We start from the raw sequence: 264,074 nt of genomic DNA, 5'->3' as shown, positions 1-264,074 counted from the left end.
TCCCTTCCATTCATTTGGGGACAAGATTAATAAGATTTTCAAAATAATGCTTCTTGTGATCCAATCTCATTCCCCGAACTTTTCACAAAGAACAATATTTGGTAGAGGGTAACAGGAGAGAGACGAGTTTTGTTACATTATAGTTTGGTGAACATTTCCTCTATCGTTATGTGTGATTTTGAACAGGACAAGGGATGTGACCAAAAGCCAATAACTAATGAAATAAAAAAAATTAAGGCTATATATATATATATATATATATATATATAATAATATATATATATATATATATATATATATATATATATATATATTAAATGTTCATAACTGCATATATAAACCACATGTCTGAAACCCCACAGAAAAAGTCCTGAAACCATTTGTCCCTCCCAAATTGACCTCAAATATTTCTCTGCAAGGTAGAAGGAAAATGGAAAAGCCTCCACATTGTCTTTTCGTTCACAAATCCTGTCTTAAGCGTATGTCTGTGTATGAATAGGGTTGGTCTGTAACCTGGCTAAGGAACTAAGTATTTGTCATTACAAAAGACTGGCCCGGCTCCCCAGGGTATCCAATCAAATGACCATTAACAGGTAAACTGCCGGACAGGAGATAAACAACGCACTCAGATTTCTGTTGTAGACCGCCTTTTCTGTGATGTAGGTATGATGTATCTGGGGGGTGGTCTTGAGCTACACCCCTTCTGTGATGTATGTATGATGTTTCTGGGGGTGGTCTTGGACTCCAGGGTGGGCAATTTAAAATGTTTATATAAGGGCGGGCACACCCTTGTTTGGGGTCCTCCTCCTTTCCTGCATGTGAGGGGAGCACCCTGTTGCAACAGTTCAATAAAGTTCAGGCTTATGAGCTGCTTTGCTTCTCAATATTCTCTGTTATTTTCTCTGACCGATGGAGAACCTACAAAGGACTCTATGAGGGCTCTTGTGTTCCCCGTAAAGGAATAAGGGCAGATTTTTGTTTATTACACTAAATCACAGTATTACTATTCCATTAGAAAAGGAAGTTTTAGAGTCTAGTCCTAACTGGCCTTCCACACCTCATGTCAATGGGTGGTGTTGAGGATGGTGCACGGATTAAAGAATCGTAAAATCAGATAATCGCAGAGTTGAAAGGGACCTTGAGGGTCATCTAGTCCAACCCCCTGCAATGCAGGAATCTCAGCTGAAGCATCCATGACACAAGGCCATCCAATCTCTGCATTAAAACCTTCAAGGAAGGAGAGTCTACCACCTCCCGAGGGAGTCTGTTCCACTGCAGATTGATCAGCTCTTATGGTCAGAAGGTTCTTCCTGATGTTTACTCAGAATATTTTTTTCTTCTAACCTGAAGCCATTGGTTCAGGGCCTACCCCCCAGAGCAGCAGAAAACAAGCTTGCTCCATCTTCCATGTGACAGCCCTTTACATATCAGAAGATGGCTCTCAGCCTCCTTTTTTCAGACTAAACATACCCAGCTCCCTTAACCATGGCTGGATCGAAACACTTCAAAGAAGCGTTTCAGTATAAAAGCGCTGTAAATTTAAACAGGGAAAACAGGTAGAGAAAAACGGGAGTCCATGTCGCCATCTGGTGGCACAATGTTATATCGCACATACAACGCATATACAGTCGTACCTTGGTTCTCGAACGGAATCCATTCTGGAAGTCTGTTCAACTTCTGAAAACGTTTGAAAACCAAGGCGCTGCTTCCGATTGGCTGCAGGAGCTTCCTGCACTCAATTGGAAGCTGCGGAAGCCACACCAGACGTTTGGCTTCCAAAAAAACGTTCGCAAACCGGAACACTTGTGGCGTTCGGGAGCCAAAACATTTGAGTCACAAAGCGTTTGAGAACCAAGGTACGACTGTAAATCACTTTTTCTTTACCAGTCTAGCTGAGTCCCATTCCTCCTGAAGCTTGGTTTCCAGGCCCACGATCACCTTGGTCGCCCTCCTCTGCACACATTCCAGTTTGCCAATATCCTTCTTAAATTGTGGCACCCAGAGTTGGGCGCAGTACTCCAGGTGTGGTCTGACCAAGGCCAGGTGGGGATGGAGTGCTTTGGCCTAGCTTGTGGCGGGGACTTGTGCGCCAGGCAGGGACAGCACATGAAGGGTGTTCCTGATTGTCCACCCTCACCAAGCCCCCGCCATCAGAGCCAGGCAGGGCGTGGGGATTTCTGTGGGGGCAGTTCTCATATATATATTGTCAGGGAACTGCCATCAGAGACAGAGGTGGAGGGAAGGCTCCAGAGCGATGCTGGAGAGGGTCCCAGCAGGGAGAGAGGCAGCCCAGCTGCTGGGGAAGGAAATCAATGTAACACCAGGAGAGAAGGGGGGCAGAGGGGGGAATCGGAGAAAAGGCTCCAGGACTCTTCAACGGAGACTAGTGGGGAGAGTCTAGCACGGGTACTCTGCTGCCCACACCCTCCCTGCGCAGAAGACTTCCGCGCAGGGAGAGTAGGAGGAGACTTGGCGTCAAGGAACTTTTTTGCTGGAAGAAGTTTAAGAAACGCCCACTGACGGATTCTGCCAGCGACTGAGACAGCCACGCAGTGAGGGGCTGTCCAGACAGAAAAGGTTCAACCAGGCAACCAAGCCAAGAGTGGCGGCAACTTACGCATGAGCAACCCCCTAGAACCATTACACACACACACACACACACACACACACATATATATATATATAACATTTTTTTATTTTTTTTATTTCCAAAATAAAAACAATACAAAAACAAAATAAAACAAATTGACTTCCCTCTAATCCCTTCCTTGGTTCTATTATTTATCAACATACTGCATGTCTATTGTTCAATTTTTAACCTATTTAAATCCCTATGATCCATTCATAACAAAATTACAAGTAATCTTAAAAACTCTGCTAATCTATTTACCTGTGTACATTGCTTGTGTATGCATGCAATAAACACCTGCCATTCTTCCTTAAAAAGTAATGTTCGGTTCTCAGAGGAGGGTGCGTAGGGGCCTTACGGTGTTACCAATTTTAAATAACCATAACTGGAATTAAAATCAAAGAGATCGGTACTCAACGTTCCTCAGAGCTCTTACTGTAACCTCTCTGCACCAGGAAGGAATTTTTTCTGAAAATAATTGAACATGCCTAATTAAATAGTGGGCAAGATAAACCTTTTTTTGAAAATAAATGAGCAGATTAGTCAATTATCTCGTGGCATTTGCGTGCTCAAGGCTGTTGGCCCATAATCATTTTTCTGGGAGTAAGTCCCAGTGAACTCATTTGGGCTTACTTCTAAGTGTATACATATAGGAATGCACTGTTAGTCAACCCTTACACTTCATCACGGTGGTATGTAATAATTTAGTATTTTATGTGACAGTACTCCATTTTGTTGATTTCTCACACCATTCCCATCATGTGTCAAATATGAAATGCCGTATGGGATTTTAAAAATAAAGTAATGAATGGTTGAATCAATAATGATGTGAACAAATATTGAATTGCCAATTAAGAAACAGCCAGCAACGTTGAGGAAGCTTATTGCTTTTTCAGCTTGGATGAAGGATTCATTCTGAATCTGGCTGCTTAAATATATATGACTACTTTATACAAATGGAAATGTGCCTCAGAATATTTGTCTGCCTGTAGTAATTTTTGCAGCACTTTTTTTTTTAAGGACACAGAGGAAGAACATCATGAATTTATGAAGAAAAGAGAGCAATGTATTCAGAAGGAAAAGGAAGCAGTGGTTTATTCATTACTTGATTCAAAATACAACATGGCTACTCTGTCCATTATTAACTTTCAAAATGAACTGAAATATTTATTCCAGGAGCAGCAGAAAATATGTTGACCATTGCGAAAAACAGAGATGGGGACCCTTTTCCAGCTAGCTAGAAAGACAAATTCTGGACATCCTTCTGGGGGCCACAGGCAAATAGTGAGTGGAGTCAGAAGTGAGAAGAGCAATGGATGTTAATTTTACCTTTGTACAACAAGCCTGTTCCTACACACACACACACACACACACACACACACACACACACACACACAATCCTCTTTCCTCTATCCAGGTAAGCAAGAGGCATTATCAAAGTTCAAAGACACATTCCAGTCAGGCACAAACACTCAGGATACAAAACAGGGCCAGGGAGGACTGTGGCCTAAGGAAGGCCAGATAGAGGGAGGTTGTCAGGGACTGGGCAAAGGAGGAATGGTGGAGACCGCCTCTCCATCCTGACCCTTCCAGGAAGGAGGAAGAGGAAGACAGTATAGATTTACAACAGGGGTCTGAGGGAGGTCGCAGCTCAGAGGCAGATGAGGGGAAAAGCTGGGAAATCATGGGAGAGCCAGAGCAACACCCAGCCGACAATGTCATTAGAAAGCATTCCGGACCCTCCATCTCCCAGAACCCAGCGAACCTTAAAAGTAGGAGAGCAAAGAGCTCAAAGACAGAGGGCATGGAGCAGCACCTGTAGAGGAGGTGATGAGGATGATGAATGAGGAAGGGGGAAAGATGTGGGGTGGAGATTGGGACAACGCCATTATCCAAGAGGCTGGGTTCTATAGCCTCTCTCTGTAAAGTTTGAAATGAAAAGGGACAGCAAGAAACTTTTCTTTGTCTTTATACATCCCTGGGCAACCAGCTGGGAGCGGTTGACAGCATCCTGACAGGCACTGAGGGCCGCATTTGGCCCCCAGACCTGAGGTTCCCCACCACTGATTGGTCGCTGTGAGAACAGGATGGTGGATGAGTCTTTTTCCTGATCCACCAGGTCTCACCTTATGCTCTTAGATTGTGTTCTTACATTATGCTCTGGCCATTTGTGTTTATTCTCACTTTACACAAGGAGATTTCAACCGCACTGGCAAGTAAGTAAGTTTGCTTAATTTTTTATTCCATCCTATAACCATAGATCTCAGCACTAAATGTGGTGGTTCAACAGCACTAAATTCAACAGCACTAAATTAGTGGTTCAACAGCACTAAATTACAATAGAAAAAAAAACAGGATACACAACAAAAACAAAGACAACCCAACAATCCCTCCTTCCACAGCAACCAAAGGCCTGTTTTTGCTGGGTGCTTAAAGGTGTATTGTGGCATCTGAATATAGACTGTATTTTTAATCAAGGCTTATATTGGCTTATATTTTGATCGATTCCTAAATTCACCAATGTTTCATGCCAGGCAGAGAAAAGGCCTTGACAATTCCTCCTTGGCAATTCCTCCTAGACAAGGGGCCCCTTTGATTTATAGCAGAAGACAATTCTTAAAGTCGTAAACAGGGAATTACAGGTCAAGAGTAAGGTTACATAGACCCAACATAATTAAGAGTCGGTAAATAGTAAAATAAAACCGTTAAATTTGAGCCACAGGACAGAAGGTCAAGAGCAAAGGAAGAGAAAACAACTGGCTGGAGAAGGAGGGGAGTGTAAACAGGGGAAGAGACTTTTTCCTTCACTTTTTATTTTGAGGCTGTAAACTGTTCCTTCCTTTTACTTTGAGGAGATTTATCCTTCTAAAAAGCTATATATGTTATGTATGAAATATGCTGGCTTAAATGTAATTATGCAAAGGATCTAGAAAGAAAGAAATGCTAAATTCTTATTTCATAGAGTCATATTGCTGTGAGACCAGAGGGGCAAAACGAGCCCAGCTCCCCTGCAAGACAGAAAGACGCCAGCAAGCACTCATGACAAATGGCTGTCAGGCATTTTGTTTAGAAATTCTCAAATGAAGGAGATCTTTCAATGTTGATGTGAACTCAATATCCTTGACATATGTTTAAGATAAAAATTTAAGATTAAACATTTGTTTTAGAAGGCAATAGGGCAATAGGGCAAGAGGTGAGCTGGTAATTAAGATTCCATGTAAGATATATTATTACTTATATGTCATATAGGATAGCTCTTTGTCTCCCTTATAAGGGCAAGGAACTGGGTGTACCTTTTGGGGGTGTATCTATTGTGATTGGTTATAACAAACAGCCAATAGGAATTTCAACCAGGCTGATTGGACAGAGGCAGCCACAGGAGGAGCAAAGGGGGCTGGATTAAGGGAATATAAGTGCTGGCCAGGATGGCAAGAGGCCAGGCCAGAGCTTGGTAACCATGTACCACTGTGCCTCTTTATTTGTCTGACAAATAAATTACTATTTTAATTTCTCTATTGCTGCGTTGAATATTTCATTCCAGCTAAGCGTTAACCACAAGCAGGGTGCTACATTTTATGGTGCCTGCGACTCGGATAAGTGGTCTGCTGGAACGCAGCCCCTTCGCCCTATTGGACAGGGTACAAGAGAGAGGATCTTTAAACTGCTTCCCAGCGCGCACTGGTAACTTTTTCCAGGGGGAACGCAGAAGTCTCGTCTGTTTGGTACCCTGCTCATTGGCGGCGACGGACTGGGGAAAACAGGGAACCAACCAAGGGTAAGTGCACAAAGGGGTTTTGGCCCTCCAATTAATTGGGAGGAAGAGAAGTCTTGATCAAACTTCTGCGTCTCAGTAAAGGGGAACTGAGTACGCTAGGTGGTTGGGTACATCAGATGGTGATCTGGTATAGGAAAAAGGGAAGATTGGGAGGTAGAGTGTGGTTGAAGTATCTAGCGCATTGCATGTGTGAGAAAGTACAATGTGTAGCTGACCTAAGTGTGGAGTGAGTACTACTTCGTTTCCCAGTAAGGTGTGTGTGTGAGTGACTGAGAGGATACTTCACAGGGCCATACAATGGGAGTTGGGGGTTCAAAGGGGGGAAATACACCTCTTGAATGTATGTTGAATAATTTTAAGAAAGCCTTCTCGGGGGCATATGGAGTTAAAATGACGCCAGAGCGCTTGAGAACGTTATGTGAATTAGAGTGGGAAATATTTTTAATACTGACCGTCATCTCCAAGATAACTTTCCTTGGAAGATCCTAATTGGGATCCAAACAATGCAATTCACCTGGCCAGGCTTACTACCTACCGCCAGACGCTTGTGCAAGGCATCTGCAGGGCATGCCAGAAGACCACTAATATGTCTAAAGCAGGGGTGTCAAACTCAAATTCATCGGGGGCTGCATCAACAGTTTGGTCACCCTCAAAGGGCCGGTTGTATCTGTAGGACTATGTGTCCACTCTTTATTTGTATGGTGCATGTATGGGGATATATTTATACTACTGCTGGCATTATATTACTCCGTTTCTCCTCTCTTCTACAATGGGAATAACCATGGCCTACCTCCTAGGATTGTTGTGAGATCACATTAAGTGTGTGCAGTCGGGTACTGCTGCTGCAAGGCTGAAAACAAGAAACCAGCTCCCTAAAATACAAGCTGGCAATAGCCCATTATGTGGGTCAGAGGCGGCTCTGGTGCAAGTTCAGCTTTTCTGCGGAGCTCAGAGAGGCATTTGCCACCCTAACCCACCACGCTCCGTTGGCCCCAGTGTCTGTTGCGTGTGCCCCGGGGGGGGGGGGGGATTATCGCCATGAGGCTTCCGGCAGGTGCTTCACCCAGGAAGGAGAGGGCCCAGCCTGCCTCCATCTCTTACGGCCCTGCACCCCAGGGACCAGGCCGGGCTGTGCCAAGCCTGCAAAGGAAAAGCACAGGCTGCTTTAATATCCCCATGTGCTTGCTGACAACCTCCCACTCCACAGCACCAACAACCGGCCCTTAAGGTGGCACGGGCCAGCAGCAGCAGCAGGTGACACAACTTCGGCTGCCATCTCTCCAGCAGAGCAAGGCGCCGACGCCGACGCTGCTCGGCTTCCTCCGGCCAAGCTTCCCCTGGTGCGCGGGTTATGTTTTCGTGCTCTCTTTATTTATTTATTTATTTATTTATTTTGCAGCAGCGACCTTGCTCAGCCAGCACCCGTTGCACGTGGGTTGCTTGGAGGGGGGCGCGCACAGAGCGACCCGAGCGGCTTTCCGAGCCAACCCTCCTCAAGCCCACCTTAACAAGGGCCTAGGCTTGCTAACTTTGCAGCTAGACCTCGGTGTTTGTACGCACTGCAGAAAATGTGTAGGACTTTAAAGGTGCAGGGACCGCCCCGCATCCAGCCTGCCTTTCTGGGAGGAGAGGGAGAAACCCGAAAGGGCACCGCGCGGCTGGGTTGGGTTGCAAATCAAGCGTGTGAAAGGGTTGCCTTTTGCAGAGCCGGACAGGCGCGGAAGGAGCGTTCCTGCCTTTGTCATTGATAAAAGGGCTTGCGGGGGAAGCGGGGGCGGCCCTTACAGACACCAGGAATTGCTGGCTACACGGGCCTTGTGCTTGACACCCGTGGTCTAAAGTCTCAGGAGGGTAGATGTGTTACCCATAACACTGTTTCGTGTTCGGTGTGCACCCACAAAAAGACTTAAGTTGTCACCTTTTGAGCTCCTGTATGGGAGGCCGCCCTCCTTTGTTCAGGATATTCCAACTGACCTCAAACAAATAGGAGACCATGTGACACAGGGACAAGTGCAATCTCTCCCGTGTTTTTGTCTCTCTCCCGTGTTTGTTTGTTTGTTTTTTGTTTTTTTTATCTTAACAGGTGGGCCCTCAAGCACACGCCGTGCAGCATTGCCAAGCCGATTCATCAGCTCCAGGCTGGCATAGCGTATGGGTGAAAGAGTGGAAACGTGATCCACTTGCACCAAAGTGGCGTGGACCTTACACCGTCTTGCTCTCTACTCCAACAGCGGTGAAGGTAGCTGAGGTGACCCCCTGGATTCATCACTCTCGTTTGAAGAGGTCTGAAGGCAGTTGGACGTGCAAAGGTGACCCTTCTAATCCTTTAAAACTAACTCTCTCCAAAAACCCCTGTATCTAGCCCTACCGGGAACGGGCTAGGTCACGGGCAACATTTGACGACCGGCCTGCTGCAGCCACAACCTGGAAGCTGGCTGACCTGCGCACGCCTGAAGCTTGAGGAGCGTCTAAACCAGCGATTGTGAACGGAAAGATTCTCTAATACAATTGATTGACTGCCCCCCTTTGTGGAACAATTATCAGAGATATTACTCATTGGGGATCCTCGGGATATATGTTTTGGTCTTGGTGGTTCCCCATTTCTGTCACTGGGGGAATTATATTGGGGCTAATAATTATTTGCTATCACAATAAGGTAATCTTTTGTGGAAGGAATGCATATACTAGACATCAACATGATTTTATTATTAATCCTGATCCCTTGGGAAGGGGAAGGGTCCTTGAATCTGACCAAATTGGCTAAATATGGATTCAGCCATGACCACAATATGTGGGTAGGTTTAGCTGAAATGGTAGCCAATGTTGCAAATAGGACCAATTGCCTTGTTTGCTCTCTTGGACCAGATGATTCAGAGGGAGGTATGCCCTTATTACCGATACCATTAGATCGGTAATAAGCGAAATGCCACACCAAACAGAAATACAGAATTTCCCCGGATGGAACTCAACTAAACCATTACGAGTTATACCTGTACAAGGGGAATTCTGTGTACATAAATCATCAGATGCAGCTGATTCTACCATGATAGGCTCTTCTCATTGTCACTATACTTGGGATTATGTTAAGAATAGTCAAACCTGGGCAAACGGTACTACTACCTATCGAACTCGGAATACCTTGTCCTGTGCACCTCCTTTTATTCATGCATGGAAAGTGGTATGGAACATAACTGTGACAGAAAAAGGCAATCTAACATACTGCACTGTGAACTCTCTACCCCTTTTGATATTTCGCCTTCTGTACTCCACGTACCAAAAACCTCAGACCCGATGGTTGTGGTGAATATGTGGAGAATGGGCATACAAGAAACTCCCTTCCAAATGGAGTGGGACTTGTTTCTTGGGTTGGGTATTACCACCAATGTGGATTATGCCCACCAGTTCGGCCAAGCGTACACGAAGGAATGCTGATATTTCTCATATAGCAGGAGGAAGTACCCAAAGTTGGAGCGGTACTGATGATTGGCCGCCAGAGCGCATTATAGCCTATTATGATCCTGCCTCCTGGAATCCTGGTGAGCTCATACAAGGGGCACGGGATCCTATTTATAATCTAAACAGAATAATTCGATTGCAAGCAGTAATGGAACTTGTAACCAATGCAACGGCCCAGAGTTTGAGACTTATTGCACAACAGTTGGATGAAAGTAGAGCCGCCATTTTGCAGCTGAAAATGGGAATGGATTATGTACTTGCCAGGCAGGGAGGCCTATGTGGAGTCTTGAACTTGACAGGGAATGCCTGTTGCTTTAACATTTTTGATAATGGTGAGGCAATGTCACAGGACTCAAAGGGATATTATTGTCTTGCTTGTTTTTCTTGACAGTAGTAGTATTGGTTTTATGTATGATGCCATGTATCATTTCATGTTTTAGAAGTACAATTAGCAAGATGGTTTCAAATGAAACTTTACCTCATATCATGGCCCTATACAGAGCCTTACCTCAGGAATATGATGAAAATCAAGCTATCAAGGACGCTTGGTAGGCAAGGTCCTTGAGCTTGAAAGGGGGGAATGTGGCATCTGAATATAGACTGTATTTTTAATCAAGGCTTATATTGGCTTATATTTTGATCGATTCCTAAATTCACCAATGTTTCATGCCAGGCAGAGAAAAGGCCTTGACAATTCCTCCTTGGCAATTCCTCCTAGACAAGGGGCCCCTTTGATTTATAGCAGAAGACAATTCTTAAAGTCGTAAACAGGGAATTACAGGTCAAGAGTAAGGTTACATAGACCCAACATAATTAAGAGTCGGTAAATAGTAAAATAAAACCGTTAAATTTGAGCCACAGGACAGAAGGTCAAGAGCAAAGGAAGAGAAAACAACTGGCTGGAGAAGGAGGGGAGTGTAAACAGGGGAAGAGACTTTTTCCTTCACTTTTTATTTTGAGGCTGTAAACTGTTCCTTCCTTTTACTTTGAGGAGATTTATCCTTCTAAAAAGCTATATATGTTATGTATGAAATATGCTGGCTTAAATGTAATTATGCAAAGGATCTAGAAAGAAAGAAATGCTAAATTCTTATTTCATAGAGTCATATTGCTGTGAGACCAGAGGGGCAAAACGAGCCCAGCTCCCCTGCAAGACAGAAAGACGCCAGCAAGCACTCATGACAAATGGCTGTCAGGCATTTTGTTTAGAAATTCTCAAATGAAGGAGATCTTTCAATGTTGATGTGAACTCAATATCCTTGACATATGTTTAAGATAAAAATTTAAGATTAAACATTTGTTTTAGAAGGCAATAGGGCAATAGGGCAAGAGGTGAGCTGGTAATTAAGATTCCATGTAAGATATATTATTACTTATATGTCATATAGGATAGCTCTTTGTCTCCCTTATAAGGGCAAGGAACTGGGTGTACCTTTTGGGGGTGTATCTATTGTGATTGGTTATAACAAACAGCCAATAGGAATTTCAACCAGGCTGATTGGACAGAGGCAGCCACAGGAGGAGCAAAGGGGGCTGGATTAAGGGAATATAAGTGCTGGCCAGGATGGCAAGAGGCCAGGCCAGAGCTTGGTAACCATGTACCACTGTGCCTCTTTATTTGTCTGACAAATAAATTACTATTTTAATTTCTCTATTGCTGCGTTGAATATTTCATTCCAGCTAAGCGTTAACCACAAGCAGGGTGCTACAGTATAATGAAGGCGCCAGGCAGACCTCCCAGGAGTGGATATTCCACAAATTGAGAGCCTCCACAGAAAAGGCCTGTGTTTGTGTTGCTACCCTCTGGACTTCTCATGGAGGAGGCACATGAAGAAGGGCCTCTGAAGATGATTGCTGGGTCTGGGTAGGTTCACCTGGAAAGAGGCAGTCCCTGAGATATTGCGGTCTCGATTAAGGAGTGATCTGCTGGGCTTTCACAAACAAGTCAAATGATTAATAAAAACAATTGCAGAAACAAGGGTTCTTAAACAGGCTTTGTTTAAAGATAGGGTTACTTGCTGAAACCTTACAGGAGTAAGACAATTGAAACTACTGTAGAAAAAAGGCACCCTCCATGTTTGATGGGTTCAATTGGCAGATTCAGCAAGTGAGATTAAAATATTGGGGTCTACCAGCAGATTTCCCTAGGTGTGAGAAGAAGCCTGTTGGTATGTAAATGCGCTCAGAATTTGAGGGACCTTCTAGTGCACAGTAACTTAAGAAAAACTAAGGTTGTAACAACCCATTTGGCTCTGCTCAAGAAAGCCAAAGGTAATTTTCCCTGTAACCAATGTAGCGCGTGTATGAATTGCGCGAAGCTTAAGGACTTGGTCAGTCAGGTTGGTAAAAAGGAAGTATGTCCTGGAAAATGTTTATAACAGCAATAGCAAAGGAGGAATATATGTGGCACATTGCCCAAGTAATCTCATACGTGTTGGCATGACTACTAGAAAAATTAAAGAAGAGAATATGCAAACATAAAAAGAAACAAGAGACTTCCTGCCCCTGTAGTGAAACACTTTGTGAATTCTGGGCATACATAAAAGGATTTAAAATTGTAGGCTGGTGAGGAAATAATGAGATCTGGAAAACAGCTGGAAGCAAAGTTGAGAAGAGGACTCTTCTGGATTCTCCCCCCCCCCCCGAAAACTCTGGGGCCTTATGGACTAAATTAGGAATTAAATTAGACTTCTGGATTATACAGGGGAACACAGGTCCAGAAAGGAAATCCCCACTCCAGTGGGAGAGACCCTTTACAGAATTTGCACTGCCCTTGCAGGGGGCGGCAGTGGAACAATTCACCTCAGGTGCTGAAGTGCCTCAGGTCACCCCTGCTACGTGGGGCTGCCCTTGAAGATGACTTGAAAATGTCAATGGGTCCAAAATGAAACTGGGCTTCCATTTAGATGTCATATAACACTTATTTCTGCGATTGCAAGTTGTTTATAATATTGGGTTTTAACTGTATAACCCACCCTGGGACATTGGGATGAACGGTGGGTAATTATTAAGTATAATACTCAAGTCTTTTTAAAATTATTATTTTTTGTGATGATATAATCTAGAATGAGAAGTTCAGAGTTCATTAAGAGATTGGGGCATGTAAAGGGAGGTAAATCCTTGTACACATTTCCTGAAAAAGTTCTACATTTCTATTTTTGCTTTTTTGTGTTTTGTGGAGGATTCAAACAAATATCCTGTTCATTGACAAGTTCCTCATTCTAGAAATAAAACTTTTTCTTCTTTCTTTCTTTTTTAAAAAGTCAGAGCCTCAGGGTGAGTGGCAGAATAAGAACTTAACGACAATATAGCTATGTATACTTTTGATACGCTAACATAATGGTATGACAAAATAAAAAAATTCCTTCCAGTAGCACCTTAAAGACCAACTAAGTTAGTTCTAGATATGAGCTTTCATGTGCATGCACACTTCTTCAGATACACTGAAACAGAACAAAATAAAAAAATTCTGTATCTGTAACTGAAACAGAAGTCACCAGACCCTTCTATATAGTGAGAAGGTGGGGAGGGGTATTACTCAGAAGGGTGGTGGGAATGGGTGATAGGCAGATAGCTGTGATGAGCCTGTTGACGACTCTTAACGACTGCAATAGGTCTTACAGGAAAAAGCAAGGGGTGAGAAGGTGAAAAGTGGCTTTGTCATGTATAATGAGATAAGAATCCAATGTCTTTGTTCAGACCAGGTCTCTCCATGGTTTTAAGTTTGGTAATTATACATGACAAAGCCATTTTTCACCTTCTCACCCCTTGCTTTTTCCTGTAAGACCTATTGCAGTCGTTAAGAGTCGTCAACAGGCTCATCACAGCTATCTGCCTATCACCCATTCCCACCACCCTTCTGAGTAATACCCCTCCCCACCTTCTCACTATATAGAAGGGTCTGGTGACTTCTGTTTCAGTGTATCTGAAGAAGTGTGCATGCACACGAAAGCTCATACCTAGAACTAACTTAGTTGGTCTTTAAGGTGCTACTGGAAGGAATTTTTTTATTTTGTTTTGTCTATGGCAGACCAACACGGCTACCTATCTGTATAATGGTATGAGTTTATTTTAATTCTTTTTCAGTATTATCTGGTCATAGTTGTGTTTGTTTGAACTCCTATGGATCTTTGGAATGGAGCCTCTAAGTTGGTGGTTTTTAAAATGACAATATGCTTCATTTTGTCAGCCTTCTTGGTTTTGCCACTATTACAGTTATTTTTTGCCTTAGTATAATAGAGCATGTGCTGTTTGAAAAAAACTACCTACTGCTTCTGCCCCTGTCTTATACTATATTTATTTCAGTTGCCTTAATAGCACTTATGTTTATTTTAAACCTGATGGGAATATTTAGATGTCAGGCACATTCAAAACCCTAAGGGTTTCTTAAATTATAATCTCTCTCTCTCTCTCTCTCTCTCTCTCTCTCTCTCTCTCTCTCTCTCATGTTTAAACAGGAAGAAAAGTATAATCCAGGGGTCAGCAAACTTTTTCAGGCATGGGCCAGTCCACCATCCCTCAGACCATGTGGTGGGCTGGACTATATTTTTTTTGGGGGGGGGGAATGAACAAATTCCTATGCCCCACAGATAACCCAGAGATGCATTTTAAATAAAAGCACACATTCTACTCACGTAAAAAGACCAGGCGGACCCCACAAATAACCCAGAGATGCAATTTAAATAAAAGCACACATTCTACTCATGTAAAAACATGCTGATTCCCAGGGTGTCCATGGGCCGGATTGAGAAGGCGATTGGGCTGCATCCAGCCCCCGGGCCTTAGGTTGCCAACCCCTGGTATAATCCCTCCTTCCTGTTGTTTGTGGAGACTTCATTAAATAGGATGCAGCAGGATGTCAACTTTTTCACCTCTCCTTTGCTCCTCTGATTCTAACAGGAGCTTGATCTTCAGACATTAGGAGATGATGTTTACCTCTATGCTGTGCGAAGTCTCACAGAGAGAAGCTGCTACTCTGTAGCAAAGCATAGGCTTTAAATATTGATATCAGGTTCGGTCCCTGACATTGCTGCCTAAAAGGATCACAAGGAGACATGCTGGGGAGGAAATCCCTGCCTGAACCCTTAGACAGCCACTGTCAGTCATAGTGAGGAGGAAATCTTGTGCCTCATAGACCAGTGATCTGACATTGTTTCATATACCGCAGATTTCTGCCAATCAAGCTGTGGTCAAAAATCACCAAAAGAGGATGAGCCTGATTTTTTTCTGGTCAATTGGCAGAGCTAGGATAAAGCCACACGTTACTGCATTGTTTCCTCAATCAAATGAGTCTGGTGTGAAACACAAATCACAGAGAAATCCACTTTCCCTGTCAATGTATCCTCATTTTCTTTTTATGATGTCATAGTAAAAGGCAATGCCTAACATCCATAAACATGCATCGATTACCCCTGCTCAACAATGTATTGGCAATTTGAGCAAGATGTGTTGTCTCAGATGATGAATATTCCATTTATTGTGTTTCCTTTTTGGCATTATTGAAGAACTTTTCTCTTTGTCTGCCGAGCAGCTTACAAAAAGCTGCAGTGTGGCAGCAGCCCTGGGATTTGACATGCAGCTGGATCTTATGCCTGGGAAATGGACCCATTTCACAGAATCATGGAATTGGAAGGGACGCCAGGGGTCATCTAGTCCAAGCCCCTGAAATGCAGGAATCCCAGCTAAAGCATCCATGACAGATGACCTTCGGCAGAATCGCTGATCTGGATCTTGTGTAGAAATAAAAGATTTTCACACTAGAAGAATAAGTTTCAAAGCTTTACTGCCGAACAGTCTTAAATGCTGGTTAGAAAAAATAAACATTACGAAGTAACAAAGTAACACATTGCGCTCAAGTAGCAGGCAACGCAGTTCAGTCCTTAAAATGCTTTATGCAGTTCAGCAAACTTTCTTCTTTCTGGTTCCAGAAAGAGATCCTAAGCTTGTTCATCATGGTAGAACTTAGCTTCATCTGATGCTGCTACTAGGTAAAGGTAAAGGGACCCCTGGCCATTAGGTCCATTCGTGGCCAACTCTGGGGTTGCGGCACTCATCTCGCTTTATTGGCCAAGGGAGCCGGCGTACAGCTTCCGGGTCATGTGGCCAGCATGACTAAGTCGTTTCTGGCGAACCAGAGCAGTGCACGGAAACCCCATTTACTTTCCCGCCGGAGCGGTACCTATTTATCTACTTGCACTTTGACGTGCTTTCGAACTGCTAGGTTGGCAGGAGCTGGGACCAAGCAACAGGAGCTCACCCCGTCCTAGGCTCTGTGGTTTAACCCACAGCGCCACCCGTGTCCCTGATGCTGCTACTACTACTAGCCAATTACTGACTTCTCAAGTTTCCTGTCCTGCTGGTGTGGGTTGCAAATGCCCATCCTGGATTGGAGCCCATAGCTTCTTTTTCTTCAAAATAATGGTCTACACTGTTTAAGTGCAGGGTGTTTTTTTAAAAAACACAGCTTGCTAATTGTGACATGTAATTTGACCTTTGGTGTTTCTCAGCAATCTGGCGCACAACTTCAGAGGCTGCCACATGCTAGTCAATCTTTAATGGCTGGTTCACACAACGCCCCAATCCTACTCTGCCAGCAGCTGGCTTCAGTCAGGCAGGTGTGTTTCAGATTTACTGATCAAAACTTGATTCTCTCCCACCTCATCCCACCACCAGTGGGATGAGAGCCAGTGTGGTGTAGTGGTTAAGAGCGGTAGTCTCGTATTCCTGGGGAACCAGGTTCGCGTCCCCGCTTCTCCACATGCAGCTGCTGGGTGACCTTGGGCTAGTCACACTTCTTTGAAGTCTCTCAGCCCCACTCACCTCACAGAGTGTTTGTTGTGGGGGAGGAAGGGAAAGGAGAATGTTAGCCGCTTTGAGACTCCTTAAAGGGAGTGAAAGGCGGGATATCAAATCCAAACTCTTCTTCTTCTTCTTCACCATATCTTTATTCTCATCAGTTGGCGAAAATATCACTTACTGTCCTGTCTTCTTCACTTCCGCAATGAGAGAGCATAGGGGTTAGCTCAGTTGGTTAGATAACATCAAGGTTGCAGGTTCGATGCCCATAAGGGACTGTTGCATATTCCTGCATTGCCAAGGGGTGGGGCTAATTAATCCTCAGGGTTCCTTCCAACTCCTTGATTCTATGATTCTGTTTTTAAGCAGTATTATGATTTAAGTAATCCAAACACTTGATGCAGATCCTTCCTTAGGGCACAAGTCCCACACTGGTAGGTTTTTGCAGAATGATTGCATCTGCAATCTGCCCATTCATGGTGACAGAAGGTTTCAGTATGATTGGGCCCAATCCCTGCACCAGCCTTGATTGGGCCTGATGCTGCTACCCAAAGGCAACAAGATTGGCTGAAGATCCAGCAGATCCCAGGCCAGCTCGGCCCTACCTAACCCTTGGAAGGCTGCATTTTGGAGCTTTCTGCTGACCTCTGCAGGATAGGAGAGGGGGAAAGCTGCCTCACACCTGTTACTGCAAGCATGGAGAACTGAGGTGTTGGGCTCCAGCTTCAACCAACATGGGATGATTGGACTTGTCACTAGCAGCAGCTGCAGAGACATGAGGTTCTCCATGCAGAATTTTATTTGCAGAACGCTTACTACAGCCAATATGTCCATTAGGTTCAGTTCTCTGCTGGTGTTCTCCATAAATGGTTCCCTGCTTACAGAACAAAGGTTCCTTCTCATGTCCCCTTGCTTACATTGATTTTAGAAAGTATACTTTCACATGAGCCTTGACAGTTGTAGTCTCACATCAGCATTCAGAATTCCACACAATGCAAGGGGGCAAAATAATAAGCATCTGCCATGCCAATTTTTTTATCTCCAGATTAGCTATTTACTGACACTGAAATGCTAATACTGTCTCAAATACATTATCATCACAATAGTTTAGTTTATCTCTAGGAGTATATACTCCAGCTGTAAAATATCAACCATTATGGCTTAAACAGTGTGCTTTATGCAATGCTAACCAATTTGAGAACTGAAAGAATTGATTTATGTGCTGTTTCAAAGGAGTTATTCCCGTTTACTAGGGTTGCCATCTCCTGGCCTGTAGGGAAGTTTGCTTTCTTCCCTCTTCTTAATAACTGCAGCTCAACTATCAAATGAAGCTTTGCCCATCACAGCACTGCATTGTTGTGAAAATAACCACTCCTGCATATGATTGTAATAATTGTGCAGAATCTAACAGGTGCCTCTGCACTGGTGAAAGGGCTTCTGAGCTGACAGAAGAGGAGTGGAGTGGAGTTTTGCCTATTCCTCCTTTCTACTGCATACCCCCAGGCCACCTTCCACCCTTTTCTGGATTATTTCCCAAACTCTCATGAGCTGAGTTTTGGAGGGCACTGGTTGCCGCAGGGAGGAATAGAAAATCAGTGAAAGTTGCTTCCCCACTCTTCCATTACCAGAGGAAGCTGCTGGATCAAATGTCATCCTGCAGTCACTAAGTGGATTCCACACATGGTCCAACTGAGTAAAGAATTGGGTCCATTTAGTTCAGCTTTGTACTTCCAGCAGTGGCAAAGCACATGCCTCTAAGTCAGGTGCAGTCAGGGTGGTGACCTCAAGATGTTCTTGGACTCTTGTCTTGACCCCATCTGTGCAAACCCATCCAGGTAAGCTGCAGTGATGTCAGGAGAACAGCTCCACAGCTCCATCCTGCCACATGGGCTGCTACTGATATTTTTTCCTCCAAGGAAATATGGCTACCTCTCTGGAAAGTCTTCCTTTTGTGCCCCTTGCCCATTATTTCCCCATTCCTTCAGAAGAACTTCTCTGTTCACAGCCTATCTTGCTGGGAATAGCAGTTACTCTCCACTTTAAGATTCCAAAGACACACTAGATCTCCCACTTGTATTTTATAATCCAACATCTTGACCCCTGTTCCTTTGTCAGTTTTATTATTTTTCCAGGGATTGAGCATTATGGCCCTATTTGACTAGGAAGGTAAAAACACGAGTTCATGAAACAAATCACAAGATTTTGCTGCCTAAATAATATTCTCATTTTAAAGAATCATTTCATTCATATTTAATAATAATAAACAATGTTTTTTATTATTTATACGCTGCCCATCAGACTTGGTTTCCCCAGCCACTCTGGGCTGCTCCCAGCAAAATAATAAATGCATAATAAAACCTCAAACACTAAAAAAAAATTCCCTGTATTTAACTCCCTGTATTTCTTTTACTGAATATGCCCATGCAATTTAAACAAGTTGGTTTCTTCAGTGGTAGCTATTTGGGCACATATCCCAAACACTAACAGAGTTTTGAAGCTTTAAAATCAAATTTTGAAAACTAGCCATGAGTTGATAATTTGTTTTCTGTGTTCAGTCTGATGCCCAGGGCTAAACATTTTACTTGTCCTGCTGACAGCACCTTAAAATTGGCCAGGAGATGTTGTCATATCCAATTTTTTGAAAAGTGCCATTTCTGAACAATAGAACAAAACCAATATTCCAACTAGATCAATGTTTTTCACATTTGTTGGGCAGCAGTGGGGGGGAAAGGTCCTCAATGAAATTATTGGGGATTGAGAGGACACACAGTGACAGACTAGCATTCAAGAGAAACAGTTTTTCCACACCAAATGAATAGCCCCTAAAATGCAGCGAGTCAGCAAATAGTTGTGTGCGCTTAAGAAACAACAGCGAGTTTTGGACCATTGGCCATGGAGATGATAGCAGTTGTAGTCCAAAACATCTGGAGGGCAGCAGGTTGGGCAAGGGAACTGAGTGTTGTGCCCTAAAACACTGCCCAGAATCCTTTGCAGCTTGCTGGTAAGCAGAGGCTTATCAGCCAGCAACCCCACGTGAAAATCCACCCAGGACAGCACTTTGTAGGGCACAGTGCTTTTGCTGAAATCACAAGTGGGAAGAGATTTTTTTTCTTCATACAGCAATAATACACACAATTCTTCTGCATGGTGCAACCTCACCAGGAGGGTCAACACTAGGATGGATCCCAAAAAAACTTTTGTACCCATTGAAATTTCACCACTTGGCAGAATGCTATGGATAAGCAGCTTATCTAAGCAATTCTTTGCATGGCAAATTGTGGACACCAGTGATCTCTCTCTTGTGGCTCCATCTTACATTCAATGAATTCATTTCAGGACACAGAAGGCAACATAAATAAACTTACCCCACACTTCTCATTGATAATACTGTATACCTTAGTTCCATCTCTTCCTTTTCATCAGGTTCAGCTTGTACTTAAGGGCCTAGTTCTCACTGAGGTGGAAGATATGCTTCTTGACTGTAAAATTTCAGAGCATAGCTGAATGACTGAATGCTCCACAAGAAAGAAAGACTCTTCCCACAAAGAAAATGTGGGATATTTGTTTGGAGATATTTGTTTCCTCTCCCTGTGGAACTGCATTCAGCAAAGAAAGCACATGTGGTCCGAAATGTTATACCTGAGACTAAAGTTGACCACCTCGGGGCCAAACAAGGCTAGATAGTACATAGCAAAGTAGCATGGATACCTCAGATTTTGTTCTCGTTACAGTTGTGGAGTGAGAAATCCATAGGGAAAACATAGTGCATGAGGAAACTTATCTCTCAGGGGGCAGCACTTTGTGGGGCCCAGCACTTTTGCTGAAATCACAAGTGTGATTGAAACTGATCCCTTTCCCCTCACATGATGAGCAGATCCTACACATGTCCCCATTTTCCAGGGACAGTCCCAGATCTACAGAAGCCGTCCAGTTTTCTGAAGTGTCCCGCTTTTCCTTAGAATGTTCATATTTTCATCAGAGAAATGTTGGAGGCTATAGCAGGATGTCCCTGTGTTCATTGGAGAAATAGTGGGGGGTATGGAGTTATGTGACCCCTCAGCCAAGGAGAGAGGTAACTATAGAAACTTTACAATACATTTGAAGGCAGCCCTGTATAGGTATTTCTCCCCCCCCCCCCCGATGTTTAATGTTTTGGTGTGTTTTTATATATGTTGGAAGCTGCCTGGGGTGGCTGGGGCAACCCAGTCAAATGGGTGGGGTAAGAATAAAACAGCAGCAGAAGCAGCAGCATAGGACGTCCCTATTTTCATTGGAGAAATATTGGAGGATATGGAATAGGATGTCCCTATTTTCATTGGGAAAATGTTGGAGGGTATGGAATAGAACGTCCCTATTTTCATGGGATAAATATTGGAGAGAATGGAATGGAACGTCCCTATTTTCATCAGAGAAATGTTGGAGGCTATGCATGAATGTGTCTAATCCTCATTTAAATTTACCTGTCTTCCAGCATCTCACGACTACCCTCATCTTCGCAGCATCTACTGCCTGGGATGACTGCCCTCTGTTCTCCCTAATGGTAGGGAGACCCTGAAATTGTAGCAAGGATTGGCAAGAGTGGAGAATCTTGGATGACATGGAATAGAACATCCCTATTTTCATGGGATAAATGTTGGAGAGAATGCAACAGGACGTCCCTCTTTTCGTCAGGAAAATATTGGAGGGTATGGAATAGGACATTCCTATTTTCTTTGGAGATGAGGGCACAAGGAGAAGGGGACGACCGAGGACGAGATGGTTGGACAGTGTTCTCGAAGCTACCAGCATGAGTTTGACCAAACTGCGGGAGGCAGTGGAAGACAGGAGTGCCTGGCGTGCTCTGGTCCATGGGGTCACGGAGAGTCGGACACCACTAAACGACTAAACAACAACAACAATTTTCATCGGGGAAATGTTGGAGGGCAGGGGATAGACCATCCCTATTTTCATGGGGGAGATGTTGGAGGGTATGGACCCTCCAAGGATCCCTATTTTCTAGGGAGTTCTGGATTCGCAGAAGCCACCCCGTTTTTTGACTTGATCCCACTTTTCCTTAGGACATCCCTATCTGCGTGGGAGAAATGTTGCAAGGCACCTCGAGGTCTCCAGAGGGGTTGTGGGTGGGCTAAGAAGTCAGGACTGACCCCTCAGCGCCCACCCCACACCGTCCCTCTGCGTGCGCCCCCCCCCCCACTAACCACGGCCTCTGGCGCTGACCAGCTGCCTCCCTGACCCCCACCCCCGCCCCCAGGGCTCGGTGATGTCACATCCGCCGGTCAGCCCTGCGCAGCGCCCGCCTGGCGCTCTCCGGAGTCAGGAGGGGACCGGCAAACTTTTCTTCTCCCTCCTTTCTCCCCCTGGCAGGGTGGGCTGGCCGCTGTGACGGCGGAGGGAGGAAGGGGGCGGAGAGGCGGCTGTGGCGGGGCGTGCGCGACGCGGCCCGCCCGCTTCCCCCTGCCCTCTCGCCGGCTGGCTCTCTCCATCTCTCTCCCTCCGCCTGGACTGGGCGCCCCCTCCCGCCGCCGCGCTCCCTCCTCGCTCCGAGAAGGATGCCTGCGGAATGAATGAGCGTCCCCCGGGCTGCTGCTGCTGCTGCCGCCGCCTCCCGCTGCCGCCTTCTCCTGGCTGTGGCAGGCGGGCGTGCAGAAAGTGGCACTGACGAGAGGGGTCCCTGCAGTGACTGATGAAGGAGAGGCTGAGCAGGGAGGAGGAGGAGGAGAAGAAGAAGAAGAGGAAGAGCAGCAGCAGCAGCAGCCCAGCAGCCCCGGGAGCAGCATGCAGCCCTCCGCCAGCATCCTCAACCTCTTGCTCGTGGCTCTCTTGGCCGGCTTGGACCCTTCCAAGGTAGGAGATGCAGGAGGAAGGACCCTCCGCAAACATTGCCCGTTCTCTTTCTCGCCTCTGGAACTACTAGTTGACCCCCTTCCTGCGATATTTCCTTAAGTTCTTAAAATCATAATCATGCCCCCACTGTTTTAATGGGGCAGGCATTGGGGGATTTGGGGATTGTATATACTGTATATATACCTGCTTCTTTGCTTCCCAGCGCATCCTTTTTGTCTTCCTAGCCATGGGTGCGCTGTAGTTTTTGCCAGAAGGGGAGGGGATGGATGGAGTGGGGCTTTCCGCAAACACAGCCTGGGCTGCTTTTTTCCGTCTTGTTTGAAAAGGCAGTGTGTGTGTGTGTGTGTGTGTGTGTACGCGCGCGTTCACCTTGCAATGTTGGAAAGTGGTCAATAAGGCAAACAGCAGAGGGGCACTGCAGGATGCCTTCCCCCAAACAGTTGAAAGGATGAGGATGCTCTCTCTCTCTCTCTCTCTCTCTCTCACACACACACACACACACACAGACAAACATCCTATCCAGTCTAATAACAAAGCGGACACTGGGTGGTACCCAGCTAAATCCTGCTCAGAAGAGACCCCTTGAAGGAAGCCCCTTGAATTCAGGGGGTCTCCTGCGAATACGGCTAATGTTTCCTTGCACCCTTTCTTCCTGGATGACTTGCTCTGGTTGTGTTGTTGGGTATCCCTCCCTCTCCCTCCCCCTCCCCCAAATCTTACTATACAAGTTTTGTTGACGATCACCCACATGGAAAGGAGACGGGTGTTGGATATAGCTTAGAACACTAGGAATGCTGCGACTGGCTTTCCCCATGGACAATGTCTTATCTGTTGAACTCTGGAAGCTGTCCCAGCCTTAGCTGGAAATGACACCAGAACAGCCTCGCCGTGGACAAGGGATGGGTTTATTCATAGCGATCAAGGGATGCATAAAATCTGTAGCCCTTTGGAATCATGGGGAGAAGCATCCCTCCAGAGGAAGAATAAAGGCATGTGCCTTTATATTGCAGAAGAGGAAGGGGGAGGAAGGTTGGGCTTCTCCCTTCCACTAGTCATGTGCAATTGCAATTGCAATTGCCCTCAGGTTCTAGAGAAGCATCATCACCACCATTATTTTCCCCCAGTTACATTTGTGAGAGCAAATAAGCTTTGCTCTGCAGTTGAATGACAGCCCCTTAAAAACACACAAAAAAATGATGCTGCCTGGCTTGGGCTGGGAATTTGAAAAACCATTCCATCAGACCTTGAAAATGAGACTTGTCGAAAGCCATTAGTAAGAGATGAGTGAAGTCCAGTAGGCCTGGCGACTGCATGTGCTGTTCAGCACAAACCTGAAGCCTCGGAGTGGAAGATTTGCACTGTGTGCTGCCTCTGGATGACTTGATGCCTATCTGCTGATATAAAATACCCATTGTGGGCCCCTCCGTGGTGTGTGTGGTCTCCACACTGCATGCCGGTGAATGCTTTACGGAGGCACTGAAGTGCCAAACAAGGAGTGTGGACTATTTTCGGGGCTTGTAAACAGCATTTTGTGTTTTGATGGATGTCAGAATTGCTCACATCAAAAGCATGTAATCTAGGGTGTTCAGCTTAAATATAGAAACAATCTTCAAACTGGCAATTGAGCTGAAACTTCAGATTGGTTTACTGGGGGGAGCACGATTTAGGTATGGGGACATGGGAAAAGCCATGAATTGTAAATACCGCACAAACATTTCTTGTAGAAAATGTGTGTTTGCAGTAGTGCTGATTTTATGAAAGCATGGAGTCCTTTTGCAGACCAGCAATTTGTAGAAACAGTTTTGATAAAAGTGACTATTGATGCATTCTATGTTTAAGGTTAAAAAGGAAAGCAGCTCAGGATTGTCTTGATCGTACTCTCTCTAGTTGTACTTTTAGGATCTCTTCATGTGTGTTGAGTCTTGGTATACTGAAAAAGAGTTTAGGGATTCCAACCTGGCAAGCATTTTAGCCTTAGCCGCTGGGTGAATGGACAGAAATTGTGCTCACAGCTTCTCAGATGCCTGTGTTGAGTTACATCTCTGTAAGATATATATATGTGGAAGAAAGCCATCCTATTTTCCTTCCAATCAATGTGTTCCTTTAAAAGAAGAGTTAGAGGCAAAACTGGACTGCCCCCCCCCCTTTTAGAAGATTAGTCGTTGGGCCACAAACATAAACTTCTTTTCTTTGGAGAAGTTCCACAGTGAGCTGGTGTGTTTGTCTTGTCTTGTTTTTAAAGTAACTTTAGGTTTTTTCCTGAACTGTTTGAAAAACTTTTTTTTATTTTTGCTGTTGTTAGCGACATATGTAAAAGGTGAAATGCTAATAATCCTGATGATGAGATTAATAATGTCAAGCGTGTTTCTGATCAGGGGCCCCTCCCCCAAAAAAATTTTTTTGAAAGGAATGGGGGGGGTGAGAGCTTTAATGCCCAGTACAGCTAGTTGTCCTCACTTTCCTCACCTGTAAAATGCATAGCTGTCAACTTTTACCTTTTTAAAAGGGAAATTCCCTTATTCTGAATAGGATTCCTCGCAAGAAAAGGGAAAAGTTGACAGCTATGGTAAAATGGCACTTAATGTTCTGTATTTCACACAGTTCTTCAGGCAGCAAATCAATATTTTCTAAAAGTGTTGTGAATAAGAATAACAACAAAGTACAGGATTGCTCCAGAATGAGAGGTTTGAGAGCTAGGGCAGAACCAAATGTTCCAAAGTTACCTCTAGAAACTGTGCTGAATCTGTTTTAGTAAACAACAACAAAACCCCAACCTCAAGAGTTCTGTGGCACCTTGAAATTGATACAGTTATTTTAGCATGAGCTTTCAGGAGCTGCTGCCCATTTCATCAAACAAATTAAGTGGCCAGAAAGTCTTTTGATCCCCATTCCCCACCCCCATATATATATAATGAAGAGGGAGAGGAGAGGGAGGGAGATGAGGCCAAAAAACAAAGGAACTGCAACAAGTTAGGAGCAAGCGTGACTGATCTGTGCAGAACACCAGTGGATTCAAGATTCAGTCAGATCAGGTTTGTTTGTTTGTTTGTTTGTTTCAGCAAAATTCAAGGTCAGTGTTGACATGCATGGAACAGTCTCCTAATGTTTCATTTCTAACTGAAAACCAGTTACTATTGCAGGTTGCAAGCTTATGCAGAGGAATGATGGAGGGAGAGACTGCTTCACTGCATGTTTATTTTTTTTTGGGGGGGGGGGTACTAAAAATTGCCTCCTCTCTGCTACTTTTGCACCCACAGGGGAAAAGAGGCTGGAATGCAGCTCTGCCCCCTCCCCACAAGTGAAAAACCAGCTTTTGCCATTTTGAGCAGAAAAGCTGGAGGATAAGTGCTAGCTCCTTTCCACCTGCCACATCTGCATCCCGAGGGCAGCCTCCTGCAGCTGTGTGCATTTGTTTATTTACCATTTCTCTTACAATGTCTAGTGTGGCCATTGGCAAAAAGTCTCCATGCCCGTGTTAGTAAGCCACCTGTTTCGATGAGCCAAAATGAGACTGGAAGTGGGAGGTCAGGACAAACTTTTCGGACTGTTTCGAACCTTTGTGGTAGCGTTTTCTTGCTATGCGGAGGTGATGGCAATGACTTTCCATTCTGTACACAGGGGCTTTAGGGGGGTATCAAAAAAGAGAGACTTAGGTGAAAACTATTTTTACATTGCAGAAGGGGAATCTCAGTCTGAACATCGTGCCTTGAGGATTCTTCTGGATGCAAATGGTGAAATGGAATTCTAATACAAAAATAAGATTTCCTAAGATTAAAGTTTTCACTTTAGCATAACTCTCCTGGAATTTTCTGAACCGAAGTAGAGAAAATACATAGAATCACAGAAGTGTAGATTGGAAGGGACCCTGAGGTTCATCCAGTCCATCCCCTGCAATGCAGGAAACCTAGATATATATGTAATTTGCAAGCTTCTTGAAGCAAAATGCCTTTCTCAAGTTTCTTACTGAATTCATGAATGCAAGTTTTCCAGTGAATTTCCAAGAGAGACATCTCAGACGTCTAATGGACAGAGTTGAGAAAGAGATTGCTTTTCTTCTTTCTTTCTTTCTTTCTTTCTTTCTTTCTTTCTTTCTTAAAGTCAGCAACGCTTATCAAATCACTTTGTTTTCTTGGGTGCAACTCTTCTCCCTTTAGGGTTATTATACTGTTTCATGCCGCCCCAGTCTCTGAGCAGTGCGAGATTCCAGGCTCTAAACCAGAGTTTGTGTTTCCTTTTGCAATGAGACACAGCGGAGACTGTGGTGTCCTTATGATACATGGTTTATTTACACATATATACAATGGGATTCAAACAGAAATCAAACCGGCCTCAGATGTTGCTCTGACTCTCTCACATCACTGCAAACTCTCAACTCAGACTTTGTCCTTCTAACTCTCTCTGAGTTGAGGGAGGGGCCACACCCATTTCCCATCTCGCACAGAGCCCCCTTTGCTTTGTTCTCTTAATTGCCCTTCATTTCAGCATAGGGATATAGCCTGGCTTCAGTGCAACCAAGTGAAGATACCTGGGAGCCAGAATGGCCCCTGACATCTCCACCGTTTGAAGGTGCATGCCTGGAGATTGTTGGATCTGGACTGTTTTTGTACACTTATGCCCCATCCTGTGTAATTCTATTAATTGTATTTTATCTGGAAAACTGGAATGGATTTCTGGAACCAAAATGCTTTCTTTCTGTGCAGCCTCAGCAGGAGCAGTCACTATTAAGAAAAAGAGGTTGGAATGGGCCAATATTCCAACTGCCCCTGGATCAAGAGACTTTTCTCCTTTAAGTCTTCAAAGCTCTCAACCTGTAATCTGAACTAACCATATGTCGAACTGAGAATCAATCACAGTCAGTCCATCATTTGAAAAATAAGACTTTAGAGCCATTTTGTCTCAAAATGGCAGCTAGACACTCCATTTTGGTGACTGTAACCTGGGTTTAAGGAGCCCTTTGGCCCCCTTCTTATATATCTGAGTTTCTAACACTGTCTGGTTTACATTTTGACATTAAGGGTTAGAAGAATCTCGCATACAGCTTCTCTCAAGCCCCCACCCCCTGTCTCCTATACTCATAACAATCCTTTACAGCTGGAGATAAGGGAAAGTAGTGACAGTGATACACAAATCCCCCAAAGACAGTGTCAGATCATCAGATAAACTTGCACTTATCTGCAAATAGTATCTATGCCTAACTCATTGCCTGACATAATCCACTTGCAGCCTTCTGATGTGTGTCACATCAGAGAATGTTGGATGGCATTGCTCTTTGAAGGTGCATCAAGAAGGTACACAGAATCATCACTCTGAATCCATCGTTGTTCTTCATCAAGAGGCATCGGCTGGATTCTTAGAATCCTGCAATAATTTCCAAGAAGTCAGCAGAATAAGGCATCTAAATGCTTCAGTGCTGGCAAAGTTTTAGGTCCTTTAAGGTTAAACAGTAGGAAAGTGTTTGTGTATCGCCACCTCATGGTGATCTATGTTACTGGGGCGGGTGGGGGGGGGACCCTAATTAAGGTCTTTGCACACTGGCTCCATTTTTATTGAGTTAACTTATTTTCTAGAGAGGTGTGATTTCAGGGCTAGGTTAAATCACCTATTTCAGCACAGCAAACTATTGACTGCACTTAGACATTAATGAAAAAGAAGCACTAATTAATTCTGCAGGTTTTTTTAATGCTGATGAATGCGCACCAGTTTTATTTCGATACTCCGGCTGAAATGCAGTGTGTATTAATTAGCCACTGATTAGAATTTCCATTTTTAGAATAATATATATGGAAGTATATATATATTTCTCATTTGATGATGCACTTCAGGGACTCTTTCCCCTCCTCTACATGCTGTTGAGATACTGGAAGGGGTGGGATACTGAGACTGGAGGTGGGGATGCTAGTCTTTTACACAACGATTTGATATATTTTGAAGGAAGGAAATGTTCAAGATCTGGAAATTCCTAAGTGTCACTGCTAGATGGCATCTCTGTGCTATTTTTTGGAAAGCAGAATGCTACTTCTGACCTTGGTAGGCTTGAGCTACGGAGATCACTCAAGGCAAGCCATCATTCAATCATAACCAATTCGTCACTCTGGGCAAACAGAAGGAAACCTTTCTAAGTTGAGTAACACCAAGCTGCAAAGGGAAATATTGCCATGTAGAAGGGTTATTACAGTCTTCCCAGCCCTTGCAAGTGAGGAGTTTTCCAGTGCTTACATGGAATTCCTCTGCCTGCAAGAGGCTTTCCATGCATTTCAGTCGAAGGGTTGCTGCATGTACACAAGTGGATGTGTGTGTACAGAGACACTGGTTCCTTTGAAGTGAATGAACGAGGCCTGCACCTCTTTGGTATGCAACGCTGTAACACCACCAAAGTTCCTGGACTAGGTGGTAGCTTTCTTTGCAAAATATTAATCTGGGCACTAGTAGCTAGGGACTTCCGAGGCACATGGCAAAACTCTGTCCTGGAAACAGGACCAGCTCCAGGTTTTAGAGGGAGCCTTGCAAGAGATCTTTAGTGGGCAGGCACCTCTCCCCATCTTTACAGTCACTCTCATTTTTCTCTGGGTTCAGCCCACATCTTTTCTCAGAGAGAAAGGGGAAACAAATGAGCATGCAGCGGCCCCTTCCATTCCAGAGTGATGTGTGCATGGGCATGTGAAATCTACTCCATGTCTTCAGTTTTTATGAGAAGTGCCACTTCACGTTTTATTTATGGCTCAATGAATGTACAGGGTAGACCCACCTGGTATCATGGGCCTCAACCAAGAGAGGAGGAGGAGGAGGAGGAGGAGGAGGAGGAGGAGGAGGAGGAGGAGGAGTTTGGACTTGATATCTCACCTTTCACTTTCCTTAAGGAGTCTCAAAGCGGCTAATAATCTCCCTTCCCTTCCTTCCCCACAACAAACACTCTGTGAGGTGAGTGAGGTTGAGAGACTTCAGAGAAGTGTGACTAGCCCAAGATCACCCAGCAGCTGCATGTGGAGGAGCGGGGAAGCGAACCCAGATCACCAGATTATGAGTCCACCGCTCTTAACCACTACACCACGTTGGCTCTGTTTGGAGAGCCTTTGGAGGTGGATCCCCCAAAGCTACTGCTTTCCAAGGAAAAGTTCAACTCACTCTCTGGTCTTTCCTGAATGGGGAAGCTCACCCTAGATTCTACACCCTGCCCCCTGAATCTCAGGGAAGTACTGCTACCCCTCAGACTCTTGAGGAACATGGTTTAGACTTCTCCAAGGAATGGGAAGGCCCTGAGGAACGTTCCTTAATGAAGTCACCACAACTCCAAACTTTACCCTTTTTCTAAAATGTTACCGGCCCCATAAGATGGGCAGATGCAGAACTTGAATTAATGGAGTTTTGAGACTGACTCTCCGGGCCAGACTATAAACCCTGGCAGTTGCTCCAGGCCAGTGTTGACATATCTTGTATGTATTCCTGCATTAACTGCTAGGTGCAGTTAAGAACCCAAGTGCATAGTATTTGGATTAGCATGGCCCAATGTCCTAAATCAGAGCTAGCCACCAGCTTTGCCTCTTTCAATCTCACCTGACCCATCAGCTTCCCATGTTGGTGGAACGCATGAGAAAGACTCACAGTTGAAGACCCTGAAAGGTTTAATTTTACATTCCTGTTTCTATCACAGCTGGCTTTCTAAATCTGATTTGATTGCCTGCATCCTCCTCAGCTCATGAATAGTGAGTGAGGAGAGGCCAGGACCCTCAGCAAGTTTCAAAACAGCTGAGATTACATTGCAAAAAGCCTTTGAGTGACTTGGATATGGTCTTAGATATGGACAGGACTGCATTATGAAAAGCTTTGGATCACCTTGGATCCAGACTAAGTTATTTGAACTGGGATCCCACTAAAAGTCAATGGGATATGAGTCATACCAAGCATGTCCCAATGGAACCTAAATTTAATTGACCTAGTCTGAAACCAACCCGATGCATTTAAGATACTTTGCTGTGGTTTTTTGTATGCTTCATAAGGATCTGGTGTTAGGTTCTTAGGAATAATCACACCATGGTCTGAAACACAGTGAATGGGAGCTGACCTCTCTCTTCTCCCTAAATGGTGCCACTATGGGACTTCCCTTACTTATATTAGTAAGACTGGCAACCATTTGTACACAGAGAAATAAATTGGAGCTATGCAAGAGTTCTACTAGTTATCTGAGTTAACTGAACTTGCATAAGCCTCCATAGGCTTGTTTAACATGAGCGAGTCAACACAGATAACTAGTAGATCTTGTATAGCTCCTATTTATTTCAGTATGCAAACTTCTTGCTTACAGGGAGTGGGTGGGTGTGGGGGATTCCCTGGTCCTGAATGGGGTAACTGTGCCCCTGAAGGACCAGGTGCGCAGCCTGGGAGTCATTTTGGACTCACAGCTGTCCATGGAGGCGCAGGTTAACTCTGTGTCCAGGGCAGCTGTCTACCAGCTCCACCTGGTACGCAGGCTAAGACCCTACCTGCCCGCGGACTGTCTCGCCAGAGTGGTGCCTGCTCTGGTTATCTCCTGCTTGGACTACTGCAATACGCTCTACGTGGGGCTACCTTTGAAGGTGACCCGGAAACTGCAATTAATCCAGAATGCGGCAGCTAGACTGGTGACTGGGAGTGGCCGCTGGGACCACATAACACCGGTTCTGAGAGATCTGCATTGGTTCCCAGTATGTTTCCGAGCATGATTCAAAGGTTGGTGCTGACCTTTAAAGCCCTAAACGGCCTCGGTCCTGTATACCTGAAGGAGCGTCTCCACCCCCATCGTTAAGCCCGGACACTGAGATCCAGCGCCGAGGGCCTTCTGGCGGTTCCCTCATTGCGAGAAGTGAAGATACAGGGAACCAGACAGAGGGCCTTCTCGGTAGTGGCACCCACCATGTGGAACGCCCTCCCTTCAGATGTCAAAGAGATAAACAACTACCTGACATTCAGAAGACATCTGAAGGCAGCCCTGTTCAGGGAAGTTTTTAATATCTAATGCTGTACTGTTTTTAATACTTGATTGGGAGCCGCCCAGAGTGGCTGGAGAAACTCAGCCAGATGGGCGGGGTATAAATAATAAAAAATTATTATTATTATTATTATTATTATTATTATTATTATTATTATTATTATTACTGCATCTTTGACCACATCTAGTACTGTTCCTTTAAAACAAGGGTGGGAAACTTTGACTCCCCAGATGTTATTGGACTGCATCTTCCATCATCCCTGACCATCGGCCATGTTCTTTCAGACTGATGGAAGTTGTAGTCCAACAACAACAACAACAACAACAACAACAACAACAACAACAACAACATGCAAATAGAGTGTTTCAGGGGTATGTGCGTCATTAGCTTCTTTGAGTAAGAGAAAATGAGGAGCAGCCTTGTACTGAGTCAGGCTATTGGTCTATCTATCTCAGTATTGTCCACACTGACTGGTAGAGGGTCTCCAGAGCTTCAAACCAAGAGTTTTAATCTTAGCTGCACCTGCCAGGTGTCAGGGACCATGCTGAGAAGGGCTGCACTGAGGAGGAATAGTGGAAGTCACCCCCTCCCCCTGATCCTGAATCTTCCCAGGAACAAGAAGACAGTGTAGATATGGGACAGTAGTTTGCAGAGGGGCATAGTTCAGAGGGCAGAAGCTGGGGTATACTGGATGGGGAACAGCTAGAAAAAGAAGCACTGGGAGAGAGAGGGTTAACAGATTCACAGTCATTTGACAGCATTCCTCAACCGCTCTCCCCAAGGTCGAGAAGAGCTCAGGAAGTCTCAGAACAGAAAGCACAGACGGTATAAGCTCAGATGACAAGACGTAGTTTAATGGGGGGTAAGCCTTAATTGGGACATGGGTGGTGCTGTGGGTTAAACCACAGAGCCCAGGACTTGTTGATCAGAAGGTTGGCGGTTCGAATCCCCGTGACGGGGTGAGCTCCCGTTGCTCAGTCCTTCTCCTGCCAACCTAGCAGTTCGAAAGCACGTCAAAGTGCAAGTAGATAAATAGGTACCACTCTGGCGGGAAGGTAAACGGCATTTCTGTGCGCTGCTCTGGTTTGCCAGAAGTGGCTTAGTCATACTGGCCACATGAACCGGAAGCTGTATGCCGGCTCCCTCGGCCAATAAAGCGAGATGAGCGCTGCAACCCCAGAGTCGGCCACGACTGGACCTAATAGTCAGGAGTCCCTTTACCTTTAAGCCTTAATTGGGAGCATCACCATTCTGGGTAGTTGCTTTCTTTTGTCTCTCACTGTGTTTATTAAAGAAACTAACTGACAAGACTTTCCTTTTGTTTGATCTGTTTATCTACTGCCATGGGGCGGGGGGAAAAGCTGATTCCCTGAAGCCTGACACCAGAGATTGAACCTGGAACCCTCTGAACTACAGCTTTTCCCCTAGCAGTGTACAAGAACACTAAATCAATAAATGGCTTTTGGACAGCATTTCGCCTGGTGAGTCATAAAGTGTACAGGTCTGGAATAAACCATGACACGCAGGGCAATCCTGTGCACTTTTATGCAAACCTACTCTGCACAGTGAATCATTCTCTCAGTTACCCATTTACCTGGAATAAAACCCATTGCATTTCATAGAACTTGCTTCTGAGTACAGGACTGCACTGTTAGTATACTAAGTGTAATCAAATAGAGCAGATCTATGAGCAAACTGATATAAAATGTGTGACAATGTGATTTGGGGGTTTTAAGGCCAGAAAATAACAAAGTAAGATTTGTCTTTGGGGAAATAAAAGTCTCATTTCCCCTAAACCAAGCAATGATGGTGTGTGACACTAGATTGTTCCAGCTTCCTATCATAGTGATTAAGTGAGGCTGTTATCTTGCAGTTTGTTTGTAGGGATGAATATTAATGCTGAGGAATGGTACACATGCTTTTCCCCCTTTACTCAGAACTACTTAGCAGGCTCCCTGCTCAGATCTTGAGTAGCAGAACTTAAATGTTGGGACCTATAGGTAAACATACCATGATAAACATATGGGTAGATGCTTGACAAAGCCTGTGCCCATTTAACACCATGGAGTGGGATTCAACATTGTGCTATAATAATAATAATAATAATAATAATAATAATAATAATAATAATAATTTGTTTATTTATTATTTCTACCCCGCCCATCTGGCTGAGTTTCCTCCAGCCACTCTGGGCGGCTCCCAATCGAGTGTTAAAAACAATACAGCATTAAATATTAAAAACTTCCCTAAACAGGGCTGCCTTCAGATGTCTTTAAAAAATAGGTTAGCTGCTTATTTCCACAGGGCGGGCACCACTACTGAGAAGGCCCTCTGCCTGGTTTCCTGTAACTTGGCTTCTCGCAGTGAGGGAACCGCCAGAAGGCCCTCGGTGCTGGACCTCAGTGTCTGGGCAGAACGATGGGGGTGCAGACGCTCCTTCAGGTATACAAGACCGGGGCCATTTAGGGCTTTAAAGGTCAGCACCAACACTTTGAATTGTGCTCAGAAACATACTGGGAGCCAATGAAGATCTTTCAGGACCAGTGTTATGTGGTCCCAGTGGTCACTCCCAGTAACCAGTCTAGCTGCCGCATTCTGGATTAATTTCAGTTTCCGGGTCACCTTCAAAGGTAGCCCCACGTAGAGAGTATTGCAGTAGTCCAAGTGGGAGATAACTAGAGCAAACAGTAACCAAAAATATCCAAAACAGTCAAACATCCATCATAAAAAATTCCCTATATAGGGCTGCCAGTATTAAAGCTCATACAGGTACTTAAAGGTATGAAGTCACACCAGTGTAATCAACTACTCTAAATGGCAGGCTTGCGTCCTAGTCTCATGCAAGAACCTTTCATTCATTCATTTTAATTGTATGCCACTTCCACCCCACCCACCCCCCGGCAAAAAAAAAAAAATCCTGCTCAAAACGGCTTACAACAAAGAAACAGGGATGTGTTTGAAACAAACACGACAAAAGCAATTCCATAATAGCATGGCAACACAGTAACCTAGTGACAATTTCATAATAACTTGGCAAAACGATAGTCACTTAGTAACAGTGTCAGTATAACTTAGCAAAACAATAGTAACGTAGTAACAATTTCATAGCAGCGTGGCAAAACAGTAAAATTGTAACATTTCATGATAACATGGCAAAACAAAACTATAATAACATACCAAAAAAACCCCACACACTTCAATATTATAAATATAACTAGTTTAAACATGTAAAGGTAAAGGTAAAGGTAAAGGGACCCCTGACCATTAGGTCCAGTCATGGCCGACTCTGGGGTTGTGGCGCTCATCTCGCTTTATTGGCTGAGGGAGCCGGCGTACAGCTTCCAGGTCATGTGGCCAGCATGACTAAGCCGCTTCTGGCGAACCAGAGCAGCGCACGGAAACGCCGTTTACCTTCCCGCCGGAGCTGTACCTATTGATATACTTGCACTTTGAGGTGCTTTCGAACTACTAGGTTGGCAGGAGCAGGGACCGAGCAACGGGAGCTCACCCCGTGGCGGGGATTCGAACCGCCAACCTTCTGATCAGCAAGTACTAGGCTCTGTGGTTTAACCCACAGCGCCACCCACGTCCCTAGTTTAAACATGTAGCAATAGCAAAAATAACAAGAGAGCTTCACAGTTTCACCCTAGTCTTAGAAACACCCCTTCCCTGTTGCTGAGCTTTCCCATCCTTCCTTCTAGGGATTGTAGACCTGAGACTTTCTGCATTCAAAGCACATACTCTAAAACCATTTCAGCTTTGTGCCTCAGCTTGAACCTAGTATAAGGAAAGTGATGGGGTGCCAGAGATTGCTAATGCCTTTTTCCTTTTCTTGGGCCAAATGTTTTGTTTAACTTGCATCCAGCCCTCCCCTATGATGGCTGTGAAACAATTACCTTTGTTAAGCAAAGTTGAACTGAAAACTGATGTGGTGTCTAAGAGCCTGAACTATTGACTGGGAAGTTGTTGGTTTGAATCTGCCATCAATAGGTACCATATTTTTTGCTCTATAAGACTCACTTTTTCCCTCCTAAAATGTAAGGGGAAATGTGTGTGCGTCTTATGGAGCGAATGCAGGCTGCGCAGCTATCCCAGAAGCCAGAATAGCAAGAGGGATTGCTGCTTTCACTGCGCAGCGATCCCTCTTGCTGTTCTGGCTTCTGAGATTCAGAATATTTTTTTTCTTGTTTTCCTCCTCCAAAAACTAGGTGTGTCTTATAGAGCGAAAAATACGGTACTTCTCTCTCAGCCTCAGCCCTTCCATCTGCAGCATGGGCAACAATGATGAAGATCTCAGGGTGGTTCACAGCATATAAATACAAAATAAAAATACACAATAAGAACAATAACAGAAACAAACCACCCATAACCCCTCACTTTTACATCTCTTAAAAATGCACATGAAGCTCTTTGAACACTTGGAAAATACTGCATAAAGCATTATTATTGGTATTATTAGAAACATGGCCGCCACACACCAAAATTGGCACTTGGGTTATTATTATTATTTTTTAATAATAATATTTATTGAGTTTTACAAAAAAAAAAAGGTTTACAGAAACAGAAAAAAACACAAAAAACCCACAAGAAAACAGAAAGAAAAATTTAAAAAGAAAAATTAAAAATCATTTTTTTCAAATATCATACCATTCATTAACTTATTTTCATGACTTCCTCACATCTCCCTTTTTTGTATTCCATTTAGAAGTTTAATCAGCAAATTCATATCCTCTTATTTTACCCTTAATTATTTATCCTCACAAATTATAACTTCTAATCATATTGCTAGAACCACTTCGTTTCATTTCAACATCATTCACATTCAAAAATTTTGCAGTGTTTCTGTAAATACATTTTAAATTTCTTCCAGACTTCTTCCACCGACTCTTCTCCCTGGTCTCGGATTCTGCCAGTCATTTCCGCCATCTCCATGTACTCCATCACTTGCATCTGCCAATCTTCCAGAGTGGGTACATCCTGTGTCTTCCAATGCTTTGCAATAAGGATTCTCGCTGCTGCACTTGGGTTATTTTTACCTATTTCTCACTACTTACATGGAGGCATTGAGCCTAGATGCCCAGAAGTAGTAAGACTGGAGGATGTATTTTAATTTGGCTCGCTTGCCTTACATTCCCAATGGGGTGCTAGGGAGGCCACAGCGCTGCTGGCTACTGAACATTTTGTGCCGTGCTGCAGGAGCGTGTATGTTGAACGATATGAGATAATGTCTGGTTAGGTTGTCAGTGCACAACGTATGAGACCATTCTATTTGCGAGTCAGGTGGCTCCTTGCTAAGATAGGCTTACAGAGTTGCACTGGACAGTTTTTCAAAATAGGTGTCTTCAATTCATCTTGTCAGAATATTGTGCCCCCATCAGCCACTGAATAACTTAACTATGACAAACAGACACAACAGTACAAGCATCTTTTAATACAGGAGCCCAAGAAACATTTCCTCCACCCCAATAAGTTTAAAATGTTACCTTTTTATTCTTTTTTTTTAATGGATGTTGCCTATGCAGTGGGTGTATGTGGCTATGTTTATAATGCAGCAATTGCAACTGTCACACATTACCTTGAAGATTAAAAAACCTCATAAGTCAGCTATTACAACATATGCACGGGGGTAATTCTGTAACTGCAATGCAAACAACAGATGAATCTACCAGTTGCATTAATTCCCCTTCCCTGCCCCCACCCTGTGCCTTCTTCCTGAGAGTAGCAGTTGCAGACAATTGGGGATCACATTGTGTGTGTGTGTGATAAATTCAGGATACCATGTAACCAATCAGATCTGGCTATAGTGACCACACTGTAATGCCGATTCGGAGCGAGGGCAACGCTTTTTGCAACACGGTGCCCTTACTCTGAGTGAGAGTCAGGCTGTCTGCACATTACCAACTTAAATAATAATAGTAGTAGTAGTAGTAGTAGTAATTTTTATTTATACCCCGCCCATCTGGCTGGGTTTCCCCAACCACTCTGGGTGGCTTCCAACAGAAAACTAAAATACAATAACCTATTAAACATTAAAAGCTTCCCTAAACAGGGCTGCCTTCAGATTTCTTCTAAAAGTCTGGTAGTTGTTTTTCTCTTTGACATCTGGTGGGAGGGCGTTCTACAGGGTGGGTGCCACTGCCGAGAAGGCCCTCTGCCTGGTTCCCTGTAACTTGGCTTCTCGCAGTGAGGAAACTGCCAGAAGGCCCTCAGTGCTGGACCTCAGCGTCCAGGCAGAACGATAGGGGTGGAGATGCTCCTTCAGGTATACTGGACCGAGGCCATTTAGGGCTTTAAAGGTCAGCACCAACACTTTGAATTGTGCTCAGAAATGTACTGGGAGCCAGTGTAGGTCTTTCAAGACCAGTGTTATATGGTCCCAGCAGCTGCTCCCAGTCACCAGTCTAGCTGCCGCGTTCTGGATTACTTGTAGTTTCTGGGTCACCTTCAAAGATAGCCCCACATAGAGTGAATTGCAGTAGTCCAAGCAGGAGATAACTAGAGCATGCACCACTCTGGCGAGACAGTCTGCGGGTAGGTAGGGTCTCAGCCTGTACCAGAAGGAGCTGATAAACAGCTGCCCTAGACACAAAATTGACCTGTGCCTCCATGGACAGCTGTGAGTCCAGAATGACTCCCAGTCTGTCCACCTGGTTCTTCAGGGGCACAGTTACCCCATTCAGGACAAGCGAGTCCTCCACACCCGCCCGCCTCCTGTCCCCCCAAAACAGTACTTCTGTCTTGTCAGGATTCAACCTCAATCTGTTAGCCGCCATCCATCCTCCAACCACCTCTCCATGCCCCATCTGTGTTTCAGATTGTATATGTGGCCGTGTTTCCAAGCAGCCTGCTTTCCACACTAGTGGGCGGAAAGGGTGTGTGAATGTCTGCATATGGTTTTATGTTTTCAAATTAGACTGGGGAAAAGCACCTCAAAACACAGCATTTCTCAATGTGGATTAAGACTAATGTTGTGTGTACACAGCACCACAAACCAGTTCCGGGAGCAGCTTGGGTGCAAAGGAAACAGGAGTGTGTACACCACATTAGCATAGAGGGGAGTGTGGCTTGCTGCTGCACTATGGACAAATTTTGTCCCCTTTCAAGTCCCCCCCCCCCCCCCATCACCAGCAAGGTGTGGTTTTCACAGCCAAAGGGTCCTAAGGAAGTCAGATTAGCCTCAACCAGGGCCAGGAGCCTTTCCAAAACTGGCTCTGGCCTGGTGGAACACTCTGTCTCATGAGACCAGGGCCCTGCGGCATCTGATTTCTTTCTGCAGGGCCTGTAAGACAGAGTTGTTCTGCCTGGCCTTTGGCTTGGAATCAGCTTGATTCCTTCCCCCTCTCTCCTTTTTCCTTTCACCTTCTGTGATGGAACTCCTATTTGGGGACTTCCCTGGCTTTTTCTGGCCCACGTAGGACCAGTCTGGATAGTTGGCCTTGGTGAAGATTTGACATTTTCATCCCCCCAAAGTTTTTGATTTGAGTTTCTACTGAAATGAGGCTGCTTTTTAATGTTGTATTATATTCTTGTTTTTAAGTTGTATTTTAATCAATTGTTTTTATACCTGGTGTTAGCCACCCTGAGCCCAGTCTTGGCTGGGGAGGGCGGGGTATAAATAAAATGTATTATTATTACAGTGGTACCTCGGGTTACATACACTTCAGGTTACAGACTTCGCTAACCCAGAAATAGTACCTCGGGTTAAGAACTCTGCTTCAGGATGAGAACAGAAATCGTGCTCCGGCGGTGCGGCAGTAGCAGGAGGCCCCATTAGCTAAAGTGGTACTTCATGTTAAGAACAGTTTTAGGTTAAGAACAGACCTCCGGAACAAATTAAGTACTTAACCTGAGGTACCACTGTATTATTATTATTATTATTATTATTATTATTATTATTATTATTATTCAAAGAAAGATTTTATTAAAAGCAGCTCAAAATTTGGCTCTGCCCTATTTCTAATATGTGTAAATATTTCTGTCGTGCCTTTGCATAACATGAACAGAGTCTACCAGCCACTAGGAGTTCAGTATAAAAAATTGTTTTTGCTACCTGGGGTGGAGGTGAAAATGGTGCATGATAGATCACAATATTTGGCTGGTGATCTGTGTTGGGCTTAGTGGGTCACAGCTTGAGAAGGCCTGTTGTAGACCATTTTTGATCAGTGATCAGTGTTTGTCTCCTGTGATCTTGTTAGGAGGGATTTGATACATGGTAAGTAAGTAAAGATCTTATGGCATGACCAAAGAGGAAAGCAGTGCTTACTCTGAGCCCCAACCATCAATAAGTGCCAGAACTAAGACGCATATCTCCCAAAATCTGAGGGATTTGAATTGCGGTTTACATTGAGGGAGCTTATTGTGTATAGTGTTTACTTAATTGAAGTAAAATTGGTTTTATATGGGTGTTTTAACTTGGATTTCATACTGTTTAAATTGTATTGTTTATGGATAAATTTTGATGTATTGTTTTCGATATGGGCCAATGGCCGTAATAAATCAAACTTTGAACTTTGAACTCTGAGCCCCTGAGGGACAGTCTCTAGCAGTGCAGCTGAACAAGGAGACGGGGGGGGGGCTGTGAAGTTAAGGGATTCAAGGACAGAGCACATGTTTGTCATGCAGGAAGGGTCCCAGGTTCAGTCCCTGAAATCTACAGGGGAAAGGATCTGCCAGTCAGGAAAGACTATTCTGGGATAAATATAGGGATGGGTGGCTCAGCCTAATTCCGTTCTATTGCTGTGTTGTTGTTTTCAGCACATATTCAATCACAGGTCTGTTCCATCCCAATCTATGTTAATTTTTCCTTCCCCTAAAATATGTATGTTTCTTGGTTTTTCATTGCATCCCCCCCCCAAAAAAAATCCCTTTAAAACATGCATTTTTGTGTGCATTTTTAGAACTGGAGCTTCAGAATTTGGAGATGTGTGTAATCTGATTTATAACTGTGTTCTGATCCATGTATAAATCCAGGATCCCTAAAATAGGCCAGTTTCCTCTAAAATGCAGACTGAATAAATTTATCCTCCATCACTATCTTAGATGAAGTCATTCTAAGGCTGCATTGTATGCTTGTGGTTGTCTCATGCAGATATGAAGGGCCATGAAAAGTTTAGCCCAGAGAATCACTAGCAGTGGCATGGAACCAGGTTACCTTTACTTAAAACATTGGCTAGGCTTTAGTCTGCTTTGCTGGAAGAACCCTGGGCATCAGAGCAGTTGCTTCATTGGTGACTATTTACTTACATGTCACCCATCTGACTGGGTTGCCCCAGCCACTCTGGGCAGTATCCATGCCCAAAGCTGTAAAATGTTTTAAAGGTTAAGACCATCAGTTTGAACTGTGTGCTGAGATGAACAAGAAAGAAGTGAAGCTGTTTCAAAACTAACGACATGTCCTCCCACAGAAACCTGTAGCATCCTTTGACTTAAGGTGTTTTATTTAAGCTGTATCTCTAACTTAGATTTAGTTCCATGACAGCTCCGGAGTTACAGGATGTGAATTCTTGTGATCTTTCCTGTTAACTATGCACTGCTGTGCTTCTGTTAGAGAAGCCAGGTTGATCTGTAGGACGAAATAGGAACGGGTAGAAGGGAGTGGTAGAAGGCTGTTGCTAGTTGCCTTGTCATAGGGAAGTGATCCTAATACTGATGTAACAAGCAGCCACGTCATTGGCCACACACACACACACACACACTTAAAATGCATCCATTACTAGATGGTGGTAGGCAAATATCATAAAATGACTATCACCAATGTGTTGCAACACATGAGAGTTATATGTGAGAGTGTTTTATTCATGGGTAGGCAAACTAAGGCCCAGGGGCCAGATCTGTCCAAATCACCTTCTAAATCTGGCCTGCAGACGGTCCGGGAATCCGTGTGTTTTTACATGAGTAGAATGTGTCCTTTTATTTAAAATGCATCTCTGGGTTATTTGTGGGGCATAGGAATTCGTTTATTTTTCTCCTTCTTCTGAAGGAGCGTCTCCACCCCCATCATTCAGCCCGGACACTGAGGTCCAGCGCCGAGGGCCTTCTGGTGGTTCCCTCATTGCGAGAAGTGAGGTTACAGGGAACCAGGCAGAGGGCCTTCTCGGTAGTGGCACCCGCCCTGTGGAACGCCCTCCCTTTAGATGTGAAGGAAATAAGCAGCTATCTTATCTTTAAAAGACATCTGAAGGCAGCCCTGTTTAGGGAAGTTTTTAATATTTAATGCTGTATTGTTTTTAACACTTGATTGGAAGCCGCCCAGAGTGGCCGGGGAAACTCAGCCAGATGTGTGGGGTATAAATAATAAATTATTTAATAATAAATTATTATTAGTATTATTATTCAAAATATAGTCCAGCCCCCCACAAGGTCTGAGGGACAGTGGATCGGCCCCCTGCTGAAAAAGTTTGCTGATCCCTGGTTTTATTCATGCACAGTAGTACTATAGTGAGAGAAAGAGTATTCTAGGCTTCTCCATATCACATGGCTGACTTTGAGAGGTGACTGGAAGACATGAGAAAATAATTCACTGTCTGTGTCTATTCAGTCTCTGCCAGGACAGCCAACCAAGGTGTCAGAAAAGATGACAGATTTTGTGACACTGATGCATGTCTGGAGACACATCTATGCTCATTTCATAGAATCATAGAATCATAGAGTTGGAAGAGACCACAAGGGCCATCGAGTCCAACCCCCTGCCAAGCAGGAAACACCATCAGAGCACTCCTGACATATGGTTGTCAAGCCTCTGCTTAAAGACCTCCAAAGAAGGAGACTCCACCACACTCCTTGGCAGCAAATTCCACTGTCGAACAGCTCTTACTGTCAGGAAGTTCTTCCTAATGTTTAGGTGGAATCTTCTTTCTTGTAGTTTGGATCCATTGCTCCGTGTCCGCTTCTCTGGAGCAGCAGAAAACAACCTTTCTCCCTCCTCTATGTGACATCCTTTTATATATTTGAACATGGCTATCATATCACCCCTTAACCTCCTCTTCTCCAGGCTAAACATGCCCAGCTCCCTTAGCCGTTCCTCATAAGGCATCGTTTCCAGGCCTTTGACCAGTTTGGTTGCCCTCCTCTGGACACGTTCCAGTTTGTCAGTGTCCTTCTTGAACTGTGGTGCCCAGAACTGGACACAGTACTCCAGGTGAGGTCTGACCAGAGCAGAATACAGTGGCACTATTACTTCCCTTGATCTAGATGCTATACTCCTATTGATGCAGCCCAGAATTGCATTGGCTTTTTTAACTGCCGCGTCACACTGTTGGCTCATGTCAAGTTTGTGGTCAACCAAGACTCCTAGATCCTTTTCACATGTACTGCTCTCAAGCCAGGTGTCACCCATCTTGTATTTATGCCTCTCATTTTTTTTGCCCAAGTGCAATACTTTACATTTCTCCCTATTAAAATTCATCTTGTTTGTTTTGGCCAGTTCTCTAATCTGTCAAGGTCATTTTGAAGTGTGATCCTCTCCTCTGGGGTGTTAGCCACCCCTCCCAGTTTGGTGTCATCTGCAAATTTGATCAGGATGCCCTTGAGTCCATCATCCAAGTCATTGATAAAGATGTTGAATAACACCGGGCCCAAGACAGAACCCTGTGGCACCCCACTAGTCACTCTTCTCCAGGATGAAGAAGAACCATTGATGAGCACCCTTTGGGTTTGGTCAGTCAGCCAGTTACAAATCCACTGAGTGGTAGCATAGTCAAGATCGCATTTTACCAGCTTCTTTACAAGAATATCATGAAAAGGGGGGTTTGAGCACCATGTGATTCCTTCCTGTAACTGGCAAAACAAGGATCAGACTATACACTTCCGAACTTATTATGCACTTGTTGGTGTTGACTTTCTTTTGAATTGTTTCCATAAGTTCCAAAAGAGCTAACGCAGAGCAGATCTCATGAATTATACTTGGTTTCATATTTGGATAGGTACAGTTTTCAAGCAGAAACGAAGTATCCTGTTCTATGTTCATTTTAATTTTGCCATATTTCTAACTGGCACCATCCTGAAGGTTTGGGGAGAGTGACAGCACTAAAACGACATTTATATGTTCAGTGAGGAGAAACAAACTGAATTGACATGACAGGATGGGTGGTCAGCAGATCTGGCCATTTGAGGATAGTGGGGTTGCTTGTTTGGAATGGGATCGCGCTGTCCTTGAAGGATAAACAAGTACACGCACCTTGGGCGTATACTTTTTGTACACAAATCCTTGCTGATCTACTTCAAATAACCCAGAGATTTGTCAATAGGAAATTGCCTTACAGTATATTGAGTCAGATCCTTAGTTCATCTAGCACCATATTGTCTACAGTGACCACCAGCAGCCCTCCAGAGTTTCAGACAGAGATCCCAAGCTAACTTCTGCTCACCCTTGCCTTAGATCTTTGGTATCTTCTGCTGCCTGTGGTACTGATGTGGTGAAGAAGGTCAGAAACCCAGAGCTGCAATATTTTCTGAGCAGAAAATCTGTGCAAATCCTGGCAGCAAGGTCATCCCAGGAGTTGCTTGCTGAGATAGCTCACATCCACACCATGTATCCCAAGCTCTCCTAGCCTCCTCCCAGAGAATCCTGAGAATTGTAGTTCATTAAGGTTGCTCAGAATTATAGATCTGTGAGGGGGTCTCTTGACAACAGTTCCCATGATTATTTGAGGGATGCTGTGGCTGTTAAAGTGGTGTAAGAGTGTTTTCAATATATGGTGTGGAAGTGATTGTCTTGCAGCCTCATTACTCCAGGACTCTAAAGGTAAAGGGACCCCTGATTGTTAGGTCCAGTCGTGGCCGATTCTCGGGTTGTGGTGCTCATCTCGCTTTATTGGCTGAGGGATCAAGTGTACAGCTTCCGGGTCATGTGGCCAGCATGACTAAGCCGCTTCTGGTGAACCAGAGCAGCACACAGAAACGCCATTTATCTTCCCGCCAGAGCGGTACCTATTTATCTACTTGTGCTTGATGTGCTTTCGAACTGCTAGGAGCTGGGACTGAGCAACAGGAGCTCACCCGGTTGTGAGGATTTGAACTGCCAACCTTCTGATTGGCAAGCCCTAGGCTCTGTGGTTTAACCCACAGTGCCACCCGCGTCCCCTACTCCATGACTCTACTGATGTATAAATGTCCAGATCTGGGACCATGATGGTAGAAAAATGACTAATACATTTTGCAGATAAATAAAAGCATCTCCACATAAAAATTCATGAGGATGCTTTTTAAAAGCACTTGAAAGGGAGGCCCTTTGCATTTAGGTCCACAGCAATCGAGGACAGCTCTTCAGATGTATACTTGCTCTTGGCATCTCTTCAAGTGCTGTCCTTGGTAATGACTTTTTCTTGAATCATGGCTGGCTAGGCTCATTCAGGGGCATTTAGCATCCTAATTTTACAACCAATGTTTTAATTTCAAAAGGCTTTTATGGTGCATTTGGGAATTCTTTTTTTATAAAAAAAAGTGTTCCCCCCTTGGCATAAATAATAAAAAAGATTTAATAGCAAATTATTATTTAATATTGCATCAACGGCTGTGGGGCATTTGTTTTAGTTTCTGTCAACTCTCTGGAAACAGTTCTTTATAGTTTACTCATATTACAGTTACTTACACCAGTGCTTGCTCATTCGTGTAGTATCATGTGATTCTCTTAAGGAGAATTCCTCTGTATCTTCAGACTACTATATGACACTTTTCCATGTGTGATGATTTACTAGCCAGGTGTCCATCAAATGGCAGGGATGTGTATGACAATGTGGCCATAAAAATGATTGAAGCTAACTGGCTGACTCTCTCAGCTTTCCTGTTTTGCTCCTCCCCTCTTCCCAAATTACAGTGGTACCTCTGGTTGTGGACAGGATCTGTTCTGGAGGTCCGGTCGGATCCCGAGGTTTCCACAACCTGAGGTCTGCTTCTGTGCATGCGAAGGTTCGACTGTATATCCATTCATGGGAAATGAGCAAAAGTCTGTAATAAGATGCAAGTTGGTTTAATAAGATGCAAGCTATCAGCAATTCTGTTCGAAATAGTGTTTTTAATTTATTTATTTATGGGGGGGGGGTGCTCTGTGATTTTCTGGATGCGAAGTTAACCATGCAACCAGTTCCCCATGCCAATGACATCTTAGAAGTTGTGTTTTTTTTGAACAGCAGCCTTTCCATGCTTCAGAACAATCTACGTTTGAAACTTTGGGGCATTTCAGAACCAGGGAGTGATGTAGCTTGAGGGAGAGAGAGATGCTATGGGCTGTCATGTGCTTGTCAGAATTTGGCTTGAGCATGCCAACAACGACACTAACACAGAGTCAACAGACTTTTTTTTCCTCACTCAGAAATGTATTGAAGCTTTTGTTTCAGTATCAGTAACAATAAATAATAATATTAGAAATCAAGGAACTCTCACTGTTCAAATTAGGATAATTATTTTGCTTGATTATTTGAACTATTTCTAGACAGCTTTATGGGCAATGTCCTCTCTGCGTGGCTTACAAAAGTAAAAACACAGCTAAAAACCTACAGATTTTGCAGCCAAAGAGCATTAACCACAAATTGAAACAATATGTAAACCAGCATAAAATCTAAAACCAGTGGATTGAAACTAATTTTATAAAACAGCAATGACTTGAACATCATCCTGACTAAAAGCCAGCTAGAACATGTGGAGTTTAAAGGTTTATTTATTTATTTTAAAAGGCTGCTGTAATTCATATATCCCTAGTGAAAGAGTTCCATACTGTTAAGAGCCAGCACTGAGAAGATCCCATCCCTTGGGCTCACCAAGCTAGCTGACCTTCATAGCAAGCAACATGTAGGGCCTTCAGAGACAAGCTTGTATGGGTGAAGGGAATCCTTTAAATAATGTGACCAGATATGATGTTTCACTCACTTGGAATGTAGTCCAACTATGCCCTTTCAAATAAGCTGGAGCAATTTTTTAAAAAAGGATTAGAATGCCATTGGTAGAAGCCAATGTGAAAACTGAAAAACAACAACTGAATATTTTCTAGCACATTTCATGGTTTGTTCTAATGTCCTACTATTCTCTGCATATTTGCCTTTATGTTGTCCTATAATACACAGGTTCTGCTCCTATCCTTGACATATCACTAATGGACATGGACATGGGACACTCACACACACACTCACACACTCACACACACACACACACACACACACACACAGAGTATGCGTGTGTGTGTAATTAACATCTGCTTTAGAATAAGGTGAACGCGGGTGGTGCTGTTGGTTAAACCACAGAGCCTAGGACTTGCTGTTCAGAAGGTCGGTGGTTCGAATCCCCGCCACGGGCTGAGCACCCGTTGCTTGGTCCCTTCTCCTGCCAACCTAGCAGTTCGAAAGCACGTCAAAGTGCAAGTAGATAAATAGGTACCGCTCCAGCGGGAAGGTAAACGTCATTTCCGTGCGCTGCTTTGGTTCGCCACAAGTGGCTTAGTCATGCTGGCCACATGACCCGGAAGCTGTACTCCGGCTCCCTCAGCCAATAAAGTGAGATGAGCGCCGCAACCCCAGAATCGGTCATGACTGGACCTAATAGTCTCTGGTCCCTTTACCTTTACCTTTAAGAATAAGGTATATGCTTCTAAAGAGATTTTGCTAGGTGTACTGCAACCGCTAATGGATTAATACCAACATCCTCCATCTCAGATGAATGAGAGATTGAGATAAACGGCTCTTACTCTTCAGAAAGCAACCATAAAATGACAATCTTTTAAAAAGATAAAATGCCGCTTTTGATACCATAAACCTTTTGAAAACTCAAGAGACACACACACAAAAGCTCTTGGGGGGAGGATGTGAAATTATTGATTATCACTATTCAAATGCACCAAAGATGGTGAGAAGTATATTTGCTTTGAAACAAGAAATGTATTTTGGGTTTCAGGTTGACCGTACCACATGTCCTCTATAAGTTCCTCATATTAATGGGCTCTGCCTGGATTTAATTGGCTGATCACAAATGAGCATTAGCAGCACAATCCACAGCCCAGTTAAGATGGAGTACCTTGATTCATGATTTATTTTTGCTCAACAACCTTCATCTTTTAAAAAGCCCAAACCAAAGCACTTCATTTCAACTGTTATTTACTAAGCTGAGTGTCATCAAACATTATAATCAGCCAGCTATTCAATCAAACTTCAGACAGTGATGCTGTTTCATAATGTGGAAAGTTGCCTTTCTACCGTGGTAGCAGACCCTTAATTATTTTGCTGCAGCAGTTCCTAACTCATTGAAAATCTTCCTGAATCCTTAACTGCTTTTGCAGGAGCCCACTAGCAGCAGCCAAGGCTCTGTCCATGGTGCTGAATGCTGACTACAGACAACATCACACCTGAACACTGTATATTTTTATTTTGACACATGTTAATGTTTTTTAATGGGGATTTTAAATTTCTCTACTACTACTACTACTACTACTAATAATAATTTACTTGTACCCCGCCCATCTGGCTGGGCTTCCCCAGCCACTCTGGGCGGCTTCCAACAAAGATTAAAAATACATTAAATTGTCACACATTAAAAAACTTCCCTGAACAGGGCTGCCTTCCGATGTCTTCTAAATGTCAGGTAGTTGTTTATCTCTTTGACATCTGATGGGAGGGCCTTCCACAGGGCAGGTGCCACTACCAAAAAGGCCCTCTGCCTGGTTCCCTGTAGACATCTAACACAGCCAAGATTAGGCTGGGCTAGAATCTTTCCTCCTAATGTGCTGCTGTTGCTTCATCTAATTTACACGGAGTCATTTCAGAACGTGGATCATTTAAAAATGCCACCCTTCTAATGGTGGTGCAGTCCCTTCCACTATATTAGGGTCATGTTACTTCAGTCTGCGGCATTTGCAGTAAATTGATTATCATGAGTTCCCAACCTTTTCTGTGTCCCAGCAACACATTTGGAAACCTAAGAATCCATAGTGGGCATCACAATGTACCCATTTCATGGGCGGGGGGGGGGCACGACTGATGGTGCTCTCCCCACAAATACATACACCACAAACCAGCTAAACACTCATACTCCCCAATTGCAAAAACTCAATAAATGCTCACCACCAAAAGAGACAACCCCAAACCAAATAACAATTTTGAAAAGCCAATTGCAACTTCAATTTTTTTAATTAAAAAAAAACTGAACAGGGCAGGGGGTATCAAGGAGGTGCCTGGGGGTGATATGGTCCCATGGATGCCATGCTGGAAAATAAAGGTTAAAAAAAAAGGTGAAGGACCCCTGGACAGTTAAGTCCAGTCTAAGGCGACTATGGGGTTGCGGCGCTCAGCTTGTTTCAGGCCAAGAAAGCTGACGTTTGTCCACAGACAGCTTTCTGGGTCATGTGGCCAGCATGACTAAACCGCTTCTGGTGCAACAGGGCACCATGACGGAAGCCAGAGTGCACAGAAACACTGTTTTCTTCCCTCTGCAGTGGTACCTATTTATCTACTTGCACTGGTGTGCTTTCGAACTGCTAGGTTGGCAGGAGCTGGGACAGAGTAACGGGAACTCACCCCGTTGCGGGGATTTGAACCGCCGACCTTCTGATCAGCAAGCCCAAGAGGCTCAGTGATTTAGACCACGCGCCACCTGCTCCTAATCCCAGGATTAGGGCTTTTGACTGAGGCCTTGGAATAGGCACTAAAAGGACATTTATGACAAAAGAGTATATAGTAACATTAGACTCTCACTAGTAACTAACACATTTTTTGCTGGGTTTGGAAATACTTTCAACTTTGTTCTCATAATTCCTTCAGATATGCCTTAAACATTCAGAATAATAGGCAATTGACTTCTCTGTGAAGAAATATTATGAAGTTTTCGGTATGGAAATATAAGCACTTAAAAGTCATTTTCTGAATTTTCTACATGTCAGCGCAGTGCCACACTGTTGTGAATAACAGCAGACAGCTGAGACTTGGGAGACATAATCTTATTATTTGTTTCATTATCAGAGCCTTGAAGTGCTCCTATTGATTTTTCTACTTTAGAAACTCTTATCCTATAGCCATTAGGAGATTTGTATTTCCCAATTTGCTCTGCACTATTGAGAGTGCTAATCACAAGATATTATCATGAGATTGAGCATTTGGGATGATTAAGGGTTATGCCACAATATTAGATACCTTTACTGGGAGCAAGGTTCCATTGGAAACAATGGAATTCATTCATTCATTCCAGTATTTCTAGGCCGCCTTTCAGAGTTAACTCTTGCAAGGTGGCTCACAAATATTTAAAAGCATTGCATTCATTCTTAACGTATTTCAGACCATAAAACTACAATCTATGAAGCACTCAAAACATCTTTAAAAGATTATGACAGCAGCCATTAAACAACATCCATGAAACAAAATTGTATAAAGATTAAAACAAACAACAAAGAATAAAAAAAAAAATGTAAAGACAGTACCAGTTAAATACAGAGCATTAAAGATAAGTCTAAAAGATCACTTGAAAAATGTATTGAGGGCTTTTAAACTTTGAGCTGCCAGTGTACAGTACTAGTAATTGAGGGTACTGATTGAAAGAATGGAAGTATAGTCTTCTTGGATCAGACCAACCTAATAGCTAGTCCAACAGGTCTCTTTTCAAAAGTTGCCTACCAGATGCATCTGATGCTCACAACATCCCTGTTGTTTGTTCCCACATCTAAAAAGTGCACCACACTTCTGACAGTTCTGATTCAATGGGCAAAATTAGTTAATACCATTTGGGATAGTTATTAGTTCTCCATTCTCTCTCTCTTTATAGCAGGGCATGATGCAGCTAAGCAGGTTTGGGTCTCGTCAGTGCTTGGTTGTGGAGATGGTCTAGGAACCATATCTTCACCAGCTTTTATTTCCATGAAGGATGAAAGGCAGGGGAAAAATCTTATTTCCATTTTTGCTTCTTTTTGCTGTTATGGCGGTCTAAATTACTTTATTGCTGCCTTGCGCCTGCATTGCAGAGAAAGGCGGGATAGACATTTTACTATAAATAAATAATGGATCCACAAAAGGAATAGTATTTTCTGATGGATACTGAAAACCATCCTTCCGTATTTCCTGCATGCATTCTGGGTCCACATTTATGTGCCTAAGGCACAATTCTTTGCTGATGTATTTCCCCCTCACCAGACTTATTTTCCTATTAGGCCATGCACATATTCCATTACATGTACAGATAGCGCATTTGAAGATACATATCTATATAGCTATTAATGGGAAAAAATGCAACAGGATAGATTCCAATTACCAGGCTTATATCCCACTATGGCACCCCAGTGGCCTCTCAAGAATTGCTACCCCCCTCCTTCTTCAAAGGATTATAGATACCACTAAATTTTTCAGAGTTCTCTTTTGAGGTTTTCTTCAGCTTTTAAAAAGCTTCCCATGGTTCATGAGCCACACACATTCAAGTCACCAGTGCCAACTAATATTTGAGCAAATATATTTTCTGTGTAGGGACGCGGGTGGCGCTGTGGGTAAAACCTCAGCGCCTAGGACTTGCCGATCGCATGGTCAGCAGTTCGAATCCCCGCGGCGGGGTGAGCTCCCGTCTTTCGGTCCCAGCTCCTGCCCACCTAGCAGTTCGAAAGCACCCCTAAGTGCAAGTAGATAAATAGGTACCGCTTTATAGCGGGAAGGTAAACGGCGCTTCCGTGTGCTGCCAGAGCAGCTTCGTCATGCTGGTCACGTGACCCGGAAGTGTCTCCGGACAGCGCTGGCCCCCGGCCTCTTAAGTGAGATGGGCCACAACCCTAGAGTCGGACACGACTGGCCCGTACTGGCAGGGGTACCTTTACTTTTACCTATTTTCCATGTACATTTCTCTGTTGGATGCAACCTTCAACAAATGGCCGGCACAACGTACATCAGGTCCCCTCAAGCTGCATGTGGCTTGGACAGATTCCCACACGTGTGGCTTGCCCAATTCTGCAGAGAGTGGCTAGGAAGGGAAGCCAGGCTGGAGGAGGTTGTTCCATCCACATGACTGATGCTAGAGTAAAGGCATGTGGTTGAAGCCAACACTGTGTGCACAGAGCTCCACTTGCGCAGTGGGGCTTCCCTTCCTCTCCCAACATGTCCCCAAGCTCTGCTCTGAAGGGTCCCTCCAACCCCCTGGAACAGATTTTGAGGGGGTGTGTGAGGGGGTTACAGGAGAGAGGATAGGGAAGCTCCATTGCTCAAATGGAAGTCTGTTCTGTGCAAGCAGAACAACAACAGCATTGGGTATAACCCACAGTCAGCAACTGAGTATGAATATGAATTCTGCTATCAGAAATAATACCTGTCAGGAGTAAGCATGGACCAATGGTACCAAATAGTCTGGGAACAGCCCTACTAGAAAAATTAACCAATAAACTGAAACTGACACGGGGACAAATAGAAGAAGACACCTTCACCCTGGTCTGGCTCCCCTTTATCACATGTTGTTGTTGTTTAGTCGTTTAGTCGTTTAGACTCTTCGTGACCCCATGGACCAGAGCACGCCAGGCACTTCTGTCTTCCACTGCCTCCCACAGTTTGGTCAAACTCATGCTGGTAGCTTCGAGAATACTATCCAACCATCTCGTGCTCTGTCGTCCCCGTCTCCTTGTGCCCTCCATCTTTCCCAACATCAGGGTCTTTTCCAGGGAGTCTTCTCTTCTCATGAGGTGGCCAAAGTATTGGAGCCTCAGCTTCACGATCTGTCCTTCCAGTGAGCACTCAGGGCTGATTTTCTTCAGAATGGATAGATTTGATCTTCTTGCAGTCCATGGGACTCTCAAGAGTCTCCTCCAGCACCATAATTCAAAAGCATAAATTCATCCGCAATCAGCCTTCTTTATGGTCCAGCTCTCACTTCCATACATCACTACTGGGAAAACCATAGCTTTTACTATACGGACCTTTGTTGGCAAGGTGATGTCTCTATTTTTTAAGATGCTGTCTAGGTTTGTCATTGCTTTTCTCCCAAGAAGCAGGCGTCTTTTAATTTCGTGGCTGCTGTCACCATCTGCAATGATCATGGAGCCCAAGAAAGTAAAATCTTCGCCACGGCAAGGCAGTCATCCATGAAGGGGCTTTATCACATTCACAGGCCAATAAGACAACGGCAAAAATACAAATCAATATGGCTAACCTGATCCAAAACACCCACTCACCTCACTCACACATGAAAACAAAGACCACCACAGTCAACCACAAATGAACAACCACACCCTAGGCCAACCCCAGCCTCTCTCACCACCAAAGGAACACAAATGAACAGCAAAGAACCTGCACAAGCAACGCTGACACCAAACCCTACATATAGTAAGTAAAATAGAAACATTGCCACCCGACCCCACCCCCATCCATTCCCCCCCCCCTCCACCTCTTTCCCCCTTTTCTTCCTAATGTCTCAACAAGTGAAACTGATTTGTAAAAATGTTACATGGGGGAAAAATACGAGAGAGAGACATTGTACACACTTTTGTAAATTAAGGAAATCTTTAATAATTATAAAAAAGAAATAGTGGTCCTAATCCAGCTAAAATGAGTCTTGCTCAAGCCCCACTGAAATCATTGAAATAAGAGAAGTTGCTTTATACTGAGTCAGACCATTGGTCCATCTAGCTCAATACCAGCAGCAGCTCTCCAGGACGGGGGTCTCTCCCAACCATTTCCGCAGAGGCCAGGTATTGAACCTGGAACCTGCATAAAAAGCCGATGTTCTGCCAGTGAGCTCTGGTCCTTCCCAGTGGTTGGTTGTGCCTAATTTGTCCCAGAGGTTTCTCTAGAACTGAAGTGTGGCCACCTCTAATTGAACCAAAGCTTGCATCGTGGAAACCCAACCTATTTCAGGTTATATACATATTGCTGTTCAGCCCAGAGAATGGATGTTGGCACAAAAGCATCAGCCCATCAGACAAATGCAATGGCAGATGACTGAACTGCTCTTAAATCCAGTAGCTGAATAGCTTCATCTATCTGCAATCCCAGTTCCAAGAGAGGCAAATCCATGACAATGAGGATTCTCTCCATGCTGACTACTTCCAGTATGGTACTTAAGGAGCATGTTTAGATTGACAGATGGTCCCCAAGCAGTGTTATGCTTCCCCCAAATGCTCTCCATTCACCATAACTTCATCCCTTTTGTGATTTGTTTCCCTGCACATCTTCCAGAGGGAGTAGCAGAAGGTGCAATGAAATGGCAAGAAACCACACACATACAGAGAGAGAACAGTGGGTTTACTCTGAAGATACCACCCATTTTTATGGTGGCATAGGATGAACTCATACCACTGCAGTATTAATAACAACAACAACAACAACAACAACAACAACAACAACAACAACAACAACAACAATTTATTTGTACCCCGGGCGGAGCCAGGCTCAGGGGGGCTAACATCATAAAACTAACACAGCATACGAAGAACATAAGAACATAAAAACAGGCAATCAATTAATTGAAATACATCTTCAAATTAGTTCGGAGCAAATTAAAATCTGGACAGATGGCAGTCCACGGGTAAAATTCAGAGTGGTTAATACATACAAAGATGATTTCTTCATCTTTCCAGCAATCATTAACAACTGGGGTTTCTCCACTTTGATTTCCCTTCATTGCTGATAAATCCTGCATATTTAAAGTCTGCGTTAACAAAAACGTAGATTGACTTCTCCCTGTTTCCCCACGCCTCTATTTCCCCCTGCATTTTCAATTAAGGCTTTCCCTCCCCACCCCTAACATAACTTCTGCCAAATAGATGGGGACTTCAGATATGTTCAGTGGCTCACTGCTGGTAAAATGTTAGTAACGCATGACTTTTCTTTTTTAAAAAACAACAACAACCCCAAACCCACCCCTATTTATTCTGAATATTTCTTATGTGCAAATCTCGCCTCCCCACTACATTGCAAAGTAGGCTTAATTACAAGTATAGATGAAAAATATCTGACTGCAGCCATCTAATTCTCCCTGCCAAGAAAGAAAGTGTGCATCAATGTGTTTTCAATGGACCACATGGATAATTTTCTGGACTTTGTTGTTCTTGAACAGCTTCCTGATGAATACTAAGTGACCAGCCATTTTAGTTCATAGAAACGTTTTGCTGTCCCCCCCCCCTTCTCCCCTTCTCCCCAACTCTCCAACACATGCACACACACACACACACACACACACACAGAGGATTGGCAGTCAAGAAGCTATCAGCAAATCTTTTCTCTCTACCTTCCCTTAGCTGTGATATGCGTGCTATTGGAACCTGGTGATTTGTCAGTTTTAATGGTCTGTAACGTTTAAAGAACCCAAAGATGTTATCCATTCACTTCCTAATTACCCAGCTACATTCCCTTGAGGCTGCAGCTTATTCAAATGCCATTTTCCCATTTTTTAAAGGCAGATATGGGCAAATCCGATATCTTTAAACTCCAGGCCTGCAAAGTTTGAAAATATTCATCTGGCATATACTTGTGCTTCTGCAATCCAAACTTTTCTACTTTAGGTGTTATTTGATTTATTTGTCTTTTTTTTTTAACGACTGTGCCAAATTAATTTAGCACCAAATTCTTCTTTATTCTGGTCCCCCTCAATATTTTGTTGCTTTACAGAGACTCTTCTTTCTTTAACAGGGTTTTCTTGCTTTAGGGTCATAGGTTCCTCTTCTTCAGAAGGGCTCTCAAACTTAGCTATGGCTGGAATTAGGGTGGGTACTTAGGCGATGCCCAAAAAAGAGGAGAAAGGAGGATATAGAGTTGCATGCAATTGTGTGTGATAATATGTGCAGAACCTTTGGCTCTCCAGATGCTGCTGAACTACAGCTCCCATCAGCCACAGCAAGCATGGTCAATGGCAAGGGATGATGGGAGTTGTAGTTCAGCAATATCTGGAGGGTCAAAGCTTCCTCCACATCTGAGACAGACAAACAGACAGAGACACAGAGATTATTCATATATAATAATAATTTAAACAGAAATACAGTAGATTTCACTACAATGGGGAAGACTGATCAGTTGAACTGCATGGGTCTCTCTCCCTTATTAGAGTTACAGTGGTACCTCGGGTTACATACACTTCAGGTTACAGACTTCGCTAACCCAGAAATAGTACCTCGGGTTAAGAACTTTGCTTCAGGATGAGAACAGAAATCGTGCTCTGGCGGCGCAGCAGCAGCAGGAGGCCCCATTAGCTAAAGTGGTGCTTCAGGTTAAGAACAGTTTCAGGTTAAAAACGGACCTCCAGAACGAATTAAGTATGTAACCAGAGGTACCACTGTATTGTATCTTCAAACAGGACTTGGACCACTCCTTGAAATAGACTCCTTGAAATACAGGGCTTTCTTCTGTAAACTACGGCAAATGGTCACCCTGAGTTAGGGTTTGCCCTCGGGCTCCCACCCATTTTCATGATGGTATAGGGTGAAGTCATGGAGAAATGACTCCCATATCACTGATGTCACATTTTGAATGGGAGCTACTTCGCCATGGTGAAATTCCCTGTTGCCCTACAGGTAGTGTGTGCATGCAGTAGGTCTGGTGGATATCTGGTTCTCAACATCACAATGTATCACCAGCCAAACACTGCAATATACTGATATATCACAATGTCTGAAATAACGATGGAGCTATATAAAGACATTTCTGGCTCCCCAGTTTTTCCTGCATGAGGCAGGGGAGAGCTGAGCCGGCAGAGTTAACAAGGATTGAGAGAAACATTGTCTGGTTTAACATTTTTTTCCACATTGTGATTTTTTGCATAGCCCACACACATACACATTCATTTTTTGCTATATATTGCCAGGACAAAAGTTATGAAAATGATATCATGATATGGACTGGTTTTGGTTGCTATACCCCATCATATTACCCAACCCTAGCACATACAAACATGACTGCATGGCTGATTCCTAATGGGTGACTGTATGGCCCAGCCGCAGAAATTAAATCAATATAACAAAAGGGGGGCAGGGGGAGAACGGTGTGTAAAAATTGCATAGAATTTCTTTGCTCTCCGTCGCCATCTGGTGTTGCATGTTGATAACTCATTCAAAATGTTGTTTTTTGACTAATGTAGCTGAGTCCTATAACTAGTGTATGGCTCTTGGCCCCCAAATGCAGACACAAAGCTTCTTCCCCCCTCAGTCCCTTTTGAGGCACAGGTTGAGCAGGTCGGGGATGCTTGCCGCTTTATGTGCATCATTCTTATTCTAGTCATTGGTCTCATCTAAGAAGCGAGCCCAATCAGTCTCCCTTTGGGCACAGAGAGGAGGTGGCAAGGGACGCGGGTGGCGCTGTGGGTTAAACCACAGAGCCTAGGACTTGCCGATCAGAAGGTCGGTGGTTCGAATCCCCACGATGGGGTGAGCTCCCGTTGCTCGGTCCCTGCTCCTGCCAACCTAGCAGTTCAAAATCACGTCAGAGTGCAAGTAGATAAATAGGTACCGCTCTGGCGGGAAGGTAAACGGTGTTTCCATGCACTGCTCTGGTTCGCCAGAAGCGGCTTAGTCCTGCTGGCCACATGACCCGGAAGCTGTACGCCGGCTCCCTTGGCCAGTAAAGTGAGATGAGCACCGCAACCCCAGAGTCGGCCACGACTGGACCTAAAGGTCAGGGGTCCCTTTACCTTTACCTAGGAGGTGGCAAATGAAGGGAGGTAATCGGCCAGTGGACCTTTTGCCCAAGAGTTTCCCAGCAGATTTCAGGGGCAGGGAGTGGAGGAAAAGGCAAAGACACTGTGACAAATTTGCTTTTGCGACGTCTACCTGAGAAGCATGTCAGCGGGTAAAATAAGCCATTGTGCTACTTTGCTTAATTTGGAAGTATAACTATTTGAAAGCCGCAGGGCTCCCCACAGGGCTGCCATTCACTCCACATTTTTTTTGCAGCTAAGAATTAACAAAATAAGCTACTTCTGCTGCTTACACTGTAGGATGCCAGCCCGCTGTGCACAGTTGCTGTTTACGTGTTGCACATCCCATTCTTCCTTCAAGCAGCTCAGTAGGGTACTGCTCAGTGTTTGTCTCACTTTAGAAATGGACCTAGAGGTGCCATGAGAAACTGGTCAGGCCCAAAGGACTGTTTCAACATATGTACACACACACACACACACTTGGGCTGTAAGTGGGGAAGTTGCCTGGTGCTCAAGAACACCAACCACCAGCATTTCAGGCATGGACCAACATATAGCAAGGTCTGGATTGCTAGCAACTCACAGGGTCCTTCTGTACAACCACTCCACTCTATTGTGAGAGAAGCTTGGAGGGTTCGTATGCATCCTACTTTACATAGGACAGTCTTCTATTTGTCTAGTTTAAAAGAAAAGCATCCCAAGAAGGGGAAGCGGAGGGGCCTTGAAGTTGACCCCCAGTAGGTAGCAGCACTTGGGCAGCAGACTGAGAAGGCACATAGGTTGTCAGGTCACACCCAATATACTGAGCATCTTATGCACTGAGTCTTCCTTCTGAGTTAACATGTATACCTTAGGTCTTACCCTGGATACCCTCATTGATATTATCTGGGCGACAGGAGCACTATTAGTGGTTCCCTATGGGTTAGAAGAGGGACGCGGGTGGCGCTGTGGGTTAAACCACTTGCTGATCAGAAGGTCGGCGGTTCGAATCCCCGCAACAGGGTGAGCTCCCATTGCTCAGTCCCAGCTCCTGCCAACCTAGCAGTTCGAAAGCACATCAAAGTGCAAGTAGATAAATAGGTACTGCTCTGGTGGGAAGGTAAACAGCGTTTCCATGCGCTGCTCTGGTTCGCCAGAAGTGGCTTAGTCATGCTGGCCACATGACCCGGAAGCTGTACGCCGGCTCCCTTGGCCAATAAAGCGAGATGAGTGCCTCAACCCCAGAGTCAGCCACGACTGGACCTAATGGCCAGAGGTTCCTTATGGGTTAGAAGCACAACTCATGCCAATGAGCAATTGTTCCTTCAGCATTGTGGGGCCCACTCTTTGCAATTCCTTCCCACAAGAAATTAGACAGGCACTGTCCCTGCTGAGATGCTTGGCCAAAAGTGTTTTATTTCAGGAGGTCCTTGCACCCTGGACACTTTCCCCATGTTCTTCTTTTCTTTTCTTGAGATTTTCAATTTTGGAGGTATAACGGATACACTTGGATAAGGGTGTTGAAAGTTGTCACAATGCCCGCCCTTATATTTTTTGCAGAGCTACAATCCTCAGCCAATCCTTTTTCACAGGGAACTCTGAGATTGTAGCTCTGTGTGTGGGGGGGGGGGGTCTCCCAACAATTCTTGGCACCCTTAACAAACTACAGCTCCCATAAATCTTTGGAGGAAGCAATGGTGGTTTAAAGTGGTATCATGGTGCTTTAAAAGGAACCTGTGAATGTGGCCTCAGTCCTTGCTCATAAGCAGTGACACTGCTCACAGGTGGAATCCTGATGACCTTTTTTGTGTTTGTGTGCTTTTAGTCCTCATGGGGGTAATGATAAAGTTGAGAGCATGGTCCACCACCACCCCCCAAAAAAGGAGTCAAAGGAGCAAGTTTAAAGAAGTCTCTTTATTCCTCAGATTTCTCATGGGCTGATCTGAGGGTGGCATTTTCAGAAGACTGTGAGATAAGTGCAGCATACCTGCCGGCTGTCACTTCCCTGCTGAGAGACCTCAGGCCTGACACTGATAACATGGCAGGATCAAGCTGCTTGATGGTTGACATCAGAAGGAGTCAAGAAGTTGTGAAATGAATAAGAGCAGCAATAATGTACCGAATTGGCAGGCGGGCATTTGGAAACTAGAAGGAAGCAGAAGTTCAGGAGTGTGTTCCCTTGAATGCTAAATGGCCTCTGAATTAGCCTGGCTGGATTGCCTGTTAAGAAGAAGATGATTAATATCCTTCACAGGCTTTGTTGAAATTGCCTTTCACGGCACTGCAGAACCGAGAGTAAATAAATGAAAACCATCATCTATGTATGAAAGCCAGTCGCTGGCTGTCTATGTCACCCTCCTGACATTCTGGCACAATGCAGAGTGACCACAAAACATAATGCAAGATGGAGCTGTGCAAATAGGAGCCATTTTTGATACAGTGGTACCTCGGGTTACAGACGCTCAGGTTACAGACTCCGCTAACCCAGGAATAGTACCTCAGGTTAAGAACTTTGCTTCAGGATGAAAACAGAAATCGGCCAGCGGTGGCGCAGTGGCAGTGGGAGGCCCCATTAGCTAAAGTGGTACCTCAGGTTAAGAACAGACCTCCAGAACGAATTAAGTTCTTAACCCGAGGTACCACTGTATTAACGGTTGGGGCTGCCAGGAGCAGAGAGCACATGGAAGCCATTGTTCCTGTGATGCTCTCTAAGCACACTGCTGCACCTTCTCCCATATAAGTGAAAGGCTGGCCTTCCACCCAGGTACTCAGAGAAAAATATCTTTGGGCACACAGGACCAAACTAGACATGATGTCAATTGGATGGTTGCAATCAACATATCTCAATCTTTTTATTTTATTTTTTAAGGGTGGTCATGACTGTGGTGTCCCTGACTTAAACTACTAATCACTCTAAGGTAGAAGCTTCCATTGGCACCAACAGAAGCTTCCCATCCTGGGTGGGGTAATGCCAAGGTGGGGAGGGGGTGGTATTACTGGAGAAAAGAGTTAACCCTCTCCCTGTGTGCCACAGTCCAAGTTTTATTCAGGCTCCCCTTGTGCCTGCTATTTAATTAACCAAAAACCAAGTCACATAACTGCAATCACATAATTAATTTCATGTCTTGCTTAGCTTGCAGAGAGGCACCGCCACATACATCCTGCTCAGTATTCTTGCAATATACTGAACCTTCCTTTCATATAGATGCATGTGTACCAGCCATTGTGGTGGTGATGAGCATTCAGCTAAAGCTTTGAAGAAACCTTTGCAAACACTCTTGACCTTCTGCAGAAAGGAACGTCCCTGTGCCGTCTCCTGCTCCAATTATTTTTTCTTTCATTTTTCTTTCAATAAATACAGCTCACTGATGACTACGGAAACAGATTCCCTGCCACAGAAGCAATAAAAACTCAGCAATCCTCATCACACGCATACCCTTTAAGGTCACAACCCATCTCTTTGACTTGGGGCAAAGGGGCCGTTTTCTTCAGCACTATTGTGTGAGGAAGGCAAATTAAACAATTACACAGTCTAAAAATCTCTCTTGTCTTTTCTTAGCACAACACAGTTATCACTCAGTTGTTTTCAGCACAGCAGCACAGGCAGAGCAAGGCAGCAGGAGAGTCTTAGTAGGATGATCAGCCTCTATCACAAATGAATGTGTTCTTAAAAGAGCAATCAGCCCGAGGGGAGTGAGAGCCTCAGCTATTTTGCCCCTTTTATTTATTCATGCTGCCAAGTAACAAGCCCATATTCATTTTCTGTCTGAAAAATCTGCATTGAACTTCCAAAAGCTCCCAGAGAGAATACAGCAATTTATATTAAATGCATACATTTGAAAGCATTTTCCTTTTCCTAAAAACAAAACAAAACCCCACCTGTCAAAATTGGCTTGGTGGCGGGGAGGTAAGGATCCAGCCCTCTCAATCAGAACCAGTTCCCCAATCCCTGATGGAGCTACAAACCAAGTACTAATCTCCTAATCTTGATACGAGCTGCCATAGTTCCATTTTTTATTAAACAAATATGCCTGTAAATACCACCCAAGATCTTTCTTTCATTTGCCCCATCTATTACAACACTGCTGTACAAAGAGATCAGGCAGTATTCTGATGCCATTGGTGTATAGGATTGCAAACCAACTGGAGAGTCAAGAGGAAACCTCCCCCCCCAAAAAAAACAATAGCACATTGGGAAAGGAGGAGAGGGGAGATTGTTCCAATTTGCAAACAATAATGCTTGCACTGATAAAACAGTTATAACAGCACACTGTTGAATTGCACTCAAAGCGTTTTGTGGGCTTTTCTTGTTTTGGAGCCTGTGGCTAGCAGAGCAAAGGGCAAATATATCTTCGGTGTTTATACTACATTTTTTTAGGTTGGCCTTGAGAGAGTCTTTAAACCTCTTTTGTTGATCACCAGCATGATACTTTCCATTTTTAAGTTCAGAATAGAGTACAGTGGTACAGTGGCGTAGCGTGGGGGGTGCAGGGGGGCCGGCCACACTGGGCGCAACATCTGGGGGGGCGCTCGCCGCCTCCGGAGTCGCCGAAGAGCCTCGGGCGCAGGCTGTAGCAGAGCCCCATGTCTCGCGGAACCAACGAGCTGTGCGTGCGTCCGGGCTGAAGGCATCCGGCAGGCAGCGGCTCTCAGCGCTCGCCGTGGTCCCCGCGCATCAGGGCCGCGGAGGGCGCGCCAGGCAGCCCCTCCTCACAGCCCCGCTGCCGCCGCCACTGCAGCAGCTGCTGGGCCATGTTGCATTTTCCTCGCCTCTCTGCCCTCCTCCTCCGGGCAAGCGGCGTCGTTTGGGCGGCAGCGCCAGCGGCAACTCACCTCAGATCACCTGACATGGACCCACCGCCGCCGCCGTGGCTACCTTACCGTAAATACCCCAGCCCAGGCATCAGCAAGAAGAAGCTGGCAGTGGCAGCAGGTTAGGGGTTAGGGGCGCAAATTACTTGCCTTGCCCCGGGTGCTGACAACCCACGCTACGCCGCTGCAGTGGTACCTTGGGTTAAGTACTTAATTCGTTTCAGAGGTCCGTTCTTAACCTGAAACTGTTCTTAACCTGAAGCACCACTTTAGCTAATGGGCCTCCTGCTGCCACTGCACCGCCGCTGGCCGATTTCTGTTTTCATCCTGAAGCAAAGTTCTTAACCCGAGGTACTATTCCTGGGTTAGCGGAGTCTGTAACCTGAAGCATATGTAACCCGAGGTACCACTGTAGTTGCTTTGGAAGACAATAATCAGGCATCTGCACAATATGACCAGTCCAACAAGTTGATGTTGAAGAATCATCACTTTGACACTGGTGATCTTTGCTTCTTCCAGTACACTGGCATTAGTGTAGATGATGTGTAGAATTTTTCAGAGACACCATTGATGGAATCTTTCAAGGAGTTGGTGTTTATAAGTGATTCATGTTTCACAAGCATACAGTAAGGTTGGTAGTACAATATATCAGGGGTGGCTAACCTATGGCCCTCTAGGTGTTGCTGGACTCCAACTCCCATGAGCCCACACCAAGTGTGAGATATGGCAGGAGGTGCCAGAAGGTCGCAGGATCCCAACGCCTGCATTTAGATGAATAACTTTTATGCTGGGTCCATTTCCTACACTTGCTCCAAACTGCTGTGCTCCCAGAGAATGTTCTGCCCCAAATCCTGATACTGAAGAGCTGCCCAGGTGAGCCGCCAACAGGAGGATCAAGGGAGATCACGTCTCTTTTCTGCCTGAGAGATCTTTAAGAAAGGCGACAGTGTTGCTGTTTATACCCCATTCATCATCAGTTAAATAAAAACACCACATAAATATTTCATTACAGCAGGCCCTTCATACTGGAATAAAATCAACATACTCTGACAAACACTTGTCCATTATTATGATTTGCTCTGAGGTGACCAAGCTTGTAAAATGTTTTCCTTTCCCTGAAACAATAAACAGAGCTGTTATAATTCAGCAAGGATAAATTGCCACCATGAGGTTATATTTTATCAATTTACAGCGCAACCCTGACTGCATGTACTCAGAAGTCAGCCCTGTTGAATTCAGTGGGGCTTGCCTCCAGGCAAGGCGTGGATCAGATTGCAGCCTTCGTAACCTGCTCAGCAAGCTGAAGATACCCAAGTGACTGTCACTGTGTACCCATGTGGCCTTTGAAATGTGGAAGAGTTGCCTTTTCACAGTGTGCAGTTGTTTGCAATTGTACACACCTTAGCAATACTGTCATCTAATGTGGCAGCTACGACACACACAGGTGAGCATGTTTTCAAACAAGTGCCCAAGGTTTCCTCTGTTACTCGCTTCTCCATTCATGTTTCCACAGACCACAACATTGGCTCCCAAAGGTACTGTACAGTCATACATCAGAAGCCGTACGGAATCCGTTCTGGAAGTCCGTTCAACTTCCAAAATGTTTGGAAACCAAAGTGCGGCTTCCAATTGGCCGCAGGAAGCTCCTGCAGCCATTCAGAAGCTGCGGATGCCCCATCGGACGTTCGGGTCCCTAAGAATGTTAGCAAACTGGAATAATCACTTCCGGGTTTGTGGCATTCAGGAGCCAAAATGTTCGACTCGCAAGGTGTTTGACTTCCGAGTTACAACTGTACATGAGGCCACCACCTTGCTGAAGGGACTTATTCCTGCATGGGCAACTTTCCAGGGGATGCATACCAGTGATTTTGTGGGGCCAGAGTGAATATAGTTAGGCCAAAAAGTGGGCACTCAAAGAGTTTCCAGGCCACTGATTTATTTAGAAATAATGATAATGATAATAAAGAAGCCGTAATGACCAGCATCCCCACCTTCTGAGAGAAGCCCAGCTGAGGATGTCATGAAGATTTCAGGATATGTGGGCACCCAGGAGGAGTGCAGATTGCATATTGCCAGAGAGATGATTCGTTGAATGAAAGAAAGAACATCCACAAACAATCCTTGGGCCCCTCAAAAGTAAGCTAAGCGCAACAAAAACCATGCAACCCCAACCATGAATTTCTCTGAAACTCTTCTCTACTTTTTTTTTTTTTTTAAAAAAAATGCAATCTCATTTCTCATGAATTGACAGTGAATGTTTTCACAGGGGAAATGCAGGAGCAATTTTCAGCCCTGCACTAGCATGAGCAGGGCTCAACATGTGTGAAGCTTTCAGAGTCCTCATCAGACAGAGAAGGGAATAGGGCTGTGCTACACCAGTCTCTATTATTGGCAAGCAATATGAATCTCGTGGGTTGGCTGGTTGACATTATAAATGGTAGGGCGGTTGTTGTTGTTGTTTAGTCGTTTAGTCACGTCCTCTGTCGTCCCCTTCTCCTTGTGCCCTCCATCTTTCCCAACATCAGGGTCTTTTCCAGGGAGTCTTCTCTTCTCATGAGAGCCTCAGCTTCAGGATCTGTCCTTCAGTGAGCACTCAGGGCTGATTTCCTTAAGAATGGATAGGTTTGATATTCTTGATATTCTTGCAGTCCATGGGACTCAAGAGTCTCTTCCAGCACCAGAATTCAAAAGCATCGATTCTTCGGCGATCAGCCTTCTTTATGGTCCAGCTCTCACTTCCATACATCATTACTGGGAAAACCATAGCTTTAACTATACGAACCTTTGTCAGCAAGGTGATGTCTCTGCTTTTTAAGATGCTGTCTAGGTTTGTCATCGTTTTTCTCCCAAGAAGCAGGCGTCTTTTAATTTCATGACTGCTGTCACCATTTGCAGTGATCATGGAGCCCAAGAAATTAAAATCTCCCACTGCCTCCATTTCTTCCCCTTCTATTTGCCAGGAGGTGATGGAACCAGTGGCCATGATCTTAGGTTTTTTTATGTTGAGCTTCAGACAATATTTTGCGCTCTCCTCTTTCACTCTCATTAAAAGGTTCTTTCATTGCTCCTCATTTTCTGCGTAGGGCAGTACCTTCTCTTTAATGCATTCTGACCCCCTACCTGACTGTAAAGACCATAAACTAGAGAGCACACACCACAGTTTTGGATTTTATTACACTGACTCCTGGCCCGTTCTTAACAGGAAGCCTTATATTATACCCAGGAAGGTACGTGCATAATATGAAGTTTTCATTTCTTGTTCAGCATTTGTGGTGTTAAACTTCAGCAGCCCAAACTGTTGCTAGAAATGTATCTCAATTTTTAAAACATTGGGAATGCTAGATGCCCCCTCCTTTCTTGTTACTTGGCACTTGCATGCAATATATTTCATTTCAGCATTTCAAGCTATTTCTCAAGACCTTTTGGAAGTCCGATTTAGCCTGCCCTGAACTCTGCGCAGAATATTTTAGAAGTGATTTTTTGTTGAAACTGCAGCGCTTCAGTGTGTTATTTCTAATTCATGTGAATTACCTCAATCTCAGAGCTCCATTAACTTTCACTTTACCGTTCGCTGCATGGCAATGTTCCAGTTTTTCACATCTTTGTAGTCGCAGGAGAGAAGGGAAAGAAGCAGGTGTGTGGTGGTGGGGCAAGTCAAATCAAGTATTGGACTCATTAACTAGTCTGCACTATAAAGGGGACTATGAACTTTCATTTACATTTTAAGGAGAAGAAGCCTTCTATAAGAGAGTCCTTAACCAGAGGGCTGAATTTCAACAGAGCTTTAGCATGCTCATCGCAAAGCCTGCCTGCAGCTGTTGTGCTCAGACTGCCCCATTTATTTCAGTAGAGGCTGCAGGTATGTGTGCATGGACCTTTACCCCAATAAGACAAAGGCAAGCCACATACAGATCAAGGGCCACTGGGGGCTCAGTACACCTGCCTCTGCTAGCTACCTGGGATTGCAAAAGGGACATGCATATCAATTCCAAAACAGGTACTACTGAATTCAGCATGTTACGTACTCTGAAGCTGCAAGCCTGGACGAACTTGTAATTGCATGTGGTTTCCTTCTGAGTAAACATTCTGTACAGCCCATTGATTTCAATGGGACTAAGCCACTCCAATGTATTTATTTGTTTACTGCTCTGTGTGTACACATCTATAAAAATCAATGAGATGTTTGAAATGCACTTCAACAGACTGCAGAGTGCACTCTTAACTTGAAGAGTGCATTAAGGCTAAAACCCACAGCCGTGTATGCCAACCTTCGTTCAAAGTACTCCAGGACTACTCAAGATTAATGAGTCATCTATTGCAGCCTTTCTCCAACCTGACTCCATTCAGTTGTTTTGGGCTACAACTCACATCGTCCCTGACCTTTGGGCCATGCTGGATGGGGCTTATGGGAGTCCAAAAGCTCTGGAGGGAACCAGCTTGGGAAAGACATACTCTCAAAATGAAATTGGTGGTGGGGGTCCCTGCTAGATGGGAGATGCCTCATCCAGCAGGGACTCCCCCCCACATTCTACTTCCCTCCAAACCTAATTGTAGTGTGGGTGGTGTTTTTGGTAGGGTGGAAGGAGAGTTACATTTTTCCCCTCCCCAGCTTTAAGCTCCCTGAAGTGGGGACAGGATCCTATGGGCAGCAGAAGTGACATCTGCGAGACATGTGTACCCACAGGCAATGCCTTGTTAACCCATAGCATACATTTCCCTTCTTCAGTGCAGTTCACCCTCAATAATCACAATGCAATGTTTGGCAGTGCCTAGAGCAGTTCCCAGATGTTTTCAAATGCTTGAGGCCAGCTGTTGCTTAAACTCCAACTCAGCACAGTGACCTGCAGTCAACTTCTAATAGAGGAAGAAGGCCGTGGTTGTTGTTTTTCCTAATACTGTGTCATTAATATGCAATCAAGTTATGTGCTTATATTGTAGCACCACATCAATGCCAGTTGGAAGCTCTCTACTACACGTTTAAGTGTAAAAATATGAAAATGGCACCAGGTACATTATAAATTACACTGTGAATGCCAGTTCCCACAGGTAATGTTTTAGGCATAAATACAATATGCTTTGCATTTAGAAGGACAAGCTGTAATTGAGGACAGAGTGTTTTGGACTCCAAACTAAATGTAAATTAAATCTGATTCCTGTGTGGGGAAGGTTTGAATTCAAGAAGATGGAACACTTTCAAAACGGAGTGTGGGTGTGTGGGTGTTCAAGATTGTCTACACTGGCTCCCCTTTGTCTTGAACTCTGTTTGCCACTGATCAATCTCTACTGCACAGAGCCTATTCATGTAGAAGCTGAATACATGGTGGTCCCCTATGCATGATCTCTGACTGTGCATTTACATGTGGACGATTTGTAGACATGTAAGCTTTATGCAGGGACACGGGTGGCACTGTGGGTTAAACCACAGAGCCTAGGATCAAAAGGTTGGCAGTTCGAATCCCCACGACGGGCTGAGCTCCCGTTGCTCGGTCCCTGCTCCTGCCAACCTAGCAGTTCGAAAGCACTTCAAAGTACAAGTAGATCAATCTGGCGGGAAAGTAAACAGTGTTTCCATGCACTGCTCTGGTTCGCCAGAAGCGGCTTAGTAAAGCTCCCTTGGCCAGTAAAGCAAGATGAGTGCCGCAACCCCAGAGTCGTCCACGACTGGACCTAATGGTCAGGGGTCCCTTTACCTTTACCTAAGCTTTATGCAGAAGAGCTGAAACTATGGGCAGAGATCAGTGAGATGTAAAACCCTGATGTTTTTTCAAAGAGGGCCAGATTTGATGGTGTGAAGACCCATAGAACAATTTCAGAACAATGTACAGTTAAGACAGCCAGAAGAGAAAGAAACCGAGGCGGTCATTTTGTTTTGTCTTGAGCTTGATGATCTTTGTTTCTTTTGACTTCCGAAAGAAACTTTTGCCACGGGCATTGTAATATCACTAGACCTGTCATCCAAAAGAGATGACTGAGATACAAAAATACAATCTCAATAATGAAGTTATAAAATAATAATAAAGTTACAAAAAAATATAGTTATAAAATAATAATAATAAGGAAGTCACACTCGGGTGGAGGGAAGACACAGGGCGAGAAATAAGAAATGGATAAATGTTGGTACATAATGAAATGTGAAAATGTGAATTTAATGTATATGTATCATTATGTAAAGATTTCATATATGTATTGCAACATAAATAAATAAATAAATAAATAAATAAATAAATAAATGCTATTTAATATGGGAGGCTTCAGATTTTCCCGCCAGATTTGCCAGTAGGGGTTTGATCAGTTGAACTTTTTTTAGGATTGAAGTTGAAATTGCTGAGCTTTTTAAAAGGATTTTACCCCAGAACATGTACTGCCATGGGGGCCAGATTAAATCGACTGGCGAGCTGGATTAGGCCCCCAAAATGGACTTTGAACATGCCTGATGTAGGACCTCTTAAGAACATAAGAATAAGCCTGATGAATAAAGGTCCTTAGTGATGTGAAGACCCAACACACATGCAGCTGTGTGTGTGTGTGTGTGTAGGGCAGGTAGAGATGTCTGCAGAAAGCAGAACTGAGCTCCCCACACATGACTGGGGACTTCAATCCTGCTGGGTGTGGCCATGCCAGCCAGTTCCCGCTGGTCCCAAAGTTAGGGGAGATAAAGATCTTGCCCACTGGATCAAAAAAGGTCCCCCACCCCTGCCTTAGAGGTACAGATGGCACATACTCATTTTCTGTTCTTTTTTTCATTTCAGCACCATGGGAAATCCTGCTTGTCTCCCCATGCATTAGGAGGAGATGAGCTTTAGTTACTTATTCCTGGAGGTTGTAGCCTACTCCGTAATTTGAGGATGTGTATATTATGGATTGTTCATTTTAATCATATTTGTCTTACTTGCTCTTGTTAATAATCAAGATTTTTAACGTCCCTTAGAAAAAGATTGAATGGGTTTTAATTGAATTTCACTCTATCCTGAGGTTGCTGATGATGAAGGAATGGTTAGAAATATTCTAAATAACTGTATTCATTCATACATACTTCACTGAAATGCCTGAAAGGTTGGTATTCTTTGAGGGTTATTCCTACACTTTGAACACCCTCTGCTTTGTGTGTGTTTTTTTTATCATTGATATAGGCCAGCCTTTGCCTGTGTTATCCTTGGTACAGGCATTGGTAGAAGGTGTCTGGCACAAAGATATTGATTGAATCCATAGACTCAGCTGTAAAGATCAGTCAGCACCAAAGATAAAATAATATCAAAGAGAGCATCATTGGGCATGTAGCTGTGATACAGATTCCATGGAGGTCAAGAAAAAGTCACCAAACTTATTTTCTTTGTTGTGAAGACAGTGTTTGGTTCTTCAAAAGCCATACTTCGCTTCAGAATATCATATTTCTGATTCTGTCTGCACAAACTTTCCGCCACTAATATGCAAACTGGAATTTGAAAACACTATTTCCAGATGTCTGTTTGTGTAGTTTGCAACTCATTCTTCATTTTAACTAATATGACATTCCCCTCCTCCGTGTCTTTTCTATTTGGAAAGTTAACAAAGAAAATAAAAGAGAGAAGAGGGGGGAAATGAAGCCAATAAAATTCAATAAAGGGAGGGGGGAGTACATAAATAGTCCCGATAGTAACAAAAAAAGCCATTATCCGTTTGCAATGTGAATGCAATAACCATTTTTACATACATCTTAAGGTAGACCTATCATTTAATAGAAGCCCTCCAGATATCCAACAAAATTATCAGAGCTGCGATGCGATGGCCATCTGTCATGGATGCTTTAGTTGAGATTCCTGCATTGCAAGTGATTGGACTAGATCAGTGTTTCCCAACCAGGGGCCATATGTCCCCTGCCCACCTCAGGATATTCCAAGGGGGCCACAGGTGAAAAATGCATAAATGGGGGCCATAACATGAGGATAGGGGGGCACAAAGGGAAGTGAGAAAAAAATCTTTTTAAAAAATAAATAAATCCTGATTGGCTTGCTATCCATTTGGCCGATCACAAGCGGGTAAGGGGGCGGCCCACTAGGGCCTAGTGCTCGTTTTTGCCACGTGCATTTTCTTGGAGCAGTCCTGGTTTGTTTCCAGTGGTACAGGGTGATCGCTGAGGCTCCTGTTTTGACCAGTACAACCTGTGATCCAGAACCCCCAGGTCAGTTAAGTTTAGTGGTGGGTGGCAATGAGTAAGGCTGGGTCAGCTGGAGCTGCTTGTCGCTGCCACCAGGGCTGGGCCTGGTGGCAGCCTGGGCCTGACTCTGCAAAGTGCAAGGCGCAATCCACCCCAGCACCTAGTGGATCAGATGCTGACTTGCATCTATCAAAAAACTGGAGTGTTTACTCAGAAGTAAGCAGAGACATCACCCTGCCAACAAAGGTCCGTATAGTTAAAGCCATGGTTTTCCCAGTAGTGATGTATGGAAGTGAGAGCTGGACCATAAAGAAGGCTGATCGCCAAAGAATGGATGCTTTTGAATTATGGTGCTGGAGGAGACTCTTGAGAGTCCCATGGACTGCAAGAAGATCAAACGTATCCATTCTTAAGGAAATCAGCCTTGAGTGCTCACTGGAAGGACAGATCGTGAAGCTGAGGCTCCAATACTTTGGCCATCTCATAAGAAGAGAAAATTTCCTGGAAAAGACCCTGATGTTGGGAAAGATGGAGGGCACAAGAAGAAGGGGACGACAGAGGATGAGATGGTTGGACAGTGTTCTCGAAGCTACAAACATGAGTTTGACCAAACTGCAGGAGGCAGTGGAAGACAGGAGTGCCTGGCGTGCTCTGGTCCATGGGGTCACGAATAGTCGGACACGACTAAATGACTAAACAACAACAACAAAGCTGCACTGAGTTCAGTGGGCTTTACTCCCAGGTAAGGCGGAGGGAGGCTATAGTGTTTTATCTAGGCAGCCAGAGCTCTTTCCAGATGACAAGATTTTTTTGCACCAGGTCAATGAAGACCACTTGCATTTTAAAACTCTCTCATATATACAGAACTATCTGTGCACCTTTGGGACTGTATCTGCAGGTTTCTCCCTCTGTGTCAAATAACTGGGGTCAAGTAAGTGTCATTTACTTTTTATAATACATTGACATTCCTTCCTTGGAGGTTTCTAAACAGAGGTTGGGTGGCCACCTGTCATTGATACTTTTCCTACATTTCCTACCACAAAATGACCATTAGGGTCCCTTCCAGCTCTGTGATCCTATGTTTTTCTGCTTCAACAATATTTCATTATGTTCCTATCATTTTATGTAATTGTATTTTGTATAAATTATAAAAAAGCATGTTGTATTTACAAAAAACAATACATTTACCTTTCTACTGGTAGGACGGGGGGAGGCATAGGCATAGCCAGGATTTTTGTTAGGGGGCAGGCTTTTGTTAGGGGGGCATAATCTCATATTTGTATTGATTTTTACTTATTTGGGGGGCAGCTGCCCCCCTGCCCCCTTCCCTGGCCATGCCTATGGGGGGCCCACAGGCAGGAAACAAGGTTGGAAGGGGGCCGTGGTTGGGAAAAGGTTGGGAAACACTGGGCCCTTGGTGTCCCTTCCAATTCTACGATTCTATGTGGAGTCAAACCACTGATCTATCTAACTCAGTGTTGTTTTCACTGAAGGGTGGCCATTCCCCATGGTTTCAATCAGAGCTCTTTCCCAGGCATACCTCGAAAAGCTGGGGACTGAATACATGACATAGTATATTCTCTGTCTCCTACCATCATCTTATCTACCTTACTCTCTGTCAGGTGTGTGTGCAGGAGCCAGGCTCTGTGACCAGTAGGGCTTCACAGGACTGGGGCCTTTCTAAGTTTGTTCTGAAGAGGCAAGGCGTGGCCGCACAGGTGAGGCTGCTTGGTAACTCACTGCTCCTGGTGGCAAGAGCCAGGAAGGGATATAAGGTCAGCATTTCCCTTTGGCTCTTTACCACAGCAACTCGTTTCCTGCCTTGCTGCATTTGGCTTCTTGCTTCCTGTTCCTTGGACCTTGACTTCGTGACTCCTTGCTTCCTGACCCTCAGACCCCTGATTTCTGGACTCTCGTTCCTGCTCCCACCCCACCATCTTGCCCCCGGTCCCGACGTCCTCAGCTGGGACTTCGATCACCCATAGACCAGACCATGGCACTTTCACCCAGTAGAAAGCACACAGGATGCAATCATCTTGGTGTACTATGTGTACATTTTAATCACTAGCCTTAAAACTAACCACTGCCAAACATTAAGCATGTAGATCTGAGAACCAGTGTGGTGAAATGGATGAAGCATCCGACAAAGGTTCAAATCTCCCCTGTACCGTGAAACCATATGGTGGCCTTGGGCAAATCAGTATCTCTTGACCTAATCTACATGCAGGCTTGTGGGATAAAATGAGGGGTAGTTCCTATGCTTGTCACATTGGTCCTCATTTCTATTCTCACCAGAACGGCAAGAGAAAAAGAAAGTTTGACAAACTCTGACCTGGTACTTGAGACGCACTGATGGAATCGAAAGGGCTGAGCGTATGAAATGTTGCAGCGCTAGCAGAGAAAGGTGAAAAGGCATCTCTATAAATCTGATAGCGAAACTTGAAAGAGTAGCTGCTGGAGAGTAGCCAATCCTTCTTTTTTATCTCCCCTTGTCAAAATACTGAGCACATCACAGCACATAAACTTAAAGGCGTCCCAGGAGTAAAGAAACATGACAGCTTTAAAGGGTATCGTGGAATGCCAAGAACGAACTGATGCCCTTATGATTAATTTTTTTGAGAGAAATAATTTAGTGTGATTTAGGGATCCATTTTAAAAAGGGCCATTGCTCATTCATTCACATACATAAATGTTACGGCAAGCTGAAGTCTATATCAAGCTATTTGTGGGTCTTCCCCTGTAATATGAAACATGGTTTAATTAACAGTGTGCTTGAGCCTTCTGCATTCATTTCTTATTTCCTGTCTCCCAGGCACCATTGAAATAATGCACCTTTCAGTCTTGTGCATCTTGTGAATCAAGCTTATGGCTCAGTTTAATGGGTCTAATATGAAGCAATCTGTTAAGAGGTGGAGGAAACTGCCTTGGAACCCAGGAGGCAACTATATAAATGCTCTTGAGACCCCAGGCAGGAAGTAGAGAAACTGGCTTGCTTAGGTCACTTCCCACAGTGATTGTGGCTCTTTCTTCCCAGGGCATCTATTTACTAGAGCATGACCAGCAGGCCGTTCCTGAGATGTAATTATTATTGTAAGGAATATATGTGCTTGCTACCTAGGGATCTGCCGGTAGGAACGAAGAAAGAATTGATCTGGTCTCCTTTTCACAGCAGACCAAGCAGGCCTGACGCTTTTGAACTTGCTTATGGATCAGAACAGAGGGCTCCATTTCCTTGGATTTTGCAGTGTGGTTTTGATGCAAAAAGGCGGTGCACAAAAATACTTATTTTACACAGACAGGCATGCAAAATACTTTATGAGGAAAATATTTGAAAAAGCATTGGAGGGGAAAGTGTGCTTTTCCTTAAAAAAAAATATGAAAAATGTGTTGCGCAGCATTGGAAAATGTGTGATTTACATTAAAATGTATATTTTAGGAATAGCATGAAAGGCATTGAAAAAAAGCATGTAAAATGTGTACAGCTTAAGGCACCGCTGACCTCACATCCTCAAAAGTTCATCTTTTCCTTGCTAGTTCACTTGCATTACTTACTGATGGCATCAGACAGGTGAATGATCAGTCTCCCTATAGTCTTACAGGCTTGTTTGTTTTTGTTGCTGTTGTTTAGTCGTTTAGTCGTGTCCGACTCTTCGTGACCCCATGAGCACGCCAGGCACTTCTGTCTTCCACTGCCTCCAGCAGTTTAATCAAACTCATGCTGGTAGCTTCGAGAACACTGTCCAACCATCTCGTCCTCTGTCGTCCCCTTCTCCTTGTGCCCTCCATCTTTCCCAACATCAGGGTCTTTTCCAAAGTATTGGAGCCTCAGCTTCAGCATCTGTCCTTCCAGTGAGCACTCAGGGCTGATTTCCTTCAGAATGGATAGGTTTGATCTTCTTGCAGTCCATGGGACTCTCAAGAGTCTCCTCCAGCACCAGAATTCAAAAGCATCGATTATTCGGCAATCAGCCTTCCTTATGGTCCAGCTCTCACTTCCATACATCACTACTGGGAAAACCATAGCTTTAACTATACGGACCTTTGTTGGCAAGGTGATGTCTCTGCTTTTTAAGATGCTGTTGTTTTTACTAACTGAAAATCAGTCATGGGGAGGTGTCTGTTTGAGTGGAGGACTGAGGTGAAAGAGGCTGCTTAGCCCATTTTCCTCTATAACGTAGAACACATGGACACCCATATCATACGGTTTTGGTTTCATGGCACTGAGGTGTTTTTCTTGTCATCTGATTTGGCTCGTGAAGGTGGGTAAATGACCCAAGACTTACACATTCCTATCCCTATAGCTATAATTAAGAACAACTGACTAATTAAAAGATTGTTCAGATATGACCGTATTATGCCAAAAGATTAGCAATCAGGGCAGAGCGGAAAGAGCTGAGTTGGGAATAATAAGATTTTCCCCGAATTCCTCCAACAGTATGATTGTATTGAATATTCTTAATGGTCTTCGATTCGCAGGCATTGCCAAACTGAAATGAGATATGGAGGAGAATCATATCTTTATGTTCAAAAGCATCCCTTCCTTTCTTACTTCGATTCATGCCTTCGACTTCTAGCAGCCATGAATGAGACAATAGGGTCTCTTGCCTGACTTCTTTCCCCCACCCACTGGCTGTCACATTGGGGTGATGGTAGACACAATACCTTTCCACACAAAGAAGCCACTCCATTATTGAGACAAGATCAGAAGATACTTTCCTAGCACAATAGGGAGACAACACTGCCTTGTATGCTTCGAGAGGTTGGCAAATCTCCATTCAGCTTAATCTTCCTACCTTTCTTTTTTTAATCAAGCATTTTCTTTTCTTTCCTTTGTTTTCTCTGAAGATGCTCCAAAAAGATTCGTAAAACAATGCACTCCCTCGCCATCTCTCTGCTTGGGGTAAGGCCTCAGGGAGAGTTGGGTGAATGTGAAATAAGAAGGCCTAATTAATTTCCCCAGATAACTCAGCAGTGCAGCTATAACAAACAGATTCTTTTCTATGGCACTTTCAGCCAGCTGAGATCTCCTTCAAAACAACAGCAATGCCTTGCTGGATCAATCCATCAATAGTCTAGGGATCCTCTCAGTTTTGGGCCAAAAGTTAGCCTTCCAACAGTGGCCTAGCCAGATGTTTCAGAATTTCCCCTTCCAACCCCACCTCACCCCAAAAGCTTTTATATTTTCCCGTAAACTCAAGGTTAACCCAACCCATTTTGCTGCCTGATGTGAAGGATCCTGCCCTCCACAGTTCAATTCCACAGTCTGGCAGGTGAATGCTACTTCAACACTGGCAATGCCATTGCATCCTCATCTGCTTCTGAGGACATCAGATTTAAAACAGTGCAAACAGTACAGTCTTTAACATGTCTTCTCAGAAGTCCTGTCACATTCAGTTCACAGGTAAATGGGTTTCTATAGGATGGTGGTCCAAGTATCCCATCTTCAAAATGTAATGAGGATGTCATAGGCCATGCTGTCTCCACATTCACACCATACTTTTAAAGCACTAAAATACCACTTTAAAGAACCCCTGGCTCCCCCCCCCTAAAAAAAATTCTGGGAGCTGAGAGTCATTAGGAGACCCCTCTTCCCATCCTAGATTTACAATTCTATGGGAACTGTAGCTTTGGGAGGGGAATAGTGGGTCTCCTAACAATTCTCAGCACCCTTAGCAAACTATAGCTCCCAGAATTCTCTGGGGGAAGCCATGACTGTATGATATTACATTAAAATTATTGTGTGAACATGGCCTGTGAATGGTAAATACAGTGGTACCTCGGGTTAAGTACTTAATTCGTTCCGGAGGTCTGTTCTTAACCTGAAACTGTTCTTAACCTGAAGCACCACTTTAGCTAATGGGGCCTCCTGCTGCTGCCGTGCTGCTGGAGCCTAATTTCTGTTCTCATCCTGAAGCAAAGTTCTTAACCTGAAGCACTATTTCTGGGTTAGCAGAGTCTGTAACCTGAAGCGTATGTAACCTGAAACGTATGTAACCCGAGGTACCACTGTAAAACTATCCTTCTGTCTTTACTTGATGCATATTAACTCTGATTTGTGATTTGACACTTTAAAAAAAATGTTTGGCTTGCATATTGTTTTTAAATGTTTGTTGTGAGCCACCTCAGCATCCCATGGGGAACTGAAAGGCAGAACAGAAATATTTCAAGTACTGCAGCTCAGTTATAAGAATCTCTTAACTATCCAAGCTAGTGTTTAGAGGAAGAAAAAAGTCAGCTCTACAAGAGCATATAATGTCTGGTAGGCTTTGAGGGCTTGATCAATACTTTTTTTTGATCAACTGAGAATGGAAATGTACAGGAGAGGAAATAATTTTAGTTGATAGCATTGCTGAAAGGTGGAAGAAAAGCAGAAATAGCTCTTAATTGATTGTCAATACCACTCAGGAAAAATCAAATTGCTTTAATAGCTAAGAGAAGGACAGCTTCTGAATGAGTCATATTTCCCAGATAAGTGTGTTTATTTTTTTTTAAGAAAAAGAAAAATCCATCCACACATTTAATGGAAATTGACATTAGTCTTTCAACCCACCATGCTTGGGCTTCAGTGATCTTCAGGATATGTAGTTTTGATTTATGTAGGTGACAAACATTTGATTTGTTTTGAAAGTGTGAGGGCTACAAAGGAACAGACAGCTATCTGCAGTCCAGCTTGTAAGCAAATGATTCAAAAATGCCCACAGCAAAGGAAATCACACCAAATCAGCCAAGATTGCAGCGATGTTCCCCAGAAAGACAGTGGGAGCAAACAAATTTTATGCCGATTCTTAGGTATATAGCACCTCCAGCCAGCAGATGGCATCATTCTGTTCTTTTACTGCTTAGACAGAAGGATACTAATAGAAGCAATGAGTGAATACATTGGATTACCGTTGCATATGAGGCTCTGTTGAATACTAAGGCCTTGCATGGTTGATTCACTGAGATCCATGGTTTTCAGGAGGGACACGTTCACTATAACTTGGTGTACTATGATGGCATTCTGCTAACAGCCACCAGTGAATAATAATAAATAAAGAAAATTTTATTTATATCCTGCCCTCCCCAGCCGAAGCTGGGCTCAGAGCGGCTAACAACAATAAAAATAACACAGTTTACATAAAATCACAATCAATTAATTGAAATACATTCTAAAATCAATTCTCAAATCAATTCAGAGTCAAATTAATGGCAACGATTGGGCTAGAGTTCCATGAGGATTACAGAAGGAGGGGGTCAGACTGTGCCTTGGCCAAAGGCCTGGTGGAACAGCTCTGTCTTGCAAGAAAAATATCAAGTCCCGCAGGGCCCTAGTTTCTTGTGACAGAGCGTTCCACCAGATCGGGGCCGCGGATGAAAAAGCCCTGGCTCTGGTTGAGGCACATTGTTTGTGCATATGGGACAGGGATAGCTCCTGCCTCCAAGGAGTCTATAGTCTACATTTTGGCAGTGGGTAAGGCAACACTGAGAAGAGAGAGGAGGAAGACACAAAAGAGGAATTCACAAGTGCCCTCCACCTCTCGATTGTGTGTGTCAAGTGTGGGGGGGTGACAGTACCCCACATGCCCACGAGTTCTCCTTCCACATGATCAGGAAAGCTGCATGTCTGAGGCTCCCAGTTTGCATGGCGGAAACTAGAGCTTGTATAAGTACTGGCTTGCTGTCCAGACCTTGGGTCAAACACTCATAAGGCATTCAGTTTTGCTAGCATGCTCCGCTTCCACATGTTTGTAAAATGAGTGCAGGCATTTCTGAATGGCCCTAAGGTGGGATAACCAAATACTTTGGTTATTGTTTGTGTATATAGGTTAAGGGCTGAGCCAAAAGCTTCACAGAGAATAGATGTTTACAAGAGAGTTAGTGCACTGTTCTGGGCAGATGTGCTTACTGGTCAAAGCTGTTATGTACTGAAGTTCTCACCCTGGGCCAGCAGGGTTATACTGTAGATAGTTCAGGTCCACATATGCAAATAAGGGATCAAAAGTGACGTTCAGTGATTGGATAGTTACAGAAAGTTGTTACAGTTACGTTGTACTGGAGCTCTATATAAGCAGGCTGGCTGAACCCTTCAGTTCAGTTCTATTCTGACCTGTGAATAAACAAGAGCTGTTTGGAGAATCGCTGTGTTGTCTGATATGTTCACTCACAACTTAACAGAAACAACCTCTAGCCGTCTCTCACACAGACACATTCAGGGAAAGAGAGGCATACCAAATCTCTTGTCTGCCTTTCTTTACTACTTTCTGAAATAGAGATCTGTAAAACTACGGCGAGCTGCAATTACTTTATATTGGCTGATTGCTTCCAGAGTCAAATACAGGCAGCTACTCTCATGTGCTAAGTCAATCTGTTTTAGCTGCTAGGAAGTCCAAAAGCAATCCATTACGGCTATTGATGCTTATTTTGACTTTCCCTGTTTTTATTTGCATCCTGATGTGTTTGTGTGAGGAAGTTCCTGCCTTCCTATTATACAGAACAGCCTTGAGCAAGGTAATCTTGAATTTGTCACCTGCTCATCAGCGTCTTGACGTGCCACTTCCCCCCCACAGGGAAATTTGCTGTTTTCTGAGATAGTATTCATCTCATTCACTGTCAGAGGGCAGTTTCATCCCATCTAATTTCCTTCTGAGCCATTTGCAATGCCTTGTAAAATAAACGTCAGGCTGGACCAGTGAACACGCATGAAACTCCTTCTTATCAAGTCAGGCCTTCTCAAGGGGGAAGTCAGGTAGAGGAGAAAAATGGCGGACATTTCAACTGCAGCCCCTGATCGCGTTTGACAGTCTCCTCCTCTGGGTGCCTCTGTAACTTCATCCCACTCAATGAGAGATGAGGAAAAGTTCCTTCAAGCCTACAGCCTGCTCGTGCACATGACCAATTCCTCACATCTTGGGAATCAGGAGCAAGTCAAGGACTTTCATACGCTTTCTCATTTGTGGAACATGGTGTGCAATCAGATGCAAACACTCTTACATTGCTACACGGGAACACCCCACCCACATGAACAATACATCCACTGAGGTGTGTGTGGCTACCTATGTACACATACACCACACATAGTGCCCCCAAGCTAATTTGTTATCTCCTCACCACTCCTCAAATGGTTGTTTTAATGAGCTCGGGTGGGGAATGATTTGCATCAGGTCTAAACCTTTCTGGCCACCCAACACCCATCTACATTATTATTTATTTTCCTTTTGTCCACAGTCACCCAAAATTGGTGGGATTTTGGAGGAGCAGGAAAATTTGCACATGGGGCTGGATGTTAATAGGGAGATCTTTCATTTCCTTATCACATTGAGTTATTTATTGGGGGGGGGCATGTTTGGGAAATGTCCTGAAGCAACGTGAAACAATATGCTGATTTTCACAAGGCTGGGGGGGGGGGGGAGTTCAGGTATTTGACAATAGCCATGGTGACCAAGTGAGATATCAGAGTACAGTGGTACCTCGGGTACCGTTCTTAACCTGAAACTGTTGTTAACCTGAAGCACCACTTTAGCTAATGGGGCCTGTTCTCATCCTGAAGCAAAGTTCTTAACCCGAGGTACTATTTCTGGGTTAGCGGAGTCCTAACCTGAAGCATCTGTAATCTGAAGCGTATGTAGCCCGAGGTACCACTGTATACTAGATAATGTTATTCTAGGCTGTATCAACGGAAGTAATAGCAATACTGTTGCTGTATTCTGCCTTAGTCAAACCACACCTGGAATACTGTGTCTGGTTCTGGCACCACAGTTTAAGAAGGGCATTGTCAAGCTGGAATGTGTACAGAGGAGGGTGGCCAAGATTATCAAGGATCTGGACACCAAGCCTTATGAGGAACCGTTGAGGGACTTGGATATGTTTAGCCTGGAAAACAGGAGACTGAGAGGAGATATGATTTTTGTTGTTGTTTAGTAGTTTAGTCGTGTCTGACTCTTCATGACCCCATGGACCAGAGCACGCCAGGCACTCCTGTCTTCCACTGCCTCCCGCAGTTTGGTCAAACTCACGCTGGTAGCTTCGAGAACACTGTCCAACCATCTTGTCCTCTGTCGTCCCCTTCTCCTTGTGCCCTCAATCTTTCCCAACATCAGGGTCTTTTCCAGGGACTCAGCTTCAAATATCTAAAGGGCTGTCACATGGGAAATAGGTCTAGCTTGTTTTCTTCTGTTCTGGAGGGTTGGAACTGAACCAATGGCTTCAGGTTACAAGAAAGGAGATTCTGGAAGAACATCAGGAAGATGTTTCTGACACTAAGAGCTGTTTGACCATGGAACAGACTTCAATGAGAGGTGGTGGACTCTCCTTCTTTGGAGGTTTTTAAGCAGAGGTTGGATGGCCATCTGTCATGAATGCTTTAGTTGAGATTCCTGCACTGCAGGGGGTTGGACTAGATGACCCTCAGGGTCCCTTCCAACTCCACAGTTCTATGATTCTATGATCTAATAAAATTGCTTCACATTTCCCCATTTGACCGCAGCTTTTATAGCCTGGACACTTGAGATCCTAAATCAGTTTGCTATCGATTCCTGTCTGTTCTCAAAGCCTGGAAGCATCCAAGACTCAGCACATTGGTTAGCAATTAGCTAAGCTTGTTCCAAGTCATTAAAAAGTTCACCGCAAACAATTAAGATGTCTGGACAAACAGGTTTTTATCCTAAAACCTATGAATGGAAAATCAGCTTTGCAGCCCCAAAGATCCATTCTGATTACTGTCATGCTCTGACTTGCAGCCCTTCTGAACATCAAACTGCAATGATTGCCTCTTCAAAGTGTGTATTAACAATGAAAAGGTAGCTTTTTGGAAACATATTTTTTTCTATATTAAATCTGCCTTAAACAATATATTTAGCAATAGTCTTCAGTGAAAAGAAATATTCATTCCTCTTCTGTGTGATCAGAATCCACTCTCAGAACATGCTCTGGCAATATGCTATTTTATCATGGCTGGATTCGGTCAAAATCATAGCTGGTGCTTGTCCTCTCATTGGAAGATTATTGAGCTAGTTAATGCAATGCTTTGTCCGCTTCCACATCTGTATCTCTGACATTTGCAAGATGTACATTTACGACACTTTTATTTTAATTGGATTTTCCTTCTGCAATACAAATCCCCCATATAAAATGGTGCTGGTATCTGTGTCTCCTTTGAAAAGTAGTACGTCTATTCCCAGTCCTCACCCTTGATTGTAAGAAGGGCTTATTAAAACATAGTTTGCATATCCTTGGAAGTTAAGCCTGTGAAATAGTCCTTCTAAAGTTTCATTTTCATATCTCCGTTGCTAATTTGGAATGCAATTCCACTTCAAATGCTATGTAGAATGGTCAATTACAGAGACCCGATTTGAATGAGGATTCCCCCCTTTATAATGCCACCAAATTGGCTGGCCTATATTTCTCCCGCTAGCTGCAAAGTGACTCCTGAGATGGTTTAATTCATCCCAAATCATTATTTATATTTGCTATTTACATGTAATCGTACTTAATATATTTATTAATACATACACATTTCGAATTGACATTATTACACCTGCTGAAGACAAAGCTCTTTACCCTGGCCTTTGAAACCTGAGATCATAGAATTGTAGAGTCGAAAATGACCCTTTTTCAGCAGGGGGCCGGTCCACTGTCCCTCAGACCTTGTGGGGGGCTGGACTATATTTTTTTTTGGGGGGTGAACAAATTCCTGTGCCCCACAAATAACCCAGAGATGCATTTTAAATAAAAGCACACATTCTACTCATGTAAAAACACACTGATTCCCGGACCGTCTGCGGGCCGGATTTAGAAGGCGATTGGGCTGGATCTGGCCCCCAGGCCTTAGGTTGCCTACCCATGATCTAGTCCAATGCAGGAATATGCAGCTGTCCTATAGGTCAGTGTTTCCCAACCTTGGGCCTCCAGCTGTTTTTTTTATATATATAAATATTTATTAAGGTTTTTAAATATAAATGCACACATAATAAACAATCTTATTTCTGTCATAACAATTTCATCACTTCTTTGGACTCCCTCACGTCTCCCGCTCCCATTTGCATCGTTAAAAATTTATCCACACAAATTATCAACTTGTTTTCAATCTCATGTCCATTCATTCAAATATAATCTAGCACTTCTTCCAAAAAATTCTATATTTTCTTTAGTCTCACTTATCATCAAATTTAAATCTAATTTAGTGGTGAGCAGTTTTTTATAATCCAGCATCCTTCTTAAGATTCAACCAAATTACAATGTTTTTGTAAATACATTTTGAATTTCTCCCAGTCTTCCTCCATCTTCTCTTCTCCCAGATCACGGATTCTGCCGGTCATCTCGGCCAGTTGCATATAGTCCATCAGCTGCATCTGCCACTCTTCCAGTGTGGGTAGATCTTGAGTTTTCCAATTTTTTGCGATAAGAATCCTTGCTGCCGTTGTTGCATACATGAAAAATGTTCGATCCTTCTTTAACACCTTCTGGCCGACAATACCCAGGAGGAAGGCCTCTGGTTTCTTTGTGAAGGTATACTTAAATACCTTTTTCAGTTCATTATATATCATTTCCCAGAAGACCTTCACCTTAGGGCATGTCCACCAGAGGTGAAAGAATGTTCCTTCATTTTCTTTACATTTCCAACATTTATTATCAGACGAATGGTATATTTTAGCAAGTTTAACTGGGGTCATGTACCATCTATATATCATTTTCATAACATTTTCCTTCAGAGCATTACATGCGGTGAAGTTCAGCCCAGTGGTACACAACCTTTCCCAGTCCTCAAACATAATGTTATGCCCAATGTCCTGTGCCCATTTTATCATAGCCGATTTATCAGAAATTAAAAGGGATTTGGAAATTTGGACAAGACTAAAACTTTCCTTGTTAGGCCGAATAGCAGCTATAAAGATGAATGTTTTGCCGAAAATGTTATTCTTGTTTCAGACCCTGCAGATTGTGGACAAAGTGGTATGTTTTGGAAAGTGGCAGAAGGATATCTCTAAGTTCGTTTGGCAGGGCAAAAAGCCCCGAATTAAGTTTAAAATACTAACAGATGCGAAAGAAAGGGGGGGATTTGCCCTGCCAGACTTGAGGTTATATTATGAATCTACAGCCTTCTGCTGGATGAAAGATTGGTTTTTGTTAGAGAACACCGATGTCCTAGATCTGGAAGGGTTTGATAATGCTTTTGGGTGGCATGCGTATTTGTGGTATGACAAGGTTAAAGTTCATAAAATGTTCAAAAACCATATTGTTAGAAGAGCAATTTTTATGGTCTGGACAAAATATAAAGACTTATTGGAGAGCAAAACACCAAGGTGGCTTTCACCGGCGGAGGCCAAGGCACGTAAGAGACTTAACATGGAGGCCTACTGGCCAAAATATTGGGAACTAATTGAAAAAGATGGTGACAATTGGAAGCTGCAGAGTTTTGAAAGTGTAAAAAGCAAGGTGCGAGACTGGTTGCATTATGCTCAAATTCGGGAAATTTTCAAAACAGATAAAAAGGTTGGGTTTCAGGTGGAAAAATCGAAATTAGAGACAGAATTGTTAGAACCTAAAGACAAATTACTTTCAAGAATGTATAACTTGCTGCTTAAATGGAATACACAGGATGAGACAGTCAAATCCGCCATGATAAAGTGGGCACAGGATATTGGACATAACATTATGTTTGAGGACTGGGAAAGGCTATGGACCACCGGATTGAAATTCACGGCATGTAGTGCCCTGAAAGAAAATATTATGAAAATGATATACCGGTGGTACATGACCCCAGTCAAGCTTGCTAAGATATATCACCTGTCTGATAATAAGTGCTGGAAGTGTAAAGAGGCGGAAGGGACGTTCTTTCATCTCTGGTGGACATGTCCGAAAGTGAAGGCCTTTTGGGAAATGATCTATAATGAGTTAAAAAAGGTATTCAGATATGCCTTGCCTAAGAAACCGGAGGCCTTCCTTCTGGGCATTGTAGACCAGAATGTGTTAAAGAAGGATAGAACCTTTTTTATGTATGCTACAACAGCAGCAAGAATTCTCATCGCAAAGTGTTGGAAGACACAAGATTTACCCACACTGGAGGAATGGCAGACGCAGTTGATGGACTATATGGAACTGGCTGAAATGACTGGCAGAATCCGTGACTTGGGAGAAGAAACAATGGAAGAGGACTGGAAAAAATTTAAGGACTATTTGCAAAAATATTATAAGTTGTATGAATGTTAAGAAAATGCACTTTTTAGGAAATATTAGCCCCAGCAATGGTAATCAGGTGAAATGAAAACTAAGGCACAAGAAGATAGAGGTGAAATTAAGAAAAAATTTTATTGCATTATGTTTTAATCACAATACATAAGATCATGGTTATAATAACTTTGACTTTGGTAACATGATGAATTGAAAGATACAATAAGTAATGAAATAAGATAATAAATAGCTGAAGACTTTGTATTATGAACATTGGGTTACAAATATACTGAAATGGGTAATATGACAAAATGAAAGATACAATAAGTGATGAAATAAGATAACAAAATGCTGAAGTTGGTATTATAAATAATGCAGATTCGGGAAGATGTGGGGAAGTCCAAAAGATTCTGTAAAAGAAATATGATTTATGAAACTCTTGTATTTTATTTTTTTTGTTCTTTTTCTTATTCTGTAAAATTAATAAAAATTTAAAATATATATATATATATCATAGCCGATTTAACCATTTCGTCTTGTGTATTCCATTTTAACAGCAAGTTATACATTCTAGATAGTACCTTAGTCTTTGGTTCTAACAATTCAGTTTCTAACTTCGATTTCTCCACCTGGAACCCTAACTTTTTATCATTTTTAAAAACTTCTTTAATCTGAGCATAATGTAACCAGTCTCGCACCTTATCCTTCATTTTCTCCAAACTCTGCAATTTCCAATTGTCTCCATCTTTTTCTAATATTTCCCAATATTTTGGCCATTTGGCCTCCATATTGGGTCTTTTTAGGGCCTTAGCCTCCAGAGGTGAGAGCCACCTTGGAGTTTTATTTTCCAGTAAGTCTTTATATTTTGTCCAGACATTAAACACTGCTTTCCTGACAATATGGTTCTTAAAGGCCTTATTGATCTTAACTTTATCATACCATAAGTATGCATGCCAACCAAAAGCATTGTTAAAACCTTCCAGGTCCAGCACGTCAGTGTCTTCGAGAAGTAGCCAGTCTTTTAGCCAGCAAAAAGCTGCGGCTTCATAGTACAACTTTAAGTCTGGCAGGGCAAAGCCCCCTCTTTCTTTCGCATCTGTTAATATCTTAAACTTAATTCTGGGCTTTTTGCCCTGCCAGACAAATTTGGATATATCTTTCTGCCACTTCCGGAAGCACTCCGTTTTGTCCACAATCTGCAATGTTTGAAACAAAAACAACATTTTTGGCAATACATTCATCTTAATAGCAGCAATTCGGCCTAACAAAGAAAGCTTCAATTTTGTCCAACTATCCAAGTCTCTCTTAATTTCAGACCAGCATTTTTCATAGTTATCCTTGAATAGACTCAGGTTTTTTGCTGTTATGTTTACCCCTAGGTACTTTACCTTTTTAACCATAGTTAATTCTGTTTCTCTCTGAAACCGTTCTGACTCTATGTCTGTCAAATTTTTTCCCAGCACTTTGGTTTTCTGTTTGTTTAATTTAAATCCCGCCACCCGACCAAAGTCCTGTATCAATTGTAATACTCTTTTCGTACTAGATTCTGGCTCCTGCAGGGTCAAAACTAGGTCATCTGCAAAAGCTTTAAGTTTATATTGTTTCGCTCCGACCTGAATCCCTTCCACCAACCGGTCCCCTCTGATCATGTTCAAGAGCACCTCCAGAACCGAGATAAATAACAGAGGGGAAATCGGGCAGCCTTGTCGTGTTCCTTTTTCAATTTTGAACTCTTCTGTAACCACATTATTAACTATCAGTTTGGCCTTTTGTTCTGAATATATAGCATCAATCCCATTCTCAAACCCCCGTCCCACTCCCATTTCTTTCAAATTTCCCTTCATAAATTTCCAAGAATTTATTCCCATCATCCCTACAATTCCCATCATCCCTGGCCACTGGTCTTGCTAGCTAGGGATGATGGGAGTTGTAGTCCAAAAACAGCTGGAGGCCCAAGGTTGGGAAACACTGCTATAGGTGAACAAACCTGTAACCTTAGTGTTAACAGCACCATGCTCTACCCAGCTGAGCTATCATTGGATGTTTTTAAAGATTTGCCCTATTCTCTTTATAATAACTTGTTTTGAGTGATTTCAATGTTGTATTATTAATTTATGTGTGGTGTAGTGGTTAGAGTGCTGGACTAGGACCTAGGAAACCAGGATTCCAGCTTCTTGCTGGGTGAACTTGGGCCACTCACTGTCTTTCAGTCTAACCTACCTCACTGAAGAAGACTAAAGTAAAAATGCAATGGGCTTCTGTTAATATCTTGTGAGTCATAACTGTTCACAAGGTTAGTTTACATTTTGTCAATACACACTGTCGCTCTTCATATATTTTTGAAACAATTTAGTGCATTTTTATAATTATAATATATGATAGATGTCATATTTGTGATGTTCTATTACATATCTGTTATTTATTTTTTGTAAACCATTTGAATGTAAATGAATTGCAGTGGTTGGACTAGATGACCCTCGGGTCCCATCCAACTCGACAATTCTATGATCCTAGGAAAAGTGGCATAGAAATATAATAAATCAAATCAAATCTTTTTTAAAAAATTGTTTTAGATTCCATGTAAAATTTATTTATCTATCTGATCAGTTTGCATCAGTTTGTAATAGCCAACTTTTTGATCCCAATTACTTTTCTTTATCACGTCTACAGATGGTTGGGATTTATTTCCTTCTTTGTTGTTGTTCCGCCTAAGCCACTGAGCATTACAAAACGCCATAGCAGTGCGTGACACCACTAAAAATCCGACAAGTAACATCAGATAAAAAAACCAAAACAGTTCTCCAAAGAGAAATCTGATAGATACTGCTTACTGCGTTACTGCTGGTTTGTGTTTATGGCTTTTTATTTTACAATCTGTCACTCTTGTTTTATCTCAGGCTGTCTCTGAGTACACTTTGGGTAGGCAGGCAGGGCAGAAATTGCCTAAAATAAATATATTAATACATGACCGTTCCTCAAACATCAAACAAGGTTATGTATTTTTAATGCAAATCAGCATCTAACCTGGGGGGAAAGCCCTGAATGGCTTAAGGCCCTGAAATTGGGAGGACCACCTCTTCCTACAAAGCGCGTTCTCCTTCATGGAGAGCACGTGTTGCGGTGGGGGCCGACAGGACACTCCAAAGTTGAGGGCAGGCTAATTGATCATTGGCCCCTGATGCGATTGGGGCTTCCCTTGTTGTTGGGAAAAAGTTAATGTTGCCATTTGTTGATTGACAGCCAGAAATACTAAAACTCCTTGCACGAGGCTAGGGCTTCCTCTTTTCGACAGTGCATCAGATTGCCCGTCCCTCCCCCCCCCCTAGATTTAGGGTTGTTCGCTTTGACCTTGCTATGCCTGTCATAGGGTCGTCTGCTTTGGAGCGGGGGCCCGGTAGGAATTTTGTCCATCTGGCTGATTGGCTGGGGCCATTTGGTTTTTGCCTACTGCGTAGCAAATTGTCACAACTTGTAAGGTTGCGGTTAGGCATTGGTTTATGGTTTGGTTGGTTGAGGGGCATGGATTGGCTGTGCCTGCCCCTCTAATGCTGCTGCTGCAAGGGATTCCGTTAAAGGAATTGGGAGCTAACTATTGCTTGTCCACTCTGTCAAGGGGGCTCGGGCCCTGGTTGCATTTGGGGAGGGCTGAGGGCAGGTTCTCTGCTCCGTCGCTACTCTCAAGTGTATTCCCCTTTTCTGACTTTCGCATCGTGCAGAATGTCAGTCTGTCCCCCACGGTGGGGGCAGCTAGTCGCAACCAATGCCTAAGCAACCACTCACATATTTGTATTTTAATAAAGGTGTGGCCAAAATTATGCCAAAAACCTTAAACAAAAATTCTATGTGATGTGTGAGTTATTGGGGTGGCCCTGGGGACCTCGACATGCAAGATGCTGCCTATCAGGTGTAGTTACTCAGGCACTGCACCGGATTCAGCTGAAGCATGGATACCAAACTGAATCGGGTCAATTTGGTGGAGGGGAGGACATGGGCTATGCCTGAGTTGGGCCAAGACAGCCCTGAGTCAGATCCCGACACCGAGGGGTGAATCAATGGGCAGGAGGGAGAGGCAAGAGACCCATTTTGGAAGGGGGGGGTTTCAATCCTAGGTGTTACTTGCGTTGTAGGACAAGGCCTTTTCAAGAGTCCCAACTGTGGAACTCCCTCCCTCTTCGATGTCCTGTAGAAAAGCAGTTAGAAGTTATGTGGTTTTAGCAGTAATGTTATAGAATTAGGTAAAATTGGATTATGAATAGGTGAGAATGTAAAGTTACAATATAAAGATAAATTACTAAGATAAAAGCAAAAATGGAAAGGATTTGCTGAAATTGCTAATTGAATTAGAATACAAAAAAGGGAGGTGTGAGGAGGTCAGGGAAACAAGTAAATGAAAGACAAGACATGGAAAGATTGAAATGTTTTTAATTGTTTTTATTTTTTGTATTTTGTATTTTTTAATTTTCTTTTTCTTTTTCACTTCTGTAACATTTTTGAAACTTTAATAAATATTATTTTAAAAAAGAAAAGAAAAGCAGTTAGACATTTTTGTTCCCCTGCACTTTTTAATGCTCTTTCATTTTACCTCATTATGATTTTTATTTATCTGTTTTTGGCTTTGAAAACTCTTTTTAATTGCTTTGATATTTGATTCTTATTTGACATTTGAAATTATATCGGGAGCTCTTTTTGGAACCAAAAGGCAGCGTGGAAATATTTTATGATTAAAAGAGAGAAGTCAGCTTAAAAAAGAAAAACCCTCCCAAACTAACAGTCACATTGAACAACTAAAATAAGTATTTGACAGTCTGTAGACACAAAATGACTTGTACTGATGGTGTTGTTTGACAAAGCCATTCCAGGCACTAGAGCAGAGATCTGCAACATTTGGGAAGCCTGGGCTATGTTTGGAAATCTGTCATGAACACTTCAAAATGCCCATTTCACGGAAGAAAAACTGGTGAGGCCCCATCAATCAGGCAATCACCTACCTCCCCCCCCCCAAAGAAATAAAACGGAGACAAAAAACCAGTCCCCTGTCAAAGAAGGGGGAAAAACAGTCAACCCTCCCAACCAAAAATCAACAAAATACACAACTAAAGAAAATGGGGAAAGGGTTACAATTTATTTGTTTGTTTCATAAAATGTGTACATTTTTTGATTGCTAAGAAGAAAAGCCTCAAAGTGGTTTACAGAAAAAAAAAACCCTATAAAATTATCAATAGTGCGATACGATAATCTTTATTGTCATTGTCCCATACAGAACAACGAAACTGAAAAAAATCTACATAAGACACTCAAAACCAACAAGCCTGCTATCCCAGCTATCCCAACCAGCTATCCCTAAAAACTCTGATACCCCATTTTTAAAATACAATATATTCCCATAGAGACTCCTTACACTGCATTTAAAACCAAAATCGCATTTGGATAGAAACTGTTTCTCAGGCGGCTAGTCCTAGTCTTTATAACCCTGTACCTTCTTCCAGAAGGCAGAAGCTGAAAGAGATCATTTCCAGGGCACTATCCTGCACTATCTCTGCAGCTTTCTTATGGCACCTGGAAGCATAGATTTGTTGATCCAAGGTGGGAAGAGTGCACCCAATTATTCTCTCCGCAGTCTTTACAACCCTGGACAGCATTGTATTTTCCCTGACCGTGCAGCTCCCAAACCACACACAGAGACCATAAGTTAATACGCTCTCAATAGTACAATGGTAAAATGCCATCAACAGGTCCTTTGAGAGATTGTTTTTCCAGAGGATTCTCAGAAAATATAACCTCTGCTGTGCTCTCTTCATCAGGTCTTTGCTGTTTTCTCCCCAGATTAGGTCATGTCTCAACTCCATTCCCAGAAATCGAAACTAAAAACAAATTAAAACTTGCATCAACTTTCTAAACATCTGGATAGTCTTGTCTCAGCAAACATGCTTTTAGGATGCCTGCGTCATATCAGTAGGCAGGGAGTTTCAAAGTGAAGGTAAGGTAAAGGTAAAGGGATCCCTGACCATTAGGTCCAGTTGTGGCCGACTCTGGGGTTGTGGCGCTCATCTCGCTTTATTGGCCAAGGGAGCCGGTGTACAGCTTCCAGGTCATGTGGCCAGCATGACTAAGCCGCTTCTGGCGAACCAGAGCTGTGCACGGAAACGCCGTTTACCTTCCTGCTGGAGTGGTACCTATTTATCTACTTGCACTTTGACGTGCTTTCGAACTGCTAGGTTGGCAGGAGCAGGGACCGAGCAACGGGAGCTCACCCCGTTGCGGGGATTCGAACTGCTGACCTTCTGATCGGCAAGCCCAAGGCTCAGTGGTTTAACCCACAGCACCACCCACATCCCACACTAAAAGCTTGAGTTCTATGTGGCACCGGATACAGTGCCAGTACATGGAGGGGGTTGTTTGAGGGATCTCTCGTGCTCACAGTCACTCGACTGAGGACTCCAGAACTCGAGTCTTTGTAGTAAAACCCTTAACTTTACCGTGCCTATGTTATATTGCAGGACGGCATCAATCATAAGGCAGGGAACTTAATGCGTGGGAGGGGCAATTTACCACGTGGTACTGATTATTTATGCATGTTTAAAATTGTTGCCCACTTCAAACCTTCAGCATCCTACAAATTTGCTTAAATGGCAGCGTGTTCTGCGCGTGAATGCCAATTAGATATGAATGAAGGTTTCTGTGGTCCACAGCAAATGTTCTCTTCTCTCTCTTTTCTTTTTGCTCATCAGCAGAGGGAGGGGAAGCAGAGTCGTTCAGCTGACACAACCGAAAATCTGCTAATTTCTCCTTTGACGCAAGTCTCTGCTTGCATACCAATGGAATCTGATTATTTAAATATAAATAACCACGTTTCCCCCGGACTCAGTTCTGTTGAAGCTAACGGGCGACTCTGAAGGGATTTGCATCGCCGACGAATTTGGCCCATTAACTTAACATTCAGGCAACATCTTTCCAAAAAGAAATAAGTGCTGCACAGATGTGACGGCTTGAGCTTTGTCGAAGCCTTCTGCAGCAAGAGAAACACCATATGCAGGAGAGGGGGGTGAAAATAGGATTGTGTGGGTGGAGGAGCAAAAGGGTCTCCCAGTGGGGGAAATTTGAGAACAACACAATGAACAGTCCTTCTTGGGAAAGGGGGGGGGTTAGCTTGTATTACAACTTGCCTGCTTTAACTTGGCGGCTCGATTGTTACTCTGCCAATTTCCCATTAGTTTCCCACTTGTCAAGTTTGAAAATCTTCAAGGCTTATGAAAAATCCATAGCCATGGGAAAAAGGCAAGGCACCGATAATGTATGCAATCTAATTTAACGTTCTTGCAGAATATTGAGGAGCAGTGCTTTGCTCAAATTTCAGAAGTGCAGAATGTGTGTGTGTGTGTGTGTGTGTGAGTGAGAGAGAGAGAGAGAGAGAGAGAGAGAGAGAGAGAGAGATTCCCTTTGAGTAGAACTTATCTCTTTGGCACAAACAGTGGGTGGCATTCCATTTTACACAGAGTAGGCCCACTGAAATTAGGGGTCATGGCTAAGTTAGGCCCATTCATTTCAGTGGGCCTACCTTGAACAAAACTTAGTTGAAGACCACCCTATATCTTTGCATTTAATGTGCCAGGGATGTCTTGTTTAATGAAAATGGGGTTGTGTGTGTGTGTGTGTGTGTGTGTGTGTGTGTGTGAGAGAGAGAGAGAGAGAGAGAGAGAGAGAGAGAGAGAGAGAGAGAGAGAATTTAACCCTTTCCTCCTCCATGCCTGCTATGATCAAAATCATCGGTGGTGGTGCGATGGTGGGGAAGCAAGGGAGAAACAGGTTGTGGTGTTTGGGGAAAATGGGGGCCTTTGGATGACTGAGGGTGGTGGAGCTGAATGCAGAAAAGTCACAAGGGGAAATGGGATGGGATATAGGAGTGAAGTGGTAAGGGGGATCAAGACTATGGAAAGTTTCAAAGTTAAACATGAGAAACAACCAGGAGTGGACAGGAGGGTACTTCAGGAGTATACAGTGGTACCTCTGGTTAAGAACTTAATTTGTTCCGGAGATCCATTCTTAACCTGAAACCGTTCTTAACCTGAGGTACCACTTTAGCTAATGGGGCCTGCCACTGCACGATTTCTGTTCTCAGCCTGAGGTAAAGTTCTTAACCCGAGGTACTACTTCTAGGTTAGTGGAGTCTGTAACCTGAAGTGTTTGTAACCTGAGGTGTTTGTAACCCAAGGTACCACTATAATATAGTACAATCCTACTCAAGTGGAATTCTGCTCATGCAATGGGACTTCCCCTTCCTCTCCTTCTCCAATGGGCCCCACACACCTATAATTGCAGTTGCCCCCAAATTTCAACTTTATTTTTTGAAGTAAAGTTTCAAAGCAAATGTAGAGATTAAAAAAAAAAAGTTTGAAAGAAACTTTGGAGAAGGAGGTGTGGTCTGTTCATTCCTACATGTTTCTCAAAGAAAACATCAATGTGCATTAGTAATCAAAATAGACGGAGGGTGTCTTTTGCTAGATGATGGGTATAGCACATTATTTCTTCTTACCTGCTCTTCACCCTAAGCCCCCAGGCGCTTCCCTATGCATAGTACCAAATGGATTACTCATGAGGAATTCAGTTTATGTGGCAGGTATACTCATATGCACAAAGAAATTAGATAGCCCTCTTCTATTAGCTCAGCAGAAATAAATTATCTCTCGGCTTGTGTCAGTAACTCATCTGAAGCAAGCAGTGAGTTTACACTCCTTTCAAAGCACAGCATGATTTTTGACAGCAGGAACCCCTCACCCTGCCTTTTAGATACCGAGGTTAGATCCTTTCAGGAGATTTCTGCTTAACATTTATATCTAAAATGGCATCTGACAGTCCTCAGAGTCATTCTCTTTTCTGTGCCACTGGATTAGTTGAGAAACCAAAATAAGCCACACAGGATTTGTAGAATTTTAGAGGGATAAATTTCCTTCTCCATTTTCTAATGGTGCCATAGCAAATTGTTATTGTAAAACCTGAACTCATGCAGGAAAGCCTGGCAAAAAGATCCTTTGCTCTAGTAAACGACTTCAGGGCTTATCATATAACAATAACAGCTTTAACATTAAGTCTGGAAGAGCACATTACAAATTGACTATAGGAAGCTGTGAATTCCATTATTTGCAATCAAATCAGGTTTCAATCCATTTAAAGTCCCACTGCCTTTTGTAGTTAAGTCTGGCAATTTAGGTTGCCTGCATAGAAGTGGGCTAAGCTACATATTACACACAAACCTAGGCCCTGTGGGCCATATGATGTGTAGTTTGGTGCCACTTACATTTTTAGACTGTCTGCGTTTTCTAATAACCCTTTTTTTTAAAACACGAAAAGCTACTTTGTAATGGAGAGATTAGGAACTGAGCTGCTTAACCCTTGGAATTTTGGGCACTTGAAAAATACATTTCTGTTTAAGCAAGTTATACTTTGCCTATTTACTGAACTTACTTTGTGGCAGCTGTTTGCCTTAAAGACCACATTATTTTGGTTTATGAACTCTTTTTCTTGATGGTTGTGTAAACTTCTTTCTGACCATCCCTGGAGCATAGCTGTCTATCCATATTGGAAATAGATAAATAATAAATAAGTATTGGAGTCCTTCATCTATTTGAGAACTTGCTTAAAGGACATAATAATGTTACAATCTGTACATATCGTTGGACCTTCAGCCTTCAAAAGATTAGTGAAGGACTATAGGTCAGTCTGCTGCAAGTCTGCATTGGATTATAAGCTTTTTCTAGGCTTACCAAAGTCTTCCAAAAGCAACCCTCTCTGTAAGAAGAAAATAGCTTTTTTCCTTCCCTTGATTATAAGATGTTACTTCGGATGAATACTTCTAATATGACATAATGTGCACCAAGGTTTCTAGACTCGTTTGCATTTGAAAGCTGTGAGCCCTTTTGCAGAGAGGGGGAGAATGATCCATCAGCTTGATGTCAGAACTGTTTACTGTGATATAAAAGGCTTGCTCTGCTCCATTACAATAGCTTAAAATATTGGAGACCTAGCCAAGGCTCTGCTGAGCAACACAAAGCCTAATCACATCATTTCTGTGTGCCTGTACAACTTCTGCAGTAGCCTGGATTCTGGTAATCATTGAAGAATCACTTATTATCCATTGGAGGTCCAAGGTCTTACGCTGGAAGGATATTGTCTCGTTATTGTCTGGGAGATGTATAAAGGGGCGATAATGCATTTATGCAGTTGGGGAATCACAGTTGTTGGTAATGATTAACATCTCTGGGGAATGCTTGTTATTCTTAATGAAGAGCTGTCTCAATAGTGGTTGTGCTTTGCTTTGGACAAAGCAAGTCTCCCAAGATGACAATTTTTGAAATTCAGGATCAAAAAAGAATGGTTGCATTTCCACCTCACCTTGCTTCATCCAGGAAGACTGTTTCATTGGGAGCTGACTTTGCAATCAGTCATAGATTTATGCCATTAGGTGTGGATCCAGAGAAAACTTGGCAAAGCTGCAATGTTTAACCAATTAATCAAATCAAATTGTTCATTAAAGATCTTCCAAACAATTAAAAATGCTGTTCCTCCCCTCAGTTAATTGAGTGCCATTTTAGAGGAGCATCTCATCTTCTTCACTTTCAGTTGGGTCTCCTATTATCTCCCCTTACTCTTCCCCAACACATTTGGGTGAAAAGGAAAGTAAGATTGATGAAGGCACCGAAGGTCAGAGTTCTCTCACATGCCTGTTCTGTGACCAGTCCTTCCACAACTCTTACAGAAGTTAATTTAGCAAGGGGAAATTAAGTTTATCTCCCCATGGCCACAAAGCCAAGATTTTGCACAGGGTATTTCCAAACAGAGTGTGAGGCTCCGCTCTTTAACAGTTTTATTTGGGGTTAGGCCCCCTTGAAATCAATAGGATTTCCATCACAGAACCATGATGCAGAAATGATATTTCCCCCAGGCCAATTCAGAACTGCTGGTTGTCAATATATGTTGAGATAAGCAGATTTAACATGAACCAACCAATCGGCCAACTAAAACTCACACAATTAATCAGCTCAGATTTCTTCAGCTGGGTGACAGATCTATAATAAAGATATCATGTCTTCCCCAAGGAAGGGTATTTCATATGAAACAATCCTTTGTGAATAAACATGGCATGTGTTTTTTTGGTTCATACTATTTGGAATGCAGGACACATTACAACACTTCCTTCCTTCAAACTAAATATCATGGTTCAGAATGAAGCTCAATCCAATGGAACAATGGAAAAAATTCAGGTAGGTCATGGGAGCATCATTCTCCCCATTGCCTATCCCAATATCTGGTATTTACAGGTATTTTCATCTTAAGATGAAAGTTCCATTTAGCCATCCTAATAGTCATTTATAGAGCCATTCAAATTCACTACTATCACCACAACATGAGTCCTGTCTGGCTAGTTCTTATGAAATACCATTACTTATTCAAGAGATAGCTTGGACTTGACTTCTTCTATCAGTAAACTCTACACTTGAGTAAATATTTATATATGTTAGATGAACTGTTAATTATTGATAATTACTATTTTTAGTGCTATGCTGCACTGATATCATACATCTTATTATGTCTAGATTTTGATTTTTCTGTGAACTGTTTTGAGCACCAATTTACTTGTGGGAAATGTGGTATGTTGTTGCTGTTATATTTATACCCCACCCATCTGGCTGGGTTGTCCCATAATAAAATGACAATGGCAATATGATAAATTTGTAATGTTAGTTCTTCTGTGTGCAGTAAGATAACTGTGAAATTACATTTATGCTGTTGAAGTGGAGTGGAGAACATATGCCCCACCATCCCAGTGTTGCTGGATTACAATTCCCAGCATTCCTAACCAGTGGTAATGCTGATTGAGGCTGATGGGAGCTGAAGTCAAACAACATCTGGAGGGCCCTTTTGAACAAGTCTAGTTTAAAGCAAAAGAACCCTATGAAGTGAGAGCAGGGGTCCTTCTGCAGTGGCCCCTCTGCATTTGACACCTGGACAACAGACCAAGCAGGCACACACATCACCTGGTCATAGTCGGGGGATCAGTGGGTGCATTTCCTCCCTGTTTTGACAATGCATAAATTGCCACCCTTATGGAAAAACATGTCTCGTACACTCTGGTTCTGTGACTGCTGAATTCACATGCCATGCATTATTAGTTTTGAATGACGCAGTGAACCTTCAAGCAATCCATGATCCGGTGCTTGTTCATGACAATAAACAGGGTTTGTTGTGAAACAGCAGGTCACGCCCAGTTACAAGTCAGCCTGCTTAAAAGAATTCACCAGCTATATTGGACTAGGTGGAAATGACCGAGTGCACCCCTTTTATATTCCAGTCCGCATTCTATGTAGTATAGCAGAAAAACCGACTGGGAGCACCTCACTCCAAGGTGACCTTTTGGCAAACCTGACAAGTTTGCATTGACTTGGCCGAGGTTTTTTTTATAGCGTAAGCTTTAAAAAGCTCGTAAATGACACCCAGCTTTTATAAGGCACGCATCTGGCTTCAGTGAAATAACGTTATTAAGACAGGTTGAGCTGACTGTAAATTTTGTCAAGGAAAGACAGCTTTGGTGGTAGAAATAGGATACGTCTGCTAAATGGAATTTCTCCAATTAGGAGGATTAGTAGGTCATTTTGCGCGTTGATTTAAACGGACCTGCTAGAATAGGAAATAGAGTTGGGGAGTTCATTGAGACTCTGATGTAGCATGTAATGAGAAAGGGAAGCTACAGGACCTAATGGAAAACAAAAGCTTTTTCCTTTGGCTCGTTGCAGCTCCGGTTCCCCTTTGAATTATGTTTCCATTAGCTTCAAGCAGTTCCTGGAGTAGTGAAGCCCTCGCTTCCAATTCATTCATAAGCTGATCCATTGTGGGCCTAATGGCCACAGAGGATGCTCTGTGCAAGATTTGCTGCAGCAGCCTTTTTATTTTATTTATTTTATTTTATATATATATATATTATTAGTTTTTTTAACATATCATTTTCAACAGTAATCAGACATACTTTTACATCTTATTCAAATTTTTGACTTCCATCAATCCTGTCTGGAAATTTTCCAATCTAATCTCTCAGTATGCATTTCCTATCTTCCCTATTACATTTCAAACTCATAACCTATATCTCTATCTTTTTCTACTTTGTAACACTTCATATATTTCTCCTTACAAAACTTCTTGTAGTCCTACTAGCGTAATTTGTTGATTACAGTTACTCTTCAAATAATTCATATACTTCTTCCAATCTTCTGTAAATCTCTGGTCCCGCAGGTTTCGAATCCTTCCTGTCATTTTGTCCAATTCTGCATAGTCCATTAATTTTGTCTGCCATTCTTCTTTCGTCGGAATTTCTTCTTGTTTCCATTTCTGGGCTAACAATACAGTGGTGCCTCGCAAGACGAAAAGAATCCGTTCCGCGAGTCTCTTCGTCTAGCGGTTTTTCGTCTTGTGAAGGAAGCCCATTGACGGCTTAGCGGATTAGCGCTATTAGTGGTTTAGCGGCTTTTAGCGGCTTTTAGCGGCTTTTAGCGGCTTTTAGCGGCTTTTAGCGGCTTATCGGATAAGCGGATAAGCGGCTTAGCGGCTTAGAAAAAGGGGGGGAAGGAAAAAAAACCCGCAGAAACTCGCAAGACATTTTCGTCTTGCGAAGCAAGCCCATAGGAAATTCGTTTTGCGAAGCACCTCCAAAACGGAAAACTCTTTCGTCTAGCGAGTTTTCCGTCTTGCGAGGCATTCGTCTTGCGGGGCACCACTGTACTTTATTTTATTTTTATTTTTTAATGATTCCACGGGAGACCAAAGTGTGGAGCAAACAAACTCTACTTAACATTGTGTGGCTTGGGCTGTGGCTGCTGACGTCAGTATGGCTACTGCCACGTTAGGTTTCAGATCTCCCTTGGGAAGGTTCCCGTGGGACTGCTTCCATCCATACACCTACTCAACGAACATTTCCCTTCCTGCTATCATGGCCTTCTTTATTAAAAAGGTGTTGAAACCTTTTGAGTTTCAACAAAAAGGCTGGGATGCAAGTAGCCTATACATGCGCACTGGGCTGTATCCAGTGTTACTACTTAAAAGGAGATGAGTTAGTCACACCCATCAATTCTAATGGGTCAGCTTAGAGTTTTGCGATGGTAGTACCATTTTTGCTGCAGAAACATTGATCAGAAATAGAATGATTTTTGCCAACGATTCTGGAAGGGTGCAGCACATCACTCTGGTGTGGCAGGAGAAGGTGGCAAGTGGAGTGGGAAGATTCAAGGACAATCAAAGAAACATTTAAACATTATATATACACACACAACCAGATACAACATCCTTGCCTCCTTTCAAGAGCATTGGCCATTCTTCTACGGTTCTCCATGACATATTGTTGTGAACAGGGATTTCCAACTCTGACAAATATGAAAGATCAAAAAAGAGAAGGGATTCTTTGCATCGACGAGGAGATGAGAGTTTGTCTCAGATTCGATCTACTTACAATAGCTTACCCAGCTATTGTGCCCACACCTCTTATTAAGGTTGTATACATACTTAAGGTACATATGTAAGAGGCTCATTTATAAATATGTTTTGGGAATGATTCATGTTCTCATGTAGCTGCATTTTTTATACTTCCTGGATGGTCTCATGATCATATTATAAAGTAGTCGTGTTCTGTGTTATAAATCAAGCACTTCCAGGAGTAGTTTCTTTTTGTTTTCCGATGTATTTCTTATTGATAAAAAAATTGGTGTGGCGCAAGCAAATTTTTATTCTGAAAGTGTGGCCCAGAGAAAAAAGTTTGAGAACCACTGATTTATGCCTTTCTTTTGCTATGACTTTATCGTAAAAGAAGTTTTACAAATGATTGTTATTTACCCTGAATCTAAAGATTTTGCAAGTGTATGACCTACCTAGATAATCACTTACAAACCATTGACTTGGTTAAAAATTGACGCAGTCAGTTTGTTGATAGACATGCCCTTTTCTCCCATCAATTTCATTGAGGCTTCTGTCATTCAACAGAGGAGAAAATCACTTGCATATAAAGTCTTGTTGAAATCCTTAATAACATTGTGTCTTCCTCCCCTAGCCCCTAGCTCAAATTCGATTCTTAGTTCTATCTCAAGGGAATGGGAAGCAAAACATTAAAATAATATGGGAGAGGTGAGCAATCACTCCCTTTCCCCTATCCAATTCCTCATTATGCACGACCCAGATTATTTTACAAGGGATAGCAAGCCAGGAAGAGATGTCAGATTGCTTCTGTTCTAATCAGTTCACCAAGTCTCTTTCTTACACATCACTTACTAGTGGGCTGCAGAAGAAGGCAGCCAGCATGCCTACATTGGCTGGCATGGCCTCCTTCCATGTACACAATTAAAGGTATTTGGCAGCCCAGCAAAATGCTGAAAATACATACCTTCTGGTGGTTTTCAGAGCCAGCATTAATTAGGGAGGGTAACCTATCGTTTTACTATGCAAAAGTTAAGTTACAAAGCATTATTAGGAGCTTAGTAAGCTGCTTTATGGGACGCGGGTGGCGCTTTGGGTTAAACCACAGAGCCTAGGACTTGCTGATCAGAAGGTCGGTGGTTTGAATCCCCACAACGCGGTGAGCTCCCATTATTTGGTCCCAGCTCCTGCCCACCTAGCAGTTCGAAAGCACAAAGTGCAAGTAGATAAATAAGTACCGCTCCGGCGGGAAGGTAAACAGCGTTTCCGTGCGCTGCTCTGGTTCGCCAGAAGCGGCTTAGTTATGCTGGCCACATGACCCAGAAGCTGTACGCCGGCTCCCTCGGCCAATAAAGCGAGATGAGCACCGCAACCCCAGAGTCAGTCATGACTGGACCCTTTACCTTTACCTAAGCTGCTTTATACTGAGTAAGATCCTTTGGTCTATCTAGCTGTCTACACTGACCGTCAGGATTTGAGGCATAGAGTCTCTCCCCAGCTCTACTTGGAGATGCTGGGGATTAAACCTAGGACCTTCTGCATTCAAAGCAGATGTCCTGCCAGTGAGCCACAGCTCTAAGGAGACAGTTTACATACCTTCTCTGAGAACAGGGCTACCAGCTTGCACTGACCTGCCATGCAGCTTTGAGTTTGGGACTCACTCCACAGGTCCATCACGTGGAAGAGGTGGTAATTCTCTCTCCCAACTAGAAGAAGAAGATGTAATATCCCGCTTTATCACTACCCGAAGGAGTCTCAAAGCGGCTAACATTCTCCTTTCCCTTCCTCCCCCACAACAAGCACTCTGTGAGGTGAGTGGGGCTGAGAGGCTTCAGAGAAGTGTGACTGGCCCAAGGTCACCCAGCAGCTGCATGTGGAGGAGCGGCGACGTGAACCCAGTTCACCAGATTACGAGACTACCATTCTTAACCACTGTACCACACTGGCTCTCCACAAAGATCACACTGGCTAGACGCAAAGATATGCAGCAGGCATATATTTCTGCAATAGAAAATGCGAGTGGGACGTGCAAGAAAATGTTGCAGTACATCCTCAGTTCCTAAGAGGAGTGTTCCTGTTCAGGGTGCCTGCCTGCCTGCCAACAAGCCATTTCAGCTGTTGCCGGGTTTTCCATCAGCCATGCCACCCAGCAGTCAGCATTCTGAGGCAACTGAGCATGCTCAGTCCTCAGTGGGCTGTTTTGGTGTCCTCCAGGATATGATAAACTGGGAGGGAATCAAGCAGGCCATTCCATTCCCCAACCAACTTGAGTTCTCCCTGTGTGTTTTTCTTTTCCAGTGGATAGTCAACATTGCACTGCCACCAAGCACACAACTGGACATAGGAGAATTAGAAAAGGTTCAGAAATGGGCAACAAAGGTTACAAAATTAGAGCCTTTTTATTTTAGAGCAAAGGCCAGTGAGAGACAAAATGATAGAAGCATATAAAATTAGGCCAGGCATGGAGAAAGTGAGCTATTTTGAGGGGACAGTTGCTCCCTTAAGTTAAAAAAAAAAAAAAAAAAAACAAGTTTTGTTGTAATTCCGTAACCTTGGAATTTGCCCAGCATGCTGACAGGAGTAGAGGAAGCTGTCTTATACAGAGTCAGACCCTTGGGCTATCTGTCTCAGTATTGTCTACCCTGACTGACAGGAGCTGTCCAAGATTTCAGGCAGGGTTTGCTCCCTGCCCTACCTGGAGATACCAACAGATTGAACCTGGGATGTTTTGCATGCAAGGCAAATAATCTAAAAGGTAAAGGTAAAGGACCCCTAGATGGTTAAGTCCAGTCAAAGGCGACTATGGGGTTGCGGTGCTCATCTCGCTTTCAGGCCAAGGGAACCAGTGTTTGTCCGCAGACAGCTTTCCGGGTCATGTGGCCAGCATAACCAAACTGCTTCTGGCGCAACGGAACACCATGACAGAAACCAGAGTGCACGGAAACGCCATTTACCTTCCCGCCACAGCAGTACCTGTTTATCTACTTGCACTGGTGTGCTTTCGATCTGCTAGGTTGGCAGGAGCTGGGACAGAGCAATGGGAGCTCACCCGTCGCGGGGATTCAAACCGCCAACCTTCTGATCAGCAAGCCCAAGAGGCTCAGTGGTTTAGACCACAGCACCGCCCACATCCCTGCAGATAATCTACCTAAAGCAAATAAGATGTTTTTTTTTGTTTTTTTTTAATAAATATTTATTAAGGTTTTTAAATATAAATGCACACATAATAAACAATCTTATTTCTGTCATAACAATTTCATCACTTCTTTGGACTCCCTCGCGTCTCCCGCTCCCATTTGCATCGTTAAAAATTTTTCCACACAAATTATCAACTTGTTTTCACTCTCATGTCCATTCATTCAAATATAATCTAGCACTTCTTCCAAAAAATTCTATATTTTCTTTAGTCTCACTTATCATCAAATTTAAATCTAATTTAGTGGTGAGCAGTTTTTTATAATCCAGCATCCTTCTTAAGATTCAACCAAATTACAATGTTTTTGTAAATACATTTTGAATTTCTCCCAGTCTTCCTCCATCTTCTCTTCTCCCAGATCACGGATTCTGCCGGTCATCTCGGCCAGTTGCATATAGTCCATCAGCTGCATCTGCCACTCTTCCAGTGTGGGTAGATCTTGAGTTTTCCATTTTTTTGCGATAAGAATCCTTGCTGCCGTTGTTGCATACATGAAAAATGTTCGATCCTTCTTTAACACCTTCTGGCCGACAATACCCAGGAGGAAGGCCTCTGGTTTCTTTGTGAAGGTATACTTAAATACCTTTTTCAGTTCATTATATATCATTTCCCAGAAGACCTTCACCGCCCACATCCCTGCAGATAATCTACCTAAAGCAAATAAGATGTTAAAATGGTTCCTGAACAGTATTACTGGAGGCTGCAGGTCTTAGTCTTAATTGCTGAATGCTTCTCCATTTGGGAGGTGGGGGAGCATTACATGTACATACAAAGCTGGCATATCGGGGAGAAAGCAATACTATGTTTATCCTCATTGGCACCCAGTTTCCTATGTGCAAGGAGGTATGCATTATGCACTGAGCTATGAGATTCTCACCTGCAGCCTACAGTTATACAGCTGAAGAGCAGCTGACAATGACCAGGGAGGCGTTAACATTTCAGAGCTATGGAAAGTATAACTTAAAATGGAATGGCCTGCTAGATGCTTGAGTAGCACTCAGTCCAGTTAGGTGATCAATCCCTGACCAGGTCCTCCCCTTTCAACAGGCTAGTTTGAGAGACCTAAGATTAAAGAATGGTCCGTGTTGAGCTCTGGGGGTTTTAAAGCTCCTTTAAAGCTTGGCAAGTGCATCTTTGACCTGCTGTTTCAGCCCCATAAAAAAAGCTTTAAATAATTGACCCAATCTTTTAAAATAGACTGGAAAGATGGATGGAGGTAGATTGTGAAGGAGATAAATGGCCATGGTAGAACATTCATTTTTTATAACACTGATATGTTCATGCTCTGAAAGATTTATCCGTGTCTAGGATGATTTGAAGCAGGAGATCATCGATTACTCTTAACCACAGATTTAGTTTTCAAAGAAACCTACATACCAAGATGGACAATTTGTAAGGCTGCCAACCAAATAAAGAAACTTTGGGTGGTTAAGCATCATTCTAACTGGTTGATTCTATTTAAATAAATTTGCATAGCTTCAACTCCTCAATACAAGTCTCTTGCTGAGAAGTAAAACTGCCACACATGGTTGGAAAGGAAGATTATCTATTACAGTGACATCGGGAGAGCCATAGTAGTCCCCGAAAAATTCACAACTGTGCCGTTCTATTTCAGTCTTAACAATTAATCAAAGTGTCAGTTATGGAATGAATTAGTTAAAGCCCTAGGAATTTGGAATGGTTGACAGTAAAAATGCCATGTTTAGAATCAGTGCTATTTTTCTAGAAAAAAAGGTGACGGAACTGAGTTTGAGTGAACACCAGGGAGGAATCTGTGGTCCTCCAGATGTCGCTGGAGTGAGGCTCATTTGTGTCCGAGCCAGCACAGTCCAGTAGTCAGAATAGTGGGAGTTGGTAGGCCAACATTTTCTGGAGAACCAATGGCTGGGCATCCCTTTTACATCACATTCTAAAAGGACCAGCACTGTTTGATAAATATAAGTAGTTTAGAAGTGGGTATCTTTGTTCAAGTCTGGGGAAAGGATGCAGCAGCATCTACGTATAGTAGGTACTTAAAATACTTCTTGTTGAACTTAATACGCTGGACGTCTGCATCAGAGTTTCAGCCGATGTGCTGGGCTATGCCAAATATTCTCCAGTTTTGATTTTGGGGTAGAAACTGTTGGGAAACTGTACGTGCAGCTACTCACACAGAGTCAATTAAGGTTTGGCAGACAGCCAGAAGGCAATCTGAAGGAGTAAGTCTGCCTGGAGATAACAGAGACATGGAGACCGCTCCCTGATTGGTCAAGCTCTCTCAAGGGAGTGATAATTAATGGCCTACTAACTGTTGGTTCAGTGTTCAGAGTTTGAGTTCAGAGTTCTGTGTCAGTGTGGGAGTTGAGAGTCGTGTCAGAGAGAGCTAGCATAAGATCCGTGTTCTGTTCCTGTAAATAGTCCACTTTATATAATGAACACCTAACTACAAGTTCCTGGTTCCTGCTTCATCTATCCTGTCTGCAGCCAAGTCGCCAATTGCTTCCGTGGATTCTGCATGTACTGTGCTAGGTCTGGCTAAGGTCCTGCAACTAGTCAGAGAGTTGCGAAACACCAATAGGTTTTGCCAATAGAAACTTGCAATATTTAGTGAGTGGGCATTTTTTGCCCCCCAAAAGACTCTCTGAAAGAACTACCCACACACCTAAACTGTGCAAATATTCATCTTTATCCTGTAAGGTGCTAGTTTTCCTTTGGCTGCTGCATGCAGTCTGATTAAGCCACATGATGACAGCACCGTAGGCAAGTGAGGACATTTGAGAGAGAGGGCAAATGATGGCAATGGAAGGGGACCTCCAAGCTGAAGGATTGGCTATGAATCTGACAATACAATAATAAAAGAAGAAAAGGAAAACATAACTCAGAGAGCTGAAAACTGCCCAAAAGTGAATTAATATCTGGCTGTGCTGAAATGTTTCTAAATTAACAGTGAGTTGCTTTTGATATTTTTTTTTTCCTGGGGAAGATTGAGGAGATGGAAGAGAAGAGAGACCGTTTGAACTTAAGCTGTTAGAGAATCTTCATACACCACCCTCCTATTTAGACCTTTCTTTGAAATAAATTCAACGGAACAATTCTCTGCTGTGTTGGATTCTGATAGATTTGGTTTCTGCCTGTGTGAAATGCAGTCATTTATGCAAATGCCTTATAGAGTGGTTGATGAATTGTGCTTCAAACCAAGCTAAATCATTTTGCTATGCAAATAAAATCAATTTTGCAGCACTTACCCAAATTACGGCAATGAATTTGGTTTTGCTGGTGTAATTCTGAAAGCTGGCAAAGGGATAGGATTCTGCTAATTCGTCGGTGTACTGTTTACATGTAAATGGGCAGGTTAAGAAGCCAGCGCTTAAATTTAGGGCTGTTGCAGTTGGACTTAAAAATTATTATTTTCCCCTCTAGTCAGCACCATTCATTTGGCCATCCATCACAGCCGAATGTTTGGAGGAGCAGGTGGGAACTGCATTTGATTTGTCCTTCTCTGGAGGGCCAGAGAAGGGGGCAAAGCCATAAAATAAGGTGCAGGCAATCCTGATTTGGCAGGGACAATCCATAGCTCTGGATGCTGGCAGAGTTGTTCCAGGTCATTCTGCTGGCCAAGGCAAAGCAGCAAATGGTTCTCGTCCCTTGAGTCAGAATAGTCTTCAGTAGGCACCTAAAAGACAACAGAGAGCCAGTGTGGTGTAGTGGTTAAGAGCGGTAGTCTCGTAATCTGGTGAACCGGGTTCGATTCCCCGCTCCTCCACATGCAGCTGCTGGGTGACCTTGGGCCAGTCACACTTCTTTGAAGTCTCTCAGCCCCACTCACCTCACAGAGTGTTTGTTGTGGGGGAGGAAGGGAAAGGAGAATCTTAGCCGCTTTGAGACTCCTTAAAGGGAGTGAAAGGCAGGATATCAAATCCAAACTCTTCCTCTTCTTCTTCAGTGATGATCCCTGTCTAATATTTAATGGGAACTCCAAAGGGTTCCACAAGATTAAACCCCTGATTGACATTTGCGTACTTGCAACATGAAATGGTAGCTTCAGTTGCATAGACTCCATGTGTCCATTTCAGTGACCGGACAAATTTGGGACCACTTTGCCACTGACTGCCATCAAGCTCCAATGTATTCTTTTATTTGTACTTACTAAATTTAAATCCTGGCCTTCATCTCAAAGGAAGCCCAGGGTGTCAAAGGCATAAAGAACAACTAAAAACGTCTTTAAAACAATTCCCAATCAAGTGCAGACTTGGGAAGATCTCTGCTTAAAAGGCTTGTTGGAAGAGGAAGATTTTCAGTAAGTTCCGAAAAGACAACAGAGACAGCCCCTATCTTATATTTAACAGGAGGGAATTACAAAGTGTAGGTGCCCTGACACGAAAGGGCTGATTCCCTTATTCTGTGGAATGCATCTGCTGATAAGATGGTATCTGCAAGAGGCCCTCACTTGCAGAACACAGTGATCAACTGGATATATAGGGGTTGAGATGATCTTCCAGGTATCCTGGTCCCAAGCTGTATTAAGAATATAGCATCCCGACTTCCGGGTAGAAGACCTACTAGTCAAATCCCAAAACGGCTGGAAACTAAGACCATATGAGGAGTTAAAAGAGAAGCTGACGGGTTGGATACAGTATCATCAGATCAACGCAAGATGGACGAAAGATAAAAAAGCAGGAATGAGTGAAAAGAAATCAAAATTTCAGATTGAAATAATTGAAAGTAATTCTAAATTATTGTCTAAAATGTACAATATATTATTAGAGTGGGATACAAAAGACGAAGAAATTAAGGAAGTCATGGTCAAGTGGGCGATAGATCTGGGGCATAACATAGAATACGAGAAGTGGTCAAAATTGTGGAGTGAGGGTATAAAATTCACGGCAAGCGCTGCAATTAGAGAAAACTTAGAAAAGATGATATACCGATGGTACTTAACACCAGAAAAACTAAGTAGAATGTACAAGACTGGAAATAAGGCCTGTTGGAGATGTAAAATAAAAGAAGGCAATTTTATACATATGTGGTGGGCATGTGAGGCAACGAAAAAATTCTGGAATCAAATATATGACGAGTTAAAAAAAATACTCAGATACACATTCCCAAAAAAACCAGAGGCCTTTTTACTTGGGATTGTTGGAGATGAGATAAAAAATGAAGACAAAACCTTATTCCAATATTCAACAGCAGCGGCCAGAATGCTAATCGCCCAAAACTGGAAAGGTATAAACATACCAACAGTGAGGGATTGGCAATCCAAATTATATGACTTCATCGAATTGGCAAAAATGACGCAAAGAATCAGAAATCAAAAAAATGCAAAGTTAAATGACGACTGGAACAAATTTATGGTATATATTGAAGGTAATTTTAGAAACTTACCAACTATAGCAGGTATGGTTTAAAACTTCCGGTGTACAAGATAAATACCAACACCAGCGGTAAAAAGGAATCTAGTAAAACTGGAAACCCGAAATCAGCAGGGAAGGAGGTCAGGCGATATGTGTCAATTGTTATATATTCTAAGTTTCTTTTCTGTATTTTTCTCGGCCTTTTTGCCTTTTTTCTTTGTGTTGTTTTTTTTCTAAACTCACTTGTTACTGGGATAGTGAGTAGCCGCACTATGTGTTTTTTTTTTCTCTTTGTTTTTCCTTTAAATGTTTTTTCGTTTTTCTGTTTTGGTGATGTTTGTGTTATGATGAAAGTCACTCAATAAAAAGAATTAAAAAAAAAAAAAAGAATATAGCATCCCGACTTCCGGGTTGGCGCCATCGCCGAATGGCGGACTCCCTCCGAGCTCCGGAGGGAGCCTGCTCGGCAGGGGCTGGGTTCTACCGCGTCGGCGTCGCGGGGACCCTCAAAAACCATGGGCGCTGAAACCCATGGGCATGGTGACTCAGCGGGCACCGTTTGCGCCCCCCGACCCGCGAAGGAGCCTTTTTAAAGGCTACGGAGCGGGTGCCGGGGTGTGTGTGGTGCTATGAGTCCTCCGCTTCCCCTACCGAGCGAAGCCGCATGCCATTTGGCGGAGAGCGCTGACTTCTTCCATTGAAAATTCGGATTAAAAAGAACAACCCGTGAGTAATTGGAAACTGGACTTAAAAAGGGGAAAAAAATTAAATTCGGAGCGAGCGGGGGAGGTGCAAAAAGGAAGTCCGTCTCCCCCCTGTCGTAGAGGATTTAAAGCAAAGGATTTAACAACTAAGATCGAGTGCTACCTTATTTTGATAAAGTCACTAATTTCACGATGGAAAATTATAAGACTGGGCTGGAGGAGAAAAGTAGAACGTGAGCTAAAATGCACCCCCCCCCCAGGAACCGGGAGCGATCCGCGAGAGCGCCGGGAGAGGAGAAACAGAGGCTTTGACAGCTGTCAAAGGAGCTGTCAAAGCTGAAGAATAAAAAGAGAACTTTGTTATGAGGACTTTGCCAGTTACATTTGTTACAAATTAGATATAAATTGTTTAAAACAAGGAATAACAAGTTACTTTGACTGTTGGGTGTGATCTGGAAGGAAACTGAGTTACTATAATCCCTCTAGAGGGGCTGTGGGACACTACAAGTATTGCTGGCATGGAATTTGAATTGGGCTTTTTATCTCCTGGGAAACTGCAGAAATGGAACACTATTTTGTCTACAGAGGTCTCTACACTAAAGGAGACAATAGATTTATCTATTGAAGAATGGAAGGGACTTGACGTAAAGTTTTGTTCCTGAATAACAAAGCCTCTGTAGAGGATTTAGAAGCTTTTGGAATTGGAACATTTTTGCAGGAGAGCAGGAAAAGAAACTAGAACAAGAACTGGACAAAGCTGGAAGTGGGAACATTTGGGACATCCAGATTTGAAAGGTCTAAAGAAACAAAATTGGAGTTTTTACTCTTAAATACAGAGATCTGGATGGAAAAAATGGACCTTTTTGAGATAGAGCTTTTCCAAGATTGGACGCTTGAAACTAAAGATGATCAAAGAGATGGCAAAGACTATTAAAAAGATGGCAAAGTGGACTTGTGAAGGATTTCGGCCTAGATGTGGGATCTCCAGGATGACAACAGGCATTGATGGACATTGGGGAACGCAACCGGGAAAGGGGGGAGGGAAATTTGGAATCCAAAGGGTGTTAAATTATACTTTATTCTTTGTTCTATTTTCTTTTATTTTAATCTGTTCTGCATATTAAAGAGAGGAACTCGTGGAAGGGAGCGGAGTCGATTTTAGGGGATGGAAAAACATTCTTAACATTGGGTTAACTATAATAAGTTTAAAATTTGGGGTAAGAACTTGCTGAATCTATTTGAAAATGTTCAATAAATATTATTAAAAAAAAAAAAGAATATAGCATCCCACCTGCTAACTCTCGAAAGCTTAACATGGCAGATAGAACATAACAAAACGTTGCAGTGTGCAGCATTCCATGCAGCCAATTATACCTTCTGCCAGGTTCCTCTATGCCAATTGTGGCCAAACTTGGCCCTCCAGCTGTTTTTGGACTACAACTCTCATCATCCCTAGCTAACAGGACCAGTGGTCAAGGATGATGGGAACTGTTGTCCCAAAACAGCTGGAGGGCCAGTTTTGGCCACCACTGCTCTATGCCGTTCCTCCACCCTGAAAGTTTTCCACTCTTCCTCCCATACTCACGGCCAGTCAGCATTCTGTGGTTCAATCATCATAGTGTTCCCCCTCCTGCTATACTGCAAACCTTTGGGTTCCCTGATGTGCACGGAGGCCGCCGTTTTGGCTATATAAGAACTCACACTTTTCTCTGAGCTTTTTGAAGGGGCAATGAAGAGGGGCAGTGAAGATATTGTTACGCTACTCGGAGCAGGATGTAGAGCAAAATGGCTCTGTCTAGCCCTGTTTGCTGATGGGATCTTGAACCTGAAGTGGATCTGAATATGGGATTTCTTCCATACCTCTTCCATTAGACTGAGATGAATATAAGATCGTAAGAAGAATTGTGCTGGATCAGAATAAAGGCTCATCTATTCCAGCATTCCATTTTCACCATCGTCAATCAGATGTCTCTAGGAAGCCCACTAACAGCACATGAGCATAATAGCACTCTTCCACTCATGATCACCAGAAATTGATATTCAGAGGTATGCTGCATCTGATATTGGCAGTAAAGGTAAAGGACCCCCGATGGTTAAGTCCCGTCAACAGCGACTATGGGGTGCAGCACTCATCTCGCTTTTCAGGCCAAGGGAGCCGGTGTTTGTCCACAAACAGCTTTCCGGGTCATGTGGCCAGCATGACTTAACCGCTTCTGTTGCAACAGGACACCATGATGAGTGCCAGAGAGCACAGAAACACTGTTTACCTTCCCTCTGCAGCAATACCTATTTATCTATTTGCACCGGCATGCTTTCGAACTGTTAGGTTGGCAGGAGCCGGGACAGAGCAACAGGAGCTGACCGGTTGCATGGATTTGAACCACCGACCTTCTGATCAGCAAGTCCAAGAGACTCAGTGGTTTAGACCACAGCACTACCCGTACCCTTATTGGCAGTAAATGTAGTCACCAAGTAATCATGGAAAGCTAATCCTCCAAAAATTTACCTACAATAAAATGAAATCCTGAGGAATTTGGCTTTCCTTTTCAAATTCATGGATATATGTTTGGTGAAAGACCATAGCTCAGTGAGAATATGCTTCGTATGACAGGATTCAATCCTTGTTCAGTTCTTGTTCAGTCATAATGCAGCTGCAACCACACTTGGAATACTGTGGGAATTGTAGCTCAGTGCGCAGAATTGGAGATCTAACTGTTTGAAATGGAACAATATTGCTTTAAATGTGGCTTTAAATGCAAAGTGTATATTTGACCCGGTAATATTCAAAAAGCCAAAGAAATTGGTTTGGTTGGCTGTTGTTTTTTTAAGCAATTTTGACTATTTAAAAATACTTTCACAAGCAACTTTGATGTGGATATGAGAGAGAAAATAAATTCTAATCCTCATGACATTATGTTTATAGTCAAGCTTTCGATTTCAATGAGATATAATCAGAAGCTGAAGTGGGCTATTAGGGGCATGAAACATTTATTATTTTTGACACTTTCAGAGAGAACAAAAGAAAAATAAATTTAAAATGTTTCTTTTCCCTAGTTTATTCAGACTGCTGCACGTTTCAGCCAATGAAGGTTGGCAGCTTTGAAGTAAACTTATAGGCACGCTGTATATTTGCAGAGAAATGTCATATCCATCAGCTTTTGCCGATTCAAATGTCAAATGGTGTTCTTTTGCAAAAGAAAAGCCAGGGCAAAAGCTACCTTGTTTTCAACAATTGAAAGTTGAAAATGCTGTTTCCCCTGTCAGGGTCCTGGGATTCTACTGATTCTTGCTGCAAAGAAGGGGAAGGTAGGCTAAGGCTCCTTATCACCACTGCCACTTGAACAGGTAGCAGGTGGCAGGAGCTAGTTTAAAGAGCCCAGATGCTAAAGAGGACAGGGCTCCTCTTCTGTGTAGCTATTAAAGATGCAGGATTTGGAGAAAAGCAAATACATGTCATTTTCCTGAACTTGAATTAATGCATGTGTTACTTTAAACCACATGAGGGCACTATTCGTCTGGCAATCTAGCCACCACTTGTTTATAATCTTTGGTTTTCTAAGGTAACTCCACCCCTAAAAGCTGAGTCATTTTGTTTATTGTTCTCTCCCAACTTGCTGAGACACAATGTTTGCTATTTTCTTTTTCTCATAAACACTCATCCTGTAAATAATTCCTGCATGAATAAAGCCTTTGAACTCCAGAAAATGTAAGTGATTTTTTTCACTCTAATTCACACAAGCTGCAATGTCTGCTAGCACAGGAGTGCTGTCCTCTTCATCATGTGGCCAGTTTGTTGTCACTATTGCCTCTCTTTTGGTCACAGAAGAGCAACCAAGTGGGAATGGTAGTGCTAAGGAGAAAGAGCTGCCACCAGCAGCTGTCATCTGAATGTGTTCAGAAGCTAGAAAGGAGGAGTCCCTTCTGCAAGGATCAGCACAGTGCAGTGCAGGGATGGGGGTGGAAAGGATCCTCCCCAGGGACCCAAACCAGAAAGAGAGCAGGCAGGTAGCAGTGGAAGTGGCTGATCTCTTAACTTCAGCAGTTCAGTGGTGGGCTGCTCCAAGACATGACGCCTGATTCCAGATCTGTTCATGACATAGCTTTGATTTGTCTTCAGGAAGCTGAAGCCCAATTAATGTTTGGCCAGTTAAATGCCATATTTAGTCTTCCTTGATCTAGCTACAATTCCCAGTTCACTGAAAGATGGATTGATCATTAAATCCTCTGAAAATTGTAGCTTGGGGGGGCAGAGATTTCCTAACAACTTTCAGCACTCTTAACAACCACGGTTCCCAGGATTCTTTGCAGTGGGAAGCCATGACTGCTTAAAGTGGTATGATCATGCTTTAAAGGGAGTTATTGGTTTGAAATTCCGGTAGGCAGTTTTCCAATCAGGGAGCTAGCAGGACCAAATTCCAGGCTGAGTTAGAAATCCTTTCTGTCATCTCGTTTGGTGGCTTCCAGCACTTCTAAAGAATTTCATTCATTCATTCTTAAGATTTTGGAAGGGCTTAACGAATGATGTGAATGGTGCCAGGGTTTGTAAAAAAAAACCCTAAGGGTACTATGGTACATAATTTAAAAAATCCTTCCAGTAGCACCTTAGAGACCAACTAAATTTGTTATTGGTATGAGCTTTCTTGTGCATACACACTTTTTCAGATACCCGGCTACCTACCTGTAACTAGAACTATGGTGCATAATTCCAGTTACAGATAGGTAGCCGTGTTGGTCTGCCATAGTCAAAACAAAACAAAACAAATTCCTTCCAGTAGCACCTTAAAGACCAACTAAGTCAGTTCTTGGTATGAGCTTTCGTGTGCATGCACACTTCTTCAGATACACTGTGTATCTGAAGAAGTGTGCATGCACACGAAAGCTCATACCAAGAACTGACTTAGTTGGTCTTTAAGGTGCTACTGGAAGGAATTTGTTTTGTTTTGACTATGGTGCATAAGTAAGCAGTGCTTGCAAGCTTATTGTATATTCAGCTTTCTACAGTCTTATATTGTTTTACCCTGTCTTGTATTACTTGGTTAATGTTTTGTTGTATATACCTATATATATATCTCTACCTTTCCAGATCATTACCAGGACAAATTACTGTACTAGAAAACACACCATAAAATAATGAATACACAGAAACAATAGGTGGAAAGGGGCAATAGTACTTACATCCCAGCACCAGTATTGCTGCAGCTTACCAGAAGAAAGAGGGAGAAGAGGGCAAGGAGGTCAGTATGGTGCAGAGGCCCCACTGGAGCCAATCTGTTGCTCTCGCCAATGCATCCATGCTGTGCCAAGCTCCCAGCCACCTCACCTCTCCCTCCCCATAAGCCATAGGGTCACTGCTGCCAGGTGGTGGCCAGATGAGTGTCACCACCCTGCCCCTCCAGCTGTCCCTGCTACTCCATAAAAATAAGTTGTGAGGACAAAACAGGAAGGAAGGGGATTATGTAAGCCCCCCTTGAATTTTTTGGAGGAAAGATGAGATACAAATGCCATAAGAAAAATGAACCAGAAAGCTTCACAAATAGTGAGATGACTCAGAACTGAACCAAGGGTGTGGGTGGGGGTTCAGCTATTTCTATAACAAAGCATTGCTTGAAAAAGAAGTCACAGTTTTGTTTTCCTTTCCTTTTTGAAAAGTCAATTCTATTTGAAGTTAGATTGATGGTAACAGAACACACACAAAGCAATAACTTTTGAGGTGGATTACATGCTTCTAAAAAAAAAACCCCGAGAAGCATCTGGTAACCACAAGCAGTGGTTATTGCAAGTCTCTCACAACCTAATAGGAGATGGGAAGAAATAAGAAAAAAATCAGTTTATTGTCCCGGGAGGCTTGTCAAATTGCTTCACTGCCCCTTTCTCTGAAATTTCCAGGTGCATCACTTGGGGACCATCTTGGTTCAGTAAAATAATTGTTTGTAGACAGGTTTAAAATACTCACTACATTCATTTCTTTCTTTCTCTCCCAGAACAGTGGGTTCTACTTTGTAGGGATCGAAGAAAATATATATATATTTCTTTTATTTTTTCACCTTCACAAACCTAACCCTCCCATCACCCTAGAAGCCAACATACAGAAACCTCAACATCTCGTTAAAGCGTTTTACAGCTTCTCTCTTGTACATAATGTCATGGTTCGACTCGCTAATTGAAATAGACTTGGCATCATGCCAGACAAATGGTAATGCAACACAGAGAGGGTCACATTTCAAAGACAGAAGACAGAAGACCCTCTCGTCAGTCTGCATCACGACAACAACAACAGCAACAACAACTGCCTTGTGTATAGCATGTCAGCAGGGTTGTTTTCCTCAGAGAATCCTCTACCCAGACACACACTTCAGGTTCTAAGTAATCTGATCCCTAGCACAATGGATTTGTATTCTGTAGAACAAGAGTGGCTAATCTTTGGGAGGCAAGGATCACATTAGTCAACACTTGGGGGGTGCATATGAAAATAGGTGTGGGAGAGGGAGATTTTGGGGGAGCGGGGTTGTTTAGCCTTGGAGCTGATCTTCCACTAGTTAAGCAAAAGGTGATATGTTTGAACATATGGAAGCTGCATATGGACTACCTAATCACTATGATGGCCCAGCATGCTGGGTGCCTGTGTAATGGGGAGAGGGGGAAAACAGGGCCCTTTCTGGATATATGGTCTGCACTAGGGCTGGGAGATACAGTGGTACCTCGGGTTACAAAGCGCTTCAGGTTACAGACTCCGTTAACCCAGAAATAGTACCTCAGGTTAAGAACTTTGCTTCAGGATGAGAACAGAAATCGCGCAGTGGCAGTGCAGCAGCAGCGGGAGGCCCCATTAGCTAAAGTGGTACCTCAGGTTAAGAATCATTTCAGGTTAAGAATGGACCTCCAGAACAAATTAAGTTCTTAACCCAAAGTACCACTGTATATCAATACAGTGGTACCTCAGGTTACAGATGTTTCAGGTTACCGACACTTCAGGTTACAGACTCCGCTAATCCAGAAATAGTACCTCGGGTTAAGAACTTTGCTTCAGGATGAGAACAGAAATCGCATGGTGGCGGTGTGGCGGCAGCAGGAGGCCCCATTAGCTAAAGTGGTACCTCAAGGTTAAGAACAGCTTCAGGTTAAGAACGGACCTCCGGAACGAATTAAGTTCTTAACCCAAGGTACCACTGTATATCAATATATCGGCCAAAACCGGTTTGTGGTTCCTATTGTGGTATCAGTTTCATAATTTTTGACCTGGCAAGATATCATGAATCACGGTGTGTGTGTGCATGTGTGCATGTGTGCATGTGCTATGCAAAAATCTAAATGTGGGGGAAACCATAAAGCCAGCCAATGCTTCTCTTGATCCCTGCAGCCCCTGTTAACTCTGCCTGCTGAGCTCTTCCCCCTGCCTCCTGCAAGGGGCAGTCAATCATGAACAGACGCCAGCAAAAATCACAATCCGGGCAAAACTATGAAGCCAGCCAGTTGCCTCTACACAGCCCTATCCTTATTTCAGACATCGAGATATATTGGTATATTGTGATATTTAGCTGGTGATATGTCATGATGTTGATGTCGCCCATCCCTATGTTGGGCACAATACTACTACCTGGATGGGTTGTGTCCCGTAAGAATACTGTAGCTCTGATATTATTTTAACTGTCCTGGCTCACTCCAACAATACTAAGAAATGTAATTTTGTGCTGTGTGTTCACTGGTAAAGATCCCTCGCACACCCAATGTCAGGGAACTGCCATCGGAGCCTGAGGGAGAGGGAGGGCTCCAGAGGGATTCCGGAGAGCGTCCTGGGAGGGAGAGAAGCAGCCCATCTTCTGGGGAAGGAAATCAGCGTAGCACCAGTGGAGAAGGGGGGCAGATGGGGGAATCGGTGAGGTGGCTCCATGACTCCTCGCTGGAGACCAGCGGGGAGAGCACGGGTCCTCCGCTGCCCACACCCTCCCTGCGCAGAAGGCTTCCGCTCAGGGAGAGTAGGCGGAGACTAAGCGTCAAAGAGCTTCTTTGCTGGAAGAAGTTCAAGAAACGCCCACTGACGGATTCTGCCAGCGATTGAGACAGCCACGGGTGAGTGGCTGTCCGCACAGAAAGGGTTCACTCAGGCAACCCAGCCAGGTGTGGCGCCGATTTACGCACGAGCAACCCCTAGAACCATTACACCCAACTACAGTTCCCAGGAATTCCTAGTGATAGTGCAGAATATTTTATTGACTAACTATGCAGCCCTATACATGTCTACTTAGAAATCAGGCCCAGCAATTGCAATGGGACTTAGTCTTGGGAGAATGTGTATAGAGTTGCTCAATTTTATTCTCTAGCTCAGATCCATCCCCACTGACCTCTTATCTTATTGAGATTCCTGAAATTACTTGTAAATGTATCAGGGATAATTCAGTACTGGACTCCCATTAGTCAAGCACAATCCTTGCAGCAGTTAGAGATGCACTCAGTAGCAACCCCTTGGGTGATTCCTTCAGTGAGCAGGGGAGGGGGGGACCTGTGCTGCTATTGCAAATGTACCAGTTCTCTCATTGTTTCTGGACATCCATTCAGTCACACAGCAATGTGTTTTCTACCAACATTCAATGAGAGAGTTGGGAGTGGGGGTTGTCGTTTGCTCAATCCTGAGAAAAGTCCACAGAGAAGGAAATGTATAGGTCCATAATTGAAGCCAGATTCTAATTTCCATGCTTATTGTTTCTGTTGAAGTGCTCTCTAGTGGTGGAATATTAATATGTCTACATAATGAATGAATGCATTAAAGGAAGTTCATTACGCAAGTGTGGCACGGTCTACGTAAGAGCAGTTCACAAGGACTGCTCGTTTTGCAAAGGAAGGCACAAATTATCATTTGCCCATTGAATTATTTAAATGGTAATATAGATCTGAAATTTATGTAACCCAGATAAATTTCCTAGCAGACTGAAGTGAAGAACAAATTGAATGTAGTGTTTGCAGAATGAATTATATACTTTATTTAAATGCCTGAAAGTACAGTTTCTTGCCAGTGAGCCCAACACAGTGTAAACACAAGATCTGAAAAAAATAGCTTAGCTATCCAGCTGAAGTTTTCAAAACCAGCAGAACGAAAAGGCTAGTAGTTGGATTGAGTTCAAAAAGACATTTAGGCTGCAATCCTAGACCCACTTATCTGGTAGTAGGCCTCACTGAAACCAATGGGACTTATATCCCAGTAGGCAAGTACAGGATTGCGCTGTGAAAATACAATTTCTAAAACATTCAGGTGATGTCACAGAAGGGAGCACAGAAAAGAGGCTTTGTTCATGATTAGCTGCCATTGGTAATAAGGTGACATATTTCTAACATGTCCAAATCAGTTCACATGCATTACCTTGGCTGTTATTTTGTCTTGATGGCATCAATTGACAACTGTGTGATGTGAAATGGTAGCCTCTGTTGCATGATAGCTTAAATTCCGTAGACTCCGTATATCCATTTGATTTGACCGTACAAATCTGGGACCATTCTGCCGCCTGTGGCCATCAAACTCCAATGCATTATTGTATTATTTATTAAATTTATATCCTGCCCTTCCTCCCGAAGGAGCCCAGGGTGGCAAACGCACAAACAAGAAACAGCTAAAAAAATTATAAAAGCCATTTCAATGCAGATGCAGACTGGGGAAATCTGTCCCTAAAAGGCTTGTTAGAAGAGGAAAGTAAGTTCCAGTAAGGCAAAAGAGTCTTAATATTTAGTTGGGCACTACAGGCCCTATTCTGTGGAACAGACCTCCTGATAAAATGGTATCTGCAGGAGGCCTTCACCTGCCAAGTGCAGGTATCTTGTTCCCAGAATGTGTAGGGCTTTTATACAACAAAAACAGCAGCTTGAAGTTAAGGCTAGTAACTAATTGGCAGCCTGTGGAAAAACTGGAACTACCCACAGGGTAGGATTCTATACTATATCAACATTGCCGAAATAACACATATGTTAAGGGTTTGACCCCTAACTGTAATTTCCCAGTATTTTGGAGCCTGAGTGCACATGAAAATCCCTTGATGCAACATGTTATAATGAAAGGTTTTTTCATTAATGCACTTTGATTACTTTTGGAGACGGCTATGCTTTCAATTGAAGTGAGAAACTCAACAGAAGAAAAAAGGAAGATATATCATTAAGAAGAAACCATGTACCATTTATAAGGGCAAGAATTCACATAAGAATTATCTTAACCTTATTAAGTGGCTAATTTATTAAGTGAAATGAGTCTAGAAATAAGGGCTCCCATCCCCCCCCGACTCATGTGACTTTAAAAGGGTTGCCACATTTTACTAGCTTTCTGCTTCTCTGCCTATAACCATTGGTTCTTTTGGCAATTTGGAGGGGGTCACGTTGGTTCCCATGCTTCACAATTGCCCTGACTTAGTTTTGCACACTGCATGATTTTGAAAGGCACAAAAAAAGGCCAGACAGGGACTTTTCAGGTCAACTGGCAAGTCTAGCCATTAAAGGTTGCAACAGAAAACGAGGGAAATTGGCAGATGAACCACACAGTTGCCCCCTGAATATCTCCGCTTTTCTGAAGGCTCTCCTGTACCTTCAGAAGTTACCCATGAGAAATCCAACCACTGTCCCCCTCAGAGATTGCACAAGAAGTTTGTACTGGTCAAGGAACACCTTTATGAAATCCCATTGGCCACAAAAATGTAGTTTAGTGTAGGCAGCGGAAGTTTAGGATTAAGAGTTCTCCTTCTCCTAGATGGGCAACCTTCCCAGGTTGATGAATCCCATCTGCTCCTCACTTGCCTCTAGAGCACATGCAGAAACACCTTCTTGACTGTTGGACCCACTATAGGTCTCGCCCACTCAATCCGCTAGAGCCTCTCCTTTCATGCAGGGAAAGTCCCTATTGAGATACGCTGGCTACCCTCACCTGGTTTAGCTGGCCAATCGAAGCCCTTCCCACTGTTGCAGCTTCTTGGAGCCACAGGTGAGAGCTAAGTGCAGGTGGGGATCAAAGGTGGACAAACTACCCCAGAAGGAGCGTGACATGCCCCCCACCAGAGGTACTACCCATCCCCTAACACCCCATACACCCCACATGGCCAAATAATATGTCCCTGAATGCATATATAAAGTGTGCATAAGGATGCATACATTGGTAAAAATAACATACAGAAATGCATTATACTAGGAGCAATGACCACTGCAATCAACACAAGATAATATCACCAAGGCAATGATCTGTAAACAAACAATAAACATCCATAAAAATGAACTCTGTATTTACTGTGTTTGCTACTGTTTAAGATAAAAACTCTCCTTCATGGATCACTGTATGGAAGTGAATGCTGGACCATAAAGAAGGCTGATCACCAAAGAATTGATGCTTTTGAATTATGGTGCAGGAGGAGACTCTTGAGAGTCCCACGGACAGCAAGAAGATCAAACCTATTCATTCTGAAGGAAATCAGCCCTGAGTGATCACTGGAAGGACAGATCCTGAAGCTGAGGCTCCAATACTTTGGCCACCTCATGAGAAGAGAAGACTCCCTGGAAAAGACCCTGATGCTGGGAAAGATGGAGGGCACAAGGAGAAGGGGACGACAGAGGACGAGATGGTTGGACAGTGTTCTCGAAGCTACCAGCATGAGTTTGACCAAACTGCGGGAGGCAGTGGAAGACAGGAGTGCCTGGCGTGCTCTGGTCCATGGGGTCACAAAGAGTCGGACACGCCTAAACAACGCCTAAACAACGACTAAACAACAACACCAAGGAGCAATTGTGAAGATTAAGATCAATCAGCACAAAATGCTTGTGATTTTCATCAGGACTTTTTTTTAAAAAAATGTGGAAAACAGAATGTCACACTGGAAAAATATTATACCCAATGGAAAAATAAGGAACCCAAAAGTACCCGAATCAACAGATTTTCCCCATTCCTAGTTACAGGTATTCTTGGCAAGAAGGCTTCCATTTCCCAGGGCTCTAGATCAAAGCTACCACCCCCCTTGCCATTACATGGACATTGTATATAATACTGGAATGTGAATCAGAGCTGCTGTATATAATTTGAAAAATGAGACCCAGTTTAAATCTCAAGCTAGGCAGGTATACAAAGCTTCCTGGTGTGGGGATCATGACACCTAAATTTGGTTGCCATGTCTACTTGTTTAATAGCAGCATGCAAGGGACAGGGTACTCGTGGGCCACAGATACATGGTGTGCAAATGCCGCACATCTCGGTGCCAGCAACTTGGATTAGACGTGACAGTGTCCATATGGAACCCCTGTATGGGTAATGATTTATTTTTAAATGCTATCACATTTAAATTGGACCTGCGATGCATTTGAAGCCAGCAGAGCTCTATGTAAAAATGAGGACTGCAGCCAAAAGGGTCTGGAAGGAAGGTGGGGAAACAAATTAACCCAAAGTGCAATTAAGGGAAGGACTGTGGCTCAGTGGTAGAGTGTCTGCCTTGCAAGCAAAAGGTCTGAAGTTCAACTCCCTGCATCTCCCTGCATGAATTCCTAGACAGCTGCTGCCAGTCAGTGTAGACCATATTGAGCAAGATGGACCTAAGGTCTGACTCAATATAAGGCAGCTTCCTGTGTTCCTGTGCAATGAATAATTCGGGCTGAACTGGTAATGCTGTCAACTACTGAAGTAACGACTGGCTAAGATAAGGTTAAAAACACACAGAGTAAGATATTGGATCGGAAATTGGATATTAAATAGAGCATGGGAGAGAAACCATTATTCTATACGTGGCTGCGTTCGCACGGCATTTTATTCCCTTTCCTCAACGCTCCCCGGACAGTTAATTTCTGCATTATATTTCAGCTTTCATGTGACGTAAAAGCCAGTTCATGAAAACTAATGGAATATAGCACATGTTCAGTGTTCATTTCCATTCTATTTTATTTTATTCCGGGGGGGGGGGGGGATTTGTTTGCAGACCACATGACCCTGAAAATTGATTAAATTTGGGGCGGTATCCCGGCTTAGAGTTTTTTCGTGCCGTTTTTTGTGGGGGAATTGTGGGGGTACAAAAGCACGCATGTGCGAAATGGCGGGTAGGAGGGGATAGCAACATTGTTCAATGGCATTCTTTCTTTTTTCTTTTTTCTTTTTCCTTTCTCCTCCTGTGATGAGGCTGCATTTTAATATTTTAATGTTTCAATATTTTAATGTTGAATTTAATATTTTTAATGTTAAAAACAAAATCTTGTTTTTAAGTTGTATTCATTCAACTTGTTTTTATTATTGCTTGTTAGCCGCCCTGAGCCCGGCCTTGGCTGGGGAGGGCGGGGTATAAATAAAGAATATTATTATTATTATTCCTTGTTGGGTCACACCATGCTCACTGGTATGAAAGAAAGTTAGCATGAGCTGCCGGTCATAAAGCCACAGTTCTATAATGCCCCAGTGTGAAAGGAGTATTAGAAAACAGAACAGAAGTGCTAGCAGAAAGCCCAGTGTGATATTCCCCATGCCTGAATGCAATTACACCTTGCTGAGTACCAGACAGTCCTAGGTAAGTTTAGTTGAAAGGGGGCGTGGAGAGACAGCATCCCCAAAACGCTGTCAGAATCAGGCTTGGGTTGGCAACTGAAGGAGGCAGCAGAAAGAGAGGGGCATCTGGTTGGCAGGAACTAGTGTTGGGGAGGCAGGTTCTCCTCATTGTCCCTCAAGCTGCTTTTGAAAGGGGAGCAAGAACCCTAGCTCCTTCCCCCAGCTCAGACATAGGAGGGCACCTGCCTTGCATGAAGGAGGTCCAGGACTCAAAATTTCCTGAGATGGATCTGTGCCAGAGAGTTCTTGCCAATCAAAGCAGGCAGGACTCCTGGGCTAGATGAACCAATGGTCGGATTCGCTTTACGATAGCGTTGTATGTTCTTCTGTATGATTACTCTTCACCATGGGTAGTCAAATTAAGGCCCAGGGGCCAGATTCAAACCAATCGCCTTCTAAATCTGGCCCACGGACGGTCAAGGAATCAGCATGTTTTTACATGAGTAGAATGTTTGCTTTTATTTAAAATGCATCTCTGGGTTATTTGTGGGGCATAGGAATTCGTTCATTTCCCCCAAAAATATAGTCTGGCCCCCCACAAGGTCTGAGGGACAGTGGACCGGCCCCCTGCTGAAAATGTTTGCTGACCCCTGCTCTTCACAATCCCAGCAATGGCCACATGTAGTCCGGAGTTGATCTCATAGAGACCACAGTATGCATGAACTTGCCCTTTATTTGTTTCCTATTTCTTTTGCGGGGGACTTACGGTTAACAATTCTGCCTTTTTCATTTCAACCGTCAACAAATTTATATAGTAGTAAATCCCATTGATTTCAGCCTGAGCCTCAGAAACACAGAGCTAGCCTCCAAATATGTTTTCCAGGTATTGAAATAATAATAAAAAAGCAGCTCAAGTTGGGAATGAATTGGGGAAAGTCTTACTGGCAGATTGATGGAATGTCCTTAAAGTTTGTGGTTTTGCTGCTTTATGTTGGTAACTTATTGTCCAGTTTGCTTTTCACTTCGTGCCCAATAAAGCTGTAGTAAATGCTATCTTACTCATTGTTATTTGGTTCAACTGGACCTTTTTCTAAATGATCTGTCCTTTGTTAATTTTAGATAGTTTTTAGATTGTCTATGGTTCAGGGTACCGTTTTGGGTATGCTATGTCCCAGAAGGGAATAATAAGTAATAAAATATTGAAACTTTTTATGTCAAAGGATTGAGAACCTCAGGCCTGGGGGGGGGGGGAAATGTGGCCCTCCAGGCCTGTCTATCTGGCCCTTGAGACTCTCCAGAGCCCACACTCTCTCCCCCAGGCCAAATCCCTTATCAGCCATACTTCATACCCTCCTGCAGTTCTTTCTGCCTGGCTGGAATTTGCCCCTGAACTCTTCCTTACCTAGTCAGGTGCAGAGTAAACCATATCACTATCACACATAAATTCACATTTTGTAAATATATGTCATCTGGTACTTGACAAGGGCCCTAAAAATGGCCTTTGTTGGGTTTGTTCAAGACCTGCCCCCTTGGAAAGGGCTTCTCTTCGATCATTCTACATTTATTTATCAAGGGGGAATTGGCTCACTATGTTTTTGAGCAGGGAGATGAGTCAAAAAGCCAAGCCCTGACTTAAAACACATGTTGCTGCACTCCTCCTCCAAGTTCGGATGTGAGAAAAGCCATAGTGTGGCTTAGTGTGTTGTCTGAATCTGGAGTTTGTCTCCACTAGACAAAATATGCAATGAAAACTGAAGACCAACATGGATCACAGCTTGTGGTTTGTCTGGAGTGAGACAAACCATGGGCCTGGGTTTGGCTAGCATTCTAGGCCAAACCATGGTGTGGCTCATAGCAGCAGCAGGAGGAGGATCAGGAGAGGATCACAGTGCCCACAATCTCCTCTTCGATACCCTGCCTGCTCATTCATTTGCACTAAGCCATACTTGGGCTTACTGTTGCGTGCAAGCCAGTTCTTGGTCTCTCTCAACTTATAAACCGGGGTTCTGATGCCGATTGAAACTAAAAATGGCAATGGAATCTTTCCTCTCAGTGCAAATACCAGCTGTGAGGACCCAACAGAGATCAGATCTGCTGAGGGAGCAAAGGGTTCACTGCCACCATGGCTTTTAAAAATCCATTCATGCAGTCACTTAATTGCATGGTTAATGTCACGTCTTGCTGAGCACTCCATCAAGGCGCCTCCAAACATTTGAAGCAGATGTGGTTGTTAGAGCACTCTGTACACTGACCTTCCACTTGCACACTGTTTTCACAACTCCAGCCTGTGCCAATTACTGAGGGCTGCAGCATGTTGTTCCATCTGATTCTGAGCTCCTCAGTCACCACAAATGTTTGGAAGTGGCCCTGCAGGGGAGAAACATCCCTTTGCTTAATGGGCAGAGGAGATCAAGAAGCTTTTCACCAAGGCTGCTTCATTCCAGCTGCTGAAATGGGAGTTAATCCTGACAGGCTTTCACAGAGCAGAGTCGCACTGTTGGGCTGCTTGTACACTTAGGAAGCTCTCCCTCCTTTCCTGAAACAAGCCTCTATGTATGTAGGAGTCTTTCTCACTTTAATTATATTTCTAAAAATGAAGAAAAACTGAATTGGCCAGGATCCATGGAACGACTCAGATTCACATGAGAGACATGAGCTAGCTAGCCCAATGGAGTGACTGGCTTTGTTTTCTTCTTGGAGCACCTTGCAGCCACCTCCAGGTTTTGAGGGACCCAGACAAGGAATGAGCTCCCACTCCAGTGACAACCTTCACCCTTTCTTTTCCTCCTCTATGCCAGTGTGGTGTAGTGGTTAAGAGCGGTAGACTCGTAATCTGGTGAACCGGGTTCGCATCCCCACTCCTCCACATGCAGCTGCTGGGTGACCTTGGGCTAGTCACACTTCTCTGAAGTCTCTCAGCCCTACTCACCTCACAGAGTGTTTGTTGTGGGGGAGGAAGGGAAAGGAGAACGTTAGCCGCTTTGAAACTCCTTCAGGTAGTGATAAAGTGGGATATCAAATCCAAACTCTTCTTCTTCATCATCTTGCCATGGAGTAGCAGCACTGGTGGAGTCTCAAGTCAGCAGCAGGGGGACTTTCTGAGGTGCTGAGACTACCCAGGTTTGCTAGCCCTGAAGCACTGGTCCTGCCAATGGTTTGCTTGGTCCTGCCAATGGTTTTCCCACAAGCATTTGGCTGGCCACTGTGATAACAGAATGCCATACTACATGGACCATTGAGCTGATCCAGCAGGACACTTCATATGTTCTTAAGGCTACTGTTCAAGGAAAACAAATCTAAAACTGCCTTGTGCTTACAGAACCACATCCATGGTTCTCTCAGTCCTCCCCTCCCCATTCCTGGCCATTATCTTTAGACCATCGTTTTAAGAGCACAATCAGTGTTACCATCCCACCCTTTATTTCTTCTTCTGCCAAGTTTAGAATGGCCCTGCTTTGCAATAAGCCATGCAAAGCTTTCTAGCGGCGTAGCCTACATCTTTATTACATCAAAACATACAGATTGTGGAAGGTGCTCAAAATAGCTTTGCAAAACCCAGTTTCCTCTTTAAGCATCACCCTGTAAGATTATTAGTTCTGGGAATCTAGAGACCCAAGACTCCTCTAAAGTTTATGTTTCCCCCAAACCATAGCAATATCCAATAGCGATGAGAACTCAGTACTTTCTCTTCCCATTACAGCTTTGTTAGAACTTGTCCAGATTCAGGGTTCATATATGCAATAAGGCTGCAGTTCTCTGCACACTTGCCTGGGAGTCAACCTCAATGAACTTAGATGGTCCACTTTTTTAGTAGATATGCATAGGATTGCTCTGCAACTGAGTGAGCAAATCTGTCCCTTTCTGTTTCTTATTTGTTCCAACCCAAAGTTCCATTTGCCACTTTCTGCATCAGTTGGCAAACTTTTTTATTTTTTAGTTCTCATGTAAATTTGTCAGCATTTATGTGCACATTTCGTCTAACATGAACATTTTTGTATGTGATTTTTTCCTACTACACACATTTTTTGCAAGCAATTTTCCATGACACAATTCTCTCTTTTTTTTAATGCTACTTTCGCTCATGAATGCATTTTGTATGCATGGCCATCACAAAATTCAGAGAAGTGTGAATTTCATAGAATAACTGTATTTCGGTTTGCTTGTTGTCTCTAGAAGTGCCTGTCAGGTAGGTTTGCAGCAAAATGTGTCCCAAGAAACATTTCCCCACCCACCCACTTGCCTAGCTGTAACACTCTCTCCTTTTGCTGGCATGTCTTTCATAGAACAATCTTTTACAAAGTTTTATAATTAGTTTTGTGCACATGCTTTTGCAACTGGTCTCCTGGATAATTAGCGGTGTGTGTTCATGCAGAATACTCTAGGGGATACTGCATAGCTCCTCTAGCCCATTTGCATAGCACTGAAGTCTTCAGCTCTGTCTTAGCAAAGTCCAAAGATTGTCTGAGGCTTCTTAGTTTCCAATTAACCTGGGAAGCACCTTCCCTTGCTTTAGCTAGTGAACTAAGCATTTTAATTGTTAAGCCCCTTCCTTCCTTCCTTCCTTCCTTCCTTCCTTCCTTCCTTCCTTCCTTCCTTCCTTCTCTTCATGACATAATGCAAGTAGACACACCAATGTAAACCAAAAAGCAAAAGCAAAATAATATTCGAACCATGTGAACCAAAGAACCTTTGCACTTGAGACTTGAACCCCAGGTTTATATCTGGTGTGAGGTCAAGTGAGGGTTTTACGCTTACTTGCTCCTCTACCACCCCAGATAAAAGTCAGTGGAAGTCAGATTTGTCTGCAAAGCTCGCCTAAAGCAACATGGAAAGCTAATCCAGGCAAAACAGAGAATGTCAATGTGCTTGTGTCACTAACTTCCAGCAGCCAACTCAACAATCTTTTACCATGCATCTCTACCTTTGGCTGCAGCGGGGTACATCTGAGCACGACGCCATTCGGGAGCATCCATAGGCTGTAAGTTGAGCTCCAACTGCAGTAAGGGGAGAATGCCTTGGAAGGTGAGGAGTGAGGAGCAGATCCTTGACTGTGTCATTGGAGTGGAGGGAGGGATATAAAAAGGGTCAAGTGAGACTCGAATTGAGGAGGAGAGCACATGTGAGTCAAGCAGAGGTAGAGGCTTCAGAGGTAGACGCTCCCCTTTTAGACACTCCAAAATACATCTGCCGGTGGATCCTTCACTCAGGGCAGCAACCTGAAGGAACCACCTCAAGGGCACACAGAGAGTTAGCTGAGAGAGGTGAGGCCAGAAGGTTGTTAGAATGGGATATTTTGCCTAGTCTGGTGTCTCAACTAGGTCTGACTGCATAATATGTAATGAGATGCTCAAGGCTTCAGTCATGTCTTATCTCATGAACGTGGAAATGGGTCCACTCACACTTTCTGCTACAATAGTGGCTTAAGTAGAGGTCCCAGACTGGCCCAGATGATGTGGAACTTGTTTGCCTTTCATCTGAACAAAAGAGCTGGGTGATTTTTGCCTGTCGCTCCCATGGATATGATTTGCTTATGCTCTCGCATGGTTCTGCAGCACATCCTTTGGTTATTGTCCCTGGTGGTTTAGGAAACTGTTGTTTTTCTCAAGAAAGCAAAACCCCAGTTGCCTGCTTTGTCTGCAGGAGAATCAATCCACCAGGCCTAGGCAAACTCTCTTTATTCTGCAGCACATCAGACTCTGCCTGTGTGGAAATTTCCATCTGTAACACTGAGCAGACACACTGACAGGTTAGAAAGGAAAAGGTGGATGCATGTCAGCAACAGTAGCGAGTTATTGAAGCTCACTTTGTGTATTGCACCAACGGCTCCCGGTTATTTATTTTGCTTCAGCTGCGAATGAGATATATATATATATAAATGTAATATAGTTTTACATGTTGAGGCATTTTTTCTCATTTTACTGCTGCCAGCTTCCCCATTTCCCCTCAGAGCAAGGCTCTGGCTCACCATAAATCCTTTGGCAGAGGGAGTGAGCAGAGACACCGATCTTTTTTTTCTCTTTTAAAATAAGTTACAGCAACTTTTTAAACCTCTCCAACTCAAACAAATGCCTGACAAAAGAGGCCCAAATTCTAATTTGGCTTCATACCACTCATATAGCCCCAGGTTAGTACAGATATATGGCTCTTTTCATCTTCAATAGTCTTTACAAACACTGACTAATTAATCCTCCCGGCATTCAGACTGAGTTGGATGTGCTGCTTCTACCACGTTTTATAAGGTTAGCTCTCCTACAGAGATCACTGAGGGAGTCGGTGGCAGGGCAGAATTTAAAGCATTCCATCTCCCAGTAATGTTGAAATAGCTGCTTGCTCCTGGGGGCTACCAGAACACACCCTTGGGTAATATATCTTGAGCTAATCACCACAGAGGCTTCCAGGCCGAATCACACCATTTGCCCATGGCTTTTTAGATTTCAAATTACGTTCCAACGCCTTTTTTTGTACTTCCTCCACCTCAGATTTTTTGTTTGTGTGCCGTTGTTGTTTTTCCCCAGCCATTTCCAGAATATGCAGCCTGGTTGTTAAATGGGGCTATGTCCAGCCAGGAAACATTCTTCCAGTATCTAAAGAATTCCAGTTGGTCCCCAGTTCATTTCTTAGTAGACTAAAAGATGCTGTCTACTAGGATCTAGAAAGCTATAAGTTACTTGAGGCTGCAGTGTGTGAAGGAAGACTGCCTACTGCCATGGGGACTTGTCCGTTCCTTCATCATCTCCTTCTCCAGGTTTCCCTACCCACCACCATTTTAGGGATAGGGCTGTTCTGATGGCATTGTTCTGCTTGTGGCAATACCCTCCTTGAGAGATAGATTTCCTCTCATCTTCTCAGCACTGAGTTGATGGCCTTAAGGTGTTGATAGCCTTTAAAGTGTTGGTGCTGACCTTTAAAGCCCTAAACGGCCTTGGTCCAGTATGTCTGAAGGAGCATCTCCACCCCCATCATTCTACCTGGACACTGAGGTCCAGCGCTGAGGGCCTTCTGGCGGTTCCCTCACTGAGAGAAGCCAAGTTACAGGGAACCAGGCAGAGGGCCTTCTCGGTAGTGGCACCCGGCCTGTGGAACGCCCTCCCACCAGATCTCAAAGAGAACAGCAACTACCGGACTTTTAGAAGACATCTGAAGGCAGCCATGTTTAGGGAAGCTTTTAATGTTTGATGCATTACTGTATTTTAATATTTTGTTGGAAGCTGCCCAGAGTGGCTGGGGAAGCCCAGCCAGATAGGTGGGGTATAAATTATTATTATTATTATTATTATTATTATTATTATTATTATGCCTCTGAATACCAGTTGCTGAGAGGTGCAGGATGTTGCACTCATATTCTGCTTGTGGATTTCCCATGGGTACTTGGTATGCTGTGAGAAATGTGTGAAGGAAAACATGCTTTACCCTTTGTTATTGCTCCCCAACTTACCTTAAAAGCCCCTAGGATAGTGTACACATGAAACACAAGCAACGAAAAGTATTGGATTGACCTTGCTCAGGACAAAGTCTGGGGATGTTTGCTTTTTTTCTTTTGCCCTTATGCTGATGCACTGATGGGTAAAGAGTTGTTGATTCAGTTCCCTGCATACTGCAGATACAACGCGATGGGCAAATGGTAGTGAATGAGCTAATAAGGTATTGAATAGGCCTAGCAATAAAAGTCATTAAGGGATGTTGATATTTCAGGTACAATGCATGAACATATATTCTTGTTGCTTGAAATACTTTCATTCGTACAGTGCTATTTTTCTAGAAAAAAGAGGTACTGAAACTCACCCTTGTTCTCTTAGAATGGCAATGGCGCCTACTTGCGAGGTGTCAGAACTGAGTTCTGTTGAGTTCCAGCAAAAATAAAAAGCTCTGCATTGATATTTGCTAAGTATTAGTTAGCTTGAACCTGATTATAGAAGAGGTATAGAGGCCTTCACTAATTTTGTACTATGCATATTAGAGGCAAGGAAGTTGAAGGTTCTGTATGTTTAAGTTTAATGATTAACCTTTGTGCTTTTCTTTGTTGTTACTGTTACTATTGTTAATTTATTGTACTGGGATGACTTCTAATGTTGTTGGCTGACATGGAATGAACAATGTGAAAGTAGTTGTGTAATTAGCCTGATGTATGCTGTTTATAGGGACGCGGGTGGCGCTGTGGTCTAGGGCTTGCCGATCAGAAGGTCTGCAGTTCGAATCCCCGCGACAGGGTGAGCTCCCATTACTCGGTCCCTGCTCCTGCCAACCTAGCAGTTTGAAAGCACGTCAAAGTGCAAGTAGATAAATAGGTACCACTCCAGCGGGAAGGTAAGTAGCATTTCTGTGCGCTGCTCTGGTTCACCAGAAGTGGCTTAGTCATGCTGGCCAGATGATTCAGAGGCCAGTAAAGCGAGATGAGCACCACAACCCCAGAGTCATCCATGACTGGACCTAACAGTCAGGGGTCCCTTTACCTTTTATGCTGTTTGTAAAAGGTACATAAACTGTGTGAAACCTGTGATCGTTGCAGTACCCATCACTTACAGGACTGTCCTTTACTGCAGTGAAGTTAGTTAAAGGTATTGTCTTTCTGGAATCTTGGTTGCATTTCTTATTGTATTCCCTGCCTGAGAGGAACCTGAGAGATGGTTTTGGCCACTTCCTTGACTACGGGATGCTGTTCCAGAAAGCTCTTCTTAGGTTCTTAAGTGGTTTGAGGACAACACTGGAGCAGGAGTTTAGTTATATCTCAAAGCATCACAGTATTTCTACACCTGTTCCTTTGTGTGGCTTGAGATTATCAGAAGAAATGAAGCACAAAAACACAGGTAGGGCTAAACCAGAGCTTCTGGAAAGAGAGCAGTTTCAATTAAGGCAGCTTGTGGCCATTGGATGTAGCACACAGCAACCACCAAAGCTTGTCTTTACTTTTAAAGAAACAAATTTCTAGCCCCTCTAGGCCTGAAAAGAAGCGGACCATTTTCTGGTGACATCTCCAGAGCTTAGAGGCTCACTGGCAGAGCTAATCTGGTGCTCCTGCCACAATATCTTCACCAGGCCAACCTCCCTGCGACTTTGCTTCTCCATTCTGGCAAAAGGCAGTGACTGGAGCCCGGGTGAGCCCTGCTGCCCCCACCGTGCCACCTGCAACCAGTACCAAGTTATCACTTCAATAATAGCCACATGTGTTCATTCACGTAGCTGGATGGCTGGAAAGTTGGTTTCAGGGTTGCCTCCAGTCTGCGAGGGCCCCGAGCACAGTGTCCACCTGCTGATGGGGCCCTTCCTCTAGTTGGCTTCCTGGAAGCAGTACAGGAAGGAGCAGGCAGTAGAAGGTGGCTGGGTATCACCAATGTCCAGGAATGATGCCACTCTAGGGGCATTGTCTGAAATCAGAATGGCAGCTAGACTCAGCCACCTGGTGTGGCTTGGAATGCTGGGCCAGAAGGGGTGGGAATCAAGGAGGAGCCAAAACAGGTGCTGGTTCTGGTTTAGTGGACCTGAAGAACTGTTTTCTCACACTTCTGCACCAGCAAATAATAATAATAATAATAATAATAATAATAATAATAATAATAACAACAACAACAACAACAACAACAACAACAACAACAATAATAACTATTATTATTATTATTATTATTATTATTATTATTATTATTATTGTTTGTTTGTTTGTTTGTTTGTTTGTTTGTATCCCGCCCTCCCCAGCCAAAGCCGGGCTCAGAGCAGCTAACAACAGTAAAAATAGCACAATTTACATAAAATCACAATCAATTAATTGAAATACATTCTAAAATCAGTTCAGAATCAAATTAATGGCAACCATTGGGCTAGAGTTCTGTGAAGATTACAGAAGGAGAGAGGGGGTCAGACTGTGCCTTGGTCAAAGGCCTGGTGGAACACCTCTGTCTTGCAGGCCCTGTGGAAAGATGTCAAGTCCCGCAGGGCCCTAGTCTCTTGTGACAGAGCGTTCCACCAGATCAGGGCCATGGCCGGAAAAGCCCTGGCTCTGGTTAAGGCCAACCCAACATCCCTGTGGCCCAGGATCTCCAAGATGTTTTTATTTGGAGACTGTTAGGTCCTCAGTGTGACATACTAGGAGAGGCGGTCCCATAGGTACGAGGGTTCTACTCGACCCTTGGTAAGATGATACAGAAAGCCAGCTTATCAAGCCGTTCCATGCTCACCACAGTAAGTCCGAAGAGAAACTTCAGCAATGGAAATCAGAGGACAGATATGGGAAGAGCACCTTGCTCCACATTTTAATTAGACATCTGCATCTGATGAGAAGTAAAATTCTCCTTATCCTTGGCAGGAGGGCTGAAGAAGACTCAGATGAGGCAGTGAAATTGTGCCTGGACTGTAGCGTTTCGGACAGCACTTGTGAAGCTCATGTGATTGATGTTCTCCTCCATGTTATAAATAAACTAAATTAAAATTCCTGCTGCACATACAAAAGTTACCTGTCAGTGAGAAGGCTAGGCTTGTAGATTTGGGGAGAACTTGTTACACGTGGAAATGCAAAATCTGGGGTGGGGAACCTGTGGCTCGGTACCTGTTGTTGAACTCCAATTCCCATCATCCCTGACTATTGGCCATGCTGTATGGGGATGATGGGAGTTGCAGTACAGCAACACCGAGGGCCAACGATTCCCCGTCCTTGTATTCAATAATGTGATTTGCCCCACTTGCAGTCTGAAGTGATGCAGTCCAGGAACAGTCTAGCTATGTCTTCTGCTGCTGCTTTGAACTAAACCAGGAATATATCTTAGAAAGAGGCCACATGCACCCTGTGATAAATTACTATTTGATAACGAATATCTGCATCCACCTATAATCAATTGGAAACGCACTGTTTCCGTATATTGACTACAGCAAATTTTACTGTGTGGCAGTGCCAGCCTTTCCAGTGCCATTCTTCGTGTAGTAAGGTAGCTACGAGGCATATTCTAGTTCATATATTTTAGATTAACTGCTAGCTGGTGATTTTCCATGGAGCAGAGAGCTACAAATTTCAAATGGAATTTTGGTTTCCCTCATTTGCCTGTGGACTAAAACTTAGCCAGTTTTCAAGGGCATACTTCACAAGAATACTTTCTGCAAAATAATATTCCATCAAACGCAGTATTTCCAAGAAAGAATTCAATATTTAGAAGCGAGGGATCTCTTTTGTATATATGTGGCCAAGCCTCCAAGTCCCTCATAAAATTATACAGCAGATCACACTGTGTTTTGAAATAGGCATTGATTGATTTTTCTGTACATCTTGGCTAAATCAAAGAGATAGGCTGAAATAATTTGAAATGCATAAGGGGAAAGAGGAGCTTTGGTTTGCATTTGGAGCACAGATTCAGGGGGGTGCGTAGGATGGTTGTGCCAAATATTCTCTCATTTTTATATTCACTTTGAAAGTAGCATATTTGATGCGCGCGCACACACACACACACACACACACACACAATCTTACTTTGTCAACTCATCCCATTTATTTAGCATTGTGTGATATCCAATCTCCCACCTTCAGACCTCATTGCTCTCAGTAACAAATGTCTCACTCGTAACAAATGATGGAGGCTAGTCCCTGAGGGCAAATGGGGCACTTCCCTACCAACCTCATTCTGTCTTCAGCCAATCCTGCCTGCCTGTCCCCACACAACCAGCCAGGGGATGTCTCTGCCTGCCATTGGCACTGGCTCAACATATTGTTGGTCTTCCTGCCTCCTGCCCTACCAGTTCCAGTGGGCTCTACTTGCCAGCAAGAAAGATCTGCATGCATAAGCAGCCATGTGATGCTTGTAAATGGCCTTCCACACACATTGGATGCTTCAGATGTTCATCACATGGACATCCCTGCCCAAGTCGTAGTAATGTTCACCTGAGCCTTGGTGAACAGGTTGGATGATGGTTGCAGCGAATTGGAGCCAGAAGCAAGCTTTTTGTGTTTTATCTTTTACTTTCTCTAAAGTAAATAGAGCATATGGAAAAGTTAGTTGAATTTCATACAGAGTTTCACAGAAGCAACTAACATCCAATCCGTTATTAAAATGCCAATTAAGAGCGTTTAAGATCCAATCCCATGCATACTGCTGGTTACTAAGGCATTTCATGTGGTGATAATATTCTGGGATACCAAAGAGATAGAGAAGGTCATAGGCAGCTGCTTTATTTTTATTTGTTCTTCACGCCATTGCATGGTTCCCTGGGCAATGTCCAATTAATAGCTTAACACGCTTTATAAAAGGCAGAGATACACACAAAAAATAACATCATAAAATCCAAAAACAGCATAGATAAACAAGCTAACTGCAACCACCCTCAAATTAAGGTGGTCATGTGGGCAGCTGAAAAAATCTCATAGGAGCTGAAAACCCATTAGCAAAGAGCAGCACAGCCAAAATAAAAGCAGAGACAAAATACCAAGTCAAACCATTGGTCTTCCTTGCTTAGCTCTCTCAGCACTGAATGGCAGAAGTTCTCCAGGGTTTCAGACAGGAGGCTTACCTGGAGACACATGGGGTTGAACCCAAGGCCTTTGGCACATGCTTTGCTACTGAGCTCAATGGAAGTTTCAGCTGTAGATATTTCAAAACCTTTACCTGCCAACAGCATCTTTTTATAGGGTTGTTCTAGCCCAGGTGACCTCAGGTGAGCCTTTATTCTAAGACTGAGGAAAAGCGAGTCCTGATAAGCTAGCAGGAAAGACTTTCTCATACGCAGGGACCAACCTATTACACCCTTAGGAAATAAGAAATCTATAATATTGTTCTTAGGTAACTTCTTTATTTGTACAATAGTTTCCTTACATAAATTGCGATATCATGAGTCACAACAGAAAATTGTGGAATTCATGGGAAACTGTGGTTGATTGTGGGGTTGTTGTTGCCAATGATGATGTGTTTTATTTGTACGTTGCCATTGGATAGACAATATTTTACAGACAAATGTAACTAAATTGCATCTCTGCCCCAGGGAGATAACAATCTAAACCATCTAAATATCGATAGAAGAGGCAAGGAAAGAATATTGGGAAAGCAGTTGCATATACCTAGACTTCATTACTATCTGTGAGGACTAAAGATACAAGTATTTATGACTGTCCTAGATAGCAAGGAAGTTACAACACTTATTCCACCACATCACAAGCAGAAGTTTTGGTAGCCGGTTTTACAGTAACCCCTTTGTCCTCATTTGAAATTATGTACATTACATTTCCCATCCTGTATTTAAAACCAGTATAAAGAGTCCAACTTGCCCAATGTCAACTGCCAACAAGTGTTGCAGGTGTGTGATTCATTGGACCCTAGGTGTACAGGTCTTCCTCCTTAAATCCCTTCTTCTCCATCATGGGTTTGTATATGCACATTATGCATTTGTGCACATATGAAATCTGCCATCATTGGCAGAGCCAAATATGCAGCCTGACCCTATTCCTGTTTATTTGGAAATCAGACCCACAGAACCCAGCACCCTTAAATGATTACACAGGCAAGCATTTGGGACCACTTTCGACCATAAGTTCACAGTTTCTCCAGTGGTTATATGCCCACCCAAATAATTGTCTGTGAATCAGAAGAGGCTTTCTTGCATCTCCATCAGCTAGCTGTATCGGGTTATTTTTCTGGTGCCTGTCCTGAGCGCGGCAGCTTTATTAGCCACCGTTAGTCATCTCCCACTGGTTGAGCTAACTAGATTTTAACAGATTCCTTAGAACCTTCCACTCTCATCCCGCACTCCCTCTCCCTTTCCTTCGCTCCACAGGGAAGCTGTAATAATTACAGGCATATAAAAAGGATTGTGTGTCTGTGGCCAGCCTGCTTTAGTGTGTGGTGATATAAGAAAGGAGACTAGGAGCTGCACTGGAGGGGGGAAGAGAGAGAGAGAGAGGGAGAGAGAGGCTGCCTGGATGTGTGTTTTAGTGGATGATTAAATCTGGGGAGGCTGATCCCTTTCATGCTGAGGATGTTGTGAGCTGCAGGAACGCCTCTCCCTGCCAGCCTGCACTAGGATGATAATCAGTCACTATGAAAACTCATTAGCCTCCACAGCAATGAGTCCTCCACTGCTCAAGCTTGGTGCTGTTCTTAGTACCATGGCAATGATTTCTAACTGGATGTCCCAAACGCTCCCATCACTGGTAGGACTAAACACCACCAGGCTGTCCACTTCTAATACTCTAGTAAGTAACTGCAATCTCTTGAAAGGCTTCGTTTGGAGGAGGGCTAGGGTGGGGGGGGAGAGACATTCAGCAATTTCTTTTTCTTTTTTAAGAGACTGGGAAGTCCTTCTTCGTAAAGTTTTTCATCTCCTTTTTAAATCTGTTTCAAGTAGGAAACCTCCCTAGACTCCTAATTGATGTATGTTGCGAGCTGGACCCTAGAACCTCAGAACATCTGGAAAGGATCTTTGCAGGAGAAGGTTTTGAAGTGGGCTTGTTGAATACTTGTTTAAAACCCTGGGTATTGTATGCAATATGCAAGATGTTTCTAGATGTTGAGTTTGGGGTTGTTTTCATATGCAGGATTATTATTATTCCCAAAACAAACAAAAAAATCTTGTCGTGGTTATGTGGAGTAAAATAGATTAGACTGTCAGAGTTGTCTATTTTTATGTTTATTTTATTGTAAAAACTATCATATGCAGCAGAGCAGAATAATTTCTCCCTCCTCACCCCCTTCCTGCTTCTGCCAGGTTTCAATGCAGCATGTAAATATCACAAAATAATATTTTAAAAGTAGGAGTTTTACCGGTTGGCCAGAAAACAAACACATACTTGCAAGCAATTTGGTGAGGAAAGAATGCCAATTCTTATTCCCAGTTTACCAGCTATTGATGTTCTGCTACTTTTCCTTTTGGATTTAATCTCCCGTTTATGACTACTTGCAGTTCATATATGATGCATGCCAGGAAAATTTGTTCCAGCATAAGAGCAGCCAGTTCAAAATTGCTTTTATCTGTCTCGTTCTGTGGTCTTAATATTGGCTTAATAGCTTGGTGGAAGGGGTGAACCCTCGGTTCTTTGCCATCTCATTTGATGAGAGAGGAGCTAATGAAAGTTTGAAGAGAGGGCACTTAAACTAAATATCTGTGAGGAATCATTCCTCCACACCTGTGCTAACATGCAGTGTAATTGCAATCAAATATCAGGGCAAGAACAGCTTGGGGCTAAATTTCACTTAAAAACTAAAAGATGTGATTAATTTACTGATCGATGTTGAATTTGCCAAAAGCCTGTGAACAGAGGAAGATAATTATAGTAGTTAGCTTCCAGTGCTGTTCATTTAGGCTCCTTGTTTTGCTATTTTTAAAGACCTTCTAATGTAGCCCTATTGATTTCAGGGAGACTGTGGGTAGAAGGCAGACAATTCTGATTATTTTCAAGAAATACAACTGAATTATTGCCCACCTTTGTACGTACTGGGGCTCTGGGAAGATGTGAGTTTATCTGAACCGTGCACCCAGTTTGACTTACTAAACTTGATGGATCAGCTCTTCACCTAAGGTAAACTAGTGTATGTAGCTCTTTAGACCTCAAATGAGCTGTATCGAGTTAAGGATTGAGGCTATACATTGTGTGTGTGTGTGTGTGTGTCCTTATGTTTGACTGCAGTAAGATGAAAAAAACTAATTGGGTTTAGTTAAGGTTACAGCTAGAAGGACGGGGACGAAGTGTCACGGTTTCTCTCAGTTATATGTTGAATGATTAAGATTAAGATTGAGATTATTAATTTTTGCAAATTTGGAAAACCTGTGTGGTGTAAAGGATACGTTGGAAGACAGAGGGTATCTGAGTTCAAATTCTTTCTTAGCCACAAAAGTAACTGACTGGCCTTGAACCAATCTCAGCCCAACCAGCCTTGCAAGGTTGATGTGATATGCGTTGTCCAAACATGTTTGAGGATGGGTGTTTGATAGATTAATAGATCCAGATGATTTATCAGGGTTCCCCCCCCCAAAAAAAAAGAAACTGGGAGACATATGAAGCCAGGAAGAGGGTAGAACCTACAATAAATTAGCTTTAATATATGATTTCTCTTCATTTCAAAATTTACAATTTTTGGAATTTGATCCAAGGGCAGGCCTTCAAGTATAACTGCCTTGTTCCCAGACCCTAAAAGCAGTGGTAGCATCAGGAAAGTAGTTGGGGGCAGAAATTCAACAGAATGAGCACAGAGGGCCACAGAGCACAGCAGGTTGGCTTTTGAAGTAAGTCTAGCAAAACTCCTTCCTCTTTAAAGAGAGGGTGGCTGTGTGAGATCATGTAAAGGAAGCAAAGTGATATACCTTGCCATCTAAAGGGACCATTAAGTTGAGTCTAAAATGTCCTACTGTGTACCACTGTGTGAGAGGACTCCTGTGATGAATCTAAGAGACAAATGTAGAGACAGAAGTCAGGACAACCTGATCAGAACCTGGGCCAATATACTTTAGAGCAGGCTGGTGAGTTTCCATTCCCCAGATAGAAACAAAGTTTGGATCCCACCCCTTAGTCACTCTTTTCTCACTCTCTTCTTTTTTCTTTCCTTCTTTCTTCAGCAGCTTGAATTTGATTGTGTGTCTGTGTAGGGTGTCCGGCACACAATATCTCCAGATATCACACATCCTGCGAATTATTTGTACCGCTCTGTCCTAAACCTTATGACCCAAGAAATAATCTGTGCTCACAGCTAGCATTTGTTTGGCACATTCCAACGCACTTCGCCTCCATCCTTTCAGCAATCCCTGCAGAAGCAGCCCCTACAACAGTAATGTAACCCTCATACTTCAGGCGAATGATAAGGAAATAATAGCATTACTGTGGACCAGTTAGCAAGATGTTCTCTGTATGTAGAAGGCACTGGGTGGTGATTATGAATCCGCCATAGATAAACTCGAAGTAAACTATCAAATGTGAAGCGGAGAGTTGTCTTTTTATGAAGCTAGGTACCTTTTCAGATATTTTGCTGCACATACTGTATCATAAAGGAAGAGCAGTAAATCCACTTTCCTTTATTATTTCCCCAACTGGGCTGGAGAAATATTCTCTTTTCCCCTTTTTTCAGTTGCTGCTTTTATTGAACTTGATGGAATTTGATGCCCATCCCCACCCCCCAAAAACCTGGCCAGTATATATTGAGTAGCCAGTCTTCTATTGAAACAAATGAGGCTGTTTCAATAGAAATTTGGCATTCATTGTTGTCATCCCTCCTGCTTTCAATTCAGTGGAATCTGTGCAGGAAATTTTTCCACTTAGAGAACTGAACTCCAGCAATTGCAACTAAAAACATGTTACCGTGTTATCATCAGACAATGAGAAACATAAACAGCTTGGCTGGAGTACAGCTATTCCGCAACTATGTATTTACATCTACATACACACACACACACACACACACACAACACATGTACATTGGCATCTATATTACGAACATGCAACAGAATGTACTCACATATTCACTATTTGAATAGATCAACGTATAACCCTTTACCATTGCATCTATGAATCATAACTTGTGAAATGCTCTCCCCAGGGAAGTTCGCCTGGCGCCTTCATTACACACACACAGCTTTATTACGGTCCATAGGCCCATTATAAATCTTTAGGCACCAGGCAAAAATGTTCCTCTTTAACCAGGCCTTGGGTTGACTGACATTCAATGCCCTTTTTAAAATGTGTTGCAGGGGGTTATTGGGTTGTTCTTGTTTTTATTTTGATTGTGTGTTTTGTGTTTTTATATTGCGATTTTATCCTGTGAGTATAGGGCAGTATACAAATTTTAATTAAATAACCATGACAACAACTTGATATATAATTAGCAGCAAGATTGCTTTACATGCATTCTGAATCGTACTCGTGTTTCAGATAAATAATAAAGCTCTCAAATTGTTCTCGGCTTCTTGTCCTTCTCACTTATATTTCAGTGAGTTTTGATACTTCATTCTGCTTTATTAATCCATTGTACCAGCAACCCCAAACCCCTTCAAACAAAGGCAAAGTAACTTCATTCACCCCCATTCATCTCATGTTGCCCTCGTCTCAACTCTCTTCCCCTCCGTCTGCTAGTTTGTTTCCCTTGTCTCTCTTCCCCCACTTCCCTCTGAAGTTTATCTATCATGCCCCACTTCTCAGTCTTCCTTTAGTTCCTGGCAAAGCATCAAGGGCATGGACAGCACTGCAGAAATAAACATAACAGTCATCACCATAATATCTACATATACATGGCAGTCTTTCTGTCTTCTTTCAGATCTTTCTTCAAAACATGCCTGTTTTGGTGTAACCCCTTCATTTTATGTCAGCTCTAAAGATAATGTCACAGTTTGTCATATCTGGGACCTGCAGTTTCATAAATATCATCTCAAAAGAGAAGTGAGATTGCAAGCTCCAGATCTGGCTGAAATCTAAGCCTGAGAAGAATACAGTGGTGCCTCGCAAGACGAAAAGAATCCGTTCCGCGATTCTCTTCGTCTAGCGGTTTTTTCGTCTTGCGAAGCAAGCCCATTGACGGACTAGCGGATTAGCGCTATTAGCGGTTTAGCGGCTTTTAGCGGCTTATCAGCTTAGCGGATAAGCGGATAAGCGGCTTAGCGGCTTAGAAAAGGGGGGGGAGGGAAAAAACCCCGCAGGAACTCGCAAGACATTTTCGTCTTGCGAAGCAAGCCCATAGGAAATTTGTTTTGCGAAGCGCCTCCAAAACGGAAAACTCTTTCGTCTAGCGAGTTTTCCGTCTTGCGAGGCATTTGTCTTGCAGGGCACCACTGTACCCAGCCCTGATCTCCATCCTCCTCCACCTTATCCTGATAACCAAAACACTCTTCCCCCATCCTCCCTTAAAGACATAGTGGTTGGCAGCAGCATAGCATCACATGAAGAAAGGAGGGAAAGGGAGACAAGTTCCTCCATTCCTGGCACTTTCCCTGATGTCCACAACTTCCACAACTAGCTGTTAATATAAGGGGAAGGAATAACTTGTTTGGAAGGTCTCAGCTAGCAGGGAGGGCCTTTCTGGAGATTTGAGAGGGAATGGTATTCTGCTTTTCGAAATGTTGGATTTGCTCAGGAAATCAGCCTAGTTCAGAAATAATTTGGCTCTGTTGGTAATCCAACATGAACTTGCATGGAGAGGAAGCTCACCCATTTGTTCTCATTCATCACTTACTACCTTTAGCAGTTCTTACTCTACCTCTGTAGTTTTTCCAGCTGCTAATTTTTAGCATGTAATCTATTTGGGGGCAGGGACCTACTTGTTCATAACTCTGTTTCCTGCAGTGTGTCCAGCCCTAAAGATTTGCAGGCATCCTTTTTCCTTTGCATGAAGAGAGATTTCCCCCAGCTTCCTTGATTTTTCTCAGACCAGCAAGCAGCAAACCTGCATTTGCAGGAGACACACCTGTGGCTTTTGTTAGTTTTTGTTAGGTGTGGTGATGAGGGCAGCTAGCTCAGTATTGTCTACCCAGACTGGCAGAAGTTCTGCAGGGTTTCAGGCAGTCCCACCTGGACATGCCAGGTATTGAACCTGAATATCTTCTGCATGCAAACAAGATGCTCTGCCAATGAGCCATGGCTCTTTGATGCAAAACAAGTGCATCGATGCTTTTCGAAAATGAAAATCCAGTTTTACCTGTTTGTTGCTGTGCCATTTCTCCTAGGAACGACAGCCCTTCTAAAATCACAAAAGATGCTGGAAATAATAAAGGAAAAACAGAAGGCACAAGAGCACTGTGGCCTAAATATAGCCTAATATCATCAATCATTTAAGCCTGGGTAGCCAATCACAATGCCCTTCCACTGTGCCTAAGGAATTTTCTTTGTGCTAAATATGCATCAGATGAACAGGAAGTTATTTTAAAAAATGTCTTGTAGTGATTACTTTTAGAATAGCACTAGTTCACCATGCAACATGCTGAGGACTCTTCCAGCACATCATATCTCATACATAATATGCTTGATGTCCTTCGGGTTTAGGGAAGGTTTTGAGAATCCATCCTCCTTCTCGTCCTATTTATTGTCTCCCTCACTGTCTAAATGTAGATTGTCATATCTTCAGGGAAAGGAACTTTCCCATTCTGCTTATGCTATCCTGTTCAGCATTACCACTACTACTACTACTACTACTACTACTACTACTACTACTACTACTACTACCATGCCACCCTTCTGACTGTTGCCCCAGCTACTCTGGGCAGCTTCCAACAAATGAACACACAGCAAGACATCAAAATATTGAAAACTTCCTTCTACAGGGCTGTCTTCAGATGTCTTCTAAAAGTTGTTTATTTCCTTCACATATGATAGGAGGGTGTTCCACAGGGCAGACACAGCTGCTGAGAAGGCCCTCTTCCTGATTCCCTGTCACCTCACTTTTTGCAGTGAGGAAACTGCCAGAAGGCCCCCCCAGAGCTGGATCTCAGTATCTGGGCTGAACGATGGGGGTTCACTCCATTAGCTCCATAGATTACCCTGTATAAATTAATAAGAAAGCTGCAATCCTATACACACTTAGGAGGCAATCCAAACCCAAGGTTCTCTGAGGAATAAGTGAGTTAGGATGTAGTGAATCTCTGGTTCAGTGTAAGACTGACCCCCCCCCCAACCCTGGCTCATCTGAAGCTCAGCTGAGGCTTGTATTAGTCTCCCTCCACCACCACCCCAAAAAAAGAGGCATTCTGCAGTGTGACAGGCGTCAAACTGGGGGCAGGGATACACTTATGCTGGATCCTAATTCCTAGCTCAATCGCATGACCTGATAATATCTGAATGGAGTTTGGATCTGGTATACTTTATGCTGTCGTATCTTAAGCCACTTTAGATTATGCTGGCTTCCCAGAGTTCAGATTGCTCCATAAACTGGGAATAAGTCTCTCTGACCTCCATGGAACTTACTTCTGAATAGACTTATATAGGATTGTGATATGAATATTAGTTTTGGATCGAATAAACATCATCACAGTATGTTCTTTGATTTGTATGTGAGATGTAGCTGTCCTATCTCTTAGCCTCATCTGTACAATAATGGTGACCCAGTTTCCAAATGTGGAACTGAGGCCAAAAGATGCCCAACTGAGTCTAATGCTGAGCAAGAATTTTTACCCATAGTTCCTGGGTCCAAAGCTGTTGCTTAGCAAGAATAAGTCTAGCTTAGACCTGTGAGAATTCTTTCCCCCCTCGTTAGCTTTTCAGTAAGTTTACATCTGCAGTTGAGTTTGTTACTCGCCCTCAAACTGTTTGCTTATTCGTTCTGTGCGGGAACCAGCACCACAGCTCCCCATCCCGTGCCTCAGATGTGCCAAGGCCACGGCAAGATTGTGATCCATTACTGAGTCATTATTATAAAATATAAACTGCCTTAAGTGCTTTGGCAGCAAGGTGGTAGATAAGTGTCATAAATAAATAAGCAACCCACATTTTAATAGCTCGGAGAATGGCGCAAATGTGAATGAGACATGGATACAACATGAGCATATGTTGGGATTGGTCACAAATTCGTGTTTATCACCTGATTGATCATCCCTTGATTACTCAGCAGCGGAGCTGGGGAGAAGGCAGAGCCCAGTTGCAGAACACAAGCTCTGCCTGAAGAAGGTCCACATATCAATATCTGGCACCTCCAGTTTATTATTATTATTATTATTATTATTATTATTATTATTATTATTATACCCTGCCCATCTGGCTGGGCTTCCCCAGCCATTCTGGGTGGCTTGAGGCAGCTGAGTGGCACAGCCCCCCCCCCTTTCAGCTGCTGCTAGTCAGAGTACAGGGGTCTTGCAGCCGATTCCTTTCTCTCCGGTGATATTTCATACATGACATGGCAGCAAACCCAGGGTTGCCACCAAACATGCACTCAACAGGGACCTGCAGCCAAACAAGGCTCCCTGATTGACACGCCTGCATGTTGCAAACAGTTTTTTTATTGCATTCACACATTACTTTTGTGGATGTACATATCAAACAACAATGTCTTCCGTGCACCTTTTGAAAATGTCACAGGTGAGGTGGCCTTGACAGTGAGGTAGGGGCTCTACTTACCTGCTTAACTGCTGTGTATGAGCACGCTTCCAAAACAGCGCTTGCTCAGAATTTGTTTTCTTGCCGATGTGACTGTAAAGTACAGACAAGGTTCCTGGCAGAACTTCAGAAGCTAAAAGGGTGCTGAGCAGGAAACCCAGCTTCTAGTGGCCAGGGGTGGCAACCTGTGTGTTCCTTCTCTCTGTGGCTAGCAGAACCATAATCAGTTCTGCAAAATAGTACTCATCACCACCATTATTTACACCACCACATCGGGACTTTTGGATGACTTAAATATAACACCGCTGAAAGCAAAATGGAGGCAGGCCCCAAATCACAGTCTTCCCACAGCACCATTTGGCTACTAACTGATATATTTGTGTAACCTGCATCATTTGCAATTCCTAAATGTGAACACAGTCCACTGTACATTAACGGTGGCCTTCCACCGGCTTGAGAAAGTTCCTTCCTTTACTGCTTGCCTATAGTTAAAGCTATGGTTTTCCCAGTAGTGATGTATGGAAGTAAGAGCTGGACCATAAAGAAGGCTGATCACCGAAGAATTGATGCTTTTGAATTATGGTGCTGGAGGAGACTCTTGAGAGTCCCATGGACTGCAAGAAGATCAAACCTATCCATTCTGAAGGAAATCAGCCCTGAGTGCTCACTGGAAGGACAGATCCTGAAGCTGAGGCTCCAATACTTTGGCCACCTCATGAGAAGAGAAGAGTCCCTGGAAAAGACCCTGATGTTGGGAAAAATTGAGGGCACAAGGAGAAGGGGACAACAGAGGACGAGATGGTTGGACAGTGTTCTTGAAGCTACCAACATGAGTTTGACCAAATTGTGGGAGGCAGCGGAAGACAGGAGTGCCTGGCGTGCTCTGGTCCATGGGGTCACAAAGAGTCGGACACGACTAAACGACTAAACAACAACAGCAGCAAAGGACTACAAAACCCTAGCAGGGAGGAGGAGCTGTGGGATTGTCAAGTATTTGATAGGCAGTAGCAGCCCAAGGTGTTTTACTACCCTAGGCAAAGATGTTGTCTCTCTTCCATTCCATGTGCAAAAGCCAACCATACTGGCAGCTGAGTCCTTTCAATGCTGTAAATGGGGAAACATATTCCCCTGCACCTGATGGCACCAAGCTAGCTTAGTGGGAAAGCAGCATGGCTCATACACCTCTGTAGTACAACCTGTGCTCTGCTGCTCTGTACACCTCTGCATCTTCCACCTGAGGCAGCTACCTCATTCTGCCTAATGATAGGGCCGGTTGCCCAGCCACCATAGATGACCACTGGGCTGCATGTGACTTGGTAGGTTGTACAGACCAGCAACAGTGTCTTCTTACTGCAAGACATCAGCTTTAATATACCAGGAGGTAACGGAATGGAGATGTCACTGGCCCACATTTTATTTATGTTACAAACAGTTGTAGCTTTGATAAGCTGGGCTTATTCCAGCTTCCAATGCTTCTAGCTATTCAAAACCCATCAAAATTGGTCCCTTTGGCTCTGTTTTGTTTTGCTTTTATTGTTCTTGTTATACCACATGCCCTCCGCCATAACAATAATAAACACAATGGATAAAAGAGCATTGTGGACTTCATATAATTCAGCACTAAACCTTTTTTTCCAGAAAGCCCTAAGGCAAGTCTTTCCACGGACCTTTCCAAATAATAAATACACCTTTCTTATTCCGTTTTTATGGAGGATCCAGACATCTTTCTTTGAGGCTGCACTTTTCTGTGGTGGGAGTGTTGCACTTTCCCAGCCTTTGTGCTGAAGTATTTTGTTACTGGGAAACTGCAGCTTTTCTTGCTCCAGAAAATGCATTTTGAGTTAACGTGATTGTCGTGCGTGCTATGGTTTGAATCCCCCTTTGCAATATGTATTTTTTAAAAAAAATGTGACAAAATAGATTGTATTTGTTACCTTTTCAGCATTTGAATTATTTTAGAAAATTATAAGTCAATCTTAATTTTTAATGTCTTAGGTAAAGCCCTGAAACAAAATGTTGTTTCTGTTCAGGGTTCCAGGCACTTCAATCCAGTCTGCCTCAGAGGAATTGGGTGGGGTAGACACGTTAGTACTCAGTCATAACTACTACATAAGGCAGCATTATCCATTCTGACCTGTATTTGTCACAATTAGCACCATTTCCATTCCACTGCAGTTTGGTTTCTACCAAACACTATGTTATAGGTCTCAATGTCTGCTATTCAATGTAAGTTACATAACTATTTACATTACTTATGTGACTTACATTCATTTCAATATAAAAAAAGTGTCAGGACACCGTAAAAAAAAAAAGTTACTAATTATGCACTATTTGCAGACTTGAAACAACAGTGTGAATGAATACCCACTGTATTCATTTGAGAGTTTTCTGTTCCTGACTATTGCTGTAAGTTGCAGCCATTTCTGCTTCCTTTTCCATTTTTGGCAGAATTTTCCGACATCTGTAATAACTAAATTAAAATCTTTGATTTCTCCATTGATTTAATCTTTGGCAGGTCTCACTTCCCTTCCCTGGGGACCTATAAAAATAGCTTTACATTGTGACCAGGAAATGACCAATTCAGACAATGAGATTGTTCTCTCCACCTTTAAATATCTATGTCCTCCTTTTCTAAGCAGCCCATTCCATTTCCCTTCCACATAGTTTTCTGTTTTTCCTCTCTCAGCAGTATGGCAGAATTCCATGGACAGTGAGGGGGCTCATGGGGCTGTTTTGGGGGATCCCCAATCCCAAGGGTAGTTTTTTTTCTTAAAAAGAAAAAAGTACTTCTGCAAACAAGGTTAACCCAAGTCTGCTGATACCTCCCTTCTGTGTATGGTTCTTGCCATTTTGACTACATAAGCAATAGCTTAAGGACGGAATGACAGTAAATGAAAATTATGCTGTGTATAAAGCTGTTCTTTCAATCAAAAGGTCGGCAGTTTGAATCCGCGCAATGCAGTGAGCTCCAGTTGCTCTGTCCCAGCTCCTGCCAACCTAGCACTTCGAAAGCACACCAGTGCAAGTTGATAAATAGGTACCACAGTGGCAGGAAAGTAAACAGAGTTTCCGTGTGCTCTGGTTTCCGTCACAGTGTTCTGTTGTGCTGGCCACATGACTCGAAAAGCTGTCTGTGGACAAATGCCATCTCCCTCGACCTGAAAGTGAGATGAGCACTGCACCCCACAGTCACCTTTCACTGGACTTAACCATCCAGGGGTCCTTTACCTTTTACCTTTTAGCTTACTTTCCGTTATTCTGATGTTTTAAGTTAGTAGTGTAGATGGTTATCTGTATATATAGGATTGTTCTGAAAGGATGCTGATACATTCATTCTATTAATTTCCCAGCTTTCTTCCAAGGAGTCCATAGTCCTACACCCCTCTTCCACTTTTAGGTCACACAGTGGGCTTCAGGGCTGAATGGGAAGAGCACTCTGTGCAGGTCTGTGCTGTGGAAGCACCAGTTCATTCATTCATTCATTCATTCATTCATTATATATTGCCTTTCTGCCAAGGCAGTTTAAAATTTTAAAGAACTTAGACAAATGCTTTAACTTGTAAAGCTGACCAGGTGGGGAGGGTACAGTCCATCTGGATGCCTTCAGCTGCCTTCCTCACTCTCTTCATCCTCCTCACAGGGCAGATGGTGTTGGTTGGCCCTCAAATATATTTGTTGTCAGTTTGACCATTCTCATTAATATGTACCTGGTACAATGTACAGGAAATGCTGAAGAGTGTGTGTTTGTGTGTGTGTAGTTTAGTAGGCCCTCCATGCCATATACATGAATCAGGGAAGGAGTGGACTAACATGGCGCATTGCAAGCTGTTGGGTTTGTGTTCAGGGTGGAGCAATTCATAACCAGGACTTCAAAATCCTTCCTTTATTGTAACTGAAGGAAAAGTTCCACCTGAAAGCTACAAGCAGAAGAGAAGTACAGGAAACCAGTTAGGTTATCTATATATATATAAAAACACTAACTTAACCCATTGATTCATAAACACCTGTTCTCGAAGTAGGCACAGGTCCCTAATTTGTGGAATTCATTCTCCACAGAGATGTACAGTGGTACCTCAGGTTACATACGCTTCAGGTTACAGACTCCACTAACCCAGAAATCGTACCTCAGGTTAAGAACTTTGCTTCAGGATGAGAACAGAAATCGTGCTCCAGCAGCGCGGCATCAGCGGGAGGCCCCATTAGCTAAAGTGGTACCTCAGGTTAAGAACAGTTTCAGGTTAAGAACGGACCTCCGGAACGAATTAAGTACTTAACCCAAGGTACCACTGTATATGGCACCTTCATTAGAGGTATGCTGAAGATGCACCTTTTAACATTGGCTGTTGACACCTGAGATATGTATTTTAGGAGCCGCCCTATTTCCTTGGTTGTAATTGTCAGTATGTATATTCTCGATTTGTGTCATATGTCCAGTACCATGGATATCCACAAAGCATAGGGCTTGAAAGTGTTGCCTGCTCCTCTTACCCCCATCCACCTATAAAGTAAAGACAGAGCACATCCTTAGAGGACCTACTGGCTTTGCATATGGGTAGGAATTGGGTGGTAAAGCCCAACGGTGGTGTAATGGGCTGTGGCATTTCAGACTGGAGGTGAAGGGTGCAGGTTTTGCATGTTCCCTCATGTAAAAGCTCCCTGCAAGTAGATAACTAGCACATCAGGAAGGAGGAGCTTGCCTTTCCCTCCAACTACTGCGCTAGTTTTCTGTTTGCAGTGAGAGAGTTTGGTTTTAATTGTAGAGGAACATTAAAAGCTGTTGTTATCACCACAGTCCAGAGTCATTCCATCTGTTCCACTGCCACTAGGATTCTACCCTCACTTTCTGCTGCCTCTGCATATCCAGTCTAGGTGAGACATTTTAATTTGACACTGACTTTTTCAAAACCAGCGTGCTTCCCAGATCTATTTTCAGTTCTGCTAATGACTAGTCTGCTTTGCAATATCTACTCTCTACTTCACAAAGTCCTCTGAGGCTTGAAAGGTTTTGGAGGTAGAAAAATGCCTTGCAGTCTTGTTTCTTCATATTTCTGCGATGATTTTTTTAAAAAATTATTAACTCTCTTGCATCTCGTCCAAAGCCTTTGCTGCCTTGTGTCTGGGGAGGGCTGCGTGAGATTAACCCTAAAGAAATGCCAAGCAGTGTGCAATTCAATAATTGTAGACATGTAAACCTTTCTTCTTCGTTTTTTAAAACAAAAGACGTCAATGCTATCTTTTTGCTAAAACAATTAAAACATAACTGCACATTTGTGCTAGAAATACTGTACTGTGTCACTTAAAAGCTAACTTCTACCCCAATGCATGCTTTCTCTGTTTTGTCTTGGGTGTGTTGAATGGTTTTCTCTAATGCTTTTATTAGGCAATTTGTTCTGGGTTGTGCTGTCACTTTTGTGTCTGTGGATAGTTGGTAGTTGTGAAGGCTGCAACTTAGTCTGCATTTCTTGTATGTCCGGGAGTGATGCCAAAGTTACTAGAGGATAATTATCCATCAGTAGTTAACGTGGTAACATCACAGAAGAAGACACTTGTGAGGTTGTGGTTCCTCTTCTGCAGTTAGAAAAACATCACGCCTTGCATCTTGTGTGGGCATGAGTGTCAATCATAGGTCAAAGTCAGGATTAGCTTTGCATGACATGCATGGCCTGCCATTTATTTTATTTTATTTTATTCTTTATTTATTATCAGCTTTGCACTGTGCCTTTCAGCAGATAAGCTCCTTTGGCCAAGTTGAAGTAAAGTGCTGATCCAGCCATCATTCCACTTGGGGTAAATTGTGCTCTGCAAACGTATCCAGCAAAACAGGGTTTAGTGTCCAAATCCTTGCACAGATATTCACATAGTGGAATATCCAATCCCATCCAATGAAAAACTGCCCTGTTCACCATGGCTCCATCCCCAGGGTCGAAATCAGGGTGAAGCATGATTACTAACACAATTAAAGTAAGATCTGCTTTGGCCCTTAGTGAGCAGTGAGAGGAGAAACAGTAACCTCTCATATCTTAGCCCACATAAACAGGCTATAAGTAAGCCCTGTGCATTCGGATATCCTTCCTGGATCAGGACCTCTGCCCTTTCTGAAAAGAAATTAAAAAGGCACAAAGGGTGGATTGTTTCATTTTCTTTTTATAGCTGTTGCAGTGTAGAGATTTTAGAGATTTCCATTCCATGTGAAAGCTTCGTAGCTCTGCTCTTCTAGGTCATCTATGGTCATCTGGTTCCTCTGATGGAAGTAAGGAGACACCACAGCTTGGTGGGAGAATAAATGCTTTGCAAACACAAGGTCCCAGCTTCAAGCCCTGCCAACCACAGCACTAATGAGGCACAAGAAGCACAACTGGTGCTTCTTTGCCATGCCTCTGACATCAGAACATCCTCTTGATGAATGCAGCAAAGTACCCACTAATTCAGGGCTGTCCAACAGGTCAATACAACTTTGGGTCTTCCCACAAAAAAGTCCAACAACTTTGGTCAATCCAATTTTATGCAAACTACTTAAGAGATTTTGTGCAATGGAACACTGTACAGATTCTATTTAATTAATAAATACCATATTTTTCACTCTATAAGACGCACTTTTTCCCTCCTAAAAAGTAAGGGGAAATGTGTGTGTGTGTTATGGAGCAAATGCAGGCTGTGCAGCTATCCCAGAAGCCAGAGCAGCACTCCCTCTCACTGTTCTAGCTTCTGGCTTAGCCACACGCAGCCTCTTCAGGGCAGTGGGGGAGCCTTCATCCCGCTGCCCTGAAGAGGCTGCACAGCTATCCCAGAAGCCAGAACAGCGAGAGAGATCGCTGAGCTCCCTCTCACTGTTCTAGCTTCTGGCTTAGCTGCGCTCTGTCCCTTTCCCCACTTCCCACAAAAGCCAGCAAGAGCCGCGCTCCCTTTAAAGAGCCGCATGGAGGCTTTTCCCCAAGGAGGGAGAAGGGCATCCGTGATGGGCTGCCCTTCTCCCACCTCGGGGAAAAGCATGCAAGCGCCGCACACACGCTCCTCGCGGCTCGTGAAAGGGAGAGCTGAGCAAAGCCTGGGATGCATACAGGCTCTGCTCAGCACTCCCTTTAATTTTTTTTTTTTCTTGCATTCCCCCTCTAAAAACTAGGTGCGTCTTATGGAGCAAAAAATACGGTAAATGGTCATCTGCAAATGAAACCCCATTTCTCTTTCTCTCCGTTCTGTGCTTGTTTATTATAGTGTCCCATTATTTCTTGTTCACAGACTCAAATCAGCCCCAAAGAAGGCTGGCAAGTCTATAGTTCCGCCCAAGACCCAGATGGAAGATGTATTTGCACTGTGGTTGCTCCAGAACAAAACCTTTGCTCCAGAGATGCCAAAAGCAAGCAGCTGAGACAACTACTGGAAAAGGTGAGTATGGTCACCAGATAACCTTCCTTTTGCCTATTAAGATGCTCATGAAAATATGTTCTTTCACTCCCTTTTAAATAATATTTTTATTTTCCATTTTAAAAGTAATTGACATCCACTTTCTCTTCTTAATGTTAAACAACAGAGGGCAATGAGCACCTGACACAGAGGGTGACAATATGTAGCAAACATACTACAGAGACAAAGTCTGCCCATAATTTCTGCAAAAGCAGCATTTGTGTTTCCTCACAAATTGCAATTAGTGGTGCTGACAGTGTCCCAAATAGGTGTTTTGAGAAAAAGAGCTTCTGTGGGCAACAAAAAAAGAACTTTTTAATAATCACCGTAATCTCTTTTGTAGATTTGCAATTTATATTATAATTTTGTGTGCCACGCTGAAAACAGAAATTGTTGCGCTAGATAATAAAGAGTTCTAAAGATAATCAGGCATTAGTGGCTGGTTTTCCAATTTTAGCTTTTAATAATCTAAAGACAAATGGTGATACTCAGTGTTACATAATTGCCACAGCCAACTTAGTAATTCGCAAACTGAGTGCCATGAAAGAACTGCTGTGAGAAATGAATTTATAATGAAGCACCCATTCTGTACCCCAGCTCAACATCATAGTGACATCTTGCCTGCCATATGTTTGACTGATTCACTAGACCTTGTTTGCTTCCAGTCAACCACATCTCTGCCTATGGTAGTGTTTGGGGTCATTCAATCCTTACTGGTGTGGAAAAAACTCAACCATGGACACCACTGTTGTTTGGCTCGGATGCCTGTCTTATTACAGATGACAGGGAGCTGTCCAGCAGATCTAAAGGATCTCTAATTGCTGAGGAGAAGTAGATGTTGCACCTGTGACTGCTAAGCACAAATTGTGCCATTTTATTACTCACTCTGCTGCCTATCCCTTTTTTTGGAGTGTTAGCCTTGCTCTGGAGCATGTGGCTCTGTCTTCCTCCCTCCAAACAGTCTCCGGAATATGACGCTTCCTGCTGCTACATGGTCATTATCCATTTGGCTCTGGGCTTCTGCACAGAGTAATTTTTTAGGGGGGCTATCCCTGTTGAAGATCTGGAATCTGATATTATTGAACTGTTTCTGCAGGTTTTTTAAGGTTTCTCTTTCATACACCAAATTAAGATTATGGGTAGGAGTGGCAGTAAATTTATGCAAAATAAAGAGAGTGGCCTACTACCAACAAACAAACGATCGAATGAATGAATGAATGCAGTGTTTGTTTTCATGTGATACATCAAAGTATGGAATCCTTCTCTCCACAGTAGAGTTTCTCCACAGAGAAACCCACAACTGGCTCCAGAGATAAGGTGTGATTCAATTGTGCAGTCATCAATTGTGCAGTAATCAAGTGCAGAAAAGTAGGCAAGGGATCCATATGTGTGGACCAGTTCTAAGAAATCACAACATGAGGGCAAACCAGGAGAAAGGCAATATTCCACATCAATAGGCACACATAGCCACAAGGATTTTAAAAACAGCTGGGTTGTCGTGCTGCTGTTCCTCGAAGTTTCAGATGTTACATTTGCTCAGGCATTGTGAAATAAAAGCAAACTGTCTTCCAGAATAAAAGAATTCATGAGCACGGTGGTGGAGGGTGAGGTTATAGACTTCAGTTTTAAAATAATAAGGGAATATTTGTGTAGCTGCTCCTCTTCCGGGATTGTTTGTTAACAAAGGGACCATGCCATTTACACTCTTGCACTAAAATGCTCTCGAGGCTTTCCGGCAATTTCGCAGCACTGATGTTTTCCATCTCCATAGCTATAAACCGCATCCTTGATAGACAACCTATTGAAGTAAAGGAGATCACTTCCAGAATAACAAAAGCATAATATGGGGCCTTCTGAATCTACCTCACCCAGTATTTCCTGTTGGTAGAGTAGCCAGTCAGACATCTCTAGGCTGCTTCTCTGGAAAGGCAGAAAGGCAACAGTGCTTCACCATTATTTGTCTCCCAGAAACTAGTTCTCAGAGCTGTTCAGCCTCTGGCCATGTAGTTTTTCTTGGCTCTGCCCTCCAGTTCAGTAAGACTCTTCTTGGTGAGTGACCACATCTTTGTGAAATCTGAAAGACACTGCAATTTGTATATGGAGCCCAAAGAGCCTGTGCCTCCACCCCCTTTATTAAGAACTCAACAAGAAGATCCACTGAAACTGTGATATCTTTTTGCGTAATCATCAATTCTATTTATGTTACGTATAAGGTAGCTAAATTCCTTGTCTCTTTAATATAAATGTGGAAGCAGATGGTAAAGTGAGAACTTCTTTTTTTGGTTCTTCGGTAAATTCATCCATATCTTTTTAATGCATATTATTTGAGTGTAACAAATTATATTGGTCTGTGACTGTAATCAATACAGTTTTTAAAGGATTAACTGCCCATTAGTTAAAACCTGACCTTTTCTCCATGAATTTGTCGAGTCCAGACATTAAATCAAATTGTAGTGTGTTTTGTGATTTTTACCATAAGCCCCACCCTTGCCACAAGTCTTGCTTAAAAACCCCAAAATATTCTGCACAAACTCAGACTGCTCCTGTATTTTTATGAACGTGTACAGCAGTGGCAAAAAAACCCCCAACCCTCCCCTTTTCAACAGTATACTTTGGCACTCCTCACAAAAAGCATACTAGCTTGCTCTCACTCTTCATTGACTTTGCTTGCTCTCAGTGACAACATCATGTAGGCAAATCTGCTTGCTTACTTAGCCATGTGACATTATCCTATTCACTGTATGATCCCAGATTGTGAGGAATCAATCATGTGACTAATCTAGGAAGTAGGCAGAAGGAACGGCCTGGGAAACAAAATGACGCCAAAGTAGTGGCAGCAATGATGGGAAACAGTGGGTTGTATTCAACTAAATTTTACTCAAAGTAGGCCCATTGGAATTAATGCTCCTTATGCTCAGGGGGGTAGAATAATGACTACTACCCAGTTTTTCTGAACAATATTCAGAAAAAATACTATTCACACAAAGCGAGTTCTCATTAAATGAGAGCACGTGTTGCGGATAGGGCCAGACAAAAACACCCAGGTTGCCGGCCAGATTAAATTTAAGGGGCCGAGAGCAGATTGGTGGCTGGTGTTGCTGGGGTAAATTTGATGTTGCCAATTTAGGGGTGGGATCAGTGGTTATTTAAGCAAGGTCCACAGCTTGTTCCTTTCTCTTTCGCTGTGGACACCGGATCACCCGCCCGCCCTCCCTTGATTGGGCTTTCGCTTTGACCTTGCTATGCCTGTCATGGGGTCGTTCGCATTGGTGCAGGGGCCTGGTAGGAATTTTTCCTTTTGGCTGATTAGTGTGTGCCAATTGGGTTTTGCCTACTGCGTAGCAAATCGTCACAACTTGTAAGGTTGGCGGTTAGGCATTGGTTAAATTGGTTGGTGGAGGGGTATGGATTGGCTGTGCCTGCCCCTCCAATGCTGCTGCGGAACGGGAATTCCGTTAAAGGAATTCTGGGGCTTACCATCCCTTCGTCCAAACCCCTGGAATCGGGTGCGGGCCGCGTAAGCTCCAAGGGACATGCGGGGATGGAACTGAGGGTCTGTGTCGCAGCTCCAGTTGTCCCTGATCTTGTTCCTCCACACTGACTCTCGCTGGAATCCGGGAGTCAGTGCTATCCCCCAAGGCGGGGGGGATAGCTAGTCATAACCAATGCCTAAGCAACCATTCACAATGTGTATGATAATAAAGTTGTGGCCAAAATTATGCCAAAAACCTTAAACAAAAATTACGTGTGATGTGTGAGTTATTGGGTTGGGGTGTTTGGGGGGACCTCAGCATGCAATCAGTGTTTCTGGAACCATTTCTTCCCCATAGTATTTTCAGCCACAAAAGCAAATCTGAATGATATTGAGTACAGCCCTAATAAAATTATTTTAATTTAATCACATTGAGTATGCAAGGAATTTCCCTTTTATGTCACATTGAATCTTCTTACAGATTCAGATTAACAGCAACTCTAGCAAAACAAACAGCCCTAGTTTTGTCACAGTTCTAAGGGGTGTTTTATTTGCTTGACTTGCACAGCGACAAGGATAATAAAAGTTGTGGATTTGCTATTATCACTGGCAGTTTCTCAAAAAGCGCTAAGAGCTAGATAAGTAGCAAATCTGCATTTTGATGAAATACCAGCTTTGCAGTCTTTTTAAACTAGGAGCAGAGTTACAGAAGATTAAGTAATCAGAAATCCATAGCATTGTTGTCTGCATCTGTGGGAATTTCTGACCCAACCTATCCCTCAGGGCGGAGTTGGTTTACAAATTTAAAAGTTTAAAGTACGCCTTGCTGCATCAGGTCAGAGGTCCACCTACTCTAGGCTGGTCATTTAAGCAGCACCAAAAATGAGGAAATGCATTACCAAAGAAGAAGGCACCCACCTGCATACAATTTGCACATGGATTCATTGCTATAATTTAAACAGAAATAACATATACCTTACCCCAATGGAGAAGACTGTGACTGGGTGAACTGTGTGCTTGCTCAGTCCTGCTGTCCTATGGGGCATGGGTGGTGCTATGGTCTAAACCACTGAGCCCCTTGGGCTTGCTGATCAGAAGGTTGGTGGTTCGAATCCCCGTAACAGGGTGAGCTCCTGTCACTCTGGTCCCAGCTCCTGCCAACCTCGCAGATCGAAAGCACACCGGTGCAAGTAGATAAATAGGTACCGCTGCAGCGGGAACATAAACAGCATTTCCATGCGCTCTGGTTTCTGCCATGGAGTTCCATTGCACCAGAAGCAGTTAAGTCATGCTGGCCACATGACTCATAAAGCTGTCTGTGGACAAACATTGGCTCCCTCAGCCTGAAAGTGTGATGAGCACCACAACCCCATAGTCGCCTTTGACTGGACTTAACCGTCCAGGGGTCCTTTTGTGGGATGTAATCCACTGGGAGCAGTCAAGTACAACATTACCTGTTTTGCTAGAGTAGTCATGCAGGGAATGTTAGTCCAGCCAGTCGCAACTTCCTGTTCCTCCTGACCTGGAGCATCCTTCCTTGCATGTAACTAGTAGGTGGGCGTGACCTTTCCAGACCTGGTAAGATGCCAAGTCACTCAGCCACCTCCCTCTCTTCGATCTTCTTTTTCGTCCTGCCAAATTCCTGATTCACCTGGACTGCTGCAAGCCAGCAGCCCCCCAGGTTATCTCCCATATGGGGTAAACCTGTTTGTACATGTTTGTAACTTTAAGCCTAAAGCTTGCCTTCAGGGATCACACTGTGCTCTGACTGATCGTGAGTAAAACTATTTTTTGTTACTTATGAATAAGACTGTTGTGTCTTTATTCTTTTAGGAGGGATCAAAGGGGTCTTACCAGGAATAATAGAACATATCTCAATCTGGGCAAGCCAGATTGAATTGTTTGTTGTCTTAAAAGTCTCACACAAGTCTACAACTGGTTTTCTGCTGCAAAGGGGGCAGAGTGAAGAAACTTCCTAGCGCAAGTTAGGAAGCATATTAATAATCAATATATCCTCTCTTGCCACCCTCAACATTCCCACACCTTTACCTTTCTTTACCTTTACCTTTACCTGCTGTCCAGCTTCTAATTGCTGGTGGCCATCTGCATCTTGTTCTAGCACTGAAAGATGCCACTGGAAGCTCACAAGCAGACTATGAAAGTATTAATATAATGCATTTCAATATGGAGCTTCCTCCATTTGTGAAGATGAAGCCAGGGAGTCAGTTGGCAAAGGTTGGAACTAAAGCACCATGGACAGACTTCCATGTGGGCACCATGGCTCTCCACTCTGCAGTTTATACCACAACAATTCACTCTTGAATATGATACGATAATCTTTATTGTCATTGTCCCATACAGAACAACGAAATTGAAAAAAATCTACATCGGACATTCAAAAACCAACAAGCCTGCTATCCCAGCTATCCCAGCCTGGTTAGCCCCCTAAAAACTCTGATACCCCATAATTAAATACAATATACTCCCATAGAGACTACCTTACACTGTGTTTAAAACCAAAATTGCATTTGGATCGAAACTGTTTCTCAGGCGGCTAGTCCTAGTCTTTATAACCCTGTACCTTCTTCCAGAAGGCAGAAGCTGAAAGAGATCATTTCTGGGGTGCCCACTATCCTGCACTATCTCTGCAGCTTTCTTATGACACCTGGAAACATAGATTTGATCCAAGGTGGGAAGAGTGAACCCAATCTCAAGGGGCTGGAGGAAGCTGCTTCCAGTACAGTATGAGGAAGGCTGATTGCAAAAGGAAATGTTGAGGCATTTGTGGGTATATGTCTGGACACCAGGGCTTTCTTCTTCTTCTTCTTCTTCTTCTTCTTCTTCTTCTTCTTCTTCTTCTTCTTCTTTTAGTTTCTCCTTTTATTTCAGTGAGAAGGAGATCCAATGTGCAGGTTGCACTTGCAGAAGAAAACACTAGCATAGTTCAGGGAAGGCGGGGGATGAGACGCTTTGTACTTGAACAAATATTGCTGTCTCGCATCTTCCAAAGCACAGACACATCAAAAAGGAAAGTATCAGGAAAGTATAGAATTTGGGGGCTTTGAAAGGAAAATAAATATATGCACTCCAATGTATCAAGAGTCAGGGCTGAACTAAAACCATGACCCCACATCAAAGACCCTGATCCCGGTGTTTCAACAAATCTGGCAGTGATTCAGAGTGGGAGTGGGGAAGTACGTGATGTGGTGATGTCACACCAGCACTGAGATCGCCCAGAATTTATAGGGTAGGTGGGGGTGGACTTGATACGGAATAGCTATTTATGTCAGCAGTTCTGCTCCTCAGCACAGAAGGTGGTTGCATTTCTGGTCGTCCTTTTTTTTTTTTTTGTGGTTCTAAGGCCCCTGAGGTCTGAATATTGATGGAACCACTCTCACAATACATCCTTTCAAAGGATGGTGGCAACCCCCCCCCCCCATCAAGGAGATGCCATACTTCTGAGAAGCCACATAATATGGTTCATAGCACCTGAAACATTAGCAGAAGCATGCTATATTTTATTCCCCCCCCCAACCCCCCAACCCCACATTTCTGGTCTTTTCAGCCTCCCTACTTCGTTTTATTTTCTCCCCTATTGAAAATCCCATCTAGACATTTCTTTTGCACAGTATTTTGGGATTATGAACTGAGAAGTAATGAAATCAAATTTGCCAATTCCTGAACTAGAATACTTAACATTTTTGTGTCATCTGATATATACTCTCTTTTAAAACAGTGGCAGCTGAATAGGGAAGCCTGTTTCTGTTCCATGTCATTTTCTCTCAATCATAGGTCCCTTCCACCCCATTATTTTGGATTTTTTAATGCACAAAAATGTGCTATTATTATTATTATTATTATTATTATTATTATTATTATTATTAGAATTTATTATGCACATCTTATGCATTTTGGTACACATTCCAGCCTTAAAATGCATGTTTTGTGTTTCAAAACTATTCATTTTGTGTGCACATTTCCCCCACAAAATAGTGCATTTTTGTTTGAACCAAGACTGTGTCACAGAATTTGAAGTGTACAATCCAATTGATTCCCTAGGCTAAAGAGTTCTTGGATGAGCAAAGGGCCAGTGTCCTAATGCAATCAAGAAAGCACACTGAAAGTGATGAATTGGTCGCTGAGAGCCCTGAGTTCTTGAGTGACTTCAAATTAGCACAAGAAAACATCCATCCAAAGTCAAGTGTTGTACTCAAAAAAGAAGTCACTCTCCCCTTTGGTGCACCTGAAAATTCCCCATTCAGATGCCACCCTGTTTTATTTTGTTTTTGTATTTCTGAGGCTGTATTTGGTCCTAGACCCCTGAACTCTTGGGTCTTCATTCCTCAGTTAACCACTATAGATGATGCCCAAAGGCTGCCCAGCAAGCTCTGTGAGAACAGCAGGGGCTCTGCCTTCCCCTCCATCCTTCTGAATCCAGTCTCCTGCATTCCTCAACAACCAACATGTATCTGAAGCTCAAGGAAAGGGGAACTTTTAGCAGTTTTACAGTGGGGAAGAGGCAGCAGCTAAAACATGAAAAGCTTGAGGCACACCCAAAAGATGCGTATGACAGCAGTGGCACTCACCTGACCACTTCCGCTTACTGGGAAGGGGAGGTTGACAGGGTGCAAACACAGTGGCAGAGGCAAGGCAATGCTCCTGCAGGTGCGTTTGCACTGTGGCAACCACTGTACCGCCTGGTGTGCAGCACTGCAACCAACTGGAGGTCAGGAGAGTGGCAGAGCCATACCACTGATGACAGCAAACAAAGTTTGCCAGGTGCTTATTTGACCAGGAGCAGAGATGGATGGTTCAGTCTAGAGTGGTACCTCAGGTTACATACGCTTCAGGTTACATACGCTTCAGGTTACAGATTCCGCTAACCCAGAAATAGTGCTTCAAGTTAAGAACAGTTTCAGGTTAAGTACGGACCTCCAGAATGAATTAAGTACTTAACCTGAGGTACCACTGTATTTTTGATCTGCGTTGCTTTCACATCTGTTCTTAAACCCATTCCATTTTGTTTCTGTTTCAGCCTGGGAACTTGTAAAAAGTGCATTATTTTTGTACAAGTTTTTCATGAAATATGCATTACTTTGGCATTTTACACTAAAGTATGGCTTTTATATGCATTTCGATATGACTTCTAAGTATCAATACCAAAGGTATTGGATATTTGGATATCCCTATCAGTCTGGGAAATGTGAGTCCAGTCGTTTTATTTAAAAATACAGACTGCATGCTTTGTATTAATTTGGAAATTCTAATAAATATCTATAAAAAAATAAAAAATAAAAATACAGACTGCATGTAATCCTCAAGCATCCCTAAGCAGGAGCTTAAGCCAATGTGTGTGAGAGAGAGAGAGAGAGAGAGAGAGAGAGAGAGACAGACAGACAGACAGACAGACAGACAGACATACCGTATTTTTCGCTATATAGGACGCACTTTTTCCCTTCCAAAAATTAAGGGGAAATGTGTGTGCATCCTATGGAGCGAATGCAGGCTCCTTGGCTTCAGTGTTAGCAACGTGAAGCCTCCGAAGCGCAGAGGGAGCGCTCCCTCCACGCTCCCCAAGCTTCGCGTTGCTTTCGCTGAAGCCTGGAGAGCGAGGGGATCAGTGTGCACCTACCCCTCTCGCTCTCCAGGCTTCAGGGATATCCGCCTGAAGCCTTTGGAGTGCAGTGGGACCTCGCGCTGCGCTCCAGAGGCTTCGGGTTCCTTTTGCTGAAGCCAGGAGAGCAAGACTCTCCTGGCTTCAGCAGAGAGGGAGAGCTGTGCAGCGCCCCTTCAGCCAAGCGGGAGAAGAAATGGAAGGGGCTCCATTTCTCCTGCCGCTTTGCTGAAGGGGCGCTGAGCAGAGAGGGGGAGAATTTTTTTTCTTGTTCACCCCCTCTAATAGTGCATCCTATAGAGCAGAAAATACGGTATATATTTGTGGGTGGGTGGGTGTGGTGGGTGGGTTTCTGTCTCTGTGTGCGCACGCGCGTGTGTGTGTGCGCACGTGTGTGTGTGTGTGTGTGTGTGTGTGTGTGTGTGTGTTCACAGCATTTACATCTTTTAGCCATACACTCACACCTACTTAGGTGTGCACTTTAAACTATGTCATGTATGAAGCAGCCATAAGAGACTGCTTCCATACCAGCCTGTGGTTGTTACTGATTCCCAGCACTGTCCTGAACTGACCTAAAAGCAACACACACACCTTGCTTCAGGCTACTACAGTATTTAACATATATATTTGTGCAAAAATATGCAGCTCTGCCTCAGCATCGATGTTCCTCTTTTGCTGAGTTGCCACAATATGTTCTTTTTTGCAGGCATTGTTTGATGGGGTAAAGGGACAGGTTCAAATTCTGTACCTCCACAGTCTCATTAATTTTAGAAGGGGTCGTACCTGTACAAAACGAGACTGTGTTTCCAATTCGCTGTTCTTGTGAATTTCAGAGCTCAGCAAAATGCCTAGCAAATCTGAATGCTGACACATGCCCGCGTATCATTCAGCGTTTGATATAACAGCATTTTTATGTGTGAGAACAGAAACTTAAGTATATAGATAGATAGACAGTATATTCTGAGAGCATAATTGATGTTCTTCCTTAACAGGTTCAGAATATGTCCCAGTCCATTGAAGTTTTAAACCTACGGACTCAGAGAGATTTCCAGTACGTTTTAAGGATGGAAACACAAATGAAAGGGCTGAAGGCCAAGTTCCGGCAAATTGAAGATGACCGGAAGACACTAATGACAAAGCATTTTCAAGTATGTTTGACGTTTCTCTTCTTTTAATGATCACTTGAGTGACTGCCAGAAGTGATGTGCTTGTGAGAAACAATGTGCAGCCGGCAAAGCTGTCGACTTGAAATGCTTGTCGGTAAGCGCATAATGAACCCCCTTGTTTCTGCCGCGATCATCCCTCTCGCTGCAGCGTTTCGCTGTGATGGGAAGTGACCATTAATTAGTGACACAATAGTGGGGGGGGGGTGTCACCACTGCAGAACAGAATCCTATTTTCGCGGCATCCATGATGGGGTTCCCACCAGGAGATTTAGATGCAAAACAGCCTCTGCTTGTGATAAATGAAGCACACCCGGCAGAATTAATAAGAAAAGAGCAAAGAGCCATAGTGTCCCTTTAAACTCTGACATTCTGTACTTTCCAGGGTGGGAAAGTTTATAAGGAGATAAGTTCATGTTGCTTTAATTCAGGCATAGGCAAACTCTGGTCCTCCAGATGTTTGGGCCTACAATTCCCATCATCCCTAGCTAACAGGACCAGTGGTCAGGGATGATGCGAATTGTAGTCCCAAACATTGGGAGGGCCGGAGTTTGCCTATGCCTGCTTTAATTAGTAGCACTGTGGGTTTTTCAGTTGTTGTGTCTGGGTTTGTTGTTGTGGTTTTTTTTTAAAAAAAAAAGGCATGATAGGTTGTTGGCTCTTGTAAAACATGAAGTAATGTAGTTCGTTTTATTTTATTTTTGTTAATGTTTTTAAGTTTTACAATGTACCAGCAACAAAAGTTCCAAATAATAACATTACAACAGGTTGAAAACTGCATAAGGCTGCATGTCGTCCCTGTGCTTGTTATTCCAAGCATCTAGAAGAACTCCTATTTCTCCATCAATTTATCGGGTTGAGTTATTTGTAGCTGCCTTTAGTCAGTTAGTTTAATCATTGTCACAATGGACCAGATCTTTTCAATCCATTCAAAAACAGGAAGAATTGAGCGCCTCTTTTTCTATTTTTTCCACAGTCACTACCTTTGCAGCAGCAACATAATTGGGATGGTTCCTTACATAATTATCCTCGTCTGATTTTTTTAATCCAATTTTTTCCTGGAAGTGGAACCAACTGCCTTTTTTTCCTCCCTCCCGCTTCCTTAATCAGAATTTTATTTTGAGACAAAGTTAAAAATACAAGCAAGGAAAGGAACTTGCAGTGGAACAAGATCAGTAAAGAAAAAAACAAACTTACTGATAATCATCAATCCTTTGATTATTATGCATGTTGAACAACTAGCTCACTGACTATGCTATATGTAGAATGTACATTGTAGCCAGACACTTGTATTTGGCTGGAATTTGATCACACTTTTGAATAGCTTCCACATAGGAAATAAATGAACACCCCCATGCCACAATACATAATACTGGTAGACAGAGGAAATTGAAGTCCTGTTACACCAGCAAAGCCGCTCTGGCACAACACTGGATACAAACAGGGCCGTCTTTACCAGAGGGTGCAAGGGGAGTGGGGCACCTAGGTGCTGAATTCTGGGGGGCGCCAGGCACAAGCCGCTGAAGCTCTTAATGATCTACCTGTTATGAAATAATAAATAATATAAATAATAAATAATTTCAATCAAGCTAGGAAAACAAAATACATATATACCTAGGTATTACCGAAATGTATACCTACTGTTTCACTAAAGGACTTTCAACTTTGTGCGTTCATTTACCAAAGACGCGCCGCTTTGGAGACTTCCAATTACATACTACACACAACTTTGTCACTATATACAATTTCTGAAGAAGATAATTCTGCAGGAATGAAAGATCTTTACATTTCAAATCAATTTTTCCCCCTGAGGTTTGTACGGAGTGCTGCTATCTGTATCTGTCGTCTCTCCCTCCCTTGTCTAGTTTACATTCATGTGCACAGTGGAAAAGACACCAAAACCCTCTGCAAAAAAGTGTTTTGATATGCTTGTAATTTGTGGTTGCACCTTTTGATTCTTTTTGTGTGGTGTTCTAATGTAGAGGAACGAAAGCGAGCAATAAGTAACAATCCAGGCTGGCTTCTGATTTCTTTCTGGAAGAGTTAAAACAAACAAACAGCAATGCAGTTGTGCATTTTGCCAAGGCAGGAGAGTCAGAGAAGCTACAAATGAACCAAAGAAATGGAAAACTAGGACAAACTGCACATGCTCCAGTTCTGAAATCTAGTCTGGAACCGATTTTAGAGATTCTACAGGTTTCACCAGAACAGAGTGAGGCTATAGATCACTAGAGGAGACAACTAGCTCATCCCTAACCAGGGCCAGTAGACCCCAGCTCCTTTCTCACTGCACCAATATGGTAACTTGGCAGAAGCGGGATCTTCTGGCCTACTCTCTGCAGTGCATTGTGCCAGTACTGCAGAGGGCCAGAAAAGGGATCAAATGACACAACGGAGCCAATAGCATTTTACATGGTGGCGCTGTGGGTTAAACCACAGAGCCTAGGACTTGTCAATCAGAAGGTCGGCAGTTCGAATCCCCACGACGGGGTGAGCTCCCGTTGCTCGGTCCCTGCTCCTGCCAACCTAGCAGTTCGAAAGCACATCAAAGTGCAAGTAGATAAATAGGTACCGCTCCGGCACGAAGGTAAACGGCGTTTCCGTGCACTGCTCTGGTTCGCCAGAATCAGCTTAGTCATGCTGGCCACATGACCCGGAAGCTGTACGCCGGCTCCCTTGGCCAATAAAGGGAGATGAGCACCGCAACCCCAGAGTCGGTCACGACTGGACCTAATGGTTAGGGGTTCCTTTACCTTGACCTTTACAATGAGTCTGGCTCCTGCTCAGTCAGAGCAACTTGACTTTCCAGCAAAAGCCAAGTTGCCATTCTCCCAGCTTCTCTGTCTCTTAGCTGCCCTGCTCAACAGTGTGTTGCATTACCAGCTTGCCAGCTCCCCATTCTGTCAACAAGTCAGCTCACCTTTCTTCTAGACTCCTCTGGCTGCCTTGCTTCACCTCCTCTCACCCGCCTGCTCTGATAGGGACCGCTTACCAGCGGGAAGGTAAACGGCGTTCCGTGTGCTGCTCTGGCGCCGGTTCGCCGGAGCAGCTTTGTCACGCTGGCCACGTGACCCGGAAGTGTTTGCGGACAGCGCTGGCTCCCGGCCTCTAGAGTGAGATGAGCGCACAACCCTAGAGTCTGTCAAGACTGGCCCGTACAGGCAGGGGTAGCTTTACCTTTTTTATCTAACTTAAGGACGAGAGCAATTCAAAAACAAAACCAGGTTGTCTCGGTTGGAGAAATGCTTCCTTTAAGATGTTCTTTTCCTGCCCAAGAAAGGTTCAGAAAGGTGTAACTAGAGGATATGTCCATAGCTGTACAAGACTCAACGGCGATTCCTATCATCATTGGCAATAATGGGAAGCTTGTATTGTGCCATTCAAGTATTTTGTATTGTCATTACACTTTTCGTGGCCCTAGCGTTAAGGTCAGCATCCAGCAGTTCCAATGAGAGCTGTCAAGGGCAACATCATGTTCTGAACACTGTAACCTTTTAAAAGACCCGATATTTGGATTGGCTGGACCTTCAGCTTTGATTGGGTCCTTTGACTGGCATTTTAAAAGGAGTGCAAAGCAATCATATTACTCAGTAATTTTAAAAGGTCAGAATAACAGGCCGTGCTTCTTTCTTTTGGAAGAGCAATCTGTGAGATTGCTCAGTGCACTTCATGCTTAAACTGGGGACTGAGCACAATGGTACAGAGCAGGCTTTGTATGCACAATGACCAAAGTGCAATTTATATACTTCCTAGTTGTGTTAGAATGCAATGAACACATTTCTTATCTGTCACCAATATGGCCCAATTTGGTCTTTTGAAAACTTGTAAAATAGAGGTTCAGTTTTCCTTTTACTGGCATATGCTTGATCAGACATCTTAAGCAACTGAATTAGCTCAACCAAATTTCAATCAAGAGGTGGTTTTTTTTAAAAAAGAGCCTATTTCACTTGTGGAGGAAAAGAAGCAATCTGTCGCCCTGTGGATATCATAGTCACATTACGGTGTTTTTATCTCGTTCACATTCTGAAAAGGCTGGTCTGCTTCTTAGTGTGTGTGCAGGAAATGGGAGGATCTTTTAGAAAATGCATTTCTACCCATTGATTATTACAGACAATCTGAGCACTCGTGTGTTCCCTACTTATGAAGCTTTCCCTGCTAAGTGATGTCAGCTTTGCCAGAGAGTCTGTGCATCCAGCTGAGAATTGCAGTTCCTGAACTAGTGCCTGGAGAACAGAATCGAGTACACTGGGTGGACATCCCTCATCTGTAGGGATGCCCACAAAAGTGATTAGCTGCAAAAAAAAAAATACAACCCAACACCAATCTGCTGAGAGCTGGCAGCAGAGGGATGAAGAGTGCTGCCCCTTCTTCAGTAGCCTGCTGAATGCAGATGTTTTCATTTCTTCTGGCAGCCTACAGGTTCTGTTTGGGGCACAAAGGAGGGACGGATTGCTCCATTCCTCCTTTGCCAGCTCACTCACTCAACTGCACAGGATCCCATTTGCTTGCCTTTGGCTACCAGGATTAAATACAAGGCTGCATTTGGATCATTTTGGATCCTTTGTAAAAAAAAAAAAAATTTCAGGCATAAAAGTGTATCAGTCCATTTGGATTCTTTTCTTTTCTTTAAAAAATGCAATCTTCAGATCTTAAACCACAGCCTTCATGCTAATCTAACTGCTGGCAATAAGTACCACTTTGGCCCAAGTGCCAGATCATGGCTTGGTGCAAATAAGCAAACATGCAGGTTCCCAGAGCAAAATTCACAGCCCCAGCACTCCTCCCGAGTCTGATTGCTGCCACACTATGCTGTAAAAGACCCTGGACCAGAGTTGTTGTTGTTTAGTCGTTTAGTCATGTCCGACTCTTCGTGACCCCATGGACCAGAGCATGCCAGGCAGGGGTGCCTGGCGTGCTCTGGACCAGAGTACCTATCTGCATGTACACAAATGTTTAAAGATGAGTGTTCATGCATATGTTAAGAGGATTATAAATTGAGCAGTTAGTGTGCATATCAGCCAGCCATTGTAAACATTCACCAGACTTCATGGAGAATCCTTCTAAGACATGGGTAGGCAACCTAACGCCTGGGAGCCAGATCCGGCCCAATCAGCTTCTAAATCCAGCCCGCAGACAGTCCGGGAATCAGCATGTTTTTACATGAGTAGAATGTGTCCTTTTATTTAAAATGGGTCTCTGGGTTATTTGTGGAGCCTGCCTGATGTTTTTACATGAATAGAATGTGTGCTTTTATTTGTGGGGCATAGGAATTTGTGGGGTTATTTATGGGGCATAGGAATTCGTTCATATATTTTTTCAAAATAGTTCAACACCCCACAAGGTCTGAGGGACAGTGGACTGGTCCCCTGCTGAAAAAGTTTGCTGACCCCTGTTCCAAGAGGCCAGGTGAATTATGCACAATGGCTGGTTGTCACGCACATGAACTGCCCATCTTATGTCTCCCTTGACATATATATTGTTCAAGTTTGTTAAAGGAAGAACAACCGTGAACAAATTAAGCCCATTTGCCTCATAGAGTAAGGGACTGCTGTAAGTTGCTTCAGGAAATGGAGTTTGAGGTCTATAGTTCTTTCCTTTTGCCCATATCGAAACCACTATTGAAACGAAGCCCAACAATGTACATAGTCATGTCACTGTGTTCGTAAATTAAGATCTCTGGAACAGAAAGAGGATTTAATGTCCCATTTGTGAAGGTCTGTGTGAGTTTATGGTTCTGTGTCTAACAAAACACTCCCTCGATTCATCCTTTCCGAGCGGATATCATTTCAAGATTTCTGGGCATCAACAAAAAGTGGAATTTTCCTCATGAGTATACCATTGTATAAGAGAACTGCAAAGGGGGCTCTAGTTACTCTAATGCATTTATGGTAATAACATTTCCGCATGTAATTTAAAAATGCAATTTACATCTATTTAAATTAGCTATATGTAAAACATGCCTTTTGACATTGCCTGTGGATTTTTACCCCACCTCATCACTGGAATTAATATTTCCCAGGTGATATCCCCCCCCCCCTCATAAAAAAATTCATTAAATTGAAATGGTTGATACAATTAATTTAAATGTACTTTTGTCGAAACACTGGAACCACTATCATCATTATTATGCAACATGGTACAGTGCTAACAAAAACACCTCAAGGGATAAACCCATTCACTGAGCTGAAGACTGATTTTACAATATCAGCTAATTTCTCTCAACATCATGAGGGCATTTCTCAACCATCATAGGCAAAGCTTTCTTATTAGAACCACTTTAGTAATGTATCATGAAATGTTCAAACAAACAAGTTTATTAAATTTGTGAGGTCCATGCCTTTACACAAAATACCATAAAACATTATTAAAAAGATAGACAATAAAATTATAAAAATAAGCTAAAATTCATGCCATGCTGTCCCAGCAAAGGAAACTACCCAAAAAACCCCACCATTCAGGAAAGAAGATACAGCAACAGATTAGGAGAGCAATGGGAGGGACCTCACCATTTCATCCAGGAACCATACCCTAGTTTTCATAGCCTTCACCACAAAGACCGCTACCACGTGAGAAATCCATGGATCAGCGTCCACCAGTAAAAACTTTACTTGGTCCTCAGAGTTGACTATTGATTTGGGAATAGTTCGCATCCCTGAAGGCTGAATAGATGGGACAATACAACATGTAATGTGTGAAATCCTCTTTGGTTCTCATATGACAAGGACATATACGCTGCTCTACTGGGATTTTTGCATATCTGCCTGACAGATAGGCCGTAGGAATGGTTTGAAAACGGGCCATGGTGAAAGCTCTCCGAAGGGTGGGATTGGTGATATTCGCCAAGTAATTGGCACAGGTTTTGACTGTTTTCAGTCGGGGAAACCAGTGGGAGGACCCTGGGTTCTGTATTTTTGTGATATCTAACAGAGTGCCTCTCTCCAGGATCCATTCCCGAACTTTGTCCGGGCTCCACAGTTTGAGAATATTAAACTCCGGTAGGATGTATCTAACCAGGATCTCAGATAGGTTTTGACGCCAAGTAGTGTTCTTTTGAAGAGATACAGAGGCTTGTTTGGCCAATAAGGTGTTTGAAGTGTTTGCAAGGTTGATGTAAAATCGTAGGAATCTTAAGTGGGCCCTGGCAGACACAGAGGGTAATCCAACCTCCACCCTCAAGAAAGCTGCTGGGGTTCCTTGAGGAAGGCCTAGAATCCTCTTGAGATAATAATTTTGCAAAATTTCAAGCCGTTCCAACAGCCTCTGGTTCCACCCCCAGAGTTCTATCCCATATAACATCTGGGGAATAGCTTTCCCAACAAAAGCTCTTAATGCCGGGATCACCAATTGTCCTCCCCAGGTACGAAAAAAACTAAGCAGAACACCAATTGTTCTTCGTGTTAGGATGGTTACAGCCTTAAAGTGGGCTAGCCAACTAGATGTAGCCTGGAATGTAACACCCAGATATTTTAAAAAAGGGCACTGTTCAATCACATGTTCGTCTAAAGACCATCTAAAGGTGTGGCGAGCTCTAGTGAACACCACAATTTTTGTTTTGTCATAGTTTATCTTTAGTGAGTTATGGGAACAGTAGGCTGCGATCCACTCCAACATGCTGCGTAAGCCTCTTCGGGTAAGTGCCATTAAAGCCATGTCATCGGCATATAACAATATATTCAGACGTTTACCTTCAAGGGCTGGAGCCGATGACTTGTACTTTGCCATGTACTGGACAATGTCGTTTATATAAAAGTTAAAAAGAAATGGGGCTAGCAGGCATCCCTGTTTGACCCCTTTCCCCAATGGCAGTGGGTCCGTAAGAGTTCCCGATGGCCCAGTTCTGATTTTAACTGTAGTATCTGTGTGTAACTCTCTGAGAATTTTTAAAAGTCGTCTATCAATGTCTGTTTCATATAATTTTTTCCATAGTCTATCTCTACAGATTGAGTCAAAGGCAGATGTCAAGTCTACGAAGGCCACAAAGAGTCTGCTCTTATACGCTTTTGAATATTTCGCTACCAGGGTCTGTAGTACCATACAGTGAAATGTAGCGATTCTCTTTATTCCAAATGAGCAAATGCCAAAACCCAATGCAGGCAGGCAGTCAATGATTTCTGCTGGAGTCAGTGGAACCAAGTCATGTCCTATCCAGATTATCCTTTTTTGTGAGCTTGCTTGCTCAGTGGTTGCCGCAAACCAAGATTCACTTCGAGTAAAATCATTGAAATTAATAGACCTAAGGTAAAGGGTAAAGGGACCCCTGACCATTAGGTCCAGTCACGGACGACTCTGGGGTTGCGGCGCTCATCTCGCTTTATTGGCCAAGGGAGCCGGCGTACAGCTTCCGGTTCTTGTGGCCAGCATGACTAAGCTGCTTCTGGTGAACCAGAGCAGCACACGGAAATGCCGTTTACCTTCGTGCCGGAGCGGTACCTATTTATCTACTTGCACTTTGACGTGCTTTCGAACTGCTAGGTTGGCAGGAGCAAGGACCAAGCAACTGGAGCTCACCCCGTCGCAAGGATTCGAACCACCGACCTTCTGATCACCAAGCCCTAGGCTCTGTGATTTAACCCACAATGCCACCCGCATCCCTAGACCTAAGTTAGTTGTGTTCATTAATTTCAATGGGTCTCATCTGAGGAGGACTGGCATTGGATACAACCCCAATATTATTGTTCGCTTAGGACCCACCTACCATTTTTATACTTCCGTGTTATCTTTCCATTCTTCTGCATTTGCCTCCTACGCAGATGAACTGGCCAGTCCATTTTTGCTGTTGCGGATTTAGAAGCTGAGATCTTTTCTTAATGGACTGGAGAAGGGGTGTATGTGTTTCCAAATCACCTTTCAAAACCAGGTGATAGGCAAAATGATTGATGGAACTCGTTTAACACAAGGTTAAAGTATTGACCAAAGTAGTACAGTGTGCTAAGGAAACTGTTTCGGAATCAGTTTGGGGTCTGGGGAGACTTGCACTTAACAGAAATCTAGAAGAAACAAACTATCTGTGGGTGAAGAATCCAAATGTTTTAGCATAAAGGTCAAACCACACACTTGGGCGTAATCAAAAGCCTTTCCTCTGGGAAACTGCTTTGGGAGCCGTTTTAGAGGATTAATCATTTTATTGATACATGTCTTGATTGGTCAAATGGCAAGTATAACCAGTTTTGTAAATGGTTAGAATATTGGCAAAAGAATCAGTCAGGTAGGAGGGGTTGTTTATCAACACACCAGCCTAGATTCAGGGGTCTTCATGTGGACAAGAATCTCCTTTAGAGCTGCCACCTTTGACAGTGTTGAACACTTATTGAAGTGCCCAGGATGCTCTTAGTGGATGAGGAGGTTCTGTACAGATCAACCAATCACCTCTTCTAAATAGAAAAATCAAATCAATTCACTAGCTTTCTCACACACCACAATGATAATAGTGGAATGCATGTATATAGATAAGCGTTCTGTCATTATTTGGACAATGGATGTATGTTTCTGATCAAACTAGCTTTAAAAATAATATTCCTGTTCTTCATAGTTCTATACTGGGAAAGGTTTGATTTAAAAGAAAACAATTTCTCTTTAAGATTATTTAAGAACATACAATTTATCCAAAGCTTTAAAGCCATTCGTCTCGGGGCTTCTAAACCTCTCGTGGGACACTAATTTTGATACTATGATCAATAGGAAGTTCAGGCATAGATTTGATAAGAAGCATAAAAGAATTTTATTAAAGAACTTAGAGGACGTAACATTTTTAGACTTCCCTAATGCACACTTCACTGCTTTTTTCGCAGGAGCTGAAAGAAAAGATGGATGAGCTCCTGCCACTGATACCAGTCCTGGAACAGTACAAAACTGATGCTAAGTTAATCACCCAGTTCAAAGAGGAAATTAGAAATCTGTCTTCAGTCCTCACCGGGATCCAGGAGGAAATTGGTGCCTATGATTATGAGGAACTCCACCAGCGAGTGCTCAGTTTGGAAACCAGGCTTCGAGACTGCATGAAAAAGCTTAGTAAGTTCACAATTTCATGGCCCATTTCGTCCCGCTGCATGTGGGTTTGAATGGGGTTTCAAGCCATCTGGAATTGCAGAGTTGTAATCCGACACATCGGGGAAGGGGCACAGGTTGGCATCCTGCTGCACACCCCTGTGGCAATAGATGAACATGGCCTCTGATCACAGTGCTTTCCCACAGGCTAGGAGTGGAAAGGGCATGGAGCTCAGCTCGGGAAAAGCAATAGTCTTACTTGCCCAATTTCCTTTGCTTTGCAGCTTATCTTTGGCATTTTTATTTTTCGTTTACTTTCCAAGAGTGAATCAGATGCTAAAATGTACTTTGACTCAGTAGACCCCCTTGCAAAATCTAAGGGTCTTGGCTCTTCCTCTTTCAGCGAAAGACAATTTTTCATATAAATATACATACAGTGGTACCTCGGGTTAAGTACTTAATTCGTTCTGGAGGTCCGTACTTAACCTGAAACTGTTCTTAACCTGAAGCACCACTTTAGCCAATGGGGCCTCCTGCTGCCACCGCGCCGCCGGGGCACGATTTCTGTTCTCATCCTGAAGCAAAGTTCTTAACCTGAAGCACTATTTCTGGGTTAGCGGAGTCTGTAACCTGAAGTGTATGTAACCTGAAGGGTATGTAACCCAAGGTACCACTGAACTCGGAACACTACCTGCTTGGTGGGTAAGCACAATTTCAAAGAGTAATGGCCCATCTATACACCTCTGTTTTATTGCATGTGCATGCAGCAAAATCCCACGGACACATTAATCATGCATTTGAAATACTTTATTGTCACTTGTACAACTTGTATACAGTGAGATTACACAAGCACCCTCCACTCAGCTCTCTTAGTCTTAATTCCCCTCATTTACTGACGCACACCCACCAAACCCGAAAGTCAGTTGCCCTGTTGTTACCTTCTCATTCAGCAGCCTAACAGCCCATGGATAGAAGCTGTTCTTTACCCTGTTGGTGCGACTAATATGCTTCTATATCTTCTGCCTGAGGGCAGGAGATCAAGAAAGTGCTGGCCAGGGTGTGAATCATCCCTGAGAATTTTCCTCACTCTCCTGAGGCAACGTTCTTCCGCTATTTCATCCAGTGGATTCACGGGACAGCCCATAATATCTTGTGCTGTATTCACCACCCTCTGTAGGCACTTCCTATCCGTTGATGTCAAACCAGTGTACCACACCGTGAAGCAGTATGAAAGGACACTTTCTGTGGGCCAGTAGAAGGAGATAATCAAATGTTGATTGACATTGTTCTTTCGCAATACTCTGAAGAGATGGAGTAGAATTGTAGAGTTGAATTGAATTGTAGAGTTGGGAGGGACCACAAGGGTCATCTAGTCCAACCCCCAGCAATGCTGGAATCTTTTGCCCAACCTAGGGCTCGAACCCATAACCCTGAGATTAAGAGTCTCATGCTCTACCGCTATGCTATGCTCCCTTTTGAAGTGGGAATATACAGGACTGCTCATGGATCAGTCCACTCTATCAGCTGTTCCTCAATACTTCCCCTTTGTTCCCATCAGCTCCAGTCCCACATTTTATCTCCCAAGTGCAAACTATTTGCTCTCTGATGCCAAGCCTTCATACATTTTCACATTTTAAATTTTTGTGTCCAGATTGCTGTGGGAAACCATTGCTTGTTTACACACACACACACACACACACACACACACACACACAAATCCACTGGAAAAGGTAGTTCATCCATCTTCAATTCCAACACAGTAAGACTTCTGTGCCCGTTAAATGATTCAGCTTCTTAAGAGGTGAAAGCTGAATGTTGAAGTGTGGGAAATACAGTGGTGCCCCGCAAGACGAATGCCTCGCAAGACGGAAAACCTGCTAGATGAAAGGGTTTTCCGTTTTGGAGGCGCTTTGCAAAACGAATTTCCCTATGGGCTTGCTTTGCAAGACGAAAACGTCTTGCGAGTTCCTGCGGGTTTTCCCCCCTTCCCCCCCTTTTCCTAAGCCGCTAAGCCGCTTATCAGCTGATCCGCTGATAAGCTGCTTAACAGCTGATCGCTAAAAGCCGCTAAACTGCTAATAGCGCTAATCCGCTAAGCTGTCAATGGGCTTGCTTCGCAAGACGAAAAAACCGCTAGACGAAGAGCCTCACGGAATGGATTAATTTCGTCTTGCGAGGCACCACTGTAGTTCCACTTATAGGTGCATCTTTTAATGTCTGAAGCTTCCTCAAAATGGCTTAAATCCAGGTATTTCTAGATTCTGATTTGTGGCTTAGTTTCTGTTTCCTTTACTTTCATGTACAGTGGTACCTTGGTTTACAACCATAATCCGTTCTGGAGGTCCATTCGTAAACCAAAACAGGTTGTAACCCAAGGCTCGCTTTCGCCAATGGGGCCTCCCCCAAAAAATTTCTTCAAAACAGGTTGTAACCCAAGGCTCACTTTCGCCAATGGGGCCTCCCCACCAAAATTTCTTCATAATCAAAAAAAAAAAAATGGGTTGTAATCCAAAAAAAGTTCACAAACCGGGACACATACTTCCGGGTTTGATGTTTTTGTAATCCAAAACATATGCAAACCAGACTGTTTGCAAACCAAGGTACCACTGTATTTCAGGAATCGATATGCCAAATTTCCATGATTTAAAACTACGACACCCTTATGTACTAGGGTAGTTCTGTTAAATTCAACAGGATTGCTCCTGCAAATAGGCTGCAAGTTATGGCTCTAACCCCAAACACTTTTTTCTTGTAAGTCTCACTGATTCCTGTGGAACTTAATCACAAGTGAGCAGTCTCCATGCTCGCCACTTCTCTTATGTAAAGGCTCACCCCTTATTTCAGCCTGGCTGGGGCTGGTGGGAGTTATAGCCCCAAACATCTGGGTGATATCAGGTTGGTGAAGTCTGCCTTGTTTCCAAAAAGGGAGCCTCTCTCACATTCATGCAAGCACTTCATTGCATCATATTGATCAGTCCTATCCAAGATAAAAGGCAGCATGAATTTTAAAGTTCGGTGAACTTAGTAAGTTAATGAAAGGGGGAAAGGAAGATCACTTGTACTAACTTCACAAGAACTGCAAGTGCATAAGAATTAACTTACAAAGTTTCTGAAGAAGAACATTCACCCTTCATTTCTGTCAACCGTGCATCTTTAGAAAGAGCCCAATTAACTGAAAGAAAATAATTAGTCAAAGATGGGGAATAGCAGGATTATCCACATCACTGTCTTCTAGATTGTGTCACTCTCCTACCAAGTAGGATCTGCTGCGGTAAACTCTGCGTAGTAACTGAAAAACTGTGTAGATATTTCTCAATATCATGAATCCTAGTGGATCCTGGAGGCAAATGAACTGAGTGAGAGGTAAAAGATGATCTCTCGATTGAGTTATCCTTTCAATAATTCATTCTCAGAGTCTGAAACTAGAAATAACACCGTGAAAGAGAGAAAGCAAAAAAAAAAAGCAGATGAACAGAAAGGAATTGTCTAGTGGAAATCTAACCAGTGTGCAAGTGATTAGAGTGCTAGACTAAGGACTGATCAAATCCTGACTCAGCCAGGAAGCTTACTGGCTAACCTTAGGCCAGTCAACGCCTCTCACGGAGGTGAGAGGAGAGGTTTTTGTTTTCTCGTTTCTGTTTTATCTTGTATTTTCATCTTGTGAACCGGCCTGAGATCTTTTCATGAAGGGTGGTATATAAATCTTATAGATGAAGATGATGATGATAACCACCTACCTCACAGAGCTGTGAGGATAAAATGAGGAAAGGGATGGACTGGAAGAAAAGTGAGGTATAAATGTACGGCGGTACCTCTACTTACATTCACCTCTGGTTACGTATTCTTCGGGATACGTGCGCAGCAAACCAGGAAGTATTTTTCCAGGTTTTGCCCTTGCTCACATGCACAGAAGTGCTCTATGTGCCGTGCACATGCACAGAAGCGGCACCCCCAGATACGCAAACCTCAGGATCCAACCGGAGCTCCAGAATGGATCCTGTGCGCAACCGGAGGTACCACTGTAATCATAAGTAATATCTCTTTAGGGCTTCTGCTCCATTTTGGTGTTTCCTGATTGCATGAAGTGGGAAGAGGACAGGGGTGAATAGGCAAGCCTCACTTCCAACACCGAATACGTCAGCTCCACTTCAGACTGGTCTGCATCAACAGGGAAGGCCTGAAGCAGAGTTAGTCGATTGTATTTGAGTAAGGTAAAGGGACCCCTGACCATTAGGTCCAGTCGTGGCCGACTCTGGGGTTGTGGCGCTCATCTTGCTTTATTGACTGTGGGAGCCAGCCTACAGCTTCCAGGTCATGCGACCAGCATGACTAAGCCGCTTCTGGCGAACCAGAGCAGCACACAGAAACGCTGTTTACCTTCCCGGCGGAGCGGTACCCATTTATCTACTTGAACTTTGACGTGCTTTCAAACTGCTAGGTTGGCAGAAGCAGGGACCAAACAACGGGAGCTCACCCTGTTGCAGGGATTCGAACCACCAACCTTCTGATCAGCAAGTCCTAGGCTCTGTGGTTTAACCCACAGCGTGTAAATGCACATAAAAACCTCATCATGAATGGGGGCTCCATCAGAACAGGAAGATATGAAGTGCAGCTAGTCCTTGAATGCTTGCTCCTGACCCATTTTTAAATTCAGCACCAAATGCAATCCCCCCTGGTATCAGCTGCATTTAGGATCTTCCAGTCAGAGCTAGCATGTTCTTACATCATTCTCGAGCGCCATCCATCCCTGGCGCAAGGGGGTATTGCTTTTGGCACTGAATTCACCATCAAAAACAAGCTCCGCTTTTGCCAAGGAAAGCGGCACAACCATACAGCTGCTTTTTCCTTTGAAGTGTGATCACCTGACATCATATTATGTCAGGTGAGCCCCACCCCACCTGTCAAAGATGCCCACAGAGGGTGGGCCAGCGTTTTCTCTGCTGCAAGATGTGGGGCTCAGCTCTTGTTTCCAATTAAAGTCTGACCATCTCTGCTCTTGTAGAAAATGTACTGGGCAGATGGATTTTACAGCCCACACTGCTCTCCCTCAAAACTATAGCTGCACATCCCGACTTATGTCCCTAATAGACACAGGCAGCAAAGGCATTTGTCTTCCTGACAGTCCTCTGCTACCCAAACATTGGTATGAGACGCATATTAGTGATGTTAAAAGAGTCCCTTTCAGCTAGCAGGAGAGTCAGAAGAAAGCCGACCTGTTCCTAATGCATTCAGAATTGCTAATATTTGCCGTTCATTTCAGAGGTGACAGAAGGGCATAGCAGGGGAGGATTCCTTCATTTCCTCTCCTGCCTTCACCCCTGCTAGCATGGCAGCCTTGTGCAGCTTTTAAAAATGATCTCTTTCTATCTGTTTTCCAGAGGAATTGTGTTAGCAACAGCAACAGTAGTATTACTTTACCAACTAAATATCTCTCAAGAGGTACCTCAGCAGAGGTACCTCAGCAACATTCTCTCTGGTGGGACCCTTCCTCTTTCAGTGAGACTTGGGCTTACCTGCCTGTGGTGGCCATCCTTGAAATTCCCTGCAAAGCCCTAAAGTGAGGCTAAGTCTCAGTGGGCTCAGAGGCTCAGTGGGAAATTAACAGCATGGCTAGATCCAGCCCCCAGGTGCTACTCAAGAGTTTGAAGCTTGGGGAAAAGTTAAGAGGGCCTAGGGCAGGTACAGTGGTACCTTGGTTCTCAAACGCCTTGGTACTCAAAGAACTTAGAACCCAAACACTGCAAACCCAAACCGGAAGTAAGTGTTCCAGTTTGCAAACTTTTTTTGGAAGCCGAACATGCTCCGGTTTGAGTGGCACACTTCCGTTTTGAGTGTTACGCTGAGGTCTGTCTGGTTTTTTTTGCTATTTATTTGGTGGTTTTGTTTTTGCGGCTCTTTTTGTTTTGTTTTTGTGACTGTGTGGAGCCCAGTTCAGCTACTGATTGGTTGTCTGTGTGACTGCAGTACATTGTTTATTGTTTTCATTTTATGGATCGGTGATCTTGTTAGAGAGTAAAATTCATGTTTAATTGCTGTTTTAGGAGTTGTTTTTAAAAGTCTGAAACGGATTATCCATTTTGCATTACTTGCTATGGGAAATCGCACCTTGGTTTTGGAATGCTTTGGTTTTGGAACGGACTTCCAGAACGGATAAAGTTTGAGAACCAAGGTACCACGGTATTAAATATCTTCAAATATTCCAAGGGCTGTCGCATGGAAGAGGGTACAAACTTGTTTTCTCCTGCTCTGGAGGGTTGAACTTGAACCAGTGTTACAAGAAAGGAGAGTCTGACTAAACATGAGAGAAAAAACTTTCTGACAGTAGCAGCTGTTTGACAGTGGAACAGTCTCCCTTGGGAGGTTGTAGTCTCTCCTTCCTTGTGGGCTTTTAAACAGAGGCTGGGTGGCCGTCTGTCATGGATGCTTTAGTCGAGATTCCTACATTACAGGGGGTTGGACTAGATGATCCCTGGGGTCCCTTCCAACTCTTATTAGTAGTGGGACCCACTTGGGTGCTGGGGCCCTGGCATCTGCCCAAGGATGCCAGATGCCAATGAGTTCACGGCTGAGGTGCAATTTCAAGCCCCAATAATTCACAGCTCATGTTTGACCACTCTGGTATAATGCCGTTCAGAAAGGTTCCACACACAAAACAGTTTGAAGACTGGGTTCCTTTTCCACAGAGGAATAATTTGCACTGTGCGGCTTGTTTTTAAGTATGTCTCATTCTAAAAAGCCATTTTAAAACTGGCACTCGTGGGAAAATTAATGAAACAGCTAAAGGCAACGGAGAACAACACAGGATCCAAGGACTTTGTTGGACGACAACACTAATTGGTTCAGTTTATTTGAAACGGTGAAAGAATTAAGGTCCTACCAGTACCACACGGGCAATTATGAGTGGCTTGGGTAAGGATCAGTCATGTTACCCTCTGTGAACATCCGTACAAAGACACTTGTACTTGTTGTTGTTGTTTAGGCGTTTAGTCATGTCCGACTCTTCGTGACCCCATGGACCAGAGCATGCCAGGCACTCCTGTCTTCTACTGCCTCCCGCAGTTTGGTCAAACTCATGCTGGTAGCTTCGAGAACACTATCCAACCATCTCGTCCTCTGTCGTCCCCTTCTCCTTGTGCCCTCCATCTTTCCCAACATCAGGGTCTTTTCCAGGGAGTCTTCTCTTCTCATGAGGTGGCCAAAGTATTGGAGTCTCAGCTTCAGGATCTGTCCTTCCAGTGAGCACTCAGGGCCGATTTCCTTAAGAATGGATAGGTTTGATCTTCTTGCAGTCCATGGGACTCTCAAGAGTCTCCTCCAGCACCATAATTCAAAGGCATCAATTCTTCGGCGATCAGCCTTCTTTATGGTCCGGTTCTCACTTCCATACATCACTAGTGGGGAAACCATACCTTTAGCTATACGGACCTTTAATTTGTACTTATCTTGGTGCAAATAGTAAGAGATCTAGACAGTCAGGGACAGGGGAAGAATTGTGTGCACATTATTACTGTTATAAACCGGAGAGGGGGATTACTAGGGTTTCTCTGTAAGAAGTGATTGACTTAGTTTTAATTTCTCCTTAAGTCACGTTGATCAGCTTCTTGGTGAATGGAATAGTGAGCGAAGAAGACATTTGACATGGAATACTGGGTGGGTAGACTCTGAGGAAGAAGTCAATCATTGGGGAGGATTTCAGCAAGAATCACATGGGACCCTGCATTTCCTCCGTTGCTTTCCTGCCCTGAACTTACAGTTCCTGCCTGATTCATCCATCAGTGCCGATCCATCCCTTGATATGTTCCCAAGGTCAAGTATTTCGTGGGTCAATCACTGGGTGTTCTTCTCCAAGTCATTTTCTCTCCCAGCAGTTTCCAGTGTAGGCCTTAAGCGGCTCAAAATAGTACAGGCTGATCCATCATTCTCACCACTCACACGAAGACGTGCTTCAGGGCCTACCTTGTCATCCTGAGCCATTCCCTGCATGCAAATGCAGGGTCCGCAGCTGCCAAAACTCAGAGTGCTGTGAAGGCTCATTAATCAAGCTCACTTTCCTTTCTGTGATTCCCCCCCCCCCCTTGATTATCAACCCAAGCAGTTTGGAAGAATTCGCTCCTGACAAAGTTGTTTTTTTTTTTTAAGAGTTGGTTCTTTTCAAAGCCTTTGTTGTGGGAGAAGCATCATAGCCACTTCAGAAGATGGCTTCGCGGGGGTTTTGGTGCTTGTATCTGTGTGTAACTGGAAGTGCAGTGTATTTAAATTAAATACAGTGGTACCTCAGGTTAAGTACTTAATTCGTTCCGGAGGTCCGTACTTAACCTAAAACTGTGCTTAACCTGAAGCACCACTTTAGCTAATGGGGCCTCCTGCTGCTGCTGCGCCGCCGGAGCACGATTTCTGTTCTCATTCTGAAGCAAAGTACTTAACCTGAAGCACTATTTCTGGGTTAGCAGAGTCTGTAACCTGAAGCGTATGTAACCTGAAACGTATGTAACCTGAGGTACCACTGTAAATAAAATTTGAAACCATTTCATACAGGCCATCAGGAGCCGTTTATAACAAAGTAGTAATGTCCACCCACAAACACACTGGCGCCAGCACCAGGAGGTCCTAGGGGCCTGGGCACCCACCCAAAAATTGTGGTGGGTGCTCAGCCCCTGCACCATGGGGCCTTGGACGTGACTTCTAGGGCTCCCAGGCACGACTACAGCATGCGCAATGTGTTTCAGCAAATGCCCGCTTGACTACCTACCCTCCTACTTGCAACAAGTCCAGGGGGTGGCGCGGCCTGTCACCTTCTTCCTTCGTTCTTCTTCTTTTTTCTTTTTCTTTTTTTGAGTTTGACAAAGAGTGTTTTATTTTATTTTTTCAAACCACCACATTTATCTTAAACTGCATGCTTTGCAAATGCAAGCTGACATTTGTATGAGGACATTGGTTTGAGGATATTGAAGATAAGGAAAACAGGATTTCCAGACCTATAGTCCTCCTGCTTTATTCCCCCCCCCCTTTTTTAAAAAAAATTGGTTTTCACATATTACTTTACAATACATATATACCGAAGCCAACACTATTTCCCCCCACCCACCCACCCATACATTTACATTTCTATTTCCTCAATCCATCATATTATTCTTTTCTCCTTCTTCCCACTTCCCTCCGCCTCCACTCGATTTCCTCCACATTATACAATTTACAATAATCTTTGCATTCTACAACCTTCTCAAATCATCTATATATTCTTATTATCTTTCCTTACTAAGAAGCTTCCTCCTTCTTAGTCTCAGTGTTGCACCTTGTAAAACTCAGACAGGAGGAGGAAGGAGATAGAATTAGAATGAGTTGGTGCTGCCTCTCATTGCCTCTGGCGCCACCAACTGTTGGCCTCCCTGCCTTCCACCCTACCATTGGCAAGAGCAAAGCTGCAATTAAAATAATATATGTGGTTGAATATTATCTTGCCATTTCATATTCTACTGATTTTTTAAAAAAAAAACACTTCACTTTTCAATGAACTATTATTCCAAACAGTCTTCTTTAAACCTCACATAATACGCCAATTTTGGTTAGAGTCAGTCAAAATTTGCTCAGTCCAGGGGGATATTAAAGAAGTTCTTATCGCTGCCATCACTTATGTATTGCTACTTTAAGTAAACTGTTCACCTTTTCTAAGTCCCCCTGCAAGTTGCGATCCTTCAGATAACCCCAAAGCAATATTTCAGGATTTAACATTATACCATGTCTGTTCATCTTTTTTATTACTTCCATAACTTCTTTCCAAAATGGTTTGACAGGAGGGCAGAACCCAAAATATATGTATTACAGCTCACTGTTGGGTTTAACACTTCCAGTACTTTTCCTTCTGTAATCCCCACCCCCTGCAGAGAGAGAGAGAGAGAGAGAGAGAGAGAGAGAGAATAGGTACCCTCAAGATCTCATTTTATGAAAGATTTAAGAATGGCAGATACAGTATTTTTGCTATGTTCTGATACATCCAAGTCCTCTCTGTTGTAGAGATTGTAATGCTGAAATCAATTCCCTATTTACATTGAAAGTTACATTTCCCCCCGTATTTTGTGCACCTGTTGAGTCTCGAAGAAACCTATATTTCTGCGCAAGCCTACCTACTTGCTCTGAAATGGAGGAAAACAGGACTATTTGATTTAATTTTACAAACAGCTTCCGATTAAGTAAAATGTTGTTATTACGCCATATATATTTTAACCCGATCTAATCCAAGAAAATAGTCATAAAGAAACATCTCCCAAAAGATGGATTGAGGGGAACATCTAGATAACAAGAACTCCACTAATGGAGTGTTGTGACTGAGAACTCCCTCTCCTCTCTCACTACTGGCCTAGCTTCAGATGGGGAGGAGAGAAAATCCAGCTACATCTGGAGTGCCACAGATTCCCCATCCCTATACTAGACGTTTCCAGGGAGAAGGGAGAGACACACACACACAGGACAGATGCTCCTGCAACATCTCCTTTCATCCAATGTAGTTGATTGACTTGAGTGCCTATTCACTTTGTACATATTTCCATTATATCCATTTAGCCTAGCAATGGATTCAGTGCCTCAAGGCAGCTTATCAAACCACTTGCCCCATTATAACAGAATGAGAATAGGCTCGGATGATATAGCGCATTCATTTCCAGTAACTTAAGTGTAGGAAATGAAGTCATAACTTGGCCGGTGCAGTCAGAACACACAGCCTGTTCTGCTCATCTCCAATCTGACCTACTTAGTTATATGCAGATTGAACAAAGCATTCCTAAAACTAACTTCCATTCAAGCATTTTCATTCACGTGGAAGGGCAACTTGTCGTCTTGTCGTCTACAAATCACTCAACCTTGTTCAAATTCGCCCAACCAAATCCTAGTCACTTTGATGAAAAGAAGGTGCATTTTTTACATGCTACCCCCCCCCCCCAAAAAAAAGAAATCCATGAATGCTAGGGCTGTAGATGGCTCCCTGATCCAAGGGCTGATCTAGCATGTTGGACCCAAAACCCTCTGTGATAGCATCTTGCAGTGCCCTCAGAGGAGGACCGCACTTGTTTCTTCCCATTTAATAAATAAATACAAAACAATAAAAATTAAATCTCACCCAGGATGATCCAGAGTCAACTTGGATCTGTATGCGGTATCTTATTGTTTCTTAATTAGTATTGTTTCTTAATTAGGATGTAAACCTCTAATTAGGATGTAGGCATTTAATTAGGGTACAAACATGTGATCAGGAGGCAGGGGGAAGAAGAAGATGCATACTATTCTCCAGCCAATGGTCCAAAGGCCAGAACCTTATTTCTGGGTGGAAGCAGAGTCTCTTACAAGTAGAAAAACCCAATGATAGCTGTACAGGCTTCCTGGGTATGGGCCCATGCGTTCAGGCAGGATACCACATACAAATATATACACACATACAGTCATACCTCATGTTATGTTTGCTTCATGCTACGTTTTTTCAGGTTGCGTCCTACGATGACCCGGAAGTACCGGAAAGGGTTACTTCCGGGTTTCGCCGCTCACGTATGTGCAGATGCGCAAAAGACATCACGCGCATGCACAGAGGCGGCGAATCGCAACCTACGTGTCCGCAGAGTGCCGCTGTGGGTTGTGTTCCTTTCATGTTGCGAACAGGCAACGGATCCCGTTCGCAACCAGAGGTACCACTGTATGTACGTCTATATCAGATATTTGTATCCTTTCTTTTGAGCCATATAGATCACTAGCGGTAAGGTAAAACCTCAATACGTAATAAAATACCAATCAAATAAGACAATGCATTAAAAAGTCGCAACACAACAACAGTGAAGAACCAGAAACATTGTATGCTATTTTTTAAAGGTAAAGGTAACGGGACGTGGGTGGCGCTGTGGGTTAAACCACAGAGCCTAGGACTTGCCGATCAGAAGGTCGGCGGTTTGAATCCCCACAACGGGATGAGCTCTCGTTGCTCGGTCCCTGCTCCTGCCAACCTAGCAGTTCAAAAGCACGTCGAAGTGCAAGTAGATAAATAGCTACTGCTCCAGCAGCAAGGTAAACGGCGTTTCTGTGTGCTGCTCTGGTTCGCCAGAAGTGGCTTAGTCATGCTGGCCACATGACCCGGAAGCTGTATGCCAGCTCCCTCAGCCAGTAAAGCGAGATGAGTGCCGCAACCCCACAGTTGGTCACGACTGGGCCTAATGGTCAGGTGTCCCTTTACCTTTACCTTTACCTTTAAAGGACCCCTGACAGTTAAATCCAGTCGCAGAAGGCTCCAGGGTTGCAGTGCTCATCTCACTTTACTGGCTGAGGGAGCTGACATTTGTCCGCAGACAGATTTTCCGGGTCATGTGGCCAGCATGACTAAGCCACTTCTGGCGAAACCAGAGCAGCACACGGAAACGCCGTTTACCTTCCTGCTGGAGCAGTACCTATTTATCTACTTGCACTTTTTGGCATGCTTTTGACCTGCTAGGTTGGCTGGTGCAGGGACCGAGCAACAGGAGCTCACCCCAGCCTTCTGATCAGCAAGCCCAAGAGGCTCAATGGTTTAGCCCACAGCACCACCTGCATCCCATATGCTACTTTTTAATCAACCTAAATGTTCCCTGAAAAAGCAATGTTTCATGTGTTGGTTTTATTACATGCATTCTACATAAAACAATAAGAAAGAATGATATACCACTGAAGTGCTATTTATTTCAAATCCTTACACCATGTCTTGTTTGCATCCTTCAAATAACCTAACTCTTCATTTAAAGAACTTGAACAAAGTATCCTTTTTTGGACAGCACCAAAAGCACTCGGGCACCACCAGCGTTTGTTTGTTTTTATTTCTTACTCGGTCTCCTTTCACAGCACTTATATCTGGAAGAAGAGCACAGTCAGCCAGCCTTGTGGTTTGGAAGGGATTTTCATAGAGTCATTTTGGTTTCTTATCATTTCAGCATGCGGCAAATTGATGAAGATCACTGGCCCTATTACAGTCAAGACATCGGGAACCCGGTTTGGCGCTTGGATGACGGATCCATTAGCACCCGAGAAAAATAACAGAGTACGTAACTTTTATTATTTCTTGCTGGGAGCCGGGCAGGAATTCTACCAGTTGGTCAATGAAAGATGTGAAGCTGCCTTATACTTGGGTCACAGCATAGGTCCATTCAGCCCAGTTATCAGCTCTCTCCAAAGCCTCAGGCTTTCTGAGCACCTACTACCTGAGAATGTTTTGGCTGGAGATGTTGGGGACTAAACTTAGGGTCTTCTAAATGCAATACATCTGCTCTACAACTCGGCACAGTATACCTGAAGGAGCGTCTCCACCCCCATCATTCTACCCAGACGCTGAGGTCCAGTGCTGAGGGCCTTCTGGCAGTTCCCTCATTGCGAGAAGCTAAGCTACAGGGAACCGGGCAGAGGGCCTTCTCAGTAGTGGCGCCCGCCCTGTGGAACGCCCTCCCATCAGATGTCAAAGAGATAAACAACTACCTGACATTTAGAAAACATCTGAAGGCAGCCCTGTTTAGGGAAGTTTTTAATGTGTGACATTTTGATGTGTTTTTAATCTTTGTTGGAAGCCGCCCAGAGTGTCTGGGGAAACCCAGCCAGGTGGGCAGGGGTACAAATAAATTATTATTATTATTATTATTATTATTATTATTATTATTATTATTATTATATCTGTTTACAAGTGGGAGGACTGGATCCTGCAGGGTGCTGCTGCCCCATGGGAAGGAGTAGCAACCAGCATAATGCAGAATCGAATCTTTTGCTTAGGATTCAATCCTGTGCGGTGCTGCTTCAGGAGGAAGGAAGGAGAGGTCAGGCCAGAACAGCATCCACTCACACTCACACCCACCCCTACCTTCTGCCGCAAAGGTGCAGCCAGCTGTTCGGTCCCACCTTTCTACGGTTTCTCCTTCCCACCTATGCCTGCCTCTACTTCCCATGTCCTGACCCATGACAGCCCTGGATCTCTCTGGCCTGCCCAGCCCTATCCAGGGCTGTCTCAACCTGACTTAGCTATGTCCAGATTCCCCCCAAATCAGCCCAATTTAGTTTGGGGTCTATCTGAATGCAGTACACAACCCTTCCCTTTTAATAAACATGAAATCAGGGCAAACCACATGGGGTGGATCAACATGGAGACATGACAGCCATGTCAGTGAAGGGTCTAATATTGCCATGACCTACACATCATTCTCCTTATTGTCCAAAGCAGTGGTTCTCAATCTTTTTGCTTGCGGTGGAACACTTTAAAGAAAACTTCAGCAGAACACTTATGGTAGAATATATTTAAATGAATTAAAAGGGGGCAGAGTTGACTATTAGGAAAGCTCACAACAGAGGGACAGCTTTTAAAAGCAGCAAGTTTGAGACCAGGGTGGATTTGATATAAATCAATTTAAATCACTAGTCAAGAAGACTTGATTTAAATCACTAGTCAGTAAGACTTGATTTAAATCATTTTTTTTTACAGAAAGACTCATTCTTTCTGGTATGATCTTAATATTTACAACCAGGTGAAGGTTTCATTTTTGGAATAATAAATTTTCAGAGTAGTTTTTACAGTTATATCAAAAATTACCGCTTTGGTTATACTATTAGAAATACAAAGACAGGTAATTATGAAATTATTGTTTATATTTGGACAAGTTTTCTGCTGTACTTTATTGGAAGGAGAAAAATAATCATTCCTTAATAACAATTTATTTAACTAAAACAATAACATTGTAGCATATGTATCCATGTTTGTTAACTGATGTGGTTAAATGGTGGATATATATATATATATATATATATATATATATATATATATATATATCCTTAGACTGAGTTTTAGCCCACATGATAAACTTAAAACAAATCCTTATTTTTCCTGATGAATAGCCTTTGGAATATAATGTTAACTTAAATAGAAAACTATCTTTAGAAAGATTTTTCCTCCAAAAGCATTTTATTTTAAAAATCCAATTTAAATTTTTAAAAACTCTGATTTAAATTAAAAAAAACTGATTCAACTGTTTTTTTAAAAAAAAACATTGATTTTTATCTACCCTATTTAAGACTTTAAAAATCTTTGCTGTCGGTCTCCTGCACTCCTCTGCCAGGAGAAGCCTGTGCTCTGTGTTGTGATCCTTAAGCCTTCTGCTCCTATCAGTTAGAGCTCTTATCTCCTCGCCAGCATTAAGAGCTCTTTCTAGCAAGTGCTAGAAGGGGAGAAAGGCTTCCCACTGCAAGTGCTTGAACACACTAACAGGGCAGGGCAGGCACAGCAGTGTTGCTCACCTGGCTTCTCAACACTTAAGAGGAGAAGATGGGCGATGCAGTGGAGGTGCTGGGAGGGTCAGATTGACTCTGCTGCTGAGCCGGCACCACACCCAGCTCCACACTGCATTGCATCCTCCTGGCAACTGGCAGCAAGGCACAGCACTGGGGAGGCAGGCAAGCAATGCCACCTTGCCAGAGGCACCAGCTTGCAAAGGCAATGGGGGTGTCAACATCACAGTGTGATGTCAGGGAGGAGGAGGAGCAGAGGAGCCGGGGCAGAGCCAAACATGGCAGCCAGTGGCCGGTGGCTCATCCTCCACCTCCTCTTGGCACCACCGCTGGTGCTTCAACCCTCCTTCCCCTCTACAGCAGGAGGGGAAGGAAGAGCCAGCTGCTGAAGGCAGACTCTTCTTGAGCTCCACTCTTTGGCTCCGAAATTTTGGGGGCCAGCCCTACTCCAAAAATATAGTGGGGACTCAACAGGGCTCAGCCCCTAGAAGCTGGCACCCCTTCACATTAGCCAGTGTGGTGTAGTGGTTAAGAGCGATAGACTCGTAGTCTGGTGAACCGGGTTCGCGTCCCCGCTTCTCCACCTGCAGCTGCTGGGTGACCTTGGGCTAGTCACGCTTCTTTGAAGTCTCTCAGCCTCACTCACTCTCAGAGTGTTTGTTGTGGGGGAGGAAGGGAAAGGAGATTGTTAGCCGGTTTGAGACTCCTTTGGGTAGTGATAAAGTGGGATATCAAATCCAAACTCTTCTACTGACTTAAACCTTAGAGAACCCAGCAAGGGAAGGGGAGAAAGGGAAGGAAATCTCAGGAAAATTGCTTGAATGGTGCATTTAATTCCCGTGGCGACAGCTCAACAGAAATCACACATTGTGTGTGCTTGTCTACCAATACAGTTCTTTTCTCAGAGGAACCCCTTGGACCGCTTCACGGAACCTCGGGGTTCTGTGGAACATAGTCTGAGAAATGGCAGACTGAGAAATTCAGAGCCCTGCTGTGTGCAGAGGGGCCACTCCCCTTTTTCTAAACCCAGCAATCAACAAAACCCGATCAGATCTGGTTTTCCTTTGCTCGATTTGCGTGGCAAATGGAAAGACTCCAGTGAAAGAGTAAATAGCAAATGTACCGTATTTTTTGCCCTATAGGACGCACTCTTTCCCCTCCAAAAATGAAGGAGAAATCTATGTGCGTCCTATGGGGTGAATGCAGGATTTCGCTGAAGCTTGGAGAGCGAGAGGGGTCGGTGTGCACAGACCCCTCTTGCTCTCCAGGCTTCAGGAAGCTATCAGCAAGCCTGGGGAGCCCGCGGGAGTTCCCGCAGGGCTCCCTAGGCTGCGGATAGCAGCCTCCTGCACGGAGCGCGGGGCGCGCTGAAGCAGAGCGCCCCGCACTTTGGGCAGACATTGGGCAGCCCCACAAGCTCGGGGGACAATGGGGAGGTGCAGCGCTACCATCCCGCTGTTCCCTGACCTGGTTTGGAGGCTGGCGCTGGGGAGAAGCGCGCTTCTCCCCAGCGCTAGCCCCACAAGCTCGGGGAACAGCGGGGAGGCAGAGCTCCGCCATACCACTGTTCCCTGACCTGGTTTTGGTGGGAAAATAAGGGGGGGATTCCTTTATTTTCCCCCCAAAAAAACCTAGGTGCGTCCTATGGGCCGATGCGTCCTATGGGACGAAAAATACGGTATTTAAAATGATAGGCCAACTTGCAAATTATGTTTCTGCCTAAAGTTCACAGCTTATCCTTTCTTTCTTTCTTTCTTTCTTTCTTTCTTTCTTTCTTTCTTTCTTTCTTTCTTTCTTTCTTTTTTGCTTTAAGGTCTGGTATATGGACAGTTACACCAACAACAAAATAGTCCATGAATACAAATCGATAGCAGACTTTGTCAGCGGAGCCGAGTCGAGGACATACAACCTCCCTTTCAAGTGGGCAGGAACCAACCACGTTGTCTACAATGGCTCCCTCTTCTTCAACAAATACCAGAGCAACATCATCATCAAGTACAGCTTTGATACGGGCCGGGTGCTGGCTCAGCGTAGCCTGGAGTACGCCGGCTTCCACAACGTCTACCCATACACTTGGGGCGGCTTCTCGGATATCGACCTGATGGCAGATGAAATTGGCTTGTGGGCCGTCTACGCAACCAATCAGAACGCGGGCAACATCGTCATCAGCCAGCTGAACCAGGACACGTTGGAAGTGATGAAAAGCTGGAGCACTGGCTACCCCAAAAGAAGTGCTGGCGAATCCTTCATGATCTGTGGCACCTTGTACGTCACCAATTCTCACTTAACTGGAGCCAAGGTGTACTACTCCTATTCCACGAAAACCTCCACGTACGAATACACGGATATCCCCTTTCATAATCAATATTTTCATATATCCATGCTTGACTACAATGCCAGAGATCGAGCTCTGTATGCCTGGAATAATGGGCACCAAGTCCTGTTCAATGTCACTCTTTTCCACATAATTAAGACTGAGGATGACACATAAACTCAACCTTGATATTCCGGCCACCTGAAAGCAGTGTCATTTGTGCTGAACTCAAAAGCATTCTGCTGGGTTTCTCTTAAGTTCTCTTAAGAAAAGGAAATGGGGGGGGGGAGCTTTTTCTACAGTATAATGTATTCCAAATATGGCGGAGCCTTTATTTAAAATGATCTGGATGGGGTTAGAGGTAACTTTCTTAACTCTACACCAGGCCTGCCATGACTTTGTCATGGAAAGCACTAAAGTTTATTTCAGTGGCTAAAGACATTGTTTTAAAAAAATAAAATAAAAAAGATTAATGATCTGCCTTATATTAGAGTCAGAGACTAATGGTGGCTTAACTGCATGAATGTCTTTTTCTACCATATATCATTTTTTTAAACAAAAGCAATCTGTCTAATTGCTCAACATCAAAATATATTTGGACAGTAATCTGAAATAGAATGTGCATCAATATTATTTGGGTTTCTCTTTAAAACAACAACAACCACACTCTCTTCTAAAGTCAAATACTTAAGAATCAGATTTCTTTAGAGGTGAAAAGAAGTAAAATTCTATTGGCTGTTACACAATTTCAGATGCGGTGCTGTACAGTCTGTTTTTAAACTTCTTGCAAGCAATTTCTCAGTGATATGTATTTATACCATTGTGTCCACCATTGTGCAATTGTATCTCTTCACTTCTGTGAAAGTCAACTATTTTTTATAAAATATATTGAAGTTTGATGGTCTGATTTTGGAATGGTGTGGATATGAAAATTCTGCAGTCATCAAGGTCCTCAATTCCGAACTACATACATGAATTTATTTGTTTGCCCGTTTTAAAAATGTAAATACTGCTTAACTGGCAAAACCATGGTCTACATAAAACATAAAATATACTTCAGAATTGCCCATTGAAGTCAGAAGGTAAAAACAAGACCTAAGAAAAAATTCAAAGTACACATAAAACCAGTAGTTAAAAATATGCATCATTTGAAAACAAGAAAATTACCGTATTTTTCACTCTATAAGACGCACTCTTCCCCTCCTAAAAAGTAAAGGGAAATGTGTGTGTGTCTTATGGAGCGAATGCAGGCAGGAGGCTCTGCTCAGCGCTCCCTTTAAAGAGCCGCACACACACTCCGCACGCTCTTTAAAGGGAGTGCAGCTCTTCGGGGAGCCTTAGCTGTGCACAGCTTCTTCCGGGCAGGGAATGAAGGCTCCCCTTGCCCAGGAGAGGCTGTGTTCCATATTGCTATTCCTGGCTATTCCATAAGCCAGGACAGCCAGCGGGATCGCTGCGCTTCCTGGCTTCTTGCTTAGCTGTGCGCAGCCTCCACAGCCCAGGAGAGGCTGCATGCGGCTATCCCATAAGCCAGGACAGACAGCGCGATCCTGCTGGCTGTCCTGGCTTCTGGGATTCAGAATATTTTTTTTCTTTTCCTCTTCCAAAAACTAGGTGTGTCTTATGGTCTGGTGCGTCTTATAGAGCAAAAAATCGAAAAGTACGGTACTTAATAGAATGCATGTCAACTATACATTGTTGAGTAGGCTTGCCTACTCAACAAAAACGTTTTCAGCAGGCACATTACAGCTAGACAGAACTAAAGGAGACCACCTAAATTGCATAGCTCAGGCTCCTGCTGCTGCTTGGAAACCCATATAGACATGGCAGTGGGCACACCTGCTCATAGCTGAAGCTGGATGATGGGCAGCGCTGCCCTGGGCTGGTCTTTCACTGGATTCTCAGGGACAGTGTCTTCCTCCCTCAGGTTTATGCAGTTGTCTTACACTGGGGAGGGCAAAGTGTTTATTAACCACCTGGGTTGTACGTGATTGGCCCTAACAACATGTACTATTAAAAAGGGGGTTAACCAAGCTGTGGCTTTCCCATGGTCTATACCAGGCATGTCCAGCATGACCGGTCGATCGCAGGGGTATCTCAGGTCGATTGCGGTATTATTAAGTTAATGATTGCCTTTGTGTTCCACCCCCCCCCAAAAAAAAATAGCTCAACAACTTTGGTCAACCATCCCCTAGCAATGACAATGGGTAGATCACAGCCGGTCTTTTTATACTGTGAGTAGTTTGCAGTCTCTTGGGAGTTGGGCGTGCCTGGTCTATATTTTCCTTAAGCTTTCAAGTATGGGAAAAGAAATGCTAACGCAGACAGAAAGCTGCTACATTCCCTAGTCAGAGGGTATGAGACCCTGTCTTGGCTTATCTGTAACAGATCACAAGCCTTTGATCCTTTTTAGAGCCTTAAGCATTTCTACTGAAGGAATGCTGAGTACAAAGAACTCATATTAACTCTCATCGTGTTGATGAGAGGTACGGGTAGCAGGCCATGATAAATGCAGACTTGGTAAGCCAGGGACGTTAGAAGGGGGAAACTGCTGGACATCAATCTAACTCCTCGTCGTGCAATTCTCTTCTGTGTATTCCAATACAGCTGTATTGGACTGCAGCTCCCATCATCCCTGGTTGGCCAAACTGACTTGGGATGATGGGAGTTGTAGCTCAACAACCTTTGGAGAACACCATGTTTGCAGTCCCTGGAAAATACAGTAGATTTGAAATACAGCGACTCCCATCTATGGTTCCTAGACACTTCAAGTGTCCTTATTTTCCAGGGACAGTCCCAGATTTATAGAAGCCATCCTGGGTTATGATTTGACACTAGAATGTCCCACTTTTCCTTAGGACATCCCTATTTTAATCAGAGAAATATTGGAGGGCATGGAATAGGACATACCTATTTTCATTGGAGAAATACTGAAGGATATGAAAGAGGACCTCCCTATTTTCATCACAGAAATGTTGGAAAATATGGAATAAGTCATCCCTATTTTCATCGGAGGAAAGTTGGAGGGAATTAACGGTTCTGTGTTGCACTCATGAATGTTGGTGGAAGCAGCCATCTGCATTGCTAGTCAATGGGAGTCAGGGCACACATTTAGTCGCCAGTCTGCAAGTGTACATAACCCAAAAGTAAAGATATCATGTGATAAGCCAGCCCTAAGGCGCATCTGTGCATACTTCACCTGTCTCTGACGTTACAGTTATAAAGATGCCCTATTGCACCTTTGAACCCAAAATGTGTCTATTGCATATAATGAGCACAAAGGAAATCTCAATAATAATGTCCCAGATGATTGTCTATAAGCACATGAGTGTTAGGGAGAGCTGCTTCCATCTCCTGAACTGTTTCATCAAAACAGCAACATGGTGATAACACAAGAAAAGCAAATGGGGAAGGCAAATTGGGACACTGCCCCACCAACCTTAGTCTGCCCTCAGTAACCCCACACCTGAACCTGCTTTCTGACAGCCAGTCCAGAGGGTGGCAGGGCCTCCTCCTTAGTCTCAGTACTGTCCCTTGTATAATTCAGCTGGGAGCAGGGTGGACACAAAAGTAGAATTTTTTTTGTTCTGCCTGTCATTGACTATAGCTCCACCACCCTACAATTTCCTCTTGGCACCATTAGTGGGAAAGGAATCTGTTTAGGAAATCTGCTATTTTGCTTGGGAGGGAGGCTTTCAAATGCTATTTCCCTCTAGACCAGCCTTTCTCAACCTGTGGGTCCTCAGATGTTGTTGAACTACAACTCCTATCCACCCCTAGCTAGCAAGGCCAGAGCTCAGGGATTATGGGAGTTGTAGTCTAATAGCATCTGGGGACCCACAGGTTGAGAACTGCTGCTCTAGACCCAGCAGGACTCTGTAAATACAGAAAGAAGGGCTTCTGTGACATTGGCAGCCAGAAGACCAAACATCTGCCTATTTGCCTGTTTGGAACTCTAAAGCTCTAAATGACCATCTTCTGAAACATTCTCATTCTCATGGGGGGGGGGGTATTCTCAATAATGGAATACTAATGTGTCATGGTCTTTCTATCTTATTTATTTTCAAAGGGTCAGAGAATATTGCCAAGAACACAGAGACAAGAGCAGGGGGAGAGGGCGGGAAAGAGAGAGAGGTGGGGTCTTTTACCATTGACTTCAGCAAAGAATGGCCAGATATTACTTCTTTTTCCGGTTAGGAAAACATTCAAAGCCTTGCATTATTCACAATCCTTGAACCAAAGAATCCATGGTTAGTCTGAGATGATGGGAGGTGTAGTCCACAATATCTCGAGAGCACCACAATGGTGTACTAGGGATGGTTGAATATATTGATTTTATTTTCTCCCTGCTTATTTTTCCAATCTGAAATTCAAATCTCCACATCTCCATCCACACCAATATGTAATTTAAACGAGAGAGAGAGACCACATGGAAATTCATCAGCATCTTAGCCTGAACTTCTCCTTATATACACCGCTGTAAACAATTTTGCCTATACATTTTTGCAAAACTTTTTTTAAAAAAACAACAAGACATTTGTGTATATAACCATGCATTTCTATGCACACTTTACCCTAATACATGCATTTTTAACCCATTACTTGACCAGAGAACTGCATTACAAAATTCGGGTAAGTGCAGATTGCAAAGGAGGGTTTGCGTCTCAGTTCATATCTTGACTCAGAAAGTGTTGATTAGGTAAGTACACCTTGAAACGTGAACTGAATCAAATATCGCCTCCATCTCTTCAACTGTAGCATGGAAAGGGTGTGTGTGTGTGTGTGTGTGTGCGTGTGTACATGTGTGCACATGGACACATGCATGTGTGCACATGCATGCACATCTATACACATAAGGAAGCTTCCCAACAGGATTCCTAATAATATACCGTATTTTTTGCTGTATAAGACTCACTTTTTCCCTCCTAAAAAGTACGGGGAAATGTGTGTGCGTCTTATGGAGCGAATGCAGGCTGCTCAGCTATCCCAGAAGCCAGAACAGCAAGAGGGATTGCTGCTTTCGCTGCACAGTGACCCCTCTTGCTATTCTGGCTTCTGAGATTCAGAATATTTTTTTTTCTTGTTTTCCTCCTCCAAAAACTAGGTGTGTCTTATGGTCTGGTGCGTGTTATAGAGCGAAAAATACGGTAAACAGATCTCCAGCTGTTTGTGGTAATCCAAAGCCACATAACCAAATCAGGGATCACGATGTCTGCAGATTCTGTTTGTGAACTCAAAATGCTTTCTTCTCCCCCCACCCTTTTAGCATAACTCCTTTTTGGCAGTTCTTGCTTGAGACACTTAAGATTATGATTGTTGCTCCACAGATGTCATCTGTCACAGCATGCCAAGCCAACCATGGGAAGAGCAGCTTGCTTGAGTGTCTTCTTGGCACTGAAGTGACTCCAAGCTGAAGACAATAATCAATTCCCCCAAGAGATGAGTGTGGCAGGATAATGCAGCAGCTTAATCCCCGAGCCGCTTCACTCTCTCCCAGATAATATTTATTTCCAGGCCAGCCTGGTGGTGCTAAATGCTTTTCAGCTCACTAGGCCATATCCACTAAGTTCATGCGGCAATCACTAGCTAAAACAGAACACTGGATAACAGATGCTCACAAGTCCAAAGAAGAATTGGAGGAAAGAGATGCAGATGAATGGTTCATAGAAGGTTTTTAGTTCACATGGTGTTGCCTTTGCCATCTTATAGCTGTAAACCCATTCAGTCCAGCCATGGAAGAGCTGCAGGTGGAAGCAGTCGTCCACATGCACAACAGACACAGGATGGATGTGTCAGGACTGGTCGTTGTCCTCTTCAGATCACCACACAAACACTTCTTGTTCTTTTACAACTTTTTATTGCGTATTAACAAACTTATAAATGGTTCTTATCTTTAACTACTATTCCTCAGAGTCACTTATTTCAGGTACCTTCTGAGCTCTGCTTCTCTGTGACCAGCCACGCTCAAAATGGCGAACGCGCCCTTCCTTTCGCTTTCCCGCTCTGTTTTCTAACCTCCTCACTAGAGCTGGCTTGTATCTCCCCTCCTCCGAATCTGAGCTAGAACTTAACCCTTGCCTTTCCTGGGAACAGCCAGTCCCTCCCTGTTGTTCCTGTTGCTCTCTTCTATTAGATTCACTGGTCTCCCCCCCCCCCCTTGGGGAAAGCTTTCTCCCTCTGAGAAACTGGAAACTGCTAACTCTAACTCTTCCCTGACAGGATACATTCATTTTTTGATGCTGATGAGGAAGCACACCACAAACCTGGAACCACCAGGTCCACAAACACATTGCCTGTGACTAGAGATAGAGGAAGGCTTTTTCTGATCAATTTAATGCCAATGACAGGCAGAGCCAAATGATTATCGTTTTGTCTCCATCTTGCTCTCTGCTGAATCCTACAAGAGGCAACTCAGATACTATGGAGGAAAAGCCTAAGGAGACTATGTCATTGGCTCTGGTTCAACTCATAGCCTCTGACATTCCTCAGGTGAAAATGGAGACAAAGAATAGCTCCCTCTCCTACCCAACTGACCCTCCTCAATCCCCCCTTTTTGCTCATCGTCCCCACCACAGAGCATTTCCAATCAGAAGAAGGGCAAGGGCCACCACTACTTCACCAATGGGGCACAGCACACACAACATCCACCACCCTGAGAAAACACCTTAATCCGAATTTTATTTTATTATTTGGTAGATTTGCAAAAAGGAAAACACACACCGATAAATAAATTTTAGAAAGGGGTGAGATTAGATGTGGACACACATTCTCCTCCCCAAGCTCAGTTGCAGTGGTGCTGGTGGGGGAAATAAGGACATGGCAGGCTCAAATCCGAAGCTGGGGTAGCTTTTGAAATTCCAGGAGTGTCCCTGGAAAATAGGGACACTTGGCAGGTATGTCAACCTACCGTTAGTCTCATTGACTTTGCTCTACCAATCACCAATGGGTACCAAGCACCACTGCCCACACGCCCAATGAAATGTCAAAAACTAAAAGGGAACCCCCAGCAAGAGGGAAAAGGCTGGAATTTAGATAGCTAGCAAATTGCAATAAGTAATCATATAATCTTCAAGCTGGACTTAATTGCATCACTTTCTTGGGAACACCTTTTGTATTTTATCTGCAATTTATGAATGACTGTTGAGTCCCTACTTAAGCAACATGATACACAGTTCTGGGTTCCATAAAGATAGGCACAAACTCCAACAAATAATTCTCCAACAAATAGCTATAATTCAATTTAATGATTTATTAGCATCTTAAATTAAGGAATTGAATTGCTTTCGATTGAATTAAACTGCTTTGAACCAATGAATTGAATCACTTCATCATAAACAGTCCCAATTAATGTTTGATTAGGTGTTCCTCTGTAGCTTCGCTAATGAATATGATAGGATCTTTTATTTACTCGAGTTACTCAATTCATTTATATAATCACTGGGGAGAAATTGTTGGCACTAATTGAGTCATCACAGATTTAGGATTGTTCCTTTTTGGTACTGAATTGTTCGTATACTTGTGCAGAGGAGGGTGACCAAGATGATCAAGGGTCTGGAATGGGGGGGGGGCCTTATGCACTCTCTGCCAATGTGCACTGGGAGCAGGAATGAGACCCCCATGCAAAATGGTTTCCACCTGTCATGTTTGTGCTGTGTTACACACACACACACACACATTTATTTGGTTTTCAAATCAGAGTTTTACAATCACATATCCAATATATAACATAAAAACAAGATTCCAAGGAATCTCCTGGACTTCCCTTCTCCCCTTTGTGGGTCCTACTGTTAATCATTTCCTCCTGCATCTTTTATAATAATCCAATCTTTTACATCACCTTTATGTCTCCAAAATTCACCATTAAACTGTAAGTGTTATTCCAGTCCAGCTAACAGTTTTAACTGTTTGCAATAGTTTTTAAGATAAATTATAAATTTTCCCCTTCCTTATTAAAGTTTGATCTTCCTGGTTTCTGATTCTTCCAACTGTTTTTGACATTTCGGCATAGTCCATCAACTGCCATTCTAGGATTTAAATAAACATTCACATTATTAGCATCAGAAAATGTTTGGAAGATAGTGAAATAAGATGATGTATTTAATTTTATTTTTATATTTTTAAGGTTCGGTGTTATGTTATTAATAACTTTTTCTGTTGAGAGACAGCAAAGTGGGTGAAAATAGAAACAAACCAGAAACGCAAGTTGGGGGAAGTCTTGGAGGGGAGGGAGGGAGGAATATATAGCAAATGTTAAGAATTTGAGATGTATGTAATGAATGAAAATGAAAATTGAATATATATATATATATATATATTTTAAAAAAACTTAAACTACCATTCTTCTCTGGTAGGGACTTAATCTTCTTCCCATCTCTGGGCTAGTAGTATCCGTGCGGCCATGGTCACGTACATAAATAGTATTTTCTGCTCCGTTGGGATTTTAGCACCTAGAATTCCTAAAAGAAAGGCTGGGGGTTTTAAAGAAAAAGTTATTTTATACTTTTTTCAGTTCTTTGTATATCATTTACCAAAATTCTTTTGCTACCTTACATGTCCACCACATATGACAAAAGGTGCCTTCTTTTCCCTTACATTTCCTACATATATTTGACCCTGTTTTATACATTTTTGCTAATTTACTGGTATGTGCTGCGTCACTTCTTGGTAGCCTTCTCTCTGGTCAATAAGTTTGCCTCCCTGTCTGCTGCCCTAACCCTCTAACCCTTGAGATGGTACACCTTCTGCTTGTTTATCTCCTTGACCCTAATCCTAAGAAAGGGTGTGGCTGCTAACCCCCATTTTAGTTTAAGGACCCAAAGAGCCTAAACATTGTTTTAGAGTTGGGTTGTGCCTGCTCTACTTGATCATTTTGTCACCCTCAATCATACAAAGGGGTTTTTGAGTCCTACTCCCCCAAGGTCTGTGTGGTTCCTAAATCCTAGTGTTGGTCCACTGAACATAAGTTTATTTCAGGGCATCATGTGCAAAAAGCTCAATGCCTTCTATGCCTAGGAAGTTCACTGTTGGAATGCTTTCAATTGTTTTGATATTAAATTAGTGTTGCCAGCCCCCTCCCCCATCCTTGCTGAGCTACTCACAGGATTCCAGGGGTCTTTTTAAAATAATAATAATAATTTTTTATTTGATTTTCAAAAACATAAACATACAACAAAACCCATTCCAAATCTAATTATCGAGATTACTCTGAATCTCGTAACTCCTCCCCTCCACACACACACACATCCCTTCCATGGGTCTTATAAATCCTATTTTCAACTGCACATCAATACTTCCCCAATTTTTAATCTTCCTAGGTAATCTATACATTCCAGGGGTCTTGGCCCTCAACTAGGGTCTGTGTTCCTTTGGAGAATTGAAGAGATAGCAGAGGCTGTCATAGCTTTAAGAAATGTGATTTATTCACATACTTATGCCTGATTTAGATGGAGGGAGTCCAGATCTTACAGCTTGGTTATCACAAGAGGGTCTTGTTCTCCATAGCAGTGCAGTGCTGGAGTCCAAGGCATCTCTCCCTACATGCCTTCAGCCACTCTGCCCAAGATGGATCTCCCTTTCTCTTTCCAGAACACCTTGCTAAATACACTCTTTCTTGTCACCTCACACCCAGCTCCCCTGGCAACCTTCCAAATCCCTTCCCTCTGTTCACCCCCAAAGGCAGGGAGAAGGTGTTAGGATTTCCGTTCCACCTTAAAAGGGAGCAGGATGATTGTGTCACAGCCTGCGTATTTCCTGTTCACAGGATGTTTCTGTTTCTGTTTTTGATAGAGCTGTTGTCTCTCTCTCTCTGCGCCTGAACACGCAAGCAGGCAGTCATGTTTTTTCTTTGTTTCTGACCAACGCTGAATAAACATTCTAAATGATACTCTCCTGAGTGCAACTTTCGCTGTGCAAACTCTGTGATAGAGCGTGCATCAGTTCTGGAATGTGGAAAGCTATTTTCTGGAGCTTGTGTCGCTAATTGCTGATACTGTATCTACGGGAGGTCGATGGATGTCCGGAGTCGACGTGGAGGCAGTGATGGCCTATGTCTCCCTGGCAGTATCCCAACAGAAGGACCATTCTCTTGCACTGCCAATGGCTCTCAATGGCCCTGTATTGTTCCTTCAAGGCCCTACCTTGGCCAAGTCATTCTGCATAGACTAGCCCAGGAAATCCTCTGCAGCTTGCATTTCTCCCTTCTCATTCCGAATAATCAAAATCCTACCAATTATTAATTTATAGGGATTATACACCCAAAACACCACATTCATTTCATATTAAAGTAATTATATATTTTCCTCCCCACAGAACTGCAATTCCCGGGATAAATAGCAGAACTGGCCTGAGTCGTTTGGGTGCCTGAAATGAAACACAAGATGGGGCCTTTCTCCATTCCATGTACAAAAGTTGACCAGGTTGGCAGCTGAGTCTTACATAAACACTGCCAACAGGACAGCATCCTCTATTTCACCTGAGTATCTCAGGCTAGCCTAGGGGGCAAAAGCGGTGCAAGTTGTGTGGCTCCCACTGCTTTGTCTTGGTTGGGTTCCTCCGCATCTGCCGCCTGAGGCACCCGCCTCACTCTGCCTAATGGTAGGGCAGTTCCCGGTGAGAGAAGAGGGAACAACTGCTGAGCCCGTAGTGTGGATCTGACCTTCAACATTTTCCCCAAAGAAGTGTGCGCTTAAGTGACCTGGAACCAAAATGCGCCCTGCTGTACCATCAGCACTTTTTCGTAACTCCTCCGATTCACTTAACTCTTTGAATAAATCATGGCCCTCTTTCTCCCACACTGCGTCTCCTGCAAAGAGGCACCAATACTTCCTTCTGATTTTCATTAGTTTTTGCTTTTCTTCCTTTCTTTCCGTGTTAATCTTCCTGATCACCGCTTACACCTGCTCTTGCCCGGCTTATCTTGCCAAATGAATTTCAACGCGGGGCTTCTCTGGGTAGAATTAGAAACCACAAAGGAGATTTATAACACAAGGGAGCGTGGCTCAGAGGAGGACTTAATTTATTTTCCCAGTTATGTAAAATTTAGCTCTCGCATGCCTGTAAAACTGCCTGGAAGCAACAATGGATGTATTTCACTGCCTGCTCCACAGGAATGATTTAAGGCAGGTTTGAGAGGGCTCCCCCCACCCCACTCTCTTGTATTTAATTTTTTTTTAAGGAAATATTTTGTTCCACTGGCAGCACAAAATTAGATTAGGATCATCTTTCACTGGAGCTGGGGTGGCTGCCATTAATTTCCCACTTCTGGAATCATGCCACCCACCCAGCAATGTCACAGAATGGTCCACAGCAGCTCCTTGTCGATGACAACAGCAAGTGGAAGTCCCAGTCTGGCAAAGGCTGCTTGGGATTGAAATTCAGGAGTCTACTGCTGCAATCGAGTTGGTGGGTAACCTTCCTTTAGCCCAAAGGCCACATTATTTTTCTGAGCAACCGTCTGGGGTGTTAAATATAATTGATTTAATTCACTCAGAAGTGCCTGTGTGTATTAATGAAAGCTTAACATGGAAAATGGCTACATGTGTATTACTAACACTGGGGGTTTTCCACAGTAGTTTTCTGAATGCTCTCTGAGCTCTTGCTGAGTTGATAATTAACTAATTGTTACATGTGAGTCTTGTAACCTTAGATCAGGTGACGAAGATATTGAGTTGCAAATTCACCAGCTTGAAAGGGTGGTGGCTGTTAGTTTTTCTTAGATGGCCACAGGGAACAAACTCATGTAAAAGTCTTTCTGGAAGGGAAGGAAACAGCTTCAGGGGAAACCGATGGTGTGGGAAGAGACAGACCTCCGGTTCTAGGTCTGTTGGGATTATTTTGTATTTTGTAAGCTGCTGAATCTATGCTTTTGCATAGATTTTGGATCTTTTGCATCTTTTGGGTGTATTGTTACCGTTTCTGTTTTGTTTTTGAAGAGTTCTGCAAGTAAAACTTTGATTAATATTTTTATGGGTCTGGACAATGCTTTATTTCCAAAAGGAACAGTCTTTTATGCATCCAGTTGCTTCAAACTGTACAATATTAATATCTACAATATCTCATGCAAGTGGAAAGCAAGGCCAAAGATAAAAGTGAAGGTAAATTTTGCCCTTCTGCAATAGGCTAGTTTCTATACATACATTTACTCCCCCCCCCCTTCCTCCAGGCAAGCAAATGGCATCCTCAGGGTTTAAGAACATGATCCAGCCAGCCAAAAGCACTCAAGGGGAGTGTAGATGAGGCAGGGGCCTGGTGTGGGGAGAGGCTCAAGGGTCAAGTAGAGAGCCTTGAGGGCTGCATTCAGCCACCCATGTCTGAGGTTTCCCAGCCCTGCTGTACTCACTTACCTGGAAATATGCCCCACTGAACTCAAAGGGACATACACCTGAGCAGTCACTTATAGGATTGCACTGCTTGAGAGTAAACATGCACAGCACCAGGTTGCTTGTGCATTGCAAGGGGTTGCTGCATTGCGGGCGACTGAAGCATTTGGCCCTTGGGGGTCCCTTCCAACTCTACAATTCTAATATTCCGAAAGCAGTTATTCCTAGCAAAAGGTAAGCTCCATACTAGAACCATTGCATCTTTTATTGTTTATTAGCTCACAAAGTCCACTGCTTCACACAAAGTCAAAGTAATATTTGCATAATTATCAGACAACGTGCATGATGTGGAAATCGGGCTGCCCAGATTTGATATCCCAGCATGGGACCTGATTAGTGCGCTTCACTGAAATTAGAAGCTCAATGCTACAAAATGCAGTTCTTAAATGTGTGAAATTGACATCCTGGTATTGTGATGGAATTCTGCCATGATCTCATCTGTCCTTCAGGGCATTCAAAGTGGCATACAGAGTGAGTGAGTGGGTGGGTGGGTGCCCTCCCTCCCCCATTTTATCCTCACAACAATTCTGTGAAGTAGATTCGACTGAGACATGGTGACTGGCTCACAGTCGTGCACTGAGCCTTGTGACCAAGAGAGACTTTGGGTGTGGATGTCTACACTTAGTCTAACACTTAGAGTGGCTGGGGAAACACAGCCAGATGGGTGGAGTATTATTATTATTATTATTATTATTATTATTATTATTATTATACCACAGTTCTAAATTATTTCATTCAGAACTTATTGAGCATTCCGTTAGCATTTGTGCATTGATATTCCTTCAGTTCCAGCCGATGAACTATTGGGCAAACCAGGAAAAAAGCTGGTCATTATTATTGCCACAACAAGAGTATGTTTAAATGTTTTAACTGCACATGTGATTAATTCTGATATATTTTACGGCTCTTTGCACTATATTTGTGGCATACGTGCCTTGTTAGAATTATGACTCTATTGCGACCCATATGATTGCTCCACAAATAAACTCCATCAGTCATTCACTTGTCACAATGAACTTTACTGGACTGCAGCCTGGGTGTCCTGTCAAGAGTCTTTCTCTCTAGTTAAGTCACCGCTGTGTGTCAGGCCACGCAGACAAGCCAATTATTCAGGCGTGCCTCATCCAAGCAACCGGGACTTATCGTAACCTTGAAAAACATTATTGATTAGCAGTCGCTTGGAAGCATCACTGTTGCACAGCCCCACTTGAAAGGCCAGGAAACATTTTGGAGGAAACAAGTGTTAATTCATTCTGTGATGCTAAAAGGAAGATGGAGAGCAAACAACAACAGCAGAACAGACTCCTGGGCAGAGTCTGTCACCTAAGGACATCAAATTGTTTTTGCAAACCCTGTTGAACCAAGTCTTTGGGGAAGCTGGCACTGTCATTTTCATTGGGTGCGTCTGTGCAAGAGCTTAAAAGCATTCCGAGGTTCTTCCATGGTTAATGCTTTTATACATACTAGGTAACGGTAAGCTACAGGACTCCTGGATGGTTAAGTCCAGTCAAAGAAGACTAAGGGTGCGGTGCTCATCTTGCTTCAGGCCAAGGGAGCTGGCATTTGTCCACAGACAGTTTCTGGGTCATGTGGCCGGCATGACTAAACTGCTTCTGGTGCAACAGAACACTGTGACGGAAACCAGAGTGCACAGAAACACCATTTACCTTCCCGCCACAGTGGTACCTAGTTATCTACTTGCACTGGTGTGCTTTCGAACTGCTAGGTTGGCAGGAGCTGGGGCAGAGCAATGGGAGCTCACCCCATCACGGGGATTTGAACTGCCGACCTTCTGGTTGGCAGGCACAAGGGGCTCAGTGGTTTAGGTCACAGCGCCACCCACATCCCGGGTGTATACATACTACAATAAACCAGAGGTACACCACAGCATTCATGCAGTAAATGGCTGAAATTCATGGTCTCACCACATGAAGGCACATGTATTCAATAATTAACAATGGGCAAATTACAATATTTTATTTTTGCTTTGTCTGGGATTTAATAAAATTGTGTGTTTTAAAATGTGGGGAAAGTAAGCTATGGCTCCTTTCCAACAAGCTCGTTAGAAAACTCAGTCAATTTATTCATTTATATTTTTATCTATTTGGACTTCTTATGTTTATGTGCACTGCTTTGAGGTCAAAAAGTGGTACATAACAATAAGATTCATAGGAAATGATAAATTACAAATTAAAGCCAAGAGTAAAACACTAATGACATACTAATCTAAACATAACCTTCTAAACATGGCCTCCAAAGGCACTGAGGAATCAGGTGAGACTTCCCCATGTGCCAGAAATCTTTCAGTGTCAGAGCCATCCTCAAGAAGAGAGGGTTCTACAGGTGGGGGGCCACCACAAAGAAAGCCCTGTTCGTTTCCCACATGATGGGTCACACCTGTCAGATGGGACAAGGAGGACCCCTGCCCTGCAGGTAATCTTTTGTTAGCAAGGATTTTGTCTCCTGACAGGAGGAGGGATAATATTCACTGCCTGTTTTTAGAAAGTGGGTTGCTGTGCAGTGGAACTGGGCAACAGAAAGGACGACATGGCTGGGTTTAATGGCATAAAATTGACGCAAAGCTAATTTTCACCTTTTTGTGCCAGGCTGCACATAGCAAAGTAAAAACAAATAACAAAAAACATATGGTAATGAAAAACTGTACGGAGAATCCATCAATTGCTAAGAAAGCACATTTAGGTTTGGGGAAATTCCTGGGTGTTGTTTTTAACACAATGGTTTTTCTTCCTTTCTCCTGAGGAAGAAATAATGAGGGAGGCTTGGTTTGGAGTGTTTTGCCCTGCCCCTATGCTAGAAGGAACTTGGAGCAGATCCACAGGTCTATTATTATTATTATTCCATATAATTATATTCTATTATTATGGCATGCAACTACCTACCTAACTGCACAAAATTATATACAATTATGTTCTTGTGAACTTAACCAATAAACAAAAAAGAAAAGCAGAATAATTGCTGAGCGAGGTAAGCTGCTTTGAGCACTAACTCAGTCCACTAAGGGGGGGGTAGCGAATGACTGCCTCTCACCTCAAATGAACAGGAGTCCAAGTATTCCCAAACTATCTTCAGTCAGAAAACCTTACACTGGTAATAGTTTCCCTAATGCAGCACTCAATAAATTTGCCAATATTACGCATAACGTGATATAAGGGGAACGTCCCAGCATGTAACTGAGACATCTCACTTAAGAATGGTTCTGTCAGAAAAGACCAAAGGCCTTTTTGGCCCATCCTCTTTCACACAGTGGTCAGCCAGATATTTCTAGAAAGCCCCCCCTGTCCTCAAGTAGGAGATGCTGCAATGTATACCTTCAACTATGTTTTACAGCTGTCAGTTTGCACAAACTGTTATATGTAGCAAGGGATTTGGGGTTGTATTACTCTGATTGTGGTCTGGAGCCACAAAAATGTCTTGCAAAAAAAATGTCTTAGTCCAGTAATGTTCCCTGCTTTCTCTCCACAGGAGGCTGGAAAAGGCGTGCCTATCTTCTTCCGTTTCCTTTCATTCCCTTTTCTTTTTCATGTCTTCTTGTTGCTGGACCGTTTGGTCCTTCACAACAGTTGGTAAGTCACACATTTGTAACATCTTGCCAAGCATTTTGTTACCACCATCCTTCTCCCTGAAGTTTCTAGTTGAAAGGATCTCAAGCATCAGAGTTGAGGGAAGCCTTTGTCTGAGACCCCATCTGCAACCTTCATTTAAAGCAGTATCTTACCACTTTAAACAGTTATGGCTTCCCCGCAATATATATATATATTGCGGGGAGCTCTGTTCCAGTAACAAGAAGCCGAAAGCACCAGCCTGAAGATGACGAGTGAGACCTCGTCGAAACGTCGCCTAGACACCCCAACTTTTACACGGGAAGACACCCGAGGACACCAAAACCTGCATTCCTGTACCCGTGAAAATCTACGAAAGCAAATATATATATATATATATATATATATATATATATATATATATATATAATATATCACATATATATCTCATATATCATATATATATCTCATATATATATATATATATCATATATATATATCAACTGTATATTGTTCATGGTGTTGAGAGCTGTATACTGAGGTAAAAAAAAAAGGTAAAGAAAAAAAGGTAAAGGGACCCCTGACCATTAGGTCCAGATGTGACCAACTCTGGGGTTGCGGCACTCATCTCGCTTTACTGGCCGAGGGAGCCGGCATACAGCTTCCGTGTCATGTGGCCAGCATGACTCTGGCGAACCAGAGCAGCACACAGAAACGCCGTTTACCTTCCTGCCACAGCGGTACCTATTTATCTACATGCACTGGTATGCTTTCGAACTGCTAGGTTGGCAGGAGCAGGGACCGAGCAACGGGAGCTCACCTCGTCGTGGGGATTCGAACCACCAACCTTCCGATCAGCAAGTCCTAGGCTCTGTGGTTTAACCCACAGCGCCACCTGCGTCATACTGAGGTAGATAGACCAATAAATAGGCAAAGTCGGTATTGCAGCTTCCTGTCATTCTAGAGTTTCAGTTTGTCCATTGCCCTTCTATTAAGGCAACTTCATAGGTTCTCATCATTATCAGAGATTATTTCTAGAGCGCTTAAAACCATAAAGCTATAATATAATTATAATTAACAGGGTCCTGCTCAGAAGTGTCTAATCCAGGCCAGGGGTGGGTTTTTTTCAGCTGGAACTCACCGGAACTCAGTTCCAGCACCTCTCAGGTGGCAGACCCTTCAAGTGTCCCTATTTTCCAGGGGCATCCCTGGTTTAGAAAAGCCGTCGCAGTTTCTGATTTGATCCCAGAATGTCCCGCTTTTCCTTAGGATGTCCCTGTTTTCATTGGAGGGTATGGAGTTATCTGACTCCCCAAGCCGTCTGAAGGCAATCCTGTTTAGGGAAGTATTTTTTGAACCCAGTAAGATGTGTGGGGTATAAATAGTAAAATTATAATTATAGAATGGGACGTCCCTATTTTCAATGGAGAAATGTTGGAGGGTATGAGGTGGGCACCTTGCCATTATAGGAGAACAAGGGAGGCATTCATGGTGAGTTCTTGCATCTCTTTTTCTAGAAAAATAGCTCTGATCCAGGCAGACATAAAACTGGACAGCAAAGTAAAGCTTTGCTCCAATTTACCACTTTAAAAACAATACCTTGTCCTCCCTCTAGGATGTGTAATTTCTGAAAATCGGAGAGGGGGGATGCAATTGTTCTGCTTTCTCGAATTCCATTACCACCACTGATTTTTTTCAACAAAGATGTCCTACTCTTCTCTCACCATTAGTTAATTCAGACTTTTAATGAATTTTGGCATTCCAGATGATGGTATGTGGCAGAGGTGGCCAACTTCCAAGAGACTGTGATCTACTCACAGAATTAAAAACTGGCAGTGATCTACCCCCGTTTTTCAGGGGTTTAGGTCAAAGTTGGTTGGGGGAAAGCCCCATTTTAAGGAGCTTCGGGAAGCATAAGTAGCTTACCTTTGTGAGTGGGGGCACAACGTTTTTACATTATTTTGGGGTCAAAGAGGAACAGCAACTCAGCGAAGGATTGCTGGGGGGGGGGGACAGCCTCGGTTTGTAAACTCCATCTTCCATTCTCCAACAATAGAGGGCGGGTCGGGGTGAGGGGACCGGGCTGGAAGGGGGCCACCGATCAACCACGATCAACCAAAACCTTGCAGGGATCAACCAGTAGATCGCGATCGACCTGTTGGACATCCCTGGTATATGGGGTTTTTAACAGCAGGCAGTTTTTGAGCAGCTGACCCTGCTCAAACAAAGAGTATGAAATATCATCATCATTTTATTTGTATGGCACCTTTCCATAGTTAAAACAATGCTCAAGGCGGCTTACAACATGACAAGATGTACATAATTAGCAACGTAACAAAAGTCATAAGCAATAAATAAAACACATCAAAAAATACACAACCAAATGGAAAACAATTTCCACATAAATCAGAAAATCTAAAACTAAGAATACAGCATTAATATCAATTACAATTTAAAATGGCATAGATAAAAAATAAAAGCAATTAAAAAAATGAAAATGGAGCCCTCACTGCCCAGATGGAAGGAGGCAGGCAAGGCCCTTCCGGCCCTCAGTAGCAGGTGAGTCCCTCGCTGGTCAGCAGCAAAGAGCCACAGTCCGTATAGAGCCGTATATTGCGCATATTGACTCAGAAGTGTGTCTACAGTGTTCAGTGGGCTTTACTTCCCAGTGAGCATGTTTAAGAGGGCAGCCTAAGTGGTGTGTCAGGAATTACTTAGCGATCTAGCCATGAAAAAATTATGAATGTCACTTCCTGCATTTGAAACAGGAAGGGAAATCATAAGAAGTCTTTTAAAAAAAAGATTGCCAGCATCATATTTTTAGGGAAGATTTTACAAAATAGCCAGATGTGTTTCAGCCCATTAAGTATGCCTGAACCGGCTATGGATTTCTCCCTGCTCATTAAAGACTTGCTACACAGTCCCCATTAATTGGTGCTCTGAAAATACAGAAGGATGGGGGGACGGCAAGCCGTCATCTCGCGCACTGCAGTCATGCGGCACTAACAGACTTTATAAACAAGAAGCTGTATCATTGTCCTCCTCTCCAATTCAATCAAGAAACATCATGCTCTTCCCACCCCCAGCCGCCCTAGCACTTTCCACTTTGCCTGCGGTTTTCCTTCTCTTCCTTCACGTTTCAGCAATTGGCGGTGCATACTGAGCAGGTGTGGGAGAGTCCCAACACCTTTGTCTCATCATTTGTGCCTTGTGCCGATTTGGCTTGAGGAAGAATGGTGTTGCATGGCAAAACACAGTTGCTTAATAAGCAGGTGGTATCTGGCCATGCTTCACATGTCAGGCTCTCATCTGTGATGCCAGGAACACAGAGCCAGTTCATTGGCTAGTGGAGAGGGCACACCGTGCCCTCGGGGCCCTCCTCAATAACTCACAAGGTGCCTGTGAAGTTATTTTTTTATTCAAAGTAACAAAACAGCTCAGGCCTAGTGAGCACAGCAACTTTTCATGGTAGGTCTTACCCTAATGAGGCAGTTGCAACGTCTGAAGGTCTCTGTCAGTTTGCATTTCTTAGTACAGTGGTACCTCGGGTTAAGAACTTAATTCATTCTGGAGGTCCGTTCTTAACCTGAAACTGTTCTTAACCTGAGGTACCACTTTAGCTAATGGGGCCTCCCACTGCCGCCATACGATTTCTGTTCTCACCCTGAAGCAAAGTTCTTAACCCGAGGTACTATTTCTGGGTTAGCAGAGTCTGTAACCTGAAGCATCTGTAACCCGAGGTACCACTGTACAGAAAGTATTGATCTGATGTGTAGAGATCTTTTCTATTCTACTTAATTCAAGAGGGTTCTGGAAGCTTCTCTGTGTGAAAGAAACTTCATGATGTTTGGGTTATTCCTTCTGAGAAGCTGAGTAGAGCTGATTTAAACTGGTTTTGTTATCTCTTTTTGTCAAGGTTATGCTGACTATAATAGTGAGGCCAAAATGAGCCTGGGTCTCACTCTCTCTTTCTGTCTCTCTTTCTTTCTGGTATGGTGTTCTGTATGTAGTGTTAAGGTTTAGTCTTATTATAAGTTGTAAGTTTAAGTTAAGCCTGCTGGAACTGGATTTTTTTATGGACAGTGCCAATCCTGAATGTATTGGATTTGTCGTATCTGAAGAAGTGTGCATGCACACGAAAGTTCATACCAATAACAAACTTAGTTGGTCTCCAAGGTGCTACTGGAAGGAATTTTTGTATTTTGTATTGGATTTGTGACCATTATGCTCATTTGCCTTCAGTAGCAATAAAGCTCTGCTGGATGAAATGCCTCTGGTCTATTTTGGGGGGATCCTGCAACGTGTTTAAGTTATTACTCCTCTAACTATACATTGAAATCTACTCTGGATCAATACTGAGTAGAATTTCAATGACAGTCTCTGCCTTCCCACAACTCTCTAAGTCTCCACTTCCCCTAGGTCCTTCCCGAGCAACCTGAGGCTCCTTCTGCTTGTCTGTCTTTGCTCTGCCCTCTTCATACCTCTCTGAGTTCTGGTAGACCAGTGGGGAGGGGAGCTGATCACAGCAGGAGGGGGAGACTCCCTGGCTTCTCCAGCCTCCACTTCTGCCTCTGATTCTGAACTGCTCTCTGCCAGATTCTTCCCGCTCACGAAAACCTGTTGCCTATTCAGCTTCTGATGCTTCTTCCCCCCAGTCTGCCCCCTCTTCTCCCTCATTGGCATCCCACCACCACTCCCTGGGCTCTGAGCCTTCTTCTCTTGTGGGTTTTCCAGCCTCCCACCACCCCTCTGCATCCAGGAAGTCCAGGACACCAGGCCAAGCTAAGGATCACCATCTGGCCCCTCTGTAGCCCAGCCTTATGGGAGGCAGCAGCGCAGATAGGCAGCAGTGCTCAGCCTAGTAATGAGAAGAGATGCATTGGGCAAAGCAGCTGCAGCCACTTTCAGTACTTTCAGTACTCTTATTACCCTGGGGGTGGACATAGAGGGCATTGCATTCTAGCATAGTAAAGGGAGGGTGGAGACTGTATCTCTTCTCTGCTGGAAAAAGAAACAAAAATGGGATGGCAACATCAGCCCCATGCTCATGGGCTCTGACATTTGTCCCACCATGTCAGGTGCTGACACCAAACCTAGGTACTGGTAGCTCATTGTTGCCACTTCCTGAAAACTGAATCATAGAGTGAATGGTGCAATAAACGTTCACATCGCCAGCTGTCTAGGAATACGGTATAGACATGGGAACTTTGCCTGTGACCTAGGCATGGATTATTCAGTTAGCCAAGCATTGGCAGGAAGGATCCATAACTGGTTAAGGAAGAGGAAGCAGAGAGTAAGAATAAATCGGTGGTGGGGAACCTCTGGTCCATGGGTCTAATTAAGCCCACCAGGCTTCAGAGGTCAGTCAGCCAAAACGTGATGCCAAACCATGCCCACCTTTCCTTGTCCTGACAATACATAATATATTGGACACAGGAAAGTTTGGGCTACAGATTGAAATTTGAAGCTGCAGCTAAAAGGAGGAAGAGGGGGAAGCACAATCAAAGTGCAGTTCTGTTCTGAGCTGAGCCAAAAATTGATGCTTTCTTTTTTTCCATTTCCTTTTTCCTTTTGGCCTCTTTTTTGTTGCCCTGCACAGTTAACAGAAAGAGGTGCCAATTGCAGGCGCCAACTTTTGGCAGCAAAGGAAATACCTGGAGCACACTTAGAATGCAATCCTGATTCCTCCTTTGCAACCCTGACTTGATTTCAAGCCAAGGATGCAAAAGAACACACACACACACACACACCTGCATTGTGTCTTGAATTCAAGATGGGAGCCTCATTGTTTTTCTTTCTTTTTTTCTGAAGTGTTTTTTCTTGACTTTGTGTGTGAATAACCTGTTTGCTACTATAGTCAGCCTATAGGCACCAATCCTAATCGTGTCTACTCAGTTCAATGGGGCTGTGAAAATAGACATAATGCTCTTCCTACCGTGAATTGTAAAAACCAGTTGAACACATTGTTTATTATTGTTCGTTTCACATGGAATGTCTTCATCCGCGCTCCTCACTTGAAGGTCTGAGGAATTCAAGCTGTCAAACATGATAACACGTTTACTACAAATGTTTAAAAACATACATTAGATTGAACGTGATGTTTCAGCAAATGCACATGCATAACCATTCTCTGTATAAAATATGCATTTGGGAAATAAAACACTGCATTACAAAAATGCCTTTTATGAGTGGCATTAGGGTGCCTATAAAATGTTTAATATGACTACAGGAATTCATAGACCACAGGACACAAAGAGCAAAATATAGAGAGAGTGTTAAGCCGTCCTTCCCTGATGCCTAAGTGAGAGAAATGAGACAGGATGGATGGCAAGTTCATACTGAACTGCAAAATCAAACCAGTGAGATTGACTGCCATCCTCACTCCACTTACTTGGGTAAAAAAAGGTAAAGGGACCCCTGACCATTAGGTCCAGTTGTGACCAACTCTGGCATTGTGGCGCTCATCTCGCTTTATTGGCCAGGGGAGCCGGCGTACAGCTTCCGGGTCATGTGGCCAGCATGACTAAGCCGCTTCTGGTGAACCAGAGCAGCGCATGGAAACGCTGTTTACCTTCCCGCCGGAGCGCTACCTATTTATCAACTTGCACTTTGCCGTGCTTTTGAACTGCTAGGTTGGCAGGAGCAGGGACCGAGCAACAGGAGCTCACCCCGTTGCGGGGATTCGAACCACCATCCTTCTGATCGGCAAGTCCTAGGCTCTGTGGTTTAACCCACAGCGCCACCCATGTCCCCCACTTACTTGGGAGTACGCCCAATTGAATTTAACAAAACTAACCCCTGAATGGACATGGTCAGTATGACAGCCATATATAGCTATAGCTTTGTGATGGACCATTAGTCACTTCATTAACTTTGTCTTCAAGCTGTGTATCCACAGGACTGACCAGAGGAGAAATGACTACTGGGAGGAACGCCGAGAGAAGAAGAAATGCCCTGGTGCATCTGCATCTGCACAACTGGATGTCTTCATCTGCCGCAGCTGCAACAAAACATGTCTCTCCCGCATCGGTCTCTACAGCCGCAGCAAGTGCTGCAACCTTCTAACAGCTTGACCTCACCCCCAAAGGCGCACTCCTTCATTGTTTCCAGACACAGATGGATGCCAGCAAGGTGCCACAAGGCTGTGTTGGTTTTACTGCAAAAGAATAATAGGGCTGCCCTTCTAGAAATGCAGTAACTTAGGGAAGGCAATTGATTTGTAGATATATGTTGGCGGCTGAGATATGCATGCCTATCACATGCTACCATGTACATAAAAATACATATGTTTCCATATTAGCAGACCAAAAAACAGAAGACTGATTCAGGGAAAATAAGCCAACTGCAGTGAAAAGGAAAATAGCAGATGAAAGGGCCAATGAATGTTGAAAGATTTTGAGACATGATCGTACATCCCTGCCAGCAAGTCTCTTCTTATGTTCTTGTGATCCAGACACAAGAAACCAGCAATTGAGTGGCAGCCATGTACTGCATTAATTGACCAGTTAGCAGTGCCCAGGAAAAGGGTCCTCCACAGAACACGTGTTGAAGCGCTCAAGGCACTAATCTTTCTTCAAATTAGGATTCCGAGATGTTCTTATTCCTGATCAACACTTTCAGAAAAATTACATGGTGCAGTGACTGTGCCACTTCAAGTGCAAGTAAGGTCATTACATATTTGAATACCTAAAAAAAAACCCCACCATAAACACCCACATTCTCACATCACAAGTATAAAGCTTAGGAACTCAACTGGAACAGCTCCCTACAGTATGTTAGCTTGTCACAGAGAGGTAATTGAGTTGTGTTTTGTTTTGTTTTTACATAGAGGAGCATTCAAATGTGCAATCACCCGCTTGCACTCTCGAGTGATGCCATTCAAGAGGAGCTGAACAATATGCTTCTTGTCTCCTGTCGGAGATCCGCATTAAGATAAGCCATCAACCTTTCAGATAAGAATGGGGCTGCCCACTGCTTTGGTAAAGGAAAGGGTAGTAGCTCAGTGACAAGTCATCTGCTTTGCATTTAAAAAGTCCTGGGTTCATTTACCCAGCCTAGTTAAGGAATTTCGCGCTGTACATTTTTTTGAAATGTTTGACTTCTTTATTGATTTCATTTGCTATATTTCATCTCGTTAAGTCATTTTGAGGCTGTCTTTGAGTAAGGCATCTAACAAATGTAAATAATGCTAATACAAATACTAATAATAATAGGTAGGGACGCGAGTGGCACTGTGGTCTAAACCACTGAGCCTCTTGGGCTTCCCAATTGGAAGGTCAGCGGTTCGAATCCCTTCGACGGAGTGAGCTCCCATTGCTCTGTCCCAGTTCCTACCAACCTAGCAGTTTGAAAGCACGTCAAAGTGCAAGTAGATAAATAGGTACCACTGAGGTGGGAAGGTAAATGTGTTTCTGTGTGCTCTGGTTTCTGTCGCAGTGTCCCATTGCACCAGAAGTGCTTTAGTCATGCCAGCCACATGACCCAAAAAGCTGTCTGTGGACAAACGCCAGCTCCCTCGGCTTGAAAGCGAGATGAGCACCACAACCCCATAGTTCTCTTTGATTGTACAGAAGAAGGAGAAGAAGAAGAGGATATGAGGAGGAGGAGGAGTTTGGATTTGATATCCCGCTTTATCACTACCCTAAGGAGTCGCAAAGCGGCTAACATTCTCCTTTCCCTTCCTCCCCCACAACAAACACTCTGTGCGGTGAATGAGGCTGAGAGACTTCAGAGAAGTGTGACTAGTTCAAGGTCGCCAAGCAGCTGCATGTGGAGGAGCGGAGACACGAACCTGGTTCACCAGTCCACTGCTCTTAACCACTACACTACACTGACTCTCCGTCAAGGGGTCCTTTACCTTTTTACCTTTAATAATAGCAGCAGGATCAATCCTGGAATCTCTAGGTAGGGCTGAGAATGTGCCTTATCTGAAACCGTGGAGAATTACTGCCAGTCACATAGACCAATAGTCTGACTTGGTATAAGGAACTTCCCATGTTTCTAAACCCTACGTCCTATTTTCAGAAAAATTGTGGCAGATTATTTCCAGATTTTGTTCAATATTGACAACTGTTCGCTGAACTCTCATGGATTGCGCCAATATCGGGACTCTTGTCTACATTATTTCAAGGTTCTTCTTAGCCTCAGGATTTGCAACTAAACCCAATGAGACTGTACTGGAGTAAGTGGTAAAAAGCCTGCTCACTTGAATGATACAGCCGTATGTATAGAATCCACCAATTTGGTTTCTGCACGAGCAATTCATTTTTCAGCAAAGAACACTGCAGCTGCACTCAGAGTGAAGGGCTTTACAAAAATCAATGCATAACACCTGCCATTTCAGTGCCGTCGATGCAGTCCCAGGGAAATCGATATCTAGAAGAGTTTGGTGGGGTGGGGAAAACGATCGGGATCAATAACAGACTTAAAATTGAAAGCACTGTGGGATCTATGAACGATCCTATTGATAGTCGCTGGTAGGTTCTGATTACCACTGTACTCTAAGAAAATGAGTCATGCCAATTAGGACAGTTAATACATCACCAACATTTTAAATAGGGGAACCTATATTCCCCTCTTTGTTGGCATTCACCTGAATACCCATTTGCAGGAGATCATGGAAAAACATGGAGGCTGCTTGAAATCTATATTGACCATAACATTTGTGGGTGAGGAAGGAGTACAGCTCAGGGGCTGTATACATGCCTTGAATACAGAAGCCACAGGTTAGGTTCCCAGCATATCCACTGCTTTTCTTCTAGAAAAAAAGGTACCAGTACTGCATACCCTTGAGTACCCCCAGAAAATGTGGCTGATATTTATTTAAATGTGGCTGATATTGTTATGTTTGTGGGGTGCCTAGACTCCCCTTCTAATTTATAGACCCCCCCTTCTAATTCCTGGATGCCAGATGCTAAATTTAGCAGTGTCAAAATACTGGCTGAACCAGTTTGCTGGAGCCTTGGAGACTGTCTGGCAGAAGAACCATAATGTAGAAGAAAGGAAAAGTAACAGGTGATTAACAAAGCAGTTCCTCTGCACTAGACAGCAGAGTGGTGTGAGCCCCTCCTTCCACTAGGAGAGACAAAAGCAGAGCAGAGTTTTTGGATTTCACTTGGAGATGATGCAAGCCAAAGAAAAAGGTGTCAGTCAGTTAAATGCGGCAAACTGGAGAAAAGGGATCATAGCATGATGTGAGCTGGGAAAATATCATTTCCATCTGTAAGTGGCAAGTAGGAGGGAGAGACTCAGAGCCATGGCTGAGGCTGCTTTAGCTCCAAGGCTGCAGCTACAAGAGAAGCAAGAATCGTCTGGAGTGTAATGTTGTGGACTCTTCCATTGTAGGCTCAGGTTGTATATATGTGTAAATAAACCATATATCCCAAAGACAATCTCCGCTGTGCCTCAATCCCAAAGGAAACGTGAATCCCAGGTAGGCCCCTGGAACTTCTGGAATTTCACACCACTTGGAGATTAAAGATCTCTCTCTGCCTAAGACTCAGGAAAGTTGTTGCTGGTCAAATACTGAATTAGAAGGACAAATAATCTGGCCTTGTATGAGTAAGCTTCTTAAAAAGCAAAACACTCTGCCCTTGATACTTTACCCATTGGCTCATGAGGGCAATAGTGTTGTTCCCATGGGACTTTCTGCTTTTAATTATAAAGGGAATAGTGATTGCTTGCTGGGGGGGGGGCAGCAAAGCTGTTGCTTGAAACTGTGGCAAAACTTTTTTTAAAAAAAAAAAGCTACCCCCCTAAAAACAAACAAACAAAAACCCTCTCACATCTAGGCTTCATACAGACAGCACTTTATTCCATTTCCCCAATGCTTCCTTACCTTATAATTTCTGTTACAGATAGGTAGCCGTGTTGGTCTGCCATAGTCAAAACAAAACAAATTCCTTCCAGTAGCACCTTAAAGACCAACTAAGTCAGTTCTTGGTATGAGCTTTCGTGTGCATGCACACTTCTTCAGAAAGGGGAATCTGAAGGGGTATCTGAAGAAGTGTGCATGCACACGAAAGCTCATACCAAGAACTGACTTAGTTGGTCTTTAAGGTGCTACTGGAAGGAATTTGTTTTGTTTTGCTTATAATTTCTGTGTTTTATGTGGTATTTCACACAATGTAAAAGCCACTTCTGGACTCTAGTGTAATCTAGCAGGAGTTTAGTGTTCATTCCATGTTAATTGCTTGCAGGCAGGCAGGCAGGAAGGAAGGAAGGAAGGAAGATGACGCCATGTGGCAGGTGGTGACTGTGAGATTTTGACCAGCTTCGGCCCATCTGAAGCTCATACAGGCTCGTCTTATCTTGAGCCCAAGCAGAGCGTCGTCACACAGCAGAAGGATAAGCAGTATGTGCTACATTCTTAATTTTATTTACACTCTATGCTGAGAGAATACAAACATGCATCTTGCCTCTGTGAGAGCAGAGAAGCAACTTCCTCTTGGAAACAAAGAACACCGAGAGAACAGTGAAAAACAGGAAACCAGTGAACGTCACATCCAGTCTCCCATTCCCGTGGGAATCCAACAGTAACTCTGACTGTGGAATGCAAAACAATGTCTTGTGACTGCAGTTGCTGCTCAGTGAGGGAAATAGAAACCAACAGTGACATGCCCAATGACATCTGCTGTTGTGTCACACCACGCCCATTGGTGTGAATGCAATTTAGCACAACATGGTGGTGTGTTGATGGAGAAAAAAAACACTTTTCCATAACACTACAGGTAATTAGAAACCAGGACAGAAGCATTAGCCTTCCAACCACCTAAAAGTATCTAGATTTTGCTCACCCATGAAGATTAATCTAATGTATTGCTCTCTCCCCATCCCACCAAAAGTAACAAAGTCCAGGTTAAAGTATTTGGCCCCTTAGGAAAATTAAGTGGCTTTGTAAGGGGCAGGATGTAGCCCACAAGGAAACTATTGACCTGCCAGTTTGATATCCCTCACAGGTCATAGAACTGGGAAATGGCCAAGAAACTTCATAGACGGATTTAAAAACTAGATCTGGCATGCACCCACCCCCAATTTCTTACCTCATTTGGAAAGCATGGTAAGGTTTCAGGGGTGTGGCAAACATTTGTGAAGGGCTCAGAAGGCATTTATTAAATACAGCAGTTTTCATTCTTCCAATAAGCCATAAGCCCCCATCCCTTTTTATAAACTGTAAACAACACTAAAAACTGGGGGGGGGGATACAGATTAAAAAATGAATTTATTATTATTATTATTATTATTATTATTATTATTATTATTATTATTTTGCAAACCACTTGAAATTTTTGCCCCCACCCCATATCTAAAATAGGCCCCTTCCAGTTTCATGCTCTCAAAATCAACCCCCGGAAGAATTTTAGGCCTAACATTTTAATAGCTCAGCTTTGTGCTGGCACTACACTCTAATGTGGTTCAGTCTGGCAAAGCTGATGCCGCTGCAGCAGTGATACAGCTTTATTAATGTGCTCCTATATATACATTTACCTGGGGTTTGGGAGGAAATGGAGGCTTGTTATATTACTGAATAAGAGGAGTCCATTTGGAACTATTAACATGGCTTTATGGTTAACTTAATTCCCCCCTCTCAATATTATGTTAAATAAATCTTCACTTGTTAGCTCTTTATGAACCCCACATTACTTATTACCGAGTGCATGATATGCAGAAAGGGGAATCTTAGAAAGATCTGAAGAAAAGGAAGGAAAAAGAGGAACACAGAAAAGCATGCAAAGAGTTGAGCTAATCAATGCCGCTGAACACGGGATGAAATGTAAATGCTGGCCAAGGGACAGCCAAAAAAGAAGGTTTACAATCATATTTTTCAGCACTGCAAGACTGCATTTGCAATAATTTGCAGCCCTCGGGAAAAGAATAGCAAATTTGTAAATATAGCAAAGGAAAAGTTTGAGGAATACCGTATTCCAAAAATAAGCGAGAGTGCTGGAGGTATATCTATGGTGGTGTGTGGTGAATTTTTTCATGGGGGAAGATGCCATTTTGTGAGGGCGATGTGCTTGTGAGCATCATGCCCTGCCTTCCTAAGCTTGGTAGAAGCTTCCTGGACTTTGGGAAGCTGGCAGGAAATCTCTTAGACCCACCAGAGTATCACAGCTCCCTCCCTAAGCCAGGCAGAAGCTTCCTGGGCTTTGGGCACCAAGGGAATATTGGGGGACTAGCCTAGTACCCCTGTGGGACACAGGTGGCGCTGTGGTCTGAACTACAGAGCCTAGGGCTTGCCGATCAGAAGGTTGGTGGTTCGAATCCCCGCAACGGAGTGAACTCCTGTTGCTCGGTCCCTGCTCCTGCCAACCTAGCAGTTTGAAAGCATGTCAAAGTGCAAGTAGATAAATAGGTACCATTCTGGTGGGAAGGTAAACGGCATTTCCATGTGCTGCTCTGGTTCACCAGAAGCGGCTTAGTCATGCTGGCCACATCTGCGGACAAATGTTGGCTCCCTCAGCCAGTAAAGCGAGATGAGCGCCGCAACCACAGAGTCGTCCGCAACTGGACTTAACGGTCAGGGGTCCCTTTACGTTTACCTTTAGCCTAGTCCCCCTAGCCTACTGACTGCACACCACTGTATAATTTTCACATGAGAAAATGGAAAAAGAGATAAAGCTGGCAGTTGTAGACATTATGGGGAGGGGGGAACAGAAGAGCCAGGAGGGTCAATTCACTATTTATTGTAGGAAAGACTGGGTCTGTAAGACTGTATTTAGATCCTTTGTAAAATAAAATAAATAGTGCATTAAAAACTTCCCAGTTGCTGTGACAAAAGAGATCTTTAAAGATGTGGCAGAAGCCAGATTCTTTTCAACTTTTGATGCCTGTTCAGGGTCCTGGGAAGTTAACTCAGAGCAGAATAGTATAAAGGGATGCACCTTCAACACATATCATTGGGAAGGCAATACTTCCAAAGGCTTCCCTTTGGTTTGCAGAATGCATTTGAAGTCTTTCACAGGAAAGTTCAACAAATATGTGACTGCACGTTTCCATGGGCTATGGCATACATCGATGATAAACTGGCCTGAGGAAAGACCACTAAAGAACATGATCAGAAATGGGGGGGGCAGCAGGAAGAGACAGAATAAAAGGGAGAAAACTGAACAGTCAAAAGGGTAAGCTCAGAACGAGAGAAATAATTCAGGTGAAAATATCGGGGAAAGTGGTGTAGATCAATCCTGATGTGGTCAAAACTATAATCACCCTAGAAACAAAAAGGGTGCAAAAATTCTGAGTCGATTCTTCAAGGCTTATAGCAAGGCTTATAACAAAAACTGTCAGATGTGTTAGAATACTTTAAAAAAAAACACAAGGCAAACGAGGTAACAGACCCATAATACTGAATTTACAGAGGGCCTTGTCGGTAGTTGTGCCTGCCCTGTGGAACGTCCTCCCATCAGATGTCAAGGAAATAAAAAACTATCTGACTTTTAGTAGACGTCTGAAGGCAGCCCTGTTTAGGGAAGTTTTTAATGTTTGATGTTGTATTGTGTTTTAATTTGTTCGAAGCTTCCCAGAGTGGCCAAGGCAACCCAGTCAGATGGGTGGGGTACTATTATTGTTGTTGTTATTGTTATTATTATTATTATTATTATTATTATTATTATTATTATTACTACTACTACTACTACTACTACTATCCACCCCTAAGGGTAAAGGTAAAGGACCTCTGGACAGTTAAGTCTACTCAAAGGCGACTATGGGGTTGGGGCACTCATCTCGCTTTCAGGCCGAGGGGGCTGGCGTTTGTCCACAGACAGCTTCCAGGTCACGTGACCAGCAGGACTAAACCGCTTCTGGTACAACGGGGCACCATGACAGAAACCAGAGTGCACAGGAACGCGTTTATCTTCCCGCTGCAGCAGTACCTATTTATCTACTCACACTGGTGTGCTTTTGAACTGCTAGGTTGGCAGGAGCTGGGACACAGCAACAGGAGCTCACCCCATCAAGGGAATTTGAACCGCCGACCTTCTGATCGGCAAGCCCAAGAGGCTCAGTGGTTTAGACCACAGTGCCACCTGTGTCCCTTATCCATCCCTACTCACAGCTAGCAGCCTCAATTTTCTTCTGTATCAGCTCCTGCTCAGGTGAACTACCACACATACCAAAGATTCAGTTCATTTCTCTGTTGGAATGCTCTAGTGTGGTTGTTCTCATGGCTAAGACCGCAAATGCTTGTCATAAGGCATACCGGCAGATTAGGAGGATGAGGAGTAAGACAATTGATCCCAATAACAAATGAGATAAATAAACAAGTGGCCATGGCAAACCTACTTGGGGGGAGGGGAGCAGGCAGTTGTGTAATTTCATCCAAGTTTGTATTCATGGAAGTCATTGCTCATTTACTGCTAAACCGGTTTTCCTGTGGCCTGCCAAGTCACTCTTTTCAATTAGGATACATTGACATACATTGACACACAAATTGGTCACACTGGCAGGCTGGCGTAGGATCTTCTCCAACTCCAACTCCAGCAGGAGCAGCTCGCTTTGGTCTTCCTTGACACCAGAGCAAGGCAAATATCCAAGGCTAATGAATCAAAAGCCTTAAGCACTCCAATTCTCTAGGCTGAATTCACTAGACTTAACCATTCGAATTCTCATTCCTGAACAACTGTTTTAGGAAGGGTTAATTATTCCCACTAACTAAAGTTCCCATAATTCTTTGAGGGAAGCTATGACTGTTTACGATCACTGCAGATGGTGACAGCAGTCACGAAATTAAAAGACGCCTGCTTCTTGGGAGAAAGGTGATGACAAACCTAGACAGCATCTTAAAAAGCAGAGACATCACCTTGCCAACAAAGGTCCGTATAGTTAAAGCTATGGTTTTCCCAGTAGTGATGTATGGAAGTGAGAGCTGGACCATAAAGAAGGCTGATCACCGAAGAATTGATGCTTTTGAATTATGGTGCTGGAGGAGACTCTTGAGAGTCCCATGGACTGCAAGAAGATCAGACCTATACATTCTTAGGGAAATCAGCCCTGAGTGCTCACTGGAAGGACAGATCCTGAAGCTGAGACTCCAATATTTTGGCCACCTCATGAGAAGAAAAGACTCCCTGGAAAAGACCCTGATGTTGGGAAAGATGGAGGGCCCAAGGAGAAGGGGACTACAGAGGTCAAGATGGTTGGATAGTGTTCTCGAAGCTACCAGCATGAGTTTGACCAAACTGCGGGGGGCAGTGGAAGACAGGAGTGCCTGGCGTGCTCTGGTCCATGGGGTCACAAAGAGTCGGACACGACTAAACAACAACAACAATTGTGAATATGACTGCTGGATTTGGGGATGAAGAAAAAAATACTGGCAGGGCTCTGCCCCATCTTGCCCTAGTTTCATAAACTCCCATGAGAGGGGTCTTGGAGGGGAGCGACAAAAACTTTGCTTGGGAGGCCTGCTCTGGCCTGCAGACTGGGGATTAGCCATTCCTGATATAAATCGAATCTTTGGTTTTATTCCTGACAGAAGAGAGCTGTGTTCCAACTTTCAGAAGTTGTGAGAACTTCAGTCCTTAGATCTTGCTTCCCCATTTCCCATTATTATTCCACACAACCTTTAAAGGAGAAAAAGAAGAGCTCCAAAGATTAAAAACAAAATTAGTATAGACCCTTCTCCAATTACAGGATAGTCATATTGCTGTTCAAAGTTGATCAGGCCTTGTTTGTGGGACCTTTGCTACATAACCATTCGTTGCTTAGCATTATTCAAAAGTCAGGTCTCCTGATTCAAAGCAAATGGCTATTTTATGGTCTGTCTTTTTGATTATGAGGGTAGGATTTCAACAGCTAATCGCTTCCTCACCATTTGGCCTTTCCACGCAAGCCACTGGCGATTAAGCTTTTGAAATTTCTCAGCCAAATAACCTACTTGGGATAATTAAAAGCAGAGTCGCCTCCTGTCAGTAACTCTTGTTTACAAGCGAGGCATGAATCACGATTACAAACAATTAGGGCAGCAAACAAGCCATTCGTCTTTTAAGCAGAAAGATACATTATGTTCTGGTTAGTAGCTAGGCATGGGAAAGCTGTAAAGTGTGAAGCTTTGGGGGAAATGTATGATTTGTGGAGTTCTGTTTAGTGGCGTCACCCGCAATTCCAAAATGAAGGTCTCTTGATCTGGATCTTCTAGCTGTCTAATTGTTCCTGTGTCTTTAACTGCAGTCTGACGTACAGATGCAGAGCAAGGGAAACCTTTCATTGGGCATAAAGTGACAAAGAAGAAACACAAAAGGGCTGACACCCATTTTTACAAAATGCATACATTGCCATACGTTAACGGATCTCAGGTGCATTCTAGCAGCAAGTGGATTTTTGTCAAGTGGATTTTAGTCTGGAATTGACATCCTTGTTCACTTACTTTTGATAGAGAATTCAGACGATGTCCTTGCATTCCAGCACTTACCTGTTTTGCTCTCCTTTTTGTTTTGTTGTGATTTATTTTTTTATTTTAATGTAAAACACAGTAGCAGTTCCAACCTGTCCGCCGAAGACTCATAAGGAACGCTGAGGCTTTCTAGGGCTACTGTGTCTTTAATTAAAGCCATTTTCACCAACATGTGCACATCTACCTCAGTATATACGCAGTTTTCATACACATTATTTGGTGGGAGAACTGCATTGCAAAATTCAGAGAAGCGGAAATTCTGTGTTTTGCTATATATATTGTTTCAGAAAGCATGAATTAGGTAGCTTTGCCTTTAAATAAGATCAGACTCTACTTCCTCCTCCTATCTCTTGTATTTCTCTTTGTCATAAAGTTGTGCAGGGGCCCTTCGAGAAAAATTGGGCGACCCTATTATGCATCAGTGCCTCTCATTGCTATCCTTGTCACCAGATTTTTATTTATTTTTTTTTTTAATAATTTTTATTGGTTTTACAACATAAACAAAAAACAAACAAACATAACACGACTTCCCCAAACCTCCCCTTCACTGCATCCTTATTTTAAATTTTTTTAGCAATTCTTCATCCCTTTTTATATTTAATTCTCTTTAAAAAAATTTTTATAAATTTCAATTTTTATAGCTGTAATTCTTTGTATCAAATCCCTTGACATCTTAACATTCCGTAATTTTACAACAATTTTTAAGGTAAATTTTGAATTTTTTCCAGTCCTCTTCCACTGTCTCTCTCCTCTGGTCACGGATTCTGCCGGTCATCTCTGCCAGTCCCATAAATTCAGTCACCTTGGTCTGCCATTCTTCCAGAGTAGGTAGTTCTTTAGTCTTCCAATACTTCGCCAAAAGAATTCTTGCTGCTGTTGTTGCGTACATAAAAAACGTTCTATCTTTCTTTGGAACCGTTTGGCCTACCATGCCCAAGAGAAAGGCCTCTGGTTTCTTTACAAATGTCCACTTAAGGATTTTCTTAATTTCATTATAGATCATTTCCCAGTAGGCCTTAATCTTCGGGCAGGTCCACCAAAGGTGATAAAAAGTTCCTTCACATTCATTACACTTCCAACAATTATTGTTGGGCAAATGGTATATTTTTGCAAGCTTAACTGGGGTCATGTACCACCTATAGATCATTTTCATTATATTCTCTTTCAAGGCACTACATGCCGTAAATTTAATGCCTGTGGTCCATAACTGCTCCCAGTCAGCAAACATAATATCATGACCAATATCTTGTGCCCATTTAATCATGGCTGATTTAACCGTTTCATCCTGTGTGTTCCATTTTAGCAGCAGATTGTACATTCTAGACAAATTCTTAGTATTGGGTTCTAGCAATTCTGTTTCTAACTTTGACCTCTCCTTCTGAAAGCCTAATTTTCTGTCCTGCTTAAAGGTTTCATTGATCTGGTAATAATGTAACCAGTCTCGGACTTTAGGCTTCAATTTCTCAAAACTCTGTAACTTCAGCTTTTCACCATCATATTCTATAATTTCACAATATTTTGGCCAATCTGTGTCCATGTTCAATCTTTTTACCGCCTTAGCTTCCATTGGTGACAACCACCTGGGTGCCTTGTCACCAGATTTTTAAAAGAGAAAGGCGGAGAAGAATTCAAGTTTGCGGCATTCTACCTTTCTCGTGGCAGAAAAACCTAAACCGGGTTTGGTTTCTCCTGACTGTGAAATTCTGGCATGCCCCCGGTTTACCTCCTCACTTCAAAGCATTCATTTAGAGGAAAGCAGATGGAGCGTGGCTGGGAAATCACCTTCTAAATGAAGTCAATGTACCCACTGTTGAACAGACAATGTAGACTGTAAAGACTTGAAGAAGACTGGTCCTTGGTGGTTTCCGAACGCCTTACACCTGACAGACGTTCTATCCTTCTTGACAGCTGACCTAAGCAGTGGTTAATTGTGCTCTGCTTTGCCAGGTCCTTCAAGCGTAAATTCACAGAACATATTTTTGAAAAGTCGATATGGGGTGGGGGAGAATAGAAGAACTTCAAAGGCCACGGGCACCTCGGTGCATGCATATGCTCACATGAACTTTTACAAAGGTATACATAACAATTAATTTGTGGCATAGGTTTCTGGGTTTCATCTACTCAGCCCGGAGCCAGGCTTCACTTTATTTTTCTATATGCCGGAGATTTCAAGTGTAAATGCTTGCTGGAAATGTCTTTCGGAAAGAAATTCCCCCTAGAATTCTTGCATTAAGTTCAAGCCTTTTATTGAAAGTGTCACTAAATCCTGTTAAATCCTATTTTCACTCAGTCATCAGTAGCTCTGTGCATATATAGACAGAAATAATGCTATAAGGGATTATGCTGGGGGAAAGGAGCCTAAGCTATCCTCGTCACTTCATCCGTTACCAGCAAAAGAACTTGCTGATTCTTTGAAAAGTTTGCTTTAAGCTTCCTGAGTCAAGAGGATATTGACAAAGCAGCTTTTTCAAAAAAAGTTCGTGCTAATGCCTTACAGAAGAATTTTAGCAGGATCAAGCTGTGTTTAAAAAGTTGTAGGGGCTACTGCTTAAATGTGCAAACTGGAAGCCCAGTCCTATGCATATTTATTCCGAAGCAAGCAACAGGAAGCTCAATTAAATGCAGGGAAGTACCATATTTTTCTCTCTATAAGACGCACCAGACCATAAGACGCACCTAATTTTTGGAGGAGGAAAAGGAACGCTCCCCCTGCCCTGAAGAGGCTTTGCATGACTATCCCAAAAGCCAGAACAGCAAGAGGGATTGCTGCGCAGCAATCCCTTTTGTTGTTCTGGCTTCTGGGATAGCCTGCATTCACTCCATAAGACGCACACACATTTCCCCTTACTTATTAGGAGGGGGAAAGTGCGTCTTATAGACTGAAAAATACGGTACATAAAAACCGGGGCTGCCATACATTCCCTGGACATGTCCAGGAATTTGGCCGGAAAATGGCATCTGGGCAGATTTTCGTCAAATCAGCAAAATGTCCAGAAAAAAAGCTCATCAACTTTGTCTGGATTTTCACTTTGGGGAATATGGCAGCCATATACAAACAGTACTGAGATGAGCAGAGAGTTAATCTGCTCCTAAGTGTAAGAAGGAGAGCTCTTGTTGTTAAGAGGCTTTGGACCTTAGATGTCTTTTCCTCCTAAAACAAACAGTGTAGCTTCTTTCAGATATACTTTCAGATATACCCTTTAAGATATACTTTTTGTTATTCATTCATGAGGATTTGTGCTCCTGGTGATTCTGAGATGGCTATAGGCAATACTGTTTTTAATACTGCACCTGCAAAAGGTTTTGAGGTGAACGTATTGCTTCATTTCCACAGAGTGCCTCTCCCATAACTTTCTGCTGGAATCCTGTAACTTTTTCTATCACAAATGTTCTGGGCCCATTTTTGTCCCACTTTTATTGCGATTTGGGGCCTTTCTATACTTGCCATTGATATACTTAGTTGCTAGGGGTTGTTTTTTTTATTAAGAAAATGACATGCTTCCACACAATGTTGCCATTATTTAGCTAGTATTCTGGAAGGATGCACTTTAAATATTAATGTTTTTATTCTACCACAAAAAAATCTGACTTTTGTGAAAGATCCAGAATGGATCCTCAGTATATTCATTTATGTGCCATGCAAGGCCGGCCAGTCCATGAGGCAGGTGGAGGCAGCTGCCTCAGGCGGCGCTGAGGCGGCACCCCTGCAGGCACTCTTTCCATCCCACTGTCTCTGCGGCTGATAACAGTGGCAGTTTCCAGTGAGATCTCATGAGATTTTGCCAAAATATGCAAGATCTTACTGAAATTGTCAGTCTGCATTTCTTAGTACAGAAAGTATTGATCTGATGTGTAGAGCTCTTTCCTATTCTAATTAATTCAAAAGAGTTCTGGAAGCTTCTCTGTATGAAAGAAACAAGCAGAAGGTTCATGGTGTTTGGGTTATTCCTTCAGAGAAGCTGAGTAGAGTTGGTTTAAACTGGTTCTCTTATCTCTTTCTGTCAAGGTCATGCTGACGATAGAAGTAAGGCCAGAAGAAGCCTGGGTTTCACTTTCTTTTTCTATCTCTTTTCCTTCTGGCGTGGTGTTCTGTATATGGTGTTAAGATTTAGTCTTATAAGCTATTGTAAGTTTCAGTTACCACATTTTTTCATGTATTGGACTAGGCTTTTTGACTCAAAAATCACCTCAAAAAACTGGGCTCGTCCAATACACGGATAGCAGTATGGCGGGGGAGAGAAGCACCGTGCCACCAGCCATTCAGTTGGCGGGAGACCGGCTTCCCCAGATGCCACAGCAAGTGGGGAGCGATCTGGGGGGGGGGGTGTTTCCTGCCCACAGCTGGGGGGGGGAGAAAAACTGCATGCTACCAGCCAGCTCTTTGGAGGGAGCGCAAATTTTACTCTGGCAGAGTTTTACTCTTCATCCTTCTCACCCACTATGAAAAATATATCTGTCTGGATATGCATGTACTTAAACCCACAAGGATTCTGGTGCAACATCTTCCCATTGAGGAAAACAAATTTGCAATGACAGACTAGATTGCAGGAAAATCCAGTTAATTAGAAATGGATTTCCTTTAGATAAAATAGTGACTGTATTGGGATTTTCCTCTGACATGTATCATTGTAATTGAGGCTTAGTTTCCAAAGTATCAACATGTAGAGTCAAAATATATAGGGTTTTTTTTTCCAGTGACAGCTCAGGCTGCTGTTTGATTGTCTTTTTACAGAGACTCAAGACTGCAGACGGTTTTTTATTTTTAAAAAATGCTTCAAATTATGTAAAAGAAAACAAGAGTCCACAAAATTGCACACTATTGGGGGGAAACTAATTATAAATGTCCCAGTACAATGTTTAAATGTCTGATTTGGAAAATAAAGAAAGACCAGCTTTTTATTATGTATGTAGCCTGAATACAGTTTTATTATATCAATGGAATAGGATAGTTTCTCCCCCCCAAATAGTTTTCTACAAGAAACTTTTTAAATCAAGGCACGTATAATTTTTTTAGTGATGTGAAGTTCCTTTTCTCGTTTTGGTTCAAGGAAGACAAAAATGAAGATAGACTACAGCATATCCTTTCCACATATTCTAAATAAATTAATTTTTACAGTTACCTCATTTCTTATGGTTCACCCTTGAATAAATCTGTGAGTACTTTTTAGAATGCACAAGGGGAAGTACATTTATAGGAACTAATATAACGCTTTCCCTTTTAAACATGTATGTGGCTGTAAGGAGAGAAAATCACGGACGACATCCATAATGCCCTCCCCATTTGCACAATGGAAATCCTGCTTGTGCAAGGGGAATCCCCTTCCTTCTTATATGTAAGTGTATTTGTTTCTCTCTGTGTGTGTGTGTGTGTGTGTGTCAATGCCTAGAGAAATTTCAGAACTCCCAACAGTTGTTAAACAAGATTTCCTGTGGCTAGAAGAGGGACGTTTCAGTGCCATACAGAGTTCCTTGCCACTCCCTAAGCCTAGTAGACAACCACATTGAACTCCGTAGGTACCCAAACTGCTCTGTAGACTGCCAATGGTCCACAGCCTTCATTGAGGTGGTCTGCGGCATATTCGCATTAGATATTCATAGGGACAATTATCTCAGGTATTTATTGTACTTTATAGTTTTCTTTCCATGGAATGTGTTTGAATCCACACCTAGCAGCCTGTTTTACCAGGATCAAAACAGCCTCAAAAAATAAACAAGTGTGCCCTTTCTTCAGCTCCGCCAAGATAATTGTTTCCCAAAGATCAAGAGAGCTTTACCTGATTTATCTACTGATCCCACCAATTAAAGGTTGCAGTCCTAAACTAATTAAATAGTCCCAATATATTCACAACCGGGGTATCTATCTGGCCGAACTAAACATCATTGTCATTAGAGGATAAACTTGACAATGTAATTATCCTTTCCTCCCCACCACGCCATTCGATTGAATATTTGTCCTTTGGAAAAATGGAAACTGAAAACAAATCTAGAAATGGCTGCTATCAGAATTTCTGAAGCCGCAATCTAGGAGTAAGTCCTATTGAATTAAATAAGACTTACTTCTGAGTAAACATGCATAGGCTTGCACTGTGACTCTCTTAATTTAACAACTTCTAATTTACTCCAAAGTCCTTCAGAGCATTTAGCTAACAATAATTCAGCACGTTGAGTATGATTATTTCTTCAATACTGGGATGCCCGCCAATGATTTTTTCCCCCTCACTCCAATGGCAGTGTAAAAATTCAAATGCACAATAGTTTCATTAATTTAGACCTTTCCTTTTGTTTGTTTCACAGTGGGAGGGGGGACTATTAGTTGTAGGACTATAGGTATGGATATATATTTTTAAGCGTTGGAAGAATTCATAGCCAACAATTCTTTTAAAAATAAAAAGCAGCAGACTCTCTTGTTGGTGCTTTCTCATTTCCTCCAATTTGCATCTTTCCTATAAATTCACAGATGCCGACAATAATTATGGGAACGTTTTATGCCTCCTCCATGTCTAATGTGATAATGCAAAGTATCTTTTGCATTCATATGCAATGTTTATTCATCCCTTCTTCGTTTGCATAGCTGAATGAAATGTTAGATGCTCATTTTATGAGAATAGCTGCAAACCTCAGGATAAATGTTTTGCCTAAGGAAATAAAAGGTAAAGGGGGAAGAATATTTAACAACATATTACAAACAATACCCCATGTCTTAAATGTACTACAGGTAAATTGCTTGTATACCTGCTTGTGAAACCTGATTAAATCTAGAATGCACAGAGGTGGAAGGTTGCTTCAGGCTCTTGACATGTTGTATCCTGGCTTGTAAGTCTAGTTTGTCTGGTGAGATCAGAGGCGAGGAAGCTTTTTCAAACCAAAGGCCACATTCCCTTGTGTGTAACTTTCTGAGGGCTGCAAGCCAACAGTGGGAGTGACCCAATCAAAAAGTGGGTGGAATCAAAAGTAGGTGGAGTCAAAGCCATATAAATATTTCATTTGTCCACACACACTCATACACAACTCAGTTACACAAAGCCACTTCCAGCTTCAGAGGAGGTGGGATTGCGGGCTGCACGAGCGCAGTGGCTGGCTCTCAGCCTCCATGGGACGGAGGGAACCCTAGGCCGCATCATCCCCTGGACAGCCAATCGGCTGGCTCAGGGTGTGTGGCCTGCCCAATTTAACACAAGGGCGGCCGGGGAGCTCCCTCTTTTGCCGCCTCCAACTGCTCCGGTTTCCCACCTACCCACCCTTTAAGGTTTTGTCTTTGACCTTGCTATGGACCTTGGTTGGTCGCCGTTAAGGGGCCTGGTAGGAATTTTTTCCACTTGGCAAATTGGCACCAGCCACTTGGTTTTTCGCCTACCTCGTAGCAAATCGTCACAACATCCTGGGTATTGGCAGTTAGGCATTGGTATTGGTATTGTTGTGTAGATGAAGGGGGGAGGAAGTGCCATCACCTCCCCTGCATATTGAAGGGAAGTCCGATAAAGGATTCTGGGGGGCGTGGCCCTGTCCAAAGCCTATGGAGGTGTGGGCCTAAGGCACGCCCCCGAGTGGTGACCCCAGGGGAGATCCTAGTTGATGTGCATCAGCAGGACCCCCCTACTGGTGGTTAACCCTTCAAGCAAATGGGCTGAAGCCGGATAGTCAGTTAGAACCAATGCCTAAGCCAATACCACTCATCACCTGTAACCAATAAAGTTGTGGCCTTATTTAGCCCATTAACCTTAATTAATTGTGTCATGTGTCTTTATTTCCACTGGGGGAGGGTGGGAACTCGCCATGCAAATCCATCCATTCACATCTACGCAGCCCATCAAAACACATCTTTCCATTCACACACAGAGTGAAATCTAATGAATAGTTACATTCCAATTGCATATTAGTGTGGGAGCTATGGATCAGATTAGTTCATACTGGAATTCACAAAGCTTGTATTTCTCAAGGACATGATTTAGTGCAGGCATAGGCAAACTACAATTCCCATCATCCCTGACCACTGGTCCTGTTAGCTAGGGATGATGGGAGTTGTAGTCCCAAAACTTATGGAGGGCCGAGTTTGCCTATGTCTGATTTAGCGGTATAGGAAGGCGCTTGGGTGAATTGCAGGCTTGGACACTGTCTTCTTCCCTTTCCTCTGATGCAGCCATGACAAAGAGATCAGAAACAGTGTTTCCAAGGTTAAACTAACCATTATTTGTTGTTACAGCTAACTACAATAAACTGGAGTTAGTTTAAACTGTGGCCCATTATAGCCAGGATCAAACAATGGTTCCTTAACATGTTTTTTTCCCCAACAAACCCTAGTTTAAACCAAGGATAACTCCTTAGCTCTGGTCCCAAGGCGGAGCCTACGAGCCAAGGTGGGTTGGTTCTCACAGCACCAAGGAGAGCTCCTCGTGCTTGTTGGAAGTAAAGCTGGAACTTTTGAGCCACTGCCTCCAGTCTACCTCTTCTATGCTCTGTCCCCTTGAGTGGACCACTAGATTCTCTTAAAGGGTCAGCCCTTTGGACTGAAGATGTGTGTGTCTCATTGGATCCATGGGCTCCTGTGCCAGACTAGCAAACTACTGTGATTGTCCAGTATATTCTTAAAGCTTTGCCTTCCCCTTTGCTTCCTTTCATTTCTATTGCTGTCTCCTTTTATAAACTCCGTGGAAATAGATATAGATATAGATAGATAGATAGATAGATAGATAGATAGATAGATAGATGATAGATAGATAGATAGATGATAGATAAAACTTTATTTGCATTAGCCAATGGCCATAGCAATAGTAAAACATTACAGTATACACAGAAAAGGAAATTTGATATAAGAGCACAATTTAAAGTCCTGAATCAGCAGTCAGTTAGTGGCCCTTATTCTGATTGCCCCTGCTATGAAGCTAGCAACCTTTGCTGTTATCTGCTCATTTTGATCTGATAGAAGAAAGGACATTGTGGCAGTGGCTGAGCGCCCTGGGGTGGTTAGTACGAATGGGGTGATGATCTCATTCCTCAGGTCTTTGTAGAGAGTACAAGACAGGAGGTCGTGTGCCGCTGTTTCGGTGCTACCATCTCCACAGGGGCAAAGGCATTTCTCAGGTGGGATCTTTTGGAATCAACCCTCAAGTACTGCAGATGGCAAAGCTTCCAGTCTTGCAAGTGTAAAAACACATCTCTATTTTGGGATAATAAGTTTATGCAGATATGGGGCCAGAGAACCAAAACTCCATGGAAATAACTTCCGCCTGTGCTGAAAAGGCAATGCTGGGCTTCCCAGGAAGTAAGCATCAGGGTTGTGCTATTGCAGAACCAAGTTCCACTTAAGATACAATGAAAGCTGTCTTGAACCAGGTTGGACTGGCTTCAGTATTGTATCCTGTGACTAGTAGCTGTCTTCATTGTCTCAAACAGAGGATTTTCTCATTACCTGCTGTCTAATCCTATCTATTTCTTTTCTTTTTTCACAAAATATACTTACATGACGTGCACAGAATTTGAAACACTTGTCAATGCGGCTTACACAATGCATACAGAATTTGAAACATAGGTTTCAATTTCAGAAAATAAGAATACTAGAGCAAAATCCTCCTGGAGTAAAACTGAAATAAAACTGTTTTGACCTGACATCTGAATCTTTTCAGTGAAGATGCCTGCCCGGTTTCTACTGGGAAGAAGTTCCCTAGAGTTTGGTCCACTAACATGACTCCTGGGTGATGCAAGTCGTGTTTCTGGGCCATGGTGGACAACAAATAGTGCCCCCCCCCCCGAATCACTGATTTGCTTGGGACGTAAGGGGGAATATCCTGGGTCTACGTTGTTCAGAGCTTTGTACAAAGACCCTGAACCTTATCTGGTGGTAGATGGGAGGCCAATGCAAGCCTTTTGACATTGATGTTATTTGTTGGTGGTACCCTGTTCCCATCTGTTCCCATCACCAGACAACTTGCCGCATTCTGCAGTAGCTGAAGCTTCCAGATTAGACCCAAAGGTAACCCCACATAGAGCTTAGAGCAGAAGTCCTGTCTTGAGGTTACCAGTACTATGGTAAGGTTGTCCCTATCCAGGAACTGGTGGTGTTGGGGGACAAATCATGGGCTGTATCATTAAGATATGGTCCTTCTCACTTCAGAATGCTGCTTCTATGTTCTTCTGAGCAGATCCTCAACTGCATACAGTTTCCAAATTTGGACGGCCTCATTTTCCATAGTTTCTGACCCCATTCCACAAGAAAGTGGAAATACTTTGGCCAGCCTACATACTGCAAATGCAACAGATTTATGATGTCATGTTGATGCTGGCTGGAACGCGTGTGATTATCCAAGCCATTTTAAGTTATTACTGCCCAGCAAAGTGACTATCACTGAAGCGAGTCAAAAAAGGGCACGAATGCCATGCAGTTCAACATAGCCTCCCTGGATTGCTATATTATATTCTGAGAAGCAATTTGAGTCACTACTGGGAATGTGTTAAACCCATATTAGAGTAGCTTAAAGTAAATCCATGCCATTATCTAGTGAACAGGAGAAGTTGCTAAGTAAATACACAGCAGAAGGATAAACACATTTCATCAGAGAGACATACAGAATGGTCATCTTCCCACTCACCGCAACTTTACTTTCCACCTCTACTGCGCTCACTCATTAATGGTTGTCTGGATCTGATATTCTACACAAAACCAACCCCTTCAGTCAATGGATAAATATGTGTGGGTGGGTGGAGGGGGGGTTGCCACGAAACCATTCCGAACCACATCCCAACTTGTATAACTCAGGACAGTTTAGGCGGGACACTTGCTGCGTGAGCATAGGGATGGGGAAGAAAGTTGACTGAGTTCTCATCTGAAGGTGAAACTACCTAAACCACCTAATCTGCATGTTCCGAAACAATACGCAAACCGAAACAGAGAAAACCTTTGAAATCATCACTTCTCTGAATTTTGCAAGGCAATGATTTAGCCAACTAAAATACACATATAGGGGAGGGTAAATGCAAAAATGCTATCAATGAGGGACAGTGGATTTTCACCAATGTGCATATTAGGCAAAATTCCATACACAAATATTATGAGAAATTTGCATTTAAATGCTGGTGAATTTTCCGGACTATTTTTAAAAAATCACAGTTTTGGAACTGTTAAGAACTGAACTTGAGAGACACGGAGAGAGACTGAAAATGACAGGTTTCCTGGGTTGGAGCACCTGCATGAAACCTGGGGCATCTGACACCTCCACTTGGCAAGAAATTGCTATCATGAGCAACTTGTGGGCAGGCGTAGGACCCAGTATGTAAAGACTGCCAAACGACTCTCCAAAACCTGGAGACGGCCTTCTTGTAATCATAGCCACAAGACAAAAAGGCAAGCCACTTGAAGCATTTAAACTGGAACTGAACATAACCATTTGAGAATAATCAAGCCATGACTGTGGCTGGGTGGTCCCAAAGAGCTCTTATTCTTGATAGTAATTTCACTAGTAAAAAGTACTATGAAATCCTACTTACTCCTCCACTGTGCTATAACCCCCTAACTAATAAAATGAAGCTTTAGCTAAGAAAATGGCATTGCGCTTCGAGGCCCCCAAGCCCTTCCCTGAAAATAACTTCATACTGACACGTAATTTTAGTTTAAGTTATTGGGCAAAATTTAGGCCACAACTTTATTGATTACAGCAAAGTGAGCGGTATTGGCTTAGGCATGGGCAACAGACTATAACTGACTCCTGCCTCTCTGGCTGGAAGTCTGAAAGGGTAAACACCAAACGAGGGAGCAACATCGATGAAGTCCGACCGAAGCTCACCCCGGGGTTCCTGTGGTCCTGGCATGGCCCTAGCCCCTCAAGAGGACTTTGGAGAAGATCCAAGACCCCCAGATTCCTTAACTGGAATACCCTTATTCATGGAGGGACAGGTGATGGCCGCACCTCCCCTCCCACACACTTCAATAAGCCAATACCTAACTGCCAAACCTTACAAAGTTGTGACGATTGCTAAGGGGGTAGGCAAAAACCAAGTGGCTACAGCCAATCTGCCAAATGGAAAAAAATCCTAGCCAGCCCCTGCTCCAAAGCAGGTGACCCAATCCAAAGCAAGGCCAAAGCAGCAGCACCTAAAATTAGGGATGGAGGGTGGGTGTTCGGCAGAGTGAAGCAAGCACCCCCAGTTACATTGCGCTAGCGCTTTTATAGGCCCCAGGAATCGCGCCAACCGCCCCGATTGACCCAAACAGCCTAACACGATCCTGGGGCCTAACAAAACAAAAAATTCCTTCCAGTAGCACCTTAAAGACCAACTAAGTTAGTTCTAGGTATGAGCTTTCGTGTGCATGCACACTTCTTCTGGGGCCTAACAGTTAAGGCTTGGGCCATGCCCGGCAACAATTCTCCCAGCAGGGGTGCCTTAGGGGCCCACGCGCAACCAGGACCCTCACTAAAGAGGATCCCATTTGTCTCTAACACTCTCTAACCCCCAAGCTAACACAATAACCTCCTAACTAATCAAATGGCTCCCTAACTGATAAAACGACTCTCTTTCTCCTCCTCCTCCTCTCCCTCTCTCCTTGTATCTCTCTCTCTCTGCTTCCTCACAATCTCTTTCGCTCTCCCTGTCTTCACTATTTCTCTCTCTCTCCTGTGTGTTATGGTTACTGTAGCTGCCATGATTAATACAAATGCACATTGTTCATCTTCATGAAAATTTTTATAGCTGGATTAAGCTGCTGCTGCTGTTGTTTTGATTTTTATTTATTTTAAAGCTCTTCTAGGCTACTCTTTTTCTCATGGCTTCAAGTGCAGTGTCAAAGCATAAAATAAAAACTGCCTCCAGACCCCAGATCACCACTTTCACTGCCTGTCCAAATTCTGATGAGAAGGACAGGACTCATTGACTATTTATTTATGGATTTACCCAGCCTTCGTCTTAAGGTTCCAGAGCAGGTTACAGTCTTAAAAGCCATTTGAGGCCATTTACAACCATAAACATTAGCTGGGTCCTAAACACATACACCTCAAGTGTCAAAAGCCAGGGTAAAGATGTGCTTTATTAAAAAAAAAAAAATGGAAAGCTAAAAGACTAGGGCCTCTGTTGGACTGGAGCTGAGTTTGTGTGTAGCTCCTTATCGTGAGCCCTGCCTGCTGTAATCAAATGGCACATTCCCATCCACTCCACTGGATTTCAGAATCTATAACATTAACCATTCAATTTAAAGCCACAAGGATTTATAAAGACTTTATATTCCCTGCTGTTTTTTTATGGCTGGACATTGAATTTTTAATGTATGATTAACTGCAATAGTCTCATTGGAGATCTACAGGCTTTTCAGGCAAATATGTTACAGGCACTGTCAGCATGTGATGCTGATAAAATCTTATTTGCATTTTTCATCTTAGAAGGGAGTATTGTTTTCTTAACAGTAAGAAGCCAATGTGTACAATCTCTGCAGTGGAAATTAATGTAAATCGTGGCAGATGTAGACTTTTGTTTGCTTGTTACCCAGGGGTTCCTGTGGTACTTAAGAACAAATGGGATTAATTTGTTCTTAATCTAAAAAAACACATCTGTGTTTTGAAATACATAAAAAGCTGCTTCTGTGCAGTTTAATGAGTCTAACATTGCACAAGTGTTCTCAAACAGCATCGTTGGAGGCAGCCCATCAAATCCGCAAATGCGTTCAATCTACAATCAAGTTGAGCCAGGGATCAAGTCTACACACACAGCAGAATGACATTAACAAATGATAACACAGTAAGAGAGGGCTATACCATACAGGTGGGAGGTGCCATTTTCTAGTGCACCTTGAGACTGAAAATTCCTGGCAAAACAGAAAGAACAAAATTAACACAGGAGAGAGAGCGTTTTTGATCTTAGCCTATAATCTGAAATGGTACTGCTGATTCACCTCAACTCTATCACCTCACTCCACTGTAAGCGCAGGTCAAGCCTAAACCAGCTTGAAATTGAGCATTTTAAGAACCAGTTCTATATCCCAGGGGTTAGCAATCAATAAACCTGACGGTCCCATGGTTCCTCTGAAACGTAATGCCAGCTGTGGTGATTAGGATCCTGGGAACAGACTATGTTCTTGAACAAAAATGTGTTTTGAAGACGTTTTGGTGCTTGCCTTTTGCAAGACAAGCGCTTTGTTGGAGCAGATGCACGAAAAGATGGATTTGATGACTGTTGCAATCAAAAATTTTGGACATAACAGTGAATTCTTATACAGAAATCATCTATGAGCCAACTCAAGAACCTGATTTGATAGAGCAAGTGCAAATGCAGAAGATAGGGGAGGAGGTTGCTGTTGAACCTCAAGTAAAGCCCAAGGCCCTACAGGAGCATAAGCTGTTGTTGTTGAAGGTTGAATCTGGAGTGGGCCAGGGGGGGTCTGGAGCTGTGGGGGTCCTTAAGTTTGGAGGGACTTTGAAACATGCTTTTAAATATTTTCTGGACTACATTGTTGACTGTGGGGAATGGGACTGTGGGGAATGGGCCAATCTGCTGAGGAGAGATGGAGATATTTTTGAGTTGAAACATCCCTGAGACCTACTCCTCAATGAAAAAGGAAAGAAATTAAGAAAGAGATCAATAAAAGATAAGGTAAAGTGCAAGTACAAACAAGAAGAAGATCTGCAGAAGGGACATGGAAGAGACTTAAGAGCCTCGGACACAAGATTACCAGGTTGATGGACTAGAAGAAATGGACAATAAGGACTGACATAACCCGAGACCAGGAAAAAGAGACGCTGGATGAAGATTGGAAGAAAGTTTTTAAAGATTTACTTTGGGAATTAATGTAAAATTAATGAGTACTAGGAAAAACGTTGGAATGAAACTATTTGGCTTTAGAAATGATATAAGGAGTTATGTATAAATAAGTATTAAGTTTTAAGCTTTAAGGTATTGTCAGGGAACTGCCATCGGAGCCAAGAGTGGAGGTGAGGCCCCCTAGCGATGCAGGAGAAGGGCCCAGCCGGGACAAAGGGAACACTTCATCGGAGGAAGGAGATCAGCGTGACACCAGGAAGAAAAGAGAACTGGGAGGGAGGTCAGAGGGATGGCTCCAAGACTCTTCCACAGAGACCAGCGGGGAGAGCCCAGGACCTCTGCTGGCCACACCCACCCTGCGCAGAAAACTTCCGCGCAGGGAGGCTAGGAGGAGACTTGGTGTCAAACAGCTTTTATGTTGGAAGAAGTTCAGGAAACGCCCACTGACGGATTCTGCCAGTGACTGACACAGCCACGGAGAAAGTGCTGTGCAGCCAGGGAAAAGTTTAGCCAGGGAACCTTGCCGAAAGCAGCGGCCACTTACGCACAAGCAACCCCAATTCCCTTTACAGGTATTTTATGGTAAAATAAGGTTAAAATAAATTAAGGTAAACTGAATGACAGAATATAGTGAAAGATGGAAAGGATTTGTTGATTTAATTAATAGGTTAGACTGTTAAGATAAATTACCTAATAAAAATTGTGAAAGATGGAAAGAATTTGCTGAAACAAATAATTAAACTAGAATACAAAAAGGGAGGTGTGAGGAGGTCAATGAAACAAGTAATTGGAAGATTAAGATATGGAATATTGGATTTGTTTTGTTGTTGTTTTCTTTTTAATGGATATTGTTGTATGTTTTTTGTCTTTCTTTTTCTTTTTTATGTATTGTATTGTATGTATGTTTTGCTGTCTTTTTTTCTTCTTTGTTGTATTTTTAAACTTCTAATAAATATCATTTTTTTAAAAAATGAAACGTAATGCTTAGCTTGGTGCTGGTGATCCTGGAGGATAGGAGCCCCATCAAGAGCATAGCCAAGTAAAGTGGTTCTTTGGTTCTTGAACTTAATCCATTCCGGGAGTCCAATTGACTCCCGAAACTGTTCGAAAACCAAGGCACAGCTTCTGATTGGCTCCAGGAGTTTACTGCACTCAAGTGGAAGCCACATCAGACATTCTCTTAAGGTGATTGATTTATTGCTCAGATAAATCCAGGCGCCAGCCCGCTTCGGCTGTGCAGCTACCGGCCAGGCCTCCGGACTTCAAAGGGCCTCATTCTGATGCTCTGAGCAACATGCAGAGATCAGCAGCAGCGGTCAGAGAAAACTGTAAGTTCCAGTGTTTACTCCAGTATGCTTAAATAAAGTCCACTCAGGATCTTAGCGGCTAAAAACAGTTTTATTTAAGCAGAAACTATCCATTGTCGAACAGCATCGTGAAAACACGTCCACTCTCTTCAAAAGCGAAAGTAGAAAGAACAAAGAGGTTTAGACTCTCGGATATGACGCAGAATCTCCCCCCTCCCAATAGTAGGCAGGGCGTACACTCTGCGCTGTTTAACCCTGTAACCTCAGGTTCTCCTCACACATTCGGCTTCAGGAGCCAAAATGTACTAGCACCAAGGCATTTGAGAACCAAGGTACGACTGTAAATAAGTAAAAATACTTAACTAAAAGTAGAAATAATCAGAACATTTGAAATTGAATGCTCAGTGAGCTATCAATGAGCCAACTGAGCGTGCACAGCAAAACTGCACTGGAAAAAAGTAGGAATTTGAGAAAGAGGTGCTAAAAAGGTTTTCAGCAAATCCAAGAAAACTTGTTTTAGTTTAGATGTTTTTAAAATAAGATGGAATTTCTTTGTAATTTTGAAAAAAAAAATGCTCATTAACCGCATGAAAGATACACTTCAGTGTTTGTTTTTTTAAATTAACTTCTTAGTTTTCAAATGACTAAAGATTTTCAGATTTTTCTAAGTGTCTAGGTTCAAAAGAAAGTAATTCTAAATAACTGCTGTTGAGACGTTTCATTGTCCAGGCCCATAAAAATATTATTCAAACTTTTGCTGGCAGAACTTTTCAAAACAAAACATAAGTATCAAAGATGCAACCAAAATATCTATACAATGTTTTGTGCTACCCAGCACAGGCTCAGCCTCTTAGAAAATATGAAATAATCCAAACAGACCTAGAAGCAGAGGATCATCTCTTCCCACAGACTGCATTCCAGCTTCCATTGGCCTTAGGCTGTTTACTCTCCCTTCAGGAGTGCTTCATTTACATCTTTCTGTTCTCTGTCATGTTCAGAGAAAGTCTAACAGCCACCACCCTTTCAGGATGGCGAATTTGTAACTCAATAGCCTCCTCAAGTGATCAAAAGTTACATGCAGTTTAGAGCAACAGAAAGCAATTAACAGGTAATCGTTAACCCATTTAGACACTCAGAGTTCTTTGTGGAAAACCCCCAATGTTAGCAATACACATTTAGCCATTTTTCATTTTAAACCTTCATTAATACACATACATGTTTCATTATTGTGTGAATTAAATCAATTATATTTAACTGTCCTGACCCACAAAGACCACCAGCCATTCTTGACTTACCACAATCCTCTGCACAAACAGGGGTCCTAATAAATTAAAGCTGGGTAGTTGACCAGTTGCTCGGAGTTCACTTGAGATGACATACACAAGGGAGACATCACAAAATATGTCAGGATGCCAGCTTTCCAATGGGATCTCACAAACACTATGACAGACAGAAGCAGCAGAGTCAATGTTTATGATGAGAACACTAAAGCCAACATTTAGGATGAAGTACCTATCAAGTAAAACCCAAGTATTCTAGCTTAACTAGTTTGTGAAGTAGCCTTTCAGAAAGAAAGCATTATGTTGTCCGTTTACAGGTTTGTTTGGTTATATATATATATATATATATATATATATATATATATATATACACACCCCCACACACCTAATAACTATTTTTCCCCTTTACCATCCACCTCGCAAACAACCCAATCTTATTTCGGTTTGCTTTAGTGGCTGCAAAGCAATATCCTGGTAAGAATATTGCTGGGAGCAGTAATTGAGTGAAATAGGCTATGAATTCTTCTCCTGTCCCGGTCTAGCAAATACATGGCATTAAAGAATAATTGTCTTCAGTTTGTGGCAACATCAACAGGAGTACTTTACTGTTGAAAGCAAAAAATATGAGATAAAAAAGCACCCGGTACTTTTCATCACCGCTCAATTGCAGCGATGTCACATTTTCTCTATCACCCTTTAACAGTTTTAGATCCAATTCTGGAGAGTTACACTTGGGCCATTTCAAATCAAAGTGGAGTGAAAGTTATAGAGGGAGGGAGGGAGGGAGGGAGGGAGGCAGCCAGTGCCAGTTTGTGATACTTGGGCAAGTTCAAGAGTGTTGTATTAATTTACAAGGGCCTTAACAACTTGGATCCAAGATCTTGGCTGCCTGATTCCTTATAAGGTAAAGGGTAAAGGGACCCCTGACCATTAGGTCCAGGCGTGGCCGACTCTGGGGCTGTGGTGCTCATCTCACTTTATTGGCCAAGGGAGCGGCGTACAGCTTCCGGGTCATGTGGCCAGCATGACTAAGCCGCTTCTGGCGAACCAGAGCAGCGCATGAAAATGCCGTTTACCTTCCCGCTGGAGTGGTACCTATTTATCTACTTGCATGTTGATGTCCTTTCAAACTGCTAGGTTGGCAGGAGCAGGCACTGAGCAATGGGAGCTCACCCCATCGTAGGATTCGAACCGCCGACCTTCTGATCAGCAAGTCCTAGGCTCTGTGGTTTAACCCACAACGCCACCTGCGTCCTGATTCCTTATGCACCTGCCCAATCACTGAAATGTTTGGGAAAGTCACAAGATCGTATCCTTTCCACTACCACATTGAACTTCTCTTGCACAACAGAACTTCCCCCTTCTCTCCTCTGCAGGCCCCCACGCACCCTCAAGATTTGCCCCAGAGCATTGGAGGACCCTCTGGAAGCGATTCTGAGAGTGCTTGGGGAGGAGAGTTCAATTGCACCCAAGGCACTCTGCACATGTGTAGCATTGGCTGTTAGTTAGTGGTCCCCCACATGTCACATGTATGACTCATATCCACCAGGAGCTATTCATTCAGTATTGTGGCCAGGGCCGGATTTAGGTTTGATGAGGCTCTAAGCTACTGAAGGTAATGGGGCCCTTTATAAGGCCAGCCTTCTTTTGTCAACAACAAATTGCCGCTGTTTTTTGTGTTGAATATATGCTATATGGTAATTTATGGACCTAATAGGTATCTAAAGCCATTTGCACATAACAAAATATGTACCTGTATTTTATCAAAGTAATTGTTAAACTGAAATACAATTAAGAAGTGTATTTGGGGGGCAAGAGAGTGGGGCCCTAAGCTATAGCTTGCTTAGCTTATACGTAAATCCGGCACTGACTGTGGCCCAATTCTGAGGAACTCTCTCTTGGTTGAGATTGGACAGACCTCTGCCCTCTTGAAATTCCAGCACTTATTGCAGACTTTTTAAATTTCAACAGGCATTTCCAGTTATTTTTTCTCATTTTATGGTTAATTTTAACTGATTCTATGCCATATCCCTCTTCAACGCCATTTAAAATCTGTGGTAGTACATAAACAAGGTGTTTTCCCTGTGCACCCTTCCCCTCCTTACTTCCCCATCTGCTTTTGTGGCAATATCTCCTCACAGTGCACAGTCTGGGTTTTCTCCTAGGTCTCTGCAAAGCTTGCAGCATCTTAATCAGTCCATGATGAACATTTGAGCAAGTTGTCCATTGAGTCCAGTAGAGACCAAATTTCATGGCCAGGCAGGCCCTTATCCTTTACGAGAGGCGCAACTTGCACCCAAGATTGAGGGGGCCTGGTGCACGATGTGCATGCATGATATCGTGTGCAATGTGCATTGTGTGTGTGTGTGATGTCATGCACCCAGCATGCGCAACATCGCATTATCAGGAGGGGGCCGAGCATGGAGCTCCTCCTCTCTCATGCTCAGGAGGAGCCAGCAACAGAAGCCACATTGTGCTCAGCTCCACACTTAGTCTGCTCCACCCCCTCAACACTGAGGGGGCCCAGTCCCTTCCCAACAGATATTGGGGAGCCCTAAAACACCTTGGGACACTGGTGGCACTGTGGGTTAAACCACAGAGCCTAGGACTTGCCGATCAGAAGGTCAGCGGTTCAAATCCCCGCGATAGGGTGAGCTCCCGTTGCTTGGTCCCAGCTCCTGCCAACCTAGCAGTTTGCATCAAAGTGCAAGTAGATAAATAGGTAGCACTCCAGTGGGAAGGTAAATGGCGTTTCCGTGCACTGCTCTGGTTCGCTAGAAGTGGCTTAGTCATGCTGGCCACATGACTTGGAAGCTGTACGCCGGCTCCCTCGGCCAATAAAGCGAGACGAGCGCTGCAACCCCAGAGTCGGCCATGACTGGACCTAATGGCCAGGGGTCCCTTTACCTTTAAAACACCTTAGCCGCATAGAGTTGGCACCCTTGTCCTTTGCTGTAGCTTGGCACTTTGGAACATTTAGGGGGTTATGTTTTACCTGAGATTTCATCAGATTAGGCCAGAATTGGCTGCCATTATATTCTTTTCAGAGCCTTGCTACCTTGAGTCCAGTTTGCAGCCCTCCCAAAAAGTGCTTGATGGCTTTATCTGAATTTACTTACACGAAAACATTATTTCCCACCTTTCTAGTGCTCGTGCAGTTTACGACAATTTTGAAACACAATGCTATATGACGTATTAAAATTTTTAAAAATATGCCACAGTTCAAAAGCAACAATAGCAGAGATTGTGCTTATGATGATGTGACCATGTGATGAGCAACACGGTACACAAAAGTACTGCTTCTGATTTATTAATTGTGTGGGGGGTTCTATGTGTATTACTTGCCTTAGTAATATTAAATAATATTTTTATCCTGTTTCATGCTATTGGGGTCATGTTGCTGCTTTAATTACATTTCACCACAGATACCATTTCCTCTTGCTTTCTAGCTCAGTCACGTGGTTGGTCTTGCCAGTAAGGAATCACATAGCAAATGGAATGATGTCATAACACCAAGTAGCCAATCAGATGTGTCTGTATCATGACATCAACTGAGAGAAGGTGGGGGAAGCATTGAGGTTACTAATGTTCACAAAGGAATTGTTCCCCTAAAAAAATAAATGTTGGGGAAAGGAGGTGGTTTTTTGGACTGCTGAAAGTGTTCAGAAAACAGTCAGTAGGTTCAGCTGAGCTTTAGTTAGATTATTGTTTCATAAAATCAGAAGAGACAGTAAGAGCAGAAAGTTCTGACTGGTGAGTTATATAATATCATCCCTCATGCTTCTGATCCGTAATTGCTACCTATGGACTCTGAGTTTCAGGTGCTTGTCTGCAAGATGCTGCAGGTGGGCAGGTCACAGGCTATTCCCTCCACCCATATTTCTACGTGTCATAGTTCAGTCTAAGCCACACTGTCTAAATTAAGGCCTGTCTGCATCCAGTCACGTCCTCTATTTTTAGGGTTCATGATATCACCTGCTTCATTTTTCATACCCCTAGTGTGAAGAACAAAAGTCTGCTCCCGCTACATGCAACAATAAAACATAGTAAATTACAGTTCTTGGAACAAAAACTTTTAAAGAGTGGCAAGAATTGAAAGCATAAAGCAGGTATTCTTCATGTGATGAGAAGGTATTCGGGACATAACCCACCAGGACCTTCTCACAGAAAAGTGAGATGAATGGAAATTAGAGGAGAGCATGTTTATTTCTTTCTAATTTTAGTTCGCCTTAGGAGAGAGTGCACGTACAATTCTGCATTCAATGTGAGTTGTTACCATAAATACAATACATTAGCAAAGCTGGTTTTGAGTTTGCTTTTTAAAAAAATAAATAGATGCCGTATTGTAAATATCAAGAAACTACAAAGGAGACTATAACTTTCTTAATGAGGAAAGCAGACTGTGGGTTGTCTCCTGTTTTGTTCCATTCAGAGTTGTCCCCCTCTGAGTGGAACTAACAGCGGCTACAACCCACTATTACCAAGGCATCCAGTTGAGAGGATGATTTGCATAAGGGCTTCGCAATCGTGAGGATGAGGATAAAGTTTGATAGACTGAGAACCTAGTGAGATCCATAGCTTGACCCAAGCCAGCATGTCATGGATGTATAAGGAAGATCTCCAAAGTACCGCTAGCTCATTTTTAGACATTGACTGCCCTGATGTTCACAGTTTGGCAATAAAAAGGGAAAAGGGAAAATTGAGTGTTCCAGCAAATGCCACGGACTGGCTGGAAACATTGCCATAAGCAGGAAAGCTGGACCAAGGATGTTGGGAGAGGTACATAGCCAGTGGATAACAGCACAGAGCCATGATCGACACCAAGGGCCACACTGCCCTGTTTCAAAATTCAAAATTAGTCACCGAGGTCAGCTGAAGTTCCTGTTAACTATGTGGAGAAATACATGTTGTGTTCTTAAAATTAAATATTTCATCTAGAAGCCAAAGATCAGGGGGTTTTTAAATCATCATTCCTCTGCATCACCCTTAAATTGTACAAGTATAATTGAGTTCTTGGCAGTTGGTTTCTCCATAGAATTTAATCATGAGAAATAAGAGGCATCTGGGTGGCCACTGTGAGAATGCAATATTGGAGTAAATGAGCCTTTGACTTGATCTAGGTGTGCTGTTCTTATGTTCTTCAAGCTGCCCCTCTGATAAAGACTATTCTTTATAGGACCCAATACTTATAGGATGACAGGCACCACCTTATTCTTGGTCAACAGGGAATTTTCCATTGCATTTGACAGCAAATATGCACCTTGTAGAGCAGATGTGGGAAACCTTTGGCCCTCCAGATGTTGCTAAACTATTATACCTATCTTCCCTGAGCATTGGTTGGGGCAGTTCAGCGACATCTGGAGGGTCAAAGGTTCTTCACACTTCCTGTAGACAGAAGAAAGCAGTGTCTGGCCTGAACTAGCCCTGCATTGTGTCCAAAGGCCCTGACATGGCAAATATTAGATTTAGGGGAATGGAGCAGGGAGACAGAAAGTACACTGCATCTTTTAAAGAACTCTCAGCTGAAATCACAGAGAGGAGAGAAAAACATGGAAACAGTCCAATTTTTTGCCATTTGGTTTCTCCTCACCCCCTCCCCACCCCCTCTGGGAACAGCACAGCTATTTATTATTCAGGAAGTGTTGCATCCAGTATGAATATCTTCAGGGACTCAAGGCCTTGAGAACAGAGGATGCTGGTTTTTAAAAAGACAATGTCTTTCATTTGCTCAGAAGTGACCTTTCAATCCCGTCGGCTAACAGACAACTCTGGAAGACCTGAATGCAAATCGGACCATCAGCACCACTGGGTATAAGCTCTGCTATGGGTTCCTAGCAGCAACATCCACCTATGTATTTTTTTAATATAAATATGTATCTTGCCTTTCTTCGCTGAGCACTCAATGAGACAAAAAGCAGAAATGTACCATTACAGAGGCAAATAATATAACAAAAGTCAACAGATAAAAATGGGGGTGGGTTAAAAGGACAGCCTGCTAAAACCCACATCTGGGTAAGGATAGGGAACCTCCAGTTCCCATCAGCCATAGGTGGCATGACAAATGGACAAGGGTGATGCGAGCTGAGATTCAGCAACAACTGGAGGGCTGTAGGTTCTCCAACCCTGACCAAGGTCTTAAGACACCCATGGAGCCATTAAAGCAGCCTGGTTGAAGTGGATGTTTGGCGAAGGACCAAACAGGTATGAAACAAGGCATTGGCCTTATGTTTTCAAGCTCTGTGGGAGGGATTTAACTAAGGAGCTTCCCCTAATGGGTCAGGTTCAAGGTGCTGGTCTTGATCTTTAAAGCCCTTTGTGGCTTAGGGCCCTCATATCTACGGAACCGCCTCTCCTGGTCTGCCCAGCAGAGGACCTTAAGGTCCATGAATAACCATAGTTTAGAGGTCCCGGGCCCTAAGGAAGTCAGACTATCCTCCACCAGGGCCAGGGCCTTTTCAGTGATGGCTCCGACCTGGTGGAATGCTCTGTCCTATGAGACTAGGGCCCTTCAGGATTTAACCTCCTTCTATTGGGCCTGTAAGACAGAGCTATTCTGCCTGGCCTTTAATTTGAATTCAGCCTGATCTTTTATTTCCCTTCTCTTCCCTCCCCCTCCCTTTTTATGAAGATCACCCACTCTGAGACCCCACAGCTAATTCTCCCCTGGCCTCCTTGCTGGCCCAAGTAGGACCAATTCAGCCAGCTAGCCCTGGGGATTATCTAATTGATTTTTGATTTTTGAATTTTGAATTTTATTGTTATTCATGGTTTTATACTGTATTTTATGCTGCTTTTATAATTAAGTGTTTTAAAGTGTTTTAAATTTGTTGTTAGCCGCCCTGAGCCCAGTTTTTGAACCGGAAAGGGCGGGGTATAAATATATTATTATTATTATTATTATTATTATTATTATTATTATTATTAATGCAACAGGATCAATTAGCACTAAAACAAGCTTTGCTATCCCAGGTGGTATCTGTACTGGATTTGAAATTTATTTTAGAAATGTCATTGTTTTATCCACAGTTTATAGCACTGTAAATCACTGCAATAAGCCTCAGAATAAACAATTGAGAAATAATAATAATAATGATGATAATAATAATGGCAGACCATTATGTTTCCATGAAGACAATGGCACCTGGACTTCTTCTTTTTTCTTTTAAGGAAGCAGGGTATGAAATTAGATGGCTCTACTGGGGCAAGTAGGGATGGGACATTTGGTATTTGTATACCAGAGATATTGCATTGTGCATTCTCTTTCCCTTCCTACAATAGAGGTAGGTCTCAGCACTATCACTGTGTCAAAAGAATTTGCATTTTCATGAGATTTCATTCCCTGCCAATGTAGGATGTCTGTAGCTGCGACATTACAAACACAGCATCAGATTTGAATTGCAAATAGGATCCTGTTGCCTCCTTGTTGACTTTTTTCCTTCTTCTCTTCGCATCCCTTCCTATGCCAGCATGATCCTCTAAGCCTCCCTCATATATGTTCTCCACGCTCAGGTTTGCAAGAGCTGTACAAAGCAGTGGGACTTTGCACAGGATGAAGGGATGAGAATTATCAGCATGAGCTATACAGGATTTGGTTCCACATTCTCATGAAACTTTTCATTTCTATGATTTTGGGTGGGTGTGGGTGTGTGTGTGTGTGTGTTTAAAAAAGGATTTTCATTTTTATGGCAAGATCCATCTGTCCCCCTGTTCTCTATTTTACACACTCCTCAGACAGGAAGATTCACACTGAGACAAACAGCAAGAGGAGCACTTGATAATATATACTGTCCACCTAAGTGAAATTGTTACTTCAAGCTGTTTGAAAGTTGAAGAACAGTTGTAAGAGATGATTGCATTACATTACAGAGGCTGGTTGTCGGGGAGAGAGGCGTTCAAGCAAGGCTTTGGTGATGGGGGTAATTTCTATTTCTGGAAGTGCAAATATGACGGATATGAGAAGAAAAGGCTTGACTTTGTCAGCTGATGTCTAGAGGACGGGCTAGAAGTTCGCTCCATCCCCTCCGTCTCAAACCTTGTATAGTATTACTGTCAGGCCTGGACTGAAGGAGATGAGATTGAGGAGAAATGGTGGACATCACCCACTCCCCTTCTGAAGCTTGCAGAGAAGAGGAAGGCAGTATTGAATTACAGCAGTGGTTTGAGGAAGGTCACAGCGCAGAGACAGGAGAACAGAAGAGTTGGGAGGTGTGGGAGAAGGCAAGGAGAGAGTCAGAGCAGCCAGCTGACATGTTATCACTGGAGAGTATTTCTGACACACACCCGCCCAGAACTCAGCGTTCACTGAGAGTGCAAGAGCAAAGGACTCAGAGACAAATAGCCCCTGGTGGCCACCGTAAGGGGAAGTGCTGTTGCTAGAAAGGGAGGGGGAGGAGCTCAGTTGGAGCAACACCATTATGATGGCCTGGGATTCGGACTCGGAGGCTGAACCCGAGGAATCCCAGCCTGCACAGGATTCCCCGCCTCCAGAACCAGCTGAGCCGGGGCTGGGGCATGAGCCTGAAGGGTCCTCACCTGTGCTGGATCCTCAGGTGCAGGCACCAGCTGAGTCTGCTCTGGCTCCTGAGGTGATGGAGGACCCATTGCCTGCAGATAGGGACATCCTATCTCACTTCCATACATCACTACGGGGAAAACCATAGCTTTTTGTCGGAAGTTAGTCATTGGCAAATGGTTATCTATGTTTGCCCATAATGTGTCACTCCAGAATCCTTGATGGTTAGCCTTGGTTCCTACTTGTTGCCACCCCTTGAATGGCCCATCAGAGGAGAGCTTCTTTCTGTGAAGGACCATCTTTTTCTCCTGATTCAGTATCACAGTAAATCAGCACCTTGGACAGCGAACAACAGGGGAAGCAATGTAGAGGAGATTTAAGCCTAAATTTGGTAAAGGAAGATGAATGGGAAACCTTTGGCCCTCCAGTAGTTGTTGAACTACAACTCCCATCAGCTCCACCCAGCATGACCAATGGTGAAAGATAATGGAAGCCCAGAGTTTCCCTATTCATGCCATAATGTATTTTGGCTCTCATATGGTCCTAATCCCCTGTGTTTGGTCTAAGCCAGCAGTTCTCAACCTGTGGGTCCCCAGATGTTGTTGGACTACAACTCCCATCATCCCTGAGCTCTGGCCTTGCTAGCTAGGGGTGATGGGAGTTGTAGTCCAACAACATCTGGGGACCCACAGGTTGAGAAAGGCTGGTCGAAGCAAAGAGGTGGGCATATGACTAGGGCTAATAAAACCCTCAAATGACACTTCCATGAAGTCTTACTTGGCAGGAAAGAACTGGAACCCAGCAGCAGATCTAGGTTATTCCGGCCCCCACCCCTGGTATGATGAGTCCACAGTCTCGATTTAGTGGATTCATAACCCTTAAACCCACAGTGTTGTGGTCCTCTGTGCCAACTGGAGGGGGAGGAACTTGGCAAATCAGAAGTAAAGTCTGAAGCAACTACTGATTTCTGGTGGAGAGAGACATGTCCACTGCTAACTAGGAAATGGTCCAAGGAGTTTTGGCACCTGAGGCAAGATATCTAAATAGACCTTCCCCGCATAGTGGCAAAGTTGTGATAATAAAGTAAATAACTGGGGATCAGCTGCCCTTTAATAGTGTCCCCTAATCTGGACCCTAAGGTAGCCTATTATAGGATAGAGACAGACCTGAAACTAACCCCATCCCTCCACACACACACACACACACACACACACACACACACTATGTTGTATCATCTTCAACTCTGCCAAATTTGCCACTCCTCCAAGACTAACCCTCCTGTATGAGAAGATAATATTTTATTCTGCAATCCATCTTCCCAGATATATCCCCCCCCCAACTCTTATTCGGCTGATCCTTGCCTCTAATCATTTCTTTTAAAATAAATAAATCATTATGCAGTGGGAAGGGGGGAGCTAATACCCTACCCTAAGGAAAGATAACAAAAGTGACAATCTTGGAAACCTCTACACAACTTATTCATATCAGCCGATTGTATCATTGATTATTTGTGGAGATGCCCGTGACACGGAACAATCAAGCGATGAGGGGGGACCATGTAATTAATTTCAATGGGGGTATATGTGTATGGTTTCTCTCCGCAATTAACAATTACATGTGCTTTTGTGAAGGTCACCTTGTTAACACAATAAACTCGACCACAACACCCTGTCTCTTATTAATTCTCGGCCGAGCTGCACTTTCTGAGATCTTCCTCTGGTTTCTCTTTTTAGTATGGGAGGCTCGAATCCCACTAACAAGCACCAATTTTCAAGTGCCCTTCGGAGTAATCTGGTCACACATGAGAGCTGCTGCGTTAACCAGAGTGTTTGCCATTCCGAATGTAAGTGTCTTTGTACTTAAAGTTCGGTCTTAGAAATCAGGACACTTACCTTCTAACATAACTCATTTCACATAATAGTGTTACCGTTTGTGATGCGCAGATGCCCACGATACAAAATAATCATATATTTATAGCATAGGCTCGAGTGCTGCCTAAGACTGTGAGCTGGGAAGTTGAAGCTGAAAGAATTCCCCCCCCCCCAATTCAGAGATAGCCAATGTAGTAATATGCAAACGTTGTTGGACTACAACTCCCATCATCCTTAAGACGGAGATAGTAGCCAGGTCTCTGCAGCACACAATTCTGGATCACGGCCTTGGGGATCCTGCCATCTTCCATTCTGTGAACATGACCAAGCCTGCATAGATGTCACTGAGACAGGAGTGTGAACATGATGGGAATGTGGGCTTGGGAGAGAACATCTTGTTTGAAATTGTCCTACAGCTTCTGAAGTTACATATGTTGTTGTTGTTTAGTCATTTAGTCGTGTCCGACTCTTCGTGACCCCATGGAACAGAGCACGCCAGGCACTCCTGTCTTCCACTGCCTCCCGCAGTTTGGTCAAACTCATGCTGGTAGCTTCGAGAACACTGTCCAACCATCTCATCCTCTGTCGTCCCCTTCTCCTTGTGCCCTCCATCTTTCCCAACATTAGGGTCTTTTCCAGGGAGTCTTCTCTTCTCATGAGGTGGCCAAAGTATTGGAGCCTCAGCTTCAGGATCTGTCCTTCCAGTGAGCACTCAGGGCTGATTTCCTTCAGAATGGAGAGGTTTGATCTTCTTGCAGTCCATGGGACTCTCAAGAGTCTCCTCCAGCACCATAATTCAAAAGCATCAATTCTTTGGCGATCAGCCTTCTTTATAGTCTAGCTCTCACGTCCATACATCACTACTGGGAAAACCATAGCTTTAACTATACGGACATTTGTTGGCAAGGTGATGTCTCTGCTTTTTAAGATGCTGTCGAGGTTTGTCACTGCTTTTCTCCCAAGAAGCAGGGGTCTTTTAATTTTGTGACTGCTGTCACCATCTGCAGTGATCATGGAGCCCAATAAAGTAATATCTCTTACTGCCTCCATTTCTTCCCCTTCTATTTGCCAGGAGGTGATGGGACCAGTGGCATATACACAAATACACACACATAAACACAGGCTGTCCCTGATCTGGGTGGCTCTTCTCTCAAACTGAGCGCCCCACCCCGGTTCCTGCAATCCACCAAACCCTCTGACTTCATTTTTAGACGGACTTTGGAAACTTTTCTTTTCTGGAAGACTTTTTCCAATGCCTGATTTATGCGCTTTTTATATTGGTTTTGCCAGTTTTATGCTGACGCATGCAGATGCGTGATTGATTTCCATTGTTGTCCTATCGTTATGGCCGCTCTTGATTTGTTAGCCACTTTGGAGCCAATTAATTTTTTTTAAGTGGTATATAAATGGATTAAAATAAATTAATAAATCAAAAGACTCACCTGTTTTTCACAGCTTTTGCTACGGTTCACTGCAGTAGTGCTTGTCGATAATTTTGAAGTGCCGTTATTACCATTGGCAAAGAAGCTGTCCTATAAAGACTTCTTCGGGATTTTATTTTATTTTATTTTTTTAAATAAATCCCTTAGTTCTGTGCTTCCCTAGGGCCAGTTCCAACAGTGATAGTGGGAGATCCTGTCCACACAAGAGGGGACCATATGCTGTACTTGCAGGAGATCCCTGGTGTAATCTCTCCAGCTGGGGATGGTATTCTGGAAAGTCATTGCCACTCAGATGAAAGTCCCAGCCTGGTGGAACATTGGTCTGACTCTGTATAAATTCTATATTCCATGGGCCTCAGTCTAGCAACCAGGATTGTGTCTGTGTTTGCAGCTATGTCAAGCAATCAGCAAACACCCCAGTCAGCTGTTTGTTGATAAGAGGCAAGAGGACTTTAACCTAGCTTTTTACTGCTGCTTTTCTAATAGGGCTACTGTTTTGCAAAGTGAAGGTTACAGGTTCAGTTTTGGAGAGCAAGTGCCAGCCAATGTAGTCACTGGACTACTGAGATGCGCTCTAAGTGGGGCTACCTTTGAAGGTAACTTAGAAACTACAAGCAATCCAGAATGGAGCTGCCAGATGGGTGACTGGGAGCGGCTGCCAGGACCATATGACACCAGTCTTAAAGGATCTACATTGGCCCCCAGTACATTTCTGAGTCTAAGTCAGTGTCGGTGCTGACCTTTAAAGCCCTAAATGCCCTTGGCCCTATATACCTGCAGGAGCATCACCAATCTCATCGTTCAGCCTGGACATTGAGATCCAGCTCCGAGGGTCTTCTGGTGGTTCCCACACAGTGAAACGTGAAGCTACAGGGAACCAGGCCTTCTTGGTAGTGGCACCCAGCCTGTGGAATGCCCTCCCATCAGATGTCAAGGAAATGAACAACTATCTGACTTTTGGAAGACATCTGAAGGCAGCCCTGTATCAGGAAGTTTTTAATGTTTGATGTCTTACTGTGTTTTCATTTGTTGGAAGCCGCCCATAGTGGCTGGGATAACCCAGTCAGGTGGGTGGCACATAAATAAATTGTTGTTGTTGTTGTTAATTATCGGCAGTCTGGTGCACTGTAAGGCAACACCTTATCTTTCATCTCCCTGAGCGGAAGATGAAGACTGTACACACATTCAGATCTGTACAGCCTTTATGTAAAAATAAAAATAAATCAATGTTCTGAATTTGTTTCAGCTAATATCATCACCATCACCATTGTCAAAAGCCTTTAACAGCCTGGAACCAGTTTGCTTGAAGGATCACCTTACCCCATATATGCCCATTCGACCACTTCAGTCTGAAAAACTGGCGTTTTGACAAGTCCCATAAAATGTTCATTCTGCCCTTGTAAGGAAACAGTCTTTTAGTGTGGCAGTTCCTACACTCTTGAATTGCCTGCTCAGGCATCTTCGCTGTATTCCTTTTGGTGCCTGCTTTTTGGCAAGGCTACCCTAAGTTTACCAGATTTTTTTCAGTGATTCTGGGGACACTTTTCAACTTCAGTAGGAATGATAGGATTTTGTATGGGGACTGATTTGTAAATCCGGGGACTGTCCCCAGGAAACGGGGACATCTGGTAACCTTAGGCTAGCCAAACATAAAGTTGTTGTGTATTTTATGTAATTTTAGCTTATACTGTATATTTCTAACTAAGGGATTTTATTTGTGTCTTGATTTCTTTAAAGATTCTTGTAACTTTGATTTTCATCGACAATTTTAAAGCATGTTTTATCTTCTTTGTAAACTGCTTAGAGATTTTATTTACAATTTAGTGGCATAGAAATTTTGTCAAATGAATAAATTATTATTCCTGCTGAAGGATCAACCTCTTGATGCCAGCGCAAATACATAACCAAATGCACATTTCACTTACAATGCACAGCGTGCTAAGATTCAATAGCCTCAAAGCAAGTCACAATTTCATAGAAGATTTCAGAATAAAAACCTTACTGAGACAGCTCAAGTTAGAGGGCTCTTATACTTATCATGTCAGGGTTTTTAAAAATAAAAATAAAAAGATGCTGCGTTCGAGGCAGAGGGGTGAAAACAGAAAAATGTGTTGGACTACCTTTGCATTTTTTTGAAAAAATGTCATTCTATTGTGTTCATAGGAAATGCTATCATGTTCTTTTTGAAATGTAGGCCCACATCACAGAAATGTCCTCCTTTCCTCGATTGCTTTTTTTGTGCATATGCCAAATGCTGGCATGCGGGCCACCCTGAGGGAATAGTATTTCAGCTCCAGAAATTTGTTAACATAAGGCTGAGCATGTACCATGCCCTTATTATGACAGCTTGTTCAAAAATGGAAAAGGCGAGACAGAACTGAGAGAAAAAGTTCCTAGCTCTCGCTTCAGCTACATATGCTTAGCCCCAAGAATACAGAAATCTGAGAAGCCAGCCAGCTTTCATGTTGGCGGCTCATAAGACTATATAACAAAGGACTTCCATGTTCACCTTTGTGCTTACTGTTCCTGTGGCAGAAGTTTTCAGACTGTGTTCTGTGAAACTTAGTAGATTCGTAATGGCAAAATAAGTTTCCACGAAAGGCTTAGCTACACACACACACACACACACACACACACAAGCACACATATCTAATCATCTCCAAAAATGTACAACCAAAGCATGGGGCACTACCAGAATATAGCCCTCAAGATGTTACCAACACAAGAATGAGACCCTCTGGCTGAAAAAGTTTCACCACCCCTGGCCTAAATGGACTCTGGAACTTGAATTTTGCAGAGTTGTTGAAAATGCTCTTAAGCCCTTTTCCCTGCATTACAGATGTGGTGTTTGCCTGTTCGTTTAGAAAATGTTTGAACGGGGGGAGAGATAGGGTTAAAAATATAGACCAATAGGAAAGCCGGAGGCGGAGCCAACCTGTGTATAAAAGGGCTTAGCCTGAGGTTTGTGTTAGTTGTTGGTGGGAGTTGTTGGTGGGTAGTTGGTTGGTTTTAGTGGGTTGGCTGGTTGGGAAAGGCAGTTGGAGAAGCAGTTGGCAGGCAGCTGGAAATAGAGAGACAGGGCAGCGGGTTCTTGAGTGAGGAGAGGGAGAAGAGATAGAGAGTGGGAAATAAGACTAAGAAAGTAAAGAGTAACAATGTTTGGAATGCTGTCAAAGTTTGTTTGTGTCTGAAATAAAATGCACTCTTCTTTATTTACTTGAGAACCTGACTGAGACTGAAGTGATTTTACCAGGGAGGACCTGGTTGGTGGCAGCGGATTAGTGGTGTACGGGTCAATAGTCTGTGAGACGACCGGGGGCTCCATACGAATGCCACAACAACTCTCAAGGTTCTTTGGTGTCAGGGACTGGTTGGATGAAGAAGAGTGATGGAAGCCTTCCTCCCAAGACAACACACACACACACACACACACACAGGAAGATGACACAGAGCCTGGAGCCTGGTTGTGGGACATTGAGGAGCAGTCAGCAGAAGAGATGAACTGGGAGCTGTTACAAGCAGGAGACTTGAGTGATCAAGGAGGTATTCAGGAGACAGGACAGGGTTAGAAGCTGGGGGTCACAGTGTGCACACAGATAGTTCCTATCCTGCTGACTCTCCCCCCCCCCTCTGACCCCCCACTCAAAGAGGATCCTGCACATAGCTGATCAACAAGCCAGACAGGCCCAGAGGAAGAGCTCACCCCCAAGATGCAGCCTTCATCTCCTTGGGAAGGATCCAGAGTGAGAGGCTAGAAGGGAGGAGCAAACCTAGAGCATCGTTTCAGCAATGCCTTCATTGAGTTAAGACAAACCACAGGCATTGCTATCTTGTTGTTTTTCTGTTGATAAAAAGCTAACTGAATTCCATGTCTTCCGTGTGTGTGCCTGCCCTATGGATGACCTGGCTCGTTGGCAGCTCCTTGACACCTGGGAAGAGCGGTTGTTAAACTGGCATAGACATATATCACATTTGTCTACTTCTTTGATATCATTCAATATGGCCACAGAAAGAAAGGTAATCTCTTTACCAACCATGCTTTCCCCTCCAGCATGCTGCAACGGAGAGACATCAACCCAAATCTGATCTAGTTGTCCCTTAAAAGGGGGGAAGAATCATTTGGCAAATTTCAAATTGTACCTCATAGGAAGCTGCCATATATCAAGGCAGATTGCTGGTTCATCTAGCCCAGTGGTTCCCTGGTGTTTCAAAAAGGGTTTCTTCCAGCCATAGAACATGGGTGGCGCCTTGGTCTAAACCACTGAGCCTCTTGGGTTTGCTGATCAGAAGGCCGGCGGTTTGAATCCTTGTGACAAGGGTGAGCTCCTGTTGCTCTGTCCCAGCTCCTGCCAACCTAGCAGTTCAAAAGCACACCAGTGCAAGTAGATAAAGAGGTACCACTGTGGCAGGAAGGTAAGCGGCATTTCTGTGTGCTCTGGCTTCCATCATGGTGTTCTGTTGCACCAGAAGCAGTTTAGTCATGCTGGCCACATAACCCAGAAAGCCGTCTGTGGACAAATGTCAGCTCCCTCGGCCTGAAAGTGAGATGAGTGCCACAATCCCATAGTTGCCTTTGACTGGACTTAACCATCCAGGGGTCCTTTACCTATACCTCTTCCAGCTGTACCTGGAGATGTTGAGGATTGAACCTGAGACGTTCTGCATACAAGACAGATGTTCTGCCACTGAGCTATGGTTCTTCCTTGCTCTCTTTGCCCTTGTTCTGACCTTTATATAATCTCAGCCTTTCTGCAAGGCAATTTGTAGAACATGCTCCACCAGCCCTCGGGATTCCTGCACCACAGAGAAAGTGGGACCTGCATGTCCTTCAATATCACTCCTTGCAAGGAACAAAGGTTTTTTTAATGTGCAAAGGACTTCTTAACAGCTATGTTTCAAGTAAGCTAGTATTTTAAAAAAATATCTTGAGAAATTATGCATAAATTTGTTTCTCCTGCCAATGGAGATTCTGAACACCCCGAGGCAGCTCGTTTTAGCAGAGTGTTTGCTGTCAAGAAGCAATGAAGTGCAAATGGAAGCCAATTGAACTTAGCAATTTGTTTACCCGCGAAGACAACAGCTGGAGAAAAATGGAGGATTTTAATAATTAGCCAGTCACATTAGATAAGGGACACACGAGTATATGATCTCACATTATAATAAGGATACTGCTGCAAAGGGATTAGACAGAATTAGTAATTAACCTCCTTCAAGATCAAAAATGTGTCTCAGTGGATCTGCAGAGGGCTGGAGACGAGCTGCGCTTAGCCCAAAATAGTACACTTTGTTGGTTTTCCTGACCCCTCTGGCAGTTTTGTACTTACAGTTCTCAATATTAATGTGAAAAATGAACTCCAGCAAACCCACTTTTTCTTCTCTTGCCCAAAGAGAAAACTTCATCAAAACAGGAACAAATGCCTCTTGATGATCTATCGGGAATCCTAAGACATTCAAATGGAGCACGTCACACATCTACACTCCCCCCCTCAAAAAAAACAAAAACCCAATACACAAACCAAAATGCAGTTATCCTTTGAAACTCCCAATGTGTGCATTAGAGGAGAGTGTACCTTAGGCATCTGTTCACGAAAATGACAGGCGAAAGCACATTCTGTTCCGGGAAATTGCTTGCCAAAATCTGCATATTAGGCAAAATTGCATACGAAATTTAGATCTTTGGAAAAATGTGGGATTCTCATGAGGACTATTTAATTTTTATATTAAAAAAAAAAAAACGCAGATTGGTGCAGAAATGTGAAGCGAACTTCAGTTTGGGAAAACGGAGAGACTCCAAACTAGACAGGTTCATCCATCCTTACTCATTAGCAACAGTTTCCAAGATGACTGAAAATGCTTTGAGAGATTTCACTTCCCTCAGTACAAACAAATTTCTTATGTATTATATAGGAGGGGTGGTTTTGTGTGGGTGGTTTTGTTTTTGTTTTTTTGCAGGACTGGGGAGGGGGTTCTGAAACACTCACTAAAACCTCTTTGCCCAACAAACAAGCAGTTGACAGAAATAAGGAATGTGTTACCTGCCCTGCTCTTAAGGCGTAAGATTGCTTAGCAAACAACATCATCTTGCTTTCCTTCTTTTCATAGCTGCTTGCAGCCAGCTTCAGGATCCTTGTAGGGAGGGAGCTTGAAAATCTTGCAAGTGATTCCACAGCCATCAGGCTATAGGAGAGTGAGAGGGAAGACTGCAGGGTTTTTCTATTAGTTCTCCTGAAAAACCAGCAATGTTTGGCTCCTTCTCACCAAACCTTTCCATCCCAGCTGGTGGTCACTACAAGGACTCTGTAACTAACAGTGCCTGAGGTTGTTTTCCCACCCTCCACCCTCCCAGTTCCATTTCCTTTTGTGTGGTGCATCTTAGATTTAAGCCTGAGGGCAGGAGCAGTCAGATCACTGATATATGTAAGTCGCTGTGGGAGCCTCTATTTTTTCAACTTAAGAGTGGGATAAAAGATTTATTCTACTTATTTATTTCAAAGTTTGATCTGTTCTTTTCTGAAACATAACGAGGTGGCTTACAAATAAAATACAATAAAATCAATCTATAAATATATATAAAATGCAATTTAAAACAGCAGCAGATATGGGTTGTTTTAGAGAGAAAAATATATTGTGAAGGCCTGTCTAAATAGTACAGGTTTCAGAAGACATCAGTCTGTCTCTGCTAAAGCAGATCCTCCTAGTGTTCCTATTTTCCGGGGACAGTCCTGGATTTACAGAAGCTGTCCTGGTTTTTTATTTGATCTCAAAATGTCCCTCTTTTCCTTAAAGGTAAAGGTAAAGGGACCCCTGATCATTAGGTCCAGGCGTGGCCGACTCTGGGGTTGCATCGCTCATCTCGCGTTATTGGCGGAGGGAGCCGGCGTACAGCTTCCGGGTCATGTGGCCAGCATGACTAAGCCGTTTTCTGCTGCTCCAGAGAAGCGGACACGGAGCAATGGTTCCAAACTACAAGAAAGAAGATTCCACCTAAACATTAGGAAAAACTTCCTGACAGTAAGAGCTGTTTGACAGTGGAATTTGCTGCCAAGGAGTGTGGTGGAGTCTCCGTCTTTGGAGGTCTTTAAGCAGAGGCTTGACAACCATATGTCAGGAGTGCTCTGATGGTGTTTCCTGCTTGGCAGGGGGTTGGACTCGATGGCCCTTGTGGTCTCTTCCAACTCTATGAGTCTATGATTCTATGGTGAACCAGAGCAGCGCACGGAAACACCGTTTACCTTCCCACTGGAGCGGTACCTATTTATCTACTTGCGCTTTGATGTGCTTTTGAACTGCTAGGTTAGCAGGAGCAGGGACCGAGCAATGGGAGCTCACCCCGTCACGGGGATTCGAACCGCCGACCTTCTGATCGGCAAGCCCTAGGCTCTGTGGTTTAACCCACAGCGCCATGGGAGGGTATGGTAGGAAGTCCCTATTTTCATCAGTCATGGAGTTATGCTACATCATCACCCCTCTGAGCCAAGGAGATAAGTAACTATACACTTTTAGAAGACATCTGAAGGCAGGGAAGTTTTTTTAAAAAAATGTTTGATGTTTATTATATTTTTATATATTTTGGAAGCCAACCAGAGTGGCTGGGGCAACCCAGTCATATGGAAAGGGTATAAATAATAAAATTGTTCTTGTTGTTGTTGAGGAATAGAACGTCCCTATATTCATTGCAGAAATGTTGGAGGGTATGCTAAAGCCCTGCAGCCAGGGCATGGCCTCCTACACTAAAAACTCAGTCCCTAGAGAGGGGCAACCAAACATCAGAGGTGTCAGGAACCAACAGGTTGGATTCCATGACAAGGAAAATTCTGCTTCCTAAGACCTGTGTCAGAGACCAGGCTGAGGAGTACTGCTCTGATAAGGAATGGTGGGAGCCTCCCCGTCCCCCTCCTCCTCACCAGGATCCTCAAGCTGCCCAGGAGCAGTGGATCAGTATAGATTTGGAACAGTGGTTTGGAGAGGGGCATAGTTCTGAAGACAAAAGTTGGGAAGAACTGGGTTGTGAACCGCAAAGTGAAGAAGAACTGGAAGAGAGAGAGCTAACAGACTCTCTCACTGGAAAGTGTCCAGCCTATCAGCCCAAGGTCAGGTAGAGCAGATAAGGTGGTTACACAAAAGGCATGGTGGTTGTGAGATCAGGTTGCAAGGCACGGAAGTGACTAGGGGGAGGAAGTGGGGAGAAACCTTAATTGAGAACACCTTCGTTTCGAGAATGGATGCTTTGTTCTTTCATTAAAGACTCTTTAAATGGTTGTGTGCCAAGACTCTCAAGCCGACCCCCCATTAGGGTAAATAAATTCACACAGACACGGATATTTTGTTTAAGGTTTTTGGGCAAAAATTTGGCCACAACTTTATTGATTACAGGAATGAGAGCAGTATTGGCTTAGGCATTGGCAAGACTATATCTGACTCCTGCCTGCTTTGCAGGAAGTCTGTAAGGGTAAACCACCCAAAGGGAAATTGCTTTGGGGTAACCCGCCTGCATCTCCCCTGGTGTTCCCAGAGGCCTGGCATGGCCCTCACCCTTCAAGCGGACTTCAGACAGGAACCAGGCCCCGGATTCCTTTAACGGAATACCCTTGAAACTGGAGAGGCAGGCAATGGCCAACCTCCCCTCCCCCATTCACCATAAGCCAATGCCTAACCGCCAAACCTTACAAAGTTGTGACGATTGCTAGGAGGTAGGCAAAAACCAAGTGGCCCGTGCCAATTTGCCAAATGGAAAAAATTCCTACCCAGCCCCCGACTCAAGCCAGGCAACCAACCAAAGTCCAAAGCAAGGCCAAAGGATCTAAATTAAAGGGAGGGTGGGCTGGTGTTTGGCAACGCGAAGCAGGAGCCAAGCACACGTCGCGCTGCCGCTTTTATACTTTCCCCCACTATCACCCTTTGACATGATTGGGCAATCGCCCTGGCTGATTCCAGTGCCACCCCGGCGTGAGGGCAATAGCTCCACCCACGCCAGGGTGGGGGGAACCAGGTTGAGAGCCTGCCCGCAACCAGGACCATCTATTAAGATGATCCCATTAAGTGACTCTTTTCGCTTTGTCCTGCTTATCTATGGCCAAAGGGCGGGGGAGGAAGCCAAGTCCCCAAAGCCTGCCATCCTGCCATCTCACACCGGTCAGGGTAGAATTTCCACCAGGATTTTCCATCTCCTTGTGCAACCTTTTCAGTTGACCTAGTGTTCTTTTTTGCATTTCTGGGGGGGGGGGTCAACAGAATAAGGGAACTTGGCATTCTGTGCCTCCCAAGATTCCACTCAGACTACCCACCCATAATGGCCAGCTTATGGCACTACTGCCTTCAGAGCATCACCAGTAGAACAGCAATAGCGGTGGTGCTTTCTTCTGCTGCACTGAATTCTCTGCCCACAGATGTCCCTCTACAGAATATGAGGCCTGCAGCATCCTTTGACCCCCCCCCCTCAACCACCTTCCCAGGAAGCCAGGGAGTATGGGATTGTTGCATTGAGTTGCAATGGTACAGACTACAGTTTACACCACTTGATCTAAAACTGCCTATTCAATATTAACTGCCTATTCAATATTCTGTTGCTCAGCAGATAATCAATGCTTCTGATGTATTTGACATAATTTCAGTAACAAAGTGGGGTGGTGGTATTTTTACAAGCATGCAAGAATAGCAGTATTTTTACAGGCATGCAAGAAAACAAAAGCGAACCTCAAATAGACCAGGTTGTTGTTTTTAAGTTAGTTAATAATATAACTAGATATAAATACATTCATAGGCTAACATACTCCTATCGAGTTACATAAAAACAACTTGAAATGACTCAAATACCATCAAAGATGTCCATCGGATCATCCCTAGCAGCAACAGGCTTTTAAATACTAATACTAATACTAATACTAATACTAATACTAATACTAATACTAATACTAATACTAATAATAATACTAATAATAATGCCTGCCGTAAAAGGAATTCCTTGCAAAAGGAATCTGAAGTGTCAAAAAGGAAATGCAAGAGAATGAAATATGAGAAACCGTCAAGTTCAGAATAGGAGAAAGAAGTACAATTCTGTATAAGAATTGGTGAAAGATTCATCGGAAATGACACACAAAAAATGGGAACACAGCCAATTACGAGGATGGGGAAACAAGCAAACAACTCTGCAGAAGCTGAGCAAAGGCAAAAAGTGGAATTGTGACATTTCTGTGAATTTCAGTCTCAGAGGAGAGCTTGTGTCGTGTTCAGTACACAGTACATTTATCACGAACAAACCTGTACAGTGGTACCTCCGGTTGCAGACGCAGTGGCGTAGCGTGGGGGGTGCAGGGGGGGCCGGCCGCACCGGGCGCAACATCTGGGGGTTAGGGAAATCCACGGGTTAGGGGGCGCAAATCCATGGGTTAGGGGGCGCAAATTACTTGCCTTGCCCCGGGTGCTGATAACCCACGCTACGCCACTGTGCAGACGGAATCTGTTCCAGAACTCTGATTAGATCCTGAGGTTTCCACAACCAGAGGGGCCACTTCTGTGCAAGTGCACACAGTGGTAGAGCACTTCTGCGCATGCGCGCACAGCAAAAACCCAGAAATATACTTCCAGGTTTGCCACTTACGAATCCCAAAGTTTACGTAAGCGGAGGGATACGTAAGTGGAGGTACGACTGTAATCCATAGCAATGATGGTAGTTTGTTTTTATAAGGCCAAAAAAGCCACCCACATTTAATCTTTATGCTGAATTTGCACCATTGCAGTCATTCATCATAGACATCTCCTTCACATCATTTCATTAGGTAAAGGTAAAGGGACCCCTGACCATTAGGTCCAGTCGTGGCCGACTCTGGGGTTGTGGCGCTCATCTCGCTTTATTGGCTGAGGGAGCCGGTGTACAGCTTCCGGGTCATGTGACCAGCATGACTAAGCCGCTTCTGGCGAACCAGAGCAGCGCACAGAATGCCTTTTACCTTCCCGTTGGAGTGGTACCTATTTATCTACTTGCACTTTGACGTTCTTTCGAACTGCTAGGTTGGCAGGAGCAGGGACCGAGCAATGGGAGCTCACCCCATCGCGGGGATTCGAACCGCCGACCTTCTGATCGGCAAGTCCTAGGCTCTGTGGTTTAACCCACAGTGCCAGATGCTAAGTAACAGGTTATTTAAGAAACCTGCATCTTGCTCTGACCTGTCTGGAACTATGTGTGCATGGTCATGATGGCACAAATTCAGAGCTCAGTAATTCACATTGGAAGTTTGTAGCTGCAAGCCTGCAGGGTCCAGTGCTGGATGTGGTTCCGGTATTGGAGATCGTGAAACTGACCAGTTATGGTTAGGTGACAATGAAAGCTAAGTTCTGTGAGTACATGTAAAGGTAAGGTAAAGGTAAAGGACCCCTGGATGGTTACGTCCAGTCAAAGGCAACTATGGGGTGAGGAACTATTTTGCTTTTCAAGCTGAGGGAGCAGGCACAGACAGCTTTCCAGGTCATGTGGCCAGCAGGACTAAACCGCTTCTGGTGCAATGAGACACCATGACGGAAACCAGAGCTCACGGAAATGTCGTTTACCTTCCCACCGCACCAGTACCTATTTGTCTACCTGCACTGGTGTGCTTTCAAACTGCGCTTGAGCAGAATGTGGTGGCTCCAGCGCTGAGATTCCGGCAGCGCGACCTGCCCCGCCTGCTCCTGGAGCAGCTTGCCCTGCCCCTGTGCATGGCACATGCGCACAGGGTGTGCACACCGTCCCAGGCACCCAAGCAATTAGCTATGCCACTGCATGAGATCTCATGAAAGTTCCACCAGTAGTAGGGGTGAAGGGGCAAGGTGCCTGGCAGGGCACTGCCCTATGGGATTCCACCACCTGAGGCAGCTGCTTCAGTCTGCCTCATGGGTGGACTGACTGTCTCTCTCTCTCTCTCTCTCTCTCTCTCTGTGTGTGTGTGTGTGTGTGTGTGTGTGTGTGTATTCGTTCATTCTCTGTTTTCAACCAGCTGGAACAACTACTCTGCCTGAAGAATTTTTGTTGAGTGTGAGGCCAATGTTCTTTCTGCATCACAGTGCCTATACAGTGGTACCTCGGGTTACATATGCTTCAGGTTACATACGCTTCAGGTTACAGACTCCGCTAACCCAGAAATAGTACCTCGGGTTAAGAACTTTGCTTCAGGATGAGAACAGAAATCATGCTCCGGCGTTGCAGCAGCAGCAGGAGGTCCCATTAGCTAAAGTGGTGCTTCAGGTTAAGAACAGTGTCAGGTTAAGAACGGACCTCCGGAACAAATTAAGTACTTAACCTGAGGTACCACTGTATAGCATACCCTCCAACATTTTTGCAGTGAAAATAGGGACATTCTATTCCAGTAGTAGTAGTAGTAGCAGCAGCAGCAACAGTATTACACTGCCTATTATTATTTATACCCTGTCCATCTGACTGGGTTGCCCCAGACACTCTGGACAGCTGCCAACATATATAATAAAAAATTAAACATTAAAAAACTTCCCCATACAGGGCTGCCTTCAAATGTCTTCTGAAGGATGTATAGTTTCTTATCTCCTTGGCTTGGGGTCACATAGTTCCATACCCTCCAACATTTCTCCAGTGAAAATACAGACATCCTAAGGAAAAACGGGACATTCCAGGACCAAATCAGAAACCAGGACAGCTTCTGTAAATATGTCCCTGGGAAACAGGGACATTTGAAGGGTCTGGTGTAGTCCCCCCCCCCCCAGTTTGATTAACAAATGCTCCTTCCTCCTCAATGGTAATAGCATTTCCTACTCATTTTCATGTCCGTCAGACTTGTCTACTTGGACTCTAAATCATCTCATGTAAAATGACCCAGAAGGCCTCAAGTCAAAGTAACACCAAATTTGTAAATATCACTAAAGGTTGGTAAGCTAGCTAATGACAGCAGATAGTAACCCCCAAGCTTGTCGCATTAAATATGACTTTTAATAAAATCATGTTTTCACGTTCTAGCAAATATCAGTGTTGGGCACAGGTTATGTATTTCTCCACCCACCCACCCACCCAGAATTGCATAAAGCAACTTCATGCTCTTATGACGCATTTAGCAAAAGACTCAGGTGGCATGGACATGAAACTTCCTTGCAAGGCAATGGAAGATCTCCATGAGGGCAGACCATCCCCTACCTCTGCAGAGGAAAGGGGATGTGGAAAGTCTAAATCTCAACAGAAAGTGATCTG

General features: G+C 43.4%; 1 protein-coding gene across 3 annotated transcripts; it reads left to right on the top strand.

Moving 5' to 3' along the window:
• The first annotated feature begins 21,947 nt into the window (after positions 1 to 21,947).
• OLFM3 (olfactomedin 3) lies at positions 21,948 to 189,311 on the top strand. Of its 3 annotated transcripts, none has more exons than XM_081866024.1 (6): positions 21,948 to 22,499; positions 150,439 to 150,585; positions 160,682 to 160,837; positions 170,641 to 170,860; positions 183,772 to 183,878; positions 187,914 to 189,311. In XM_081866024.1, the coding sequence occupies exons 1-6, from the start codon at positions 22,431 to 22,433 to the stop codon at positions 188,589 to 188,591; spliced, it is 1,377 nt and encodes a 458-aa protein (XP_081722150.1). In that variant the 5' UTR covers positions 21,948 to 22,430; the 3' UTR covers positions 188,592 to 189,311. The 3 variants fall into 3 exon arrangements, with proteins under 3 accessions (XP_081722150.1, XP_081722149.1, XP_081722151.1); XM_081866023.1 differs by lacking the exon at positions 21,948 to 22,499 and adding an exon at positions 135,060 to 135,396; XM_081866025.1 differs by lacking the exon at positions 21,948 to 22,499 and adding an exon at positions 136,541 to 136,719.
• The last annotated feature ends 74,763 nt before the right edge of the window (positions 189,312 to 264,074 follow it).

This window comes from Podarcis erhardii (assembly GCF_964252035.2).
Source record: "Podarcis erhardii genome assembly, chromosome: 6".
In the NCBI taxonomy this organism is placed as follows: Eukaryota; Metazoa; Chordata; class Lepidosauria; order Squamata; family Lacertidae; genus Podarcis; species Podarcis erhardii.
This window is presented reverse-complemented; position numbering and strand designations above follow the sequence as displayed.

Bases quoted from the DNA above. Each gene is read 5' to 3' on its own strand.
- OLFM3 (XM_081866023.1), top strand. From the start codon at position 135,226: ATGATAATCAGTCACTATGAAAACTCATTAGCCTCCACAGCAATGAGT. The intron at 160,838-170,640 runs GTATGTTTGACG...CTTTTTTCGCAG, and splicing joins TAATGACAAAGCATTTTCAA to GAGCTGAAAGAAAAGATGGA. The intron at 183,879-187,913 runs GTACGTAACTTT...TTTTGCTTTAAG, and splicing joins CACCCGAGAAAAATAACAGA to GTCTGGTATATGGACAGTTA.